We start from the raw sequence: 275,384 nt of genomic DNA on the forward strand, positions 1-275,384 counted from the left end.
TATCATTAAGCCCAGGCTTTTAGGCCTGATTTGACTATCTTGAATAGCATCACTTCCAGATTCTATTTGAAAATGATTATTATATCCATGTCTTGTGGGGAAGAATTGATGAGTTTTCTGACAAATGATGTGCGTAACTCGCAGCTGCATTCCCATGTGTGGAAGCTGCAGCCTTAAAATGACTGGGAGAAGGCAAAGGCTGAAGAGAGCTGTTGGTCATTGGCACAGGCTGCCCAGGGAGTGGGCACCTGGGGGTGTTCAAGAAATGTGGAGATGTGGTACTGAGGGACATGGTTCAGTGAGCAATATTGGTGTTGGACCTGATAACTTAGTGGTCTTTTCCAACCATAATCATTCTGATTCCACATTTCTGTGATTCTAAGATGGCTCAAAACTGAGCCAAAATCATCTTCACTTTGGAATTTTCTCCCTGATTCTTGTCCTCTCTTCAGGTTGATGACATCATTTGTTCCACAAGTTCCCTATCAATGCATTTCCATAATGCGCCTGTACTCCTTTCATCTCGTTTCCTGAGAGTGCTAAACTACTTGGAATTCTTTTCTTTTCCTGAATTAAGAGTTCAAAGGATGGATTTTTAATTAAATATTCCTGATGAGTGGTTTCATTAAATGAACAGAAGGGAAATTGTTCTAACAACTCTCTGTATTGCAGAGGAGTGGGACCGTGAATTCATGACCTATGAACAAAAGGACAGCCTCCCACTATATTGAGAATTTCCCAGAAATGTAATGTTGTTTTCAGTGAATGATGTGGTAGCGTGGGCATGCTGCCACACCTCTGCTTTACTGAAATCAAGATGAGCTCCACTAGGAAAGATTGTGCCCTCCCTTGCTTACAGTGGGGTCATCTGAACTAAGGCAATTCCTTTGTGAAGGAAAGGTGATAGGCACTGAGGCAAAGTGTTAGTGTATCTCAAGCCTCTGTGAGTCACTAAGAGAATATTTGTACAAGAAAGTATTTGCATGAGGTAAGACTTGTCTGGGGTACCATACATGTAAGTTGCAGAGCAGCCAGCACAGACTCCATCTAGCCAGCGTATTTCTGCTCTACACAGAGCTGAACTGCACTGATAAACACAGTGGGATGTGTTAAAGCTGTAATGGCATCAGACGTGGTATTGACAAAAGACATGTGAGTTCACAGAGATCTTCAAACGATTATTAAGATGGACAGAGTCAGGTTTCATCTACGGTACTTAAAGAGTAGGAGTAGATTAGTCTGCAGTGTAAAAAGCTTGGTGCCTATTCACTACTATTCACTGGGTCATACCCCAGAATGCCTGCAAACCTCTCTGATATTCAAACAAGAGTCCCCTGTAATGGTTTTTAGTGAGTTAATCTTTTATCTTTTCTTTTGCAAAATGCTGTCATGTAACATGAGTTATATGCTACTAGATAATTTTCCTAAAGTGGTTACAGTATACACCAACAATAGCTATGCTCTTTGTCCAGACTATCATTTTAGAACATGCTTTAGCTGCATCTTCTGTAGGATGTAGCCACTCAGGGAATCTGTCAGAGAGACAATTCACTGCAGGCAGTCCATTTCTTCTGTGTAGTCATGCAAAAGGAAATGAGACAAATTGAGAATGAAGTCGTCAGTAGTCCTCGAATGCATCCAAGTTCTTGCTCCCAGGAGAACACAGAAAGATGGCGGTCATAATCTTGGTATAGCTTGCACCACACTTACACCTCTGATTAACAGTGGTACACATGTTCTTCCCAATTTCAATTGAAGTTCTAAGTAGTTTCTGTGAATTTTGAAACTTTTAATTAAGGAATTTACTGAGGATTACCAGCTGGAAGTAAGCAATAGCTAGCTCAAGAACTACCTTAAAGTGAGACTGGTTGGATGCTGGAAGAGTATACAGGAAAATAATGTTAATGCTTCTTCTGATTGTGGAAACAGGCAGGAAGAAGTGTTATTTTGTTCTTTTATCATTCCTCACTGAAAAAAAGATAGTGGGGTCCTAGAAGGTTATAGAATGACCCATAGGTTTTATGTACTGACAGCAAAATTCCAGCAGAATTTTGTTATCCTACAGGAGGGACAAACAGGAATTGAGCTACGCATACCAGAGCAGGCTGTATTTGCTTTCCCAAAAGAGCAACACTCTTCTCATGCCTACTTTGCCTCTGCCCCTTTTCTTCCTATACTTGTGCCAGTTACTAGTGGCTGATGCATTAAATTGTTAATTTGTGGCAGGAACAGAAAATGATAACTCTAAGTAAGAAGGGAATATCATGATATAAAATGTCCTGACCTTTAAATTGCTACTTGAGACTTCAGTCCAATGGACTTTATTGCTTATAATTTAAAATAGAACAAAACACTCTGCTTTGCTTGGCTTTTCTTTCCAGGTCATAGCAGAAATGCTAAGTCTTGGCTTGAAGAAGTGATTGAGCACCTGGTAGGAAGGCAGGGCCAACCAAGGGAGCTCAGGTGAATGCAATGCAGCTGAGTGACCAGAAGGGGTGGTGCCAGGATCCACTCCTTCCCAGACCTCATTTAAGAGTTGGCAGGGGGAGATAAAGGTATCTCTCAGGAGATCTCTACCTACTGGAGGCCTTCCAAAGGTAAGTAGTCTTTTTTTCCTTTGTTTCTGCGTCTATGGCTGCTGCATTTGGACTGGTTCTCATTTGCTATAGCTTGGGATTGTGCCACTCCATTATTATTGCTGTGCTTTCTGTCACATTATAGTGTTACACAGGTGTTTAAAATGTAATTTTTCTGAAGCATCCTCTGTTGTGTATAGCAAAAGCATCTGTAAAGCTGAAACCTATAAGGAATATGTGCAAGAGGAAATGAATAGACGTTGTCATTATTTCTGGTTTGTCACTTCCTATAGGCTCTTTCATACTCCCTTGCAGCCATACTGATTGTGAGTGACTGTAATGTGTATACTTATGTCTGCGTGCTTGATGCCAATTTTATCTGAGCTGAAGATGATGATTTTATTGTGTCTTATTTATGAAGTTCCTGCTCAGCCCAGTGCTTCCTTCAAGAGGAATCGCTGGTGAATATTTGAGCTGAACGGCTCATTCCACGCTTCATCAGCTTACTATCCACAATAACACTGAGCCATGCCCATTGCACACCAGGGCAAATTTTTAACTGTTCCATTTCTTTAACAGAAGAATACCTTCCTACTGCCTAGTAAGAGGGTTGGTTTTTCCTGAGCACAGATAAAAGTTATTCCACTGCTAGCGTTTTGCTCTGGAAACTCTGGGCTGTTCTCAGTTTTTCAAGTCAGCAATCAAATCCTATTTATGTAGGCCTGGCTGTGCAAATGTATTGATTTGTAGCCTGTTACTGTTTTCTGCTTTGTATTTATGTGGCTCTAATGGACTGAAAGTGTTTCAAAACTGAAGGGGATTAAAGTACGCAGCTTTTTCTCTGAGCAAATTTAGGGAATATTATCAACTAAAAACTATTTTTAAATGTGAATTTACAGCATACGTACACTTATTTTAGAGATACTCTGACGTCCAGTAGTGGAGCACAAACCCTCAAAAACTGTAGGCGGAAACTGGCATACAGAGAGGAAACAATGGAGCTGGCAATCCTTGTCAAATGTGAGGAATGAGTTTTTAAATGAGCTCTGACTTCTCCTTAGCATCATTTGCCTGGTCAAGTGATCTAACCCCTAGCTAGATGTGACCATATGGCTGGTGACTACTTCCCATTAAAGGATTATCATATTTATTATCTTCTTTTACATACTGGTGAAAAGTAATCCTGTCATCTGTTCATAGCCTCAGAGAGCTGTTCGTGCTACTACTTTAAAAGACATGTACGTCTAGACCTCCCTCATCCTTAAGGCTTTATGTTTCCAAGCTCAATTTTAGCCAATGCTGAGAACTGAATCAAATCTGTGTTTTCAGCAGTCCCTCGAAACTAAGGGGGCAATTTCTGGAGAAACTCAAGTTTTGACTGTGTTGAAAGCCTCATTGTGAGGTTGGCCCCAACCCCAGGTGTTGCTGCACCCACTTTGACCACCCAGTGATGTATCAGTCACACTTACTAAGAAGTGTTGTTGTCTTTAATGACTGAGGGAGTGGTGCTAAATGAGCCCATCACCCCTCATGCTTAAGAGCGCTTAATCTTTATACAACAAATCTGATTGTAGAGATTGCCACGTGTTTTAAGTTAACTGGCTCTTTTATGCGTGGCTGGGCTTCCCAGGTAATCCTACACAGTGCATGCATCCGAGGCACAGTTCAGCTGCTCCTTGCAAATCCCCACAAAGCAATTACTGGCCTTTCTACATATTAAGGAATTGTCAATTTTAGGTGCAATTAAAGTAAAATTGCTTTCAGTAGATAGTTGGGTATGATGTCTTTTGCTGCTCATAATTCTCCAACACTTTGTTGTTTCTTGAAATGAAAATTATATTTCTCTTGTGCCCTGGAATCTCAGGCTCATTTTTGACCCAAAGTATCCTCAGAGAGTTATAAAACTTAGATGATATAATGGCATATTATCTAGTAATGAACATTGTGAGAATCAAGCCAGGAAGATGAAGACAAGAGATGTGAATTAATGTTTTAATAATCTTCCTGAGATTAGTACAAGTCGCACAGGCTGGGATCCCCATCACTGCCGGAGAGTGATACAGCTCCTCCAGTATAGAACAATATTGCTTTATAACTCTCCAAGGACGTGATACTTAATGTCTGTACAGATGGATGGTCACTCAGCTACCCATAAAGTTATGACCTTGTCCCAGCAGTGTTGTGCAACAGGGTGCTTTGGGCTGAACTGTTATTCACAGCGCCACAGCCTCTGTTGAAGACAAGCTGGTTAGTTTATTTTTATATCCAGTCAACTTTATGCTGCACAAGACATTCTTTTCTATTGAGTTAGGGCGTTTGCCATTTTTACAATAGAAAGCAAAGGCTATAGTATTGCTCACTTCCTGATAGATTAACTCCAGATTTGAATTGAAATACAGCTGTGAATTATCAGTTCTAGAGCGGTATGACAGAACATCAGTTGGTACCATGCTGGTATTATCTGTCTTCAGTGAAGAAGTCAAGCAGCCACACAATGCTAACCTTCCCCTAACACATCCTAACACATCACACGTGCATGTGACTGCTCCATGGCTGAATTAACAAGGGCGTTACTTCATGAATAAGGTCTTGTTCTTGCATTTGAGAATACAAAGAATCTTCAGTCAGGACAAAAACTTTGATGTCCCAAACTGGCAACTCCAAATGTTATGTTAGATAAATGGATTTACCCATTAGAAACCAAGAGAACCAAGTGCCAGAAACCTCCTCTGGCACTCTGCAAGTTCCTGAGTTTTCCTCTGCACACAGGTTTTCTCTGGGGAGGGGAAAAAACACCTTCTCTAGATTTAGAAATTGTGTTCAGTGGTGTAGAACACAGTACAAAGCTATTTCTTTTTAACTTGTACCTATGTTTACTTATCTTCTCCGCTAAAAAGGTGACATCTATTCTGAATTGGTCTATATTTAATACCTATTTACGCAGCCTTGCAAAAGCTTTGTCTATTGGATGGAAAACTTTCTATTTCTTTTTCAATTTCTGTACCCTGTTATGGTGTTACTATCATTCTCCCAAAAGGGACATAGCAGCTTTGGGATGAAATTGCCTATTATACATGCTTTTCACAGAGTCTTGAAATTATGTCTATGGCATTGATCAAACCATCTCCAGTATTTCAGCCCTACTTCAACAAGATCTGTTGACAAGGGACAGTACTAGCATGCTTTGATATACCTATGTATCAACCCAGGGAAGGATTTTTCGAATGGCTAATATGAAACTCGAGGAATTTCACTCAAGTAGCGTGCAGTAAAGACAGTGTGTCTCTGTTGACCTTATACCTTCATTTGGGTGGTCCAGGAAAATTGGTACTGGTACAACAGGGAGTACAATTCTAGTGGTTTGGTCAAACGTACCCGTTACAACAAATTTTCCTTATGACAGTAAACCAGGAAACTGGGAATGGGGGCTGTTAGCTGAAAAGCTGTTATCACTGCAACCTCATTTGTTTTCTTTAGTATACTCTCCTGATACATTCAGTATTCAGAGCTGCCTTCCAGTCAGTCAGCCACTGTTAGTCCAGCTCCTGCTTGACAAGTGCTTAAAGTCAACTAACCAATAAAATCCTCAGCCAAGCTCCAAATGAGCATCTGGCACCGGTTGTTCAGATGTGCTGGTGAATAAAAGCAAGCTATGGGAAAGACAAGCTAGTATTCAGACATTATTTTTCAGCAATGGGATTTGCTGTATTATTTCTCTGCTGTGCTAGCTGAAAGGGTCTGCCTTTTGCTTTTTAATCTTATTGTTTCAATGCCAGAATGGTGGACATACATAACACAAGTTAAAACTAGAGCTCTTAAATGATGTGATATTTTCTTTCATCTTGTTAGTAAGCAACCTTGGTAGTGCCATTTCATATGAAGCAGTACAAAAATCACAAGTTCCAGAAATACAATAATTCCAGCAGTGACACAAAGCATGATCTGCTTTGTGGTCTTATTGACTATCAATGTGGTGAAAATGCCATTCTGCAGTATCTAGTTAATTATTTTCTGTTGTTTTTGTACATGTTTTTAACTAACATTAAGCAAAATGTACATTGTGGAACAAACCATCCATACAGGCTATGCCATAATTACTGTTTAGCAATTTCACACTAGCAAAAGTTTATTAAAACTTCACGACTCATTAATAGTAAGTGATCATAATCGCATAATAGAAAAGGAAACTGAGCTAATGATAGAAGTGCTGATTAATGCTTCTGACCTTAAGACATGAAGTCAAGTGAAATTAATGTCACTGGGTGTTGAAAGTTAAGTTATTTTCAAGTGTCAATGGTCTGTAATCCACCAGAGAACCCCTCTGACTACACAAATTTTATGTTCCTCAGCAGAAAAACACTCTATACCAAGTGGCATTTTTAACAATCTTACTGCTACATTTCAAGTAAGTACAAGACTGTCTCATTTATTATCAGAATCGGTAAAGGATATGTTATCTGAACATGCATACATATGCTTGTTTCAGAAATCTCAGCAATACTTCATGTGTTAGCAACCAAGGGCCATTATATGCAGTGACTTTTTTTTTTTTTTTTTTTTTTTTTTTTTCCCCTTCTTTGTCAATAGGCTTTCTTGGCTTTCTTTTACAAGGTCAGATTTGAGTATTATTCAAGAGGCTATTAGAGTACAGCTCACCAGCCAGCTCTCTGATCACGTCTGACACTTGAGCACCAGCAAGCCTAAAAGGACAACTGTTCTTATGGCCAACTGTGTGCTGAAGCATATTCCTCAGCTTAACATTTGCTTCTGATGCCCACTGGGGCTGTAGCAAGTGGTGGCCAGTGAGAAGAGACCAACCCCGCTCTTGCTGTAAGCACCTTTCAGATACTGGAAGAAAGTAATAAGGTCTCCCCTCAACATCCTTTTCCCCAGACTAAACAGCCCCAGTTCCCATTCCTTCAGTCTCTCCTTGTAGGACGTATTCTCCAAGCCTTCACAAGCCTCGTTGCCCTTCTTTGAACCTGCTCCAGCACCTCAATGTTCTTTCTGTACTGAACAAAACTGAACACAGTACTCGAGGTGGGGCCTTACCAAAGCTGAGTACAGGGGCAGGATGACTTCCCTAGTCCTTACTGAGCTTACTGAGGGTGCACTCAAACCCCTCAGCAAGATAGTTAATAAAGATGTTAAATAGAAGGGGGGGGGGAGGGACACTGCTTGTGGCCAGCCGCCAATTGGATTTAACTCCATTGACCACAACTCTTTGGGCCCTGCCATCCGGCCAGCGTTTCACCCAACGGAGCGTACACCCATCTAAACTGTGGGCAGCCAGCTTCTCAACAAGAATGTTGTGGGGAACAGAGTCAAAGGCTTTACTGAAGTCTAGGTAGATCATAACGACAGCCTTACCTTCATCCACTAAGAGGGTCACCATAGAATGAAATCAGGTTTGTCAGACAGGATCTACCATTCGTAAACCCATGCTGACTGGGTCTGATCCCTTGGTTGACCTTTAACAGGTCCATGATGGCATCTGAGTTATCTGTTCCATAACCTCCTGGGCAATGAGGCGAGACTGATAGGTCTGTAACTACCAGGATCATCTTTCTGGCCCTTTCTGAAGATGGGTGTCACACTGGGCAGTCTCCAGTCTGCTGAGACATCCCTGATTAGCCAGGACTGCCAAAGAAGGATAGATGGTGGCTTGGCAACCTCATCTGCAACTTCCTCAGCACCCTAGGGTGCAATCCATCCAGCCCCCATGGACGTGCGAGCATTCAGCTTTCAGAGCAGGTCCAAAACCATCTCACTGTGGATCATGCAGGCATATTCTGTTCCCCATCCCTATCTACCAGCATAGGGGCCTCTGTTCCCAGGGAGTAACAAGTCTTACTATTCAAGACTGAGGCAATGAAAGCAGTAAGTATCTCAGTGTTATCCTGATCCTTGGTCACAACGTTGCCCTTGGTGTAATCATAAATAGCTTGCCCACTCTTCCAGAGACCATGAACTTTCTTTTTGTTCTTGAGTTCTAGCCTAAGGTCTCTGTTCAGCCAGTCAGGCCTCGTTGCCTGTCAGCTTGTCTTCTGTTACTTGGGGATTGTCAGCTCCTGCACCTTTAATACTTCCATAATAAGGATTTTAAAGTATTCCCAGCCTTCCTGGGCTCATAGCTTTCCGACAGCACAGTGGTCTCCAGCTCCTACTTTTTATTACCCATGCTGTGTGCATTAGTGTAAAGGCACCTGAGCTGGGCCTCCTTTTGGGTGGCGGTAGCTCTAATACCCTAATTCTAATATCTAATACCTCTATTCTTTAGGTGAAATGGGACTTTTTTTTTTTTTTTAAATAAGAGTCACTGTGAGATGCCAGGTCTTATTCTTCAGCACTGCGTACTAAGTTTAAGAGGATGAAGGTTCTGGAGCCTCTCACAAACTGGTCTCCTTTTCTGGTGTAGAAGTTGTATCTTGAATCTTGTAGAAGCAAGATAACTGTCTTTTGCTCAGGAAGGTAGATGGTTTCTACGTGCTAGCTTAAGTTGCCAGCATATTAAAAGTCATTTTTAATAATCTTGCTTTGGTTACTGAAGGTACAATTCCCTTGTTGGGCAGAGCAAGCAATAATGTTTTTTCAGGTACAAGCAGCTGCCTGGCTAAATGTTAGCAGGCTCCAAGTCAGTTAACATAAATCAAAGTCATCTCGGGAAGGACAGTCTTGTTCTAATAATGTCACTCAATATTTAGGCTACCTACATTTGTATTAATAATAAAGCCCTCGGGTAGGGAGTTACACATAGCCATTGATCAGCACAGAGCTCAGCACTGCACTATTGACAAGTATTGTTTTTGGAAGCAAGCACAGGCTGAGCTGCGTTTATAGCCACTGGATTCTGTCCTCTGACAAATGTTGCTGGTCAGCCAGATTAATGCTGTGTTAATGAGGCCTTGAGCCTCGCCAGTTCAGACTGAAGCCAGCAGTTACTTGGTACTGTAGATTTGTTCTTTCATTTTGGTTTTTATGTTTGTGTGCACGTGTGACGTACCCAGCTGCCTCCCTCTAAAATGGTTTCTATTAATGCCTCCTTTGAAAGGAACAGGGATGCGGCATACTTGCAAACCCAGAGAAAAATGTCATCTGTGTAGCTAACCTCACTGATGGTGTTGGTGGGTTATTGTTCTTTTTATTTTGAAAGTATATATGATAGCAATTCTGAAGTTTGAATACCAGGTCTTTCCAAAGCAACTGACAACCAGTCTTTATTTTGAAAAGCTACACAATGTTGTTTTGTGGGTTTGTTTTTTAGGGGGGAGTGTTGTGGTTTGAATTTGCTTTTTCTTTTTTTTTTTTTTAAATGCATGTTGTAGATATTCTCTAGCATTGTTTGATTAACCAAGTAAGATTACATTGGAGTAATGTTTCCCTGCTCTACTTTGGCACATTCCTTGCTGTTGCTATGCAGTTTTCTGTAATTAATATAGTTTTTAAAAACTGGCAATGGAGAATTAAGGGTCGTAATTTATGTTCAAGCTCAGAAAAAAAGATATGCACATTACAAGAATAACAGAGTCTTTTTGTTACCAAAAAATGGTTTCAGGAAATGATACTCCTGTTTCTGAATGTAAAACAATCCAACATGAAAAAGACAATAACACAGAAGGGTTTTGTTGCCAACAGAATCTGCACAAGTGTCAGAGCTAGCTGATTGTTTGGGCAGAGTGCTTTGGAGAGCAGCAGAAGCGTGCTTGGAGAGCAGCAATGGCTCATGGACAAGTGGCTGAGACCACCTCTTAAAATCCGTGTCCTAGACAGCTGAGACCCTCTACTGGTTTAATGACACACCAAAACTGCATCTCTAGGAAACAGCACACTGGCCAGTTTCCCCTGTGTCCTTACCTTGAAGATACCAGCTTGCTTTATTCATATTCTTACAGGGATAATTCAGAATGACTGTGAAACTCAGACCATTTGACTGAAATGATTCAATAAGCATCGTTAAAAGAAAGTAACTCTACTTACCTCAGCACCTCTTGGCAATGTTACCTTACAAACATACCTAGCAAAAGTCAGCCATGTTGCTCATTGGATGCCTCATGCTGTGAACAGGGAGGGCCTATTTCCTAGTTCCTAGTCATGGTAACAACCTGATGCTATGATCAATTTTTCTTTATTGACAATATAACATGATATACATATGGAAGAAGGGCAGAGTGGAACAACACCTTCTGTCTGTGCACCCTCCAGGCACATTTGGCATTTGCCCAGTAAAAGAGGTCCTGTTGCCAGAATTGCTAAACTCACAGGGAAGGTCTCAAAGGGAGGCTGTGCATGACCAGTAGTAATCACAATAAAAATAAATCTAGCAACCACAACCTAAGTCAAACCACAGACCACGCACACAAAGGAACCCATCTGGTGGTGCACAGGCAGCTGCCTGGTGACACTGAATGCCACTTGGGCTCATCGATCCCCAGAGAGGCTGCTGCTCAGTCAGAGCATCTCAAAGAGAGACCTCCTTCTGATTGTCTGAACATGAGTAAATGCTCAGATACTATTCTCAGCTTCTAGACACCAGTAAGAGCACCATGAAAGCCTGTTTGCCCACCTTCCCTTCCCCCTCCCTGACCCTTTTGTCTTTAAAGCCCTTGCAACACTCCATTCCCATGGGTGCCAAGAGCAGCCAGCCCTCTGCTTCTGGCCCATGGGACTGAGGGCAGGGTGTGGAGCAGTGTGTGCATGTCGGAGCATGAGCATATGTGAACAGGACCAGCTGGCCTCTTCTGTGCCCATTTCCCTATCATTTCCATCTGACATCCCCTGCTCATTGTGATTTTGCAACCAACGTTCACTAGCACAAAAAGACTAGGGAGCAAGCAAATGCACAGATATTTAAAGGGAAAAGCTTTATTTCTTGTTTTCTTAAATCATAGTGGACTGTAAAACAACAGGGAACAATGAGATCAACCCTTAGTAAGCGTATTTTCTTTTCTTTTTTTTTTTTTTTTTTTTTGCCTTTCTTTTGTATAATTCAAAACAGAACAAACAACCAGGAAATATCTGTCACAAAAAACATGCTTTTTAATAAAAAAGAGAATAACGTTTATTGAGAGGGATTGTTTGATTGTTTTCTGGATATGTACAATAATAATGTGGGAGGATTATGCTAACAGAAAATGCCAAACATCTGAAGTGTGAACGGTCCAAAAAGCAATGGTCTTAGAGCAACGTCTAAGTCAACAGGAACAAGTGAACAGTGGTTTAAGGTTTTTTTACAACAAATTACCAGCCATTACGACTGAAGACCTGACACATCATAATAACCTGCAGCGAGATGTACAGAAATCCATAAGACAACATAGAATTTACACAAGAAGGTAACCATTTGCGTAAGAATTTCCTCCAGAAAATGGAAGCATGTTCTAGACAGAAAAAGAAGGGAAAAAAAAAAAAATGAAAGAAGTAGGAAAATACTAATATTGGATATCCTCAGTTCACAGTGAATGCCAGTCGTCCTGGGTCTAAACACTACCAGTTTCCCTTATCTGCATCCTTTCTGCCTACTCACAATTAATCCCCTTATCATTGTGTTGTAGCTAAAATTACTTTACCTGAACCTTCCCTTGCTATTTCCTCTTCACTGCAGCTCTTGTCAGTGATGTGCACTTTACACAACAAAAAAATGCAAACTTCGACACAGCCTCAAGTGAAAGAAACATACACCTTCCCGGCATGAACAGTATTAATCACAGCTAATCATTTCTGCACTAAGTGATGCCACACTAAACATCATACAAATCCTGTTAATCAAACTCAGTAGCAATAACTCTGGGGGAGGGGAGAGGATGGAGATTAATAATTGCCACCAGTTATGTTTCCCGTGTGTTGCAGTGATTTCTTCCACTGCCTGCCTTCAGGATTTATTTTTTCTTAAAGAGAAACAGTAGAGGGTACTGTGAAGTGATAAGAGGTTGGTTTTATGCCTCAATTCTGCTGTGACCTTCCCAGAGAGGAGGCAGTGTAAAATTCAAGACCATATTTTTTCCTTCAGTTGTTCCTTTTTTTTTTTTTTTTTTTTTTTAAACACACAGCTCAGTCTGGGTTATGTGCTCCCAAATGCCGGATGCAATCCAAAGGACTTTGTTCCACCTCTAGGAGTTACTACAGTCTTCTCAAGTAAAATTAAGGGTGAATGTGTTTGTCTCAACCCAAAAGAAAATTGATATTTTCATATTATTTTGAAAATTAGGCCACAGTTCCACCATATTTTCTGGCTTCTGTGTGGTAAGGGATTAGTGCCACCATTCCTGCTTCTGTATCTCCAGCCAGAGAATTCTGCAGCATGGTAGTGCCTATGTGGTACTGCTTATATGCCACTGGCCACAAAATGGTCAGAAAGAAACGGATGGAGATAACTGCTGATCTGAGATGGACTTAAGTCACTGAAAGCTGGGTGGCACCAGCTGTTTTCAGCACATTGGTGCATCCAAGAAGGCTGAATGAATAAGTTTAGAAGGGAAAGAGAGACACTGGATGTATTTCATACAAGAATGAAACAATAAAAAGGGTAACATTTTTGCACTTTACCACAGGAGTTCAAATACCCTCTCCTCCCGTCAAAGTAATGCCCAGCAGAAGGGCCCATGAGGAACTTTGCATCAATGGTACCAATACTGGAGAATTGCTGGGGATGAAGCAGCTGACATAGGGAGCAGCATAACACCACCTAACATTACCGATGGTATATCCATATGTAACACTACAAGGTGATGGAAAACACAGCAAGGACAGCAGGGTAGCAGAGTCCCAAGCTGCAGCAAGTGAGGATATGCTCAAGTGCAGTAGCTGTAGATGGAGAAACAAAGAAAAACAGCTTACCTTTAGAAAACCTCCGGTAGGCAAGATACTCTTGCCTCCAATATCGACCCTTAAATGAGGTCTGGGAAGGGGTAGATCCTGGCTCCATCCCTTCCAATCACTCAGATGAACTGCATACACCTGAGCTCCCCTGCATTGGCCCTGCCTTCCACCAGGTGCTCAATCACTGCTTGAAGCCGTGACTTAGTGTTTCCACTACATCATACCATCAATTCTTAGAATGAGTGGCTTGAGGAAACCTGAAAACAAGCCTGGCTTCATTTACTGGAAGATGAATCCCCCAAAGTGCTGCTCAGTTTCATAAGGACTGAAGGTGCTGGGCAGGATGAAAGGCTGTAAGCAAAGAGGTTAATTATTGTGGCATTTCAACAAGAGGAATTTGAAGATATTTGCCCTTACATATACAACTTACAGGAAATTCTCCTTCTGAGAGATTAAAAAGTCGTGTAAAAGAATTGATGCCTGTTAGAATCACTAAAAGCAGGGGAAAATGAGGTCAGAAAAACCCTTTCTGAAGTGGTATTGGGTTTGGCTGCTGCAATTTTGGGCAGCAATTACTTCTAAGTGTATACATGGCAAAGTTCAGCTATTGGCACATGGCAAAGGTGAAAGAGCCAAAACTGCAGCTGCCCTGGTCAAATGTGCTCAGAGAACTTTGGTGATTAGTTTAAATGGCCCAGAATTATAGTACCACAGTATATATTGATGAGCAATACTACAGAGAAATTGGTTGACTGCTCTCTTTTGAATTTTAGTCTGTGGGCTACGTCTTGAATTTCTTGCTCCAGCTTTTATGAATTCCAAGAGGCTGAGCATCTGAGTAAGAGCTGTAGGATTTACCTTCTGATTACTGACTGGCCTACATGTAATGTATCTGTTAAGTATAATCACCCCTGGGTAAACATTCGCAAATGAAGAAAGCATGGAATGAGAGCATATGAAAGTGATGACAATACTGAGATAAAAATGGGAATTTATCACCCTCCCTGATTTTACCGTCAAATGGACACATCTATATTTTACAATGTAACTTCTTACCTTTGAAAAAAAATAATTATTAGTTAGTGACACTGTTTCTATTTGACAGAAATTCCAAGTGGAAAATACATTAAAAATATTTAAATATTTCTGAAAGACTGTGAAAGTTTAAAACTTTTTAATCCTTACTCGGTATCAAACTAAATTTTAAATTCCATCTGGGGAATAGAAACATCATGTTTTAGCTTGTACTAGCCAAACTAGTGCTAAACAGATAAAATAGGAATTTGCAATTTGCTCTGCCTGAAAAAGCGTTGATGGTTCAGCAGAGACATATTCCTGATCACAGCTTTTTTTCTCAGAAGAGGAGGCTGTAATTGAAAAACAAAGCAAAACAAAAACAAACACAGATAAGTCTATAAGGCAAATGTGGATTACTGTAGAGTATGGAGAAAATGACCTTCCGAAGTTAAAAGGGGAAGCTGAAATAGCCAATAATTGAAATGTCATAGAAAGAACAGAGCTGGTAAGAAAAAGCAAATATTTAAAGATGGGAAATATTTAACAAGTCACTGGATTAATTTCTCTGCCAAGGTCATCAGAATCAAACACACTTCTGTTTGAAGTAATGGACATCAGGTAGAATCTGAATAACCTCATGGGTATAAAACAACCTTGGGGGCCTCTTTAGCTCAGATGCATTTATTCAGAAGTTTTAATGCAGAAGTCCTGCCAGTGATTGCATATTTTTCAACGAGGTAGATCCACCTTGGTGAAGAAAAATAACAACTGGAATTTATTAAAGGAAGTTCTAATTGCTGTGCAGATATTCTCAACTTTTACTGCTTACTCTGATGGAGCGCTGGTCCTAACAGAATCCAGCTCTTTTATTTCAAAGAATCCCAAGTGCTAAGTATGAGATGCTCCTGTCACTTGACATACACATGATTTATGTCCCTTTAGGGAGCTGCTCTGAGTTTTGCTCTTCTCCTTCACTGGTTTCTCACCATGTCTTCTCTGTGGAAATATCATTGAGATTAAGCTAAGAATCACAAATTAAGATCAGACTGAGATTTTAAGGTGATTCTTCCTGTTTTGTTCATCTCCAGCTTAATTGCAAGCAAATAATGTCTATGCTCATGTTTTCAGTGTACTGACTCAAACTGTAGTTCTCCTCAAATTATGAACAGCCTCATTTTCTAAAGGTTGAGTCTTACAAGGATGTAACTTCATTAAAACAAAATAGGCTGGAAATAAGTCTCCAGACAGAGACTCAGAGACTGCAAAATGCTCTGAAATGATTAAGAATTCCCGTTCCTCCTAATTCTTCCTAATGACACGGTGGGAATGAAGCCGTGCAATGGGATGGATGGAGGCTTGCTGCACAGCCCTCAGCATCTCTCTCCTGACCAAATCAGGGAGAAGGACTCGGTGCATGATGGCTGTACAGTGCTGGATGTCTCCATCTCCACTGGTCCCCTGTGGGGCAGGGGAAAGCCTTGGTTGGTATTTTTTTTTCCTAAAATGCTCATCATCCTTGCCTCTTTCCCCGTGGAATTAATACCTATTTAAATACTGCTAAAACATCAGCCACATCAGTTCAGAGTGAATTTAATCCGAGTACTAATTTTACGGAGAAACATAAACACACTAGTCAAGCTATTTAACGTGGCAGTGTATACACACTCCTAATAATACTAATGACAACATCTGTTCTATGACATTAAATGAAAAAGATGACTTGTAAATGTTTATGGTAGTCCGTGATTTAATTTAAACACAACTGAATTGGTTAAATTTACAATTTAAACAGTAGGTCATCTGTATGTACATCCTGTATTTGGACAGTTCCTATATTATTGCTACATTGGTAAAATTAATTTGTTAAAGGACGATATAAAAGCCAGTCTTAGCTTGTTGGCTGAGCACTCAATACAAGGCATTTTAGTGGCTAGAAGGGGAAAAATAAAACAATCATCTGCATACTTCAGTACTGTAGTAAATGACTGCACTGACAAGGTCACCATGCTAAATTGACATCATCCACACCACATCCAATTTCTAAAAATCCTCCAATATTTTCATGATGTTGTCTGTAAAAACCTCATTAAGTGTCAGACTCTTAGGGTTTTTTCCCTCTTGCCTGTTTAATAAGCAATTTATTTTTTTTAATTAAGAATTCAGTATGCTTTTAATTTAGGAAAGAAAGCTTGAGTGCTCTGTGTTGTCTGTGGTAACATGGCTAGCTTTGTAAAACACCATTTCCTCCTCTACTGTATCCATAATTGTATTTCCAAAGGTAACTCTCATTGAATCAGATAACTAGACATTTATTTTGTAATCAGAAGCTAATTAGATTGTTGTTTATAGCATAAGTGATCAATAGCTTTTATTCTGGATCACACAGTGTCACAGCTCTAATAATTTATATTAAATACTGATACTGTAATCAAACCAAATGTATAAAAGCTTCAAAAAGCTACGCACTATACTGGGAGGTTATTAAAATTCCTGATACTGCTTAAAGTATTTAATGTGCTGAATACAAATGATATTTTAAAGAAAGCTTTGTGGATCAAAGATGGATTTAATAATTGTAATGTTTATGAATTTGTTTTGAAAATATTTTTAATTGGGTAATGTCAGACTTCTGGATTGTAACGCTGTGTTCATTTCCATTTCAATAGGTTATACTATCAGCTCCTTTTGACATAAAATAATTTGATTTATTTTTTAAATCATGAATCTCATTATCTTTTTTTCTGTTGTCACTAGTTTTCAATAATTTGATTAGTTTCTACAAGAAGAGCAATAGGAACCACATGGGCTTTGCTGGTAATGATATGCTATATATTTCTTGCAAAAGCAGTTCTGACACCTTTGAAAGTAATTTGCAGTTTCTTATCAGCACAGAATTAAAGAGTAATAGTGTCTAATTTGTTATGTTCAGTGGCACAGAGTATCCTAGAATTCTATCACATACGCAGTGCTTTGAAACCTATATCATGTGACCATAATCAAGAGTACGTAAGTGAATTCTGTAATTTCTGAAAGTGTTTGCTATTAGCTAAGAAAAAGCTCAAAAGATGAACTGGTCAATAGGCTTAATGATCTCTTAGTAAAAGGCCTATTCTGCAAACTCCCAAATTTCATTGTTGTTCATAAAACAGTAATTTGTACCTTACAGTTGTATAGCAAATAACTGATCCAGGCGTTTCAAAGCAGGCTTGGGCGGTATTGTGTAAGTCTCAATGTAAATCAGTACATTCAGCATGAAGAATTCTTTGCTTGGTAAAATCATCTCCTACTCCAGGAAAAACAAAAACCGATTACTGTTGATCATTTAGACACAACTGCTTGTAACAGTCACCAAGCCGTCACAGGAAGGTATAAGGACAGCCCTCGGGAGAAAAACACTGCCTGTCTGATGACACTTAAAACTTTAAAGGATCCCTTCCACATACCGCAGAAAGTCACCATGAGCCAGCACATACTGTCAGTGTCACTGAATGAAAGCCAAAGTGATCCAATCATGTATGCTGGCAATACTGCCATCCAAACCATTAAAACATTTATGGAACAGGTCTTGCAAACAGCTCATCATGTCAACAATCCCATGGGCTGCAGTAAGGACGACGAGGGTGAGAAACGCCTGTCACATGGGTGAGTGTGCATGACGCTGCCTTGTAACTGGATCAACCATCCTTTTGTGCTGGTTTTAGCAGTCTCAGTAATAAACCACGGTTTAAATGATATCCTACTGCCTTTTTTTTTTTCCCTTTACAATGTTGTGATAAAAGAAGTAAGGTATGATGTTCCTGTAACTTTCTGAGCTGACATTATCAGCTATATATAAACAGATAATGCTGTTTTAGTAGAGCAAGTAAAATGCGTATCTTTTTTAATTGAATGAACAGTATAATAATTGGGCTATATTGTCACAATGGAATCATAGAAGACCACTGACTGTACAACTGAAACCCTGCAGCAGAATTTTTTTCCTACTGTTCATCATCCAAGTTTATGAAATGTACGTTTATGGAACTTTCACAATGGCTGCTTCTTGTTAATTTAAAGAATCTTCACCCTCGTTAAGGCTAGATGATTATAATTAAAAGATAAATGTTTTGTTAGAAAGTTCTATGCCACACTCTATGAGAATTTAACTGAAAGACATACATTATACCTGTATGCGAATTAGAATGGCTTCTCAGCAGGGAACGCAGAATCACTTACAGTATGTAAACATTTAAAGAGGAAAATGCTAATACACTGAAAGAGTTTAACATCAGTTGCAATGTATCAAATGAAGTTTCATAAAGTCCACTCTCTGGGAGAACATTCACCATTAGACAAAAGCCTGGCATCCTTGATAATCTGGAGTTTGAGCAATTTGAAAACCAAAACCATCCAATGAGATAAATGAGGATCTTATAAAAACTGCCATCCTCCTTTCTCAGGCAAAGGCCAGAATTAATATCATTATTAAAATAATCCAACCAGATCGCTTTACAGGCAAATTTATACACCGTCTCTTTAAAACACTGCATGCCCAAAAGCCTGTTGGGTTTGGAATGTAGCACTGCACCAAGTATTTCACAAAGCCTCTAAATATCACAAGAAGCTTTTTTAGAGAGAGAAAAAAAAATTCCAGCTGACAGACTGTTCTAGCAGGAGTGCCTCAGCTTAGCCCCCAGACCTGGAATTCCAGATAAACAACAGAGGACAGGAAAGAGATTTTTTTTTACATGTCCTTTTGCAATGCAGCTACAAGACGACTGATGAGCTTAGGAACAAAAAGAGTGAGAGTGCAACTGTCATCAGAATGAGCGGTGTGCTTGGATAGAAGCTTGTAGGAAGAGCAAATGAATTCTCCGAGGATATGTGACTGGTGGAGACTCCTGGTGTGTTGTCTTTCCCAATAGCATTCTGCAAGACACAATACTTTCCTTGGTCACCATTACACACTGTCATTGCAAACTACTTAAATCCATGCCATGGAATTCATTTTCTCTTTGTTCATGTCCCACCCTCCACTGTTACCTATTGCTATCACAGATTGGAAGATACAAAAGGCACAGAAATTGAAGTCAAATTATAACATTTTAAAGTTAAGTTAAAGGATAAAAGCAACATTAATGTATAACATCAGCACAGCACGACTCAGAAAAAAGGAATAAAGTACTAAGAGATCCCTACTTCAACAATGGTTCCACGTGTAAAACTTCCTGTTGTTAGGAATGGCATATTTTTGAGCCATCAGTGCTTATCCTGCCAGTTTTAGAAAAAAATAAAATAATGCAACTTCTGCATAGTCAAGACAACAACTTCAGTAATAAATTGCTTCTGGATGCCAACAGATAAAATCTCATCCTTGGGATCAGAGAAGATGGAGGTTTCCAGCTTATAAATTCTTTTCTTTCTTAAGTCTTCCTCCTCTAATTTTGGTATTTACTTGCCTTGTATCTTATGCTAGCAATAATAAAGCAGTAGGCACAGGCAAGTATAGATCTGTACATTAAAGTGAGCCACTTCAGATGGAGGTGTAATATGAATATTTTTCATTGCTTATCATCTTCAGTAAGAAAAACACAGAATCAGAACAAAGAGCATTTTATATTATGGGGCACACCTGTGCTACGAAACACAGAGGATCTGCACTCTTACCTCATTAAGACAGAGTTCTGTATCTACAGATTCATTGGATTTCCGCTTCTTCTGCGCCTAGAAACAAACACAAAACTTATTCCCTGTACACTTATACAGCACAAAACAATTACATAAATTCACAAGGGTTGTCAAACTCCTATGATTTCAACAGTGATTTGTACACGATTAGCAAATAAACTTTCCCAGTGTAACTGCATGCTTTCCATTCTGATTTGAATTTAGAATAAAACTTTAAGGGTACTCAGTAATTACAATGATGAGAGCTGCCAGCTGCAAAGAACGTGTTGTGTTCTGTGGCCCCTTAAAAATGATGCTGGATGTTCATGAGAAGAAATGAAATATGACAGTTAATAATTACCATAATACTACTGAATATTTGAAAAAATCGACTATATTTCCAAGCCTTAGGAAAATGCACAATACGTGAGTATTCTATCCTTAATAATTCTTGCAATATCTTCACGTACTCTTTCCAAAACTTAAACCTAGTTTTAATATCTTGCATGGCTGCCACGTAGTTTATTCTGAATGGATAGAGATAAAACATTTAAGGTCTTTTAACATATATACCTGTAAGTCAAAACGAGCTGTTTGTTTACGTTATGCTCACTGACTGTTACATATGGCATATTAATAAATGCATGAACATTATTGATGATCAAAGCCTACAGGAAATGAATCTGAAATACCTTCATCCACATCTTACTATGAGCATACAGTTGCTATTACTGGATGCTCTCCACCCTTGCTCAAGAAAGGAACATTTGCAGTGGCAGCACTGCACAAAATGAAAACAATAGCATGCACTCTGCAACACCATCAGAAGGTGTTTAGTTGTTTAGAAGGTGTTTAATATTTCCATTGCTCAAGTGAACTTGACTGGGCTGGGAGACTTTTCTATAACGGTTTTGGCAAAGATGGATTGGCCTAATGGTCATGTGAGGAAGTGCTAAGGATTTGGATTATACACCTCCCAGAAATTCAGTTCTACATGCAACCATTTCGTTTAATATCTGAGAGCCTTTGGTGCTGCCTAGGGATACAAAATATTCTTTGACCTAATTGCTGATTTTAGAATCCAAATGAAAGAACCGAACTATTCATTAAGAAGCACATTTTCATGACACTTTTGTATATAAAATAGATTTACTAGAGTCAACCTAAAACAGCTGGGATTTAAGTGAAACAGTTTAGTTATAGTAAGAATGCATATTGTATACATGTCTACAGTTTTAAAATATATGAGAAAATAATACCTCAATTAATTAATAAAATCCTCCACAAAATCTTTCTCTTACATATCCTTTCTTCTAATTACTACCATTAAAGTGGTTATGGTAAGCATAAATTAAACTATCTAAATGGAAAAAAAAATGCCTCAAAGTAAACTTACTGTAAGAAGAAACAACATAGCAGAGCCTTCCTGCTGTGTTTGCAATGATGGTGGTTTCCACACCGACTAGGAAACATTCTTAAATAGCAGCTGGGGAGATTTCAGCTCTCAACTGAATGGCCAAAGGAAGATGGATAAAGGAGGAGAAACTGGACTTCGATCCTGATTTTCTTTTATCCTAAACGCACTACACTGAATTGAAGCGTGAGGCTTAAAAGGAGCTATAAGCAGATGTTCAGATCGTAATTGTGTAAACTACAAGGACTGTAAAAACTCTCCAATTTAGCACTGAACCTAAACATTCAGTGCTAAATTTCCTAGTCCACAGAAGCATCTGCCTATGGGAAGGATTGTTCGTTACTGCGTACACCTCCTCTAGATTTGCAACACTGCATTAACCACAACCTACTCTTGCTAGCTGGTCACCACATACAAGTCAACATTTTTCTTCCTCCAGCTCTGTGTTCCTCAGGATAGAAACATCGTTATTTTGTTTATATGCAGTAAAGTCTTCCCTAACTTCATTCAGGCTGAAAAACAATCGTTTACAACAGCTAAATCTAAATCATATTTACTTCTGAGGATACTATTTTAAGGGTTAAATTGACAGGCAGAAACAAAACCAACACCAAAAAAAAAGTTTTTTCCAATCATTATGATCAATATTCCCTAGCTTTAGCTTAGAAAGTCGTACTTCTCTGGATTCATAGTAATTTTAACATCAACACTTATTCACTTGCAACCTCTGTTATCAAGTCCTACTTTCTTAGAATTGGAAAGTAATTTTAATAATCAGGCAGACTTCTCTGCTATTAGAGAGGATAATTTCTCCCATTTAAAAGTACAGCAAAAAATGCCGCCTCTTTTTGGGGGGAAAAGGCAGAGGGAAAGAAAAAATATCACTTTGAAGAAGGGATGAGAAATTATATGCCAAGTTTCAAATTGGAAGAGTACATTTTTACTGTTGAGTTATAAACCTGTAAAAATGGGTTATAATGGAAATGCTGGCATAGGCTGCACTACTGTAATACAACAGTGCATCACTAAATCAGAAGTAATGGAAAAAAAAAAAAAAGTCCTATGTGTTGAAGAGAGTGCTATAGAAAGCATATGTCCTGTAATTATAACCTAAAGGGAAAATTATTTCTTCCTCAGTCTTCTGCAAAGGGCTCTGCAAGCACCAAAACTGCTGTATTTGTGCCACAGTGATTGAACACCTGATACGAGGTAAAAAATAAGGACTTGGATGTTGTGATGATTGTCCTGGTGGAAATACAACCAAGCAGGGAGATGCACTTGAATTATGAAGGATACTCCCAACCATTGGCTATTATTCTACAACATCTTCCATTATCCTAAAAAATTAAGCAACAGAAACCTGTGCCCATCTTCTACAGCTGCAGACAATTCACACAGTGAGCATCTATGCCATCAACCACTATGGGAAATGAGAGTAGTTTGTTATAAAAGACTAAAGATTGAGCACCAAACCCCCACCTCAGGCCTCCTACCTGCCTGATGAACCAGGCAAGGAGGTTTCCTCAAATGAGTTGGAAGCACCTAATTCTGCAGGAGTAAAATAGCACATGCAAATGGTAAATAAGTCAGTATTCAAACTTACAATTATTTTGAATTTTATTATACAGCTCTTATCTATTGACAAGAAAATCTATACAAATTTCATCATTCAACAAAAGACAAGCTGATAAAAAAAATAATAAAAAAACAGTGAAAGAAAAGCAGCTTAAAATAACTGGCTAAACATATGGAAAGAAGTATGAAATCTCTTTCACTGAGGTAAAATAGCATTTGCAAATGACATATACTCAGCTGTAACATGCCTCTGACTGTACAATGAGTTACGTGAGATGGGCTGACACGCTGGCTTTGCAGGGAACTGTAATTCAGTAATGGGGGCTACTCTGGCAAAGCTGCCCCCATACTGCCAACAATTTTGCACTCACTTAAGCTTTTATATTCTGTAAAAATGAACATCTGCTTTCACAGAGAGTCTTATCTCTGTGGTAGCACAAGCAACACATTATATTTAGATATAATGGTATTCATGCACCTCATGATGAGCTCCTCAGTACACTGTGCATTTGTCACACAAGCTTAGTTTGGACCCTCACAACCTTTAGCTTTCAGTGTTCAAACGAAGGTGTTGGGCGTGGTAAAGGGTAAGTAGAGAAACCAACTGCATGTCCAGGATGGAAGAAAAATCTTCATGCCTAGAAGCAAAATTTTGCTTCTTTCCTTCTCAGAAAGAAATCAGGATTGAGACCTGGAGAGGAGCTGGTAGATTTACCAAAGGAGAAAGAAATATTGTTTATAGAGGGATTTCTTATCTGACTTTCATTTAAGGACTTACTTAAAATGGAATCTGCGGACCTCCATCTTCCTCATACCCCAATGCCTCCTAAATGAGTTTATTTGTACAACTTTGATTGACACATCCTAACCTAGAGTTCTCTTGCCCAGCACCTAACAACTATTGTAAGATTTCCCAAACCTAATAACTCTGCTTCCCATACCCCACATTTCTCAGCCCCCATCCTTTGCAAATGCTATCGGTGTGGATTTATTCCCAGAAATGCTATGTTGCAATTATGAATCCAGCTTCTACAAATCATAGGTTAATACATGGTTAATAAATGCATTAAACATTAGAGCAGTATCTCACCAGGAGTCCATACTCACATTATTTATGGCTTGTCATCCAGCAGTATTTTTATATATCCACAATAGCATGCACATCTATGTTACTCACAGCAAGCAAAAGGTCTGACTGGGGACTGCTCCAAATGGAGGTAAGCTTTAATTTGGAGGGAGAGGAGGGAAGGAGAAGGATGTAAAGGGAACTGAATGCACTGGACCTGAATGCAAACAGGCACAGAGTGAGCAGCTGAGTTCAGAAACCAGTCCCTTGCTTTCAGCTACACACTTTGGGCCTTACATGCCTTATGGAACTTATTGCTTAGACACTGCAGACAGAGACAACAGAAGTATCATTATGATGGATATCTGCTGTATGGGTTGTTTTTTTTAAGGTAATTTTAATGAGCATGCCTCTATCCTCTCCTGAGATGCCTGGTTAGCTTTGCTCATATTAACAAGGCTTTCTGAAAAAGAGGGACAAATTTCCTGGAATACATACTTCAAATGACCACCCTTCTGAAGTAGTTCTAACAAATGAGGGTGCACGTTCTTTTCTGTTCTCTTATGTTGATTGGAAAGATTTACTATGCAACTGAGCTGTTTTTCTAACAGCAGGACACAAAAAATAAGCAGAGAAATACACAGACTGTAAAAATGCAATCACTTTAACTCTTCTGTGCACGCTAAGTGGTAGGTGCATCTATCACAACTGTCAATAGTATTTTCTTATTAGCACGGTCGTAGTGTGCCTCACTGGAGTATAAATTACCTTCAACAAGGAAGAGTTGCAAGAGTAAGCAAAGTGCAGGTCAGAGACACAGGCCACTAAAATAGGGATTCAATTCAGCGCAGAATAATTCTGAAGCCCATACCACAGAGTCAGAGTACAAGATATTTAAGCGTTTGAAACAATCAGCTTTGCACAAGCCTACAAATAGGAAGTCAGATACTTTTTTCTGCTTGTTATTCTTTCTCTTTTTCTCTTGTGAATCAATCCTAAAGATGCAAGCTTAGGGCATAAAATTATCGATGATCATTCCGCTCAAAAGCACCACAGTCCTGTTATTCTATTTCGTACACTGAATGAAATATTTTAAAAACAAGTATTACCAAGATACTGCTGGTACTAGTCTCTAAATCCACCTAGATAATACCCAGTGCAGTAAAAAATAAAATCCCAAGTTCTTCAGCTGAGATATATTAAATAAAACAAGCCCCTTATCCCCTTGTGCCCAAATACGCACTGGGGAAACACAGAGTTCTAGAGGCTGCAATGTTATGCAGCGAGCAGTTTATCAGTCAGTCTGTTCAGATTCCCACATCTCCCAGCATTACAATCCCAACTCAAGGCTTTGCACCCAACTTAAAATGACAACTCTTGTCCTTTTTCTTCTACGAAGGCATGCTTTTTCAGGATTTCCCCCCAGAGCTCTCCCATAGCTGAGCCAAGCAGTGGGATGCCAGCAACCCCGAGCATGCTATCAGCAACCCACTGCTTTATCAGCTCAACCACTCACAAATCGCAAGTCAGGTCTGATCTCAAACCCACAGACAGCTGCTTCATGGGCAACACTGCACAGCAGCAGACCTGTCTAGTTCACCTTTAGACAGCTCTGGCTTTCATAAGGTGCATTTTAAACCTTCCCGTACTCCTCAGCTGCTCAGATAGTGAGCACTATACAAATCTGAGAAACAATCTTAAAAGTTGATAGCGTCCAGTGCAGGTATAGGAAAACCCCCTCCTTCCAACCTCTTTAATGTGAAAGCAATGAGAAAATTTGATAGAGAGGAGATCAGAAGTATGCCTCCCAGAAGGAGCAGAAGCAAGTGGGAAAAAGAGGAAAAATAACCTGCACAGCATGAACATTGCTTGACCATTCCCAGATCCATTATTTTAAAAAAAGATGAGGTCTACCTAAGCCCCATCCCTCACTGCACAAATATATATGGCTGGGACAATGCGGCACAAACAGTGTCTAGCAGCAATCTTTTAAGGTTTTACGAAAAACAGATCCTATCAGAAATACCAAACTGATCAAACAGCTTACAAGGACCAGACATGGAGATCTTCAAATATTTATTTCAAGCAATTAGTCTCCCAGCAAGCACAGTACAAAATATGACACAAAGCCAAGTCAACTGAACTGCCTGACTTACCTTTCATGGCAGTACAGTAACATGTTACAATTTTGTTTTCGTGCTCAGTCATTTATTTCTCTAAGTAAAATGGATTTCTGAAGTCCTACATTCCTCCTTCCTATTTTTAGAGGATATTATGCAATTCTCCTAATATGGTCTTTTTATGGATTTGCCTCAAGCAAATATTTTTGCATTAAGAAGGGCAGAGAAGAAAAACGGAATACTAAAAAGCATAGATGGAATAAGTTTTGTTAATATCTCAATGGCTTACTCCGCCTAGGATTTGTTTTTTTCCTCTGTTTATAAAACAGAACAGCCACGTAATCCAAAGACGAGTTGTTTGGGATTTCATTATTAAAGCCCACTCTTCTAGTGATTTACTACAACTATCAACCCAGCGCCATATGTGGTGGTAACAGGTAGCATCTGGCTGCTGTGCACCGAACAGCATCTAAAGAACAGAAACATGAACACGAAGCCATTACAATCCCCGTTACAAAACAACTTCAGCTTTTAATTTTGAACAAAGGTAAGCTGCTGAAGGAGTACAGATCCCACAGCACGTCCCTGGGCTAGAGTGTGTGCCCTTGCGTGTCCAAATATGCAAACAAAGTTGTTCTGTTTGGCAGCAGGTGAAGTGCCTACCTCCCCTATTAGACCAGGCTACGTGGTGCAACGGAGTGTGCTGTAAACACTCCTGAGCAGCTGTCAGCCACGGCTACGATGGGACTGCGAGCAGCTCAGCCAGAACAGCACGGGCCTGCACTGCACTAATGAGCCTTGAAAGAGGCACCACACGAATGTAGGCACCGGGCTGCCTTTCCTATTTCCACACATGCCGTCACAGGCAGCAGGAGGGCTGGCACCAAGCGTGACTGGCAGGTGATGGGATGGTGTCCAGCCTGGGCTCTGCAAGAAAAGCTCAGCTGCCTGGGAGACCCGAAGGAGCTGCAGGGATAGGGCTCTGCAGGGAAGCGCTGACCATGCATCAGCCTCAAGCTGCCAGGAGGTGGAAGGAAACAGGGGTCATGCATTGCCACTGCACTCGGGCAGCAGGATCAGGGTGCCTTCGTCTGCTTCTGCAGCTGGGAGGAAGGATCAAGCAAGCTTGCCTGAGCAGCAGTTGGCACGAGGCCTGCAGCATTGAGCAGCGCAGGAAGCGGCCTTCCGTGCTACACCAACCTGAAGCAACGGATATTATTGCTGGTTTCTTGAGCACTGCATTCACTCATGAATTTTAAAGGGAAGGGAAGAAGAGAATGACCATGAACATCTGCTTTTGGTTAAGAGACTAAGAACATACAAAATTTTTGTCTTTATTAACCGTGTGTGTATGCACGTGTGTGTTGTGAGTGCCGGCACAGTTACACACGCAAAGAAAATGCAGTGGTCAGCCTTTAAAGGGTTTAGAAAACACTTCAGATAACAAGCTATTTGCTTCAATTACAGGGATTCAAAAGCAAAGGCTGCAGATATAACCTTGCACAGAAAGGCAGAGGAAATTAGCCTGTTAGCTGAGGTGCCCATCACACATCCCCCACCCACCCCACCCCTCCCAGTTTTATTTATACCCTTCAATCCCAGTGCATTTGTTTCCTCACATCCGCAGTTACGTAGCTATGACTGAGTCCATTAAACCATGACATGATTTAGAGATTGTTTTTTGCTTTTAAAATATTTCAATCTTGAACAGCTGTGATTTGGATTAATTAGTGAAATTTTGCATTTTTGGCACAGTCTGCTCTCCAGAAGTGCCACTGAAATAAAAATTTAAAGCATTTTCTCCCTGTTCTCCTAATCCTGTAGCTGAGTTCTGCAGGTGCACAGATGTATCTGCAGAACTCAGAGGGCTGAAATTTTAGTGAACTTACTGCAGTACTCGTCTCAGTAGCCACGTTTCTTTTTAGTGCTGAAAATATCACTCAGAATAAAAATATCAGAAAGCTTATTTTTAAGCAATGCAATCAAGTTTACCAAGGTGAGACTACCACAAAAACAGGTTGTGGCACAATGTGTTTCTGAAAGACATCTGTTCCCTTTAAATTTGGCCAGAGCCACAAACATAGCTTGGAAAATTTCACTCAAATAGTTTATGCTTTGGCAAAGATCAGAATCACTAAACATAGGATTTTTTTTAAACATGAAATATAAGACATCTTCAGGTGTATCTGTTAGTTGTGTTTATAATAATCTATTTCAAAGAATCATGGAATTAGCAGTTGGAAGGGACCTCTGGAGATCATCAAGTCCAACCCCCTACTAAACCTACAGTAGGTTGCACAGGAAAGTGTCCTGGTGAGCATTGAGTATTTCCAGGGAAGACTTCAAAACCTCTCTATGCAGTCTGTTCCAGTGCTCTGTCACCCACACAGCAAAGAAGCTATGAAGAACTTTCTATGTTCCAACTTGTGCCCATCACCCCCTGTTCCATCATTGGGTCCCCCTGAAAAGAGCAAGACCCCACTCACTTGACATTCATACATGTTAAAACTCAGTATATAAAAGAGACTCTGATGTAGCATTCTAAATATATATACTTCATTCTTCATGCACTGGAGTGGAGGAGAGAAAAATCAAACCTTCCCTCTAATTAGTAGGAATCAAAATCTAACCTTATTTCTCTTTAATGGACTACAATAGAATATGCAATACTTTAATGGATTATATTATAGCGGCTTTCTTCATATCCATTATTTACACAATGCTCTCACCCACAACACTTGCATTGTAGCTAATGAAGCTATTCAAATAACTAGAGAAACTCTTCTGTAAGAGAGGTCTACAACAGCACGACCTTATTAGAATGATTCTTCTTATTCTTTACTGGCCTGGTCTCACAGCACCAGTGGGAAATCTTCCAGACAGCAACAAATGAAAGCACAAACTTCCTAATACCACTTTTAAGTATGGTCTCAAATTTGAGCTTAGTGAAACACTAAGAAACATTTCTCCATAACTGAAATGATTTCATAGACACAAAAAGTATTGGGAGTTTCAGATGTTTGTAAATTACAGCCGTGTTAAAAAAATTTGGAGCCTATAATAATCAGATTATGCAAATAATTATCAGATTATGCAAAATTGTATTCGTAAGATATTATTCTGTTTTGTTTCATCACACAAATCATTCACAGAGGGACAGAAGGCTTACTTTTATATTTACATTTAATAAGCCTGAGAACATAAATAGAGGAATACTAACAATGTGAATAATAGAGATCAGTCATCATTTGGGGGTATATTTTGCAAGGTTTCCATACTAAAGCTTTTGAAGATTTATTTTGAGTAGCTTCCCTGCAGTTTGAAGTATTATGTTGTAGCAGACTGGATAGTTCAGGAGATTATTAATGGGACATACAGCCCTATATTTCAAGATAGCTAGTTTCATCTAGATCAGATCAACACAAACTATTCTGTAGTATTTTTGAAATGAGGAGGTGGATCTGGTGCACTTCTCTTAAGAGGACAGGTCAAGTGCACAAAAGTGTTAATAATTTTCACCTGAGGCAGTGCACTTCATCAAAGGAGCTACGGAATTAATGGGATATATGTCTATAATACTGCAAAGAACTTGAGATGTTTCCTCATGCTCTTAATTTCCCTTTCTGTGAGATAAGCTTTTTCCAGTGAGAAGTGAATTTAACAGGTTAAAGGGATGCCGTGTATAGCACCCGGGATGGAATTAGCCTTTCTAGAATTTAAGAACATCATTAAAATGGGATCTGGGGTATCACTACGCTTCTCACACTAAGTGACAACACAGGACATAGCACTACTGATACACTGTGCATGGATGAACATAATTGCAGAACAACAGGCTTTATAGTAACACAGGGCAGCAGATGATGAATGAGGATTGCAGAGCATATGAGCAGATGCATCTCACTGGCTCAGAGATTATTTGGAGTTGCAACTTTGCCAGTTGCTCTATTTAAAAAGCTCATGAAACGCCAGAGTTCAGTCTCTGTTACACTTACAAGAGCCAGCATGACCTGTATTTCAGAGGCTGTTCGTGTGATGTTCAGCTTCCAAAAAACATGTCTCTCTCACTAAGGGCACTTATCAAAGAGTTGTCAGTGCTGCTTCTAAATACAACATCATATCTCAGTCATCACCCTGAAGGTGAAAAGCCTCTGCTTAATTAATGGTTCCTAAGTATCTTCATTAAGCTCATTAGCTGCATATAGACCATGTGTGGTTTTTATCTAAACCTTTGCAGTTGTGCCTATAACAATCGGAATTTCTCATCTGCAAATAACCATGACTGAATGCTTAGGAATAATCAGGAAATCTTAATTAAAAGTAATAAGGTTTAGGCTGTCTCGATGAGAGCACAATTCTGCCAATAGTTGCATGAATATGCCTAACTAATTAAGTTCCAAATATGAAAAATGAACAACTATTCCTTCTGAATTTGAATTTGACATTTGAATTCGGACACAGGAAGTTCCCTGCAGGAATAAATTCCTAAATTTGCCCTCAGAACTGGATAATTATAGTGCATATGTGATTGAAGTATGCAAAATAGCACACATACAGAACATTTATTTGCAATAGTCTTCAAGAATTTAACTTAGATATGTGCAACTGTGAGCGCACTACCCTTACTAGGAGTGGGCATGCTGCTGTAAAAAACATTCCATTGTTGCTCAGGAAAGTTCTGATCAAACAGTTTTCTCACAAGCGCACGTAAGATTTGTGCAGACACAAATTTAGGAACAGCTTTTTACAGATCCTTGTAAATGTTTTGCATTCATTTGTGCATGCTTAATTTGCCAAATTTACTGCAGAAGTCAGGTCACTACAGCCAAAGCAGGTAGCTACTTGGGGCCTACCTTGCACATCTCACTCTCCATGTACATAAAAATTTGAATGTACATATTTAAAACCTCAGCATGAACTCAGCACATCCAAATGTTTTTGTGCAATTGGTAATGCATAACCCACTTTGAATTAGAGACAACTTGAGGCTTCTGAAAATGTCAATCTGGGAAAAAAAATTAGTACTATGCAATGCAGTATTTAGTTAATTACTGCCCTGTATACCTAATTCTGTTTTAAGAAAGTCATGAGGGAGGATAATCCTATAATTCGTTAGGATACATGCTGAGTGAAACTATGAAAAAATATCCTGCATTATGCACAACAGTCAGTCTGCTTAAAAGATCACAGAAAGTGGCTCACAGAAGGAACTAAGCACACAGGAGGATTTAACCTGAGGTGGGATTATTAGGCCTAGTCCACTGATTAGAACTTCTATCCGATGTGAAATAGCTAGGTTCTCATTCTCCAAAGTACAGGCTGAAGTAAACATTTTGAACTCCCATTGAGTTTGAATGCAAGTAATAGAAGTGAGTGACAGCATCTTCAATTCTGGAACTCTAAAGCAAGTTGGAAGTTGTAGAGTAGATGGCTTAAAGGTAACTTAAAGATCTATTATTCAGGTCAGACAGCTTATTAGAAGTCTCAGGGATAAAAAATAAGCAGGGAATGTGAGATACGTTTTATTTCCAGCGTTTGACTACAGTGAAGAGCATAGGAAAAAGAAGCAGACATGTTAAAAGCAGAATATAATATATAATATAGATGTTTTGATATTGTGGTTTTTTTTTTTTTTTGTTAACAGTATATTGTATGTTAGCCAATTTGATTAAAAAGCTATGTTTTATTTCCTGTACTATAAACTTGGTTTAACTACTTGAAAGATCTAGGCATGCTATGAGAAGGGTTCTGAACTATAGTACTTCAACAGTATGCTATTTTTTTCAGCTATGCTGCACTGTCACAAATATGGTATGTAGAATGATTAGTTACAGTCTATCTTTGATTAAGTAGACTTTTCCAGATTTTACCTAGGAAACTATTCCTAAGAAATGATCTTTATTGCTATTGAAAAATTTTGGATCGTATCTGTTATATGATAACTACAGGCTTGAGTAGTTTTTTAGAGCTGTACTTTACAGTTTACATATAAAAATCAAGGACTGACACGATGTACCTACAAGTAACTGTTAATTGCAACATTAAGTTCATTTTTCTATGCTTGTAAAAAACAAACCACAAAAAAAACAATTTGATAGGTCACATGATTGCCTCTGTAGACTCAAATAACTTTATATGCACAAACAACCCTTATGTACTTGGGTTTGCTATTGGTAGAGGGATGCAATCTGTTCTCTTTAATTAAGGATAAAGAAACAGGATCGCATCAGATTTTCTCCCAGACCAAAATACAGACCTAGTCCAATCTCTTACTGCATGCCAGCATGGCTGCAACGCCTCACCTCTTCCTCTTTCCAGGTTAGCCAATTCAGTGATGGCAGGGAGGCTCTTCCTGTGCCATATGGGCTCAACACCCCTCACACTCAGTCTTCTACTGTCCTTTTCTCCCCGTGAATCTGTATGTAGATGTTACATCAGACACAAGGAATAAAGAAAAATAAAGTGCTAAATTTCATACCAGAATGAGACTATGAGACAGTTGAGTACCTAAAGATTAAAGAGTGGAAAACCAAGAAGGGACAAAAAAGAAAAAGAAAAAAGAAAAAAAAAAAAAAAAAAAAAAAAAAAAAAAAAGAAAAAAAGAAAAAAAAAAAAAAAAAGAGAAAAAAAGAGGAAAAGTCAGATAGGAAAAGGATGCAAGGAAAAAGATGCAATGAAGATTAATAGTTAACTAGAAGTGAGGTTTCAGAGATGGCATAGATATGCCTGTACCTTGAACTAATGGGCTAACAGCTAATATTACATAAATAGGTAGTGATAGTCTCAGTTATTGTTTCCTGAGAGGGAACTTTCTATTATCTGAAAGAAGGAGGGTTTCCAATAATACAGAAAGGTGTTTAAAGGTGTTTAGAATGGCTCTCCTTATATGAATTTAAGGGAATCTCTCTCTTTCTAAAAGCAGTATCATTTTCTTTGATACTGCTACAGGGATTTTTAGAGCTGCAGAGGAAAAGTTACAGGTCTGTGCCAAGAAAAGTAATGTTGCGGCGAGACTAAGAGGATGAAGAAAGCTGCCACATCCACTTCCACAAATGGCATGTTCTGCAAAATGCTGGAAGTATGCTTAAAGCTAACACTACATGATTTAGTTTTGAAATTATGGTAAATGCCTTCAAACCCACTTTCACCCAGTGAGTAACATCAAATAACCCTTTCTGTTTTTCTGTAAGTCCTGTATCTGCACTGGACTATTCAAATTCATATATCTTCCTAGAATGCTTCAACTCTATATTCTTAATAATGAATCCGCTGAACTGAGCAACAAGTAAATTTGAACACAATTTGAACACATCTAGTTACCAAGTAAGAGACAATTAAAACCCTACATAAGGTTCTCAAGGCCTGGGTTGCTCTGTGGAAAACTCTGTTTGCATCATGACTGCCTAGGACCCATGACAACAGGGCAGGGGCTTCGGCATACTACCCCATTCACACCATTTTGGACTGAATGTAAATCAGACAGAGTTTTAAGCATAAACCTATGAACTTTACTCCATGCTTTGCCATAATAGTAGACAAAATACAATTGACCACTTGCCCCAAACAACAGAACGGTTTTCACGTGCACTAGGAGATAGATAAGTAAAATATACAGACAACTTGTATATCATTAAGAAGCATAAAACTACTCAGTAGTGTTCACAGCAAGCAGATTGCAAGATGCCCGTAACGGTGATATGAAACCAAAGAACATCAGCTGAATGAGAATGGAATAGCCATCTGGGAGGTGTTCTCTTCTCAATCATATACATGAAGACACTCAAAAATACCAGAGAACAAAGATTTTGGGAAAAGACTCCATGGAGGGCAGCCCTACAATCCTACTCCAGGATCTGAAACCACCTTTCCAACTTCTGAGGATGCCAGGGAGCAGGAAAAGAGCTGAAGGAATCCTTGAGACCCAGCACCAGAAATATATATATATATATATATATATATTATATATATTATATATATATATATATATATATATATTATATATATATATATATATATATATATATATATATATATATATATATATATGTTGCCCTGCAAGTAATGCCTCCTATTTATTTCAATGGAAACTACAACAAAGAGCACAATAACACTGTGCAATAGAGCAAATCGTCAGCTACAAAAGCTATTTTTCTGTAGTAGTGGTCACAGTTAATGTGTTCTTTGGTGTTTTTTCTGTTTCTGCATGAGCGTTTGTGAGACTCACCTGCCACAACCTCTGTGATATTCCAGTGCTGCCACTATTGTTTCCCACACATTGAAGCTGATGTAGCTCTGTGCACAATTCCCTGCTCATAATCTGACAATTCACGTAGATGAGTTGATCAAGACCCTCCTCATTTTGTGGTGTGACAGCTGTGCATGGCTGTCAGGAATGAGTTTTGTCTTTCATGTTGCCGTCACCACTGCTGAAACACTCCACCCCCTCTTCATTGTGCTCATGCTCACTGATTGGTCTCTATTCAGCAAGCATTGATGAATGTCAATGGGTGCCATTTTGCCCGTGTGGAGGAATTCAATTACACATATTTACATCATCATGACTTCCATGTCAGATGCCATTTTGTCAACTGCCCTTCTGCTGTCACACAGCAATGGAATGTAATGGAATACTGGTGTGAAGGTTCAAGCTCTACTGCCATACCACCAACACCTGCCTCTGCCTGGGGGTCAATATAACATAACAGGAGGCATTACTTTCAGAGCAACCCTTGTACAACACATCCTGGTCTCCCCAGTGAGAGCCTTCTTAACCATGGGATGAAGACATCATGCACCCAATTGCTGTGATGTCCCTCCTCCTGACTTCTCAACTCCTCTACACCATATCCTTCTCAAGATTGGGTGATTCATAACACATCTGTGGTTAAACTGCGTTAGTATCCAAAATTACTAAGCCTCTATACTGTCACCTGGTCTTAAGCCAGCAAATTACGAATCAAAAGCATCAATGCAGTGTTTAAAAAATACATTTCGGTTATAGAAGTCTCATGAAATTGGCAGCAAATCCCTCTGTTTGCCTAAAACATAACAATTCTTTGCAAAAATGGCAGAATTGATAAAGAAAGATTTGATTTGTTAAAATTTAATCAATTCTGGCAACTATGAAGCTGTTTTCAAACTTCATAAAGAAACATCTCTGTATCGATAATTGTCTCCATTATCTGAGGTAGTGCAAGTCTTTTACTTTGGTTTTCCTTGTGTCTCTTTTATATACTTTTTTAGTACTACAAGTCAGCATTAACATGGTTTAACGTAGTTAACATATTAACATAGTTTATAATAGTAAAATATTTATTGTTCTAGAGCACTGCAATACACCAAGTGGTATTCAGAATAAATGAAGTCTGTGAGGTGCTATAACTGCAGACAACTGTAATTAGGATTTTAAGGTCAGGAGTACTCTGTCACCACAAGCCCTCAGAATATATAGTTAGATGGGATTCTGGTCTGTAAGTAGGACTCTCACAAATTACTGTGGTAAAAATAAAAGAGTACTGGGGACTTCAAGGATTCTTTTCTAGCTCTCCATCCTATTAGAAACCTGATGGCATGAACTTTTTTTTGCCTGCACTTGCTTTGCAATAGGGCTAGCCTGCTAGTGTAGCCAGAATTACTTTCACATGCACATATATAAAAGAAAACAAAGTCATGGACAAAACCTAATATTTGCTAACTGCACATCTTAAACAAAACACTTTGTCAAGTTCCATAAATACACAATATGTTATGAACTGTACGTCCAAAGACAGTATGATTAAACATCTACCATCACAACGTAATGCCCTAGAATTTTTATTAGAAGTAGTTATGCTTTAAAATTAGGTTAGAATACTGTGCTCTATTTTACAGCTGGTTTTTGAAGGCTATAGGAAGCTATCTGTTATAGAAGGGAAATGTATGATGGACCAGATATTTGATTGAGAACTAAAGTTGGCTGACATTAGGAATACCTTTAATATGATAAATAACCAATATAAAGTAATAACATGGGCTATGAATGGCTTGATTTGGCTTATCTGATGTGATTCAGCATTCTGACTCTTGTTTATTCTAGCACTTCGTATTTTTGTGGCTATTCCTACGAGGAGAAACTGACGGGAAACGTAGAAGCAACCATGGTTTAGGGGAATGCTACAAATGCTACCTCTGCTTTTAATAGCAACAATCTGGAAAATTCTTTCTGAGGATGAAAACTATAACTTGTCCGTAGAAATTTTAATTTCTATAAAGGTGTGCAATACATTTTGATAAAATCGTATTTTTGTAACTCATTACAGTGCTTTTTAGTAACCTCATACTCACTTTCAATTGAACAATTATTAAACTATAAAACAAAATTGCATGACTCCTAAAACTGTAGTCTGGAGTTTTACAGTCTGCTATAAAGAGCTGTATTATTATAATACATTAAAGATGCTCAGGCTATTAAAACTTTTTTTAAATGAACTGTAAAATATTTTAGCGTTGATGAAATAATTCTGAAGTATTATGTTCTCCAGCAGTATACATGCCCAATATTTTGGTATAATGAAAAGCATGCTCGTCAGAAAAACGTAATTTAAACTGTAATTCTAATATGTAAAACAAACCATTTTGCTATTGTTATCCTTCAGTAACAGAAATTTATTATACCCAACTTCCAACACTAAAAGTATTTCACTGAGCTCTAATGATCAAACATAAAGCCCTGTCTATATGCCAAAAAGACTGAATGTTTGCTTCAGCTGGTGCACATCTGAGCAGCGCTGATTATGGCAACAGAGCTGTGCCGATTACTACCAGAAGAGAGTTTTGGCTACATTTTACTTCACAAATCCTGACAGCTCCTGCAACAGGGCCCTGTGCTTAACTGCAAAGCTCAGCTAAGGCTGGTACATGTGAACTACTTTCTGCTGACTACTGACAGATGATGTAATACTGTCACTCATATGATATATATGAGCCTATAGGGTATGATACTTGGCTACATCCTCAAACAGTTCCCCTGATGTTCAAAAGAGGCAAAAGATTCTCTGTTCTTAGAAATTCATCAGCTGTATTAATCAGATCTTGAACTTCAGCAGGATTTCAGCAAGCTTAAAATCATTCATCTTGTGTGGTCCCGAAATTATTTGGCAAAGACGCTGAAGAACATAAATGCAGCCTTGCTCCAGTGGGAGTAGTCTACATGATCAGACCACTAGCACATATGTATGTCTATGTTCGTTGCAAAGCAGCCTTTTGCTGTTGAGATACACTGCATGTACAGCAATGCAAGTGGATTGCTGGCCACTTTCACAACGATGAATATCCAAACAAGCATACAGAGAAACGAGAACTGAGCCTCTCTTGTAGTGACCTGACCTTCCTGGGTTCTGTCCAAAAGGTACAGGAATCATGAAGTAAAAGAATACAGCGTCAAGGAACTGTATGCTTCTAAGAGCACATTTTTCAGGACCCCATTCAAAATGCTGCTGAAGAAAATAAGGATTAACTTTGTAGACATCAATGTGAACAGACAAAGCTGCCTCTGTTTTAGTGAAACAGAATTTTATTTGGTGCTGTCCAGATTAGAAGGATACAACAATTAAATACGAAACTAAATTACCCCTAGCTGCCAGATTTTAATCTGAACGTGTAAAGCACGCAAGACTCCTTTAGGTACAGCAGAATTGCCTCTGAAGCAAATTAAAGATGCTGCTTTTTCAGAAGAAAAGCTGCCAATAGGTGTTCTGTAAATCACTTTTACCAGCAAGCTGACCCCATTATGTCAGCTAATCCTGGAAATACAGGAAGTAAATTTAAATCTTTTCATATGAAACATTTAGTCAATATTCTATTTTTTTTTCCAATTTGTTCTGGCACAGCAATGGGAGTTTTATATTCTCATCTGTCTTTTGCTCCAGACTGGAACTTTCTGTGCAGCTGCAATGTCTGGAGGAAGAGGTCCAAGTACAGCATCTCCCAGGGGAAAGGATAGACAGGGCATTTGAAAGGACAGTGCTTGCTTTTCCACAAAATGAAAAGAAGCCGAATGATCACAGGTGGTGTGGAGGGATCATAGAAAAGAGGGTACCAGCCATATGGACTAACTGAGACTGTGTGCACAGGGGATGAATGAAATTCATTTCGTCTATATTTCAGAGTACGATCTTGACAGTTGTACTATTCCCTAATCAACTAAACAGAACATGCTGCCCATGTTCCGTGTTTATGCTCACCCACTACCCATTTATCAGCACACGAAGCTCCACACCTACTGAGTCTTGATGCTCAGCACTACATGGAAGCTTTTAATCCTCTCCCAACACCTGCAAAATGCTTATACTAATAATAATAAGTGGCACACAGAAAGCTACATTAGATAATTGTAGGCAGTATTTCAAACACCAGATTAGCAGGCATAGGTGTGAAGATCTGCAAAACCTAGACCTACAAGCTAAAAGAACAGTCATCTCCAGTCTCAGTCATGTTTAACTTCTGTTCTCCTCAGAGAACTGTGGGTTCTGTCTCTTGCTTTTGTCCTAAGGCTTGCCATAATTCTTCTCCAAGTCCCAAGTTTATGTGGAATTATGGGAATCTATGGAAGAACAGCATGCAACATCATCCACACTGTTGCAAAATACTCCCCAATCATACAACAAATCCACAAAATTTGCTTATAAGTACCTACACTTTTCCTCTTTTCCTCTCTTTCCCTGCAAAATTTTTTCTCTCTTTCCCTGCAAAATATTTTAAAATCCTATCTCATAAATTTGGAATTCTGCTGCTGAGAATAAAAAGGCATTGACATGCTGGACTCAGCTGAAAAATATCTGCCTTTAGTCTGAAGGGCCACATATCTCAGTTATATGTTCCACAGCTCACACTTACTCAAAACCACAAAAACCTTAAATTCCATCTGAATGCTGAGCCAAGGTTACCTAGATCAAGACATTTGTAATAAACATGAGAAAACAAAGTATATTACCTTTGTGTAGGGAGTTGATGCAGAAATTTAGAATGAAATGTCCTTAGCCACTTTGATTTCTTACATTTTTAGTCATGTGCAAAATGTCCATTCAAATATTATAGCAAAGTCAGTATGAAAGCCTTAATATTTTATTTATCTCTGATGAGTGTAGTCTAATCTAGTCTCATCTATCATTTGAAATATATTTTAGTATCATTTTTCATTTCCATGCATCTTTCCTAAATGCAGAAGCAGCATTTTTCTTGAAGAATACATGGAGTGAGTGCACATCCAAAGTAATTCTCTTGTCCTTTTCACATAATCCAACATGATGGTTCAAGCAGTGGAGGCAGAACATGAGACTGAAAACCATAATCATTTTTTGACTAGCACATACCAGTTATGACCAAGAAAGAAGGACAAACAAATAAATACGGTAGTTAAAAAGTAAATATTAGAGTGCAGCCATCTGAAAAAAGATAACAAAGTATGCTTGTATAAGGACAACATTGCTGGCCTTCATCTTCTGCCTTTCTGTTCACTTTTTAAAACTTCTATTCATTTTTAATGTAGTGCTGTGGACCGTTTGATAGGCATACAGCACCTCAGAAATAGCTGAATTTGGCATTTTATATAAAGCTAGCCACTACTTAATATTTGTGTTTATAAAACTTTGCTATAAGCCATGATTATAGAAGGACTCTCGATGAAGTTAAGCATCTTCCTGGAAAAGACAGTGTGCCAATTTAACTCAGGGAGAGAAAACAGTAATGCAGTATACAAATCCATGCATATATAAACATAACATAAGCATATACCAAAAATCAACATTTCTCTGCATCAGCTGTAAGTAAGAAAATATCACTATAACGAACTGTAAATTCTTGTAGAAGTGGAACATTGAAACAAAGGGCCATTTCTTGATTTTAAACCTTCAACAGGTATTTGAAATAAATACTGACTTCAGATAAACAAAGAGTATCTCATACTTTCTTTAAGCATTTGCAGCCATCCCAGACTCCAACTAGTCATGTGCACAGGAGTACATGGCAGAATGACAAAATCATTAGTGAACTCTCCTTTTCATACAACCATTCTGAACAAGTCAGGAAAAAATGGATAAAAATTGCTCAGCCAGTGACACATTTGGCAGATTGGGTTAATGCCCTGTATTTTACAACCTCAAGAGGTTAGTATTTGTTCATTTCTATGGCAATTTATACTAATCAATCACTTCCTGCTCTTTCCTCCCTTACTGTATTTATTTCTATGGCAATTTATACTAATCAATCACTTCCTGCTCTTTCTTCCTTTACAGCATTTTGAAACCCACTAACTAGGATACTCAGACCTGTAGCATCTCAGCGATCACATCCTTATCCCCCCTCTGTCATTGTCTTTCCATACTTATGTTTCTAATTCTACTTTTCAGAACGTTTAGGCTTTATTGCCTTTCTGAAATCTTTCTGAAATCAGATGCTAAGTGTATAACAAAGCCCTTCAGATGCGGTAACTCGAGTTCATGTTTTGAAAATACTACAAAGGCCTATTTTTTCATAGGAGGAGAGCCTTAGAATGAATACACTTTTCAAAGTGTGATATGAATGCTTTCAGTTCTTCTGTAAAATGTGAGCTGAGGTTGAAGTCTCATGTGCAAAGTGGCACCACACCATCCAATAAACATAGGTAAAAAAAAAGTAGGCTTGTTTTGGTACTTTTTGCAAGTTACTTTTAAAAGATGCATTGAAATGTAAGAGCTTTGTTCTCCATGGTTCAATTCTGACACAGAAGAGGCAGAAAAAGTTGTACCCTGAAAGTTGTATTTCACAAGAATGAATCTGTGTGATTCATGTAACTCCAGTGACCTTTGAGTACCAACATACCTATAGCTTCGACAAAACAGCAGATCATTTATTTAAAGGATGCTGTTTTCCTTAGAGACCTTTACTTCCATCGAGTGTATCAGGGGAACACTTGAAGTCACAGCACGGCTGTTAATAATCTCATGGGGAACATGGCCTCAAAATGCCAGAGAAACAGGAGTAAGGTAGGGAGGACAGGGAAGAACTTGTATTTTCAGAACTTTGGGATATTTGTTGAGGCTTGAAGAGCATCTGGAAATCAAACCAAAACCAGTGAGACTGTGATCGCTTGCCACTTCTTAAGCTCATTATTTATTGTGCATTTTGGGAGCATCTGGAGGCCTTACACTATAGGAAGCTGTACAAAAATTGAAAGAAAATGCAATCTCTACCTCAAAACTCCTTAATATAACATGAAGTTAATTAATAATACCTGAAGTCATTTTTGCTTTAGATGCTAGATATTCTGAGTTCCAAATTTAAAAGATTACAGTTCTTTTTAGCATATTTCATTTGGTGAAATAGCTTCTGCATAGAGGAATGTGGTGCTTACAACTATCTTCTGTTCATCAATAACTTACAAACCTTAACTAATAATGAATGCACAGATATGAAGAATCAAATTAAAACAGAAGCTCCTAAATTCAACACTATTTACCATTAATTCCGTATACTTTGAGTCAGTAATGCCTCAGAAGAACGTTAATCTACCTTGCTTGTTATTTCATGCTGTTTCCTGCCCAGATTTCACAGATTTTCTCTCCTGCTCAAATTTTTCACACTTTCTAAGGGTCGCACATTCATCACTGCCTTGAGCAATTGATAAGCCTCTTTAAAATCCAGAACCAATGACACACCACGAATAGGCTAATTGAAACAACGAACAAAATGGCGCAGCCATTGGCCAAAATCACATTGCAGCTTTGATCCCAGTTCAGGAGGACACCTGATCCAAAACAGTTTGTATCTCTGCCCCATTTCTTCATCCCATATCCTCACACTTACTCAGACAAAAGAGGCAAAAAAAAACCCACCCTTAAATTTACTGCCAGTAATCTAATAAAGAAGTTTGGAGAAGACAGCATTTCATGATAGCTAACATTCAGAGTTCCCCCTGAGCTTGGTTTACTCAGGAGACTAATTTAATCCGACATATGCTGGCAGGATTTGAGAGCACCACATTCATATCCAAATCTGTGATAACAAATTAAATACTACTACCCTTTGTTTCTGTAACAGGGAGGCAAAATGTCCATTCTGAAATCTGAGTATTTCTTATTTAAAACAGTGTCTGATATTTTGTAGTGCATCTGGCTTGAAACTACAATATGGGAATAAAGAAATACTCAAATGTGGGTTTGTATTCCTGCAGCAGGACTTCACTACACACTACTCCATGAACAACTTTCTTTCATGCAGTGCAACAATTACAAGACTTTCTTACCTGCAGGTTTGCACATGCTGGTGAATCATTGTGGGTGGGTATTTCATTGTTGGTGGTCTCTGATCCTATGTTTTTAAGTCTGGAAGCTGTTGTAGTTGTGGCCGTTGTGGTCTGTACTGGTAAAATTGGCTGCCACACATTCACATCAGTACCATTACCGAAAGCCTGAATTGCATTTTCTGTAAAAAGAAATTACAGGCAATTTTCCACTTCAAAACAAATGGAAGAAAGCAGAAATTGTTTATTATTTTTATTATTATTTATTATTTCATTAAAAAAAGTGTACTTATAGAAACTCAATTTTTACTTTGAAAAATGTGTTTTAATTTTGAACATATCAGAAACATGAATTAAGAGTCTGGAGCCACATAATCATCAATGCAGCCTCTCCTGTGCAGTGTTCCCAGTCATTCTTGACAAAAGCCCTCGGTCTTGCTGTAATCGTATTTGTTACCAACAAAGAGCATCAAAAATTTACTTTTACAGTTTAAAATATACTTTGAATTTGATGTCTTAACTGAGGCAGGAGATGTAACATTACAAACTGAAACAATACAATACTGATTCACTTCTACAGCTTGTTGTATTAAAACTAATATGCTCATAACTAGAAAATGGCTTAAATAAGACAGTCTCTTCCTTACAGTTTTCAATCAAAATCTGCATAATTAGGTGAGGGAAGCATACTTAAACTAAAACTTCACAATATAAAAGTTAAAAAGCTTATCATGGTTTCATGGGATTAAAGAGTGTGTTTATGGCAAGAGTAAATTGGTTGGGCTTTTTAATAAACAAATAGAAAAACAATTTTTAATCAGGTCTTTGGGGATTCAACACGGATTTAGGGATTTCTTATTTCAAATTCTTTGTATAAGAAATCAAACAAGTTCACTGGGGACTAATATGCGGAAGCTATTAATACTACTTCTCAGTGGTATTCCTTCCCTTATAAAATAATTTACATTTAATTCTCATCTGAGAAAGATGTTTTTTATTCCAATATTAGTTCTCAGAACTCCAGTGCACATAGAGAAGATTTATAAAAGGCAATCAGTTGGCTTGATGCACGCACAGCTGTAGGACTGGAGTGAATTTCTCCTATTTTTATCTAAACAAGGCAATAGATAAAGCAATATTTTCCACACAGAAAGTTTTGCTAAGTGTCTGAATGACTTCTTAAATTAACAGTAACTCCTGTTAATTTGTTATCAGGCCATTAGTGATGTTAACAATAAAAAATAAATAGAACTTTTTCTCTTTTCTGTGACATTTTATTACACCCAAGAAACCTTTCTGTTTTCATACTCGTAGCAAAAGAAAGAACACGGAGTCTCCATGCCTAAGAATTTTAAAAGGAATCTGTAACACTGTAGAAATTAATATTCCTAAATGAATAAAATGTGATGTACCACGGTATATATAAATGGCAGCACCATTACGTATGAAGGAGGTCTTAGACCATGTTATTAACTTTTACACAACTACAGTTTGAATTCTTTTTATTTTCTGTAAGTGATTTTGAGTAATTCTTTTATCCTTCCCAAGCTTAGTAAATATAGTTCATCAAATAGCAACTCGGGTAACTCACTTTTTGCATGCAAAGCTCCCCATGACTTCACAGAAATGCTGTCTACTGAGGAGCTACAAATGGAGATTTTCAGACCCTATCCTAAAGCACAGACTGATCCCTTCGTTAGTAAGAATGCAAGCATATAGAATTGGATGGGACACTCTGAATCATCAAGTTCATTTGTTCCTTTTGCACAAAGAAACAGTGTATACTTCTTATAATCTGATGAATAATTACTTTTAAAACGGGAGATTTTTTTCCCCCTCAGAACTCCTGCTGGAAGGCTGTATTTTAACTTTAATCTAATGGTTAAAAATTCTATAATTCTGAGCCTAAATACGTATGGCCAACATCTCCCTTTCTGCTTATTGCCAACACTGTCCTTTACATTAAGTAATTCCTTTCTCTCCTTGTGCTTGCCACTCTAATACAATTTCAGAGGACAAACATGTATCCTTTCAACTTCTGCTCTGCCAGGCTAAGGGAGCCAAGTTCTTTTGGTCTCCTCATTTATCTGAAATTAAAACTCTGGTGCACACTCCACATCATCCAATTATGCTGCTCCAGGCAGACAGGAAATTTGAAAAGAGAACCTGCCAAAATTGACTCCACTGAGCCATTCTGAAATTTATAACAGTCCCTAATTTGGGAGTGAGCGGGACTGAAAAAAAATCAATAATTCAACAAACTCTTGAAAATAGGTACCATCCAGGCTTGTGTTAAAACCAGACATTTGAGAGCAAGTAACCTAAAAAACCCGAAGCTTAGCCACAAACTGCAAACACAATCCAATTTATATTTAACCTACAGCAGATCCTTCATAAAGTACATGGCGTTGTTCTTGAATTATACACAAGGCCCTGATCTGCTGTAATATTTTGCATAGATGCTCCCTGATTGCCAGGGTCCAAATATGTAAACATATTTCTATATGATACACTTCTGTTATTTGAACTTTTTTCCAACTGCCTCTTGCGCTTACAATCTTGCCCATAAGCTGTAGTACCAGGAATATTTCTTTGCTGAACTTTGTTCCATTCTAGCTCTTATGCCTACAGCAGAACCATGCTTACAGTGTGCAAAGAAACAGACTCACAACATACTCAAACAATAAAGAAACTCCATAAAAAAAATGATAAAACTCCCTTAATGACATATTTTAATTTTGTACTTACTAAGGCATGTATTGTCCTGGAAGAAATTCAGAAATTTCCGGCATTCATCTATGTCATTACCACTGTTGCTGCAGTCACACCATGGGGCAACACTGAGACTACTTGAGTCTATGTAGTTTGGTGTCATCACTGTACCTATTAAAAAACAGAGGAGTACAGTACTGTGAGAACCCCTACATACTGAAATATTTTTCCTTTGGAAGAAGACTAACAACATTTTCTAAGCTATATAATCAGAGTGCAGACCCATGGTAAGTCTATAAGTCTACAGCTTCCAGACTTAAGAGTTCCTGGCTCCCTTTGTTCACCAGTCCTGTGCCAGATTTCACACCCCTGGTTGTTCGAATGTAATAACCACTTTAGGGATTGTAAAATGGTTCACACAGTAAAGACCCATTGCCTTCCTTCAAAAAGGTTTATACTGCAACTCCACAGAGAGCTGCATCAGCAGAACTGACAGGTGAAGAATTGTGGCACAGGGAAAGGTGGGAGCCTCTTAAAAAGCTTTTGCTGCCAAATCAAATATGTGTAGATTTACACTCTAAATATCCAATCTTCTTTCTTGCTTATAGTTTCTATCATTTCCCCTCTGGCTGCAAATAATGGCTCAAACTAGACATCCAGACCTGAGCTACTTCCCCAAGTCTGCAGTCATCCTGAGAAAACAGTTCTGAAAGTCATGAGCAAGGAGAATGATGGTCATGCTGAAAGCTAATACATCTTGGAGGAGTGGTAACCTTATGGTGCTCCTGGGGTCCTGCCAGCAGAGAGGGCTATGGCAATGGACAAAGCAAAAACATAACCAACATGCATAAATGGATACAGTAGATTCTTTATGGGTAATAAACTACACAGGTTAACCACAGGTTAATTCCAACGCTCTTACAAATTCTTGAATAAATGTTCTCACATTTTTATGTCAGCTCAAGGCTAGCAAGAATCACATGAAACCAAAGAATGTGTTATATGTCCTAAAAGTTTTACAGGAAATATTCACCACTCAACTGGATAAGGCAACTGTTATAAGATCAGCACTTATTCTTAACTAGGAGTCTCGCTGAAGGCATCACCTCAGTATGTCAGAGATTTCAAATTCCCCTAAGGATTGTGAAGTCTGAATTTTTATTTTATTTTGTCTCACCAAACAGGAAAAATTAAATAAAAAGGAACTGGTGTTCCAGACTTGTACTGATTACAACAGTTTCAGGAAACAAGTCCTTTGCTGTGCAATCTACAGATCTAGGACAGGCTATAAATCATGAGGACATGTGGTCACAGCTGCTCAAAACTGACATCAAAGAAGTCATTAAGAAGATGTAATAGATGAAGGATAAATATTAGAGACTTGATGTGTACGCTTGCAGAAAAAATTTGGTTCACAGGTCCAGGGTCCAAAAGTCTGTAATAGCACACAGGAAACGGCTATCGAATACTGGGCTAAAAAAAGTAACATTAGAAATAACACAAATCACAGAATGACGTGAAATGGCCTTTCAGTCACTGGGCAGTGCTGGGAACTGAACAAATCAGCATGCAAACTAATTCATACATGATGTGGGAGACAAAGGAGAACAGACGTTAAGGACTGGCCTGAGAAAAGCAGTAATGTACATGGAAATGAACACAGTGCAACTGCCAAGTCAGAAAAAGCATCTTTTGTTTTGTTTTGGGATGTCTTTAAATCAGAATGCAATCCTATGCCTTTATCTACTTCCAACTTTTAACAAAGAGCTGTGGTAATGACTGCTCAAACTGTACATGAGATTAACGCATGAGTAAATACAACAGTACAAAACTTATTAAATGAAGGTGTAGAATTCAGTAAAATAGGCAAACATCATTTGCACCTTTAAAATGAAAACTTGACAGTAGATAAATAAGAACAGGAATAATGTTAAATTAAAATAGAACAAGTGAAAGTATCTACCCATTATTTGTTTGATGGTTCAGTACACTGTTTCAAGCCCTGTGACATGATCTGAAAAGAAGTGAGAGAAAACAAAAAGCAAGAGGATTTTGCAAATGGAAAGAAAACAGTCGGCTTCAGAAAAAGGATAAGTAGCAAACACTTAGTGAAGGGTTCAGAAAACAGAAAGGTACTGAGGAAGTAAAAAAGGTCATTGAGGAAAGACCTTTAATCATGAAAAGGTAATAAGGTAATTAAAATGGGTCAAGACGCGCTAAAAGAGCAAGAGATATGAAACTATGATTAGGGTTGATGAATACTGGAAAGACAGGACAAGGAATGTGTATATGCAGCACACAAACTGTACATCCAGCAAAAACAGAGTGGCTGAAAGAGCAGCTAGTAGAAAATCAGTCTGTCATTTAAACCTGGGGGCAGATGTGAACCCAAGCGGATGATATGCTTGGTTTCTCCTGGGGTGGATTTTCTTTTTTCCCTGCAATGCATGTGTCTTCCCCTCCTCCTCCCTCCTCTAGCTGGCATCTTGGAAATTCTGCTGAAGGACACTAACAGATCAGAGAAATCACGGTGGTCGGCAGTAAAATAGGACATGCTTGGTTTAGTGTGCTCTGTATCAAATAGTTCTGTGACAGTCTCAGTTTTGGGGTTGTCTCAGTTTTCTACGCAAAAGCAGAATTGACCTGAGCACAGCCAAGAGGTTTCTCAAACTGGGGCCAATTAAGGATGAGGAAATGGATGGTGGGTCCAGGAGTGGGGTGTACGATTGAAGTTGCTTTGACTCACACATGACACAATAAATCAAAACCAACAACAGGAATTTGCCCAAGATCAGTGGAGGGCATGAAATGCAGTAATTGCCAATATTTTAGTAATAAGAATGCTATCAGACCTCCTTTTGCATGTTGGGGGCAGAAAGTATCTTAGCAAATGACTATTCGAACAGAAATCAGTTGGCCAGTCTAAAGACAATGTACTAGATCCAGAAGCAAGCATCCAGTTTTGCAGCTCCAGCTTATTCATACAAACTCCCATGGAATTCCAGAGAATAATGGAGAAATGAAATGGATTTAGCTGAAAATAGGTGAAAATGTGTCAGAAAATGAATGCTAAAGTAGACCTTGAAGTCAGCAGTTAGAGCAGTACTCAACTGATGCTGAAGCACAGACAAGTCCAGATGGTTTAACTAGGCTGTAAGCAGAGCACTGAATTTCAAACATGGCTATCTTCAGTCTTATTTTGCATTTAATAATTTTCATCTTTTTTCCTTTATATGCTGTAATTCTTTAAAAATATTAATTTATCTTTATTACTGTAACAAGAAATCTAAGGTGACTCACTGAAGTTTTCCAAGTTGCTGTGAAATGTACATAGCTTTAAGACTATATATGACACACTGATGCAAACCATAAAGCACCCTATATGGACTAATTTCCATATAACTGGTAAAGCTCCTCACAAAAAAACTGTGCCTGACTCTTCACACTTAGGTCATTTATTTCAGGCAGAAGTGCACTAAGTTCAGTGGAGTTAACTGATGTACATCTTTGTATGTGGCAGCAGTATCACATCCACTGTATCTTCCATAGAGAATCCTAGTTTTCCTGAACAAAATCTGTAGAGGCACAATTTTCAGTACATTTAATGAAATAGCTAAATTTAAAAATATTCAATCATAATGAACAGTATTTTATCTTAATTAAAATACCTGGACATCCTGGAACTCTTATACATTAATTAATCTGCAACAGCTTCTTACTCAAGGCCTCTCTATCTGCAGATAGGAGAAACAGTGTACCTCTGATTTTGATCTCAGATACCTTCCTAAATATTTGATAGTTTTCATATAATTTACTCCAGTTTTATATCAGCTTGGTATCAGAAGCAGGAATTCACTGCTTCAGTATGTGCTTTGGTAATTTTGGTTAATCAGAATTACTTTTGAGAAGTAAAAACTTTTGTAACAGCCAGTTCCCATTGTTTTGCTTGTATCTAGAAGCTGACCAAAAAAAAAAAAAAAAAAGTTTTTTTCTCTTTGAAAATCAGATCTCCTTTTGATTTCATTTCCTCAGGGATCCATTCCACATTTTCCCTGTTTGACAGTGTTTTGCAGCACAGTCATCAACAGTAACACAAAAACACCTTTCTGTATGAACTGGGCCATCTCCGAGCTTAAGCTGAAATATGGATCCAACAAAACTGTCAGCAAAATTCAGTAGGTCCAGCAAGAACTTCTTGGCAGCTCTTACCCAGAAGTATCTATTAGTAACAGTTACTCTTTGCCAGCAGCTAGATTTCTTAATCTCAATGACTAGATCGGATTTCAAGGCTATTCAATCCTATATTTTAGAGTCAAATGACATTCTGTCATAACTGTTCATATGCTATAGCCTTTGCATACTGTCTTTATCTCTTAAGACACACAGGCAAGTCCTCCAAAATTATGGTGTTTTATTTTACCAGCTGCCCCATGGACTTACCTCACTTGCTCAATGCTAGAGTTTTAGGAAGGGTAACAAGTCAGTGAACCCTGCTTTCAGTCATTTTTCAGCAACATCCACCCTATTTCAGATTTTTTTTTTTATTTCAGATATTATCTCAAAAGAGATTTATTTAACAGCGGAACCTGCTTCAGGGCCTCAGCTGGGACCTTCACACCCAACAGAAGTGGCTATTACTGCATTGCAGCAGGTGCAGGCTGTAAGCTTAAAAGAATCTTATCTGGTGCCCTTTTAAAAATCTGTTTGTTTCGGAGTTTTGACATTCACTTATTCTTTATTGCCCAACCATGGTATTTCTGTAAGTTCATTTCACCTTCCTGAGACAATTCAGGAATCAAATACTGTATGCAGGGTATGGAATCTGACTCACATATAGGCATCCCGTTTCCAGTTGGGAAATTGACAGTAAGCAAACCAGACAATGCTGGGGAAGGGGAGGTGTTTGGAAGATAAATTTGGTCGCAATTCCTCTCCATTGACTAGCGTCTCAGAAAACCCTTAGAGCAGAGAAGGAGATTGGGGAAAAAATAGCAGCTGCAAGTGAAAGAAGGCTGGGTAGGTCTATTATCACATTTCTCAAATGTCCAAATGTCTTGTTTCTAAAGACTAAGAGGTATTTTACCCAATCTTGTGGAAAGAGCTGCAAAAACAACCAAGCTCTAGTTTTACTTGTTCTTTTTAGCTTCTCACTTGATGGTCCTGCCCAAATTCAACCATCACTTTACTTTGTAACCTTAATTTATATTTGTTTATATCAAACTCAAGCACATTATTTTCTATCTTCAATTTCCTTGGAATGTACAAATTTACCCCAGGGATCCCTGTAAGGTAAAACAAGACCAACACATTTAATTTTGCCTAGAATCAACAGTACTACATTTTTGCTTCATGAGGGTCTTCAAAATATCCTTTGGGCAGATTTTCAGATGAAGCAAGCCCCCACCGCTCCCTGCACTCTTACCAATAAGCCCCGAGTAAGCGAGGAGGCAGTCAGCGTAGTTCTCCTTCAGACAGCTACTAACAGAGCGTGACTCAGGCTGGCAGTTTGTGAAAAAATCTGCAAGGCGAGATCTGTAACATGAAGAAAAAGCATATCTTTAAAAATCAAGCCTGCAGGCATTCTTACCTTTTACAATCTTTTCATTTCTCGACAGCACTTAGTATTTTTTAACTTAAATATACATTGGACACATTTCAATTGATGGGGGTCTTTAATCAGAATCCATTTCTGAAGCAAGAACAAAAAAAGTATAAGAAAACAGCAAAAAGAGACAAAATGACAGGGAAATGGTGCCCTTTACTAAAAGAAATACTCTGCATTTTCATGCAAAAAAAAAAAAAAAAAAAAAGACATTTTATCATGAGTGGTCATTTTGCCTGGACCTTAACTCTGGAATCTGTTTTTGTGTAGGAACAGAACACAGTTTCTGCTGGTTTTCTGATTACACAAAACTGTATGATCGTGCTTCTAGAGCCCTTTTACTCCATTACCTGAGGCAGAACCTGCTTTAGTACTGCTCTGAGTTTCCAGGGAATGGGTTTACCACTGCTCTGCGCTGGCCTGGAGAACCAGCTGGCTGAATTGGTGTTGCAGGCAGATCCAGATGGCATGATCTGCACAGACCCCTGGAGCAATGGTACTGAGAATCTATTTGTTCTTGTAAAATGTGCATTTATCCAGAGTCTACAGCACTGAGCCCTGGGCTCAGAGGAAGGGAATGTGTGCTCTGCATTCAGTTCTGCTTCAGCGTTACCTTCATTTACCTCAGTTACCCCGTTTCCAAGAGGGGGAGAGCATTGCTTACATATGGAAAGTGCTTCAAGACAGGGGCTGAACCTATACCGCAATTAACAAGTTAATACAACTTTGGAAATCAATAGAAGAGTTCCTAACATCCAGAAACAGTTCTGTTAATTTGTACTTTAAAGGCTACACAACACTCCCATCCAGGCCTGTAAAATTTGAGAGGCTTCACTGAGCTAGGGCAAGGTGCAGTCTCTCTTCTGTCCATTGCAACTTGCTCTCCTCAGCTGCGCTCATGCTTGTAAGCCTCTTGGAGCAGTGACTTTTGTTTGTTTATGAAGTCATTTAGACTTTTGACTCCATGAACAAAATGATTTCACCTCCTTGCTTTGATTTTCTCCTCTGCGAAAAGGGATGAAAGCATTCTCTTGCTTAAAACAACTCAGAGTGATGCTTCAGGATAAGGCGATTAATCTTTGCAAAACCTTTCAAAATCAGGATAGTATCACAAATGCGTTTCCAGCTCTGCTCCAGCATTATGTAGATTTGTAATAGCAATGGTCTTTTTCAGTTTTGCAACAAAAAAACAAAAGTTAGCAGAAACAAGTTATTTGCACAGATTTACTGTATTTCTTGACATGCTCCAGAGACTAATTATCTTAGTTTGCTTTATTGTTTTACCTACCTCAGAATGGGAAGGGATGTACATCATTAATTGGCCTGAAAATAGTGATGGGCAAACTTCAAAAGGTTCACAGGCTTAGTTTGAGAAGCATCCTATAAATAGACTGTATGCAAACTGTACCTGAACTCATCTGAGCTATTCCCGTGACCTCTTTTTAGATCCATTCCCTACCAACAGCAGCAAAACCATAGTTGCCTTCAAACCATAGAAATCTGTGAGTTTTTTACTCTCTCCCTTCACTTATTTGACCACTTAGCCTTGTGTAGACATCTGTACCCAGCAGCCTTTAACAGCTTTAAAAAGTCAAGTTTTCTGCATGTCCTTCAAGTATACATTATCTGCATGCCTTGTAAGTATACATTCTAAATTTCCCCAAAGTCTCAGTTTTGCTGATGAATATTTACTGTACTTGACAGGGGACAGGCTGAGAAGAAATGGATTACAAGGGATGGGAAGAGTTAAGTAGCACCTTGAATCCTTGAATAGAGTTTGGGCAAGAAACCCTAAGTCACTGTGATGACTTCGTCTCTCAGTCAATAATTAATACAGCTGGGATCCAGTCTTCTGAGCAACTGGGAACAAAGATGGTCAACAGTTCCTAAGGTTTTTGTAAATTCTACTGATAATTTCTGTTTTATGACAGAAGACAGCATATTAGATCTATCTAGTATGAAAAACCTTTGCCATGGTAGAAGGAGCAAGTCTGCTGTATGTGCTATATTTCTGTATTTTTAAAACAAAGTAGCTCCTTGAATTTTAAATTTCAGTATTTATGTAACCCCAAGTAAGTGATTTTAGAACTGAAATTACATGGTCAGCATCTTGAAAATCTTGAAAACACTTTTTTGTAATCATTTCATCATTTTCAATTATCTAGTTCTTCCCTAGATTATTAGGAGCACTGGTCCAGAGATCATTTATGAAACTCCTCTTCCCCAAATGTTTTAAGTACTGATAAATACAGAATAACACCGGTCATTTACTACTCAATCTGCCTAAAGGATATATTTGTTGTAGTAAACCCTGAAGGAGGCTAAAAATTGCTCTGCTGATCCCTTTGCATACAGTTTGATTTCTATGTTCATTTCTGAAGACCTTTTGTGGTCATAAAAGGTAATGATCTGACAATGTTGCACATTTAATATGCCAAATATAGTTCAGAAAGCTCTGGTCCAAGCACTGCTGGACATTGTCACACACCTCCCCTCTGGTGAGTCATCCAAACTTCATACTACCAAAGTACTTACTCTCCCTCTTGAGTTGTTAGCTACACCTGATATTCAAGTGGATTCATTTCTACTGGAGATGAAGCTAAGGTCAGCAAATACAAACAGAGACAGACAGCCATCTATCGTAAAGTATCTCCATCAGTAAAGATGTGCTGATTAACACTCACTGAAGATCTTGCCTAAGATATTTCCAAGAGAGGGGCACTGATGGAAGTGCTCATTAGTAATACCAAAACAGTGGTACTGCCATTTACTTCAAGAGAGAAATTAGCCTAATTAGAAGTAGCAAAATCATTTATAATAAAGCAATGCACATGATATAAAAAACCATTTGGGTAAAAGAGACGATCCTTTTAGGCATGTGAATAGGAAGCATTCAGATGATAGAAATCCTATTAAAAAATTGCATTTTGTATTAACTTTGTGTTCCTTCAGCAGGAAGCAACTTGTGGGTAAAGTGTCGAACCCCCAGATGAGCCATTTGGTCAACTAGAAGACAAACTCAGGTGGAACCCTGTGTGCCTTCCAGTGTCCGTGGTTTCACATATGCAATGTACATACATGTATCTATTTACTAGGTGGCTGGATAAAAAGACGGGCAGTGTTTATATGGTATATATTATGCCGCATCGAAAAGGAACAATTTCTTTCTCCATGTAAGAATCACAAATCCTCTTTGCACTGAGCAGCATTAATGACTTCTCCTTTCCCTTGTGCGAAAAAAGATTCACAACAAACTGAACAAACTGAAAAGCACCACCCAGAAATCTTCTTCCTAGGAAGAAAAAAATACTTGTCTTTGTAGAGAAAAAAAAAAAAAAAACAAGCCAGAAATTAAATGAGTTCTAACTTAGCCCTGGAAAATCTCCTCAAAGTGAACAGCAGATCTTCTGGAAAGCTTACTTTAAATAGTTTGCATACTGCTAACAAAAAATAAGAATAATCCTATTGGCAAATTCAAAGAAAGTCTGCTCAAACAACAAACAGTCCTTCTGCGGAGAGAAAAAATCTCAAACCTGCTATTCTCTAAGGCTTTGTATTAGCACCAGTAAAAGCATTTGTAACAGTTAGGAATACAAAGAAAACAAAGTTAATTTGCTTTCCTTATGATACTACTTCTTCAAGCACTCAATAGAGTAAATAAAAACTTTCAAATTTTGCTTATAAATAAGGTTTGCTAATAGCAGTATTGAGTCTAATCTGCATAAAATGCTTGAGAAAATTTAATTCTATATTAGGACAGCTTGTTGCATAGGCAACATTGATTAGCTTTTTACTAAATTTATTCTGAAGGTTTCACAGAAGTTCTTTGATGTTCATCACTTCTTATTCTTTAAAGTTCACCAACCCAACCTCAGTGTTGGTTGCACAGAAATGCAGGTTGCAATATCTGAAAGTACAGCCTAAATTATGATGTTGCAGGCAGTATGCATCTTCAATTGCTCATTGGCAAAGGCTGAACCACATAAGAGAGAAATCTCTCTTAGCTTTGCTGTTACAGTGGTGATCTTCAGCCTGAGAAGGATGCTGAACCTGGATATCTTGCTGATCACATTCACATGCACTATCGTTTCCAACTTCTTTCCCTGGCTGTGAAAACAGGCAGTGAGGGCTACTGTCCTCTGCATTCATCTCAGTGACGTCACTGAAAGCTGAACATACTTACTACCACATCTCTTTACATTGCTGCTTGTGTTTAAGCAACTATTTATGGTTCAACAGCAGTACCATAAAGGGTACGTAAATGCCAAAGCTGAATGACTGTAGTGACTAAGCTAATTAGTTAAAGCTGCTCGAGCGTCTAGACACCATTTGGTAGATGTAGTGCAGTCACGTAAGAGAAGTGCTGCATCGATATTCAAAGTAGAAAAGAAATACAAATCTGACACTGAAAAATTTCAGACTAAGTCAATGAATATGTGTCACAGTGATAAATGGCACCATTATAGAAAGAAAAAAAAAAAAAGAAAAGAAAACAAGCCAGAATACTTGTTCTTCTTTAGCAAGGGTCAAATGCAGCATCTTGCTCCATACCTACAAATAGCTCCTGTATAGCTGAGGTGGTGCTATGTCTGTAATAGGGGCAAGAGGGCTTGGCATGTGTCAAAACGAATGGGTTCTTTGTTGGAGAAGTTTTTCATTTTCTCTTTGTTTCATAAACACACAGTGAGTGGGCAGAAAGAAAAAAAGGCAAAGGCTACATAAAAAAACTCTATCAAGCAGGGAACTGAAAAGAGCCTCAAAGCAGCTCCATCATTAGAGAGACAGTCCTCCCAGCACCTGGTGACTGGGAATTGACTGATTTTTGAAGAATTTTTTCATCAAAGGTACCAGAACTGTGTAATACTAATATATATCATAGCTCTTTAGTTATGGACACATACTACTGAGCATCTATGAGCAACTACGAATTTTTGCAATGACAGTACCTGAGAGGGCAGTAACACTCCTGTCCACCCACGGCTCTCCCCCACCTGCCTGCAGCCCAAGGCCCCATTCCAGCCCTGTTCCAGCCCCTCCAGGCCATCAGTCCCCTGCTCCAATGACCCTCAAGGTGCTGCCCTCCACTCCCACAGCCCTTCCTGCCTGAAGCCACACTGAGCTGGGCCACGTGTGCCTGTCCTTGGCCAGTCCCTGTCCCCAGGTGCCAATGCCCAGGACTGAGGCAATAGGATGGTCCCTGCCCGCAGGTCTGGCCCTCGCTGTGCCCTGTCAACTGTGCAAATGCCTGTATAACTTGGCATTTATACCTTTTTTTTTTTTTTTTGGAGATTAAAAAAAGGCATTCTGAGCATTTTTACTCCTTTTTGAAGGGTAAATAGAGTTAGCATCAGACCTTTTGGCTCCAAGACCTGGATACCGAAAGCAGTTTCTCTCATATGAGCCAAATCAAATCTTTTGTAACTCTGGCAGAAACCATTGCAGGATCTTGGACACCACATATCATCTACTAGCTGGAAGAAGCTGGCTTTTATCTGGTTTTGCTTCTGTTTTTTCATTTCAAATGACTTGAAGCCTAAGCCCACACAAATATTTGATTCTGGATTTCATTTATCTTTGTAAATTGTGTTGTTTATCTGGAAGTAAAACGCAGACAATCCTCAATTACATAAAAGCAGCCGATTCAGGTTGTGGGATATCTGCATACAGAAGCAAAGAGCAGAGACCACACAAGATTCATTCCAAGGCCTCTCAGCACCAAGAAGCGCTCACCACCCAGGGCATCAGGTACCACGACCACTCCAGCAGAGCACCATGTTTCAGCCCAACCAACTGCTGTCCCACCATGTCCAATGGCACCCATGTCATGCAGGCTTTCTGCCTACAGGACATTCAGCATCCCAGGCAATGGAGAGCTGCCTGCTATAAAGCCAGTCACGTAAAATCCCAACATTTTCATCAATGCCAATCAGTATTTTAAAATTAACAATAAATTGTGTTCTTTCAATTTTTCTACTAACAAAGCTCACTTTTTTTCTGATTGAAAACTGTTCTAACAGGAACACACAGCAAGCTCTTGCTTTATTTTTGTATCTTATTCAAAGCATAAAGAAGTCACACACTATTTTCCCCTAATGCTGTCCTTTCCTCAAGTTATCTGCTAGGATCCCATTAGATCTTTCTACACAATGTCTGCTACAGCAAATCAAAAGACCTTACCAAAATACTAATCTCATAGTTTATCAATGTTAGTTAAAGCTTCTAAGTAACACAGGGTCATATGTTGAAGTATTTACAATTTAATATATTAGATCTCCTCTGGATTTAAGAAAAACGACTAAGCCCAAATGCGACTCTAAATAAGTATGATTTATTTGCAATTGGGTAGAATATATTTTTTTTTGCTTCTGACCTTCTGCGTAATAAAACCAATTTTGAAAAATATGGTGCGAACCCTGTGCACAAGGTAATGCAATAAAGAATTAGAACAGTGATTTTCTGATGCAGTGACACAAAACAGGATTTTCTCTTTCTGTATGCAAAAAAAAAAAAATTACCTCAGACCACATTTTAGAGGCCTGCTTGAGAGAACATCTGGAAAGCATTCCGCAGGAAATCAAACCTACATTAAATATGTTTTGTGGGGCTCTGTTTCCTTGCATCGACTTTAAGCATGCATAATGTGTTTCTGTCTTCTCAGCTGCAAAGAAAACACTTCTCTGAGCATCTTCTACAAAATGATAGGCTGATCTGTCAGACCATGATTTCTATCAGGGGACAGAAGATGGTAAGATTTCTATGTAGTTTATCTGTAACAAAGCTCTCCAATAACATGAACAAATCCCCTAGCTACTTTCGGAGTACTGAGAGTTTGTGTATTTCCATTTTATTTCATTTCCTTTAGTCTGTTTAATTTTAAGTTTCTAAATATAAATGGCTGTCATGTTTAAAGATGTCCAAGCCTCAGAGTCTCTTGATAGAATGTTACTCAGGAAAGAACTAGTCCGCTACAGAGAGAGTTGCTCTCACTTCATTAGCTGGCCAGACAGAAGTGTCTTTGAATTACAGATTGAAAACATAAGAAAATCATCGCCACACTCAAAAAGCAAGCCAAAGAAACTAATGCCATTGCAAGTCTTTGAGCGTGCCACTGGATGCTGAGGTGTTTATTAACAGTTATAGCAAGAGAGCACACCGAAAGGATGTGGTTCCAAGTACCTGAGAAACACATTCATTACAATAATATTCTCTGTAACCACATGAATAAACTGTAATAGAACATGGCTCAAGCATGAAGCTCTTGCGGAGTCTAGAAACAGAAAAGGAAAAAAAAAAAAAAAAGCTTCCCATAGAAGCATGTAGATTCTCTGTTTACCAGAAAAGTTCCTGTTGGCAAAAATATGACGCACTGTACCATCAGGTTCCCTAAGGTTACACAAAGATTGTTTTTGCATGCCAGCATCCCTTCGTGGCACATCGGGATGTGCAGTGGCAGAATATCTCGGTGCCCCTTTGCCCACTGAGTCATTCCTGACTAATGGAAAATGGGTGCCCAGTGCATCCTTGCATTTGATTGTGCATAGTCTGAAACCAATGTCGCTGAAACTCACCCTGAAGCTACGCTAAAAGCTGTTCTTAGCTCGGGAGTCAGACAACAAATATCAAATCGGAAGAACAGCATATAAAAGCAGATTAGAGTCTCTTTTATGAGAAGCTTTTTGGCCGTGCACAAAACAGCCCCATCAAATGGAAAATCCCAAGTTTTGGCAGAAGCAAACCAGTATGGCATTGATCTTACTCAACATGCTTTACTTGCTTTTAGAAGATATATGGATGTCAAATGCTAGTAAAACAATCACTGATTTATAGAATGAAGTTGGAAAATAAACAGCTTTTACTAGTTAAGGATGAAATGGATGTCCTAAGAGTTTTTTTGTTTGTTTGCTTTTTGCCACTACTGTCAAAAAACCTGAACATGGCCACTGAGGCTAAGAGAGCTGACAGCCTGTGACATATCCAGCTGCTTACAGAAGTTCCTCTGAAAGACATTTTATGTTTGCAAGAATATTTTGCAGGGCTGCATTATGTTAGATACCGAGACATATCTCCAGCATTACACAGTGTCTAATTAGAATACAGAGCAACTGGGAGGACACCAACTGGAGTTTGTGCTTGAAGTAGAACAAAAGAAAATGAACTGAATATTTAAAAGTTTTAACTTAACAGAGGTCCAAGTCAAATAGGATTTATAGTATAAAAACTTATTGTAATGATTTATAGTATGTGCTTGAACAAATTTACCGTAAGCACAAATATGTGAATGTTAAGGTATCTATTAATAATATCTTAGGCAAGGGTCACAGTCGCCTCACACAGAAAATCTGTATTCAAGAGCAAACACACATCTGAAAACTTTCCCTGTGTTATTTGCTTTAAAGCCAGGAGATAATCAGAGTGCAGGAAACCACTACCTTCTGTGCTGAGAAGTCCTTGCAGATATTGGTACATTTACATATGGCTTCTACTTAACAGCAGTTAACCCACCAGTAGCATAGCAATGCTTAAAACATAATGAAAGCAACGCAATTTCTATTCAGCAAACATTAAAATGCTAAAATTTGAAAATATGCATGCTGCTGTCACTTGTTCTGTTGAGAAACAAAGTTTTATTTTTAGTTCTAGTGCTTACATTATCTTGCAGCTATTTTAATAGATGAACTGCCACCAGAAATATTCTCTCGCTGGGGCCTGATGTAGAGTGATATAAATAACCTTTACAAAGTCCAGCATAATGGAATGGTAAAATCAGTTGACATTCTTTTAATTAGCACTGCCTGAAGATTTACCTACACAAAATAGGAATAGCCAAATTCACCCCAGGAATAAACCCACTGAAGTCACTGGTAAATGACTGGACAGAATATCTCTGTTATTCATATTAAACATACAGTGGCTTCTTGCCCATAGTACTTACACAGTTTAAGGTAAATGGGGAAATGTTGATTTATTAAAGTCAATGCTACTGTGTGATATGTATCTCCTTATTTTTCCTCTAAAGCAGCAGGTTAGCCAAATGTGACAGAGTATACATTTAAAGGGGATCCAAAGTATCCTCCTCTACAGATTTAATACATTAGAGAGTGGAAGCTACTCATGCAAACCAGTGGATGCTGGACTGCTCTCTACAAAAATCTCTCAATTAACAATTCAGTGAACCAGTTGTGGCAGTACTCTTATTGGAACCTCATCCGGCAAAGCAATTAAGGGCTTGCTTAACTGTAAAAACATGAGTTGCTCCAAATGTAGATTCTATTAAAGTTTAATATAAAATCTAATTTTCCTGGCTTTCAATATTTTTGACTAAACATGGGTAAAACTATTTCATTAACAAACATAGTTTCATCTGTCCTACATGATAAAGAAACTAGAAGGCCAAATTCCCCCGGCTGTAACCCCCTTTTTGGATCATGCTTTTAATCTGTACTCTTTGTTTTTTATTATATAGGCAGTTTTCCTTTCTCATTTAGAGTAAGAAAACAGATAAAGTGATACAGAGATGAAGGGCCATGTTTGGATGGTACAAATACCCCAGCTTCTTAGAGCTATAGTGGCTGTGAGTACTTTAACCCACTGAACTGTTTTTGCTAACAACAGACTGTCACAGAAGGTCACACATCTAAATATGGTCTAAGAGTGTAATCATGTGTATTCATGTTTATTTTATGATTGTTATATGGTCACACAGTTACTTTATTCCCTCTTTCATAACTCTATAGACAAGTAATAATAAATTATCAGCAACACAATTACCTCTAATCCTTAAAAATAACCAGGAAGGAACAGCAGGACTTCAATGTCGTGAGGGATACTGCCAAAGCTACACCATGCAAAACATCAGGCAGCTGAACCAAAGAGCTCTGACAACGCTGAGGCATAGCTTCTGTTTTACAGATAACAGGCACAAAAGAATTACACTACCTTTCCGTGGTTACTGGGTTTCAGGAATGGCTGGAGGCTCTAGCTGGCTGCAGACATGCTGCTCGGAGCATCTCAAGCTTGCGTGCCAAAGGACCTCTGTGCGAAGATACTGTGTGCTTACTGCTTCTTAGAGCATAAAACCCCCTGTGCTTTAGGATTTCCTCCTCACTGTTAAAGCATAAAGCGATGTGAAGGTTTGGTGCGGGAATGCAACTGAGCTATTTTTCTAATTACTATACCTTTGTTTGCATCTGTGCTTCTGTTGGAAAAATGTCAATCATCCAGCAAACTTTTAATCTTCAAGACTTTCTTAAGCAGAACAGAGGGAGTATAAATGAGGACTGGCCAAGCAGATCTTGGCATCACAGAATGAGATCTATCTACACTTTAACAGGGACAAAGCAGCCTTGGTTTGCCGGGTGTTCTGATTTTAAGATTCTGAAGAGATTTATGGTCATGTTTTAAGGAGGAACTGCTCGATCTCTTCTGAGGTTTGTTCAGAGAGAAGAAATTTAAAATGACCTTTGTTTACTCGATGTGGGGAAGGGAGATGAATACTGTGTCTATTTTACTCTGCAAATGAAAAACATCAATGTGATGAATCACGTGAGGGAGTACAAAGGAAGAAAATAATATAATATTCCAGGCTTTCCACTTTACTTTTCCTTGATTTGAAAGGCTTTTGCTTATTTTCCAGAGACTACATTTTTTTCCCCCATACTAGCATTTCCTCCCCTACCCCAAACTCCAATACACCCTCATATGTTTGCTGCCAAGCACACCAGATTCTGTCCCACCTCCCACTAGACCACATTGTCTGAACTTTCTGAAATGTGATAATTCCTCACTAATTCTTTTTTTATTTTGTTTTCTGTAACTACGGTACCTCTAGCAATACATACATATACATAAATATATACACACATACATGCATATATAGATGCATATATATATGTATATACACATATATGCATATACATATATATGCATATATATGTAAATATATATGTTCATGAAATATATGTATAAATCATTCTTCTCCAAGCACAGGCTGGGTTCCAGATGAGAGGTAAGCTTGTAGGCATGCTGCAGTATATGGTCTGAAAGCCAGATTTGCCATTTCTTCCTCTCTCACTTGGTCATGTGCAGCCAAGGGCCTTTCCTAGCCAAGCACCAACGCCATACTCAGAGAGCAGAGGGATCTGCTCGCAGCCCCATCCCAGGCAAACCCTGTTACACTGTAGACATCCTGCATCCAGAGCAGCACAGGGTTTTTTTGCCCACTCTCCGCATATATGATACAGACACAGCCTGCACGTCTCTAGAAATCAAAAGCATCCCTGTTCTAATGTCCTTAGTAGCATTAGGAAAACTACATGTTGTCCTGCTTTTGCATACCGACAGCAAACAATAACCTCAAGGAGATGTCAGACAGCTTAGAGTGCCCAACTGATACAAACACTCCAGAGGGATGCAAACCCTATTCTGTTAGAACTGCACCATTGCCACTGTATCCTTCATGACAGTGCTCAGTGAGTGTTGGAACCCCTACATTGAGAGCCAGTTGGAGACCAAGCAGTCCAGCCCAGCTGCTGGCCAACTGCCTTGTGACCAGCAGAAGCCACAGGGGTCAGATGGGGAGAAGCACCAATGTTTCCCTCTCATTTTCTGAATCACAGATGATCACTGGACTGAGGCAGGATATTGAGGGAGGAAAAGAGCAAAGCACAGAAGAGATGTGAGGAGGGAGTGTAAGCAGCTGTAATGGAGAGGGTTCAAACGTGGCAGAGGCAGCCAAAGTCAGATAATGACTGAGAGACCTGGGAAAAGGAGATGAAAGGAGGCTAAGCAATGGGAAGAGGCATGAGAGTAAAGAAAGGGAGGAAGCAGGAAAAATGAAAGTTAAGTCTGAGAAAAAGAAAATTTGAAGAAAAGAGCCTATTTCTGTTCCACCTCTCTTCTCTCCTCCACACATCCCTTGAGTGCCCTCCTCCCTGCCACCTGTTAATGCAACTGGAGTCAACTCCCTACTGATACAAGAATCTGGGTTTCTCTCTTCTACAGCAGGACATCTCTCTTCATAAACTTCCCTACAGTGTTTGACCAACCCCTTTCCTGGCAAATCTTACCCACAAGGGTTTGCAGAGTGTTACCAGCTACAGAAACACCCAGCGTTCACTTGCAGAGAAGCCACAAACAGGTACTGGCATGAAGCACTCACTGATTTGCACATGTCTTATGGAAAACGAGCAGAGATATAGAGGCTCCTATTTCATAGCAAATTATCATTAAAAAAATGTCAACAGAGTACAAAGAAGGAACATTATTTTCTTGGCAAGTTTTGTATGTTTTTAAGAAACACAGTAAGTTGAGCTTTTATTCTGGCTTTTACTGTGAACGACCTATTTTGTGCACTGATAAAAATATTTGTGGATCTACACACAAGGTTCTTCTACCTGTACATGCAGACATCTTCCAAACAGAACTGAATTGTTCTGGCACCAAAGACTGAATAGGAGAGGTGAACAAAAACTACTGACAGCAGGTGGTATCCCCAAACGACTGTACCAGGGGTGTGAACATGCCAATGAATGCTAATGAAAGCACATACAAAGATTTGGCTCTGTGAACACTGAGTGTCAAAAATAATTTTATTGTAGTTTGATTGGAAATTGGTCAAGAACAACTTTTTGACTGTTTCACCACCATTTTGAGTACAGCAGTGCTGAAGGACAAGAACCTTACTTTCTACAATTACATCTTAATTAAGAGGGGGAAAAAAAAAAGCACTCTAAAAAGACTAAAAAGAAAATAAATACCTTTCTTTTCAGATCTTTACAGCAAGCGACTGAATTGATACTCTTCTAATTTTCTGCTCTTTCAGTAAGTCACACGTCTGTATTGTTATCATTTTGCTCAGCTCCTGATGAACTTATCCAGAAGATAGAGGACGTATGCAAATTCAAAACACCAATGACTAAAAAAAACCCCAAACTAATGACTCACATTTCTGCTACACAAAGGAATTAGAATTCTAAAATATTGTCAAAGTGATACTGGTTCTGTTTTCACAACAGAATGATATTTCTAAAACATGCCAACCTTATGGAATTTAACTGGTGGCTGAAGCACTCAGAATAGGAAGTTTCTCAGGGGTTTGAGCTTTTCCAGGACAACTGGGGAAAGTTTTTGACAGTAAAATGCCTTTCCTTAGAAGTTTTGCTTATATTCATAATAAAATGAATTATAACGGCTTCTTTCTGTTTGTTTTTTTTTCTTTCAGTTTTTTTTTTTTTTTTTCTTCCTTTTCAGTTAGAATTGACAGGTATACACGAAAGTTATGCCTGAAACCCTCAAATCCACTTTGGAGTGGGATATGGACTTGGATATGAGGAAAGGCAAGCATAAGAATGACAATGAAAATGAACCATTCAGTATTTTGATGAAGTTGGAAAATTAGAACTATGTATGTAAGTCAGAACTTATTTGCATTTCCTGACTTTTCTGGTCCCTTTTTTTTCCCTCGATTAAGAGTTTACATTGTATAACAGATGATGAATGAATAGAAGAGAAAAAAAAAAAAAATCGACATGTCTCAGTTAGTGGTACCTGCAGTTCGGCTGAATTGCTCCACTCATGTTAATCCTGTTTCAAAATTTTTGATTCAGTGAGATTATGATTCAGTGACATTATGAGTCAGTGATATTTACGGTGTGCAGTTCAAGAAAGACAGAGAACTTCTAGAGAGAATCCAGTGGAATGCCACGAAGATGACAAGGGGCCTGAAGCATCTCCCTTATGAGGAAAGGCTGAGAGACCTGGGACTGTTCAGCCTGGAGAAGACTGAGAGAGGATCTTATCAGTGCTCATCAATAACTAAAGGGCGGAAGTGAAGTGGATGTGGCCAGGTTCTTTCAGTGAGTGCCCAGCAGCAGGACAAGATGCAGCAGGGACACACTGGGACATAGGACGTTCCATATGAACATGAGGAAAAAATTCTTTACTTTGAGGGTGACAGCACTGGAACAGGCTGCACAGAGTAGTTGTGCAGTCTCCTTCTCTGGAGATATTCAAAACCCAGCTGGATGCTTTCCTGTGTAACCTGCTCTAGGGAACATGCTTTAGCAGGGGGGGTTGGACTGGATGATCCCTAATGGTCCATTTCAACCCCTGTGATCCTGTGATTCTGTGCATCCAGAACAAAGCTCTTAAAAAGCATCCCAAACTGAATGTTGAAATACATATTTGCATGGGCCCAAGCATACTTTATAAGTAATATGGACAGATTCAGATCTCTCATTTCTGAATAATCAGCATTTGCAAAACACTCGTGAGAGTACTTTCAGAAAAGCTTTAGAACATGCCCCCCTTGACTTACTTGGCATTACGAAGAAGCTCTAATAGATGTAACAGGCATGCAAATAACAGTTTCTAAATAACTTGGTTTCACAGTAGTCAGAACACAGCCTCAAATTAATCTCTCATTTAGATACTCTTTCTGATTTCAAAATGAACAAGAAGTTAACGGAGTTAGAATTATATGTCTTGCGACTACTGCTTTTAATTATTCTAAACATGTCTGGAATTACTATGTAGACTGATATTTATCAATGCCAAAACTTTCAATAGCAAGGAGGGGATGTCATCTCTACTTCCCTTTCTTTCCTCCCCTGCCCAAGCCGCTGTTTTCCTGTAAATCACTGGGAACAAACCACACCACCTCCCTCTAAGTGCACAACAATTCAAAGAAAATGCCTTTCACTGTGTTTTGGATGAAATGGAATAGCTCTACTGCTGATTTCCCCTTTCCTGGACAGGAGAGAGGAAAGGCACTAACCATGCTAGCAGTTCAAACAACCCATGAGGCATTAATAGGGGATGACTGTCAGCATCCTGTAATATTTGCTGCACCCCAGGTGCAGGACCAAGTGCTATTTTTTGCTGACCTTGCCCCAGACCCACAGGGTTTGCCTACCCATGCATCCAAACGTTTTAATTTGGCAGTTTAAAGAAAAGCAGCCACAGGAAGAAACTCTAAAGAAATTCATTTCCACCCCAGCATCGGCTGCAACTCTGGGCAACAGGAGCAGACATTTTACCAAGGTTTTTTCTGCAGCTGAAATGGAGAAAGCACGACAGCAGGCTCATGAAGTCAGATTAAACAAAATGCTATTAAAAACTTAGCTGCTGATAAAACATTAGATTGAAGCTGACCAAAGAAAAACACAGTCATAAGAGAAGTAATGGCATTCATTTAACTAAGCAATTCCTGAGCACAGCCTGAAAAACAGGAAGAAGTGTCCCAATAAAACCCTCTCCCCATCTCATTAGTACCATAACATTGAAATTTTGGCAGGAAGCACAGCAAAGATGCTGTAACTCTGCTATTTAACAGGGCCTGTGTTAAGTAAGACAATCTAGGTTCAACAATTTATGCAAACAAAAAGACTACTGACACAACATGGAAATGGAAAACAAGTGATTCTGACCTCAGAACCAGCATCCAGCTTTCACAAACTGCAATAGCCATCAAAGTGTTGAATGTGCCTCACTGGACTGCAGTGAAGACCCTGCCTCAACCTAAAGCTGCTCCAGTCTGTCAGTGCAGCTGTGGCACCTGCCATCCCTGAGCCATAGGGCAGAGCAGAGCACTGTTGCTCCTCCCCTGCCAGCACCTCAGGCACATGTGGTGCTCACGTCAGGGGTTTAGGATCACTGGAGGAGGGCTCATACGTAAACAACAAAGTAAATATTTTATCAGACACATGAAAGTACTTATTCAAGGCATATATGCACATATCTTCAGTGTCCTTGACATTTAACAATAGTGTTTATTTCCTTACTTGCTAATTCAAAGGCTTTGGTGAACTACATACAAAGAATGCACGTGTTAGAAATGACTAAGATTCTTGGGCATGACTTCATAAACACGCCACTGGAACAGCATTCTTATATAAACATACACAATGCTAAGCAGGAGTAAAGCATTTCCTAAGGGCAGAGAAGGATCTGTATGCCACTGAGCAAGCACCATGCAATAACCTGTAGGGAAGTTGCTGACAGCAGAAGGAGCCAGTTTGTCGTGCAAAGCAACGCTCCGTGCTGAGCTCACCGAGGGAAGAGACTGGGAATCGGGTCACTGAATCAATGACCCTCCAGTTACATCAGCCCAGCCTTTTTACCAGAAGAGGGCAGAGAAAACAATTCCAAGCCTAAAATAGCAAGGAGAATAGTGGGATGTAGTCCCCTTTTCTTCCTACGAAGCAAAAGCCTGCACGGAATCTGTGTATTCTGACCACACACAAAGTCCACCATGTGGCTTGCATCCACTGTTATTCAAGCTTACAGGCTAGGTAACAATGACAATAAATCCCATTATAATGAATAATTCTATTTCCACCTGGCCGCTAATGGGACATAAAAATAACTTTGAGATACCATTTCATAGAGACACCTAATTAATTAAAATGTTTCCAACAGAAATCTGTGAAAATTAAACCAGGCATTTAATGATTCTTCCATAACGAGAGGGAGTAGCTGTGAGCAGTTTTGAAGAAGGCACACACGGTAACCAGATGCAGGCTTTTGTTACTCTGTTAAGGATGTCAGAGACTTTTGCTGCTTTCCCCAACTCCTATTGCCTAGTGGACATTCTGACCCTTACTCCTGGCAAATCCAGCAGTACCAAGAAGCTCTCTCTGGCACCTCATTAATCACTCCCCTGCCATGTGCTATCTTACCTGCAGATGTAATTCTTCTTGCAGGATTCTTGTAAATTCAGGCAGTTTGGTTTCTCCCTGTCCTCATATGAACACACAGGAACAATAGTCTGCCGCCTCCTTTCTGTACAGGCTACGTCTCGACAGGAGCAGAAGAGCATCCCGTAGCTGTGCTTTGGGGGAACTTTGTCAAAAAATAGCCGGAGGGCCTTATGACACTTCCGCTTGTTACAGATTTCATTAGACGTGCTGCTGGTGCAGGGGGTTATGTAAGCAGATCTGAACCTCTTGCAGGTATCATTTAGGTTACAAGCTTTTGCTGCATCCAAGCAGTTGTTCCCCTTTGAAAGTACTGGCTCCACTAGAAAAAACAACACAACAGCAGTAAGAAACGTGTCACATTCATATTGTGTTTTGATGCTTGTGTTTTTCATTGTGTTAACGAGATCCTGATTATATATTTGATACATGCAAAACTTTCAGTGCCAGAACCTGTGACCATTCCTTATGTTTCTAAGGGCAGAATCATAGAATCGTTAAAGCTGGAAAAGACCACTAAGTTCATCTAGTCCAACCATCAAATGGTAATGGCTTAATGAGAGATCGTCTACACCAGGAGGCTGCACTTCATCTTCTTTGCAGCTAACATGCAGGATGAAAATTGGGTAAGACTTGGCCTCACTTAAATGCTATTATACTGGTAAACTGGGAGGGATACATGTGGCCCATTGCACAAGAACTCAGCGGGACTCTTAAGCCTGGGTTTGGAAAAAAGTTACTCTCTTATTTTTTTCCTTCAACAGTACAACTGATATTCAGTGTCTACTTGTTAATTCTGTGTCAGATTTAAAACTCGCAGCTTCATAAAACTCAGTGTTCAGGTGGTATCTACAGATCTCATGAAAGTCTCTTGGTCAGAACCCAGAGCTCAAAGGCTTGGTGGGAAGAAACAGAGCTCTGCAATAGTAAAGCTCCACTGCCTGGCTACCTTTCTGAGTTGTATAAAAGTAGACCACAGACACTGTGCAAGCAAGCATGTGGCTCCCACATTCTGCAGGGTACATAAATTACATTTAACTGAGGCAACCCACCAAGCCTTTGAGCTCTGGGTTCTGACCAAGAGACTTTCATGAGATCTGTAGATACCACCTGAACACTGAGTTTTATGAAGCTGCGAGTTTTAAATCTGACACAGAATTAACAAGTCACAGTAAAAGAAACATTTTAATACCAGGATTCACTTTCTGTTGTACACATGCATGCACATGCACACACTATAAGTTAGAGAGAAAAAAATTAAACTCAGATAAAAGATTATAATTACACATTTAATTTTGCAATACATTATCCACATATTAAAATCCAACATATGCTTTGCTTGAAAATGAAGGCAACTGGCATTAGAGCGCAAAATTCAATTAAGAATAATCATAATGTTGCTTTGGATAATGGCAATGCCAACATCACAGATCCAAGAAAATACATCAATTTCCCCCTGCTACAGCATTTGCAAGCTGAACAAAATATTCAAAACATTGCATCAATCTTTTAGGAGGCATGGCCAAAGGTAAAACATTTAAAACAAGACCTAATGCTCTAAGGATATCTTAAAAAAACTTTTTTTTTTTTTTTTTTTTAGATCTTCCACCTTTTCTCAAAAGCTCAGTCCAAAGCCTTCCTACAACTCAACACCATTCCTCTCTGTTCTCCCACCATTCTGCCCCATTCCCAAACCACTCTAACAACGTGCTGTAACTACATTCAGTGTGTTCGTACATTTGCCATTTACATATTTAATATTCTCACCAATCCTTCCCACACCCAGCTTCCTGCACAAGCAGCTGTACATTTCTGCTTATCTCCACACATTATAAACATACTACACTTTGACTATAAATTAACAGCCAAGAATTTCTTATAAGAGGTCTACCAGTTTAAGTTAAACCAGGTGCAGAAGAGATGAGCTATCCAAATACAACCCTGTGATAAGACTAAGATTTTCATACATAATTGCATTATATTAACTTATAACTATAATATTAACCATGAACTCTCCAAGTTTCTTTCCTGTGATACAGTATATGGAATTATACGTTTGGTACAAATATAATTACTATGTAATCTTCAGGGCATATAATTATGCAATATATGAATAGTACACGCTAATTACTGTGTGATTGCAGAGTAATTACATGGTTGTTTGTGCCTGGGAGTCAACTGCTGAATTCCACTCTTTAAAATCAGATTCTGTGGAAGAGCTCTAAATGGTGCATATCAATGCAAACAGACATCAACTTACCATGTGATACATTACAGAGCATTATTTATCAAAAAAAAAAAAAAAGCAAGATGTAATAAAGCACTTATTTGCTAATTATCACACTAATAATCATATACACATTTGCCATTAAAGGTTGAGCTAAGTAGCAAATGCTGCTACAAAATTTAAAAGTGCTGTGAATATGAATACTTCAAAAATCAGAAAGGATAGGTTAATGAAGCAGTCAGAAAAACAGAGCATAAGCCAAATTCACTGAAAGCACCAACAGCAGCGAATGTTACCTTGCAGGAAAGCTGAATTACTGGCAAAGTGTTCATACAGAACAGCAGTGCTCAGTCATATCTTTCATACAACTTACACCCAAGAATTGCATTCCTGTGTGAACTCTGAGCATGGATCATGTTTTCTGTTTTTTGTTTGTTTTTAACTACCCCGGCTGTAACTTGCCACTTGCTTCCTCTATTTTGATCCATATGTCTCCAGCTATTGTTTCTGGTGTATTTATCATCACATTATACAGTTTATTTCTACCTTTTATAACCAAGACTAATGCAAAGCACATAAGAAATCTACACCAACTGCACTTGAATTAAATGAGACTGTCTAAACTTCTCATTAGTGCCAGCTTCTCCCAAGCTTTTAAATCATGTTTTAACACAACTTACCATCCAGAACACATTTTCTGCTTTATTTTTATTGAAGAAGTACAATGTGATTATTCTTAAGTCCTGCGGTAGCTACAAACAGTGAACAGGATTGAGAATGTTTCTGAGGATTACTTACACAGCAGTAATATATAAAGTCAAAATTTCACCCAGCTTCTGTTCTGCAAAGCTTAAATTATTAAGACAGGCAGAAGTTTGGCTCTCACTAGGTTCTGACTAAGTTAGGAGCTAATGGATCTAATCCAGAGCTTCTTTTCCTGACAGCGTCCCTCAGGAAAATTCAGTGCAAGATCTTTTTTTCAGTTCCCCCTCTCCCGGGGCATTTGGGTAAGGATGGAAGGCAGTCAGACCACAACCTGGGACAAGTGAAGCTTCCTGCCTGCTGCATTTCCCCACCAGGAGTTTTCTCCCTTCCAGGTCAGCTTTGCCTTTGTGGAAATCTGTGCCAAATCATGCAGCTCTCAGCTCCTGCCAAATCTCTGCAGACTCCCAGGTAAGCCACTTCCAGCCTTGTAAGTGATGCCTTTGGCCACCTGTGTGTGAGGCACTGGTCCGCACATGCAGCCAGCAATGCTCATCCCAGAAATCACCAGAGCCATTAGCAATAGAAGCTCAGGGCACCAGTCTGCTGCAGTGCAAGGAGGAGTCACAAGTGCACAACAGCCAGAGCCAGGAGCTCGGGTGGGAAAGCAGCCCCCCACAAACAAAGAGTAAGGATGCCTAAACACGTCCTCCTACCTGAGAGCTTGCTGTATAACGAGCACAGAAGCTCTGGGGCAGCAACAAGGGACTGAGAAATCCTAACTTACATCCATGTGGACCACCATTTCCCAACCTACTGCGCCTTGAACATTCGCATACAAAGTGAGATGTTTTCTGGTATGTTTAAATGATGGGCCCTGCATTATAGTACAAGCTGCAACCACTTTAACATTTCTTGCATCCTGAAACTTCCTACCCTGGCCCATCATTTGTATGACTGCAGCAGTTCTGAACTCAAGCCCTCATTCAGACCTGTATAAAACGACAGAAAGAAGCCAAATGCTTTTAACGAGAGATGTTCCTAAACTTTTAAGAGGGCTTCCTCTGCCCTGTGTGATCTTTCTTATGAGTTGGTCCCTTTCAAGATCTTTCATCTTTCCTGCATTTTCATTTCTATTTCAATTCTGCACCTACTAAGCCTTTGGCTCTCTCCTCAACCCCATGGTACGCTGCACACAAAGGGATTCTCAGAGGATACTGGGAGCTTATTCATGTCCCCATTACATGGTAAGATGGAAGGACTATTACTTGTTCTACAGCATTCATATTAAACAGCAGAATAGACACAGCTTTCAATTTTCTTACATAAAAAGCTATTTACTGAGGTTGCTTTTAAAATTACAATTACTATTTGCAAGTAATTAGTATTAGTAGGCTTTCTGGGATATTTAGAGAAGGGAGTGCTGTAGAGAGAGAAGTAAAAGTTAATGTGATGGAAGACAAAATTGCAAAGGGATAGAGGTGACCATATGAGTATGGGGCTACTCTAAAGCAGATGCAGAATGTCACCTAGAGGAACCAAAACCTGACCTGGATAAGGAGGAGAACCATGATCCCAATTTAATGGAAGTGCTGCTATGGGTTTCACCAAAGCAACTGGGCTTTGTAAGAAAAGCAGATTAAACAAATAAGGAAAACATGGGCAACATTGTTATCTGTGTTTTACTGAATTCAAATAAACTACCCTTTTCATGGACAAATCATTTCTAATCCCAAATCAAAGTCCTGCAGAGATCATGAACATTAACACAGCTTAGCGTGAACCAAAACACACAATTAGAAAGTTCATCATTCAGCTACCATGCACCCGGACAACTGCTGTGCCCAAAGTCTTTCTTCAGAAAGACCTAGCCTTTATTTTTATGAGAGTTCACTGATGCATCGTAAGTCAGGATCCGGGAGACCTTGCCATCCATCATGTGGATAATCAGAACCACTCTTCTCATTTCCCATAAATATTCTCAAACCACCTAACTGTGGGGTATTCTCAGAAAGGTGCACAGGAAACAGCGCATGCTGCAAACACCAGAGACAGCACGATGCTTCAGCCTCAGAGGAAGAGCTCTCCTTGGGAGACTGATTGCTGGCTCTGGACAATGCCCACGAGAGTTACTTCTCTTACAAACACAATGACTGGAAACCCAGACTCCCTCCCTGAAGATGACTGCCTTAATTGCAAGGCTGCAGAGATGTGATCCTGCTTGCATTTTTTTCATCTAATCCCTTAAAAAGACAAAGTAACCCTTTTTATAGCACAATTCATCCTCTTTCTACCCACAGGTTCCCCTCCAAGGCTCTGTGAAAACCTACAGAGTACAGGCCTCCTGCTTCCTCAAAGACTGTTCTGATCACTGCCTCAATGAATAAAGCACCCTGACATCTTCTGCTAGGTGCCCTGTTAAAGCAGACTGAGTCCTGCTCAGTTCTCCCAGTAAGCTGCCTGTTCCCAAGAGCAGACACTGCTTGCTGCACAGATGGATGCACCTGCTGCCCAAGGCTCCAAATCCAGCTCCTCAGGTCCAAGGACTTCCAACATATCACAGTTTCTGTATTTCCTGTTGTCTATCTAGATATCTGCAGTTTTGCTGTTGTCGCTGTTGTTTTATACAAAATATCCTGTTAACTCTTCAAGGATCACAGAATCACAGAACAGCCTGGGTTGGAAGGGACCTCAAGGATCATGAATCTCCAACCCTCCTGCCACATGCAGGGCCATCAACCTCCCCATTTAATACCAGACCAGGCTGCCCAGGGCCCCATCCAATCTGACCTTGAACACCTCTAGGGACAGGATTCTGTGCATTGTACCAGAAATGTTAGCTACCACCCAGAAGCAGGGACTCCTGATGTTTACATGCATAAACCCATTTCTTGGCCCATTCTTGGATGTTTAATTTTTAAACAGGCCACATGCCGTATGTGCTGTTCTGTATTGTCCCAGTTCACCAGTGGATCTGGGCTCTAACACCTAGCAGGACTCTTGTCTATTTAGATCCTTTAGTTGATCATTTCCCGGTGCAATGATAGAGATCGCAAAAGAAAACTCCTATGCCAGATATGTGCTGGTGAAACGGGGGGGAAATAATAATGACTGAAGAGTTCCTTTGGTACTTGTGTTCTCTGGGAAGAAGCAGATAACTTCTGGCTAAAACCCAAATGGTTAGCTGGGGTACATTTACTCCAACTTACAGGTAATGAAAGAGGAAAGTCCTGAAAGCCTATAAAGAACCGATTCAAGATTTTGTTCCAGGAGAGCTGTAAAGGAGAGGAAAACCCTGCTCCTCAGCATGAATAACATTGTGGTTGGCTGCTTAAATTCTGTCTTCACTCACACAAACATCCTGATCTGTCACCTTTTCTTTCTACTACAAATGCATGAAAGGTTATGCCAGGATTCCTATTATTTATTTATTTTTTATGTGGATGGCAGCTTCACATTATACTCACGCCAGCATACTTAAATCAATTTTATTCAGTGGAGATATTCTGAATTTCCAATAATCTAAGTTTCAAGAATTTTGTTCTTTAATGCTACTTTTCCTTCTGTCCAAAGTATCTCATGTAGAAAGCAGAAATGCATGAACAAAATCACAGGCTGCTGAACAGAGGCTGCTGGAAACAGATCCAGATGCTGTTTCTTACATTACTGCACCAAGGATTCCAGTTCTACACTAAAGAGTTGTAGAGTGTAAAGGTCTTTTTAATGTACCTGCACTGCACTATCACTAAGGATGGATTACGCGTGACTGGGACCATATACAGAATATACTTCTTTTGTGGAGCAGAGATCTGCAGTCATTCCATATACAATTCATGCTCTGTGTCGAGTCAGAGGCTGGTTTTGTGATGGGGAAGGCTATCGCCACGGTTTCAGCTGAGTTCTTCTAATTAATTTCCCTTTGAAATATTCACAGTGGAACTGTGTTACTGCAAATGCTCTCATGTTATACCGTTCAGTAGTTTATTATTAGCTAAATAGTAAGTTAACAGAATTGGAAGGAACTAGCACTTACAGAAATACAGCATAAAACTGTGAAAATATTCAAACCTACACGGTTGCCATGAGAAGTGATTTACTGCGTGCAGTTCTCAAGACACAGTGAGGGACTGTTTACCAAAGTCATGCCAATTTACAGGGTAACTTTCAGCATTTCTTTTTATTACTGCAGAATTGAATTCACAACTTGTTTCCTCTTTTCCTCGGACTTGATTAATTACCGTGTTAACATAACTACTATTCTCCTGCTTATAATGGGCTCCCTCTAAAGTGCTGCCCTAGCAAAATAAGCCAGGAGAAAGCTTCTAGCTCTTCGCTCTAGCATTGCAATCCTTTCTAATCTCACTATTTTTCAAATTTATGTTCCACTCCAATAAAGCTTGTGTGAATATTACAGCAAATCAGATAATACAAGGTTACGACCCTTGTAATTGATCCTTCAAGGTTCTTTTTGTCTTTTTCCAGTTGAAGTGGAAAAAATTACATTTAAATGTGCTTGTTGACACTTGAGAGTTCACTTTGTTGGTCATATACACTGTTTCAGAGAGATCACATTACATAATGATGTATTTCTAGTGCTTTCTTTCTTCTATACCTACAATCCCATTAAGCTATGAGCAACCCTCCCGGGGCTGTAAGGCTACAAGTACCAAGGGGGCAATGCTCCCTTACTGTTCAGTCTCAGTGTAGATGAACAGTATTATGTGAGAATTAAGGGTTAAACATTAGCTACTATTTAAAAATCACATTGAGATAAATAAAATCAAAAGCTAACACTCCTTTTGGAAAAAAAAAAAAAATACAGATTTCAATGAATGCAGCGTATGCACAGACTAGCAGTCAGTTACCTGCAGCAATGATTTCTGTATCACATGACTCCTGGAATAAAGTGATTAATTGGACTGTCTCAGTAAATGCCATCGTTAGACTTTTAATTAACCTTTTCAACCTCTCGCACCTTTTAGTTTTGTTATGTATTAGATTTTTGCAGTTTTCTAGTTATTACGCTTGACCAAGCTTAAAACAATGCAAAGCTCTGTTTAGAAAGCAAAACAATTCAAACAGCTCTTACTGCTCCTAATAAGAAAATACCAGTGATATTGTCATCATAGAGGGAGTTGTAAATCAGATGGAGGATAGACATTCTGAATTCCATGGCTACGTTCCCACCTAATTTTTGTTTTGGCAGCACACTGTTATTTAATGGCTCTGGCTACCAGGAAACTAGCTTTTGAAAATTCTTTCTCAACCTAGTTATAATTACTCCATATAAATCATACAATGATCAATTATAATAATCTTAGGTTCATCCATTATTTAAACTTAGCATTTGAATCTACACAGCAGGAGTGCAGGAAATTCCAAAATCCTCTCTCTGCTCACTAACAACTGCTTTTTTCCTGAAGTATTGCCAGCTCCTGAAAAGAAGGGGCCAGATATGCCTTCAGCTGTAACACAAAACCTTGAAATAATAACAGATTTCAGACGAGGAAAGGTTTTTGGCCCCAAATAAAATATTTTTTTCTAACCACAGTTCCTACCTGTTGTTGAAGATAAAATCACCATGAGGTTTTGTGTTCTGTACACTCGTGCACCAAATCAGAGTCCTACAATTATACACACTGAAAGCCCACTGTATACTTACATAAAGAAGGCCTAGTTCTTTCATATGTATATCCATACAGACACATTTATAGATACTCCTTTATATGAATATAAAATGTTTCAAAGCTATTTGGTTTCATGTCTCATTTCAGAAGAAATTTACATACACATTTATTAGTAAGTATGAGAAAAAATGCAAATTTTTTTGCCTAACTTAAGGTTTTTTTTAACGATTTCTAAGCTCAATGTGATGGGAAAGATATGTCTGATTGAAGAAAAGATACTAGAAGGAAATGAATCTCCACAAAGGCCCAAGCCAAACTTTCAAACATTTTTCAGAAAACAACTTTAAAACTGGATTTCAAATTAGTGACAGGAATTTTTAGAAATATCATTTCAGTAACAAAACTATACACTGACCATACAAAATATTAAGCTCCTGAATATTACTTTCCTATACTTGTCCTATTTCAATTTTATCCATTAAATATGCCATAAAACGTAAGCATACAGTTGGTTGAGGCCCAATATTTTGAAATTCTCAAACACCTTTTTTAGTGTTCCATCCACATGCCAAGAATTATCTTGTTCATAAAGCTGTATATTTCAGTTTTGCTTTCTCCATAAAAGCAATAAAGCTGTTAAAATATGGGATATGAATACGTGAAAAACACATACAAAACCATGCTATCTCAACATGAAAAGAAAGAGTAGTAGGTGAGCCAAATGGTCAGAGATGGGGATATGAATGCTGTTTGGTGCAACAAAAAGGAACCGAGAAATCCTTCAATTTGAACTACTAACGTATAAATCCTGACTGATTCTTTCTTAGACATAACCAAATCCATAGGACTAGAATGGATCCATACTGAAGTGCCAAAAGGTCTGGCCAATATCACCACGAAGCTGAACTCCTTCTCATGACTCTTGGCAATCAAAAGAATCATAGAATCATAGAATGGCCTGGGTTGAAAAGGACCACAATGATCATCTGGTTTCAACCCCCCTACCATGGGCAGGGTCGCCAACCAGCAGACCAGGCTGCCCAGAGCCACATCCAGCCTGGCCTTGAATGCCTCCAGGGATGAGGCATCCACAACCTCCTTGGGCAACCTGTTCCAGTGCATCACCACCCTCTGGGTGAAAAACTTCCTCCTACAAAAGAAGCTAATGTCACAAATATATTCAAGGGAAAAACATGTGGATACAAGAAATATCAGGTGTATCAGCCTAATTTCAGTTATGAGGATGACTATGGAACAAGCCCTCCTTCAAGACACATGAAAGAAAGATGATTAAAAACAGTCAGCATGGATTTACCAAAGACAAATCAAGCCTGACTGTCTTCTATATTTATATGACTGGTTCAGTGGACAGCGTCAATTCTTATCGACTTCAGCATGCCTTTCCTTACAATCTCCCACATTATCCTAACAGTTTAATTGGAAAAATATACTTTGAACGGAAGAACTCTACAGAAAGTGGAAATTGGAGTGGGATCTGGATGACGTTCAAAAGTCTCTTGCCACCTCAACTATCCACTTAATCTATGATCTAACCTGTTTTTCAGCAACTGCATAACCTCTATAAATAGCTATCCAGTACTTCCCATTAAACTTTTTTCCTGATATCTAATCAACCTATCACTTCTTGCAACCCAGTCCCACTATTTCTTCCTCAACTTTACTTCTACTCTCTTAGCAATGGCTTTTAATTTCTTGAGGACTGTCACTCTCCCTTTGCTTCACTTTTTTAAGCTCTTCTTTGACGAACTATTCATTCTTTCTTCATAAATCATGTTTTCTAGGTATCTAAACTTATTCTGTTTTATCCCTGGATTTGATAAAAAAATGGAGATTACTAATAAATCCCATTCACAAGAGTTACCACTACTAGTTGTACTCAGGAGATTGCTACAGACAGACAAAACCTGTTAATTCAAGGGTTGCTGAAGCATAACTTACTTCAGCCTCAAGCAATACCAGCGTAGGTAGGGATGGTTTACACGCACTGAATGTCTACTGCAGGAGTGTATATTAGCTTATCTATGACAGCAGCTTGCTCCTGATGGCTATAACCTGAAAAAAAGGAGTCAAAGTACATAAAACCTTAGTAGAAAAATTATCCTGCTTATTCTACAGTATTATTCTTTTGGAAAGAAAAACAAGAGAGGACAAAAGACTGAAGAAGTAATTGTGAATTGAATCTGACAACAGTATCTGATGGGATAAATCAGGAAACACTGGAAAGTGGGGAAAAGACTCCGGCACGACAAGCAAAAACTTTACCTACTCTAAAGCTCTCCTGCAACTCCTATCCAGTAGACACGTATGTCCCTGCAGTCATGGCAGAAGTACTTTAGGACAAGTAAGAGATGAGACTAAAAATCTCATCGACATTATTGGTGAAAGCGGCAGTAACAGAAACAGGGCAGATGCTCAATTAGAGTCAGCAGCAGTAGGGGTGGGGCAAAGGTTGCCATCATGGCAGCAGAGAGAGCAATAGAGTCAGTGAAAAGCAAAAGTCACAGCAGCTGCGGGGACACCGATTCACCCGCCTTTCCCTATTGCTACTGAAAACCATTTGGGGTAGTTATCTGTCCTATCTACCAAACAATAACCTCATCCTGTTAATCCACCACCAGCTGCTCTTCTTTTCTCTACCAGTTGGTCCCAATGCAACCCTGTTGAATAGAAATAAATGCACCACAATGGGAAGACAGCAGCCCTGGTAACTCTCGTCTATTCATGGGGTCACTGTGGATCAGCTTCAGGAAGCTTACATAAACTGCAACCACTGAGCTGCTGCTCGCTTGGTCTAAAGAGTCATTGCTGATACTTCAAAAGCCAATGATCAAGGAGAAGTGTGCACTGAGGCAGGTGCACTTAATGGAACAGAGGAAATAGGATACTTTGGAAATAAGTAACTTAAATGATACTCACTCACAGATTTAATAATGTTAATAATGGTCACTATCCTACTGTGTGTGCAGAAGATAAAGCAGTACTAAATGAAGGTAAGGCAGCTGTGTACGATGTATGTCACTTACCTACATGCAACTGGGGGTTTATTAACTAGAAATCATTATGTTATTTAATAAATTAGACCGCAGCATTCCCTACCTTCTACTCTAGGTCCCTTTCACTTCCATTTATGCCACATAGGGCGTGTGACACCCCGCTCCCTTCTGTTTTGCCTTCAGTGTTTGTACCCAGTTCTCTGCTGAGGTTTCTCCCTGAGCTAGTCAGGTTTACCATTACCATCTTTAACACATCTCTAACGCTTCTATTTTTTCATACGTAAACAATGTAGTTCTTCCTGGAGGAGAAAAATAAAAAAATAAAAATAAATAAAAAAGAAAGCAGGAAATCTAATGATTTTAACTTCATGGCAATCATGTCTCTTTTTTGAATTACAGCCCCCATGTTTGAGTTATTAGTTACATGGAGTATGGTCCAAAGTCCACAAAACACTGTGCTTCAACTTCAATAAACTCTGGATCAAGGTTCAATAAATTCTGGATTCAGGTTTTATGCCCCAATTCAGCCTGTCTTTTAGATCCATTTAAATCAACTTAAGTATTTGAGTATGTGCTATCATGAACTGGACTAGTTTACACTCTTCCTTGACTTCATATTTAACTCTAAAATACACATAAAATACATGGGCTTTTATTTAACGTACCTGTTTACAAATACATGAACGCAAATGTACGTAGGAGTAATGCAAAAACAAGTAAAAGAGAAAACCTCCTAATGAATGAGGACTGAGGCTAAGGTGAATGACAACATCATTCACATTTAAATAGTTTAATTTATTCAGAGTCGCTCCATACACACACATGCACAGACACAGGCACTACTGTACTGCAGCCAGACCTGAAGTGGGGAATCACAGCCATCCAGCACCAATAATACCGCTCAGGAGGCACTGGGTAAACTCAGAGAAGGGATGAAGCAAGAGCATATAATCCTCCTGTACTCAAAATTACGACAATTACCAACATCGGTATTTTTTTTTCAGCATTAACACTCCTGATGATGCAAAAAGAGCTACCACTGCCAGGAATTCAGACTGTGACTCTGGCCACATCACTACTCCCTTCCTGCTGGGACACTCACACAGTATTGACTTCAATGTCTGGTTGTGAAACATGGATCTCTCATATTAACAATATTAATCACACTGACTTCACTTGGGCTACAGCCAGTACAGTGTTGCTGAGACAGCAATTGTACAGACAGTGTACTATATTTGCACAGCAGTAGTTAAATGCCATTCCTCTGGAATATAACAGAGTACATCAGTCACTAGACAACGAGATAACACAGACTACAGCTCTCTGAATCTTCTTGCATAAAACATGGCTTTAGTTTAGGGCAGTTCCTCTGATCTTCTCAGTGTCACTGAAGCCATTCAGGATGGGTGAACCATGGTTATTTCCCTCTGAAAATGCTGATGCTTAACTAGACTGAGCAGAAAACCTTGGCAAATTTCCATTTCCCATTTTTTCTACTTTCTTTTCCTTGAGGAATGAAATCAGTAGCACTGAGAAAAATCCTGGCAGACAGTTCAACTACTTAAAACTTGTATCCCCTGTAAACAAGCCGAGACAGATTTTCTTCTCGGTTCTGTTGGAGATGGGAGAATAACAGCAGCCTATGCAGATACGCTGTTTGTTTCCAAGTGCATTTACACACATCTTCATCTTATCAAAACTAAAAAAGAGTTCACACATAAACCTGTTGTTTACTGTCATAGTAGAGTGGTTTTTTTTTTCCTTCTGAATATACTTACAAATGCCTACATTTAATTAAACAAGTAGTAGCAAGATGAAAGCCTGTGAGCTTAATTAAAGATGCATCTTGGGGCTAGCAATGTTCTAAAATTATTGTGTGGCCTGAAAGAGATATGAAATGGTAAAGAGGAAAACTCCTCAACCCACAGAACAAGCACAACACACTGAGACTGGAACATCCAAATTCACTACACGTTGAATAACAGCATGCACTTAGGGCTTATGCATGTGTATTTCTACATCAGTAGTAACTCTTGCTCTCTGAGGCCCTCATATAGCTGTGATCCTTTTGCACGTACAACTAAGTGTATACCTAATACCGTATCTTACTCTGAAATCCAAAAACGCAGGGAAAAAAGATTAAGAATGTTATTGAAATCAACACTAAAACTTCAAATAAAATGACTTGTGATTAGCTGCTAAAGCTAAAATGATGGAGAAAGGAGAAATATTCACAGTACCATAGTGTACAAGTAAATAAATTAAGTACAAAAGTTCCACATATTTGACATTTGAAGAACAAAACTATCCATCAATGTCTTGGCACAGATCGATCAAACAGAATGCTACTGCCGAAAACCTAATAGTATGATGGTAATAATGTAGCCATAAAACCTCTACTCTATAATTGACTGCTTCCACTTCAAGCTAACATGTCTAAAAGAGTGACTAATGTTCACCTTAAGATTTCACTTGCATTGCATGACAATCAGCTACACCTCACACTATTCTCTGAAGATTGCTTATGCTGGATAATTGTCAAGGGACATGAGCCAGAGGGGAGATGACTTAAATAAAGAAATTTATATAAAGAATTGTATGATCATCTCAAATGAAAATAGAGTTTCTCATTTGGTTGCAAAATACAATGCAATACTCTACTTCAACCAATACATTCCTAAGCAGAAGGATCAGTTGTGACTCCACAAATGGTCACAGGAGGTTTTGTATTTCAAATAGGTATTTAATCTTTGAGCAAAGTATAAAAAGGCACCAAAATTACAGCCTATATTCCTTCAGTACAGAAAATATTTCTGAGAATTTAGAGGTAAATTATATGCTTTGGTCAGATTTTCCTTTTGTAGAGAGTGAAATAATGCAATTTCTCTGGAAGTCAATAGAGTTAATTACTGTTATGAAATCAAGCAGAGTTATATGCTTCAATGACATGATCTGTCTTTACAATTTACTTTTGTCATCTTACAGAGCAGAGTATCTTCAAGATAGCATTGGACAACACACAGATTATTTTGTTTTAATTCAGGAGACTAAGATGAATTAAGCACATTTTTGTACATTTTGGAATGAAAAGAAATTAAAAAACTGAACAATTAAGAGTTGTTTTTTTTTTTTTTTTTAGCTTACTGAGGTTGGAAATTTTAATTTCCTTTTCAAGTTTCACTGCCGAAAAAGATATATTTATAATTAAAATGTTTGGAACTTCCTAATGGACCATGAGTGTAAGTCAGATTGCTCTGTCGCCTTTGATATATACTTAAAGGTAATTGGCTATTCTTAGTGATGTATTTTTAAAGAGGTACCTATTGATTAATAATGTTTCAGTATTAATATAATGTGGATTGAGAAATATCAATAGCAGAAACCCATATTTATCCACAAATTAACTGAATATAGATCTATATTTTAAGCCAAATGGGGTGCATCCACTCATTACTTTGTAAGAGCAATATGAGAAAGCTGTAACAATGAACATTAGAGCAGAACTTTTTTTTTTATTATTTTAGCAGTATACAATGGATAAAGTTCATGCTTCTGTGCTTTTGCACAAATAAAGGATGCAAAAGCAGAAATCCCACCTGTGGGAAACTGTGACACAGTAGACTTGTATTTCGAGGCTTTCTGCACCAATGCTAGATAAAATGAAGTATCAACTGAGGTGCTTTTCTTTTTCTGTAATCCAGTTAAAAATGGATTAAACCAGCAAATGATGCTGTAATCCAATCCATATAGCCAGAGCTCTCACAGTGGTTACTCATCTCACTGTCATCCAACAGGCTCCATAAGGACACAGAAGTCTGCTGATATAAAGTGATATTTGAAAATAATACTCTGGCCTGCATGTAATGAGTCACTACAAAAATATGTAACTGAACATGACAAATAGCTTGTAGATGAAAATTCTCTACCTGAGACTGTAGTGTACATACATACAGAGAATGTAATCGTGTGAGCAAAAAGCTCATTTTAAGTTCCATTCCACTAATGAACAAATTCAGGAAATTCCCTTTATCAGATATTTTACTGAGCAAGTGAAGCCTGCATTGTGCAAGGAAGGCCTAACAAGATCAGAGGAATTCGAATCTGGAAGGGACTGTAACAGCTACCCGGTTCATCCTCCTGTGGCAAACCAAAATGAGTCCATCCTCTGCAAAGTATTTTTCCATATATCTCAGTACAGGAATGCTACAGTCTCCAAAGTATTAGATCTAGTTATTCTTAAGGTTAGATTTCCTTAATATCCAACCTAAACATCACATACTACAATTCAGACCAATTGACAATTACCCTGTCACAGAGGATATTAGACTGCTTTGACATTTGTTCTTAATGAATCCACACTGACCCTCCTTATCACCTTATATCCCCTGGATGCTTTTAAATCAATTTTTTTAATACTCTATCATCTTTCCACTCACTGACTTTGGGAACGAGATTGTAATTCCCTGAGCCACTCTTTTCACCAGGTTTATTTTACTGATGGTGTGTGCGCGTATATACAGTTATAGTTATATGTATATATTTATTTATTTTTAATAAAAGCAGTACTACTAGCACTATTAGTTTCTCCCCAGTCCTTCGGGACCTTCTCTTTCTTCTGTAAGTTCTCAAGGATAATTATTAATGGTTTAATGACAGCTTCAGCTTGTTCAAGTACACTACAGAGAATTTCATCAGACATTTGGAGCATTTTCAGGCCATCAGAAGAACAAACAAACAAAAAAAACCCCTAACATTTCCTAACACTTACTTATGGTTTTCTATTCAATAAACAGTTGAACTTAAAACCAAAAAGGAAATATAAACCTTTAATACTTTCTGCGTCATGTCATGTGGCAGCACACGGTACATTACAAGCCAAATATCTTAGAACTGTCTTCCTAAATTGCTTGCTAAGTTATTCTGAATATTTTCAGATGAACTTTTATAAGTAGAGAGAAGTAATTATTAAAGTCAGTAATCTCGCTTTTCTCCTCCAATAGATGGAGACCACTGAGGAATAAGCAGACACAAGAAGTGAGTCTGGTTGTTTGTCGTTTTTTTGGTTTTTTTTTGCTACACCGGAGAATGAAATAAACATTCACCTCTACTGAGAAGTTAATAAGAGACTTCTGGTGACTTTGTGTCACCAGAAAAGTGCAGAAAAGTAGGAGCATTCTGATAAATCTCTGAAAACAGACTGAAACGGAAGAAAGTTGACCAAAATTGCATTAGTATTCTGTTTCGTGTGAGACTGAATACACAAGGAGGTATTCTGCCCACAGTGATGATGGTAGCTGACCTGCAGGTACTACAGTGAAGATGGTCATGATCTACAGTTCACATCCAGCAAGCAAAGGACTGATGTGCTTTGCATTCTGTCCAGTGAGGAACTTTTCCACAGCATCCATCCTTAACAAACACAATTTGTGGAGCCTTACAGATAATACTAGGGTCTCTCCTAACTCTTCAGTAAAGTATGTGAAAACAGCTGGACTAGAGGAGCTAATCAGCACCTCAAGCACACAATGGAAGCCCTGCTCTAAGCAATGGAGATAAGGCTGCTGGATGAAGCACTTTGTCCCTTCCTAATCAGTAATTCTTTTCAATGCAAATTAAAGTACTGGGATAGAGCTAATATGTTAGAACAGCTCCTAGAAGATTTCCCACCTCCTCAGAGATTGTAAAAGCTTAAAATAAGCTCAATAGCAGGGTATTCACTCCACGTTATGATAGACTAAGCCATCTTGATCCCACAGTTGGATCCCACAGGCTCCTGAAACAGTAAGAGGAGGAAAAGGAAAGTGAAAGGAGCACAATGTATTATAATCCACTATTTACTGTGGGTCTGCATGGCCTGAATTGCAGCTACTGCAGGAAAAAAACCTACGGATTAGCTGTTTCAACAGAAACATAACCTTCACAAAATTTTCTTATTTATTTGCTTCCTAAGTATAATACTAAGGTGATTTTTGCCCCCCCTCCCCCCTTTTTTTTTTTTTTTTTTAGAAGAGAAAGAAGAATAAAATAATGTATCAACTTTGCTAGTTTTCTTCACCCAATTATCTGGACAAAATCTGTAACTCTAATTATTGATTCGACTGCTGATCTAAAAGCTCAGCTCCTACGTAAAGCTTGCTACAAATAAAATGCTGCAAAGTAGGCTGTGAAGAAGTAGCACCATATCAAATGAAGTTCAACATGTTCATGCTTTCTTTTAGCCAATCGCACAGGTGCTTTATATTTTGCTACGTTTTTATACAATGAATGATTCTAAGTCACAATGACCCACCTAAAAACCCACCAAGTTAAGCAGATGGGAAGAAACAATGCAAGAAACAAGCAACAACGCTTAAAAAAGAAAAAAAAAAAAAAAGCCATTAAACAAGCAGAGAAAGCTTTTACTAGGGCAAAGGGATAGGTCAAGTTGTGCAAAAAGGAAATATAGGAGCAATTTAGTGTCTTTAAATGCATCCGTAATTTTAAAGCATTTTCTTTCTTCTTTTTTTGAAATATATATTGAAAGGATGTGTTCAGTACCTAAAAGCTACTATATTTAAATGGACAAATGAGTGACCACTGATTACAACTGAAAAACCAAGGTTCTAGGTTCGTGACAAAAAATACTATCTACCAGAAATTAATGATCTGAAAGGCTCTCATGTATTTAAAATATGTATCTTTCTGAACTTCCATCCAAGATTCCTCATTTCATTTTTGAGAATCTGCAGCAAATTAATCAGAACCTCTATCCATGGTTGAAAATATTTTTGCATAACAATGAAGTCATTACTCTTTTTATTTCTGTAAATTCCATGAGAGCAAGAAACAGAAGCACAATAAGAATCTTTTTTTTCATAACGTTGATTAGAAAATATGGCCTGCAGAAAGCCTAGCTTTCTTTGCACTTTGCACATTAAGAATCCAAATACGTTACCAAAGCTGGGATTTTAACCCCCCACAGCTTTAACACAAAGAAGGACATTAATAAGATACAATTTAGATTTGCATTTTTTAATAAGCAAGGGGATCAAAGAAAATATGAATGCTGAAAGGATGTTAAATCATGTGCAAATTCAAACATCAAGGTATACTACAGAATGAAGATACATCTGCTCCAAAGTAAGAGCTGTAAGGTTTTCCAGAAGTCGTGGTGAACTAAATGTTCCTTATGAACCGTTTGCTTGCACCTACTGCATCTCAGAGAGAAGCAGGTGCATTCAAGCTGCACCAAATATTTCAGGGACACGCGTAATTCCCATGGCTGATGGCAAATCAGCAGGGCTGCTGGAGGACCAGCAATGAAAGGATTAATCTTTCTAATAAACCTCGTGCTGTTCTCATTAAAGACTTTGGTCTGTTTCTACAGGAGAATATGAGTATCCTGAATATCTATTTTCACTCCAACATTGGGATGCAACAGCTCATTAAGGAGGCCACAGTGCTGAATTCTTCTGGGAGTACCCATTAGTATTGGCATACCGACCACAGCAGGCCAGTGAAAAAGGACTGCTGCTGACCTGCCATTAAGAAGAGCTCTGTAAGCACAACTTCACATCCTGTGAGGCAGCTGTGCTCCTCCCAAATGGCAGAATGCAAACCAGGACCAGCCCTTCCAGCATTTGTATGTAGTTGGGACAGCTGACAGGTACATAAATGGGAATATGGCTGTTGAAAAGGGCACCAAGAAAACAAGCAGGAAACGGCCTTGACAGGCTAATGATAGCCATTATTTTCTGCAAAACTGTTTTACATTTTTTGAAGAATTGGGCTGAGAAGCTAAAGCTGCCTCCAGGCGTGACCAGCATTTACTCATCAGATCACCACAGGCTTCAATGACCTTGGCAGTCTCACAAGGATCATATTTTTACATGGATGAACTACTCCTGAATAGTTTCTCCAAACAGGATTTCTATCAATGTCAGGCACTCATTCTATTTCCCTTTCCTTGATTAAACATATTTATAATGGACATCTAAGAGGAAAAAAAAAAGTCTTCACTAACATGGAGTTTAATCAAATGAAATCAATCAATCATAGAACTAAGACAGTATTTGTAGTTGTCACACTTTGGCATGCCCTGTCCCTCAGAATATCCCAGTGATTTACTATGTAAATTCAGCAGGGTAGAGCTTACCTGACATTCTATATTAGCGTACTGCCTGGCAGAGCAGTGCCTCATTCCTAAATGACTTGTGAACATTAATGCAAGAAACATGATTCATTCGTGGATTATCTTCACCAATTTTACAAAGACCAACAGAAGACAGTACCTTTTGAAGGAATCACTTTCAACCCTTCAGTGTCAGCATGGAGTAATACAGTACACCTACCGTAAACTTCCAGGTCCAGGTTTTCACCTTTAATTCCCATGAATATTGAGGGTAGCATGCTCAGTGTAATTGCAGTGTACTACAGAGAGCTATACTCTTTGCTTGTGAGTAGCATCATAAAAACAGAATAACTTTATTGCTTTGCTGAAAGATGTCATGCACTGTCTCATCCCACAGCCTACTTCCAACTTCAAAAGAGACCGAAACAGATTAAGAACTAGAACATACAACTCTTTAAGCATCATATAGAAGAAACAGAGATGATGTTATTCTTTCTCTGCATAAATAATATATAATAGAAATCTAATAAAGTTGGGAAGAAGTCTGTTCTAGCACTCATGGAGGAGCCTCCCTTCAAACACACATAATGAGTTTTTAACTACAATTCAAAATCTAGTTCCTACCTTGCCTCCCACCTGTACCAGCAAAAAAGTTAATTGATAACATGTCACATACACCCCTATCTTGCTACAGTGAAATGTAATGGCAAGAATATAGGTACAAAAATGTCCTGTGAAGCAGCAATTATTGGCTGCTGTCAGATAGGGATAGATGGACATTAATTCTGATTCACCACAAAAATCTTTCTATTCTTAGATTCCTAGCAAATGCATAAATCACAAGGGACTGAACAAAGGCATTGCTCCATCTCCAAACACTCATTTTTCTTTTAAAAGAAAATAAATTTGGACAAAAACACCACCAGAAACTTTCAATTCTGAACATTTGCCCTAATCCTTGCTAATTTTCAATAACATACTAATTAAGTCATGTTTTCAGTCGCAGAAATACCGTAACAAATGGAAAAAAATGCAGCTTTGAAAGTGATGAAAGAGTTAAATTTCTCTACTCAATAACAATTCATCTAGAGCTCTGTGAAAATTTTAAAGCTTGGCTGCCCGAATGTAAGATGGCACAGGTATCACGTGGCACAGTAATCAAGCTGGATGTATACTTGAATTACCGACTGGGACAGATCTATCAAGCTTTATTGAGTTGGTAAGAACAAATGGCTATAAAGATCAACTTTGGTTTATGAATCTGGCCCACATAAAGAAAAAGAGATGTTTATTCAAATCAGTTTCCAGCACAATAGCTTAAAGCAAGCAGCAGTCAATAAAACAAATTGGTGTGTGATCTAGTGCCATTCAATATATTTTAAAAATGTCGTATTACGCACTGTTAGATGTGTCTCATTCAAAAATTGCTGCATTTAGATATTGAAACAATATGGTATGATATTAATGCCAAATCTTAACAAAAGTTTATTTGACTCAGTCAAAGGCCAAAAAAACTCCAAGAAATTCTCATTTTCTGTACAGCACTATCACTAGATATATTGCATGGACACTGAATGGTAAACTAACTAGAAAAGGGAATCACCCTTTTAATGAGGATAATATATCATGACAATGTCAATTTGATTAATGTAACGTGGCCACATTTCAGAAGAAGGAAATTACAGGTCATTAGGGTGAGTTAAAATTATGTTATGGAATGATTTTCTTCATTTTACTAGGAATTTATCAAATATTTTTCTTGGAATGTCTTATGTTTTTCTTTAGAATCTCACACCATTCTTCTTGCCTCCAACCACTTTTAACTCAGAAACTGACAAGCATGACAGGTATATCTTTGTCCGATTGTACAACATCTGGATTGATTAGAAAAGAAAAAAACTTGTGAACCTACCATGAAAAATAACTTCTTTTGATTAATATAATCATACACATAAGTTCCCTTTGTTTTTTTAACACGGATTTTTACTAAACACACAGTTGGATAAGTTTCTGCCTTGGAGATATAGACAAAAGATGGCAAGCAAGACAAGGCACAAGAGTTTAGAGAATGAAATGAAAATTTGGAGGCAGAGGAGGCAGCTTAGTGAAAGCACAATATAAAAGAACAAGATGAAAAGCACAACGGAAGGATGCGATAACGTGGAGAAAGGCAGTTTGGGCAGTGTGTATGTAGGGGAGAGTGAGAGCAGTTGAGGCTTAAAGGCAGAGACAGAAAGCTTTAATGTGACGTGGTGAAAGATAAAGAGAAGATCTAAAGATCTAAAGAATGCACAAAGCCCACAAAAACAAATAAACAACTGGGCCGACAAAATGAGTAACTTTGTATGTTTCTACTCCAAGAGTTCAAGATTTCCCAACTCCTGAGGATGGCAGAGAGCATTAAGACAAACAGAGAGAAAGCATAGAGCCACCAGATATGCAGAAGATGCCTCAGAAGACAGTGCTGGATGGAGAAGAGGGCATCAGTTCATCTACCCCTACGCTAATGTTCTCTACTGCAGAGAGAGGACTTTGTCTTTAGGAAATACAGGAGTACATAAAGGAAGACTGCCGAAAATCCATGACCAGCTCCAGTCAAGTCACAGTGCAGAAGAAAAGAGTCAGTTAATAATATCTGAGATCATGTTGGTACATGAAATACCTGTGTGCTTTCCCACACTCGGAAGGCTGCTGCAGAGGTGCTGCTTTGCATGCTGCACACCCTTTCTGCTCACCACACCAGGCATCTCCCAAATGCACTCAGGTTTCAGCACGAGAGTATAGAGTTTTGAAATCTTCATGTAACACTTCTTTGTTCTGCTATTTGCAGTTCTTTTAAAGTAAAATTAAATCATCTCTTTACTCAAGCTACTAAAAGAAGGCTGATGAAAGCCAGCAAGTTGGAAATGAGATTTCATTATGTGTTTTTGCGAAATCTGGTTTGTATTTGATTTGAATCAGGCAAGTCATAGTTCAAGTCAACAGATCTAAACATAGCTTTTAATAGTTGATGTTTGAGTAATTCTATTTCTTTTAAATCGTTATGTGCTTCTTCCTGCAACCATATGAACACCACAAAAATATTAATGCATTTATAATTTATCTTCCTAATATATCAGAGAGGCAAGTTACAGCTCCAATTAATAAGCATGGAATCCAGGTACAGAAATAATACCTATGACATGGTTGGATCACATGTGAAACCTGTGGTATTAGCAAGAGATTGAGGAGATATCTTGAGCAGAAGCCTCAAGTTCTGCAGTAATTTCTTAAACATAACACCATTTTACTTTACAGCATTTTTATGTACTCTAAGGTTCAGTTAGCATTGGAAATATAAATAGATTGCATGCAGAGTCCCAAACAGTATTAAAGAATGATTCTTTTACGGGTCCCCAAATCCAAATTCTAATTAAGCTTTTAAGGTAAATTTATTCATTGTTAAGAAATCTTTTTCATGCATTTTACAGAAGAAATCCCAACTAGTCTTGAATGATGTGTCTCCAGTCAATTTGAAATTTATATTTTCATCCAGTTAGTGATTCATCATTCACAGTAAAGTCCCTGGTCTGATAGACTTCCCAGTAACATTTACAGAGGAAGCCAATGTTAATTTTGTTCAAATGTGGATAGTTTAAATGAGCTCTTACCCCAGATAAGTCTTTTCTTCTTAAAATGGCTGTGACAATTTTTTGGGGAAACAAACTTGGAAAGGTTGAACATTTCACTTGTCAGTGGTAAAACAATGATCCCTAAACCACACAGCAATACGCAATACACAGCTGAACAAAGACTATTTCAAGATTCCTTCGTTGTAAGTTATAACTATAAATGGGTTATGACCAATGGCCAATGTACAGTTTATAAAATGTAGACTGCCTTTAACACATTATGCATTTAGACTGTTTCAAAGCAGAACAGACCACTAGGCATTCAGCCACACACAGATTTATGGTAGTCTCATGCGTACTATTTCATTAGGTAACATTATAATACATAAGGCATATGTCAATAGCAACTATTAATGATTAACTCCTCTGTTATAGGACCTTAATTTACTATGCAGGTAACACAAATTTGTCTAAACTGCAACCTAAGAATATTACAAATGTTAATAGAGGGCTAGGTCACTGTCTACATTAATTTGATAAACAAAGTGATTTCATTATTAAAACGTGGTTTCATGAAGTATAGATTGAAAAATATGAAATGACACTAAAGAAAACAGAGATGGATGAGATTCAGCTTTGTTCTGCATTGCACCGAAGTCATCCCTGCAGTACATAATCCAGGATGCTTCCAACAACAGAGATGAAAGTTGTCCAAATAGAACAGATCTCCAAAGAGCTGACTTCCTCATGCGTGAGCTGGGGCAAGGGAACTGCAAGAAGGAGTGGGAGCAAGGATACTTAAAGGAAAACTTCTGTGGAGCCAAAATGCAGCTTCTCTCAATAGCAACGCCTTGTTAAAAGATCTGACTGCAACAGGTTTACTCCGTAGGTCTGTATGGATCAGCTCCAGTACTCAGTAAACAGTGCTCCATATGATTAAGGGACACAGTGAACTGAGTGCCTGGGAAGAAGCCCAGTGCTGGGATGTTAGCAATGCCTATGAATACCAGAAATCTTTCTGACATTTTCTACGAATGTTGGGAAATCTAATAGAAGAGCATTGGTGAAACAGTGTCTCAGAAGTATAAAGATACTCAAACTCACTAGCATCTGGGGAAACTATTTTAGAGTCTTTACATCCTACAGCAATTCATAAGAAGTTAATCAGATTCTGACCTGTCACTATTATTATTCTATGGGAACATTACTGAAAAATAGCTATTCAATACTCCAGCTTGGCATGATATGCTGCTTTCTCTCTAACACAGACTTTTGAACAGACTTACTCTGAAAACTATGGTAAAGCACTTTATAGTTGAGACATATTTCCATCCATGATCGAAACTCGTGGTTACACAGCTGCCATCTATTTTTAAGACCGCTCAGTTAAGCCACCCTTAACTTGGAATGAAAAGGAAGAAAGAAACTGCTGGTCAAAAATTGCACATTTTTACCAAAAGGACACTTAATGGGTCATGCTCTTATTGTGCATAAATGCATACGGGGACACACATGTACACACTCAGTCTACATGTACACATAAACATGAAACTCTACCTGCTGCTGTATGGTAACACTTAGTAACTAGGATTAATTGCAGTGAGACTTTATATTGTTCAGCTGCTACAGTAAGTAGGCTGATAATGCTGTTCTTCCATTACCTCAAGAGAATGTAAGTACCAAAACACAGCAGTCTCTGCTGTAATGAAGAGTACACAGAAACTGAGACAATGGGAGGGAGAGCGTGAAAAATGGCAGAGGGCAGTTAGTACTGAATAAAGAAAAAAGCCACTGCTAATTTCCCAAGAGGTGGGTATATTTAACTGTCACATCTGGAATCCACATTTAAATATCATTAAGGGATTTGGTTTTCAAAGAAAGGTTATAAATTGAAGTGTTCTGAAATCACTGTGCAATGCTGTTTACATGGCAGAGTGGCTGCAGGTTTTACAGCTGTGTGTTGGATACTGATAGCCACAAGAAACAGTAACCCCAATGGGATGCTCACATGGATGTCCCCCCTGCCAAAAATGATGCTCACAAAAGCAAAGCGTCCTAACACCAGCCAAACAGTTGGAAAGTCTCAGGCACAGCTCTAGAGCTATTAGTACAACAATAGCCTCTCCTGGGCCAGAACGAAAAACCACGTCAAAGAATTTCTTTTAAAGATTCTCATCATGATAACCACGCTCCAGCCAAGCGGGTTGCTGAAAGAGCAGCAAAGGAAAACAGTAGGAATTTTACTGATGTGGGTTTTGAAAAATACTTTACAAATATAAGAAAGTCTTTGTTTTCTGAGGTCCAACAAAGTTCAGGGCTCCGTTTACTCAAGAAAAAAACTTTAGTGCTAGCAAAGTCTGCTAAAGATAACCAAGGTTAGTAGGAACACTGAGTTAGTTAAGGGGCTCAAGAGTCATCCGCTGTTCATCTGTGCATATATGCACCTCATACTGAATTTAAAAGCCCCTATACCCAACAAACAAGTGAACCTTGGTAGTCTTGGAAAGGTCAAAAGCATTTTTATTACAAGCAGCATTGGAGAAGTGTTTTGGACTGCTAGTGTAAACATCGTTGGCATAATGGTAAAGACGAAAAGACAGAGAGAGGCAGACAAGGTACAAACAAGCACACTACATTTTGGCTGCAAATGCATATGTGAATTCTGTGTGTGCTACTTTGCTCTGAGCTATGTTAGGTCACGCTGTGTGACACACATTTGATTTGATATAAGATTTAGAAGGACGCACCTATCAAAGTATATTTATAAACTGCCTGCAGAATTAGTCAACTGCATTTTGCTTCTGTCTGAAGTATATGTGGGATGTTTATTTGCAGACCCAAAGGCTAACTGCAGTCAAGGAAAGTTGCTGGATTCACTTTTTGCAGGAAAAACAACTGGTGTCATTCTATTGCCACCATATTAATCACTATTCTGTTTGAATATGGAACTTGGGAATTAAGGCTATTTCCCTCAGCCTGATAGAACAATGCCATGAAACATCTTTGCTTAATTATTGTTTTTAAATTACAACACAGCAGAGAAAACGTAAGACAAATTAAAAACCAAAATGAATTGGTCTGTTTATATCTGTACACAGAAAAGTGGTATGAATGACATTGACTGCCATTATAAACAGCACTTATGCTTCAGTAAATGAGGTGTTACATGCTACTGGAAGAATTTAACCAGTATCTCAGAGAACACTGTTTCAAAGAGCAGTATACCTATAGCTTCTATTTATAGTAAATCACACTTTCATTTCCATTTACCACTGTATGGATCTGTACAAGCCCACTTTTACCTGTCATAGGTGTTTCCAAGAACCCCTATGGACTTTCATCTGCTTATAGACTTTCTTCTCTTACATCAGTGTTCTCAAAAGGGGGACAATTAGATAAATGCGAGAACACTGGAAGGCCTATTCCACCCTGTCCTGCACAAGGGATGTCTAACATATGCTCCCATCCTCTTTTGGAAGATTCTATGCTAGACCAGAATTTCGCCCATGCACCCTGAAATACATTCCATGTGGTACTTGTAAAACAAAGTGCTATACAGGTGTTTTTTGAGTTAAAGTTGTCAGGCTGCAATGAGAAAACATGCTCCATATACAACAGGTGATGAGTATGGGTAATCTGTCAAATTTTAATTTAGTTGATACATTAGGTTGGATTTCTAATTCTATGTTTGTCTGCAGACAAAAGACTACATCCTTAAAACATGGCTGAATTGTTCAAGTGAAACAGAGATCAAAATGCTAATTGAGTCTTCTCCCAGAAAGGTTTTATTTAGATCTTTAAGAACACTAAAGGCCAGTTAATGGAAATATATTCAAGAAATTTTGTTTACTTGGTTTTAACCATACAGACAGGTTAATTAAAAATGTACAAAGGATTTGTTTTCTGTATCAAGCTTAGGGGTTCTTGGTGTTGTACTTAAGCAGGTGCATGAAAGAGCAATGAAGGGAAAAATAGATGTCTATCTAGGAAAAAAGGTATTTTCAAAAGAAAATCAATATCCCAGGCAAGAGAAAATATGGAAATTATCAGTTGTGCATGCAAACGATAGGATAGTTGGAATAAGAGCTAATATAAACTTTTTATTTCTTTTGTAGCCCAGTCCATTCTGAGACTCTAGCATGCTACACTGAGCTGATAAAGGGCTGTATCACGAGACACCCCTTGGCAAAGATGCACATGAGAAAAAAATGCATCCCACCCACACACAGAGGCCACTGTGCCGGGGAGAGGCCAAGCAGAGACAGATTTTCCCCCTCTCCAACAAAGACCACAAGCAATGCACCTCCAAAACCAGGTGAGTTGGAGTAATTTCCCTTTGGGAATGTACCTGGGATGACTTAAGCATATTCAGGACTGGAGTGAGTGCCATAAGAGGACCACATTCTCTTTACCATGTCTCCAAACAGTTAAAATATATAAAAACAAAAAAGAAACCAAACAACAACAACAAAAAAAAACACACAAAAAACCAAGGATATCTGATATTACAGAAAGAACAGACAAAACTGCAACTACAGGCTGAGCTGGAAGCTTTTTTTGGCAAAAGAAGAATTGCAACCACTAATCCTTTCAGGATGTAAGCTTTTACTAACATAAAAAACACATTAAGAACAAAACGGTATACCAAGTTACTTCGTGTTATACTTCTCAGTAAAAGCAATGTCATTTCTAGAACTATCCAACAAACCCAGCTCATCATGAGTTCCTGGTAGCTGGAGAAATGTGGCAACTCCTAAAATCACTTTGATCTGAGTCCTGAACATGCAGTCTTGACAAACTTGGCTGCTATTTCCCAGCCAGTCTGGTTACAAAGATAACCCTCAAAAGTGAACTGCACATAAAGCAAAAGCAGATTTGTCCCGTTGAAGCTGCTGGGGTGGAGGTGTTTGACACAAATCAAAACCCCAAACCAAAAAAATAACCGATGAAACAACACAGCCTCCACCTCCAAGCTTCTGTTTACAGCTTTTCTAACAGGATAAAAAAATAAAATTGACAACGCTCCTGTCATAACACGGTTGCCATTAAGAACTATGCAGGGTTTCTGAAGAGCTTTCAAAAGTCATGTCATTTCCATGCTGCTGCAAACTGGGAAACGTGGGAACTGAAGCATGGGTTAACTCCGACTTCACTTTTTAAGGAAGAAAATTTGGAGCCAGTGTTACAGAGGCTGAGGCCGCTCCTTTCTAAATCCAGGAAAAAAAACCCAAAGCAGCAGTAGTGACCATTTACTAGCATAGGAGATACGACAACATAAAACAGACTGGCTGAAAAAACATAGAAATGAAAGGTGCGAGAAACAGCATAAGGAGGTCACTTTGCCTTCCATTCCAGCCGTAATTACAGAAATTTGACAATTTACAAAGACAGAAGAAAGCAAAAGAGCAGCAATGAGAGTTCCGATACTTTCAGATAACTTATCAGATATTCAAAGTTTAAAAACGTTTTTGAAATCTAGGCTTTAGAAAGAGCTCTGGAACAAAATCTGCTGAGAGTTTCAAGTGCAAAGAAGGAAAACTATGTTCCTCTGGAGGCTGCTAGAGGAAAACTTTGGCCCTGGAAGTCCTCCTCAACTGCAAATGCAATTCTAGTCATCCAGAGGCAGCTTCACAAATGTTTCAGACATATCTGTGCTGGCTCTTTGCTGGAAGCTAAGCACTTCATCTAGAACTGTGAAGTTCCAAGCCTCTGCTCAGCTGCTACGCAAGACACACACAAGTCCATAAGCATTTTATTCTCAACCTTAAAGTTTCCACAGTTGAGGTTAGACCTTGGACCTGTGGTCATGCCCAGATTGCCACTTTAGTGTTACTAAATCGTATTCTGCATTCAACCTCTGAACTTGTCCATAACTCCACTGTCAATGGGCTGAGCAGCTTCCCATTTATCTGATAACCAAAACCCTCACGATCCACACTGGCAATCTTCCTCTCCTTCTCAGACTAAGAAGCTTAAAGCCTACTGGAATTCATTTGAATTTTCTCAATGAATGCTGCAAGAAATGCAGCCACTTCAATGCATGGCCAGAACAGAAAATGAGATAGTGACAATAATCCAATTCCATTATTTCTGTTAAATACATAAGCAATCCTTGGAGCCAAACTGGAACACTACTCCACTTCCCCAGGAGAAGGCCAACCGCTAGGCTACAGAATCATTATCACTCTTTACATCCTCTCATCTCCTCTGTCACAGGTGAAAGTCCTTTTGTGGATACAGAGCCTAATTAAATTTTCAAACCTGACATAACGCAAGTATTGAAAAGCATTAAACTTGTTTCCAACTAAAAGGGAAAAAAAAAAAAAAAAAAAAAAAGGATATTTGAACCCAGCAAAACCAGCATCCCCCTCAAATCTTGGAGCTGCATCCATCCCAGCACTGCCTTAACACTTGAGGGCACAGGAAAATCCTGATTAAAAGGACAGGGCCTGAACCAAATCCAAAAGATCAAAACCTCAAGCTTTTAAAAGTACCTTACTTTTAAGGTAAGGACTTACTCTCAGTGCTGTGCAGAACTTAAACTAAAATTAAGACAAAACTGTACACCGCTTGTTCAAAAGAGAAGACCTTATTTCTTGAGTACAAATTGTATGTGACTTTAATACTATGAATTCTGTCAAGTGGTCCATAGAATAAATTTGCACACAGTTCAACATAACATGTGCACATTAAATAGGATTTGGCATTAAAAGACCCAACATTGAATGGAAATCGAAAATAAATGCCCACATTCTCCCCAGAAGACTATTCACCCCAAGGCCTTAGGCATTAATTTAAGTGAATGAGGAAGCCACTAGGGCAGCTGTCGGTAGCTTATTTGATTTGTGAATAAACAATGGCTTCATTTTAAATGTTATTTACTCCTACTCCATACTAATGTGAAAAATCAAAAACACAAAAAAGAACTATTAAAAAGCATACATTTTTTTTAAAAAAAGCTTTTAATACTCCAAAATTCTTCATTTTAACATGATAGGAAAATAAAATAGGAAGAACTTCTGTTGCATTATTAATTTTTAACTGCTACTAATGTTAAGAAGCCCCGAGGTCGTATCTTATAGTTAATTGATATTGTGCATTTGGCTGTATATTAATGAGAAGTTAGGGTATCATAGGTCATTCCAATAAAATCTTCAGGCTTGTCAGCTTGAATTATGTATCTTTACATCTGTAGAAAACAGTGGCAATATGATAATTACAGTAGTTGATACGCGTTGTTATAACTTGTTAGTACAATCAGGTACATCATGTCCAAAGTGCAGATGCCAATCCAGTCTGGCACTAATAATCCATCAAACTGATTATTAATTTTGAACAGTTTCTATGCAAAGAGAAGCATTTAGCTGCACAGTGAATTTTCACATCTTCTTGATATTACAAAGATTTAATTACAACACAAAGCCACCAACTCCCTGGCACTACAAGATGAAAATGAGGACCTTTACCCAATACATCCAAACACAGAGTGCTGAACTTTCTGTGTGGGTGTGCTTCTGGGTTTGCAGATAACAACACAAATAAACTCACACAAGCATTGTGGTTTCATATGAAACAGTTTCATATTACCAGGACTCCTATTTATGCAGGTTTCACCTTTTACAGAATTCAGAGAGGATCTGTCTAGGAAGATGCAGTTCTACTGCCTTCCTCTACCAGATCATACATGCTGAATACTTTTTGGTTTCCATGTAATTGCAATGTGAAAGACAATTGAACCCAGCTGTCCCAGCCTATGCTCAATTTCTATTTCACATACAGATATCTTGCCCTACAATCAGATTTTGTTTGCCATATAATAGAGGTACCAGACCATGAGAGAAGATGAGGAATTTACATAAAAGGAAAGAACTGTTTCAAATAATAAGCAAATTTTATCTGTTCATGAATGCAAAATCTGACTGCAAAGCAAACTGAGGGCACAAGTTAAATACGCCTTTGTGCAACTGGCACTTACAGCAGCTGATAACCCAGGATGAAACTGTCCTTGAAAGCACTGCAGTGACAGCCTATGGATAAATTGTTCTCAAACAATTTCTACAATATACGTTGAGCACAAAATGGCTTGTTTTCAGCACACACTATACAAGTTCAGCCTTCTTGGTTTCCCTGGTAAACACGAGTACTCAGGATAAAAGGAAAAAAAGAGAGAGAAAAAAAAAAAAAATGAAGTCCCACTGAGCAGTTCCCATTCTAATCTCTGTTGCTACGATGTAAACCTAGAAAAATTATACTGAGATCCAAAAAGGTGCTCTGAATTTACACTCTGTTTCTACGATCAGAGCCCAGATATACATATTCAAACGCATGGCTTCAAAAAGGCTGAATTCCCAAACATATTACATATGAATACGTTTTTACCTTATCCGTCCTGCACAGACGGACAGAGTTCAGGGAAATAACAAAGAGTGAATATAAGCAGACTGGAGGTGCTCCTGTCCATGAACAACAAACCAGTCCAACAGCTCATGGTGTTTCCGTGCCCAAGTTGAGAGCTTTTAGTACTCTGGGAAGATCCAACTCCTCCCAGGATTTGCTGAGCATGGATCTATGAGGTATCATTTGCACACCAGTTCCAGCTGGACTGACAGACATCTGAGATTTAAGAACATATGGCAGCCTACACAGTAGCATCCAAACTTCTAGGACATACAAGAAATCCAGAGTAACCCATTAGATTCTTAAAATCTAAAGGGACAAAATCTCTGGGTGCACAAAGGAATGTGTCCAGGAGAGCACAGATGAATGGTGGGCAATGTGATTTAATGAACTAAACAATTTATGGTCTCCAAATGCAGAGAGGAGTCACTAACTTTTCTGTTGAAGTTATGAAGCAGAGCTCATCAGATTACAACTCAATATATGAAGAGCACAGTGGCTGAAAGCACGTTTTGCCTTTCTAACACCTTGCTCAGGTGATGCAGTTCCACATTTTCTCCTCCATAGACTCATGTTTAACGCAGGAGCTGCAAAAGTGCCTCAGCTGAGCTGGTCAGAGTCTGTGCACTATAAATGGTTGATTCTACATTAAAAGATAAAGACAAGACAAGGACATGGAATAGAGTTTCTTGAGCAATTTCTCATCTCTGATCTCAGATCCACAATCTAGCTGTGCACATTACAGACATTTCAGCACGCTACCTCTGTCTGCATGCACATTCTGGGTTAACAGCACCAAGCAGGGCGAATTGCATCCATCACTGTGGGCTACACTACACTGAATTACTTCAGAGTGTCACAAGTTGTGCACACGCAGACAAGGGCCGCAGCTCAGATGGTGTGTGGGTAATTTCAGAACCGTGGCTGCCTGTGCCAGACTTCAGAGAAACACGAATTGCAGAGCGACTGGGCAAGTCCCTTGCAGCTAACATGACTAACTGGAACAATGCTTCTAAAACATCTGTATTTTCAGTTTGTATTTTGGTTCAAAAGCATTTCAGCAAAAGAATTCTTCTGCTCTGTTTTTGGATTCAGAAAATCATTACTGAGTCTGCAGTTCAGTACCTAAACAGAGCTGCCCTGTTTCTCAGTGTCATCAAAGCATCCCCTTCCAACCAGCACTTTTCAAGTTCAACCGTTCTTTCCCACTCTGCAAAAATTATTCATCTTTTTCCCTTGCATAAAGAATGCTCAGATTAGTAAGACAAGGAAGAAATGCCCTTGTAAAAGAAAAAGGGAGGGACAGACATGCAGACACCATGCTATCTCAGGCCTTACAACAGGCCTTTTCATTAATTATCTTCCTAATGATGGTTTCTCGAACAATACTGTGAAATTTCATTCAAAATCCAACTACTCACTGGGGAAAGAGTGCATTTTATCTTGCTCCCTCAAGAACTCTGAAGCCATCTTCCTCATATTTATATTCTAATCTTTCTATGCTCACTTGTAAAAGCTGGTAATTAGGAAAGCCTCTTTGATGGTCAGAAGCTGCACACTATTTCTGTGTGCATGGTAACAGGATGAATCACTGACTGCACTAATCCTGTAAGAGTGTTAAAGGTCCCATGTGACAGTTACTGTGAATGCTAAAACTGCCCTATATTATGCTATTTCCCACTAATCCTAAGAAAATTAATGTTAATTTATCATTAAAAAAGGTTAATTATACATTTACTTGTGATTTAGGCACATTAGATGAGACTCACAAATAATACAGATGTTTTACCATATTTTTTTAATGGGAGGCTTCGTCTGTTAGCATTCAGTCAGGGACAGTACTCTGAAATCACACCAGGAGGATGGGGGGCTGCAGAGGCAGGACAAAAACAAGACCCAAAGGTAATTCTAATTAACCTTCCAAGCTGGTTTAAGCAATACTTCAGCTTTTGTTCATAATGCAAAACATGCAAGAGTATCTGCTTCATCTCTTCTGCTGGTAGTTTTCAAGATTTTGAATAACAATTCTGGTTCAGAAAACAGATTCAAGTTATTTAATTACTTTTTCATCGCTTATTAGAGTAATAACTTATAGAATAAATTTTTCTCCTGTATGAAATACTTCACTGTAATTAAATCACAGCATTTACTCGACATGAAAAACACAACAACAAACCTCTACATTTTGAATGATTTATCAATACTTGCAGATTCTAATCCTTAAGTACAATCTTGGCACCATACCCAGGGTCACATCATAGCTGCAGCACTCACTACACAAACCACCTTTCAAAGACTGCTTACTGTTCAACCAGCAGAAGTGGGAGCCTACAGCAATGGGCTGTCAGTAGGGCTGTTCAAACCCTCTACAACAAAGGAAGAGAGAAACAAGATCTTTTGCTGAGCTACATAGTTTATCAGTTCCAACATGAGTGCAGGTAGCCACCTACTCCAGTCAGAACTACACTGACATGCCACTTCCATGCCGTAGAAGCATCACACCTTTTTCATTAGAGGTTTTAGACCGCTATTACATCAATCAGGTGCCATAATTTTGATAATAAGGTGCCCAGAAAGAACATTTTTGCCATGACTTAACCCAAAATTACTTTACACAGAATATGCAATTTTAAATAAGAGGTTTCTATAACCACTGTTACCTAAAGAAAAATGCAATTTTTCACAATTTGCATAATAGTCACTTGTATGCTGGGAGCATATCCCAAAAGGTATATTTTTCCCCTATGCTATCTAACTATGCTCGTTTCTGAGTGGTTTTTTTGCCTATTTGTTTGTTTTCAGTTCACTTTTTTTTTTTTCTTCAGATCAACAAGCGTTAGCTTCATCACATAGCTTAACAAACAGCCACGTGTTCTGAGCTCCCAGCTGCAGGACCCAGGCTCCAGCCACTTCCATACTTTCTCAACAGATCATCATTCACACCTTTGTGCTATTCTCCCTGCCCACAACACAGATGAAGATCAAAGCTGTTATGGCAAAAGGTTCAACTCACAGGAAGCATTTTCTTTAAAAACTAAGCAGCTAAAATGCTTTCCCCAGGCCTGCCCATTCCAGATGAGGCGTGATTCCTAAAATTACCCTTCTACCCAATGCTCTTCCAGTCCCACTGTCTGCGTGTTCCCAAAAAGAGCAGCACAGAATCAGCCAGGAGATGATACCAGCAGGTCACCTACTGCTGCCAGCAAAAAAGCAGCCACCACAGGTGATGCTACAACACTAATGTTTTTCAGTTGCAGAAGTTAAAATTTGATTAACCAGCAACAGAAGGGGTTAAACAGATGTTACTTGTAAATAGACAATACTGATAAGCAGACATTTGCATACATGCCACTGTTTTTTGCTGGTAAAGTGTAAGTTCCAGTACATCACTGTTTATAGCTAAATGAATACTACAGTAAGATGATGCGGATCTGGTCCAATTAATTTTACTAAAATAGCTTCACATTTTTTCTCACCTTTATTTCAGATGTGCCATCATAACGCGATGAAAGATTATTTCAAATTCAGCCGCTTTCCAGAAAAATTATAAAGCCCAAGTATTAACAGACAAGGTCTATCTTATTTCCTGCATTTTCCAATAGCTTTCTGAATCCATTTCTCTGCTTAATATCCTATAAATTTTTGTTAGAAACATTCTTCAGTGTCTGCAATAGGAAAACTGTGCTGAAAATCAATAGTCAGCCTAGTACTCTGCCTGTAATACGTTATATATCATAATCCTGTTTTAAAAGATTATAAAATGAGCAAAAACAGATTCAATTTTAAGATTCAGAATTCAGAGTAATAGACTTTAATTTGAGAAAATATCTGTCACTGTGAATAGGCAAACAAATGGATTAGATTCTTCGGTTTTATTCCTTAGGCCATAAGTGTCAATCTCTCCACAGAACCAACATAATACACCACTACAGATTATCAAAAGTGACTACTTGTGGCCGTGAATTATTCATTTGAAAGGTTATGCACCAGTGATAATATAAATTGTATTTGAAAAATATTCATCTAACATTCTAATAAGCTTTAAAAAATGATTTCTTTCCCAATATTTAAACTAAAAATAATATTTAGTGTCTCAGAAAGAATTATACATTTATTGGATGTGTTCAAAAGTCCTGCCATAAGGTATCTAAGACTTAGGGGGAACTGATCATCTAAATGCTCTTTCAGATGTACTTGCTTGATAAATTGAAGATAATACATGTAGACTTCTTTCAAAGGACTCTAATCAAATTATTCCCATGCATACAAAGAGATGGTGACTGTTCAAAATGTATGACAAAACCCAGGATTTCTTGCCTGTGCTGCAGGAGGAAACATCTCAACGAGGAACACAACACTCAGAACAGGCACAGCAGCAAGGGGCAAGGCAAAGCCAGCTAAGGTGTCATTAGCATTGTCCAGCACAGAGCTTGAGCTCAGCACTGCAGTGCACTCACACTGCTCACCCCAGTACAAAGAACTATCAGAAAGAGAGAGCTTTCAAGATTTTGAAAGCACAAACAGAGTTTTTAAAGCATAGTGATGCTGGAGATCTAATCCACAGAAAGAAAAGTGATACTGTTGAAGTGGTCTAACGTAGAATCTGTAGGAGTGATGTTCTTTTTAAAATATATTTTAAAAGAGTCTCAAACTGAAATACAAGAAGTCTCTAGTTAAATGAAAATCTTAGTCTTCAATTCTTACATCATGGAAGGAATATTCAGAAGTTCTTCATCTAATGGTTGAAAGAAGGATCTCTTTCTAATAACCCAGTAGTGATAATCTGAGTCAAATTCAATCTGAGAAATGAGTCCCACACAGTGGAAAGGATACTCTATCAATATCAAAATCCAAGGGCACTTCTAATCAGCAAGAATTGCATGACTCAATTTGAGCTTCCCATCATTAACATAAATCCCTTCCGCAGATTAGAAACTAGCATTTTTATTAAACATGTAATGGGGAAGGTCTTCTTACACATAAAATACTTCCTGTTTCATCTTGCTTCTTCAGTTAAATCATAGTATCATAGAATCACAGAATGGTCTCGGTTGAAAAGGACCGTAATGACCATCTAGTTTCAATCCCCCTGCCATGAACAGGGTTGCCAAACACCAGACTAGGCTGCCCAGAGCCACATCCAGCCTGGATCATAAAATCAAAGAATCACCAAGGTTGGAAAAGATCCACAAGATCATCCAGTTCAAATGTCTGCCTATCACCAATAGTTCTCACTAAACCGTGCCCCTCAACACAATGTCTAAATGTTCCTTCAACACCTCCAGGATTGATGACTTGACCACCTCCATGGGCAGCCTATCCCAGCGCCTGACCACTCTGAGCAGTAATATTTCCTAACACCCAACCAGAATCTCCCCTGGCACAACTTGAGGTCATAACCTCTAGAGCTGTCACTAGTTACACAAGAGAAGATGCCGACCCCCAGCTCACTGCAATCTCCTTTGTAGAGCGCCTATGTTTGTTTGATTGTTTGGTCTTCACACTCCATAAGGATGCTCTCCAAAGTATTACATTTACAATCCCTGTTCAAATTTTACATTGGATGAAGTTTTAATTTGTGTATTTGATTTGTGGCACTTCTGTGCAACAAGCATTACTTGCTCTTCTTTCCTACCATGTAGGACTTGACAGGTGTTTCCTTTTCCCTCCTGTTGCTTTCATTACTCTCCACTGCAAAATCTCAGCCACTCCTCATCCCTATTCCTTTCCCACCTGCCCCGAGCTTCCAGCACTATTTTGACACTGATGGATCACCAATCTTCACTTGCATCTCTCATTTCCCCTACACTGCAGACTGTCTCACTTCTTTGCCTGCTTCTCAAACACACAATTTCGATGTCAAAGTCAGCCTCTTGAAAAATTGAACTTCTTATCTTTTCTTCCAAATCTCATCTCCTTGCCATTACTGTTGACAATACCACTATCTTTCTCAATTCTCTAGATTTCAAATTTCATGGCCCATTCAACTCTTTTCTCCATCACTTTGCCTGCTCAAGCTGTCATCAAATCCTATCAGTACTCTTCTACGATATCTCCAGTAACCACCAAATGCTTTCCAATCTTTCCACTGAAATTTTGCCCAAAACTTAAGCATTATTTGCAACAGTTACAGTAAATTCCTGTTTAAGGTATTCTTTCCTACATTCTAATAAAATTTTGAATACATGTGAAATACAGCTGCTAGAATTACCTTTCCTTCCTACATTGACAGTATCACTAGTTACCCATTACTTTCTGCATCAAGTTCAAGATCCCCACTCTTACTTTCAAACTCTAGTACATCTCCACTCTTAATTAGATTTTTCTGTAGCTCCTTTCTCCTCTTCTGCTCTGTTCTGTTTAACACAAATTGACTTACCATTTGCTTATTTGTTTTTCTGCTTCTATCAAAACCTCGCACATGCCACCGCAACGCTGAATACACAACACGTCTTCATTTCTTCCCTTCCAAAATACAATTCCCTGTCATGCTTACTCTGGTGTTTATTCTTAAAGTTCTCTGCTTCCCTTCACCCGCAGTTAACCAGTGCATCACAATCCATGTCTATATCCTTAAAAAGGAAGTAAGCATCATAATTGATCGTTTTGGCCAGGCTGTTTTTGCATCTCTTGCCTTGAGTCTTTTTTTTTTTCTCATTAGTACAAACAAATGATTCCAGAACAGTGATATTTTCAAAGACTGGAAAAAAAAAAAAAAAAAAAAATCTTTTGTACTCCTCATATATCTGAAATACAGTAGTAGCTGACAAACTTTTGTAATTCCTTCGCAATATGCAAGGGATTAGTTACTATGATTAATATACTTTTGAAGCATCTGTATCAAAACAACTGAGTAAGTGGTCTTTGCTAGAAAAAAACAAACAAACAAACATACAGTCTATAGTAGGACAAAGTAAATTACAAAAAAAAAACACAATTGTGGGCTAATATTAAAATTGTTGGAAGTTATTTTAATTTTATAAAATATCCCTTAAATTACACCTATCTAAAGGTAAATCTGAATGTATTATTAACCATGCTTAAAGCACGTTATTTAAATGTAAAGCAAGTATACTTACTGCTACCTATTATGTTGAAATAACTTGAATCACAGGCATATAAGCAATACTTGTTTAGTGTCTGCATTTTTTGAAGTCACTCAGGGCAAATTACTGAAGAACACCCAGGGAGTACAGGTTCTTTGTTATACTTCATTCTGTTAGTTCACTCGAGGATGGTGCAAAAGAGAAAAATTGAGAAAGTTTTGGTTTTTTTTTTTTTTCCTGTTTTGTCAATTCATAAATAATGTGAAGTGCAAGAAAATTCCTCACACAAGTTTTGTAGGACATGGAGAGCAGAAACAATCAGTCCAACTCATTGTGCATTTCATAGTAAATCAATGCTTACTAACAATGGAAAATCAATCTTTGTTTTAGAGAAATCATGAGACAGTAAAACAAAGCAAGATTTAAATCAGTTATGCAAATAGAGTATTTTTAAGTCATGACTTAAATCAAGATGAATTAATTGAATTAATTTGTTCCAGTCTAATCCAGTAACACAGTAGCTCGTATAGCAATGCATATATTCAAAGTCCTTTAAAAAGCTGCACATACAATTTGATCAGAAGAAAAGCTGAGGTAATTTTATTTCCACTGAACAGATGGATAATCTGAGACCGAGGTATCAGTTGGTAAACCAGTGCCATACCCACAGCCTGGTCAGAGGGCTGCTAATTAGACAGCAATGCCCTCCTTAGAGAACAGGGGTGATGGTCATCAGCTGAGCCCTCTGAAAAGGCTGTGGCTTTTGACTGCACATTTGGACACCTCTACTGAGCAGGCAATTGGACACATGTGCAACCTGAACAAAGGCTACGGGAACAGGCCTATTTCAGTTGCATATAATCATCACTTTTCAGATCAATTATTTGAGCATGGATATCCAGTAATTCCAGGAATAGCTACAGCGACTTCACAGTCTATCACCCACAAGGCATATTTGACATGACCCCTACACTAGAGATTTTTTAATGGATGATGTGTCTTTTATACGAAGCAACCCTGGTGCAGTAATTCAAACCAAGATCTACAGCAAAAGTCCCAGAATCATCACATGACCTATTACAGAAGCTCAGCTATAGGGAAGGTGACATCCAGCAAAGGAGTGGGAATAACAGAGCCCTGCAACTCCCTGGGGACACAGGAGGATCTCTGCTACTCTTCTGATTTTTGTCACACTTTATTTGGTATAAGAAAAAAACACCTTCTGGAATTCCATTAATTTAGGAGTTCGATGAGTATTATTATACTCTACTGTACCTATCCAGCAATATTTTCAAACTTCTGGTCAGCTTAGGGAATATCAGAAACTAGAATTTTTAGAGTATGCAAAAACATCCTCAAAATTAAAGATGCTTCTTGAAGAATTCCAACTGCATGTCCATGATGACAAGACTGACTCAAGTATATACGTCACTGATAAGAAAGTTTATTTTCACCACAAATGCAAGCAAAGCAATAAAACTTTAACAAGTGCACTGCACTGCCCCTCCATTCATTATTTCATCTTTACAAAACAACATTTTAATGTTACAAACATTGAATTCAAAGTTTTTTCTAGATGTCGAGACTATTGAGCACTAAAGCAAGAAGAAAAACAGACCCAAACTAAAAGTGCAATGAAGTGATTATGATGGTTATGAATCAGCCCTCCATTATTGAGCCACTTTAGTAGCACGTAATAGATACTGATTAAGCTCTTTAAGTTGAATTACAATGTACTATTAGAAGACTACTCGATTAATATTTTTAAAAGCCCACAGGCTAATTTTACCAGCATGCACTAATTTTTACCAGGGTCTGATCAAGCCTTCCTACAGTTACACAGCAGGAAGCAATAAGCCAGCTGCAACTTTACCAGTCCTACTAATAAAAACTTCAAGTTGTCTGCAAGGCCCTGAATTCTGTCACTGTGTGTGAGCTTCTCTCATATCTCAGGTAAGAAATACAAGATTGCTGTGGGAAAGTTGCAGACATCCCATACTTGTAGCAGAGGTAACAAAACTTGCCTGTGGTCTATATCTGGGCTGGAGCTTGCCAGATCAGCTGCTCTACACTAATGTAAAGCTATTAGATGCCATTACAAACATTTACAAATCAAGACAAGAACAATTCAAGCAAGTTTGCAAATCGGTTTACAGTGCTTGTAGCAATGGAAAGCAGCAATCACAGCGTACCACTGCTCCTTCGCATCACAATGGAATTTGAACACTGCAATCATTCATTCTCACAGGAAGAGATATAAACATACCCAGTACTCTCTCCTGTTTTTCATAAAACATAAGCAGAGCTATCCACATTAACTAGGAATGGGAATGGCAATGAAATGGCACTCCAGCAGCTCCATCTTCAGAAATGTTGGATAGGAGATGTATGCATGCCGCAAACAGCTGCCCCTGACCTACTATGTCAGGTCATGCTATGATCTGGAGAGAAGGAAGGTTTCTCTTACCAAACTCTTATCTGAGAAAATATTTTACTGTAACATTAAATTTTCCTTTTGCCTAACCAGTCTCATCCTTGTAAATATTACGAATTCTTACTGTAGGCATTTTGTTAATAAAAATAAGTACACTCTTGCATGAATGCTTCAAACATTCTATTTCTCTTACGGAGAATCATGCAGCCAGACAGTACAAGTTTAGCATTCCAAGAGTTTTTTCCAAGATCCCAGTTGTATTTTTGCAGTCTGCACTGAAGCTACATGGCACCCAAATCCAAACTTAATTCAAATGTCTGTACACTGAATGCAATGTGGACACAGCCCATCTAAACCAAGAGGTCTATCCGATTAATACAGAAAGTTGTGTATGGTCATATGCCAACTCAGATGAGCCTGATCATAAAATCCCCTCAAGCCTTGTTATAAAAGAGATTCTTCAACCAGGTTTGTCTATATATATTACCCTTAAAAGCTGTCATGTCTTAAAACGTACTAAGTTTACTTTTTCGACCCATTCAACTGTCAGCCATTTATGAGAAGGCTATAATCATCATTTATGCCTTCTATTACGGCAAGACTTCTGAGCCATGTTCTTCAATGGCATATTTTAACTTCACCATTACTTGATTTTAATCTTGAAAAATTTTGTTTAAACTCCTAATACTCTTCAGTAATTGATAAAATATGTTTCAGCCATCTCCTTTGTTTTACAGTATTTTCTTTCTGTGCTCTTGTTTCACATGGAACAATAAGTAGCAGGTGTATTTTCTTACAGCCCATAAATATTTACAGACTGAATAACAAATAGCACTGTTTCTAAAACAAAAATATATATATATATATTCTTTCTCATATTTATACATACAGCAGATGGAAATTTCCCCTCCAGAGCCCACATGTGGGGGTGAACGTCTTGACCCTACGCATTATGGAACCAAGAGATAAAGGGGCTGTGTCCATATTTTTTCAGTCATCCAATCATTCGTGTATTTTATATATATTTATGTATGTATGTGAGTCCACGACATCACGCACTTTTAATACATTCCCTATAAGTTCAGGCAGCTGGTCTTTGAATTATATTTTGAAATCCCACCAGCCTGGGAAAAGAAGGAATTCGGAGCAGGTGAGTCAAGTTGTACGGGGAATTTCTGAGTTCTGCACTGATATTTCATTATTTTAGAATTCATTAAGAATTGGAAAGAGTTGGTTTACATATTAAAACCAAAACCTCTGGTAGTGGTTGAGCACAAGCTAAGATCCGTCCCCTGATATTTACAGAACGCTGGCTGAAAAATACCTTAGGTGACCTACTTTTCTGCAGCACTTTATGAAGCAAGCTGTTTCTCAAGGAGGACTTCCTAAATTTGCATGAGTAACCTCATAAATAACCTGGTTCACAGAGGAGCAGCTACAGCAAGAGAGACTGAAAGCCTGGTCTCAGCAAAAGCTTTTAAGGGTTACTGTATATAAATTGGAATAGTTGTGGATACCCCAAAGTTCTTTCCAACATGGAATGTCCTCTACCATGTGTGTGCCTCCAGGAAAGAAGGTTTTATTTCCATTTACCTGAGTTATCTAATTGTCACTCAGGTTTTGATCTTATCTAGACTTTGGATAAGCTGATCTTTGCACCACCAGCATTTTTAGTGGCAAAACACAGCTCAGAGTCACCCATGTAACAAGACTGAGGTTTGATTTACTCTTCCTCCGCTGTTTTTACACAGATGAGTAAGTAGCACACCAATGAATGATCACAGCCCAGATGAGCATTAAAAATGAATGAACAACTGTTCAGCGCTATCCACTTACATCCGCCTTTGAAGAAAAAAGAAAACTCACCCACTCCAATGCGAGTCCCCAGGGAGGTCACTAAAACCTGTGTATTACTGTCATAAAGCTACTGGAATGTTTACAGGAGCTTTGGTTTAAAGCTGTCCACTTAAAAGTTTAGCTCAAATGCTCTTCTGCATGGAATGTCTTTTAAAAAGAATAGGATCAGCTTCCAAACATGAATTAAATGAAGTTTCATACAAAGTGCCTGACACCAAATTACACAGCTAGACTTGGGGACTTCACATGCACGTATTTGTACATAAAAAAATATTGCTTCCTTTGCTACACTGAAAGGCAGCAACAGAAAAAAGCGAGGAAAGCTATGCACAAAATGATGCACGTGGAATGCAGCCTCGGAGGACAGAGGAGCTGTGCCCTCATGAACAGTTAGGTGTAACGGGATAGGCTGGCAAAGACACTCTTAATCTGCAATGAAAAGGATACTGAAACACTGTCACACACCAGGACATTACATCTCTTTTGCATCCTTGCTTAGAGAGTTTAATGATTTCCAACAGTTTACTTCACTGTGCCCATTCTTGTGCCCAGTTCCCCAATGGATAAACAGCTATGAGCTCAGAGAAGCCTGTCTGCAAAAAATCACCAGTAAATGGCTTGTCATTGACCTTCCAAGCAGGTTTATGTACAAATACTCCTTTTAAATAAGGAGACAAAAAACACATTTTTAAGTCTGAAAATACATAGCCTTTATAATTTTTGTGTATTCACTGAAGACTCCATAGAGTCTTTGCAGACATGTTATCCCAAAAGTAACCCTTCATTTATGTCTCCTGGCTACTGGATAAAAATACATCTTTGTAACAGTAAGTGTAAAAATTATGCTATCAAATTTGTGATATTTAAAAAATTCTATATAGACATCTTGAAGTGTCCAACCATGTTCGTAATCCAGGACAGATGAAATGTGATATGTGTTTTTTTTTTTTTCCAAAAAGGAAAACAGCAAGAGGGAGGAAAAGTGTTATTCATATACAGACAGTGACAGTTTCTAATTATTGATGCATCACTAAGCAAGGTTTTGCTAACAGCTAAATGAGCTATTGCACTTACAAAATGAGGGCACGTGGCATATCTGATTAGTTTTACTTATATGTCCATGATATTATGTAATTTGAGAAGGTTGATATCTCTTTATCTTTTGGAAAAATGTGCTACTTAAAGGAACAGCTTTATTAAATGTCATATTGTTTTCTAGCCAATTATCTTTTGTTTCCAGCATGCAAATGAAAAAACGCTGAGCGCTCATTTTAAGTCCTATATATCATCATCATAACTAATTGCGGAGCAAACTTCTGCTTGGATTTGTCACACGTAGAACATAAAAGAAATTAAATATTACTGGCAAATGAAGGTATAGTATTCCAAGAAATTTGCTTTCTGCAAACTAATGAAACAATTTTTAACAATTTTTATTACAAGCATCTGTGAGCTCCCACCAGGCAGCAGCAACAGACTTCTCTCTGCTTATATTGCTCAGTTCCAAGCTAATGTCCCTGAAAGCTGTTAGGCTGAAAGCCAACAGAAGATATATCCACAAAGAGACCTGACCCTTCTCCCTGTAACTAATAACGTCTCCTGAAAGTTTTCAGTTAATAGTCTATCTGAGATTCTTATTAGCAAAACTTTGCCTTTTTTTTCCCAGCCGTGTTTGGTGAATTATACTCTCCAGGCGGTAGAAATCATTCATAAGCACCAAACACACACTGATGGGAAAGGAACAGACCGAAAGGCAAATCTCTATCTACAAAATGTTTGAAAGCTCTCATAAATAAATAACTAAAGTCTAAATCCAGAAGTCTCCTTTCCTTTCTATTTATACTAAAAGTGGCTTGACTTTTCTGACACGTATCTCAGGAGGTCATCTTCAGAGAATTTGGGGGCCTGTGAATATGGACCTTAATTTCTCCATTCCCACAGTTCAGTTACATGAAGGAATCCTTCCGTGATTTATTAAACACCATAAGGTCTCAGCCACCGGAACACCATGGATGTACGTGGGCTGTAGGTTTTTATTTTTGTTTTTTCTTCACCTACATTGCTCTAGAGAGTCAGGCAATGGAGGTCAGTGCTTTGACTCTTAGCAAATGCCCTCATTCCTCAGATAATTCGATTTCCACTATCAAACCACACACACACAAAATGACATTACAATCAGTAGCCTTAGTATCTAAAACTCACTGAAAATATTTTACTTCATTGAGAGTAAATGATATGTAGCTGAGTCTCTGAACACTGAAAACTGAAGGGGATATAAAACCAAAGAAAAGTCCAAGATGTCTAAAGCAGGATCTCTAAAATTAGGTTTCCTGGTTCATATTTAAATACTTAAGGGAATAGTAGTTGGTTCTTCTGGAACGATTTTTGGCCTAAACTTAAAATTAATATAAATTGTGAGTTGTTTTCTTGATCAGTAGCCAAATTCAGAAGATAATCTGGTCTTCTGACTCTGAGGCCAATGCCACATTTGTGGGAAAATACTGGGTCACCAGGATTCATTTAGTGTGTGGCTGGAAGTCTCTCTCATAGGCAGAACGGAGGTAAAAAGTAATGATGAAAAAAAGGAAAGAAAAAAAGCACACCACATTTCAGCAGACAAAGGAGCTGAAAATACAGGCTGCCTGAGTCAATGTGATATGACACAACAATTTCAAGGCACGGATCAGTTTCTAGCAGAAAGCACAATTTGCAGGATCTTTCCCTTGAATGCTGTCTCAAAGAGGATGTGCAAGAACACCGACCCGAGCTCCTAAAGACAATGGGAACTATAAAACTACAGCTCAGCACAGCTTCCTCTGCAGCCCTTCTTAATGATATGCTGCTTTTAAAATACCTTGCACAGGACTGAGCGAGAAGGATGCTCCATAAAGAGTTTGGAAACAATGGCTTTTTGAGTGGTGGAATAACTCAACACTGCATTTTCATTAAGTGAAAATTCATGTGAAGTACTGTCAATAAATCTATCATCATAAGAGTCTGTACGTAGAGGATAACATCATCTGCAAAAACCTGCTCATATCTAAGGTAATTAGACCGTGTCTGCTGATGAAGAAATGCAGACCACATAGGGAGATTTTATGAAATTAATCCAGTGTGTGTCCATTCCATCTAGTTACACAGAACAACTTAAGCAAAGTATACGCTTACAGTGGCAAATTTTGTTTGCTGGAATTTTAGGAGTGCATGCTTTAAGAAATTAGGAATTGAGATCCCTGGGGCTTTGCAGCCACCAAACCTGACCTCCAGCTTGTTCATGACTTGATACTGAATAAAATTTAGATTCAGGCTTAATTTAAGGCATCATTTACCTTACAGTTTTCAAAAAAAGCTTTTAGACTGCACTAAAGGATGAGGGAATATGTAAAACAATAAATATAAAAGATTTTGGGGAAGGCAGTGACATTACTACCTGAATCCCTGCACTAGGGAATATACAAGTGTTTTAAATCAAACCAAACTAATAAATAGGGTTTAGCTTGCAGATAATGGAGTGAAATTTATTCTTGTAATGATCAAATTCTGATGCTAAATACTCTGTAAGGCACAAGAAGCATTAGGCACGGAAGTTCCCTGGGAGTCTTCAAGTTTTCTTTCCATAATGAGACTCAGTCCACTCCAAGAAAATGCAAATACATTGCTATTTCATTTTTGCTACATCCTCATAAGCACAGATAAAAAAGATCTGATAAAACTGGGGGAAGATGGAGGGAAAGTTAAGTTATTCTCTTACGGTACAGTAAAAGGGCAAGAGCCTTGTGCAGAACGGTTTGGCACGAACAAAATAATTTCTGGATAGCTGCCAGCGCTCAGGTTAAAATGCAACATTACATGGCTTCCATGATGACAGCCTACTGGGAGACATTTGTTGAAAATTGCTTTGCCTATCATTTAGTCAGCAAGAAAAAGTAAATGTCTTGCAGTACTAGTTGTGTTAGAGCTATGTTGAGTCTGTGTCTATAAATGATTCAAATTGTAAGCTTATAAAGCCCCCATACAGGTACAATCAACATAAAAGCCTGGCATTTGTATTCTATTCTTTTATATAGCAAAGTTCTATGTATTTTCACCATGTGCTGCTCCAATAAGCATGTCTAATTATACAGAAAGTATGATCTAAGGTTTAGATTAAGATTTAGATTCAAGCTTCAAAAATTAAATTAAAATGATTTTTTTGACAACAGGCAATAAAGTTTTCACTGGTTACACTGTGAGCAAGTAGAGGCCTTATATCTTGCAACATCAAATAAAGCAACATGTTTTAACTATACACTTCTACTCTGCAGGAAATAACAACCTAGGCAGTGCAAGTACTAAATTGTAGTATTTTAACTGCACTATATATGTCTGCTTTTGAAAGTCCACTAAACACATGAAAGTCTTCTACAATAGGCTGAAAGAAATAAGAATAAAGAACTAAACCACACATTTTCAAAGAGGTCCATACAGACTATCATTTGACTCTCATTTAAATTAATGGGATTCAATCAGCTACTTCTCAGAATACTATGTCAAAAATAAGTGGTCAGAAGGTTGTTTTTCTTTTCTTTTTTAAATACAGTTAACAAATTAATATTCATTTTCTACAGCAGTTTTTATCTCTATATTATCTATTACTGGCAAAGATAAACTAGAATTCTGATCAGTGTTTTGGAAATGCTAAGCGATTCAAGAAAACACCACTATCTGTGGTCTCCTTTTTTAAGAGTTATCCAGTATCTTTAGGTCAAACTGGATTTAAAGAGATTCTGCCCTGTAATCAATCAGCAGTTTATGCATACACTGCTTCAAAATATGGTACATTTTCTAGGGTTTTTGATATTGTATTTAATTTTTCTGGACCAGTCCTAAAGCATTAATATGTGGTTTTGCAACATTTCAACCATTCAGTTCTTTACTTATCCCCAACACGTAGCAAGCCCAAACATTTGAATGTCATCATCTATTAGGGACACAAAGCATTACTTTTCAGAAGAAAAACAAATGTATAACTGACAACAGTCCAACTATGGCTTTCCTAACCCACAGAAAATTCAGAGAGCTCTGTCAGTAGCACTCTTCCTTTTAAGGACTGATTAGAAACTTTCTAAGTCTCGAACAAAGTGAAGTAAAACAATAAAAAGTTCCATTTGTTATAAATCAACAATTACTTTATGTTAGCTTGATGTGTCCTTGCCATACTGGATGGCAGCGCTAGTCCAGTGCTACTCACATAAAATCAACAGAAAAATTATTCACTCCACTACTTAAAACATAAACTGGTCTCTAATCCTTGAACCAAATTATACCTATGTCATCTTCTAAACAAAAGAAGACAAAAATATTTGTCAGATGCTGGATTCAGCTTAAGATCACAGGATCCCAGAAGAGCTCTGTGCCCATCTGCTTCCATCCCTGCTCCAACAGGACTCCCCAGAGCAGGGTGCCCATGGCCGTGTCCAGGCATCTTTTGCAGATCTCTAAGCCAGGAGACCCCACAACCTCTGGGCAACCTGTGCCAGGGCTCCATCATCTGCACAGCACAGGCTTTCTAGTACTCAGAACCAAAATGCTTCCTAATGGTCAGAAGGAACCTCCTGTGCTCCAGTTTGCACCCACTGCCTCTTGTCCTGACACTGTTCTCTCTGCTCCCTTAACTATTCATAGCCTATGGTGAGATCCCTGAGCCTTTTTGTTTTTTTGGTTCTTTTGTTTGTTTGTTTTGTTTTTTTACATAAAAGCTTTATTGATGGACACTAGAAGAGGAACTCCTCTGATCAAACTTATATGTCTTACTTTTAGCCCTGACCCTGAGATTATTCCATCCACAACTTCTCACAGGACTGAAGAGACTGTAATCTCCTTCCAAAAATAATCCCTGCCTACTGATTAATCCACAAATGTTTCTAGCTGCATGACAGTACATTCTTTAAATTTTGTTGTAAGGAATAAAAACATTCAATACTGCTTTTACACCGCTGGTTGGATATTAAAGCCTTGAGTTTTCCTATCTCAAATTTACAGAAAATAAGTTGAATTTGGTAGAATTATTGCAATTTGAATGAAATTCTTTTTCCCAAAACATTCAGTAATTAGGCTTTCACTAAGACCTAACACTTAACAAACTACGATGATTAAATATGAAAAAAATTGCTCCTGCATCTCCAGAAATATCAATATTATGTTTGAGTTCAATTCATATTTTTGTGAATTATCTCTATTCCTAAATAGTTTGCATACCAAAGTCCAAATCAGCATACCAGAAATAACTGTGTATTCAGTGGTGTTTTACACAAAGTGATGTTGGTCCTAAATTTGACCTCTCCTATCATACCAATCAGCCAGTGCCTGTCAGCCTGTTTCACTTCCATAAAAGCCATGGGAAAGAAAGAAAATCAACTAAACATCAAATCTGTGCCATCATCCACAAACTGACTTGAGGTGGATACAGAGATGAAGGCAGAAATGCTAACGTGATACTGACAAATTAAATCACAGGGGATAAGACAACCTGTACCGTACATTTTATGTAGAAAATGCTAAAATTGGGTTTGTACAAAGAAATCCCAACTTGACAAGAAGTTAGACAAACCTAGCTATAGTGGGTGACATGCAGCCATGACATCCCTGAGAAGTTTATTTAAATAGAAGTGGAAAAATCTCCCTTTTTCAGCTAAGCATCAAATAAATAAAAGCGAGAACAACCTCTTGGGCCTTTGAGAGAATTGTTTCTATCACTCTGTGTGGCTGCTAACTAACTTGGTGGATCTTATCACCTCCTTCCAAACAGGGGTGTGCTTTCTTATAATGTGTCTTCCAGCTGGATAACCAGATTCAGACAATTATTGTAAGGCAAAAATACAGTGGAAGTTACAATATGTTTGCAACTTCTGAGTTAGTTTGAGTAAGTATTTATTTCAGCTTTAAAAGCAGTCTGAGGAAGGAGGAGGAACATGAAAGGAACGTCATGGGCAAAAGAAGAATTGCAGACAGGGAGGTAGGAAAAGAAAGAACAACAACAAGAATTCAGCTACTGTTCCACATTACAGAATTAGCAAGTGTGACATCAGGATGCAGTTATTATTGACAATTTTATTATTTTTAATATAGAGAGGGGCTGCTGGGTGAGAGAACCCAGTGATAACCTCCTGACAAAGAAAGTCCATGCAGAAGCTGGATAGGCTTCACTCACACGTGTAATATCACAGAAACAGCTGCAGAGCTATGACGTATCTATGCCTGCTATGTAGATGCTGTGCTGGGGCACTGGCCAGTAATTTGCATGGTTGGAGGCTCACCAACTGCTACTGCCACCCTTCCCAACATCTTCAACACCTCCCCGTGAGAACAGCTACCTTGAAAATTAACGGCTCTTTGCCACTTGCACCTATTCCATACATCTAATGCAGCTGTGATGTTTTTCCTGCTTTCAACACTTGCACTCTGAGGAAAAGAGAGATTGGATTTGGTCCAAAGGATGTTACATCTATATGCTTTGAGAGGGATAAAACAGATAACAACTTCACTCTGACCTCTAATGCTATAAAAGCTGTCACTGAAAGATATTAAAAACAGCTACGTGTGTGGCAACTGGAAATGAACTCAAAATCCACTGACTGCTGTGCATATACAGAGCCCATCTTGTCCCTTCCTGACTCTATGCTGACTGCTGTGCTACAGAAAACACCTCCAGATGAATACAGACTTTACTTATGAAACACGTGCATACAGAGTCAAGTAGCCTCAGCACTGAGATTATTTATATACTTCTGATTACACTTCACAAAACACATCTCTGAATGTCCTGGTGCAAACACAAGAGAGGGCAACAGGACATGGTGTCAAAACGTAATAGTACTCTCTCAGTGAATGCAAAATGGCATCTCTAACAAATGTAACTAAAACTTACGGTCCACTGGCTGCAACATTTAAAAACCAATCAAGGGGAGTTTAGAAGGATATGGTTCATGAAAGGATCTCTGTGACAGCACGGAGAGCAGAATTTCTAAGCTGGAGAGACACTGAGCTCTTATTTTCAACAGTAAAACCCATTAAAACACACAAAATCAAAAATAAAAACTGCATAGGCACCATACTACTTAATATGAAAATGGAAACTAAATCATTGGTAGGGTAAAAATAGACAAGAGAGAAAAGGGAATTCACTTCTTAAAGTAAAATAAGTATAAATTCCAATAAAGTAAAATGCATCGAGCAGAAAAGCTCTTCCTTCACCCTCAGTAAGTTCTCCTATACCTGGCAGATAGCAGTAAGCATGTGCAAAATCCTCCACCTCCATAGCAGGAGATGAGACCAACCCAAGCATGGTAACCCCCACTTAGGAAATTAGGGATCTGCCAGTTTGCCAAAAGAAAGCCTAAGAAATCACAGATTTTCTTCCACACAGCTACAGACTTAAGTAGAACTTCAACAAAAAGCAAATACAAGTCAACCTCCTGCTCCCCCAACAGTGCAAACCATAAAAAAACCAAACACATCATTTTTACAAGGCAGTAGAAACTGAGTTTGGACCACAGTGGATTTCTTTGCAGAAGAATGGGATCAAGTAGAGCAGTGAGCTCTGGTCCAGAGGGCACCAGGTGGCACCGAGCTGCTGATAGCACATGGAACACGGATGCCAAACTCCCTGTGTGTGTCCTGTGTAGTGGTGGCTGGAGAGGCATTACCAGCAGCATCACAAGCAGCACACTCCAGGCTGGCCAGAGGGCGAGTGCTGCACAGTTATGGCAGCTGGGAAGGAGTGTGTGCAGGGGAAATAAAAATGGGGAAACATGGAAGGTCTCCATAGCCAAAAGACATAAAGACATGCACACCACACACAAATAATCACACCAGCCTGTTGGAAAGCAGTACTAGTGGTGATTTCTAGATCTTTCTGCCATATTCGTAATACCCAGGAACAGGCTTAATGAAAAGGATTAATTTTACAGGAATTCTTAATTTTGCAATATTAGCCGGGGTGTGGAAAACTAAAAAGCCCCCAAGAAGGACTACTGTAGGACGTATGCAAATATTTCCATCTGGGTTTAGAATAAAAATCAAAGCCCTGAACCAACCAGCAGACACTGTTTCACGCACTGCTAATGAAGAGAGAATTCAATTCTCCTGTTTGCTGAAATGAATACTGCACTTGTATCTCGATGTTTTACAAGAATTCAGTATGTGTATCAAAACAAAAGTTTCCCATACGACCAGAGGAACATTGGCAGCTCTCCGTAACGATTAAGGCTCATGGCTTCAGCCCATGACCTGAGTAAAGGACACGGAGTAGCTGTGCTCCTACCTAATAATCAGAATCCAGACAGCAGCCAATGTGATGTCTAGGCACTGCTCTGCCTTTGGCACAAAAGGATCATACATTGATACTGAGTGGGCTGCACTGCACACAAGCACAGGTTATCCTCCATCCCATCACACGTGCTCCAGCACCTGAACCTGCCAGTTGTTCTCCTTGGAGAGGATGGGGAAGAAGCTGAGCTAGATAGAGCTCATCCAGTCCTTCTAGGTCGTGGCAAAGGGACGCTCCCCGCCACTGGGCAGCAGCTGATGAGCGCATGCATGATGCTCATATGGCAGTCTGGAAACAGACAGCAAAGGCAAGAATTGAAAAGGAGGAGGACGAAATCTGTTGTTTCACGCTGGTGATAGGAAAACTGAAAAAATGGTAGGATGATAGATGACTCATAAAAGCGTTAGACTGCTGCCAAAAGCTGTAGTTTTGGCAGCCATGCAAGATATGCTGCCTCGGGAGAGTCACGCTCCAGTCCCTTCCTCCAGCGGGGAGCGAGATGCTCGAGCTTCCAGCCAGGGCAGCTTCCTTCCTCCCTCCGCCGGCATCCCTGCCCTGCCCTGAGTCCTCTCCCACAGCACAGCAGCCATGGCAGCTGCCTGTCGATTCCTCCTTGGTCCCAATGCTGATATAACACTTCAAGTAACAACTTGACAGTAAATTAATAAATGTATTCCTACCCTGCTAAGTTTGAAATGGTTTATAAATTCGATTTTTTTCCCCTTGCCATATTAATAAAACTCTGCTTTCCTTCCTCCCTTCTTCACTAAAACCTTTTGTCTTAAATTTTTCATTTGTGGCATGTAGACTTGGGATTTATTTTTTTTTCCTCAAAACTGCTCAGTATAAATCAGACAGACGTTTGGGAAATAAAGGAGATCTGAAAAATGAGACAAGCTGAACTTTTGGAGATGTGCCAAATAAAACTTGAGACAAAATTAAGGCAATAAATACATATCAATTACTCAGGGGAAGCTTTTAAAGATGTTTTATCAAAGGTTACCTGCTCCCAATCCTTTCTGCTCTAAGCCACTATACTGCCAAGCCCCAGTACTCAGCATTTATCCACCCATACCTTAAATGCAACACTACAGATTGTCTTTCACTGTCCATAGGTGGACAACCAACCCAAATAAAAATTCCTTTGCTTTTGATGCTCAAGAGTTGAATGCAAGAGTCACTAAAAGTTATTATTAATCCTTCCTTAACTCATTACATGCAGGTTACTGAAGCAGTGCTATCTCAGATCTGCAATTATATCAGGAAATTCCCTGGAATCTCAGGTCCCATATCTGCTAAGTCTTTGGCGCAGGCTGACAACAATGTTGATTCATGCCGGTGTACTTCGTACTATATTTCTGTAACACACACTAGCTGTGCAACAGAATCCAACACAAGTACATTCAAGCAAGAGTCTCTTGATGTAGAGTGAGCCAAGAGTATGCTCATGAAGCTCTGCAGACAGGTTTTAAGGTAAATATAGGCAGCCAAGGGAATGATCCATTTGAACCCTTCTGTACAGGTCTAGAGGAAAGAGGAGGAGGTGCTCAGATAGCCAGGGATGTTTCACACAGTATGCAGATTCTGCAAAAGCACAAAACCATCTGGACTCCCTCATCAGCCTGATGGCTATCGTACAAAAGGTCATTAACAAAGAACTGTGTTTGCACATATGTCCGTGTGCCTTCTGTAGGCTTCTGACAATATTGTCTAACATAAGATTTCTTAGCAGCATTAGGTGCTCCCCTCTGTTGCTCAGCTCCTTTCTGACTCACATTAAAGCAGAAATCCAGTCATCCAGGAGGGCTCCAGCTTCAGTGGTCAGACATACATGAAGTTTAGGCACTGCCTTGCCTCCAGAGAAAGAATGAAGCATATATTGCAGCTGAAAGTGGTATATGCACAGTACTTTCCAGCAACAGAAGCATTGCTATTGCTATTCTGCAGACTAAGTCCTCTCCCACATACTGTTAAATTTTTGTTACTTCTATTTGCACCCAAAGAAAACTCTTGATGCAATTTCTGTGTTGCAGACCTTCTCGCCTTAGAATACTGAAGTGAAGCTTGGACAAACATCTCACATGCCTAAATAAAACAGTGAATGCAAGTTTCCCCTGATTAACCAATACATGAGAAGAAGAGACAAGACATAATACTGGCACCAGAATCCCACCTACAGACCTTGCAGTTCATGTGTTCACTGATATTTCAAGACTGCCTGCTGTCCCTTCCTTGCAGGTTTCATCCCATTGAGAGTACTTCACATGAATTCCTACTTTCATTGAGAAATTTCAAGGCATTTCTACTATCATGCCATTCCTTACAGAAACTTATCAACAACAACAGTAAGATAGAAGGATAGAAGGGAATGCTTTGCAAATTTAAAAGAGACTATTAGATAGCTGTTGGAGTGGGTCTGGAGGAGGGCCACAAAGATGATCAGAGAGCTGAAGCACTTCCCCTACAAGGACAAGATGAAAGAGTGGGGCTCTTCAGGCTGGAGGAGAGAAGGCTCCAGGGGGACCTTACAGCAGCCTTCCAGTATCTGAAGGGGCTTACAGGAGAGCTGGGGAGGGACTTTTTATCAGGACATGCAGCAACAGGATGAGGGGAAATGGCTTTAAATGGAAACCGGTAGATTTAGACTAAGTAGAGGGAAGAAATTTTTTACTGTGAGGGTGGTGAGACACCGAAACAAGTTGCCCAACAAGGCTATGAATGCCCTGGAAGCATTCAAGGCGAGGCTGGACGGGATTGTGAGCAACGTGGTCTAGTGGAGTTGTCACTGCCTATAGCAGGGGGCTGGAACTAGATGATCTTAAAGGTCTTCTCCAACACAAATCATTCTATGTTATTTTACTTCAGAGGGCAGTGAGGTGCTGGCTGGGCAAAGAGGCTGTGGATGCCTCATCCCTGAAGGTGCTAAAGGCAGGCTGGATGGAGCCTTGGACAGCCTGATCTGGTAAGGGGCAACCAGCCCACAGCAGGGGTTGGGACAGAAGGATTCTTCATTTTGTCTTTCTTCAGTGCTATAAAGCAAAGACTGAATTAAAACAGTGAGAGCAATAAAGCACATACCAAGCCCAGCATCTCTAACTGCCTTATATCACAAAACAGAAGGAAAGCTAGGAACGAAGAATTTCTAGGCATAAATACAGTGACTCCTGAAGCACTGCCTTGCACAGAGTAAAAAATTTTAAATGTTTTTAGAACTTTAATGTTCATAATGCTAGTAGCTCCTGCCAATAAGAAAACTGTTACAACACAATAATATGAGGAAATAACCATTTAACAATAACTGATCCAGACTTTAAAAATGCTACCGAGTTTCTGATTAGAAGAAATTTTCATAAGATTATTCTTAACAGCTTATCATTGTTACTGACTGGCAAATCCTATCAATAGAATGGCAAATTTTATAAAGTATGGCAATCTATTTAGTAATAAACCTAAATTTATTCTTTGCACTTCGATGGTGCTTGCAAATTAAGCGCTTAGATTTTATCATCCTAAATGGTAAGTCTGCCTTGTGTTTTGCACACACAGAAACATCATTTCACAGTATATGCAGATCCAGTGGCAACATGAGAAATTCAGTCTATAGTCCTAGCTGTGGTTATTTCTAATTTATAAAATATATTATGCCTAAAGCTGTCTAGATGCCTCAATCCAATTAGAAAGGTTCCCAATAGATATGCATTCCCACAACAGATACTTCATTAAAAAATGTCTCATCTCCTTTTCAGTTTTGTTTGTTCAACTTCAACTAAATAAAATCTCTCATGCAACTTGCAGCATGTTGGGTTATATGTTTCACACACAACGTCTCCATAGGAAAAATAATAATATAGCCTCTGGAAATAAATAATGGATAGCCTATAGACAGTAACATTCTCTCATCCATACCATGTGCTCCCAGTAATCATTAATACCTCCTGATGTTCAAGAGACACACCAACAACTGTGTAAATAAAGACTATTTCAGACTGCATTTTGATGACTACATAAATGAAAAGTGTATTCACTATTTAATGAATTTAATTAACACACTAGCTTCCTAAATCTTTAGGAAAACATCACTGTGCCTATGGCTATCCATTCCTGAGATTAGAAAATTCACTTATTAATCTTCAAAGGATGTCAGAAATGAATAGCATGGAGCTGCAAGAGCAGCAGGGAGACACTGAAGTCTATGCTGCCTGCTTGGTGAATCTGTTCTTCCCATCGCAGCATACACCCTTCTTTGAAGGGTCTCTGAAACAAAGTGAATCAGTGAGAAGAGGAGAAACATGAATCATCCCTCTCTGTGCCTCTTACCCGCAATGTCCTTGGAAAGCACAGTGAAAAACATTCAGGCCCAGTCTGATCTGATAACATGTTTTCTACCCACTGTACACAGAGATAGTGACTCCATAAAACAGAAGGCAACAGAGAATATGATTCATGAATTCTGAATGAGGATTCTGAACCTCCCTTTTGTGGATGGCAAAACTTTCAATGACTTTTGCCCATGAAGAATTGGACTTCTATTACAATCTGCTATTCATGTATACAGTTAATGCCATACTGCAGCATAACAAGAATTGTATATTACATCCAGATATCATTTAGGAAAAACTCAGTTTTGCCTTATTTAACAAGTGTAACATGCATGTTTTCACAAACGCTGTTGTTTGTAGCATCACAGAATATTTCAGGTTGGAAGGGCTCTCAGAAGGTATCTGAACAAAGTATTGCTAAAAGCAGGGTCAGCTGCAGCACCAGACCAAGTTGCACCAGGCTTTTCCTGCCAGATTTTGAAACCTCCAAAACGTACCTCCATTTTGCAAGCACTAGCAGGAAGGTAGGCAACTAGGTAACCTGTGCATCAAGCTTTACATGTGTCTCGTCAGAGGGACAAGAGGTGTGAAGGGCAAGCAATAGCTGGGGAGCTGGATCTGCTCCTCTGACTGTACCAGCTGTGCCCTTCTTACCAGCCAGGTGCATCTTCTGTCTGTGGGAGTTCCTCCTTGCTTGTTCACTACACCCTGCAGGCCTTCTCACTTGCTAAATACTACCAGTAAGCTCTCCTCAAAACGCAAAGATCTGCTTTTAAAAAGCCACTGATGTGAGTGCAGTCACCACTCTGTGCCACAAAAGCACATTTCTGTTTTAGTAAAAATCTACTCCTGTTTACAAGAATATCCTAAAATGTTAATCACAAACAAATAAGAAACAGAATTCTGTGCAAGAACACTACAGAACACAGCTTTCTCACTCCGTATTCCTTGAAATGGTCACAGAACTAATTCCAGATCATAAAATTTTCTCCTTTGTTCTCATGGAATAGTAATGTCAGTAGAACAAATAAATCAGTCAGGATTAGTTTGTCTAAAAATCCACCCCTATATCAATAAAGCTCAAAACAAAAAGGACAGTAAGAAAGCATGAGCACAACATTTGCGAGTTGAATAAAGCTTCTGAAAGTGTTTTTCTCTAAAACAAAAGCTAGCAATATGAAATGTGATGATCTGGGCAGAGAATAACCCTAGGTCAGTCTATATGTAACGTGACTCCTAGGCCCAGGGACATCAGCCTTCTAAAAACAAAACATCCATTCCCGAACTCTTTTCCAAAGTCATTGACAGTGGTACAGAGATTCTTTCAAAAATTCTCTCTCTAAACGTGTTGGGTGTACTACAGACAGCTGCAGAGAACACAGACACATTTATAAAGACAAAACAGTTGGGGAAGTTGTTTTTGTTGTTCCTTAATTCAATTTTCCCACCCCAGATATGTTTGCTCTGCTGAAATTTATATGGGTTGTTCATATTACTTCTCTCTCATTCTCAGAGATTATGATCATTTCCCTCTTTTCCAAGAGCTTTCAGCCTCACACATTCCCTGTCTCTCTCATTAATCCTCAACCCAACCTCTATTAATTTCCATAAGCATAAGGAATATTTGAGAAAACACCCAAAATATTTCAAATTACTTTATCTAACAAAACTGAGATTTACCACAAAAAAAAAAAAATAATCTTAGAAGTCATTTACATCTGGAAAGAAGTTATTTTTCAGTCTAGAGATCAGTTGCAAGTGAATTACACCTGCTTTGTTCTATTGTGATATTAAAAACCTTACATCTGTTCCTCTCTGTCCCAGGAATATATGCTCGATTGACCAGCAGAGAGAAGCACATGATCTCAAACAATCTGGCTAACAAGAAAAGATTCATCACTGATTGTAATAAGATCCCAGAAGGCTGGGTAGATGCACATTTGGATACCAAGCTCTCACTCTCAAACCACTCAAGAGAAGAAGCTGGAGTAGAACAGGTTAAGAGTCACGCTAGATAGGAATGTAACACACTACCACTTCATTTTGATGTCTGATAAACCTGCTCAGATGAACCAGAAAGAAATTGCCTTGAGCAGAGATCTCCTTTATCCATTCTGAAACTTCACCTTCTTCCACAACCAAAGACCAAAGGTTGGAAGACCAACCTTCCACCCTGTAAACAAGGACATGTGAAGCAAAGGAACAACGATTTCCTCCTTCTCCAAAACGACACAAATCCCAGGCTAAGCCTTCCCCTGCTAACTAAATAATTTCAAAAACCAGCCTACTCTGAGCATTCACAAAATTCCACATGCTTCTTCTACGGGATCTGTGTGATTCACACCCTGCCTACTGCTCTATCATACTCCTTTTACTATCATTCTCCGAAGTCAGAGCTTAATCACATTAGCCAAGTAAGCAAGCACAAAGCTTTATCTCTGGATGAATTTCTAATGCTAACAGCATGCAACAGAAGGAGAATCCCATCAGTTTATTGACTCTCTGCAGGAAGGCCAAAACCTGATTTAGCATGAATGGGACCTTTCTCGCATTTAAAGACTGCATCAGAATTAATGTCTGTATTACTTCTATGTGACCTGAGGAAAAGAAGGAATAAATATTTTACTCACATGTATGAAGTTAAGCATTATAATGTTTTAAATGTATTTCAAAAGCTCCCCAAAGCTGGGCAGCAATCATCAAGAAAGGTAACAGCATAATTATCTATCTATTGAACTAAACTAGACTCATACAGTCATTAATTAATCCTCTTAACCTGATGGTAAATCATATAATAAAGTGCAGGGGTATGAAAGCTGTAACTTGAGATAAAAATCAATAAAACAAACAAACAAACCACTTTTCTTAGAATAAACCAGAGGGTTTTTCTAAAATAATAGCACTGGAGCATCAGCCTATGATGATTTTACACTTGAATTCTTTCTAATATCTAGACAGTCTCGGTGTGCAAATTGGTGTAGATCACAAAACTAATTAAGAAGACAAAATATCTAGATATTATAAACATTTTAGGCAATTGATAAAGCTTTGTCATCTTTTCTTAATAAGTACGTTCCGCTATTTTTCCACGCAAAAGAACATTCTGAAGAAAGACTACAGGACAGTAGGCATTTAGAAACAAAATAAAATGAAAGCATGAACCCCAAAAGCCAGGCACTTTTCCAGTTAATTTTCAGAAATAAGATACCAAAGGAAAGAACTTAGAATAGATGAAAGATCAGCCTGTTGCAGATCATTTACACTGTGACTTTAAGGAGTTCCTGCCAGAAATTAGTTACATTAAACAGAATTCACTGGTAGTGACGTAATTTAGAGATGAGAGATAGGGACTGTGAACAAGGAGAAGTAATTTCCATCACATATGGTCATGGATGCTTACAATACTTAGCATTAACTCACAAAAAGTGAAGATTCTAAGTTTCATCAAGTTTTAATCCAAGCCCTGCCTGCCCTGCCCCCTGCTCCCACCTACTCTGAGAAGCAGCAAAACGAGTAGGCCTGCAGAGATGGTCAGTTCAGGCAGATACGCTCTGAAGCAAAGGTTACAACTGCTGCCTGCACCCTGCTCAGTCTACAACCCACAGCTGTGTGTGGCAGTTGCTTATAGACAGACAGATACGTGCATGCATACCACAGATATCTCTTTGTAGATACAGAGAATGAGAAGGATCGATAAGCTCTGTATATTTAATATGGCATACTACAGAGAACGTGATAAACAGCCCTTTTTACACACAAAGAGCATTGCAAACTGCTTCCCAGCTCCACTGCAACTTGCACTGTTGGAGAAGAATGTGTCCTGGAGTGGAATTCTCTGCCTCACAGGGAAAAACTAAATATATTTTGTAGTAACACTCAAGATCTGCAGTCGATAGGAGTCAACAACAAAATTAGGATAAGCATAAAGTTCAATTCTGAAGTCCAACTGGTGATTCTTGCTACTGCAGATTATTTGACAAAAACTGGAAAGATGAGAGTTCTCTAGTAAAAAATTACACTAGCCAGCCTAATTTGTATTTATCTGATTGCTGGTTTGCAAATAAGCATCTGTGATTTTCAACTTTTCCTAAGGATTCCTCCTCTGAGGAAGACACTTGGGATTCCTCATAACGTTGAAAGTTCTGGATGGAAAAGTAGAGGTTTTTTCTCCAGATCTTGGAGTCTGGTATTTTCTTTTGCCTTATGGAAACCAATTATGACAGCATTAGTCTCTATTTGCATGGTAAAATATAGATCTGATGATTTTTCTGCTTTTCAATTTCCTTCATTTTCTTTCATGGTTTTAAGAACAAACCTCTTCTTGCCATTTCCTTTGCTTTGGTATATATTCTGTCTCCAAGGAGAATGAAAAATGTTTACCACCACCTCAGTCCAGAGTTGCCGAGGCTCTTGCTAGCAGTCCTTGCAATTTGCAAGTATCAGCACCAGATCACTTCCTATTATCAACACCATGCAAAGTACAAGGCCAGTATGCCACAGTTTTATCTTTTCCTTCTTTAAATATTTAAAGCATGATTCTCTACTACAACAGCAGTAAATACTAGCTCTGATCGCAAAGAATCATGGAGAAAATGTAAGACCCAGAAAAAAAAACCACATGCACTTGCTTATCACTCAAACGCTTTTCACTACAATGCGTTACCACTTTGATATGTTAAGACATTATAGAGATATAAATAAAATAATAAAAATAGCCTTTAGTTAGTAATGAATTTACATTTCTTACAGAACTCTTTCATATTAAATTTAGTAGCAATGTTTTTAAAGGCAGACATTGAATTACAGTGGTCTCTTTTTTGTTCATAAACTAAAAGCCAAATCCAGAACTGGATATGTCATTAGTAGAGATATGCAAATACCACAATTTATATCCATTTAGAATTTCTTAAATTCAATTACTTTTTAATTACGATACATTTAATTCAGGCATAATGAATTCAAGTACAAATATTTAGGCTGCATTATTAAAATCTCTGGGATATAAAAATATATTAAACTCCCTCCCTCAAGCAGCTAGAGATGACTTATGTGAGTCTAGCAAAACCATATAGATTACTTCTTTTTTTTTTTTTTCCAAGTACCTTGGCAAGGTCACTGCTTTGAGAGTTGAAATGTAAATTACTTATATTACAGCAGTATCCTCAGAAGTTTTCATTTTGTGGATTAGCTCTCTCCGAGCTTCCCCTGGCTCCATCTGTGCTATTTTAGGATTGTGAAGTCTAAAAAGTTTGTTTTTGTAAAAAGACATTTTAAGACAGAACTGAGACACCAACCAGGAAAATGAGTTTCCTTTAATGTGACAAACGTGGTCAGGGCCTCCCGTTTCCAATCTTTCTTCACCCTTGCCTTACAGAACTTTCCATTTATTAAGCAACTAATCTCCCGTTGCTCTCCCATGGCCTCAGCCACTCTAATCTCTCTAGGTCACTGCATTTTGGCCTGGTCACAAGAGCATTCTCTGTCCATCTGGTTTTGTGTCCCCAACAAATTTGATCATTGTTGAAATTGCATCAAAGAAATACCCAACAAAGAAGATGTGAGGCAGCTGCACATCAGAGAGAAAGTCAAGTTTTTAGTTTCCGTTATGAAAAGAGCTTCTGTGAACACAGCTATCCAGAGTAGTCAGACACTACTTGAGAACCAGCATGAATTTCCTTAGTATAACAGATGCATTCTCACCAGCAGAGTATTGTGTAAACTGTCCACAAAGAGGGATATGTATTAAGAACAAGATTTCTCCCAAAACATGCATTACAATGTCTAATTCATGTTGCTGAAAAATAAACCCTGAGTGTTCCATTAAATAATACAACCTCCAATGAGATAAGCCTTATGGAAATAAAAAGACACGCAAAAACCTAAGCAGATATAAATATGCCTTGTAATACAACCTTATTCTATGTTCAGTGAAATGGATACTTCCTTTTTTTCTCCAAAATCCAGAGGCCAGAGGGAAATACTTCTCCGCTACAACTGATACGTCTCAAGTCAACAATGGATTCATGCTGCTAAACTTCACAGATTTTTTTCCTAACTTTCTGAGAATTGCTCTTTCAGCTGTATTTACAAGTTAATTGATCATTAAATCACATCCATATACACCCTATGGAGAACTCACGATGTATTTCAGACATCCTATGCAATGTTTACAGTGAGTAAGGTCTGAATTCAAATAGGATGTTGACTGACACTAACTGCACACACTGTCTAGCTCCTATTTAGCTTTTCTTTCAACTTACATACTGTTTTAAAAACAAAGATGGAAGGATGCCAGTAATCATTCTGATGCTAAATTGGCACTGAAATATTGTCTAATCACATTTTCTAGACGTGAAATTCAATAAATGCTTACACACGGATTCAGTTTCTAGTATCAAATTCTTGCAGGTATTTTCCAGCCCTAGTTAACATCCAGGAAGTTTTACTGGTGTAAGTGGAAACTCCACTGATGATGATTTTACTTTTATATCTCACCTTTCCTTTGGAAAAAAAAGAATCTGTATTTTACCAAACACACACGAGTTCACTGAAGGCAATGATTTACACACCACCAATTCCCAAGCATATTTTAACAGGATGCAGCTGATACAGTCTGGCCATGCAGAAACAGGAGTGAAAATGAAGACTTCTGTACAAAATGGAGGTGGGAGAGTTCAAAGTTTGGGCATGACACCACAGCCTCAGGAAATACAAATTCATGGGAATTTGAGGAAGTTTAGCAGAACCTCTGAGGAATTGAAACTGAAACTTCTCTGTGGAATGGTGATAAATGAACCCTTTAGCCAATGATAACACAAGATGCAGCTGGCTTCAGTAAGAGTGAGGGGATAACCCTACAATTTTTAATGAGGCTAGTTTCGTTTTCTCCCACACACTACCATAGTATTTGGGTTTTTTTTTTTCTTGAGCAAGAAAATACCGAACAGAGCAGCAGCTAAGCCTGAAGACCGAAGAACCTTTTCAACCCCCTGCAGCACCAACAGCAGCGGACTCAGTCAGCATTCCTTGTCCATTTATTTCCCATTCCTAAAACATATTATCTTCCCAAAACTTCGGAAACTGAAGAAATTATTATTAACAGTAATAATTACATTAAATTCATAATACGTCCAGCCAAGTCCCTCGGGCATTACAAAATAATAATCAGAAACCTTCCAACAAAGAAACACCAAATGGCATAGTAAACACAGCAGAAGGAAAGGAAGGCAAATTATCTATGTGCCTTTTCTTTGTTCCATCTGTTTCACAGTCTATGTCAAAGCAAGACTTTTTGTGGTGAAGTGCTTTCTAAAATAATGCAGACACAAATATCTCTAACTTGAAAACATGGAAATTTTTTATAAATCCAGTCAAAAGTAAATTACTACATACCTCTATTTTAAGAACCTTTAAAAGCAATCCTTTATTCCTGAAGGCAGTAAGTATCTCAGTGTCACTGCCCTGGCATAACAGTGCTCAGTATATCCATACCAGTCACATTTCATGTCTTTACAGGGCAATATGTACTACAATGTAGTCAACTACACAAGCCAGTCAAATGCTTGAGAAACTTGGGACTTCTCTCAAAGTAGGAGTGATAAAGTTTAAAAATAAAAAAGCAACAGGAAGTATTTCTGACGGTTTTTGGTTAAAAACAAAGACATAGCTCTGGAAATGAGTCAGTAGACACTGACTGATATGTGAAGTGTGTACTTCAAAAGCAAAGAATGCAAGAGCATTAGAAACCTGATGCAGTCTATAGCAGCAATTACACAGAGTAATAAAATCAAGGACACTATTGACAAATTTTATTTAGCTTAATCAAAGCTATCTTCATTTGAAACAGTGCAAAGTATTTGAAAGCAAAATCATATTGGCAAAAATGCAATAATTAAAAGCCAATGCAGAAAGGACATGTAATTGATAAAAAGCTCACAGAAGGTACAGCTCTGACCTTACATTTAGAAAGTTTGACTTCAATCAAACCTCAGCATAATTGAAGACATTGCAGATGCTGAGGACTGCAAAATGCAAGGCAGCAAACCACGCAGCTTCACTGGATGGTCTACAGACCATGGGGAAAACACTAGCAGCACCTCTTCCTCACAACCAGTCCACCAAGTTCAGGGTGTCATGAAAACTCCTTCCTTGTGAGCACGGTTTCTTTCTCAGTGAGTTAAATTTGGAATTGCGTGTCTCATAGTAGAGATTAATCATGCAGTCTACGCACACATCGCACTGTACTCTACATGCAGAACTGTTTTAAAGAATTCTAAAGCATCACTGCTTCTTCTTTTCAATTAGATCTTAGTGGTGTAATCATATGACTCTCAATCCCTTTATTAAAACTAAGGCCTTGGCACCACAGAGTGTCTTACACAGCAAAAAATATACATCAAATAAAATAACTCAGGTTCCAGATAGCTTCATTAGCTCTTTGTTCTATTCCAGCTAATTAGCCACACTGAAAAGATGCACATTTCTACACAACCTATGATTCCAATGCGACTTCTGATTACAATTTCAGTTATCGCTCAACAAACAATGAATAGGAAGCTATATAGCACTAAACTTTTTTTCAACACAATCTTTTATAAGGAATTATTTTATTTAGGCTCTAAATGGTAATTAACTTAGAAGTACACTCAGCAGTTGTAGAATTCACGCTGTTCCGCAATTGTAGAGGTACAAAAGGTCCCTTGTTTGCAGCACTATGCTGATTGATTCCTGTGGTAGAGCTGTTGATTCTCTACATGAGTTTGCTCAGATTACATACGGCCTTTTAAATATTGGTGCATTGTGTGTTTACAAAGCATACGTATTCTACAGATAAACTGGGCAAAGGAAGCTTACTGAACTTCATAATTTAAATGAAACACTGAAAAACAATCAAAGTTTTGTACAATCTATTTTAAATTATGAAGGCAAGTTTTATAATGAGAAAAATAAACAGTTTCAAATATATTTTAAAATGGCATTTAATTTGTATACTGCAAATCTGAAGTACTTGAGCATAGTTATGACAAATACAACCCAATCTGCCCTATCATTTCAAAACTAACAACTATCTGATAAATATCCATGAATTTGCAGTGTTGGTCAACGGAGCTGTGCTACAATACCTCGCAGTAGACAATACCTCAGCTGTCTAACCTCAGGACCCCTACAGTCTGTGCCCAGTGCTGTGCTTGCTTCCTATATGATTACCTCTAACGCTCAGTGCCTCCATGCTGAGATGTACCAGTCACACATTTCCCTTGTGATTCAAATCTCTTCTTAGCAGTGAACTTAAACTGACTGAAGAGTCTTGAAGAACTGACGCTGCTGTAGGAGAGCTAACTTATTTTCCTTTGGCTGCACGCCAGCATAAAGCCAGGCAAGAATAACTACTAAGCTGCAGTCCTTTCAAAGCAGCAGCATGAAAAGTGCTATCAGTTAAGCAAAGACAGGAATATTGCTCTCCCAGCGCATCAGCTCCAGATCTTAAAGCTGTATAATGCACAAGTACGAGCAGCTTGTCCAGTTTGGGAGCATTCTAACTTTCATAATCTAGGTGGCTTTACAAAAAGGAGATGGTGCTGAGGATCCGGCAGTGAAGAAAAATACAGCTGCTATCTGCTGACCTATGAACTCAGTTTTCTACATAAATAATTCTCCCTAACCATAGTACAAAGTTTAAAACATTAGGCCACTGATTCTGTTCTGCACAATGCAGATATCATCCTTACAAATAAACTTCATACAAAGACTCAGTACTGTTTTTCCTGACAGAGCAAGCATGCGCCTTTTACACCAACAATGTCCAACGCCTGCTTGCTCTCCTGAAGTGAATACCAATTTTAAGAGTCTGATGATGATCACAGCAGTCTTCAAAATACACACAAAATTCATGAAGAACATCACAAAAAGGACATGAAAGCACTCCATAAAAACTCATCTTGTCACTAAAAGGGCTTTTCAGAACCTTCGGCAGAACGAGATAGAGGATCAGGAATTACTGAATAGTAACACACTTGTTACTATCAAAAGAATTTTTATCAGTATAAGACAGAGTATGGAACATTGTGTGCATTGTAAATAATTACAGATCTTTAACACCAAGAGCCATCCACATGGAAAATCTCCTCCTGCTTGGAAGCAATTGCCCTGACTCTGGTTGACATAGGCTCCTTACCAGATTGCTCAAAGCAAAGCAGCAGTTTCTGTAAAATGAGAATCCCTATCAAGAACATGTCCTGTTTTCTGAAGAGATCTGTCTAGGATTATGTATCAGAGACACAAGACGACTGCATGGAAACCCACGTAGCACCAAAGATCTTCTACCTTACAATTAAAAATGAAATATGGAATCAGACTAAAATCATGCAAAACATTTTTTTAATTTAATAGAGAACAGAAATAAGTAAAAGATAATAACTGCGTCAATTTAACGTGTGAACAAAGTAGGCACACACACATGCAGAGTTCCGAAAGGTGCAGTTAAAGGTGCACACACGAAGATACAGCACTGTTGATGGTAGTTATATTCTGCAGCTTAATTGGGCAAACATGATTTGATCTAAACAAAAATTCCGCAAAAGGACTGCAAATCTGGTCCAGTGAAGCTGATCTTGATCCAGTGCTTATGGAAAACAACTGGGGAATCAGCAATAACTGAGAGACTCATAGAGACCCTAATTATAGAATGGAAATGGCTGCCCTATGACTAGAAGCAGGAGAAAAAACTTGCCTAGTCTAGCCAAATATTTCTCATAATTTACTGTCACGAATATGGGTTCTCCAGATTTTAAAAAAAGAGTTTATGGAATTGCACCCAGTGATAAAGCAATCTTGTCATTTCTTTCTCTCCAACATCAGTGGTAGGGAAACAAGTTCTCCTCCAGGAAGATGCTGCCAACTCTTGAGTTTGCAAATCCTCAACCAGAGACCTTTTTAGTTTCCATATGTCTTTTACACAACCCGAAGCCCTCCAATTAGGAATTTGACAAACATTTTAGTTTTACTAAATTACAAAATGTTGCTTTCTCCCCTTCCCTTAGCCTGCCTCAGACCAGATGTTACTTTAAAAAAAATTTTTTTTCAACTGATTATTCAACATTTACTTGTCACAAGTGAAGAAAAGAAACTGTCAGAAATTCAAGTATTTAAATTCTAAGTACAGCATAAAAATTAATGCTGTATGACTGTCATCACAGGATACATTCTCTAAACAACAAAAGAAGACTTTCCTCATGAAGCAAACACAATTTGGTTCTTTTTTTTGTTTGTTTGTTTTATGAAATAAAACAGCAGCGTGATTGACAATCTGTAGTACGATGCACTTTATTAACTTTAATAAAATAAACAGGCTCTGAAAGCTAGATGTGAGATAAGGACTTCTGCATCCCTGTTTCCAACTAACCAGCACCTCTGAACTCGCTTTGCTGCGATGCTACAGCTGCGGACAGAAGAAATAGCCTGATGTAATGAACTGTGACGGAGCTCACAATCCGGCTGCAACAAATAGTGCCTTGAAAATATTTGGCCTTTCCTTTTCTAGATGTCTGTAAAAACATGCTGACCTAAATATCCCGTGGTGGAAGGACAACATGCTGCATTACAAACAGGAAGGTTTGGGTCTTCACAAATTGCCAGCTGCTGCCAGCTGTAAGAACAGATCCCTATACTGTAAGTCCTTTCACTTCAGTATGGTCCTTTCCAAAAAGCACTGTGCCAAAATTGGTGACCTGCAGAGAGCACCTGTAAAGGTTTTGGAAACTCCCAGCAAGGAGGAAAGCTACGCTGTCACAGAATGGCCTGTTCATAGTACAGTCAGGAAATGAGGATAAACACTTTTTTTTTTCCCCAATGGAAAAAAGCTATTTGGGGGAAAGGTCTGGAAGTTTACACAAGTGAGCCTCATAGCCTTCCTTTCAGTAAAACTCTTGAATGATTTATGAAAAGAAACTTTTCAGTAAGGCAGATCCATAATTAGAGATGCTTTTGTGCTTAAACTCTCCCTTTAATACATGTATTAGTCAGATTTTTAAGTGCATCAAAGGTGATCTCAGGCACTGGTAAAACATTAATTCCTATTCTATACAGGAAAAGGAGTGTTTGAATAGAATATCCAGTCTGTGACAAAAAGGAATTGTGCAAAAGAGAAAAAGCAAAGTCATAAACGTCCTGACCTCTAAGTGCCTGCGTTTGCCAAATATACATTAGCTCAGCTTTTACATTTAATATGAAAAAAAAATCCTGGCAGCACCACCTCACTCAAGCCTTAAAAAGGCTAAGGATAAAACTGTCAAAAGAATGAACTCAGCCACATCTCCTCCAAACCATGCGGCCTCTCAAGCTAGCACCAGATGTGACGAGAAACAGCCCAGCTTAACACTTGTGTAACACCAACTAGGTAAACGCCGCATTTGGCAAGTAAAATTAACACAGTTCTCTCTGACAACTGCGCCGACCTGCAGCCCCACTGCCCCATGTCCTTCCCACGAACTCCATCATCCAAGCACGTCAGAGCTGCTCCAAACGGCACAGGAGAAACGTGAACAGCAGGAGTCCCCCAGTGGTAAAAATACCTCAAAGGCACGTGCTCCTCTTCCCCAGTACCTGCGGCACGCTGCTGGCAGCTGCTCAGAGCCGTGCTGCCAAACAGCTGGAGCGTGATTTACGGACGGGTTTTAATGCTTTGCCACTCCGTAAAAATAAATAGCTCAAAACGATACACTCGCTGCACAAGCAGTAATACATCTTACACACAAGGTGAGATGTTAAAAAAAAAAAAAAAACCAAAAACACAACATTTCCAGCTTTTCAGTTCTGGTATCTAATAAATCGTCCCTACTATGCACAGTAATTCCTGGAATTTTACCAGGATACTTTTCTGTTACCGTATCGTGTCGCACAACAAAAACGTGATACCCCAAATTAGACCACTGTGCCCAACTAAGATCTGGGGAGAATATGATTTGTAAAGTATTACTCTGAAATACCAAGGTTTTCTGAGTTTAAACATCTTTCAAATATTATAATTCCTTTTCAATTCTGAAAGCCACGAGGAAGGATAAGTAATAAACCTTAATTCTCTGTGACATGCTCCTTGAGTCTCTGATCTTGTTCAACACGTAGCACTCACTCCCAGGAACATTATAAATCATCACTCTAATCTGTCAGAGCCACTCTTTGCCACAGAAGTACAGCCTGCTATGCAGATAGAGCAGCTATCTGTTACAAGCACTTTATATGTCTCCCATTCTGATAGCTGCAGTGGCAAGGAGCTCTTTTCTACACAGCCTAGACCCATTATCATTTATTATATTTCTCATTCTTGCTAAAGACAGAAACTACTCACTTTAATTATTCTACAAGCTCAAACATTGATTCTTACAAAGCAATCCTGAGTCCTTCAATTAGCTCAAGGGGAGCTAACTATTTGCTCTCTTTCATCCTTTTTGGGGGACAAAAGAATTCCTTCTGTAACTTGTAAATTACATTTCTCCCCACAATCTAGGCCAGATATTGCACACTGCCTGCATTACAGAAATCTGGGTAAGTTTTTCTGAAGATCCTACTGAGAATAAGTTTAGAGAAAACGCTATGAAATCAATTTTTTGCCTGCTGTTAGTATCGTAGGTATCACCGCTTACTGATCATCTTTTAGATACAATTTTGCCTTTAAAATAATGAGAAAAGGCTGTCCATACAGTTGTAGTGCTAGAAATATATTTTTAAAGGCACAGTGGAATAATACTCTCATATTCTTAGCTTTTCCCAGTATTGAAACATGGAAGATTTTTATTCTGACATTTTCTCATTTAAGCAGAGCCAAAAGTTTGCAACATTTAAATCCCTGACTGAATGCAACAGGAGGGAGATAACTTTCATTTTAATAATCTGAGGAATTTGTAAGCTTACCTGCAATTAGCATAAGTGAAAGCTAGTATCAGATTGTGTAATTACTGCACAGCAGTGCAGTACCTAAGCCCTAAAGATGACAGCTTCACAAGTGCAGCCATTCTCTGTCTTGTTAAGTGAATAATTTAATGTAGATAATTAAGAACGCTGCAGAGTGGCTGCATATAGTGGATGCCAGTAAAAATCATCTGTTTTCAGAAGTATCCTATAACTTAAAAGATGCCTAGAGATACCGACACATTTCTTAATGAACATATAAATAAATAAATAAAGCTGTCACAATTATTCAGAGTTTATGGCTGTGGTTATGTCATTAATGATGTCCTTAATATATTGACAACCTCACCTTTTAGTCACTCGTTCAAACACAGTCCAAGAGGGTAATGACCAAGAGTATTTATACAGCCCTAGGATGAACTACACAGGACAAGACAAGGGGAGGGAGGATGTTATGGGATAGATAGCCAAGCTACAGAAATCATCATTTTAATTGGCATCTTTGTTGGCAGCTTCCGCAAGGAGGTCAAGGACTGAGCAGGGAATGAAAAATGAAACCATCTCCTCATTTCTAGAACCAGAGCCCTGCTCCAGCAGAGAGTTGTTTGGCTCATCTCTGCCAGACTGGACATTTTGTAGCAATGAAGACATAATACCAATACCAATTTATGGAAAGCTGAGGCATCCATTTGGTAGCATTTTTCTTAAAATAGGTTAATTCTAAATTTATTCTCATGTATGCTCTTTAGTATTCCCACAGCTCTTAGGGAAAGGTCAAGGGCACAAAGATAAGTTATGTTTAGCTATACAGCAGAAACGTATTAAAGAGGCAAATGAAGCTTCAAGTCAGATTCAAATTACTCTCTATTTATTAAATGAAAAAACATTGCATGCCTTCCTCTCTAAACATTAATGCAGTAAAAATTAATACATTCACTTTCTACCCAAACCACAGGACAGCTGTTGAGACATTCCTGTATCGTGCAAAAAAGGCAACAACACCCTGTGTTCAACAATTCTCACACCAATTCATAGACAGGATTAAATGCACTAATATAGTACATTTCTTTTCAAGTCTCCTTTTATTTTCTATTGTGAAGGCGGGACTTTTGGCAACGGGAAGAGACATCTCACGCACCTGCAGCCTTGGGGAACGTTTGCTTAGAAACAGTTTGACCTCTCCAAGGGTCAAAGCAGTTTACTTCATCAGGTCGTAAGAGCTATCAACCACTGCACGTTTTCGTCCCCTTCTCACTATTTAGTAGACTAAAATTAAGCAGAGATTATGAAGGAATACTGATTTATCGTAAAACTGTAATTCTCACAACTTTCCATATGAGAAGACTATAGCAGCCCTTATCCGTGCAGTCCTTTAAAGAATTCTGACAAGCAAATCACCAATTGATAATAGCATTTCAAATAGTGCAGACACCTTGCTGTCTTCAATCACGTCTTGTTTCATGACTGCGTGTGTGCGGAGAAAAGGCTTGTTTCTCTGGGTCCTAATGGATAACACAAAGTACATTCCCATGGCAATATAAAATGAACAACAATAAAAATGATAATTTACTTTGCTGTCAGGTGCTGATCCTGTAGGTGTGAAGGAAAGCAAGTAAAGCAGCAGAGACTGGGTTTTGATCTGGTACTGTATTTAAATATTCTGTAGTTGAGATCTAATTGCACTTAATCTGCTCAATAAAATTATCTTCGCTGCTATTAGTATCTCAGACTTGTGTTATTATATAATCCTAACCTATTTTTTAAACAGACATTTTAATCTGCTGCTTAAGTGCTCATTAATGCAAAGCCACTGCTGTGCAAAACAAATTCCTTTCTATTTGCAAGTGGCAAGCCTGGGGAAGTTCAGGTATTTGGGCGTGAATTCCTTGAAACTACCACCAAAAGGCCAATCTCATCTTTCCTGATTTTTTTTTTTTTTTTTTTTTAATGAACATATTCCAACAGGAAAAGAAGACAGCTCTAAAAAGCATAATGGCATCTGTAAATATGATACAGTATTATTCAAATAATTAAACATGATATGTGGATTCATACAGAACAGCATTTGGACAGGCCCTTCCTTTCCTGTTTGAATTCTGAATCTGAATCAATAATCTTCATGCCAAATAACCTAAATGCATGAATTATTTCCCATTTTAAGAATCCTGAGATCCTCAATTATCCAATACAAGTGACATCCATCAACTGCACTTAATTGCCTGTACGTTCCAAGTCCAGTGCATGTTTATTTATACCACTTGCACAACACAGTAGGCGTTTTATGAGACTAGAATAAGATGAGATATTTCACATTCTAATGCTTAGTGATATGACAGGAATCGTATTTTTTTTTTTTTTTAATCCTAGTTTTTCATGGAAATGTAGGTAAATGCAATATTGGTCTCCTCTCTTATTCTCTACACTCCTGAAAGCTCTCAGCAAGTTTTTAACCCATAGGACACATTCGGACAAGAGTGACAGAGTAATGAAGAGAAAGTTCTTAGAAATGTCATGAAAAACAGCCGACTAGCAGGGAGGAGATGGACTGAGCAAACCTGCCTGCTGAAGAGAAGGCAGATGTTTCTCTGGCTCCAAGACAGAGAGGGTGCCAGCACACACATCCAGACAGCCCTTCTGCATATGCCTAACACCTGCCCAGCTGTGACATCTGGTGCCCCACAGAGACCAGAGATGTGGGACAGAATTAAAGACAAGCGAAGTGATGAGTGGGTATCTGGGGAGGGACACAGCACAGAGACAGAAAATAGGAGCCCTGTCTGTGCAGAGAACAGGGCATCCAGGAGACTGATGATGCGAATTTGTAGGAAGCCAGTCTTTATTAGTTCCATTACTCAGGAACAATTTCTTTTATTAGTCCACATCTCAAACTCCTTGTATGAACAGTTTGGAGAATGCTGGAAAAAGCAGAGTTTAAGGGCAGCCTTCAAAGAGGAGAGACGTCACCTCAGTAGAGGCAGGGGAGGATGGAGAGGTGGTGGAGCACAGTGATGGGGAGAGCAGGGATGGGGCAGAGGCAGACAGCAGAGCAAAGACATCAGACAGGAAAACATGGAGGAGCCTGTCATAAAAGGAAGGGGAAGAACCATCTTTGCTGAACCGAGCTTTAATACTGAATTTAGGGCACAGAATTAAAAAGGAAGAGATTGGAAGCTTTTAACACTTTTGAACTTCATCAGCTGCATGACAAAACTTTAATGGAATAGATGTATTTTATGGACACCAGACAGTGATAAAATCATATAACCACTGAATGCAGAAAAGCATCTTTATTTATGGGTTCCTACTCAAATTGTTTGATATCTTCAACTCTCTTTACAACCCATCATTTCTGCAAATTTCTATGCAGGAAGAGCTATCTCTGTGCCATTATACTGTGTCATGCATCTCATGCTAAATTTTCGGCTGAGTGAAGATTGCACAGGACAATAGTCTGACACAAAAACTATCGTCAAAGCATTGCAGTAAGTGAAGAACTATTCAGAAAATAGCTTAATTGTGTTAATGCCCTAACTGTATAGATAGCACTGTTTCATTAGTCTCAGCCAAAGAAAATGCAATAACGTCAAAATACCACCTAAACACTAATATAAAATAATTACAGAATTAGCTTAGTCAACAAATTCATTGCATTTCTAAAATGAAAGCTGTAAACACATTCCCCTCCGAGGTTAAGATAATATAACGCACAGCTTAAAAAAAGAAACATATGACGCTTATCACAAAAGTTCTGCCTTACAGTTCAGAAATTCTTATTTCTTTTCATCACATACAGGCATTTTACTCTCAGCGTTTTTAACATACTGTCAACTCCTGACAGATACCACTGGGTTTTCCAACACTGCCAAAATTATCGTTGAGAATCAAACACAAAGAGAGTTACAAAAATAAAGTTTTAAAGTACTTTTAATGTTAAGAGCCAGAGTGCAAATCACCTGCCATAATGTGCACCTTGCTGTGCCATCAGGAGACAGAAGGCTGCAGAATGCTGTTCTTTTTGGCACTGTTCTCTGCATTTCATGGGGGGATGCAGCTTACCGACAAGCCCACTGAGGAAGGCTGCCATACAGAGGCTCCTAATCAGTGCTAGCATCTCCTCTGGTCAGACCTGCCAGCATTGCACCACTGCAGTGCCACTGACCTGTCAGAGGCTCTCACCATGCCATTCTAATGGGGCTGCTGGGTCCAACCCATTATCCCTGCAACACAGCAGTTTGTAGACACCTGGCAGAAAAGTGAAGGTCTTTGTGAGTTCTGTGTCCCCATTGCCCCTCTGCAGCCACAATGCCTCCAGCTAACCAAGTCCTTGAAATGGCTATATCCTTTCTCACAGGTGGGCAGGCCCTGCTATTCTCCTCAGCAAAAAGTACCCCATCTCTGAAAGGAACTCCACCGGTATCCCTAGGATATCTGCAGATACCTGCATGCCTTTGCTTCTGTTTCGTAAGTAGTGTGGTAGTTACACAAGCCATAAAGTTGGCTTGTAATGAGAAACAGAAGGCTATGCAATTTGCTGCTCAGAAAAGCATACGCGTCTCATCATTTGGTATCTGGTCCACCACACTATAATTGAAGCTTTTCTGTGAAGATGTAGACAGAAGGGATGACAATTCTCTCCCAAAATGCTACCTGAGACAAAAGATACGCTTTGCTGGATGCACCGTATGCTATAAGTGGAATGCCTGGTCATGCTTATAAACCAGTCCTAGAATCATTGAAGGGCTTGGGTTGGAAGGAACCTTAAAGACCTTCTCATTTCAACCCCTCAACATGGGTAGGGTTGCCAACATTAAATATGGCACCAGACCACATTACCCAGGGCTGCATCCAACCTGGCTTCGAGCACCTCCAGGGATGGGGCACCCACAGCTTCTCTGGGCAACCCATGCCAGCACCTAACAACCCTCTGAGGGAAAATTTTTCCCGTAACATCTAATATAAATCTCCCCTCCTTTAGTTTAAAGCTGTCTCTGTTTCAGCTGGGATGGAATTGTTTTCTACAGAATGTCTGGTATGTTATGTATTGGTTTTAGCAGAAAAACCAGTGAGCACCATGTGCACCAGTGTTCATAGTTGTTATCAAGCAGTGTCACACAGAGCCAAGGCCATTGACTTAAACTGGCCCAAAAGGAAATTCCATACCAGATGACATCATGCAGGAGGAGTTTTGAAGGGTGTGGGAGTTCATCTCTTTCTTCTGCTGCTCAGAAGGATAGTTGGGCATCGTTCGGGGGATGGTGAACATCTGCTTGTGCATCAATTCTTATACATTTTTATCATAATTGTTACCCTTTTCCTTTCCTCTGCCTTAGTAAATAGTTTTATCTCAATCCACGAGTTTTATTTTGTTGATTTCTTTTAATTTTCTCCCCCCATCTCACATGGAAGGGGAGGAGTGAGCAAAGGACAGTGCAGTGCTTAGCTACCTGCCAGGTTAAACTGCAACAAAAGCCATTCCCCCTTGGCCTTTCGCTATCATACCATGTACAAAGTCAGTCTCCCTTCTGATTATCAGCTCCTTTCAAGTAGTGAAAGGCCACAAAGAGGCTTTCTAAGATTCTTTTCTGCTCCAGACTCAATACGCCCAGCTCCCTCAGCCTGTCTCACAACATTTTCGTTGTCTCCAGGAGAACACTCTCTCTGAGTTTCCTTCAAGACTCCTACATATTCCCTCTTGCTCCCAGCATTCAAGGAGATGCTGAATATTCACATGGCAATACTCTGTGCTGTATGTTTCCTCCTTCCATGAAACGGATTTCACCTCATTTCCCATGCTGACACGGTTTAACAAGCCCTGCCTAGGCTACTGGGACAAGCTCTATGTTTGCTCAAAGCTGTGCAGAGGACCTGAAAAAGACCTTTACTCCCAATAGATCTTAAAAGGTATTAGGAAAGAAAAAAAGTTCCAATAACCTCACCAAGGCAATAAATATGGACCAAGATGTGAATATTTGCTTATATCTATTTGGTGTTTCAATGCCTGTTCACGTTCCTCCATATGCACTGCCTCTGTAAGCCAGTCAATCAGTTACTTCAGCAAGGTACTTAATTCCCCTCTCATAATCAGATCTAGCTTCAAGAAATGTAGAAAACAGGAAATTCAAAGAGCTCCTGCAAGCCAACAGCCACCAAAGTGATTTTCTTTTGTGTGAAGTCCAATCTGATTATGAAAATGGCAGAAGTGGAAATCAGCAACTAGTATCTATGCAGCCTTGATAACTTGTTATCTGACTGGAAGCCAGCCTAGTTGTCTCTCCAAAGAAAATCTGCAGACAGAAATGTCAAAGAACGTAAACACTGTACATGGTCATATTAGATTTATTTTTATCAAACTGTTTTAATTTTATTAAATGCAGCTAAAATAGATGCCTGTGTTTGTTTTGTTCTATTCTTTTCTTGCAACGTGCAAAGGGACACTGATTCTCACTGGAGACTTGCACTAGACTTATAACTGTAACAGCAATATTAAATATTGGTTCTAAAATCTATTATTCTGATTAATGCACATTATCTTAAAAAGGAAAATACAGCTGTGCATCTCACAAAATTAAGAATACATTTTTACTCTTTTGATTCAAAAGGCTCAACTGCACATCAGAAAACCAGAACTAAGTCAAAAAATTACAACAGGAAACAGAATACATCGTAATCAAATAAAAAGATCTTGATGTGTTATGCTTACTTCAGTGGGAACAGAATCAGATTGCAAGACTCCTATTAACTTAATAGGATCTGGTTTATTGTTTATGAAATTGGGTGAATGTGCAAGGTAAGTAACAAGAAATATCTCAGTTTTGGAAATAAAAGATGCAGCAATATAAAAGGCAAGAGCTAATAAGAGAATTGTAAACAGTCAAGAGAAATCAAGATATTTAGTATCTTGTACATTAAATTGACTTTGTAGAAATGTGGCATTGCAAATATTCTTATAGAAATGACTGAAGAAAACATACTGTTAAATTACAAAAATACGTAGCATTTGAAATACACACAGATTTAGGAACAGGATTAGAGGCCTCAGGCTTTTGGAATTGGGGACGTCATACAGTATTTATTCATTGCAGAAGCCACTAATTCACACACTGCAAACTCCAAAAGGAAAAAGCAATGATTCTTTTGGCTAGGACAAAAGCTTTAACTTATATTTTTGGTAGAACAGATATACCCTATATACACATAAGAAAAAAAAAAAAAAAAAGGAAAAGTGCAGAAGAAAACAACTTTGTATGGATTCTATGAAAGACAAGTAATTTACAACATAGGAAAAAAAAAAAACCCCACATGACAATTGAAGGTTCAAGAGACATGCTACCTGAAATACAGCAAGTACAAGAATTGTGAAAGTGTATGGGGAAACATAATCAGTTACTGATTAAAATAATTTCAGGGTTATAAAACTTTAGACAGTACTAATACTCAATGACGGGGAGTTTTCTCATTGTGAGCCTCCTGTTTCATAGAAGGAGCAAAAAGAGAAGGGCTGAGAGTAAGGCAAATGAAAGAGTCTTAAGCAGACGGATGAAGAAGCTCTATTCCTCTAGATGCTGTGAATCCATTTTGAAAAACAGCCTTTCTCCATACTGATGTTCATACTGTAGCTCCTCCATACTGAGGTTCATTCGTTCCCAATACCAACACTGATCTGTGAATTCCCATATACAAGATGCCTCCAATAGCTCAAAAGAATGGTAAACACCACTAACCCAGCCCTTCCTTCTGAACCATGCAGATATCTCGGAGGGAGACCCAAACCCATTTCTAAGAAATCCTTAAATTGTTCCAGTGAGGAAATAGACACCCCAGTAAGAAACCCTGTGTGCTGTGCTATCTACTGAAGTCTCGCTTTTAGAAAAAAATTATCATATTAAATATAAAGTATACACCAAAATGCGCTCCCCAAGGCACCAAGACTGCCAGAGTCCAAGGAGCTTTTGGACAACCCTCTGAGAAATATGGTCTGACTTTTGGTTCTGTGTAGAGCCAGGAGTTGGACTTGGTGATCTTTGTGGGTCCCTGACAACTCAGGATATTCTGTGATATCCTTTTCTAAATCTAAGCTCCCACTTACTGCCTGTAAGAGAAACAGCCTTTTATGAGACATACATAATCAGGCAACTCTCCTTTTTGACATACAAACATACAAGCCACTTTCTCTCTCATTTGTTAGTGACACAACACACTTTGCAAAAAACTGTTTACTACATTAAAAAGATACACTGGCAAAATTATTAATTTCTAGTTGTCTTGCGCTTTAACAACTAGCAACAAGACACAAGCAGGAGCAGGTAACCAACCATCTCTTCACAGATTACTAGTTATACGTCAACCAATGTACAGTTGCAAACAATACCACAGTGAGATAGCAAAGGAACAAACAGAGAAGGAATGCTCACCCGTATCCAAAGATTTAGGCTCACAATGAAAAGTTCCATGAAGAAGGGAACTCCAGAAAGAGATCCTTCCTCAATGGTATCAGCCCTTAAATAGGGTCTAGAATTCTGGTCACAGCTGAATTGCCTTCACCTGTGCTCCCATGGCTGACCCAGGTGATCAATCAGTGGCTCAGGCCATGACTCAACAGTTCTCATACACCATTTTTTTTTCAATTTTTTTTTTAAAGAAATACTCTCATTTTTGTTGCATGTTATTTTTTAGATTATTTTTTAATGTGGTAGATATAAAATAAAGATACACAAGCCTGAACAGTGGGTTATTAAGCCTGTACTTTAGTAAGTAATTTAAAAATGAATCCATAGGCAGAAGCATTATGCTGGCCCAATTATCTTGATCTAAATATTCAAGTCATTTTAACATTAAGTATTCTGTCCACACCACTTCACAGCCACGGCTTAAGGCTTTTTATTTGGCTTCAGTGGCTCTTAACTTCGCATGGAAATGAATGAGATATTTCAGCAACATTTATTTTGTTAGTATTTCCACAGATACACAAAACCAGTTTTCATGCAAGATATTTTCTTGAAGTATGCCACAGAGATGACAACTACATTGTATCAGCTGATATCAAAATAGTAAGATATCTTCCAGTCATTAGGGTCAATGTCAAATAAAATACAAATTCAAGAACCAAACTGTTCCCCAGGTAGTGAGAAGCTGTAGATAGCTTTAACAAGTGACAAACTAACTCAAGCATGTACCGTTAATTTGGTGTGAAACTCAACTTTAAAATCCAATCAACAGATTTTGCCTTTACTATAGTTGTGATAGAAGTCAAGGGCCTTAAAATGTTTTCACCTCTCAGAAGCTGTTAAGATTTAAGCAAAAATTGCTGTTTAAGCAAAAAGCTTATGCATCACAATAAGTAACCCAAATCTGTTACTCTCCGAAACACACACAGAGGTCTTCAGTAATTTCAAGAGCTGCCTACTAGAATAATTCACAACCCTGAGGCAGAAGTGCTGAATCAGACACAGGATTTCTAAAGAAAAATCAGACATACCCAAATCAGAAGAATAAGACAGCCCTGCCCTTCAACAGGGAAGGCTCTCAGTCCTGGTTTGGTTTGGCAATATGGGGTATCAGAAGACTAGCTTCATAGGAAGAGCTGAATCCTGAACTTAACATGTAGATGGAAAGAGGGAAGTTCAGGCACCATTCTGAACACACAGGATACATTTTCACATGTAAACCAAACACTGAGCACATATTTGTTTTAGCCATCTTTATGCTTTCTTCTCTATGTTACAGTTTGTTCAACATGCAAAACAATGTTGTTGAACCTTGCTTTGAAGTTCATATAGAACACTTTGTCTTTATAGTTCCAGACTAATTAAACCATTAGTCTCAGTACAACTTTGGCTACTTGAAAATATAAAACAAAGCTTCGTTTTAATAGTGTGACCTCATCATTTGTTCCCATTAGATTAATGGGAACCTGAGAGAAACTACAAACTTAGGAACAGGTCGAGCAATATATTCCTGCATAATGTTTTAAGTCAGCATACCGATGCTTCAACATTTAATGAGAAAACAGCATTGAGTTTAAGTAAAGGACACAATTTTGAACTTCCTTCAGCACAAAATTAGGCCAAATTTAACTCCTTCTAAAAACTGCCCTCCATTCCTTTGACATATATATGCTTCAAAAGATTTATGTAACAAACAAAATAGTCATTTCAGACAAATGCTTCCTTCCCACCCCCAATACTATAGGAGCCAATTATAATGATTTGCTATATTGTCTCAAGAATAAGTAGAAAACAAACAAAAATGCACAGCTGAACCAACAGCCTTGATATATACCAAGTCATGCAATACCACAGAGTAACCTACATGAGATAGTAGGGTTAACCTCTGCTTTTAATTACACCCAAGTAACTTTAATGAGAAGGAACACTGCAGCAACTTCTCTAAGCAGCAATGACTGTATTAGCAGTTATGAAATGCCTGCCAACATTGTTTGCACAGAGTTTTGTTTGTTTGTCTAAATCAAGATATACAAATCTTACAAAGTTCTGCTGTTTGGGGTGTGTGCAGAGCCCTGCAAAACTCTTAGGGTAGGCAGCTTTAAAGAACATTACATGCAGCAGTAACCATGACAATAAGTTTGTTCCCTGTTAATCCAGGCCTCCAATTCTTGTTAGACTGAAACTTCCATCAAACAGGAATTCATGGTGTACCACTAACACTGACTTTGTCCTCGGCAGTCCACCGGCATCCCAAGTGGCTGTGGTAGGAAAGAAGTCGCTTGTCCTACTCTACTGCTGAACACAACAAGCAGAGAAACTTTCTGTATTTCTAAGAAAATTACTTTGCAAGAAAATGGGCAATCTAATACGTAACAGAAAGCCAGAGGGTATTTCAGTAGCATCATAACACTGCAAAGATAGGTCAGAATTTGCCCCTTTCGTTTAAGAAAACAGCCTAGAACACCTCTTCATTGATTTTGTCTTGCTTTTGTACTAAATTGGGTTGTTTGTTTTTTAAGTGATAAATACATGAATGAAGTTTCTTCAGAAATTCTTTTTCTCCCTGCTTCTGCAATAGACTTGATCACCAAACTAAGCAATGCTCTCAAAAGATGTGTGCAATTTGGATCTGAAGTTACATTTTGAAAAGTGACTAAAGGGCTGATTTTCAAAGGCATTAAAATACCTAAAGATGCATTAAGCACTTAGAATTTTTTTAAATGTCTGGGCATCTAGCACCTATTTAAATCACTTAGCCCTTTCTGAAAATCCCAATGGGCAGTTATCTACATTTTATGTGTCTATAGGCTTTTGAAAATCTGTACCATTAAATACTTAACAACCTACATCCCCCAGCTTTTAATGAGACTTAAGGTCCTAACAAGTGCAAGTAATGCTGAAAACTGGTCAAGCCATTCTCTCCATTCTTTTCCTTTTCCCTTTGAAGAGCAATCTACTAATGCTTATCTGTATCATGTCAGTTAACTACAGCTTAACATCATCATGTTACATTGTGCACATATATGGAACATGCATATTCCATTGTGCACATTCAGTTTCTTTATGTAACTAACAAAGTCCTGACTACAGATGCATCCTTAGAAGACTTAGAACTGTGAAAAAGAATATAAATTCCAACCTTTAACCACTGTAGATGTCCCAAATTCATTGTTTCAATAAACATCATCCAAAATGAATGTAACTTAGTCCAATGCAAACAAACAGCATAATTAAATTAATGAATAATATTCTAATTAATACAAGCAAGTTCTGAAAGGTACAAAATAACAAAACTGTTTGAAACTGTAAAGCATTCCCTTATGAAAACATTTGAAAGATTATCTTCTGATGTTCTTGAATGTGAACGGGAGGTAATTTGCACTGACCACATTCCCAAAAAGGAACTGATTTGTAAATCAGGAACGCAGGGAATCAGATTGCCACCTACAGGAACATTTAGCATTTATTGTTAAGAGTGACTCAAGAAACTGCCATCCTGCCAAGAACTCTTTCAGCTTTAATTATTACTACAAAACCAACCATATTATGAACTTCTTAAATCCAGAAAGTCGCCATCTCATATCTTTACTTAAGAAGGTACTGTTCCACGAGTTATGAAAGTTCCAGAATTCAACTCATGTTTCAGTTGAAGAATTTTAAGTCTGCTTACCTGATACAATCGGTGCTAGCCTGAATATGTCTGACAGCCTGCTGTTAACTGGTTCATAGGGGGAATCCTCAAGCAAGTCATTTCCTAAAGACAAAAAATATGTTCATTTTTTTTTCAAAACAAGAATTCGAGCTAAGATTTTGTTGCTGACTATCAAATGAAGTAACTCTGTAACAGTAATAGGTAATCCCCTTTAATGTATTTGCATGGCTACTTCTCTATATAAACACCTGAAAGAAGCAAGTTGTTTATCCCCATCACTAGCTCTTTTCTCTCCTTCCCCCGTGGATAAGGTCATGATTTGTTTTGCAGTGACAGTCTGACATCATCAGATCTGTCCCATCTCAATACACCAGCAGGAGAGAAGCTGCAGGAGGAAAGTTCCTCTTCACTATACTAACAATAGAAGAGCAGTCCAGGTAACAGCGAAAAAATGAGCATCTTTGGAACAAAACGTTCCTAACAAGATATTGTTGGAAGGAAAATTTATTTATGATGCAGAAAATGCCTGAGAATCGTGCAATTTATTATGAAAGCTAGAACACAAATATTTATTGACTCATGACAACCTTCCAGTAGATGCCTGGATAACTGAACAGAAAGGGACGACTTCTGTGAAAGAACACAAAAGAAGGTACACAAAAATAGGTAAGCGGAAACCACATGGAAATGAAGGACAGCATCTTTAACTCCAGAGCCAGAACAAAAACAGGGACAAAAAAGATATATCTCTCATAAGGACTTGACTGTTCTCCGCAGACTGTGGGCCAGTGACATCAATGAGAAGTCACAAGTCAGTCACTGCCACATCCCTCCTAACTGGCACTTCTACTTGCTCTAGGAAGCACAAACTTTTCTGCCTTAGCATATCTGGGGAATATTGCTAGCAAACACCAGAACAATAAACTTTTCTTTAAAACAATGCTCCTCTTCGTGTTACATTTTACAGTTTTGGTGTTTTGTGATCGTGTTAGGTGAGTCCTAATTAAGGAGTTGAAATATTGGGAAAACATCTCCAAGCATCTGTTTTCGTAGCTTTTGCACTTGCTAATGCCCTGGTTTGACTCTGGTTTAGAAAGGTCAGCTGGGTCCCCTGGAGGAAACCCTCATTGTGGATTTCCCAACAACAGGAGATGGAACAGCAGCTGTTCCCGAGTCGGATGAAAGGTCCTCAGTTTGCAGCTGAAGAGCACAATGTGAATTACGAGGTCAGACCCCCGGCTTAGCCTCAGTGGCAGCAGCTAGCTGCAGATGCGAGGGGCTGAGGGGCTGCATTAAGGGGAGTGTAATGTTTCTGTGTTTTGCAACGTACCCTGTAAGCTCTGGTACATGCTCCAGTAAATACGCAGGCAGTTTTTCTCCTTCTTCATGCCCCTCTTGCAGCGGCAGTTGTACAGAGATTTCTGCTTGAGAGCCTCCATGGCACTTTTGCATTCATCCTTCGCCTCCAGGCCTGTCGCCCGGCTGAAGTTGCTCTCTTTGCCGGCTACACACTGCCTCAGTGTCCTGTACTTAGTACTACAGCTCTGCTCCTTGAGACATTGATCGCTGGCTTTCACGCAGTCGAGGCGGTCCCCTCCGGGCAGCCCGCTGACTTCTGCCGACAGAAGTACGTCTGGAAAGAGGAGACACAAACCAACACACACTCTCTTTGTGGGATGGGGCTGCCACAAGCGGCGCTCCGGGGCAGGAGCTCGAGCAACACGAGGCGCTTCCCTGCACAAAGCCCACGGGCAGCACCTGGCGAAGCTCGGGCACGGCCTGAAGCACGTGGGCTTCTCACAGCGAGATCCGCTTTAGTGGGAGCGCGAGGGAACAAGAGCACGCCTTAACCCTGCCGGTCGATTTATGAGGAAACACAAAAAGGAAAGAAAGCCCACAGGGGTTAACGTGTCTGACAGAACGAGCCTTCATCCCTGCCCGGATCCGCTTTGGTGAAACAGATACCCTTCCCGCTCCAGCGTTTAACAGCGGGGTTAAGCGCTCGGCCTGACTTTCCGTGAGAGCTGTGCAGTGATTTCCATCACAGCCACCAACAGCACAGCCGCTCCGCGAGAGACGCGTCCGCGCTGATTGATATCAGCCTCCTTTCTGCGTCAGTCACTTTCTAAAGGCTCTACACCTTTTTGCTTATTCTACACATATCCTAAAAGGGGAATTTACGGTCTCCCTCCTCCCTTTCTCCCCAGCCCGATGCTTTCGCATGAGAACAAAGCAAATTACATTAACTCTTTCCGCTCCTCCGTGCCCCCGTCGCGCTCCCTCAGAGACGCGGGCGGAGAGGCGGACCCCTCGGGGCGCAAGGGATGCCTGCGGCGGGCGGGCTGCCAGGCTGGGGCGGCGAGCCCTCACCGGCTGCTGCCACCTTCCTCGTCCCTTCAGCAGCCTTTTTCCATTAAAACGAAAAGTTTACCTGCGACTTGCCGGAGCCCAACGTTGCTAAGCCTATCATCTCGCAAAGCTTGCAGCGGCCGAGCGATGCGAGAGGCAGAGCCGTGCAAAGTAGTGGAAACTTCACTCTCCTGTCCGAACGGTGGGCTGACAGCCACCGGGCACCCAGCCCCGCACACCCCTCGCCCGGCTCCGCGGGGCGCAGAGCACCCGCACAACTTACCTGCTAAAGGCAGAGCCAAGTAGAGCAGCGCGAGGAACATCGTGCCGTCTCCGGATGGTTCCACCGAACGAGCCGATGTGCCACAACAAAGAGGCTCAGCATGTAGATATTCCAAAACCGCCGAGGTGCAAAGACTCCAAGTTCCGATCCATTGAATATAAGGAGAGGGAAAAAAATAAAAATAAAAATAACAATAGTAATAAAAATCTCTCCTCTTCACCGCTTCCACCAGCAGGAGCGGCGACAAGAACGCTGAGATTCCCCGTAGGTTTCAGGTCTGAGCAACCTGAAGGTGGAGGCGCTGACTCCCGGAGGCGCACGCACCGTATTTGTGTGTCTGTGTGCGCGGAGCGGCGGCAGCGGGGCAGCAGCGCCGGGCGCCTCCTTGGGTGGGCAGCGCCTGTGCCCGGGGAGGGACCGAGCGCTCACGGGGAGGGGTGGGGGATGAGGCGTTGACAGCCACCTACAGGGCTCCCCGCGGCTGCCCGAGCCCTGCAGGAGGGGATTCGTCCCCTCCTCGGAGCCGCAACTTTATTTCTTCGCGCGGAGGCGGTGCTGCCTCTCGCCCGGGAGATACGCACAGGTGCTGCCGGCGGCTGGGAAAGTTTGACCGGGGAAACTGGGACGGAGCTCCGCCGCGGGCAGGGAGCTGTTCCGGCGGGGCAGCCCGGGCGCTGCAGGAGGGCTCCCGGGGTGACCGGTAGGCGGAGGTGTCCGGTGCGTGTGGCTGCGCCCCAAGGCGGTGCTGCCGCGGCTCGCGGTGCTCGGCCCGGCCCGCCTGTATCGGCTTTCGCTGGGCTCCCGCACGAATAAGGCGAGCATATGTCCCGCGTGCACGGCAGATGGTTCAAACAGAGAACTATTTAGTGGTTTGCCCACAATCGCTACTACGCAGAGCTCCCCCAAAACCCAACGAAATGCAGTGAGCCCAAAATAGCGTCGGTTTCCAGATTTCCTTGCTTTCGCATTTGGAACATTGGATTCAGGTGTTCTCAGCTTTTAGCTGCGACCAGATGTTTTCTTTCTTAAAAAGAACAGCCTATACTTCTGTCCTTTCCTTGGCAGTGTCATCAATGTGCTGCTCGGCCTGCTCGATTTCAGGAATTTGCTTCTCCTCACAGTGCATTTTGCCTAAAGGAACATGCCTCTCCTTGCAGAAGGAAGCTGGTGGGGCTGGCCGCTGCTGTGGAGAAAAGTGAATCACAGATGGAGCTAAACTGCTGTAAGGTGCTTCAGAAACACTTATTTAAAAGCCAAGCATCTGCCAGGCTACGTGGAGCTCTCAGAGAACCCGTCTTGAGCAAAAGCTCTGCTGCTGCTTCTTTTCCTCTCCTGCCACTTTCTCTTAGCAGGTGCATTTGTATTTCCACAGGAATAAACCAACCTGTCTGGAGCGCTGCTCCTTTCCATGAAATCATAATGCTGATCTCAAGTTGCAACCGATGAAATCACACCTCTGTGTGTTTTCTTTCATTTGAGGGAAGCTGTGCTTTTCTATGGAGAAAAAACTATAAACTGCTACACATGCAATAAGGATATTGTCAGGGGGACAGACAACAGCCAGATTTTAGGAGCATGCCTAGGTAACTAGAAGGTGCTAAGTTGGTGATGGCATTGGTGATGGAAGTCAGTCCTGGCTTTTGCAATAGCTGCTACATAAGGCATGAAGCAAGCTGGCCTTCCATACACTTCAGTGTGAGCTAAAGTGAGCAAAATGCAAAGATGATTACTTCTTTACTGATAATTTTAACATCATTATGGCAAGCAGAGTTATAGTAGTTACTTAGTATAAAAGTTGTATGTATACCTGATAATAACTCTATAATTTAGAGATGTAAGTCAGGAGTAGCTGCAACATTCACACCACAAGGCAGGCAAGAACTGAAATCCAGACCACTATTACAAAATCACTCATGCATTAGTGTCCTGAATACACACATGTACATACAGTATTATTGAGCATAGAAAAGCACTGCACTGCAGAGCCCCGCATTAACAGTGACTTTCACTGTTATAAAACACAGCTTTTGTGGGGTGTTTACCACTGCAGTGAAATTGAAATCATGATTTGAAAGTGTTAAAAAGTAAAAATGTTACTGACAGTTCAGAAATACCAAGACATCTGGAAAAGCGTGCATCCAAAACTCTGAGGATTGGCACTAAACATTCCCCTTGCCAGTCTTTGGTTCATCTCTAGAAAAACAAAAAAAGCTTCTAATTTCATAATCCGGAAAAGCTTTAAAACACAACCATGTTCTGAAAAAAGTAATCCAGCCAGAAAGTCCATAGCACATGGTAGCTCAGAATGCCTGTTGTTTGTTTTTCTTACAGGACTGTAGGTGTGAAAAAGCATTCATGCTTGTCATGAGTACAATTGTAACACATTTTTTGTTCTTCTGGAGATGAAATTATTTTTAATTTTTGTCAACTTATATGGATCTAGTCTCTAGTCGCTGGATGCCATCCTTTCCATTTATGTCTAAACTAATTTCCATGTCCTGACAGCACAGAGACAACACAGCTCTTTGCTCTCTTCATGGAGGATCACTGGGTTTGGGTAGCTGAACTCACTTGTGCTTTGGACTTGCATCACATTAACACTTGAGATATGCAGCAAACCTCAAGTGCCATTGTATACATATTGATTACGTGTACCCTCCTGCAAATGCAGCTATAAACCATGTTCAGGGTCTTTAAAAATTTACCAAGGTGCCAGACTGAAAACATTCAAAACCGAAGTGTCCCATCTGCAGAACAGTAGAGCTCTGCTTCCCACAGAACTTATCCCAGAATTGTGTTACTGCAACAGAATCCAGTCCAATCTGTAGATTCAGTAACTGGTAGACTTTGTTTATCCGCAGTGGAAGATTTTAACAATATGTAGCACTCGATAGCAATTGATAGTGCTTGTTTTTTCTGTTGCTTTCACATTTTTCTTATATTTTAAACAAACAGTTGTTTACTATAGGCCACCAAGACAACTGACTCACCAGAAGGCTGAAGCCTGCGGTATGGCCACTATTTCTGCACTTAGGATAGCAAGAACTAAAAATGAAGTAATTTCCTTACAAGCAAGACCCTACCCCTCACCTTGAGAAAAATCATCAGTTGATCTGTCTGCCATTTCTCACTGATAAGAAAGCTCCAAACCCATTCTGTGGCTGAAATCTTTATGCTCCTTCCACGTTCTTTTCCACTGATGTTCTCTAGGGTAAAATTAAGTCAGTGGGTGTTTTGCTGTTGATTTTAGTCTAACCAAGGTCGACCTTGCCATTTATATGTGACAGTCACTCAAAACATAAGGTCCTTCAGCAAAAGAAATAATTTGGGAAAAAAAAAAAAAGAAAGTTTTAAATGTGACTATTTTAAAGATATTTAAGCTAATTTTCTATTCTGTTGATTGATACTTACTAAGAAGTTCCAGAACAATGATTATAATATAACAAATACAAGGTGCAGCTGGTAAGGACAAACATTTCATTAGAAGACAGATGACAACATAATCACTACTGAATTATTGCTTAAAGGCCATTACAGTATAAATAATGTGGAAATCACTACTAACTACTTAGGCTACTTACTGCCAGCACTTACTGGTAGTTTTTACATAATTGTAGGTTCTTGGGTTTTTGTAGTTATCTACATTAGCTGGTTTTACTTCTTTGAAAACTTTTAATGAAGAAAATATATGCTAATGAGGAACAATAATAATATTAAAGCTTCTGTTTAATAAAAAAAACAACACTGCTTCAAAACTCCTAAGCAATGGGCATTTTTAAGCTTCATTCCATCTTACAGACTGAATCTAAATGCACTGAATGCAGCATGAGCATCAAACTCCGTCTGTAGTCAGGGCCATATGGTACTTCAGGCCACTCATACAAGACGTGTGAAGTCAGAATACTATTTTTTTCCTGTATTCAGCCTTACTGGATTTCCTTCTGCCTACTCATTTGCATGTAAATTAGTGGTTGACAGCAAACTCTCAGAAGGGTTTCACATGGAAGAAAACTTGACTCAGATGCTACTTGATGTTGTTTTGTAGCTAGTCTCATGTGCAGGAGCTGTGGTGTTGGAACTCTACGTTAGGTTGTTATGGCTTGCTGCAGTTCAGATGACAATGTAATGGTAAGCTGACAAGGTTGTATTAATATATTGACTGGACCACAGCTATTCTGCTAATTCCCTCTGCCATCTCTGCCATAGACCTCATTTTAAACACTGAACTCTGCAAGAAAATATTGAAGTTGGAGCCACTGAGCCAGAGAGAAAAGTTGCACTTTCTGTGTTAGATGTGCGGGGAGAAAGTATGCTGAGAATAAGAACAGTTCCCTGAACTTTAAATATATTTCTTTGGGGAAGGAAAAGGTGAATAACAGCCGAAAATGAGCTAATGAGTCAGATGTAGCAGGTGGGGAAGAGCAAGAGACTAATGGGAAAAAGTCTGTGTGCCATGAGAGAGCAAAATATAGTGTTTACACAGGAGGTTTTATTCAATAATGAGAAAGGGAGAGTCGACAAGTTAAGAGAATTACTAAGGACTGCACTGCTTTTTTTTTGTCTTACATTTATCTGCTTGCCATGAAGCCAGAGAACCTAGTGGTGGGAATAAGGCAAGAAGGATTTGCCCAAGGCATTAAAGTTTTCTGAAGGACAGATTAAATAACAGTGCTCCAAAAATCAATTTTGAGGGGCTTATGAAGCCTTGAATGGGCTTTTGCAGCACAAAAGCAAGATTGAGTTTTTACTGAACTTGTCATTTATTTGGGTTTAGAGCTTTCAGTAAGTATCAGGAAAAACATAAAACAAAAGCAAAGTAAACAATGAGCGTTCGCACGGTAATCAAATAAAAACCTAGTGCAAGTGCAATCCAAATTACTGAGTGGCCTAATTCATACAGAAGTATAATAAAATAAAGCTACATGCACCAAAAAAAAAAAAAAAAGAAAAGAAAAGAAAAGAAACGAGAGAGAGAGAAAAAAACAAACCATTACACCTCTAGACTGACCTGGTAGTGAAGTCATACGGCCGTTCTCATCCAGAAATTCTTCTACTGTCTTGCTTCCCTGTCCTCACCAGAGGTTGTGTTCATGTAGTATCAGACAACCTGGAAGTAAAAAAAAAAAAAAAAAAAAAAAGAAAAAAAAAGCTGCAAAATTTCTTCATGAATTCATATCTAATGTGACATTATTTTGATTTCAGTAGATTAGATACATAAATGCTAAAACATCATGGTGCTATTCAAACTGCTTACAGGTAAGACACAACAGAACGTACACCTCACCAAATACATTCACCTTTAAAGATGTGAAGCAAAACCGTAGCCTATTGTGATGTTCCATACTTAATACAAATGATCCCATTAAACTTTAAATACTGACATACAGACACTGATGTTTGCCCAAACCGGTAAGGAAAAAGTTGTTAAGACGGCCTGATAATATGTATATTCCTCGATTCATGTCTTATTGCTTTAAAAGTGGAATAATACAGCCCCCTAGCTGCTTGCAGAGGCAATTCATGCCTCTACAGCAAAGTAGTGTGCTAAATTCCACAGCACAAGAAAATACAGCAGTCAGCAAAGAAACCTGATTTAGAGAATCGAGGAAAAATATAAAAGATACATAAATACAAGATGTTATACGTGAAGAGTTATTAATTCAAGTTTATAGAATGCAATTTGGACACTGGTACATCACTGCCTGAAACTCCAGGTATGACCATACTCTTCTTCATACTCAGTTTCAGCCTTTAACATCCCACAGCCATTAGCAGCTGCTGTGATTCAGCCCATATCATCACTTAGTTTGTTCGCTGGTGGCAATCTTTCTTTTGTCTTCTTGAACTTCCACGATTACCAGCTATGCAGTCTTGTGGGAACCATGCAATCCTGAGCCACAGGACAGAAACCCTACCATACACCTATGTAAAAAAATGAGAATGCCTGTATCTTCCATTTGCGTACTGCTTTATTTACGTTTAGATTTAAGTTCCTACTGCCATGTGCTTAACTGGAAGTGCTAAAATGCCTGTGTACAAAACAAGGTGCAAAAAGTGGTAGGAATCTCTTTTTGGATGTGCACAGCTCTAGCTAGTAATGGGTATTCAGCTTCATGGTTTATGCTACATTGCATATGCACACATTTACAGAGCAAAGGATATTAAATCCTAGAGGAAGATTTTTCTTTCACTTTCTGTACAGATCTTATTCTAAACTGTAGGACCAAATCTGCCCTGACTCGTGCCCTGTGTAGGGAAGTCAAAAATGATATGTGGAGGTTAAAAGTCATTTTAGAATTTGATAACCAAAGGCAAAATTATCATCTTGGATTTTCGCAACTGTATTTCCTCTATGTTTGCTAGACTAGTCCTGATGAGTAAAATTAACTTTTCTCCTGATGGCAAATATCACTGAAACTGTAATTTTCTTGGAGATTTCTGAAAAGGTTAGCAACTCCGTCAGTGTTAATCTTTAAAATCTGTTTTTTTTCTGTCTTCCTCTGAGGTGAGAAATTTAGAGGAGAAAAAGTCTCAAGAGATTTATATTTGAGGTGAAAGGAGATCAAGAAAAAATGAAAATGGAAGAAAACAGTGTTGTAAACGCCCTGAGAATTTGCCCTACAGAAGAAAGCAAAAGTAACTATTTTTAGATATCTGCCATCAGCAGCATGTGGCAGAATCTCTATTAAAGATACAATGACACTCAAAGGTTTGGATCTTATGTTTTTATTTTTGGGCTTTTTTTATTATTATTTTATGTCTACATTTTTCTTATTTTAAAAAAATTCTGAACAAATCTGCAAACACTTCAAGAAAAATAAATGCAAAACAATTTAACGTAGATGCTTTGTCATAAAAATTATTCAGTAAGTAAGAAGGTGGAAAGACTATGTATTTCTTGACTCCTTAATTAACACATGTTTTTGTTTGCAATTTTATAGTTTAGGAAGAATCTTATGACTGGGAAATGAGATAATTCTCCTGTAATCCAGTTGATTATCAGCTGGAAACACACTGTTGAAAAATCAAGACCTGTTTGTTCTATTAAGATACCAGATAATCCCATTACTTGGCTTCTTTGCCAATATTTCTGTGAAATTCTGATGACAGCAGAGTACCCACAGAGCACTGTACACACCATAGCAGTAAACACACAAGGCCAGCCTGAAAAGTAAATCTGAAGCTGGAATCACAACTGATTTTTCTACAGGTGTTCATTACATCAGCTACAGCTCCTGCTGTTAAAGAAATTTAGCTGCTTCAATCATGTGATGCACAGTACTTCTTTGCCAATTGTTTGCTCACCTAAAATAATTGGAAAAATGTGGTTTTATTCATTAATATATGCCTTATGATCTTAAAGATATTGTAAATAGGTATTGTGATCGCTATGCACAGCTTGTATGTAACCACAAAAACAATGCTACTTCCCATGATATTTTGAATTTGTATTGTATTCAGATCTTCAATAAAAGTACTGTAAAAATTTCATATATCAAAGTAATACTATTTCTAAAATACCCAAACTATTATTTCTAAAATATAAAATAGTATTTGACGTTTGTCCTTTTGACAACTGTTCAAACCACTTACATTCAATTCTAAACAGACTGAATTAAAGCGGTATGCCAAACTTAGTGTACAAATTACACAGAATTCAAAGTTATTGATTTCTGACAGTGTTTAAAGGTATTAAGCAATAATTTTTCAGCTATGTGAAATAGCTCACTTCAGCGTAGAGACAGCATATAGAAGGGAAGTTGAACATGTTTTGACTGATCAGTCAATATTCATTTAACTCTCAGGTTTAGAGCTTCAAAATAAATAAATAAATGTTTCCCTTTTTAAAGTGATCTTTTAGCCCATGGCATAATATGATGATATATAATCCCCATAGGTAAATAATGTGGTTATTCCTCTGGAAAACAAACAAGTGCTCTTCCTTCAAGATTCTCACTTTACATGGAAGGTTGATGAATATTGACTAAAATGCTTAAAAGAAGCATCAAGCATACAGAAGTTCCCCTAAATCTGCTTTACTTCCTTGAACATCTTCAACAGAAATCTCAATCAAGTAGATCCTAAACTGAAAGTGAAACAGAATGGCTGAAGGGACTGGTAAAAACTTGGATGGGGGCTAATAGTGGTGCTTTTCTCCTCTTAAGGGAAAAATTAAAAACCAACTTCTCTGAAATAATATTACTTCTAAAATAAAGCACTTGTTTGCTTGGTTGAGCTAACTGTACAGTAATGAGTACTCACAAGACAAGAGTACCTATGTCTAAGCTGTGTAAAAATAACACTATGAAATAAGCATAACATTGGGCTTACCATGCAAGCACCATAATGCCAACATATTCCTGTGAAGAAATTTACCCTAGCTGTCCACATTCCCTAGAAACTTAGATGATGCACTGCCAAGAACACCAGATCACTAGAAATCCTCAAGAAATGCCTAACAACTTCAAATCTGTTTGCATAGACCAGAGATTAGTCTGAGAAAACACGCTTCACATCTGTTTAGGCAAAGCCTACAGATATTACTGGTATGGAACGCTATCTGAGCTAAACAACTACTGTATTTTGAGTTTAATTCTGTGATACTTTGCTCTGCTTTGTCTGAGTTGCACGCTGGTCTGGGATCAGAGAGAAAGACTATAGCTTATCCAAACGCAGTGTTTGATACAAGAGGAAATAAAGGTGTCAGTGAAACTGGGGCAAGAGTTCCATGACACCAATGACAGAAAACAGCTCCATAGGAGGCTGAGGAGGGAGCTCCAAATCTGGAAAGCAACTGCTACAGGGAGGAACAAAAGTTAAAGGAAGAAATAATGAAGTCTATAACGAACTAAAATACCAAAGAATAAGAATTTGGAAGCATTCTCAAGACTTTATATACATTTTACACCTCTGTTGATGAATGCAATTCTGGAAACAGAACATCATAACCAGTTGCACTGCGCCTTGCTTGTTCTTCTTACCCCACAACAACAGTACAACTTGCTGTCCAGTATTGCAGTCTGAACGTACACATGTATGAGGACGAGAAGGTAGCAAGCTTTCAGCCTACTGGTGTTTCCTTATCAGGAGGTTTTATTGTTTGGTTGGACTTTTTGTTTGTTTGTTTGTTTTGTATCAGGAACTTAAAAGCTTCCCAAATCTTTATTTAGGTATCACAGTTTTCCTGTGACACAAAAACAAAATAAATGTCAGATAACAATAACTTAGATAACAGTGAAAAGCAGGGATAAAAGTACTATTCTCTGTAAAATACTAAAGTGAAAAAATTTAACAGGGTAGCTTTAAAATTTCATTTTCTTCCAACTACTACTTAAAAGACAAAGTTAAAATGACTCACCAGCAACTTTTTAGCTTGAATTTAATCACACAATTTATTAGGAAAAAAAAAACAAACATTTTCAGCTGGATTTATGTATCTAAGGTGATAAAAAGAATTAGCTTTATTTTATTGTTGTTCCAGATGGTAACCAAAAGGGACTGAGAAGCGTGGGAGTAACTGTTTTCCATTTATGTGGGGTTTGGATTTAGAAAGTTACATACAGCATGCAACTGCCAGCTCTTTCTTAAAAGGTTCCATGACTTGTAACACTGGACTCCACAGAGACAACGCTACAAAGAAGAAAGAAAAACTAATTCTGTGTTTTCTCTGTTAGCATCACTAGCTGAGAAGGCAGTTCAAAGGAAATGCAACCTGAGGATTTGTGGAGGACTGGCAGGTTTAGAGACATTCATTTTCTATATGTGATTCAGGCCATTTCTACACCAAGAGATAATTTATCTGAGCTTGTCAGGATAGGATTCAAGAAAAGAGATACAGAGTAGATCTGACCTGACTTATGAATCTGCTATTTTATTTCTCTGCCAAGAAGTATAAGGAGACGCACAGGCTGAGTAGCAGTAGATTATACTGACACTTCGTAATCTGAGCTTTAAGAAAGACCTTTGAACTCCAGCTTCCTGGATTGAAAAAGATAAGCCACATCACAGAACTGATACATTGATATCACTGCACAGGCTATGAGAAATAAACTGCCCAATTTCAGAGTACTATTACTCATAATTCAAGGAACAATACAGTGATGAACAGAGTAATCTTTTCTCTTACTAGTGGCAAGAGTCTTCATAGCAGCTACAAGCACAGTTATCAATAAATCACACTGAATTGTCTAGTAGGTTTTTAACACCATTGTGTTTGTTGCTTCTAAACTAAGTACCCATATTTGTGTAGACAACAATCTTTAGGAATAAACATCAAGTCCATTTACATCCATCTAATTGTATGCACTTGACTATAATAGGTGTGTTAGGAGCCTAGTTGCCATAGATTCTTCACACATTTGATGAGATAAAACACACTATCGTCACTTAACTTTTCAGTCATTTTCCTTTAAGTAGAAGTCAAGAAACAAAATCAGGAAGGAAAACTTTAAGGTAATTACAGACAGTGTGTGTTTTATGAAGGCTGAAGAACTTGAATTCTTTAGCAGCGTGATAAAGCATCTGCAAGAGACTTTGTAGAATACCTAAAATGGAAAGTAACAAAGTATGTGTTTTTTGGTTGTTTTTTTTTTTTGTTGTTGTTGTTGTTGTCTTGGTTTCAATTATTTGAGCTGGAAGTACTAGAGTCTTAGGAAGATCTGGACCAATGATCAACTTTTTCATTTCAAAACTTACCAATGCATGTGAAGTATCCCTGACAACCTTCCATTCAGCTCAATCTCAATAAGCTATGATTTTTTTATTCAGAAGAAACTCTTGGAAGACCTGAAAAAAGAAAACATTAAATCAAGTCTTGTAGAGTACAAAAATAGTGCCCCATATAATTAGACTCCCTCTTACTGCAGCAGAATAAATAAAAATTAAAAACACCAATTAGTCAGAGAAGGAAGATACTGAAGTAAGGGAATTTCTTGACCAGCCACAATTTAAAATTCTGAAAAAGCAAAATTTTGTACCTCATTCCCAGAGGCTTTTGTTAGAGAGGAAAGCAATCTCAGTCAATATGATTGAGGAAAAATTACCTCCTGGCCCAAACCAGTTGATTGTCTCAAACCTAAGCATATAAGTTACATCCAATTAACATCTGACATCCTAACCAACAGCCCCAATCTCTTACCATTTAAAAAAGGGCAGTCCCCTTATGTACTAAACACTAAGAAAGAACATAAAAATCCTGATGGAATAGTAGAAGCCCTAGCAAAAGGTCTAGTTAAAAACATTTCTTCTTAAGAAAAGTATTCAAACAAGTTCCCCATTAAGCTTCTATAGCAATGTCAGTAAGTATCTAAAGCTTTATAGCACAAGCTTTAAATTCTGACTCATCATTACCTCACTGTGTCACACATACCCCTTCATTCATGTCTAGATTTCCATATTGAAGTAGTTCAGTTCTTTGCCTCTGTGACCTTGTCTGGAAAACAGTTCAAGCTTCACACAAATTGCCAAGATTTGTCTAAATTTCTCATTTATTCACAATTGTTTGTATGTATCTGATCTTGAAATAGTGCTATGCTTTAACATAACATTCTTCTCCCATCACATCTACCCCCACACGTACTTATAAAGATGTAACCATATGCCCTTTCAAGCTTTGTTTTGCCAGATAAGCTATTTTCATCTCAGCTGAGAAAATAGGTACTTCTTTCTTCTACCCATCCCACTCTGCACCTGCTGTGAATTAATGTGGGTCATGAAAACTGTAAACAATATTGAGTTTGTGTTTTTTTTTGTTTTTTTTTTTTTGTTTTTGTTTTTTTTTTAAACCAGTGCCTTGTAAAACAATATTAACACTTTATTGCCTTAACTAAAATTTTTTCATCTTATATAATGACAATTTACTTAATGACCAGGACATAACCACAACTCATAGTCACCACACAACTGACTAACACATTAAACCTGTTCCCTCTGCTGTTGGGAGTGATTATCAAGTCACCAGCTTTTACCAAGAGAACATGATAATTATTCCCTAGTAGTGCTTACCATACTGTTAGGTTTCCATTCTGTCAGTCCATAAAGTTATTTGTTCTCTTATACCACTGAACAGTTTGGGTTGGAAGGGACCTTTAAGATCATCTAGTTCCAACCCCCTGCTGTAGGCAGGGACACCTCCCTCTAGACCAGGATGCTCACAGCCCCATCCAGCTCAGCCTTCAATGCCTCCAGGGAGGGGGTGCCCACAACCTCACTGGGCAACCTGTTCAGTGTCTCATCACCCTCACAATAAAGAATTTCTTCCCTCTACCTAGTCTAAACCTACCCAGTCTAAATCTACCCTATCCCAGTTTAAAGCCATCTCCCCTCATCCTGTTGCTGCACGTCCTGATAAAAAGTCCCTCCCACCTCTACTGTAAGCCCCCTTTAGATACTGGAAGGCCACTATAAGGTCCCCCTGGAGCCTTCTCTTCTCCAGGCTGAAAAGCTCCAACTCTCTCAGCCTGTCCCATAAGGGAGGTGATACTAGTCTTATTCCAACTATGCTAAACCTGTAAAATAATAATAATAATCTATAACCATTTTCCTCACTTAACCAGGATAAAAAAAACACATTATTTATATCAGGCCAAAGACCTAGAGAAATTCTACTATCACATCCCTTTCATTTCGATATTTCTAACTTTAACATAACCCACTGTAGTATGAAGGAAAGCACAGCAATGACAGCAGAGTAGTAAAGCCATAGACTACAGCAAGCAAAGACTTACTCAAATACAAAAGCAGTAGGCAAAGAAACAAAGGAAAGAAGCTGCTTACCTTTAGAAGACCTCAGCTAGGTAGAAATCTCCACCAAGGCACCCTACACTGCCAACCCTTAAATGAGGTCTGGGTAGGGGTGGATCCTGGCTCCAGCCCTTCTAGTCACTCAGGTACATTGCATGCAGCTGAGCTCCCCTGGGTTGGCCCTGCATTCCCACCAGGTCTTCAGTCACTGTTTCAAACCATGATTTAGCATTTCTGCTACACCCTCTTTTAATGTAACTCTTTAGTCAGTTTCTTATCCATCTTTTTTTTTTTTCTTTTCTTTTTTCATTACAGTAAAGCTCATCTTCTCCACCTTAAATAAGGTCCCACTAGGAACAATATAATGCCTTATTTTGATCGAGGTAGATTAGGTTCACTGCATTACTCTTCTGCAGGACAATTATCTTATCAAAGGAAGTTATTAAGTTAGTCTGACATGATCTGCTCTTGATAAAACCATGTTGTAGTTTATCCCACTTTACATTTACCTCCAGTTTCTTGTGTGTTTTTTTTTTTTCCTTCAAAATCTATTCTAAGACCTGCTTAGTGTTGAGGTCAAGCTACCAGGTTTGCCTTTTATTTGACCATGACTTTTTTTCCTTTTTGAAAAGAAGGAATAACTTTATTATTCTTTATCTGGATGGAACTAGCCCTGAGCTGAACATGTAGACTTGGAATCCCTGCAATTGCATTCCCTACAAACCAGCATTTCTATTTGCTGATTATTTTCATACTCTTAGATAATTATTCTGTAACCCTCAATATTTCATCATATTAAGTAGGCTATGTTTAACTGCTAGCTCGCGTATAGAAGCATTCATTAATCTGTCTTAATTCCCTTTAAGTATATTTTCATTATTCTTAGGCACTACATTATTCCCATTGAAAACTGAGACAAAGTATCCATGTGCTATTTCGAACATTCCTAGATTTTTTTTGTAATCTCTGTTTTGTTTCTGGTATTCTATGTTTTCTTATATGTTACTTTTGTGCTCCCTTTTACATCTGAGAAACTATTTCATGCTTGGTTTAGTTGTGTGAACCAACTCAGCTAAGTTCTCAGCCCTGCTCATAATTCTGTATCACTCTTGAAAAGATCCATTATGAACCATGAAAAGATGTAGAATAAGATACTCAGAACACTGACACTTTTCTGTCTCTTGTTTCCCTTAGTGCTCTCCAGAAAAGTCCTAAATGCAGAATTACATTAATTTCAACAACTAAGGAATATTGGCTAGAATACAGAAATAACTGACTAAACATTTATGTATGGTCATGCTAATCAAACCTTATCATTTTCAGATTACAGATTTGCAATGATACTTCTGAATTGCTGGAGCCTGTCTTAAAGAATGTGTGGAGAAACTGGGAAGTTCCCAAAGAAATATGGAGGACCGAACTTAGTATTTTTCTTTACTGTTTGGCACAACTTTGCAAAATACAGATCAAGTTTTGAGAAAGGTACTAAGAGAATTTGTTAATTAAATTGCAGATACTTAGAAGAAAAACAAGCAAATATAAACTACTAGTCAACCTTGGTTTGCAACAAACAGATCATGTCATGCTATTGTTGTTTCCTTCCCTAAAATGCCAGCTGGCTAGATGGGTGAAACTGAATCAGTACTTGTATTGTAGCTGACTCCTGGTAAAGGATTTTTACATCAATACTGGATCTTTCATACTTCCATATACCATATTCTTATAATTAAATGAATTCTTAAATCCAAATGGCTGTAAAATAGAAGACCATACTGGGGAAAGTGTGAGCTCATCTATTTTCTTCTTATTATCTTCCCTAGGCTTCCACTGTTAGCCATTGCCACAGACAGGCTCGGTTGTCCTTTGATCTGAGTCAGTGTAACTATGATCATGATCTTCCATATGGTCTACAGTACTTGCTATTATTACTGTACACAGTTGATTGAAAACTTGCTCTTGGTCAATAGTTTCCAATGTCTGATTATCCAGGGCTTCACTAAAGGGATCACACAGGAGTGTGAGCCAGGTCAATTCTAGTCAGTGCTTTTATTAAAGACTTGGAAGAGTGTGCTAAATACTGTGTGTAGCTCAGTGTGTAGTCTTGAGGAGGAGAAGAAGAAAGAAGTTGTTTTGGAGGAAAGGAACACAATTCCAAATACCATGAGAAAGGGGAAAGCTAGAGTGGAACATTCACTACAGACAAGAGGATCACAAGATATTTAATTACAATCAATTTCACACTCACATGCAGGCTAAGGAATGTCTACAAACTGCCCAGCAGAAAATGGTCTAAGAATATGAAGAAAGAAACAAGAGGCTGAGAGCTAACTGATGCAGAAAGGGTGGCAGAAACTGGTATATTCAGCCTAGAACACAGGACAACCAGGCAGGACAGCAATCTTTCTGGTGTTCCTAGAAGTACTGTCTTTGCAGCTGTTCCCTGGCTCCACATATCAGGCAGACAGTCCTGAGTGCATTTTTCTGCCCTAATTGTGGAGTTTAAATGGACGGTCTCCTGCAATGCTTTTCGGCATTCCATGCCTAAATCTGATGTCATCTACTCAGTAGGTTTTTAATGGATCATTCTTACAAAATTACAAAAAACAGTGTCTGTGCATTGGACTCTTCATCATCAAGTCCTCCGAGTAAATAATTTTTTCTCTTCTTTTTTTTTTCTTCCTTTTTTTCTGGCGCTGGGATATCTAACAATGTTCACAATCAACAACAATTACTTCTCAAATGATATTTAAGCTATGTTTATTTATTTTAGCAATGAAAGAGGAGTGTTAAAAACACCATCAACAGAAGCATAATTATGATATGATTAAAAAAAAATAGAGAGGCAGGCCAAAATATGTGAAAACACATTCAAAACCACTGTTATTCGCTCTCTTTTATAACTCTGTCGCCTCGACTACAGCTATCACTTTTGTATTCATAGAACTGACTTGCTGAAGGCATTTTAAATATTCTGATTTAATTCTCAAAGTAGGAAAAATGTAATTATTTCAAAGGAAGCAATTTTTTTTTTTCTATCTATTCTAATTCACTTTCCTTCTGTTATCTTCTTTCAATAAGCTTTAAAAGACAAACCCACAAGAATTATTTACATGCATTTCACACAATCTGTGAATAGACATTTAATGCTTCTGAAAGAAGTCACTGTAGTATCAATGCAAATTATTAATTTATGAATGTGATTTTCTAGTTGAATTTAATGTTTTTATTATCCTGACTATGCACCGTGTCCTGGAATACATATGCAAAAGTATGCCTTGAAGCCTTTCAAAATTCCAGCATTGAAGGCAAGTAATCTTCCTGAAGCATTCGTGGAAAAGGATACGAATGGGATAGAAGTATGACTATAGGTCTCTTTTATATTCCATGTTTAAAAAGGATGAAATCTATATAACCTAACATCTGTATCAACAGGCAGTTATGTAATTTACTATTGTTAAGTCTTCACTGAATATGTTCCTCCCACAAAGGGCTGTAGAATCATAGAATGTAAGAATCGTTAGAGTTGGAAGGAACCTTTAAAGGTCATCTGGTCCACTCCCCTGCCATGAACAGAGACACCTACAGTTTTATCAGACAGCTCAGAGCCCTGTCAGCCTGACCTGAAAGTCTCCAGGGATGGGGTATCAACCATCTCTCTGGGCAACGTGTTCCAGTGCCTCATCACTATTATTGTAAAAAACTTCTTCCTTACATCCAATCTAAATCCCTTTTCTTTTATCTTGAAAACTTTTCCACTTTCCCTATCAGAACAGACTCTGCTAAAGATCTACAGAAAAGAGGGCAGTTTGGGTCCTTTTTTTTTTTTTTAGCTTGGATTTTATAAAGCAGCTTTTACAACCTGGAGATTGGTCAGACCTTTTCCACAATATTTTGGAAGAAAATGGGATTCTGAAAACTGCTCAGATGATTTTGAGGGAGTAGGGACAACAGCTTATGTCCGAAAAAATAAATAGAATTGGGACCCTTCCTACAAAATGGTTTGTAACTGAAAAATATCATATGGCCCAATTTTGATGAGAGGTTTTATAAGATCATTAAGTTTGAATTGTTATGCTAAGAGCAAGCTTTCAGTTTTAGGATATATATTTCAGTCAAACTGAGATTCCTGTTCCTCATTTCCTTGGTTTGGGCACTTGGTCATTATTGCTGGCTGACTCATGCCATCTGCATTTGCCAAATGTGTAAGGAAACTGCCATATTTATAAGCAGGAACATGATAGATGGAATGATAACATTAATCTTATGAAAATTATTAACATAGAGATCTAATAGCATGCAGACAAATTCATTTGGCCTTGTAATGGATACCATAAAGGTTTAATAGTTGTCTAATCTTGCACTAAATACCTCTCCTGTTATGAATAAAGATAATAATGCAGTTCTAGTCATCAAAAATATTATTTTCCCTACATTGGCAGTAGCAAGTAGAAACAAAGCTTAAAGAACCAACAAAAATAGCTTAAAGTCTCCTGAAATAGCAAGAGGAAAGAAATAATGACAGCTGTTCATCTGATAACTTAGCAGCATTGTATATGAGTTACTGAGAATTGATTCAAATGTAAAAAAAAAAAAAGATTTATTTTTGTGAATTAACTGTAAAATAATCAATTACTTTATGTGTTTCGGTTAAGATTTTTCTATATTTAAAATGTGCTCAACAAGAAGAGATAAACTAGCATGCTGGTGTTACACGGTAACAGGAAACACACTATACCTAATTGATCAAACGTATAGGATTTTCAACAGATTGCTTACCATACTTCAGTTCAAGATTATATTATATATCTTGCATGAAACTACTCAGAGTCCTCAGAATGTCAGGTTTCTTTAACGCCCCTTTATTGAGAAGATTTAAAGGCACCCATCTTCTTATAGAAATTCAGAGCAAAATGGATAATGTCTGTTAATAAAAGTTAAAAAGCTAATCTTTTTATATGTGGAAGGCACAAATAATTAAATTCTGAAAAGATTTCTTTCACTGTTGTAACTTCTCCTGTATTTATTTAAAGCAAACTCCAGTTTTCCAGACAAAGAACTAAGAAAATATATGAAGAAGAGGCAAATCTAAGGCTGTTTTTTGCCCTGCAATGTGCACTCCAGATCTGAGAAGTTCTTTCTCCATTAGCAAAGGTATTACCGTTATGCCAAGATAAATAAGAGCTCTGATAAATGTTTCAAAATGAGCCTCATTTGTCACTTATCCAAATGCTATAGAACAGCAAAGTAAAAAAGTTCCAAGATAATTGTTTATCAGCAGAACAGACAATTGAACTAGACTCCAAAATGCTGCAGAGGAACAATGTGGATACCTGTACAACAGGTGCAGTGCTACTATAACCAAAGACAATTGGAAACTTAAATTTTAGAAGGCTAATTTTTCCTTTTGTAATTCAAGGGACCCATGAAGCCCTCCCAGATGGAATTATACAAAATCTTGGATGTAAGACTCAAACGGAGATATCATAATGCAAATAGCAGGCTCTCTCCTTGTAAAGAACATCTGCTGGGAAAATGCTTACGTTCCTACTGAAATGGGTTCTCCACTGCAACCAAACATGTCAGAGGGATTACAATGTTACTTCTTAATGTGCTTTTTCATGTATTACAAATGTACTGAATTTTCCCTAATTCACAATTTTGTCACCTGAAAAAAAAATAGGAATTTTGAGCACAGAGAAATATGTTGTATGCATATGATTTGTTGAAGAATTACTTCTACATTTTTCCATATTTTTTATTGTATGGATTTTTGTAATTTCCTCCCTGTAAGGAGGAAAGAAAGTGTGCATTCATGAGTCCTTTGTGCACTCATGAGTCCTTTGCTGAGAAATCCAGCAGAAGTGGAGAGCTTCCAGCCTGTGGTTTAGCCCTTTACTCTTACTCTTCCAGAGGTAAAGACTAGACTGTGTTTATTCTGAGTTCATCAGGAAATTTGAGATAGGTCATTAGTTGTAGGTTATTACTGTATTTATTATTTGTCTTCTTTGCTGTCCTGCTCCAGGATTTCAGAAATAGCTGAGATTTTCATTTTGCTTTTTATTACTATTAGGAACTCAAATATATTCAAGCAGAGATCATCAAGTATTTGTTCTGCTATCCCTGTGCTCCCCACACTCTGCTGGGCTTGGGTTGGAACCAGTCTGTGGAAGGAGCAGAACAGCTGCAGCCTCCCCAGCCATGCAGTGGGTGACCAGCAGGAAAGGGAGAACAAAAATATGCTCTGGATTTGTGTTAAAACCTGTCTATTACATTTTACCACTTTACACTTCTTGCTGTCTTTTAACAATGTTATTTTACACGGTAGGGCTAAAACTTTGATTTTAAAGGGCACATTATAAAATTAATTTTGAATGTAGACTATGTATTATGCAAAAGTTACTGGGTTACTCACTGTTTGCGGTCTCCCTCTGTCAGCACTGCAGCTCAACACCACGTTCCACATGGTTAGTGCACTTTGTCATGTATATATGCTGTTTCCCAGTACAGGATAGCTCAGTCTTCAGCCCTGAACAGAAAATGATAATTGTGGATTTATGCTACAGAATAATTTGGTTTTATTCCTTCATGAAGAGTAGAAAAATACCAAGGTAAATAGATGACAAATACAAAGGTCACCATGAGCAAAGGAAGACCAAAGAGTTGTAGGCTGCAAAGAAATTTTGGTGTAAATACGGCAGTTCAAAATTAGAGAGTGTAATCTGTAAATGAAAGCATTAAAAATTAATGTTGCTAATGTTAAGAACAGAAGAGGAAAATGCTTTGTAACTACAATCCAGTGATTTCTAATTTCCACTTTGTATTTTTTTATACGAAGACCATAGGGCACCATCTGATTTGTAACCTGCCACTGTTTTACCTTTGCCTCTTTCTTCTTCAGCTATCAGAAAATCAATTTTTGAAATAATCTGAGCATGTAAAATCTAGAAATAAATTACACTAATAAAATTTTTATACTGACCTGAAATTACACACAAAATCTTTCTTTCCTTCTTCCTACGCAAACAAGAGAAGAAACTTGTAGAAGAAACTTTACTATTAGCACAGAAGCTTGATTACAAAGGGCAATTACTAATTTTGAAGTACACAAGAAAGGCATGACCTGATTACAGCACCGTGATTAAGATACAGATATAGATTAAGATTAGGATATACTGATATGACCGGAAGAGCAAAATTAAAGTCACCTTTCTAACAGCTAGTGATTTACAAAAGATTTATACTCTGCAGAAGTGGAAGCCAAGCAAAGGTAATTCACGTTTTACTTTTATTCTGAAACATTTAGGTTCATACCATTGCATCCATTTCTGTAAAAGCTAGGAAATTACACACCTTTAAAATAGTGGCCCTTATCCTGATTCTGAAGCATTTGTACATGCATGGTTCACTTAATATGATTCTGAACTGATGAGTTATTCGCAATGTTAGATCAAGCACATATCTGCAGGAGTCAAAAATCATCAAGTCTTTTTTCAAAGACTGGTCCCACTTTGATTTTTTTTTTCAGTGTCCGAAGGAATCTTTTACAGAACTGTTAATGGTGCTGAATGGTCATTCTCAGACAGTGAGAAGTATAGTTGGAGCCAGACTCTTCTTTCTAGGATGAGCAGTTCCTTTGCCACAATTAGACATTGAAGCACCCTTCACAAAAAACAGTCGTTTCTTTAACAAGTGACACTGAACACTATCCCAGCCTAGAGCAGCTTTTTCAGCTTGAAATACAAAAGCAGTCAAGTCTCAAAAACTTCAAAGAATGCTTTTCATTTTCTTTTCTCCTTGATCCACTGATAGAGCAGTTCATTTTCTTGAATTTTGTGAAATGACTTTTTCAGTCATCAGACCTGTGTAACAAATCACTGTCTCAATCACCAAATGCTCCCATTTGACTCATCCGCTTTTGCTTTGGCCTTTGGGTAGGAAGCCTCATTTCTGTAACATTTTCTAAATTCACTTTTGTGAACTCTTCTCCTCCAGTTGCTCTTTGCTCCATTTTAAAAAATAATTGCATTTCCTGCAACATAATGTGTTAGTCTCAGGTTTTTACATTTCACCAGAACCCACATTTTCTTTCTTACACAGGGCAATGTCTTCTTTTTAAAAGCACAATTTTATACCATGCTACGACTATAATGTGTGCTTTTTAAGTAGTAAATGCTACAACATAACATTTGTACAGAATTCTCAGTTTCATTCTATTAACTTAGACCAGCACTAAGGCATTTGTACTCTCATGTATATTGTTTTGCTTCTTGTAGTCAAAGACTTCCTAATTTCTGTTTTTTTTTTCTGCTGCAGTCTACTCTAAAGACAGTATCTCCTTTGAGGAAAACTCTAACAAGACAGACTGTCAATAATTCTAATCTTTCACAACATGGAAAATGCTGGAAGGATATCAAGTTCCTTTCCTCCAGGCTTTTTCTGCCTCAGAGCAAATAGGCCAACTTCGCATAGGTATGCCCAACAGGGATTGTAGTTAGACTTTTTCAAGGTGTAAGAACAAATCCTGTAATATGAATTATATTCTCAACCAGCTATTTACATTTCCAGGTATTCGATCCAGTGATGTACAAATCAAAAAGCTGCAAAAGCTCAGAGCACAGTAATCTCATCTGCAAGGCTGCCCCAGAATAGCATACAATGGCATACAACAGATCCTTGTGTACAGAGACCGACTGGGAAAGAAGTGCTGTCATTTCCCATTAAGAGTGATGCATCTGAGTTGAACCTAATCATTTTAACTTTGTTTTTATGTAGTCAGTTTTCCCATTTTCTTGGGAATTGTATGACAATTGCAGATTTTAGCCTACTTCCATAACTGCTAAGGTTAGGCATCAGTCTTCAAAAGACAAATAAATCTGAACAGCTATGTTATTAAAAATGGATGGTGAACACTCCACAGAAAAGGAAGATAGAAGGAAGAAAAAAAAACCCAGCTTTTGAACACCACAAGAATAGTATAAAGCATTTGGCCCTAGAGAAATAAAGTCAGAGCTGTTTGATCAAAAATCCCCAAATCCTGAGTAAGAATCAAGGGTTCAGAAATGCACACAAGTTTGACAAGATTCAGACGGTCAGAGGCCTTTTGACTCCCCAAACATCTTTCTCCTGCCCCTACCCTACAGCTCCTCTGCCAGCTCATTTCCATTTGTGTGTTTCCTGGGTGGGCTCCCTCAGCACAGCTGTGCCATTGTGCTCTTCCTGACCCAGTTGTTCATGTTTCCCTATCCTGAAGTTTCACCCTGAGCCCTCACTTCTCACAGTCTGTGGTCATCTTTCCAGGTGGCTTCCCTGCACGGTGTGGTTTCTCCCCAGAGCCTTGGAGCAGCCACCAGTGGCGAGGCTGAGGCTGGAGAACAGAGTCAAGGCCTGGCAGCACTTGGGGCAGAGTCCTGAGGGAAGGGCTGCGGGTGGGAAGGGCTGAGGGAGGGCTTATCCTGCTCTACCCTCCCTTCAGTGTATCCTCTGGCTTGAAGCAGCGAGCCCTGCAGGGAGCAGTGAGCCCTCACACACCTGGACCTGCCCACAAGTCAGAAATGAACCTGGATACTTTGTTCCAACAAATTGAGCTCACAGAAAAGAAGGCAGGCGAGAAGAGGCGCCTCATCCAACAAGGTCAGCCCCATGGCCGCCATCTTGCATGTCCCACAGCAGCGTTGCTGTAAGTGGCCTCTCCATATTCCAGAGCATCCCAACAAAAGTGGGGTGGCACCACTGTAAAATCATGAGGGGAGTTTTGCTGGAAAAGCTTTTCAGACAGACATTCCATGACTTCTTGCCAATGCCACTGCTTTGTAAGAACAGAATGTTTACAAACTGACTTGCTTACAGGTTTTCCTTGTTTTGCAGTTAAATTTGACATAAACAAATATCATGAAAAAACTAACCAACTAAAAGAAGAGCTGAACACTGCAAAAATAAAATTAGAATCTAAGGTAAGTAGGAATGTTTGTAGTACAAATAAGAAATACATTACAAGTATATGAATTATTCTTGTTGGAAATAAATTCATGAACACTTCCAAGACATGTGCTTCACTCACTGAGATAGACTGTGATGATCATCGCCAGTGAATCTATGTGCTTCTTGTATGCAGAGGTCTGTCTGTGGCTTTCCTCACAAATCCAACCCTGCAGGCTGACTGGGTGTGCTCACTGCCTTGCTCACCTCAGGGTAGGACGTGCCCAGATAACATTTTCAAACCCTGGAAGCACAAAGACAGCACAAAGGTACAAGAAAGCCATGCTGCTCTCCAGAAAAGAGCTGGGCAGGGAGCAGATGAGCTGTTTGGGGATAGCGTGAGCAGCTCTTGGAGCTTCTTACAGCACTTTTTCATTTAAAGGATGCATTTATTAGAGGCTTGGAAATAACTCCAGTGTTGCCCACTGCCATTCCTTAAAGGCCTTATTTGTTTCACAGAGAATATGTGGAAACATTCACTGTATTTACTTCACAAGATCTTGAGTCATATACTAAAGACCTTCCTGTGAGCCTGGGTTCAGCATTGTGCCAGGCCTTAGAGTTTTGCTAGGGACACTCTAGACAGGAGAAAGTTTCCAAACCTATTCAACACTTTTAACATTTTGTTATGATTTCTGTTTAACCAAACTGCAGTCTTAAATTTAGATTAACCATTCAATTTTGCAGAGCTCTTTCACCATTAATACCTGTAAGTACAAATGACTTAAAAAGTCTAGTTACCATCCCTATGTGTTTAAGTATCTGTAATGATGGAATGTGTATGCACAACAGGAAAGCTTATGGAGTCTTCTTTGAAGTTAGAACTGTTGTGCATTTAGATAAACATCTTCAAGAACCTTCTGGGGATTACCTCACATAGATGTTTTGAGGATGGTTATTATCTTTCCAAAAACAGATTCTTCTGTAATTTTAAAGGGATATTTTATTTATACATATAAATATATACACACATAAACATTACTATGACAGGATCAGATAAAGAAATTCATAAACAAATATTCACTGGTTGTAAAATGAGACTATAATCTTGCAAGCAGTTGGTCATGTATGCATGCCACGAAAGACCTTTAACACAGTAACTTATTTAGCCAACACATTATATCTGAGTGATGTTTGTTAGATAAAGCCTTTTGTAGTATTGCTCCTACATTTATTTATGAACACTATTTTATGTTTATACTGCTAATTTGTTATTGATGCAGTGTGATTTACAATCAACATTTATGTGGAAGGTATAGAGCATCCCAAGAGTAGAGCTATTATTGTACATGACTAATGGGAAGAGCTGAAGAACTGTTACTAATTAAATCTTAAGTGCCTTAGCCACCTAATGTTCTATCTGGTATCCACAAAAATATATTTTATTTGCCTGTTTATTCTGACATTGATTCATTTATAAATAGGACACGATACAGAAAATAAGTGGAATGGAAAAATGTATTTCAATCAGACTGTATTTATGCTTAAAGATTACATAAATATTGAAATTATTAAAAGCAATTTACTTTTCAGTACAGGAATTAAGTTTACACGTGTCTACAATATTTAATGTAATTCAAATAGTATTAAATAATGTTGTTCAGTTACGCTGTTTAATTTGTCCCACACCAAATAACTGCACTTTAAAAGCACTGATATCCAAGCATGTACATGCACAGGGGTTTATGCCTGAGCAAGCAGATGAGCCTGAGTTCAAACGTGTTTTGACATCTATTTCACAGAGACTGCCCGTGGTCAATCCAGGGTTCCCAGGAAATACTGTTTATTTTCTCTGTTCAGTAAAATCAGATAGCATGTAATTAGAACCTGAATTATAGCATTTTGCCTTTCATACCTCAATGATTTCTTAAAAAAAAATCTATTGCAAATGCATAGATTAAATAGGCATCTTGCAGATGGAGAACCTATACTGCAGTTAGTTATGTTCGGTAATATAATTAAAGAGATATAAGACCATCTACTCTCTTACAATTAGTATGCAACATAAATATTGCTGAGACAAGCACCTCCTTGATGCTTAGCATGCCAGACATATCAGGAATGAGGAAGTCTGGTCCTTTCCTGTCTGACTGTCTCACTCCAGACTTAGCTCTTGATTCCATCATCCTCCTCCTTTTGATATCAGATGCACTTCCTCTGTGCTCTTTCCAAAATCATCTGTATTATTTTTCAAATCCTCTGATTTCCACCTCTAATATCACTACCATTTGGTTTTTCTGTTTCTGCACGTGCAAACGTATGTAACACCTTGACTATTTAGTTTACTTCCTGATACTAACTCTGTGCCTCTAAGGTCTGCTAGCAGTTCTGCAGTTCGCTTTCTTTTCCCTAATTGTTCTGAGTATCACAGTCTGAGTCATTTTTTGAACACCTTTTCTCCAGTACGTCAAATGAATGATTCTCATCCTCTAAGACTTTTCAACGCTTAGCTGTTCCCCATTTATCTGCTGTTATATTTTCTCATCTGATATCAACTTTGGTTAGATAATGATGCAGAAGATGCAATGGAAAATTGAGAGGAATTCTTCAGCAAATTCTGAAAATGCAGTGGTTGAAAGGCATATTTTTCTATCAGATAAACTACTGGCTACAATGTATAAAAATGTGTTTAAAACCATATTCAAAATTAGAGTGTGAGTTCCAGAGAAGTTTACAGCCTTTCTTCTATCAATAGTTTTACTGTCACACTTCTTTGGCTAAGAATTTCAGCAACTGTCCTGAGAAAAACATGAGCACCTTTCTCATTCTTTCTCCTATGCAATACTAGCATTGTAGAGCTAATCACATATGCAGCCAGTCAGATAACTTCAGCCAGAGCAATGATGTTGGACCTCTATTCCTCTGATGTTGTCTGGTTTGATATGAGACAGCCTGTATGCATCAAGACGTAGGCCATTGTGTCAAGGTTGGATAAAAAATTTTGTGTGATCAATATCTTTCCTGTTTTTAACCTGAGATTATTTTATATAAACTGCATAGATTTAAAAATACCATTTCAGGCAGACTGATCAGCAGCAAATTTGTCTTTTAAAGAGAGGATACTTTCCCAAAGTACAGTGGTAAAATGGAAGATTTGGGGTGAAAGTGGGGGGAAGAGCTGCTATGCTTTTTCTAGTCCAGAAGCAGTAGCAGTTATACCAGCTGTGTTTTAACCAGACCAAGATCCTTATGTCCAATATAAAAATATATGAAATAAAAAACCAATAACCTTATTTCATAACTTTTTGTTTTCTTTTGGAAGGTTCAACAGCTGTCTGAAAAAGTGTTCTTCTTAGAAATTTTGAAGAAACGTGAAGACAGCTTAGAGAAACAGAAAGCTGAACTTATAAACCAGAAAAGCATTCTTCTCAAAAACTTAGTATGTTTCCAGCTATTGTATTCAAGTAGCTCATTTGTACTGTACAAGTTTATGCAGCCATATAATTTGAAAAAAATATTATAAATCTGAATAATCAATTTTTCTTCTTACACCAGCATACTTAAAATTGTAAATGTAGTTAGATTATTGCTTTGAATTTTAAATTTAATTCTCATTTTAATAATCTAGGGTAATGTATACTGCAGTTTACCTACAAAGCTCATTTCACATTCTTAATTTCAGTTTCTAAGGTCTGCTATTGTGTGACTGAGTTCCAATCATGACGCATTTCCTTTCTAAAAGAAAAGCAGAAAAATCTCACCTTCTGGTGACTGGTGACTTCTCTTGGACTGTCTTAGCCACTGTAAAATATACTGAGAAGTATCAGAGGAAAATCTCAGGAACGCCAACACCGCATTTCAGGAATCCAGGCATTCCACATTATCTATTTTAAACCAAAAACACTTAGCTCCCTTTTGAAAAGTAGTTACTGCAGCGTATGCAGGCAACAACATGTTCAGTTCACTGCCATGCTAACCTGAATATTGCCCTCCTCTTTCTGCTTGGTGTATCTCTGAGTCCTTACGTAAGGTCACACAAGAGTAGTCTCCTCTGCATATGTATTCATATCTCAAATCAGCAGGTCTGAATTTTCAACATTTAGTACAAATCGCCAGTATTACCATTAAGTCCTTACTTTGATTACGTAATATTACTTCAACATTCAAAATATTCCCTATCTTAAATATAGGAAGAAAGAAATAAAAAGAAGTAGTATAAATATCATAGAAAAGTTCCTCTGAAGAAAGTAGGCTCTGAAGAAATGTGAAATTTGATTAATTATAATTGTGAAGATTTGAAATGTGGATAATTGTTTCATTCTTCCTGTATATAAAGCTGTTTCTTCTAATCTAATTTGGTCAGCATTTTTTTAAAGGAATTTACTATTACCCTTGTCTTTAGGGTTATTTTTTCCAGAGAATGAAACAACTCCCTGTCAACCATAGCTGACTTAATAGTTAACAAGGGAAATAAAGCAAGTCTGCACAGGAGTAAACTTCAACTTTATTTAACAGCAGACTAAAAAATAGTGGCCACAGTATGCTACGGACTTTAAATAGAACTTAGCTGTAATTTCAATAATGAGGTGCACGTAAAACCAATTACACAAGTATATAATTTGACTTAGTGAATTTCAATTTTTATTTTTTTTTAAAGGAAGAATATATCCTTCACTCTATAAGGAAAAAAGATTAAAACAGCAGACAAAATGCTAGAGCTCTAGGCCACATTCACATTCTCCCAAGTCAGGAAATGTGAATACATGACATATATAAATTTTAAGCATAAGCAGCAAGTATGTTTCCGTCTGCTAGTTTAACAAAGCCTTCATTTTTTCCACTTAAGCACTTAATTTGTCGTTTCTTTTTTTCAGACAGATGTAAGGAGAAAAATGACTGAAGAGGAAGATAATTTTACTAGGGAAGTAACAGAGTTTAATGATGAGTATGGACTAACAAGCAATAGAGAACTTATGATTAAAAAAAAAGTCAAGACTGAAATAAATGATTTAGAGAATGAAGCTGCTGTGTTAAAAAATGGTAAATCTGATATTAAATTATGTTACTGGAGAATGCAAATCAGTAAAATATAACTGCTAAACAATAATTTTAACCCCATTCTCCTGCTGTCTGAAACCACCTCTTAACACAAAACTGAAAAAGAGTGGCCTGGCATACCACATTATATAAAGATTATTAAAGCCTCTTCTACTCTCCAATCTTTTCAGACATTTCCAACCATGTTTATTTGTGTTAAGAATATGAGGTTTCCCAGAAATGAGAGTTAGATAGAGAAGCAATCCTTCAGCAAGGACATAGGAGTCATCACAGATCACAAGCTGAACATGGTTCAACATCAGAATACCAGCACCATACTAAGCCGTATAAACATAATTCTAACTTCTAAGATATGGAAAATAATCCTTCATTGTGTGTAGGACAGTTAAATTCTTAACTGGTGCTAAGATGGATGTTGCATTTCAAGAAAAAGCGTGCACTAGCTAGACACAGTCCTCATGGGAACAGTGAGAATGATCAGAGATGTGGAGGACATAAGAAAGGAAAGGCTGAATGAACTGGAATTATTTAACCTCTGGAGGAAGAGTGCTGAAAGATGGGGATCTGTCTTCAAATGTTTAAAGGTTTCTGTATATGAAGGCAAGTCACTGTCACTAAAGTAACTGTAAAGCAAAATATTTGCAATTATTTGCATGCCCAACAAACTGAATGTGTCAAACATCTTAGGAACATTAAAATAATTTATTTTCATAATTAGGAATTAATTATATGACGTGTAATTTCCAGTGAATTGCTTTTAAGTCAACTACTTTTGGTTATATTTATGGTTCTTTGTCACCAAATGAAAAGATGGGTAAAAGTAGTCAGGAATATTTAAAATTATATCATGAAGACTTAAACTACAATGCCTTTAAATTTAAAATATAATTGTTTATTTCCTTAGAAATGGAGACAATGGAACATAAGAATGTTCATTTAAATGCACTGCAGCTGCAGAAGAATGAATTAAAGCAGGAATTATTTACTCTCAAAAGTGAACTCAAAGGTGTGCTTTATAATCAGTTGTTATGATAATTATTTCTTCCCTGACAAATGATTCCAAAAAATCTTTTCTGTCAAGTTATTTTTCTCAGTAAGAAGTCATAGAAATAAGATTTTATATATTTTACATTATGCAATAAATCATTTTAGGATGAGTATAACAAGTATAGTGGACTTCATTAAGATTTATGCTGAATGTCTCTGATACCAAGATGTACAGTTTTGCTGAATCATAACCTATAAATATGAAAAATAAAATTCTACTTTTGCTAGTAAAATATTTACTTAACTGGAGAATTGTTCCAGAGTGACCTTAGAATCAACGTAAGTCTTGTTTAAATACCATTAACTTGTAATTAAAGAATGTTATTAAAATGTAAGTGTTTAACAAGCAACATGACTTAGGCTGATAGAGACAGATGTGGCTGAGGTGATACATCTCTGATTTGTAAACTCCATAGTTGTTTTCTACTGACATTTGTGCATTATTATATGAAAGGCAATGCATAAAAAAGGAGTCTACATGCAAGGATGGGGAAAATGTGTTGAACCTACAAAATAAACAAGTAAAAAGGTGCAGAGGAAAGAAAAGTTCCGTGACAGTGGGGCTGTCACGGCAACAGGGTGATTATTTTACAAACATGTAAATAACATCATAGTAAATGAGTTAGGAAAGATAGACTACATATATGGTCACAGATTGTGTGGGAAAAGGAATAAGATTTTATAAAAATTGAATGAGTATATCAATTACAATACTAAAATAATGCATGTTCTTTATTCAGATGACTTTTCCCTACAGTTTAACAGCAAAAAGTGCTAGCTAAATTTAAAGAATGCAGACCCTCTTTGAATATGGATGATTAATATATATTTATAAGATCATTATTATTTTTTTAGGCCTTGAGAAATTAATCAAGGAGGCTGAAGGAACGATGAAAGATTTAGAAGCAGAAAATGTCCAAGTGACTGAAAAACCTCAGACCAATCCAGAATGTTTAAGGTAAGAGTCTCGTGTTAGTAGATGCTTAAATTTATGTTTAGCTCAATAATTACACACCAGTTCTGGTGGTAGTGACTATTTTATCTTTCCTATACAAATTCACTGGAAATCAGGAGTATCAATTGTGTTTCTCACAAGCTACAAACTCCTGTTGTTTGTTACAGACCTTCACCCTTACATGCATGCTGCAACAAACTAAAAGCTGAAAGCAGTTGAAGGGAAGTCCCAGTCAAACTTGGGGGAAGAGCAAACTTGGGCAGTAGGAAAGTTCTTCCGTTTTTGGAAAAACAGTAGTGATACAAAGAATATCAATGAAGTACCCAAATGCTATACGCCCTAAATGAATGAAGCTTCCACAGAGCCTGATGGTGATAGAATGGAGGGGCCACAATAACCTCTTCAGCTCAACTGGGTTTTGCATATTGAACTTATTAAATGAAGACTTATTTTCTTTACTGTTCCTAACATCAGTTCAGGTGTGACTTCTAGTTAAGCTAATTTAGAACAATATTTTGAAAATTTAAACAAGACAGAAGACTTTCACACTCTCTCTTAATAGTGAATGTTGCTTTCTAGGAACTGACCTCACATATGTTGCCTGTTTCTCAAATTTGACATTTGCATTTTCACCATATACAAAAGAATGTAATGTTCAGTGCAAAGGCACTCCTTCTAGAAAAGAGTTGGCCCAAATTTTTCTCTAAAAAATTATTAAGGAAAAAAACAACTTTTGTTAACATCACAGTTTGTTCCTATACATTTCTTAAGTTCTTGACTATAATAAATAAATGCAAGGTTTCTTTTCCCCTGAAATCTTTCAGTGGAGAAATAAAATGTTGCAAGGAACACTGGGATTTTTTCTGAATGATGTGTTAAAGACCTATATCTTGCTGAATACCAGTTTCTGAAAGAAAATGATATATCAGTCCCATTACTAACTCTCTTCGGCCTCTTACACAGTGTTGAGACATGGCCAAATTTCCTTCAACATAAGAATTAATTAGCTCACAATTCTGCACACAGTGGCAAAAACTTTGCATTCAACATATACATAAAGGACAATGTAAATAATAATAGCAGTTGCAATTCTGTTGCAGTTGTAAGACAGCCTGTTATAATTCACTCCCTTACATTATTCATTCCATCATGATATGTTAGGTTTTGTGATACATGAGGTTGTCAACTTCTTTCTAAATAACACATTTCCCTTGGAGTAGTTTACTGCCGTAATGCCACTTAATATTCAAATTGCTGTAATTAGTTTTCTGTAATGGGTTTCCTATGTATAAGCTACAGAAGTAGCAGACATTAGATTACTTTAAATCCCCAGCTCTGCCACTGATTCACTATGAGATCCCAATCCACGCACGCCTGTCTTTCTACTTAGTTCTCTGTGGAACTATACTTTGGTGTCACGTAGGTGGAAGACACAACAGGGGATAAAATAGTCTGAATTTACAACCAAAGAAAGAGGGATGATGAGATTTTTTTTACTTCATAAAATGCCTAATATTATGGTCAGGATAACCTGGCACTATTTGATAGCTGCACATAATGCCAAATCTAAATAAAGTGCCACTACTGTTACTACTGCAGCAGAGCAGGTGCTCAGTCAGTGCCATTAGTCCCTCTGCAGCAGATTCTTGAGTGAACCATCCTGTCCACTCCTCCAGCTGCCCTCACTAAGGGAACCTGAGAGTATAGAAGCATTTCTGTAGCAGTGGAAAGACAAACTGGACTGATCCTCAGGACCCAGGCAAACAGGGAGGCCCTCCCAACAGGCTGTATGCATCACTGGCTCTTTTGAAGGATCTTCTGCAGCCAAAGCTCTAATTAATACAATCTTAGATACACTATTGATTGTACATACTGTGCTTGAGAAGCAATATTTTGAAGCCTAATAAGACAAGTGTTTTCTTTAATTAAAGTTTATTCCCTTCTTATGGAATCTATTGTAGGAATATATTTTTCGTTTTTACTGAGCATTGCATTTAGTGTATGTTATTCAGAGAAAAATTCTTTGACGTAAGACAAACAATGTGGATCAAAAATACTTATTTTTTTTCTGATAAGTAAGCACAAAATTTGATTTTCTCTATTTTACTGAGTAGGAAACCACACCACTTTTTAAATGCTAAAAATACCAATGTGTTTCATGGTTCCTTAGAACAAATGTGAGAGACAGTCAGCATCAATAACCTGATATATGTAGCTCCCAGGCCACCCTGTAAGTCTGTTACTGTATCACATACCTAGTCTCAGCTTAAAAATCAATATCAGAAGTAGCTGACAAGGCAAGAATCTTCATTACAATTAAGTATATCTCTTAAAGTAAATTGTATTTCAGCTGAACAGTGTAGCCAGCTAATTCAAATTACAGCAATTTGTCTTTGATCTGAGAAAAATGCCTTATACCATATCTGCAGTTTCATTTCTCCCAAATCTACCAAAGAATTACATAAGGTCACAGGAAGCACACACTGTTAATTCCAACTATTGGTGCTGCAATCACAGCTAGTTCTAATACATGAGATACTGAAAAAATCTAAGCAAAATTTGAATGTTGAGAACAGATGTAGTTATGGATAAGGACTAAATTTAAAATAAAATTTGGATTTGGGGGGGCCAGGTATACACTTTTCCAAAACTTGTCATATTTGGAGAAAAGAATAGTGGTCAGGCACTGGAACAGGCTGCCTAGGGAAGTGGTGGAGCTACTGTCACTGGAGGGGTTCAAGAAGGTGGGCATGGTGGGGATGGGTCAATGGTTGGATTAGATGATTGTAGAGGTCTTTTCCAACCTTAATGATTATTAATGAATCTTAATGAAAAACATATTATGGTTTATATGAGATATAAATGATTGCACTATATATTAGGTTTCTTAAGAAATACAACAGTAGTGAAAATCACTACTTTCAAAATGCAGCATCTTAATATCTTGCCTGGAGGGAATGTTTTTCTGCCAAAATGCTGCCAAAGACACGATTTCCTTTTCTGCTGATGTAAGCTGGGAGGTGTCCTATAACCAGTAATGATTCTAAAACACGGCAGCAATAATCTTCATGCCAAAATATGGTAAAAGTAATTAGGACAAGGATCACTGAACCACTACAGCCAACTTGAGAGAAACAAATCTACCAGGAACCCCAAAATTCAAGTCGGTAATGTTCCTTGAGATCCTTGAGAGTGCTCCAACTTCTTGTTGGATAGGGAAAACTGCTGTCAACAGTACTTCCAATGGCAGAAAAGCATGTTACCTGACATCTGCTGCTATAATCTGCCTATCACTAGCTTCTGAACTTTCAAAATTTCACTTGTACTGCCTTGTATAAAGCAATCATGAATAACAGGTGAATAAAGTACATTCTGTACCTAAATTAATCATCCCTAGCACAACTGGAATGTTCCACATCTTTCAATAGTTTTGTTTTTATGTACGTTTGTTGCTGTTGCTATTTGATATGCTCCAAAATTATTTATTTCAACACTGACTCTTCCACTCCTTTTTTGAAACATAGAAATGTCCATAAATATAACAAAAGCCACATCTTGCACATGCTTTTTATTTCAGAGAATTGCTCACTTTCGTATTCTTGTTTAGATTATTGTTCTTCAGTTTATTTTTCAGTTTATTTTATTATTACTTACACACCAAACCTTTGATTTCCAGTATATTCCAAGCATGTATGTGGAATATACTGACTGCTGCAAAAATAGGCTTGTATGTGCAGCATTAAAAGTGGGGTTCTTCATCAGAAATGATGATTTCATAGGGCATTTCACATTTTCCTAGGGCAATCTTCAGTGTTAGGCTTTTTCTTGTACTGAACTACATTCTGGTATTGCTTAATTTATTACTGAATTCAAATGAATGGGTCTTTCTATTCTTTAAACTCTTTTCCATTTTTCTTTTCATAAAAGTTCTAAAATGTTACTGAGCATGAAAAGAAAACAAAACATTGAAATTCTGCTATTTTGCTTACTGTTCCTTTCTGTAAAGGTAATGAGAGGGAGGAAAAAAGACTAGAAAAATAAGATACTTTAAAGCCAATCATAAAAATTTAAAGAGCAACAAATATTCAAGATTTAAACAACCTGAATTTCCTCAATACGTGAGAAAATAATTATGTAATTAAAGCCTGTTCCAGTTAACAATACATAAACCAAAAATAATTTGTAATTTCAATTCGTTTTATTCAATCCGTAATTTTCACTCAGGAAGTTTTGAGGTTTTTGTTGGTGATTACACCTCCATTGTTAATCTCAGATGCTAAATTTTTCATGGTTGTCAGCATTCTTCGTGCAGTTCTCGACAGCACAATGTGCTTTCTTACTGACCTGAACATAAAGTATGTAAAGCACTACAAACAAAGTAATAGATCGAAAATACAAAGGCATACAAATTTCTATTTCTTGCTCTCTCCCTTCAAGACACTTCAACCTCTTCGTCAGTGTAGGCTCCCTAAAAGTCACATGTCTCATGGTATGGATGCATCATTCAGAGATATCTTCAAGAAAAGTGGTCTTTTTCATGAAAGGGATGCGATGAAAATCAAAGCCTTATTTTAATCATTTGCTCTGCCAGTGTCAACCCCATGTACAGAACAGCAAGAGAAGAAAACTTTGGCAGAACCTCTCTTGAATTCCATTTCCTGGGCTGGTAGCAAATAGCACCACTTAAATGGTATAAGACAGAATCAAGCAGAGCCTTTAACTGATATAAGGAAATACCTACTTATGGCATTTCACTATTATTTTAACTGTAGTTACTTACTACATTATTTTATTAATTTTTTGTCTTCTTTCTCATTTTAATTTTAGAATAATGTGCTGCCTTATGTAAGGCAATCCAGAAATAATTTTAATCAGAATTTATTTAGACTAAGAGCAAGCAATTTCTACTTAAAATTTTCACAGTAGTATAAAGGGAGACTGTTATTTGAAACCTGAATATCTGTTCTGAATGACTGTCTAAAGCCATGTTTCTGGTGGTTTTGAAAAAACATTTTGCAATTAAATTTTATGTTAAATTTATAATCAGGAGATATCAATCTCTGGAGTAATATATGTGGTTTAAAATGAGTTTTTTAATGACAATCTTCTCACTGATTTTTAAGCTTTTACTTTTAATAGCAGTGTCCAGTGAAACTATTATAGTTTGAATTATGTTAAAAATGCTTCAATTATAAATTGTGGTATGGATTTACAAAAAATAGATCAAATTTGACTAACGATATCTTTCTTTCATAAGACAGCAATTGGTTAGGCAAAAAAAGTGCAATGTCATCCATCTAGATGTTAGTAAAGTATTTAATATCCCACTATTAATTAAGCTGAAGAATTTGTATTAAAAATTTTGAGCAAGGAAATGACTAATAGGAACATCAGTAATAGTCCTGAAAAAAAAAAAAAAAAGAGCTGGAAGAAGGTAACTTCAGTCACAATTGATCTTACTCAAGTTTTTCTATGTCTTCGGAATAGCAAATGTTTTAAGAAAAGAAAAGAACTCTAGTCCTTACACAGCAAAGAGAGGAGTAATGTCTTTACAACTAAAACAAAAACCAAGAAATTTTTGATACTGCTGATCGTGACAATTCCATCTGGAATCTTTCACCTCATTTTCAAGAAAGATGCATTCAGCCTGGAGTGGGGAATGGAGAGCCCATATTGCAAAGGAAAATAAGGATGTGTCTTTCTAGCTCTAAGAAAATATTACATTTCCCTTCAAACAAAGCAGCCCACTATAGAAATAATAATTCCAGTAATAGGACAGCTGTGCTAATCCCCCTAAAAAGAAGTCTAATTTTACCAGTACAGTACAAAAGTCAAAATATTCGAACTAGAAGGATCCTTGACCCATATTTATTTTCCATGCCTTTCAATAGAAAATATGTTCCAATGCTAAGCAGTCCATACACTCTTGGTTTGCTATCTGTGCAGAAGATCTTATTTTAAATGTGCAGCTTAATTTCATGTGTTTTAAACTTTCCATGTTTAATCAATTACAATAATAATATATTCCTTAAAGCTCTTCCAGTGAAACCACCAGTTTTGTACTTTTATACAGTGTTCTTCTATTTATTTTCATTTACATTTAATTCCAATTGTTTCATAGCCTAGTACGCTGTTTACTTAATTACATCTTGCTAGCATTTATTATAAATCCTACATCTTAATTTTTATTCTATTTCTGAGCCATCGAACATGTACTTTTATAACTTATTTGTTGAACTCAAGTGCTTGAGTTTGTGTTTCAAGATACTAATTTCCATTTAGGACTCATTTTCTCCCTTCCACAATTAATTAATAATAGTCTGAACTACATTGACTGCTCCAGTTGTATCAATAGTATTTTTAGTTTGGTCATGTCAGCAAATTGTAGATACCCTGCAAAATCTTGTTGCTTTTTTGCTCTCACAATACACATTAATCTAGTCCCAATACTGAAGTGAGACTGAGTGGCCCCAATACATTAGCTTTAGGTTTGGCCTGATACTGTAAGCCAGTCTTTTATTCTTTTCTTCAGTTTAAATAAAATCTTAAAACCTTGATAAATGTTTCTCCTGACCTTTCTGATAAAAATTCAGGAAAATCCACATATATACTCTTGGGTTTATATATAACTTCTAAGAGAACTCTCAGTTTTGTATCATAAATCCTATTCTTTCTTTACCAGCATCAAGCAATTTGATTTATAATACTCTAATGTTTTCCCTTGTACTTACAGTTAAAAAACAGAATGGCAATCATATGCAAGTTGGAGGCAGAAGGAAAGAAGAAGAATACTTTCTTTCTTGTCTCACTAAAATATAACCAAGAAATGGTCTGGTCCTTTTGCAACTCTAACAATAACCAGGTCAGGTTATCTTTTGTCTTCTGCTTGGACAAAAAGGCTGCTAAAATGTATATTCATCCACCTATCTGAACAAAGTATGTCTTCTTTGAGATCTCTTTACATAAAATTATACTTAAATTGTAGTTTTGGGCTACTGAGTCTTGATCCAGTATTACAAGTCTGTGGATGATTTTTGGCCGGATCTGTCTGACAGTAACGTTTTTTTCATCACACTTCAATTCATAATATCAACATCTATTGATTTCACAATTATTTTTCCTATTTGCCTTCTGCATATACAGCTAAAATTCAAGTAGAGTGCATATCAACCACAAATGCCAATGATATTTAATAGATGTGCTCATTTCACAGCTGCAAAATCGATCATCTTCAGTGATCTCCATCTTCATCTCTTTGTCACTTCTAGTATTCTAGAGTAATGGAAAATGGACCATTGATAGCTGAGGTCAGCCTTGGGCAAGCTAGCATTCAAAAAACATTCTGATGCTATTGTCCCACCTACGTGATTTAAGGCCAGATTTTACTATTGCCATTTATCTTTAAACTTTTTCAAATGTCCTTTCACAAATAAGGCATTTCTGGCCCAGCTTTTCATTAGAGCCCACTACCTGAAATTCAGTAATGTAACAATCCAATGTCAATCCAGTGCCATTACATTTTTTTTAAAGTATATCTGGCGGTCTCATAGAAGATCAAAATGCTAAAAACTAAAACAAAGGACATGCAAGGCCAAAAACTAAAATGTCTTCTCAGATTTTTTTCAATAGATTTGCTTTTTATCATAGTTGTTAGGAGAGTATAATTGTCATATTAATCCTTGTTCTGGCAAAAGGTACATCTCTTTCCATTTCCGAAGGTGACAGAAAAGCTGCCCTACATCTAGACAGGATAGTTCCATGAATAATTGGTTTGCACATTCAATCTGATAGTGAAAAGATGAATATGAATATCCTGCTTATCTGAAATGTAAAATGAAAAAAGCTAAGTCTCCTTCCAGGTTAAGCATTATTTTGAATAGTTCCATTGTCTCACATTCCTTCTGGTAAAACTTCATCATTTATTCAGTAACTCAGGCGTCTCCAATGCATTAATTGTGTAGACTGTAACATAACAGACAGCCCTTGTTTTGTGAATATAACATTCCTGGCACATACTGTAATTATCTAGCTTCTAAATAAGAAAAAAAAAAAAAAAAAGGAAGACCTGAATGCAGAATCAATTGATTAATGCAAAAATTAAACACCACGTTTGAATAAATGACTTTTATCATTGCTACCCAGTGCTTTACAAGGAGCTGTGCTGTCACCACTTTAAAAGTTTTCTAAAATATTTTAAATAAAATTTAAAAATCCGAACGCAGAGCTTTACAGTTTCAAAGCACACCATCGGTAGTAATTCCTCCACAATCCCAGGATACAGATAAGCACCTGTTACTCTTATCTTCCAGTTGTTCTGTCCTTAGTGTACACCTAACATGGATGGATATCACCCTTAACTGACAGCCACCAAACAGTCTGTGCATCAGTGCTGCAACGTCAAAGACAATGAGAGAACATTTTCTCAGAGATGAACAGATTATGACTTTCCTTATAGTAAGTTCAGTAACGTAGGGCTTTTGTTTCTCTTAAAAGAAGGTTCTACTATCCTACCAGCAGAAAGTGCAGAGTAAAATAACGAGGAGAGAAGGCAATGAGGTTAAACTGGTTTAATCAACATCAAAAGCTTAACTTAGAACTTGAATTAAGCTTTTCTCAATGCAATGGTCTGTAAACTAGCACTGTACTACAGGACTCCGAGTATTTAATTTCTCAGAGTTCAGAATTTCCCTTTGTTCAAACACCTGCATGTGTTATGAATATAGAGGAAATATTTCCAGAAGAAAAGGCATTTCCTGCTTTGTAATATGCACACAGGGCTGACACTGCTTCCATATTGATGGCATAACATTTATATTTTCTAGAGAAACAGCAAAAGAAGCTTGAGGTTCAGTCCTACTACTGAACCTACTACTATTCTAATGCCACACAGTGACTAAGCTATTTCTCTTATATTAAGCTATGCCTTTACTATTACCAAAGCCATTCAGATATCAAATACACATTTTCTTGTGAAGAAAATCAAGTCTATTTGCACTAGGAGAAGTGAAGAAGAGCATTATTTATATAATAGGATTAGATTTTTTTTTTTATCTTATATACTATAAGAAGCAATAAAAGGTTGCTACTTCTTCTTTCGACCTCAATAGAAGCAGGGTTCTGCTTTAATGCATTAGATTAGTGATTTAATGAGAACCAAAACATATACCTTTCCTCATTTTTTCAGTCTGTCTGTATGGCCCACAATACTCAGCATCAGTTGCTGAAACTGCATGAAGAGTAAGCAGCTTCAGCTCTCTTGTGATGCTTCCCTTCCAACAGCCATGGAAAAACTCAATGTAAAGTATTCATCAGACTTTTAAAAGCTCTGGCAGAGTTATTTCTTGGACGCTGAGCAGTAATCTAAACCAATGTAGTCGCTGCTGAGAAAAGTTTCGGTGTCTACTTTTAGAATGAAAAATGACCTACGGGTTCCTTAAACACCGATGTTCCTCTTGGAATCTCTTTTTCTATAGAAGTCTTTTTTTCCTCCTAGATGAACTACATTTTTCTGGATTTCAAAAAAATGGATCTGTGACCCTGGTTTGTAGGCAGTGCTAGATAAGACAAGTCTTCTGTCTCTTTTTGTTCTCTGAAGATATTTGGCTCAGTAGCTGCAGCAATTGAGAATCCTGTTGCTGTTTGTTTTTACAAATTGCTTCCATACTGATGGTAAAAATAGTTAGGTGCTGTTTGTAAATACTATTTCATGCCTCAAGCAGACAAGAAAAAGCTCTGATTTTCCGTCTGGCTCCATACTATTTGATTTCTTAATAGATTTGAGCCAGTTAGGAAGCTACTAATGTTTTTAATTAAAAATAATTTCAATTAATAATTTTAATAGAAAATTTTTACTGGGGGCATCCTGTAAGCCTGAAAGAATGGGGAAAAAAAACATGCTCTTTTCAATAGGAAAAATCACTACATTAAAAGTAGGCCTTATTGTAGAGGAGCCTATGGATGGGTATGGAATACTGACTGCACAAGAACTACCACATTGGGTCAGGCAGAGGGCTCATCTAAGCCAGTGCTTCTCCACTGGCATCAACTAGTGGATGCTCAAGTAAACAAGAACAGCACCATATGGTGTTTCCCAAGTACTGACACTCATAAGTTTAAACAATGAAAATGATCATCAATGAGGTCATTTGTCTAATCAAGCATTTAGTCAAGATACACTTTTTAAAAATCTAAATTGCCATTTTCTGAAGTTCTTCACATTGTCACCATAACTGGCAGTGGTGAATGAAATCCAATGATAATGTATGAGAGCAGCACTTTGCCAATTACAAAAACTAGCAAACTTAAATCCTAATCGTGCCACAAATCAATGAGAGTTTTCTCACATTAGTCAAATTGACAACTGGGACCAAAACTGAACAAAATAATCCAAGCAGCAATTTGCTGCTATTAAAAAAATTGTTAATTTCTTCGGATACAGGCTTAAGAAAGAACTGGAAAATTACAAAGATGATGACTGGGAAAGCATCTATGAGACTCTTCGAACAGAAGTTGAAATTCTGCAAATGGTATCCTATTCTCACTACATATTTTAAGTGCTTGATATTTATAAAGGTGTAATTTAAGATGATTAGCAGTGGTTTTAGATAAGCGTTTTATACTGTGTACAAAGCCAAACATCCTTGCATTGCAGGTGCACTCAATTCCCATCTGTTTTAACCGATTGTTTCCAAGTGTCCAGAAATATAAGCAAAAAAAGAGAATTTAAAGATACATTGTTAAGAGAAGAAAGATCTTTACGGGGTATAGCAATAATCATTAATTTCTTGAAAGCTGCAAACTACTATGCATTTAGGAGCTAAGTTAATCTTTAACTCCAGCTGTCAGTTAAATGAAAGATGGGAATATGGAGAAATAAGACCATAATTGCATCCTTTTAGGGAAACATTTTATTTTGCCCACTCACAATTTCTTCACAAAAATCTGTTAAATTATGTTTTTCTCTAGATGTCAGCCCTAACTCACATTTTTTGATTGTCAGTCTGTGTAACAACACAAAGAGAAGAAATGTTTTGAAGTCTCATTTTTGAAAACAAAAGGTTTTTTAAAAGTTCATTTTGGAGCCCCTGATTGAGTTGTATGAAGATGCAGCTGTTATTCTGCATCAATAGCGGAATATCAGTCATGGAAATTTTGTATTACTGACTCATGATCATTTTCAAATTCCTGTTGGAGGAATGTAACTTTCTTCTGCTTCATCCATTAATTTTATTATGCCTGTCAAACTTCCGAAACAAAAACAGTGTAATGTTTAAAAGCTTCTCTGTAAAGAACACAGTGAACTCATTCAATTTGATTTTCTATAATTCAATTCTTTCTGTTTTCCAGAAACTATCACAGAAAAAGTCTTCAGACAAGTGAATAATGTGTGGCACATCTTATGAAGTGTCATAGAAGTTAGTCTGAGTATTGTAAAACAATTTTACTCAGGCTCTCTCAGGATTGCCTTTTGTGTTTCTCGTTTGGTTAAACCACAAGTTTGTATGTGCCTTTATTTTACATTAAGATTAATTTGTATTAATTTAAAAGCGGGGGGGGGGGGGGGGGGGGGGGGGAGAGGGGGTGTTTGTTTGTCTTTTCTCTTTTTCTCTGTGTTTATCTGTCCTCAAGTCAACAGCTGTCCATCCTTAGATTCCTCTGTTGCACATGAATGGACAACACTTCATCTGCAACACATACAGCCAAGTTACCATGTTACAAACTCCATTCCCTATGTACTTTTTTTTAGAAGGAGCATTCTCCTTTTAAGTTAGCAATATGGCCTTATTTGGGAGGAAGACTGTTATTATCATCAATAAATAAACTGTATTAAACAGCTTTGGCTATTTACTTTATAACTTGACAATGCGGTTCTCTAACAAGCTCTCTCAAACAGCTCAACTCAATTAATACAGGATGATTGCACAGAATAATTTACAAATCTACAGACCAGTAGATGTCTCCAGTTACTGTAAACCAGTCGCTACTTAGTTTTATCATAAAACTTATTTGTTGTATCATAAAACTTATTCTCTTCTCCCACAACTATGAGATACTGAAGGCACTTCATCACTTGACAACAGACTAAACTCTATTTAAATGAGAAGTTCACATTTCTGGGGAAGCAGTGAAGAAATTCCATTGAGTAAGGAACCCTTTTCATTCAGGAAGGTGCAACATTTTTCCCACCTGAGTGAGACGAATAACTGTTCTGCACTGGTTTTTCTATACTCAGAGCCCTCAGAGCTTCTGCTACACATAAAACATGCATGAGGTGTTTTATTAAGAGGGTAGGAATCAATCTCTTTGGAAGTTGAATACAGTTGCCTTTTCAAATTTCTGTCAAGGTTTAATCCGCAGCATCAGGATCAAAGAGCATTCTGATTCTTTTTGTTAACTAGGATAATTCCAAGAGGTTGGAACTGTCCTGATTGCCAGTGCTGTTGGAGAAAATTCCTTATAAGGTTTGTCTTTTCCCTAGAAGAGGTCTTCCTAGAATATGCTTAATTTTTAAACTAAGATGCTCTCACTCCTATGGGACTGCCTGACTCTGTAAGTTAGGCAACTACTGCTTGTGGGTTTTGGTCAAATTCAGAGCATTTGCAAAACGGCACAGTTGCATATTAGAGTGTCTAAAGGCAGCAATCTTTCAGGGTTTAGATGCTGGAAGCAATTATGAATTCATGATTTGCTAGTATAGCAAATTTCATCCTTGTCATTTTATTAATGTAATTGAGCTTGCCTACATTAAGTATATTAATTAATCAACCAGGAAAAACTTACTTTTAAACTTCATTTTTTTTCCACATACGGTTGCTTTATGTACAGGAATCCCTTGCATTTCTTTGGTATGAGCTAATATTTATATAGTTATGCACTCCATGTACGGGAGAAAAATATCAGAACAAACCCTCAGGTTATTACATAAAACAGAATTCAGTGGCTCAGATCAGAATTGCAAATGTACAATTTACAGGTAAATGAAATGAGCAATAGCATCCAATAGCCATATTAGATCCATAAATATGATAAATTTATGTCCCTAAGTGGCCTGAAAATACATCTGGGGAAAAGAAACACAGCGTGCCCTTTTCAGAGTTATTTCTGATTCAACAAAACTCGTTGCAGCTTCAGATTTATTTTTTTGCTTTTTTAAATAGTTGTGAAGGTCTAAATTTTTCATTATTTTAGCAGAATTATAGCGTAAGTATAGCAACATTTGTAACAACTCAAATGGCTAAACATCTCAGAATCAATAGGACAACAAAGTAGGAATAAAGCTCACAAAAAAAAAAAAAGTGAAACAAATCAATATAAATCCCATTGGGCTGAACAAATCCCTCAACAGCTTTAATAAAATGTGTAAAATTGTTGGACTCACCCAGCTGTTAGAGGGTAGAAGTTAAACATACTGATTTCTCTGAGTAGAAAAATACATTTGTCATCACTGTCTCATGATTAATATAATCTGGGACTGATAGAATGTTTCTGTCTCAAAAATTCAAGCAAAAAAGTTAAGTAAAAAATGTGCTTTGTGAATTATCTTTAAAATTCTCCAATCCAGGAGTGACTAATCTTTAAAATAAAGAATAAGAAAGAGTCAGAACTCTTCTTATAGTTAATTAATTTGTCAAAGAAGAGAACATTGCCAAACTACCATGAAATCATAGATAGTTATTGGGAATAAATCAATTATTTCACAGATGACACTGTAATAAATATTTTTTTAAGTATAGAACATATATTGGATTGAGAACTGTGTTTTTTAGGGAAACAGAGAAATACTCCTTCATTTTTTACAGTGGCTAAAGAACTGCTTAAGATTAAAATATTCACCTGATAGGGATTGAGATATGACAAGAGTCATGTCCTACATGCTTTACAAATGATGGACTCCAGCTTTATCTAGGCTTACATGCTGACACCACAGCACCTCCGCTCTGTGACCACTTCTCCTTAAGATACAGCTGAGCAGACTGAAATTTTTTAAAAATCACAGCTCCCGATCATACTTTCTAAAAGGCACTTCCAAGTAGCAGCCCAATGCAAATAGGTGATTCCAGTGGAGAATCTTTGGAGAAAGATGATCCAACTGTAAACTAGTTACACCAGGATTTAGACCTAGGATTGTCATACAAATAAATCTACAAGACTGGCTGTTGGGAAACCCAACCAGGAACCATGCTCAGAACCAGGAGACTAAAAGAGCAAAATACCCAATAAGCCAGAAAACAGAACAGAAACCACAGGAAAGATTATAGTTTAACTATACCAAAAGCCCCTGATGTTACTCACTTTATCCAGTTATCTCCCTATTTTTAAACAGGTGCAACTGGCAGAAAAAATTGAAAGTAAAGAATGCACTTATTTTGATCCTTCTAACAAGGAGTTAAACCACCACATTTTCCTGTTCTTTGTTGATTATTAACGGCCCAAATGAAAGACTGTATATAGATGAAAACCACTAAAATATCTGACCACAGAATAAACTTACAGTTAGCTAATGCAACACTACCCACACAAATTATCTCTAATTGGTTGATGTAAATGCAATTGAATTCAGAGTACTGCCAAATTATTGTTAAAACAATAAACAGGAAATATAAAGAATATGTCATGCATACACATACATTAAAATTACATACAGCAGAGTGACACACCGAGTTGGTGAGCAAAAAACCATATATATGGCATGGGGCAAAATGTCAATTAACGTCCCAAGTGAAAGGAATATTTATTTTTAACATCTGGGACTGAATTATATGTATAGATCAGAAAAGGCTAGGAAAAGTACCTGCAAGGCCAACCCTTGCCACAAGGGTGTAGTGAAGAACATGAGTGCAAGTCAATAAAGAACTGGAGCACTTCGAATTGCTTTTGCATCCTAAGAAAGAATACAAATCTAAATTCATAAAGCATCTCACTTCGATGAAAAGCACAGAATAGACAACAGGCAGGTGTGAGAGAGAGTCACAATTCCTGCAATAATGATTGGAAAGAACAGAAAGAGAAGAGAGAGCCAACTGGCTTATGACAATCTGATCTGAAGTAATGTCCAGAAGCTTTCAGCAACAGAAAACAGCTCTGGGAGATTTCTATGAGAAGATAACAGATTTAGTAGGTATGCTGTATGCCCATTTTGTAAAGTTGACAATGCAATAAACAGCTATCGGGTGAAGAGAAGTAGCAAAACAGTTCAGTTCTCTGCTCAGAAAACAGTTGTGGCACTACAGTATGTTATCTGGGTAAAGGATCAGATTCAACGTCTAACAATCTATGCCTTGGTTGTCAATAGAGTATTTAAGTAATTGTTGTGTGTCTTTTGAACTGTTCTAATCAGAGCTGACTTGCATCACTGATGTATCTCAGCAATAGTCCAGCCTTCCAAATTCCCATCATTCTCACTGTACCTATTGGGATTTGTCAGCCTCTTACACAAATGACTTGTGTAATTATTTGGTTCTTTTACATTCAGTGAATTCAGGGATGGGGCTGATTTTTATCAAATTTCTATATGCTTCTTCAATTCTCTAGATATCAGACTAATATTAATAGCTCCTTTTGTATGAAAATATCTATAGTCTGTGCTAAAATGATTAAGTTTTGAAATACCTACAGAATGACAGTTTTCAAATGTCTCAAGAGTAAACATCCTAAAGATCAGATTGGTAAAAACTTCCACTGAATTGATGTTCCAAGGAGGCAATATACCTTCTTCAGCAGACCAAAGTCAAGGCACCATTACTGATTCAGAGTCACCTCCAGTTTCCTGGTGATACATGTAGGTTTTAATGTTCTTCTTAGCATGGAATTGTAGGCAGAAAGCTTATATTTCATTTATCGTTTGACTAAAATCATACCACAGAGTGAAATACAACATCACTTGCATCTTCTAAAACATTGGATGTGTTATGCTAAGCTATAAGCTTTCAGCATTCCTTTTCAGCCGACCTATGCAGGAACTCCCAGCTTTCCCTATTCCTTTGATTGCTCCCATCAACCCACGTTGGTCAGTCTGGATAGCTGAGAAGCCTAACAGTTTCTTTGGAAATGTGAAGTGGGAGCTGCTCTTTTCTTCCTGCTAGATATCACGAGTGTTTAAAGACACATACACTTGTTAGAAAAATATTGCCTTAGATTTTTACATGAAAATAATATTTTAACTAGATGAAATGCCAGAAATAAACACAAAGAACATTTGTTGTGTTTTATTGAAATAATAATTCCTCTTACTGTGTACTAATTTGCAAGTGGTCTTGATATCACATCTTAGTGAGAAAGGAGACCATAGCCTCTCTTTCCCTTTAGAATAGAGCACTGTAATTTATTTAACTGAATTCATTCTAGCAAGAAGAGAACAAGATGCAGCCAGCAATCAAATTGGATTGGAATGATGTTCAATTCTCTATTAAAAGGACCATTTAAAATAATTTGATGCTGATTAAGTTCTTTTAAACAGACTCCAAACAAATAAGCGTATAAAGCTAACTCAGTCATAAACTAAACAGTGAACAACATATTGTGTACATCAAACAGAAACAAAGAACATTCATCCTGTCTAATATCAGAATGCTATGTCCCTTGGATTCTTCATACTGCGGTTGATAAATTCTTTTGGTCTTGATTAAAAAATAAGGATAATCAGGCCATCATCCTAAGTGAGAAGACTCATAAAGGGATATTCCAGTGCCATCTAGTGGACTTTTTTTAGTATAGTATTAATAAATTTTCCCTCCTGAGCAACAATTTTCATTTTAGTATCACAACTAGAAAATGCTTATTGTTACTGACAGATGCTTACTTCCTATCACATCATTTGTACATTATGATGTTGGACACAGCAGCTTTAAAATAATTCTATTGACTCTATGTATGTATACCACTTCTGTGCAAAAATCACATAAATACCATGCAGATCAGGAATATACCAAACTACATTACATACAAGGAGCAGCCATCCCATTGTGAGGCCATCAATAACCTACTCAGGCTAAAAGACATCTTTTGGAAAGGAGCACAGCTTCAATTTGAGAATTTCAAAAGGGGGGATACATCAGACCTATTCTGCTGACTAATTTGCACAGGAATCTTTGTATAATTCATAGTTCAAATGTGTCTGCTGTTGTTTCTAGAGCTTGTTTTTTTGTAAGCTTTTGCTTGTGAGATTAGAAAGCCTTTTAACATCAAGTATATTCCCCTTGTGCTAGTAGTTCTATGCTGCAAGCAAGTTATGTTTCAGACTCTTTTGATAAGCTTAACAAATTGCATTCTTCCTTTCTTTCAGAGTAAGGCATTTTGCCAGTGCTCAAATAATTTCTGCAGCTTTCTTCCTGCACCCATTTCTTATACTGTTAGAAACACTGAGACCCGACTTGCAGGCAATATTCTAGTACCTGTTTCATCAATGCTTATATAAACGTCAAATTGCCTTCCCACTCCTACACACTGCTCTCCTGAATAGATTTCCAGATTCCCATTAATCGTTTTTACCTCAGACATTACATTTCAAGTTTGTGTTGACTCAGTTGCTGAGGCTGATTTATAAGCAATTTTCAAAGTTGTTGCTTTCCCAAATTCTTTACCTCCTCAATACTTATAACCTGGATTTTTGTCAGATGTGCAGCTCTGCATAGGACTATATTACCATGCTAGCATGGGTTCTGCTTGCCAAGCTCTCTGTGTTATTCTGTGCGACCACCTTTTCTAATCCTGATGTCAATCTCAGCACCATCTGCATATTGTGTCAGCAGTAAGATTATATTTAGATCCAGGTTAAACAAAAAGCCGTAGCATTATCTCGGCTTGAGCACTCTTCTTTGGAAGACAGTTGCAAACAGCCACACTGGATAATTATTCATCTCTGCAATCATTTCTCAAAACCATTGGTTTCAGATTTCAGTCACTGATTACACTGTACGTGCTACGGTGTTGCTTATTTCAGAAAAATTGTACTTCAGAACTCTCTAGTAGATGCACACTAGAGATCTTAGAGATTTACTGTGGTTTTGCACCCCACAGCACATGGGATCAGGACAACCTACTCTGCCTTTCCAAATAACCCTACCAGTACTAACAGGATTCTCATACAAGCCAACTGCTTTTCATTCATACAAGCCCATATCTGTGTAGTTCAGAAGCAGTTTAGGTGGGAATGATGCTTACTGAATGTATATGGAGACCAAACAGTGGATGTGAGCACAAAGAGATGGTGGGTAGTGCATTTCAGCAGCATTATCAGGGATAGCAGTCACCTCCTCTGGGGCAGATTTTTATGAGGGCAGCAGGCAGGCTCTGGCTCATCACTGGTGAGAAAGCAAAGCTAATGGATGTGACTCTGTTGAAAAATAGTGTTTTGTAGCTGAGAATCTTCTCTATTAAATAGTGATACTGTGCTCTTTGTATCTGTTGTCGTTTCCATGGAAATAAATGGGAGGCATTACTTTCAGAGCAACCTATGTATATTTTGTTTCTGCTGTTAATGATGAGTTATTACTATAACCAATAAATACATCAGCTAGACTAATCATTTAGAAAAAATCATTAATAGTAAAGGCATTATATAGTGCTGATGCGCTCAGACAGAAATTGCAGTAGGTGGTAGTGTGAGCATGCACATCTTCAGAAAATGGTTTAGGATTAACTGTAATAGCTGTGATAGTCATTAAAAAATCTGCAGTGCCTTTTTCTTTAACCAGAAATATTTTGCCTAAAAGAATACTGAATATAAGAAGTTAGCTTCCCAAAACAACACAGCCATATTTCTTATTCATGACCGTACATCTATAACCAGATTCATAAGGTGCATCTTAATGCTTCCCAAATACCAATAAGATTCTAAGCTAAATACACAAAGAGGAGACCAAAATATAAACAAGTTGTATTCCTTTTCTTTTTCCTCCAGTCTCTTATTTGGTTCTTCACAAAGATTTTTTCATACTGCAATGTCTTAATTTGCCCACTTGTTTTAGAGATCTTTGCTTTACCTTTTCACTTTTTCTCTGGGCAGCTCACACGTCCTGCTAACTGCTTCTTCAAACTCATCCAGAAGAGAGCACCAGCTTCAAGTTTAGAAGGACACACCAGATTTTGAAAACCTGTATGGATCACTAAAAAGGCTCCAATTTCCCTCCCTCATAATGGCAGCACACCTGTGAGGCCCAGAGACTTTAAAGCAGAACTTTGGATGCCATTCTCCATGCATACGGCAGGCAGAGTGCTCCACTAGAACAGGGCCAGGCTTAGATCGATAGGCATGGATATAATCCTCATGCAAAAACTATTGCCTGTAAAATGAGTGCTCATATTTCTTTCTTTATGGCACCTGGAAGTGAACTGTTGCCTTGTGGCACACACCATCACAGGAGACATAAAAATCTAATTTCAGGCACAAGCAAGAAAAAACTGCATTGAGAGGAGGGAGGAGGAGAAGAGATGCTCCTGCAAGGAGGCTGCAGGTACTCAGAGCAGAGACGAGGGTGTCATTATGATGCTTGCACATGAAGTGGAAGAAGGTTTTGGAGAAGTTGCGTAGGAGGGAGGCAGATGATGGGAGTAGACATCGAGCTCTAGGCATAGGAGTGGCTTAGTAGGAGGAAGGGCACCACAGCAGGATTGATAAACAGATCACAGCTGAAGTTACTGGCTCAGGAGTGTCTGGGGCAATATAAAGAGTGTTCTGAAAACAGGTGAAGAGCTATGTTAATTTGCCTCTCTTAGGATACCAGCTGTAAGGAAAATCATTAATTCAGAAATACCTGCAGACTATTGCTGGGAGATATTTTTGATTACCAGCTGTCGTTTGTCCCTGGGTCGCACTCAGAGATGTAAACCATAACTCTGGCTCTGGCTGCAGCTATGCCAGAAGCAGAGAAAATAAGCACTCATCCAATCAGCATATACTCTTATACATTTTATCAAACAAAACAGCACAAATACTAAACAAGAAAAAAAATAAAAGACTGCAGTGAGAAGGATCCTTCTCAAGTTTCCAGGGAAACTGCCTTAACCAATGGGTTAATGAAAATCCTTTTAACACAGTTGTCTCCAAATGTATCTACGATGCAATTATGTAAACCAAGTGATTCATCCTAGTGCTTCTCAGAAAATACTCAAGCAAATATAAGAAAACAGACATATTTGAAAATCAGGTCACCCTGAGTATGATTTATTCCTGTTGAACTGAATGCACGTAAACAGAGCTTTTCAAACCCTTTGAGAATTCAAGTAACATAAATTGTTATTTTCTACTTGCACAGATGATACTGGTGTGTGCCACTTTCATATGCCACATCAAAAAGCTCAAATCTACTGATGCAGGTTTCTATCCTAAACCCTAATAGCAACATACAACAGCCATTTGTGAATATATAACTCATATCTATGTGCAAATATTGCTATTTACTTGCCAAAATTCCAAGATCTTATTTTATTTCTAATATGGAGCTCTGATAGATCTCCGTTGAATGGCACTGTTTTATCACGGTGTGTTTCACTACTAGAAAGGTAGGTTTCAGGGATTTCTCTCCTCCTACTTCAAATATAGTTCCTCACTGTAATTTCTTCAAGGAAATAAGGCATCTTAGTTTTATAATTCAGTCTTTGTGAGAGGAAAAGTATTACTCATCTACTTGAAGTCTACTAGTAACTCTCAAAAAAAATTCAACCACTTTTCATATGTTTTTAATATGATGCACCTGCGTCAAGATCTTTCCTTCTCATGTTTGAGTAGAGCTGGCCTCTAGGTGCTGCTGTGATACAAATAACTGGCAATGAGATGATGGACGTGATGTTATAAATTGGAGCTGAAAGGTGAATGCAAAATTACCCTCAGTTTCATGGCCATCTGTATTACCTCCTGAGTTTTTCTCTGTATAGACACAGACAGGCATTTGTTTCTACAGCAGGAGGTGTCTCTAGAACTGTAATCGTGCTTATTAGCTTCATATTAGCATCAATTTGTTATTTTTTTTTTATTTTTTTATGAAGAAGGTTAGTGCATGTTGGATCTCATCCTTGTATAGAAGAAGCACATTGCCAGAGCACAGACCCCAGTATGGGAACCAGGACACTTCCTTGGGGCTGATAATATAGATGAATCATTATGTCTAATTAGGGATCACAGTGTCTTTGCAAATCAACTGCAACTGTGGATAAAGATGCTGGTATTCAGACATCAACCCAGCTAATTTTGGGTGGATGTCTCAGCAATTCAAGGGGCCCTCTAAGAAAATGAGGCCATGATTCTGTTCATGAAGGAATCATTTTTGAAATATATTATCATTATCAATTCTCTGAAAGTATATATTGCTTCAGTTTGAGGTGTGTGAATGTTTACAGCAGACACAGGCAGAACTACAGTGTAAAAGACATAGTAACTTCAATCATTATATTTCAGAAGTTTTTAAAGTTATATTGCAAAGTGAAACATGATAACAGTTGCAGTGATGAAATCCCAATGGAATAAAGGGTGCAGCTGAAAACATCTATAAAGGACAAACCAAAGACTCTAAGCTCCCATGGCTTGTACTGTGCACAGCTCTGCCCTCTTATGGCTGTTGATAATTCCAGCTTTGGACACTGGATGTTTTACATTAACCTTAACCAACTCAAACTGCTGGACTGGTCACATCCTAGGTGACTAGCACCTCTGGGACATGGAACATCCAGAACACCTGTGCTATGTTCACCACAAGACAGGACAACTGAGCGCTTAGGAGGCCTTTGTTGTCACTGGAAGATTTTATCTAACACACAATGTTTAAGAAGTAATTTATAAAAATATCTAAGTAGCTATTTCTTTTCATAATATTAACAGTCAAAGAAAACTAAATCAGACTCTGCTCTATGAAAACCAAGGCCTGCAGACTGCAATCATTTACAAACATTTGCAACTGCCCAATTGGTTTCACAGAATCATAGAACAGAATCATGCAATCATTAAGGAAGAGACAACTAAGATCATCCAGCCCAACCATCAGCCCACCCCCGCCATGCCCACTGACCATGTCTATCAGTGCCACATTTCCACAGTTCTTGAACACTCCCAGGGATGGTGCCTACCCCATCTCCCTGGGCAGCCATGCCACTACTTCACCACTCATTCTGAGAGGAAATTTTTATATCCAATTTTAATATCCAACCTGAACCTCCCCTGGCACAACTTAAGGCCATTACCTCTTGTCCTCTGCATCATGAACCCACACACAAACCAGCCCTGGGTGCTTTTACTCCTCAGTTCTTCACACTTGGTATTTAGTGTAACAGATCTCTGCAAATATGTTGATATCTGACATTTTTTTCAGACATTTCTGTGCACCTCAAATACAAACCAAAACTGTACACACACTGAAATCAGGGCTGAAATGCTGGTTCTGCCCTCACTTGTTGAAAGCAATGGGAAGAACTTCTGCTGAAGGCAAAAAGAGGCAGAGCTGGGCTCAGGTTAGGAAATATTCCAGTTAGACTTATTTAGATCTAATCATTATGGTAATGCCTCTATACATTGCACGCTGGGCTGATTGCAGCATTCCACTCCCACATTCCTTACACATAAAATGAGTTTGTGATCACACTGCACACCACTCTCATTTGGGATAGCCTTTTTCAACACTGTATTTAAAGAACAATTTTCTCTGATCCTCATGGCTTCAAAATCAAAAGGCTTAAAATTTTAATGGCAATGCTCAGTTTTTCTGAAATTCTACTGAACAAAACACTGATCCAACTGGCCTGTAAGGCAAAAAGATACCATCCTGCAGCTCACTCAGTGCATTTACAGGAAGATAGTGCAAATTACTTACTTTTCTTCACAGCCCTCCCTCTATTGGCTGGCCTCTCTCAAATAAACAATGAGTGCTGTGCCAAAAACAGCAGAAGGCAAGAATGCTTTTGTTAAAACCTGATTTAATTCTAATAGTTCTCCCAGTCCAAACTTCCTCTCCAGAGGAGAGGTAAAACAGGGACATGCACAAACCCATGGTGTAGGATAAAGGATGCCGACAAAAGTAATACACAGTTTTATTAAATCATTACATGGGTTGCCAAACCACAAGTAGGTAAGAACCTAAAGATAGTGAGACGAACATAGCAACACCTTTACGTCAACCTGTACAGGACCAAAGTTAGAGGAAGTGCAGAGGAACAAAAACAGCACTTGTGAAATAGCAACCAAACCCACATAAACAAGGCCACATACAACATAAAAGGCCTGTTATGAAGCCACGTAATTATAATACTAGTTGTTTCTATTTAAGAGCAGCTAACGGCTTGTATAAGCTAACATCACTGTTTGGCACTATCATTCATTTTTCAGCATGAAGTGCTCTGCTCCAAAAATTGCAAACACTGAGAAAAGTGAGATGTAAGGATATTTAAATACCCAACTAACATTGAAATATATAGAAATCTGGCAGGACGCTAGAAAGTACAAAATGACTGTGTCTTTACCTTTAGTCTTTGGACTTCCAGAAATAAATAAATAAGAATTTCATCGAGATACTGAAAATATGTCAGTCAACCTGCAAGTTATTGTTATTTAACATGACTTCCTTTGTTTCAGGCAAACATTAATTAAGAACTAAAAAAAGCCTAGAAATGTTTCTAAAGGCATAGTGTTTCAGTGATTGTGTGTGCAAGTAGTTCTCCCAGTTATCTCATCAAGGATAGACTTCTATGCTACTAATAACCACCAAGTTTAACTAAGACGTTTTAAAATTTAGAAATATAAATCCAAAGACCTTCAGCCAGAGCATCTATTCCACCACTTCACATAATCCTTAAAGCGTGTAACAAAATTCATCATGATCAATTACAATTCATTTAGCATAGCCTTCTACAACAGGGTTGTTGAGAACAGCTATGGCTTTTCCATTAATCTGTGAGATCCATTTTATATGGTACTTAACTGTCTCTTCTTGAACTAATTTCTAACTTCAAAAAAGTACCAATGCAATAATTTCAAGGTAAATGGCTGATAAAAGAAAAAAAGAAATGCCTGTTATGGAAAATCACTAAAATTACAGATGTCTTTTTGCACTATAGATAGCTAATCAGCCCTTTGAAAGTATGATTTTTTTTCCTTTTTTTTTTCAATCTAAATTTGATGTTACTGAATTTTGCCAAAAGAAAGTTAAGAAGTACTAGGACTGAAAGTAGATGCGTAGCCCTACTCTCTGACATAGACAAAACGGAGCAAAACTCAGAAGCATAACAGATCAAATCTTATGGTATCTCTAGGCTCACATGGAGAAATACAAGAAAAAAAATGTGGACTTACATTGGAAGTATAAATAAATCACACAACTGTTCGCTTAAGTCGTATTAAAACACAGACCAAGTCAAACTTAACATTTGGTGCTCGTCCTCTATTTAAGAAATATTTATTATTTGAATGATCCCAATGAGATTAGCATTAATAAAGGTATTAGAAACTGGATCATAATGAAGGAACAGCAGATAATAAAACAGTAATCCATTTCTATTTCAGCAGGTAAGCAGACTGGGAAGAAGAATTCTTAGTAGTATTTAAGTTTTTATGTAAAAGTGTTACTTCCTTAAGGAGACTCCTACAGCAGGTGTACCAGCAAAAGGTGACCTTTACATTACTGTTAGCACTAATAATAAAAACTATTCATACATTCCCCAAAACTGAGTTATGTAGCCCAAGTGTACAGAGGTAGACAGGTAGGTTTCTTCCCAGAAAGCTTAGTCTCTAGGCTAAGACAGGACATGTGGTCACAATTGCAATTCAAGGATTAAAAAGAAAAAAGAAAAAAAAAGCATGACCAGCTCTGCACAATGACTTAAAGGATTTATCCCTTTAGTCCTATCTTTAAAGTCATATTATATGCAATGCCCTAATCACAGAAGTTTCCCTCTTCCACATGTTGCGACAGAAGGGAGGTTTCAGGAGACTGCACAAAGCTGCAGAAAGAATATTTGGCCAATTTCCCTCAAGAAATAAAAAATGAATGGATAAAACTTTGAGACAAAAAAAATTTTCCTTTCTGGTTTTGGTAATGAGAGGTAAAGACAGATGTCTTTCACTTCGCTGAGTGGAACAGGAGGGAAAAAAATAAGTTCCCTCAGAAATAAGATGGGTGCATGAATGAGTTCTATAAAACCAAGGCAAATAATATCGAAGTAGTTAACCCAATTACAGTGAAGTCTTCTAGAGGCTGACAGGGAAGTGCTGACAACCAGCAATCTTGCTGAGCTATGAGCTTTCCTGGCTTTAGCAAATGAGCATGAAAAACTCATTTCATGCTTGTCTGCTGGGTACAAATATGAAGATGCCTTGCCCTCCCAGCAACCTGTTCTCAAACACTGGAGGAGAGCTGTCACATCTGACTGCCTGCAAAAAGGCAGATGAACTTTCTTAAACATCCACTTCATGTTTTGAGCAAAGCCTATAGCAGTGAAGCTCCCATCAGTGCTCAATGCTAGCTGGAATGATCATCTACAAGGACTTTGTGTGCACAGCTTTGCATCTAGGAGTAGGATAGCGACGCTGCCATCCTAGGTAAAACCAAGAGACCTAAGCATCTTGTCATTCTAGTGTTAATTTGGCAAAGTCACTACATCTTGTGATTTGAAATTTTCCCCATCAGACTGCTGTTAAAGTCCACATAGCAGAAGGGGGTTGAGGTAGGTTTTGATTCCAGAAAGGCTTCTTAATGTAATGGATAATTCAATTTTCTTTACCTCCCCAGAGGGAGTATGCACCAAAATACTCTAGTTATAGATAAGATCTATGAGAATGAAGTAGCAATAATAATTTATTAAACCAAATAGACTACTTGAAAAGTTTGAGTGACCTACTCCTGCAGTACACTTCTGAAGTAGGAAGAAATTGCAAGGTTAGAACAAAGTGAGGATTATGGGTGATAGGTGAATAGGTATAGGTAAATTATTATAGGTAGTAGAGTTAAATCAGAAGCAGGTTATGTAGATTAGATATTAATTTTTTGGGGGTGGAGGGGCTTTGTGGGGTCTAATGAATCATCCTTTCTGAGTTTGTCTGTTAATGCTTACAGACAAAAATGCAAACATTCACCCCCTTTATTTTGAAATTATATAACACATCTGAAAATACCATACACTGTAGCATCACAGATCTGAGCACTTACGCTATCACCAAATCCAGTTTCTACCAAGATGACCCGGGATAATTTACATGTAGATTTTTTTGTATGTATGCTTCATTTAGCCATTTCTTCTAAAAGACCGGTTGGCATTTTTGCTTGCTGAATCCTATTTTGAACCTAGCACCCCCTAGAACTATTTAAACCCTGTCATATATCTATACACTAGATAGGAGATAAGAGTCATGAGTCAGTGGAAAGGATTATAAAAAAAGGGAGTTTCCCCTTCCTGTACACCCTTTGCTTAGGAGGTGCCATAGTAATCCAATAAAGGATTTTGCATTAAAGTGCTAAAATGTGAGTTACTCATTGGCATCTACATACAGGAACAAGGATTTCTAGGAAGGTCTGATCAGAAATGTTAGTATAATAGTGTGACAGTGCTGTTCTCTGTGAAAAGATGTTGTAAATCTAAAAACTAAAAACTAAACTGATTGCAATTAATATAATGATGATGTTTAATTATTATGATCCATGGCAATTGGATGTGGTGACAACTTGTCCAAGGAACTGTTCTTTCTTGGAGAGCATTCCTGTTATTTTCTCAAAGAGTCAGGTAATGCATCCATTAGCAAAAACTATGTATGAGATAACTATAAGATGAACAAACAACAGAAGACAGAGCATGCAATTACATTTTTAACCCCTTTTCATATATATCTCTTTAATTTTTCTCAAGTGACAGCTTATACTTTGAAAACATACATGCTAGCTGATCTCTCAACATATTTTTTGTGTGCTGATGTAATCATTTGTCAAATACAAATTTGAAAAGTTTGCTTAAGACTGAAATATTTAAGGCAGGGAACAGGTCTAAATGGGATGGTTTTGCTTTCAGAAGTTTGGAACAGGATCCTAAATACTGGGACTCAGGCATCATGCAGATGGCTGTAGCAAAGTCACCTGAAGCCCAATTCCGCGTTGCATGGAGATGGGGCACCTAGCTGATGGTAGAAACCCCACTCCTGATGCTGAAAGGCTGCATCCCACCTCCCTGCACTTTTTAGCTTTAAATTACTGACAAACGACAGTAACACCCTATTGGAAACTTTGCATTAAACAGGCGGAGTCTCGCAGCAACTGGTCTAAACTGGTTCCTGACATCTTAGCATTCCTGACACAACGATAGTTCTGTTGGCACCAGGCAGTGCAGCCACAGATGCTACACAGCGGTGGGAGGGTGAGTGTCCTCTCGGAAGGTGGGCCCAGAGCCGTCCTGCTTCCCAATGGCTGCTCCAAAGGGCTCCTACAATTGCTGCAATCAGCCACGGTGGACTCTAAGAACTCACCTGAGCCTTGCCAAGGTAAATGGGATACACTGGAGCCAAGAGTATCTGAGGGACTCAAATCACGGTGGGCATGGGGTATTTTGTGAGTGGTGGAGCAGAGGAGGTGGAAGGAGAACACGCATGAATCTGCACTGAGTCCTACAGGGACGAACTCTTGGCTCCTAACAGCAAATTACCAACTCCAGGGGACTGTGGTGGGAGGAGATGCAGGACTTATTGTAGGATCAGAGCCTGATATTAGAGTTTTCAAAGGATGAGCTGTTAACATCCACAGCATAGTAAGCATGCACTTCTTACTTTTCTTCTTTTGTCCATGTTGTATTCTGCACACCTTGTTAATATGCAGAGTGTAGAAAACAAGTTATAAAGTCAAACTCTACATGTGTTACCTCACTGACTAATGGTACCTCAGTAATTCCTCATCTTTCCTTTAAAGATAAGTTACTATGAGTAAGATTACACATAAAATACATGCCCTACTTTACCTGAAAGTACATGGCTGGTTCCCTGCACTCTGATGGTTACGTATCAGCTAGTGATTAAGTGATCAAATACTGATAAGTGTACAAGGATGATAGTCTTGAAAACTCATTTTGATCTTTGCTATTGGCATGATTTGGAAATGCAGACATTGTGCCTGTTCTTTTAAAACACAATCACTGAGTAGCACTTCTGTGAGTAATTTTTCTATTAAAGCCTAGAAGAAACTTTTCTCTATTAAAAATATTGTAGCAAATCCCTTACAAAATTCATTCACTTGCACACGAGTTGCAGATCTATAGGTCAAAAAGCTTCTGTTTATCAAGGTCAGGAGGAGAATCTTTAAGAGATGCTTCCTATAACTCAATAGTTCATTGGCAAACGAGGAATCTCAAAGGCATTTTCTTGAAACATTGCTATCTAAGGAAATGTTTATTCGTTTGGTTCTAGCTCATTAAATGCCATAGTTCTTCTATGGTCCTATCACTTCTATTACTGGATCAAGGAAACTCCTAGGTGAATTCTGGATTTATTTTTAATTAAGCTTGAATTGTGTTGTTCCGGTTTTTTTGCTTTAGGTGCTTGCAGTATGGATCACTACTCTTTCTCTTCTTGATGCAGCCAAAGGTAAGACACATAGCTGATAAAGTCCATAAACAGCAAAAACTCCTGTGCACAGCTTACACCGGAATAACTACATTTTAGAAAAAGAACATGTTTTGGAATGGATATCATAGATTTCTTCATTAGCAGTAATGAATTCTGTCATGCCTGTGATGCATTTAACCTATCATTCTAATTTTTTAAAGAGTTCTGCAGCAAACAGAAAGGGAACTAGAAAGGTATTTTTATATAATAATGGATTCTAAAATTCTTCCAGAAGTGTTCCCTACCCGTGCCAACCACCCAGGAGCATTTACGGCAACTACAACACTTTGCCAACCAAGGCACATACACTGCACAGCACTATGCAGAGAACAAGAAAATAGTCCTGGTCTCAAACATCTCCTTACAATAATAAAGGATAATTCCATTGGGATGGATGCACAGGGACAAAAAGGAGAAACAGTGAAATACAATCCAGAAGTTCCCTAGCATCAGAGGAAAGGACTTCAGTAGACATTCTGTCATTTTCTTAAATTACAGCTCTACAATCAAGTTTCCTCCTCTGAAAGTATTTCCAATATATAGTGCCCTACCCTGCATTTTGTACCAAGTTACAAATAGTTACGGTCTGATGCATTCTGGTTCTGTCACCTATGCACAGTGACAATAGCTTTGTCTTTGGCTTCATTGTCTTTATAATAACCATAAAAATGACTTGCAAATCCACAACTGTTGTGCTATCATGGTGTTTAAGAATGGCATTTAATGGCAACACCCATATGTCATATTTACATTGTTATTTTATTAAAGCCATCACAGAAATTGGGAAACTCTTGCCATACAGGAAGACATGACACTTCCCTGGGCTGTGCTGTGCTCTAGGCTTGCACTTAGATTCACAGAATTGTAGAATAGACTGATAGAATCATCAAGGTTGAAAAGGACCTTTAAGATCATCATGTCCAACCTTCCACCTACCACCAATATTGCCCACTATATCACATCCCTCATTGCCACACCTGTTGCAGTGCATTATCACTCTATCAGAGAACAAGTTTTCCTAATATCCAACCTGAACCTCCTCTGGCAAGACGTGAGGTCATTTCCTCTCATCCTATTGACATCATCACTTCCACTGAATCCTTACGATGATAAAATTTAAGAGAGGCGGTTTGTGTAAGTGGTAGAGCAACTAGTAATGTGTGTTTTAATGTTTTGAGCTTCTTTAAAAAAAAAATCTCTGTCTTTAATTCTTGCACAGAAGAAACAATTTACATAAAATCTGGAGCATTAGCACAAAATGAAGGACTACTCTGAGCTGGCAGCAGAGACTGGTTCATTCTCAGGACACAGAAAGAATCCAGAACTTTTTTGTCTTTTTTTTCTGGTGGCTGTTTTAAAATATATTAGACAAATTAATCATGCTTTCTCCTGAGCTAACCGAGCTGAATTCTAGGCTGTTCATGATGCACAGGAACACAACAGAGCCCATAATGAAAATGAACACATGTGCCATGCTGATCTGAACCAGCCATTTGCCATTTCCCTGCTAGTAACACTGCCCTGTCTTGTCAATGGTCAAAGCTGGCCTGTTGCATTCCTAGAGCATTGACGCTATTCTTTATGTTCCCCAGGAAGGGAGGTGTGCTATGACAGGCTTGGGTGCTTTACTGACAATCCCCCTTGGTCTGGGATCCCAGGCAGAGAGCTGGCAGGTGTGCCCAGCTCTCCAGCAGCTGTGAACACTAATTTCCACCTTTACACTAGGAACAACATCAGGAACTACCAAGTAAGAAACTCTTTCTTCTCTCCTACACCTTTACTCGTAGGTCTCCCAGGAGAGGCCCTGATCCATATTCTACAATATGTACATGGCTCAAATTCAGTTACAGTTTAATCATTATAAATTTAGAGGCAGGCAAGGCAGTATAAAAGGAAAGCTTAGTTTTGGTTCCCATGTCTCAGCTGAAAAATATATTTCAGGCCCACACATATCCTTTTAACAATATGTGGTTGGTCTCAGAGACTCTGCTCATGTGAAGGTCAACACTGAGCCCTAAAAGCAGGTAGGGAAGATAATGGAAGATTGGAATAGAAAGTAACAGTGTTCATTAGAGATGGAAAGGAATGGATGAAAAATAAATGATGGATAAAAAACTAAAGGAAAATTAGAAAGGAGAAGAGCAAACTAAAGAAAAAAAATGGAGAATGATTATCACTGCAAATTTGACTTGGACAAAGCGTAAGGATAAATGAAATAATATAATATTAAAAAAAAAATGAAAAGGGGCTGTTTTGCTCTTTTGCTCTGGTTGTCTTGAAGAAAACTTTACAGTTACTTTGTTTTCTTGTTTTGTTTTTTTTTTTTTTTTCGTAAATGGCAGTCACAGGTAATAGAGGCGTTAATAACTCTTTCAGTCACCTCAGAACAAGCCCAACAGCTCCAACTAAAGAGAGCCTGTGAAGTTTTAACTTGAATCAATCTTTTGCTGAAGGTCTGTGTCTGCTAACTTGATCACGACAATCTTTTTAAACTTACTAAACTATAACAAAAAATACCTATGTGCCAAGTTTCAAAACAACACGTTATTCAGTATTTTGTTGCTAACAAAAATAATGCCTTCCCTCCTGATAAAGCCCCAAACACTCACAGCCTCTGATGTATGCCTGATGGCCTTCCTCATGTTGTCTGGGTTATTGTTAAGATATGAATAAGATGAGAGATGAAAGTCCTATGTAAGAAAAACAGGAAGGAAGATAAACGTGTACAGAGTCAAAGTCAGCCTTGCAGAAGATTTCTACTTCTGTGACCAATTTTGATGAAATCTTACGTTTACACAACACACTGTGCCAATATACCTCAAAGCATTGAGAAAAGGATGTCAGTATCATTAGTTCAATTAACTAGGAGTTAATGTTGTTGAAGCCATTAACTGACATTCCCAAGCAAAGCAGTTTAGGATCAGGAACAAGACCCATCTGTTCAGATTTGAAAACTAAGCCTGAACTACTGGGTTACTTTGCCCTGTATCAGTGTGCACTGGTACAGAACATTCACGCCGTTGATGTTTTGTTTGTTTGTTCTGACACAGAAAATTTCTGCTTCAAATCCCTCAACTATCAAAACTTCAAACTTTCGAGCATACAGGAAAACTCGCTTCATTATACATGGCCACCTTCCTGGAGCAGACCTGCCCTGGATAGCAAGCATGTGCAAAGTACGGTGCCATCATACTTGTACTTGAAAGTGCAAAGATCCATACACACTCCCAATTAACTGCCTTATGATTCCCATCTAAAACTTATTTCTCTGTTTTCTGGTTAATTCTGGGAATACATGAAGGGAAACCTTAGCAACAAGTTCAGCTTCACAAGACTGACCTCCTGATCCTACCTATGAGCATAGTGCACTTTAGCCTCTTGCTAAATGCCCTTTTGCTGCATTCACCCCTGTGGTGAAAACTGTAATTGATTGTTTTTCAATTCCTTGACAATAATAACGGGGAAAAAGTCACTTTCTCACCTCAGCAAAAGTTCAAACAAAGCATTTCAGATTGAGTGAGGCATTTGATCTACCAAAACCAAAATGCTCTGTTCAGCAGATTGATTTGGTTTTATTTAGGCGTACTTCAAAAATGAAATTGCTTCAGAATGAGCCATCAGAAAGTTCCCTTGCCTGAAGAGTCTAAATAGAATAGTTTGTTTGAGATGAATTTGGAGGCAGAACAGTTCAAGAATGTGAACTCAAATTTGTGAATCCCGTTAGATGATCCAAATGTATACATTTTCAAGACTACAGCTTGGACAATAAAAAATAAATCATTCTTTCCTCTTTTTCTAACTGAGGCACTAAGATAAGCTGATCCCCTATAACTAATGACAGCAGTTGACATGGAAAACAAATGAAACTGCTGTGTGTCAAACCTGCAGCATTCAAATCTACCTCCATTCTGCCTCCTTGTGTTGATTCTGTAGCAGTTATGGGAAAAAGGTGTGTATTTACCAGTTACACAAACACAGCAGGTGTATATGGCATCATTTTGCAGTACAACTTTCTGAATAAAAGCAAGATTTGAGTTTCTAGGACATCATTAGAAAAACACACTGCTAAATAGAATCCCCTAAGAGCAGTATAATTTTCTTTTCTTTCAGTTAATCACCAGCCAAGTCCTGAGGATAAACCTATACTCAGCTGTGCCTACCCTCAATAGGAGTTCGAATTGATGATCTTTATGGATCCTTCTGAACTCAGGATAGTCTATGATTCAATTTATCCTCACTGCTCACCAGTAGGGTTCAGCCCCACTGACAAGAGCCATCACTGCTCTCTGCCCTGTAGGCTGGAGCCTACTGATGCTTCACAGGCTTCTGTAAAACCAGTACTAGAAAGGGAGCAGGAGAGCAAGGCAAGAGCTGAAAGAGCCTCATGACAAGAGCGGTATGCCAGTTCTGCTAGAGTGAGATGCAAAAATCAGAACTCACAGAACTAAAGGGAGATCCCCACATATAGTAAAACTAATTATGATTTGTGTGTAACCTGGAAGTGTCGTACTTCACGATTGTTTCCTTCTGTTTCTATCCCTGACAGTTCATGCTTCATGTTGAAGATGTGAACTGCATTCTGACTGACTGGAGAGGTGGTTCCAGTGGTTTGTACACAGATGCAGTCAACAATGTCCGCATTGTGGGGGCTGAGCTGGTCTATTTTGTGAACTTGCTTGAGGTACAAGTGGAACATGAATGCCAGTGGATCGGTGTCATCTTTAGATTTGATGCAACACAGTCAGAAAGTGCAGAACTCAGTACTACAGCTGAGAATGTTATAAAAGGTCTCTAATCCTGCACAAACTGAAATGCTCCTCAGGATCAGGGTGGTGGAGACCCGGATAGCACAAAGGCTATATTCACTATATAAAGGCTATATTTCACTATATTCACCCAGAGGGCATGGCATAAAAAAAGTGCTGAAAACCATAGAACACTGTAGTCACTGAACAGACAGGTTCAGGATGAGGGGTATAGGCTGGATATGAAGAGTCAGAGGAGTCATTCACCTTTTGGATAGGCATAATATTACTTATGGGAGCTATGTTCAGGACAAGGGGAAATGGCTTTAAACTAAAAGAAGGGAGATTTAGGTTAGGTGTTAGGAAGACATTCTTTACTCAGAGGGTGATGAGGCACTGGCAGTGCTGCCCAGAAAAGCTGTGGATGCCCCATCCCTGGAGGCATTCAAGGCCAGTTTGGGTGAGGCCCTGGGCAGCTGATACCATGGGGGGCAACCCTGCCTATGGCAGTGGGTTGAAACTAGATTGGTTATAAGGTCAACTCAAATCATTCTGTGATTCACCAAATTCCCTTTCCCTAATTTCTATCTAAACTGCCCAATCCTAGTGGAGGTTACTGTCTCCAGAGAGGTAGGAATGAATTAGGAACAACTTCTCTTCCACACCTTGGTAAAAATCCACCTTCCACAGTAGTAACTTCCCACCTATAGAACTCTCCTTCATCACCTGCCCTTCCCAGTGCATACAGATCTCAGTGGCATTCTTGTCATGAGGGCATGCTGCAATGCCTTTGGCTTGTATCTCCCATTTACTACCCTTGTTTTCTTTCTTTTCCTTTCATCTTCACAGAAATACTATGGATACTCTCCTGCCAACATTCATTTCATTGGCCATAGTCTTGGAGCACATGCTGCAGGGGAGGCAGGGAGACGAAAACCTGGCATTGGAAGAATAACAGGTACTGAAGCTATTTCAACTGTAGAAGATTTATATTTTAATTCTACTTAAAAAAGAACCAAAGAGTCACTGCTACCTAACAAATATGTTACAGACACTGTGCTGCTTTCCTGTAACTGTACAGCCAGCACGACATCACTCAAAGGAAGCCATTGTATATCCTATCCCATGCCACTCATTTCATGTCACCAGTCACAGCCCTGAGAAAGGCTGAACTGCAACAGGAAGGTAAATCTCTCCCTACTGGAGCTAAATACATGTTACTTTGCACAGGTGCCTAGAGCACACTGCATGTAGTCTTTAGCAATACCAAAGAGCAGGAAGAAGATACTTCACAACACGTGAAATAACAGACTTGTATAACATTAGCAATTCTTTATCATGTTTGGATCCAAAAGTCCACTCCAACATAATATTTCAGTAGGTAAGATTGAAAATCTGAAATGAAACTTTAAACCCCCTGCATTCACTATGTGTCACTATGTATGTCTATGTATTCACTGTATGTCACTATGTCATTATTGCAAAGAACAGTAGCTTTTTGACCAAATAAAAGTTCTCAGACAAATATGCAAGCTTGGAGTAACATATCAAAATTTAACATCTTTCAGTGATATGCAAAAAAACAAACAAACAACAACAAAAAAAAAAACCAAGAGAACAAAACAAACCTACAGCCACCACATCTCCTCTTGTGACATTAGTCCCTTATAGTAAGCCAACCATCCATCCAATTTTTTACTGCACTGCAATGCCTCTAGACACCATTCTATTAAAACCTGGCTTGTTATTTTTCTGCTGTCTCACATACACATCAATACAAAATAGACTTTTACCTGAGGAGTTAAGGTAGAAATGCAATGACACATTTAGTAAATAACTCAAGTTATTATTTACTTTACATCTCCTTTCATTTAGGTTTGGATCCAGCTGGACCTCTTTTCCAGTACACTCCCCCAATGGTTAGGCTGGATCCTTCAGATGCAAAATTTGTTGATATAATTCACACTCACGCTGGTCATCTCTTCTTTGACTTTGGTAAGTTTTTACATAAAGGCCAATGCATACTCAGAGGCAGACTACAGCATATCATAAGGTGAGCAGTCTCCACTGATTCTGGATGTCCCACCCCTGGGGGTGCTCGAGGCCATGCTGAACGGGGCCCTGGGCAGCTGATCTGATGGGAGGCTACCAGTCCCTTCCAGCCTAGGCCATTCCATGATTGTATGATTTTACATATTTCAGCTCCTGGGATTCTTCAGACTTGTGGCCACCTGGATTTTTACCCAAATGGCGGGAAGAAAATGCCAGGATGCAAGCAGCTTCGTGTACCTCCAGGAGTTCGGAACATCAATGACCTTATGAGAAGTATGTATGTTGTAAAGAAGTAATGCCTCATTACAGCTGCAGCTTGAAAGGCTGAGCTAAGGCAAAGCCTTTTGAATGCATCTATTACTTAAATATCTTAGATTCGGATAATCCAAAAATGACTGTTTTCATCCCAGTATTACTGCCATCAGACATACTCATCATTAGCAGCTTTAGTGTCTCCAAAGGGAACAGCACAAGCTTGAAAACATAGAAGATGATCAGATGACTATTGAACTGATAGCTGATGCTCTCCAAAGAAAGCTGGGCAGTTAGTAAGAGTTATTCTGAGATAAAGCAAAATAGATGCCCCAAATCCTGTCTTCTAACCCTAGAAATAAGAATACATGTTATTCATAGCTACATGTTTTGAAATCTCAACCACTAGTAGGTAGCTGGGTCTCAAAAATGCTTGGTATCAACTGGTTTGAAAAGTTAGGAACCAAGACAGAAAGTTGCTATGCACAACATTATTTGGAGCCAAAACTCTTTTCAAAAGTGACAACACAAAAACATCTCAATTTTCAGCAAAAATTACGTATTTCACTAGCCTTCCTTCCATGTTGAGTGGTAAAAATCAATCCCAGCTCTACTGAACACAAGCAGATGGAGTGGGTTGTTCATGCAGCTCCTAAAAATAGAGACAGTGTTAACTCCTGCCTCTCATATTAACCTTGCTTTGTACATATCTCTTCTGTTTGATAATATTTACATGTATGCAGTGCTTTTATGTAAAAAAGTGCTTTAGAAATGCTATTTAGTAAGTTCTTTCTACAGCTTTTGATGCGAAGGAGAGAGGTATTGTGTTTTCTTTGTATAGATGTTAAGTGAACTTGGCACTAGCACAAAGTAAGCTTACCATAAGGGCTGAGATTTTTAAATTTAAAGCACAGACTCTTTTGAATTAGTTTGAAAGAAGGAACTATAAAGAAAACATATTCTGGAAACTCAGGAAACCTTGATGATCCAGGTTGTTTTTGAGAAACACAGATGAAAATACATTTTTGTTTGTTTTTTCTTTCTCTCTGTGTAAAGAACAAAGGGTTGACCAGTTGATACCTGGTCAACATCAACCAGTATGTCCTTAAGGTGCATAAATATTGATGAGCAACTATAGGTGAAATTTTAATTTCACTAGAAGCTGTGCCTCCTTGCAATTACTTTAGTGCCTCCACGACGTCACCCTATAATTGAGCAAAGTCCCCCCACGCTGCAGCAGAGAGGAGCCTATTTTTATAGCTTAACATTGGTATATTGTGCTTCTATAAAGGAGAGGCTTCAGAGCTAATGAAGACAGTACTTATAACAAGGAATACAAATTGCACTTTCTTCTGCTCTGCATTAACAGCTCACAAATTTCTCTCAGAGGGCAAAATGCACTTATTTCAAATAATTCAGACAAAATCGAGGACACACTGCCAAGCATCTTGCTTTTCTGAGCATTTCACAGAATCACCAATGTCAAATGACCGCAGATTTTTCAGAGCTTAAAAACACTGAAAGCCACTGAAGTTAAAATAATTACTATAATTATCTTTAATTCTAGAAGTGAGTGGAAACTGTGGTTTTACAAATTACCACGTTGTGATAATGGTAAGCAAATGAAAACTACTTCATAGTAACTACTGTATGTTTTGCAAATGCTGCAACTATGAATTATTCCAGTCTTCGAAATATGAAAGGGAAATTCTGCTAAATTTTCCTCTGTTCTCATGCAAAGTTCAGGCAGTCAAGTGTGTGCATTGCAGGACTGGGGGCTGCGAAAGGGCCGTCAGGTGCGCCTCCACCTCCATGGGCTTTCACATGGCACACACATGGACAGCACCTTGCTTTTCTCCACCAGAAATACAGATGTAGACACAAGAGTGCTTTGTGCCGTAGAGACCCACATATGCTGTTCTGGCCTGGATTTTATGGTAGATACGTACCTTTAATCTTTTCTACATGGGGTTTTTCCCAGCATATAGATCTCTTGGATGTGGACATAAAAGAAGCCTCCAGTATTATGCTGAAAGTATTATCACTCCAAATGGATTTGTTGGCTACCAGTGTGAAACGTACCGAGCTTTTATATCGGTGAGTATCAGGTATGTGTTTACGAAGGAGGTAAGGTTACAGCCCTGCTCTTCTTTCCCTAGTGATTTCTGAGACAGCTTCTGGACTCCAGATGATATAATCAAGGCTGGCTTTGCAGACCTACTGACTGCCCTCATCCTCACAGCCAAAAAATGGGCAAAATATAAAAGCAGCAAACCCCAAAACAGATCCAGAAGAAAATGAAGACAGTAAATGTCCACACTCTAAGCAGTTACAAAAAAAAAAAAGATGAAGATATAAGAAGGCTAGCAAGGATTGGATTCAGCTGTGTAGGTTTACAATGAGGGGCGTGGGCTTGCTGAAGGCAGCCCGCTTAAACCAGTGCTACACAAACCTGCTGAAACCCATCGTAAAGAGGACAGGTACTGGATTTTGTCAATGTCTAAACATCAGTAAACAACAGTAAACACCCACAGCATTTAGAGCAGAGGAGACACATATTTATACAGCACAGCAGTGTCACACACAAAACAGCTCTAAATGATGCATAATGGAATTAGTTAGCACCAGATGTCCCCACATAGCAGCAACCCCAAAGCCAGTTCCTCCAGTCCTATTGTTCAGACATATAGAATGGATATGGTATGGGACATCTCTCTGGTCATTCCTGGCTGTGCTTCCCTCAGCTCCCTGTGCACCCTCAGTCCCTTGCTGGCAGAGCAGCACGAGAAGCTGAAACATCCATGGCTCTGTATAAGCACTGCTCAGCAGCAACACCAACGTCAGTGCTATCAACATTATTCTCATCCTAAATCCAAAACACAGAACCATACCAGCTACTAAGAAGAAAATTAACTCTATCCCAGATGAAACCAGGACATGCTGAGAAGTTGCCATTGCTTGTAGAAATTTTGCCACATAACTGAAAGTCTGATGTAACTCAGGACTTGAATACAAACCAGAACCCTGTGCAATTTAGCGAAGAGAAGGAAATGATTTTGCCAGCTGAAGAATAGACAGCAAATGATGTTCATTTAGCCTTTTATTCATCTAATGCCCAAATAGCCAAGGATCCACACATTCAACTTCTTAAAGAACTTCTAAGTTCTTTTTAAGTTCTTTAAGTTCTTTAAGATCTTTTTTTTAGCTGAAATTGAATACGTGCTTACCCTCATCTCAATGTTCAATCCACATAGCCTGATTGATTTTACAGAAAAAAAAAAAAAAGCAGACACAGCAAATAAAATGCAGCCCCAATCTTCAGTGTTCATATGCTTAAATATCATTGCCATTTGAATGAGACACTCAGCTGGAACTTCCTTGCCAGTGTGATACCCAGCCCACAACAATTATAAGGCCATCTCAGTGGACCCTGTGGTAGATAAAAATGTTCCCCGTGTCACAGATCAGGCAGTAAGGTATTGCATACCGTAAGGCCTTTATTCATGATCTCTGCAGAAACATAATTAGGCCAGATTTGCAACTCATTTCTTTCAGGGTTTTTTTTTGTTGTTGTTGTTGTTTTGTGTTGTTTTTTTTTTTCATGATGAAGCAAGCAGGCTGACCACCACCTCAACTCCTTTTTCCACTACTCTGATACATACTGAAAATATATTAAGAACTCAGAAACAAGCACCTTTTCAAACAAACTGGAGAAAAAAAAGGCTGAAATACTCTATTTTATTGTACTTTAAGCTTTGGAATTAAAATGGATAACATCTTGTAACACACACTTATTTTTCTCCAGGGAGCCTGCTTCCCATGCCAGAAGGGAGGATGCCCACTGATGGGTCATTATGCTGATGTGTTTTCTCACAAAACTGAAAAAGAACAGCAAAAGGTTTATTTAAACACAGGACCCCACCCTCCATTTGCTCGTAAGTGCTGGAGTTTGGGTGATGAATTAGGAGTGGCAATGAAGTCTACAGTAATAAACAGGCTTCTACAGAAATCCAATGGAGAAAGAGATGCTCAGAACAATATCTGGAGTTTTATATATGTTAGGAATATGGAATAACAGCTCTGTTTGGATAAGGGTGAGATGATTATGAAATTGATGTTGACCTGTGGTTTAGAAACCCTGTTAACTGAATAGGGGATTCAAAAGGTCTGTAAAGCTGGAGGTGGGAGGAATGTTATGCTGAAAGCGCAAAATTTCAAAGCAAAAAACTTGTGTTGTTGTCACTGACAAAATCTTATAAACAAGATAATTTCAGGGTATTTTTGCAAAGCTCATCAAGTCATTATGACAAGGGGTAATAAGAAAGTGTAATTTTAATTGTGATTAATTCCAAAGAACTGGGAAATAAGGAAATTTGCAAATAAGATGTAAACCATCCTGGATGATGACCTCCAAGAGTGATACATGAGGACATCATTCACTAGGCACCAGAATACAAAAGCAAAACTAAGTACAAAAAAAATCTTACGTCTCATCTTGAGAAAAGCAAAAAGAGGAAAAATGAATATGAGTGCAGAGAAAGTAGGCATTCCTTAAATCTGAATGAATACACTAATGTCAATATCTACACTGTTGGGTTTATAGAAAGCACGGCCCTAAGTGGGTGAAGAGATTCTCCTTTAGTACTGCACACTAAAGCTGGTACAAGAACTCGCCAAATGTGTTTACTTGAAATCAGTGTGCATGGACGTTACAGGATCTTCTAACTGAAGTTAAGATGATTTAAGAAAATATATAATTCTTCCTATTTCAGAGCTAAAGCACTATCTGTGAGACTCCCACCCAAATTCTGGAAATTACAAATTCCTTGAGGCCGCACAGAGTGTAGCCCAAAGCAAATTAAATACTTAGCATGGCCAAGAGGCCAGTAAAGGTTAGAACTGTAGTTTACACCACTGTCAAGGAAATTAATATCACCAGAATCACACAGAACTGACATTTGCCTTAATAAAGACAGAGGTATTTGTCAAGCACATCTGTGCAAACCTCTCCTCTCCCTGAAAAACACTGAAACATATGAGGGAAAGAAGTCTCTTCACAACCACCATCTATTTCCTTTTGTTTTCAAAGGCTGGAGAAAAGAGATATGTGTCAGACTATCTGCAACAGAAACCATGAAGGGAAATATAGATGTAGCCTTGACTGGAACTAATGGGATCAGGAGAAAATACACAATTGACAAGTAGGTGCAACATGATTAGGGGAAAACTTGTTATTACATAGAGTTTATAATATATCTTTTTAGGTCTCATCTTGTTCTTTGTGATCTGTGACCTAACTGGTAATGAAAGCAGCTGATCAGCGGTCAAAGGTCCCTGTGCTGCAGACTGTGGTCAAAATGTGCTCGCTGTTCTCTCTCTGTTTTCTCTTCTTTCTAGACAAAGGTTAGCACAGCAAGGAGGGTGAGAGCAAAGTTCTGTGGCCCAAGGGGAGGCTACTGCTGGTCTCAGACACATCTTCACAAATCAAAAATGGCAAAGCTGAACTATGTATAACCATGTGATCATTGCACATTAGCAGTCAGAAAGGCACAGGAATTTAAACAGCTGACTCGTTTGCATGCTTCATTTTTGTGCTTTTCTTTTGGCAGGGGAACTTTCAAGCCAGGCAACACATACTTGAACTATATCGATACAGACATTTCTGGGAACATTTCAAAAGTTGAGTTTCGCTGGAATAAGCATCTAGGTCATGTACACCAAGGCTGCATGGGAGCAGAAGAAGTCATAATAATATCTGGGGGAGATGGAAATGTGTGAGTATATAGCCTAATTGTGTTTTGTTCTGTGGCTCTGGGAAAAAAAAAAAAATAGAAAAAATCCTATTGTGCTGACAACCATTTCCTCACGTTTTTCCCCTGTTGCCAGGTCTGCATTCTGTGGCCATGGATCTGTGCAGCCGAGCACATGGCAGACCCTGATGCTTTGCTAGGGGTGGGGGAGAAACACCACAGCTCTGGCTATGGAAAACCATGTTACTTCAGCCAGGCTATTGATGAAGCTCCTCCAGCACAGATGGAAAATTTACACTGTCCAATAAAAAACCTCTATTTCAAAATCAGTGTTGTCTGCTTGTATCCAAACAGGGGAGCAACACCGCCCTTCCTCCCTGAAGAACAGCATTTTAGCAACACATCCAAAAGACTGCTTAGGAGCTGAGACTGCGTCCCAAGTTGCACAGTATACCCTGAGAAACTCAAACATCACAGATTGCCACCTGTCAAGTAGGACAGCTGAATGCACATTCAAAAAAAAAACATTTGATGGTTGCCATTTTAGTTACCTGCTCTACTGAGCTCTGCTGAATACTGGATGAGCTGGAGCTCTTTCTTTGTACCTGGAATAGTTTATGTACTACTAATAATGTACTATTGAGGATATTAAATTTTCTGGCAGCCTTCAAAGTAACAGTTTTCTTTTTACTAATGAAGCTGAATTTTCCAGCTGTACTTTGCCCTTCAGAAGGGCAAAGCCTTTTAAGACTTCCCATGGTTTTAGGGAAATTATATTAGAAAAATATTTAGGATCGTAGTTATTCTCCCTGTGTAGGGAACATACTATATCCTTTTCTGAGATACAAAACTTCCCCATGTTGGAATTCTGATGATGCTGAAGTTAAGCCCGAGCTGCAGTGTTTGCATTACTATAACACTGCCCTCCCAAATTTGCGAACATTTTGATTATATTATTTAACAAAATCAGACTACCAAGACTATATTTTGTTTCAATATAAGCTTCCCACAAAATTCCTTTTGGATTTTGTTACCCACTGTGATTTAAAAAATACAGCTAATTGTTAAATTCGTAATAGGTTTGTCATTTGGGCACAGAAATCCTATGTGAGAATCATGTTGGGCAACACTGCTCTGTCCCATCCCACCAACTGGCTATTCCAGAATAGTTCCACTGAGGTTCACCAGAAGGTGTTGATGAGATGAGTTACACAAGGCTAAACATGAGTGATAAACAGGTGCTTTAAATTAAGCAGCAATAATTTTGAGATAACAGAATCCAGTCATCTCTCCTGAGACTCGCCAGAGGAGATTGCTTAGGAGGTTTGTGGCAAAGTTCACAAATATCTGCCCACCTTCTCAGGTTCCCTGCCTCGGTACACTCACCATCTCCACCAGGATCCAGAATGATCCATGCAGCCACCTCATTCCCCTCCTCCTGTTAGGCAAACTACCCAGGCAAAATCCCCTTCTGCTCTGTGTGGGGACTCTCCTCCTTTGCACTTCCCTGGAGAAGTACAAAACAAACCTGCAGGTACTTGTACTTCCCAGGTACATAGCTGGGAAATAGCTATTGTCAGTAATTACACCATCTTGGACATCTGTCATAAATCAGGCATGGCTCTCTGCCCAAGTTTCACAAACAAAGCAGATGGAGGGAGGAGGAAAGGAATATTTATTTTCCCTTTCTTACACTCAGGACCGTAAGCAAAAGAAATGTAAATATTTTTCCTGAGGTCACAAAAAGTGTGTGCAGCAGGGCCAGGAGCCGTGCAGGATCATCTTGTTTAATGAGGACCATGGGTTCTTACAAGAAGGAGATAACATCCTCTTGAATTCAAGGGTTTGTGAAACACAAGCCTTTCCCCTTCTGCCTCTATAGTCGGCTGTGCCTTCGTAGCAGTTCTAAACATGAATTAGATGTTGTTATGAATAATAAAACAGATTCTTCCTTTTAAAAAATACAACCTTTCATTTTGTTTAATTTTAGCTATTGATTTCAGCAGCTTTCTGATGAAACATAGCAACTCATATGGGCTGATTAGGCCACTTAAAAATAGGCATTTTCTCACCCAATCAGCAGAGCTAAAAATAAAACACAATACTTTCCTCTCCTTGTCTTGTGCCACTTTGTATTCATATTATAAACTCTATCTCGAGTTAATTTTCACTCTTTGGTATAGTAAACAGCAGCACTGCACATTTTTCCTAACACATCTATAAGCAGAGAAGAAAGGCTTATTTTTATGAGGTAAAGGTGGAAAACAGCTGTGTGTTACTGGTTTAGTTTAGCATCTAGTTTTCCTTCTCTCAATTTCTTTTTGTAATTAAAAATGCAAATTGTTGCTTTGTACAGAAAATTTTGATAGTTACTTTGTATTGTTGGAGCTGGCCAGCATAATGCAAGGGCTTGATATGTCACAAAACACTTTGCCTTTAAAAACAACTGGGAGAGGTAATCGTTTCATATCTTCATACTAAGTAAGCCAACTTCTTATTACAAATTAAATTGCATCCTTAAAATGTCAAGTGAGATGTGCAGTTTGAAATGTTTGACTGTCAATCTGAAAGGTGGACTTTTTTAATCAAATGTACTTTGTTTGTTTAGGGCTTTTAAGGACATATGATGATAACCATTCAGTCTTTTAAATATTCTGTAAAACTGTGAGTGATTCAGAATTACAACAGAAATTTCATTTAATTCTGTTTAAGTATTTGTTCACTACAAAACCTATGCCAAAGGTGAACTACTTACAAAGCCACTGTAAAGTACTCAGTCTTGGTCCATCTTTTGTCACAGGAATAACACCAAAGAAACAAAATCCAAAAAACCTCTTAGATCTTTTACAGAAGAAAGGAACAGCAATGTATGCAGTCCACAGTACTTACTCTCAGTTCTGCTTATAGCATGTCCATTTGCCTTACAATTAACATGAGGAAAAAAATAATTCTAGAAGAAACTACACTTTTCAAAAAGTGATGAAAACAAGAGCAGTTTGTATCAGAGTTCTCCATTAAGAGGAATACAATAAAATCAGAGTCATTTAGGCTGGTAAAGACCTTTAAGATCTAGTCCAAACACATCTAATGCTACAAAGTCACCATTAACCCATGCCCCTAAGCACCACGTGTGGATACACATCTCTTACATGTCTCTAGGGATGAGGACTCTACCAACTCCCTGGGCAGTCCATTCCAGTGGCTAACCACACTTCCTGTGAAGAAATTCTTCATGATAACCAATCTAAACCTTCCCTGATGCAAATTGAGCTTGCCTTGTGTCCTCTATTTCAAGCATAGCATAATTCCTCTTTCCAAAAAGTTGAGTTTATCCAAAAGTCCCCCATAAATACATATGTCACTACAAAAGTATATATGTATCCTGAAAAATAATACATCCTATATATTTCCATGGAAGAAACAAAGAACACAATCACACTATTTGACAGAGAAAATTCTCAGCTACAAAACACTATTTTTCAGAACAGCTACCACCATTAGCTATGCATTTTCACCAGCGATGAACAAGAAGCTTCATGATGCACTTGTTAAAATCTGCATTGCTGTTCAAAATGTGACTTGTCTTTCACATCACTGTCACCACTGCTGAAAAGCACCACACACCGCTCACTGTGCTCACATCCACTGTTTGGTCTCTATAAACTTTCAGCAAACACTGAGAATATCAACGGGTGCCATTTTTCTATGCACTTCCATGGCAGATGCCATTGTGTCAGACTGTCCCTCTGCTGACATGTGTCACACAACAAAATGCAATAGGATATTCGTGGGAAGGTTCAATCTCTACTGACAACACCAACATCTGCCTCTGATATTGTGGGCCAACATCGTAAATAGGAGGTATTACTTTTGGAGCAGCCCTTGTATTTGTGAGTCCAGATGAATATTAAATAATAATAAAATTCAGTTTACAATAAAAAATTAATGAATAATAAAAATTTGTTAACGAGAACTATTAGGTGGAGACCTCAATGTTTAAATTATGCTGTCATCTCTCTTCCTGCTTCTGATCCTATTTTTTACTTCTCTGACTATTCAGATTTTTTTCATGATAGCTTGATATTCTAGAATATTTTCATAAAACCCTTGATATTGAACACAAATTTGCAGGAAATTAATTAAACCCTACTGCATAATTTTGTTCAAAAGGTCTTTTCTCTTCGTTAGAGATGAAGCTTGACACGGCTCTTACACAGTGACTTCATATTGCCTTTAAGACCATCTTCCTTCTGATTCCTTCATAGCCCTGCCACCTGCCATCATCTTTCCATTTAGAAACTCCATGGGAAATTTCTTCTTTTTTTTTTTTTTTTTCCTCTGAATAGTCCACAAGATCTGTATTTCACTTGTTTTCACATTATTTTTATATGTTTTTGTTGCTCTCTTTAGGCTTGTTTCTTCCCCAAGGAAATACCATTAAATACAGTCCAACATAGTTGTGCTTTGATAGGTTTTTCTGATTTCTCTCTAATAATACTGCTATATTAATAACACTATCTCTTGATAGTATTCAAGTTAGACTACATTTTTTATTTTTAACATATCAGAAATGATAACATATCAGAATGATTTCACTGGCTCAGTACTTGGGAACTTGCATCCTGAAGGGACTTGTTGGTAGTTCTTAGATCTATTTGTTCCCTTCCTCAGGTAATGTCTACACTCCTAGTTGTGTTATATCAGTTACTAACCCACACGTAATATAAGTGCTCTTGCATTCTGGTACATCTGTCTTCTCAGATAGCATTCCTGAAGGTCCATCACCTCATCCTCTTTTCTTGCAACTCCTCATGAACATTTTTGTAGTGAACTTATTTATCCTCACTCTCCCCCTACACTTCCATCAATGATAATTAATGAATATTTTTTCTCCTACAATAGGCTCCAACTTCCAAAGATGTGCTTGTTATACAGAACGTAAAATAAAATCTTTGGAGCCGGATTTTTGCTGAGACTTTCTGTGCAACCCATGGCTTTAACGGGGACATTTGACATTGTTCTGGAACCAAAGCACAAATCTTTAAATGTGCATTCCCAACACTTATTTCAGATATCCTTCCAAAACCAAAGCTGGCTGGGATTGAAATTGCCACTGGGAGCCTAAACAAGTGTTCATGGACCCATTGCCAAGCTTGTCTACACAAACTGTAGACAGACTTCTTCCTTTGTGTTAAGACAGTATCAAGGGCTTGGCAATTTCAAATGGGCTCCAAGCTGCTTCAAGTTATACTCATTCCAATCATTAAGGAGCAGATGTTGATAGCACGCCCCTATCTACCTTGCACAGCTTTTATCCATTGTAAAACAGAGCCAGGAATTTGCTCTTTATCTTTCACTATCAAGGATCTAAAATATTCCAGAAGGAGCATGCATCATCACCAGCTTTGACATGAACAGAGCACACCTACATTGCTGTGTTACCGGAAAACATACCTCTCCTCCCAGCTGCCACAAGATTGGATGGAGAAAGCACCTTGCAACACCGGAAACATAAGCAATGTCTGAAAATACAGGTTGGCATTGCTGTCAGTCCTCTTTCATCCCATACATTTTTATCGCTAGGGAATCTTGGGGTCTAATGTGCAGAGTCCAAGACAAAACCTAAAGCCATTCTCTTTTGTTTCTGCTGCTTCCATCAAATAATTTAAATGTTTCAGTGTTAATAGGAAATCAAGCATTCAAAAGAATGACTTCACTCTTTTCTCTTTCAGTTCTGTCCATTAGATGGAAAGAAAAGCTCTCTTTCCCTACTAATTTTCCCCCTCCCTATCTTTGGTTACTTCCATCACCATCTCTAAAATTCTCCCCAGTTGCTATTTTCTTAACAAGATACGATGCTCCATAACTCTTCATCTAACAAACACAGAAGTTAACATTCTCTCTGCTTGCTTTGAGTGATTCAGTGACGAGAGAGCATGTATTATGGAAGGTCATAAATATTTATCATCTCCAAAATATTCCTTTTATTGCTGCTGTGAATCACTGAAGGGGATGAACTAAGGGAAATTGGTTTTGCAGCTATTCAATATAAAGTTTGTTCACTTGACCAGACTGAGCACATCGGAGTTAAACAATAGAAATATCAAGAAATTCTTTTATTCATGGCTCTCCCACTCAGAGACTAAAGGTAAGATTCTCCAAGAAGAGTGGTTTTTGTCTATGCATATTAGCAATTCCCTAGGGTTTGCAGTAACAAAGTACTTCCAGGTGACCTCTTTTCAAGCTAAGAAATTCATTAACCAGCTTCAATCTAAAATTGAAATAAGAGAGAAAAATGTTGCTTTTAGAATTTTATTCACTTATCTTGCTATGAAAGCCTTGGTAATTTATACATCACTGCACTTGAAGCGCAGATGCTGAGTTTCCTTTGGAAAACGTGATTTTCTGAGAGTGTTTTGATTCCTACTAATGTGAAGGCCACTACTATCAGAATAAATGTCCTTGATAATTTTCAGGCTGACATTTACAAAACCATCTGGATGCATTCACTTGCATGTTGTCAGAAGCACCTGCAGAAGGCAGAATTTTCTTACCATCCATAAAAATCTGCTATTCCTCTTAAGTCATAAAAAGACCAAGAAAAACTGGCCATTCGTAAAACACGACGTTTCCAAAATGCTGTAACATGGGCTATAAATTCTTCTGGTATTAACTCCAGTTTGTCATTCTGGGCTACATTAATTTAACCTGTACCACTGCACATGCCCTCTGAAATTCACTGATAGTGAGACCATGTGGAAAACGTCTGCGACTCTCCCATATTAGTCAGGCTATCTTTACACACAAAACAGACGAAAAAGAAAACTAAAGAATGCAGTTATGAACTTAAATTCATGCCAAATGCTGATTGCAGTTGTTTGTGTACATTTTTCCCAGGAGGAATTGCATCTCCTGTTTCTTAAGAGCCCATACCTCTGCTCATTTGTAACTGTGGTGCTGGGGGGCTCTACAGCACCAGTTAACACACACAAAGTGCCCACTCCATGGAAATTGCAGCTAAATATCTGAGCATACCCTGCAGTTATGGTCTCCTAACAAACACCTTAAAGGGGCCTGGTTTTCACACAGAGATGTTCAGTAATTTTGGAAGATCTTTCATCACTAATGGAAGCACTAGGTGTACTGGCTGCTTTCCACACAACCTACATGCCAATACACTGACAAATGGGGCACCTGACAGTCCTTATCTCTTTCATGTGGCTCCCCAGCTTTATGCCTTCCCAGACTTATCTAAAGAGCTATATCTGTCTGATACAGGTCCCGTAAGTGCTGCCTAATTTCTATCTTCCAGTCAATGTGTATAAATTAGACTGTAAATCACTTCTTATTAGCCAGATCTCTTCTAGCTAATTTCTTATCTGAAATTACATACTTGTCTTCAGTCTGAGTGATAATTACATGTGAGATCCCAGCACTGACCAACCACTGCTTCCTCAAAATTCCTCTGATAATTCTCCCTAATATTTATCATGTACATGGCGGTGGTTTGCACCACTTTACCAACAAACAAGAATCAAACCACAATCCAAACTTTCACGTAGGCTCTGCAAGGAGCGACACGTACTCACAACATGTTTTTTTTTTACAATGAATGTCAAGCATGTTATCATATAGAAAAAATGCATCTTTGCTGATATTTCTGAATTTGTATCATCTCTCAAACAACACAACTATCTCAAGACCACAAACTGGTTTTTCACATAAACCTTAGGTTCAACCCAGGTTACTTCCTGCCCCTAAGCATTTTGTTGAATCACCCCCTGTGTAAGGATGAATGTCACCAGTTCAGTTGCATGAACAGGTAGGTGACTATTGCAGCGCTCATCCTGTAGGTAGCAGCACAGCAACTTGAGGGCTTGCCCGGGAGCTGAAAGACCTGGGTTGTGACACATTCCTTTGACTGAACTCATTCAGACCCATGAACTCCAGGGCAAGAAGAAAAATTGGGACTCACATGATGGACAAGGCATCTAGTCACTAAGCCATTACAGAGAAACAGACACACACTATTATCACCATCCTCTCTTTCTCCTGACACAATACTGAATGAAAGTGCCCGTGATTTCTCAGTGGGGTCAGTATGTGCCAGTTTTATTCAGATCACACCAACAGATGAGAAAGTTTGGTGCTTATTTTGTAAATCCCACGTTCTAGAAGGACACAGATTAGTCAGAACTGCAGAGGGTAGGCAAAGCTTGAATAACTTTACTAGCAAAAGCTAAAAAATTGTCAGGAATCTATATTCTCCCTAAAATGTATGACAACCTTTTCTACCTTCCCCTATTGAGAACTATGCCTCTCTCTGTAAAAACCATGAACAGGCTTGGTTATGCAAAAATGCACAAGGGTTTGTTTACAACAAACTGTGTACAAACATCAGTTGGCTAAAGATGGCTGGTCCTTTACAGTGGACATTTTTATGTCCCTTACGCAGGACATAAAAATTAAGCTCATACTCTGAAATGCATCATAACGGAGGCTTGGTCCATTGCCTACAACAGCAGCCTCTGACAGCCAGCCTTTTCATAGAATCATCGGAAATCCCAAGTTGGAGAAGATCCATTGAGATCATCAAGTTCAACTCTTGGTTCCACAGCTGACCACTTGAAAATTAGACCACAAGACTGAGAGAATTGTCCAAACACTTCTTAAATTCCAGCAGCTTCGTGATATGATCACTGCCCTGGAGAGCCTGTTCCAGTGCTTCTTGGTGAAGAAACTTTTCCTGATATACAACCTGAGCCTGCCCATTGCAAATATTACTGGTCACCAGAGAGAGATCAGTACCTGCCACTCTGCTCCCTCTCATGAGGAAAGACGTAGGTTGTGATGAGGTTTCCCCTCAGTCTCCTCTTCTCTAGGCTGAGAAGTTGTCTATTATGAATGTCCTATATCATACATTGCTTTTAAGTGGCAAAATGGCTTCATGTTTCATTTATTCAAATCCATAGCAAAATCTTCAGAGGCAAAATTTTGATGAATTAGAAGTGATGTGAGAGCTGGAGAGCCAAGAAAAGGGAATATATATATTACATCCAGCAATAAGAGTATCATCCTTACTGAGCTTCTTGCTCACCCACATCAAACCAGTAATTAGGCACCGTGTGGGCAGGTCCGCACCCGCGGTGGTGGGACAGAGTCCAGGTGAAAAGAGCCAGGAACAGTCAGGGCTTGGCAGGAGCCATCCGAACACAGCATACAAAGCAGCAACATGGTGTGCAAGCCAGAGTGGTAAGTGGCTGAGAAATCTGTAGGATTTGGGGCAACTTACTAACAGCTGCTTGGGGCTCACGCTTACAAAAAGATTGAGTGGCTTGAGCAGCAGACCTCAGAGCGATTCTGAGGTGACACTGGAGGAAAATTTTTCAGTTCTAGGAAATCCCAATGGGACATGATCGTTTCTGGGCAGCTAAGAAAACTGGGTAGGGTCAGTAGAGCTAAGGTAATGTAATAGATAATGTATCTCTGATTTAAAGAGAGATCAAAGGATGATATTTGTACATGGAATGTGCAATTTTTAAAGGAAAAATACATGAGAATACAAATAATAGCTAAAAATAATAAGTAAGTATTGTTAGGAGTATATTCTAAATACTCCTAAGAAGGAGAAGGCAAATGAAGAAGAATTACTGAACTGTTATATGGAAGAAGGAGGCAGATAAGACGTTTTAGCTGACCACCAGGTATGGAGTATGTTGTTATCAGCAAAAATTATTCTACGCTTTGGAAATGGCCAAAGGCCAATGGCATTGGTCATTAAGCTGACTGATATAACAGTAACCTTTTTATGAAGAACAGAACAGTCCTGGAAAGACATGCAAGTGGCTGGCAGACAGCTGGAGGCTCCTAGTTAGCATAGATTTGGCACAGTCATCTCCCTAAACTGAACCATAGCTTTGTCTCTGCATGTTTTACTGTCTGAACACCAGTTTAGGGATGAGGTGAGAATGCTTATTTAGGAAATCAAAGCAGATGCTGTACTGTGAGAGTGTTTTTAATAGGTTTTCTTTATTACTATCCTGCCATCTCTTTGAATTCTGCACTATTTCTAAGAGACTGACAAAAGCGCCCTGAAAATCCAAATCTTACTGCAGTTGCTAGCGATGAACAAACCTGTGTACAACTTTGCATATATATACTTCCCTTTTAATGGAGCGCTTTCCACATTTAATGAAGAAAACAACAGGCATCAGCATTCTGTGTTATTGAGGCTGATGCCCTAGTTCTCTGTCTCAGATTCATTTTAAGAGGTCAGTAGATACTCACACAACTCTACTATCCAGACCAGACGATGTATGTGAACACTGCCTTGCTTCAATTGCTGCTGTGATGTCCAGTGATCTGGAGGAATGAAAAGGTTCTTGGACATCCTTCCTCTACTGTGATGTTAAACATGTGGGTTTCAGAGCTATTCATTTAGGATCAGTTTCCTCACAGAGAACTTAGCTGAACCTAAAAGCTGGTGAGCCAGCTGGAAAGAAGGCTGGCTAATTGCCCAGATGCTCTTTTACTTATTGTTACTTGTTTGTACTGAAGCGGAGCCAAAGAGCCTTCATCTGGAACCCAACTAGGGGCAATTAACAACCACATCTGAGGGGTGGGGAGGAGACAGAGATGAAATTAAGTCTTCTACCAATTACGCCAATTATGCTGCTCACCTCAGTAAGTTCACTGTACCACCAGCACTTTGTCCAGTGCTGTGCACACAGGGTTTCAGCATGTGAGAGGCACAGGAAACACTGCTGAGTGTGAGCTGCTGAACAGGGACTAAGCCTAGAAAAGGTGGGATTCTTTCTATGCCTGACAAAGAGCATATCCACAAAATACAAAGAAATACAACTAAATTACAAAGAAAAAGCATACTTTCAGGTATTTACATATGGTCAAATGCATACATGATTCCTCTTACCAGGTCTACAGATACTTTTACAACATTTTATCCTCTACTTCTTTTATCCTTTTGTGCATCATTACAATGTTCAGGAGTGCAATTAGCGAGTGCTATCTATATGCCTCAAATCCATGCAGGAATTTAACATGAATCTCCTATAGTCAGGGCTTGCAAGCAAAATTCTGGATGTAGCCTTTGCATTATCAGCGCACCAGAACACCAAAACATGTGAAAGGTTAAAATAAAACACTGGAAAAACAGAAATTAAAATAATATTCTCTGTTCAAGGATAATGACAGTGTATAGGAAGTATGACTGCCATGTTAAGACAGGAAAGATGGAAAAACAGAAACACAAACATTAAAATGAGTTGAAAGAAGATATAAATGCAGAAGGGGGAAAAGCAGATAAATTGGAAAGATGACGTGTTACTGAAAGGAAAGAGGATGCTGCACTTAGCTCTGTCTGCAGATGAGAATGAGCCAGTACTGCAGACTGTCACTGCAGAACTGTTCCTGCTCTGCCTCTGCTTGTCCTGAAAGCAAAGGCTGCTTCCCATCTCAGCAGAGACTTTAACTTTCTGTTTGGTCATAGGATGAAAAAGTGTAATGTATTCTCTACAGCTGCGCCACTTCTCACCGTCACATTAAAATCTGATAAAACTCTATGCTAAAAGCAGATGTGCTTTTTGACTCCAGCTTTTTTATTTTTACTTTTTTACTCCAGCTGGATGCTATTTCAGGACAAGAGAGTAGACTTCATTATTACTGCAGGTAGTTCTTGTTTCACCACTGCTGCTCTTTCAGCACAGCATTCACGGCCAGTGGTAATACCAGTGTTAAATGCTCACATGCAACGTAATGCCAAGAGCTAATTCTCATAAAACCCTAATTAGTAATGATTCATCAGGAGCATTCAGCAACTGTAGTGTCAAAAGCCAAGCTAAAAAACACGATGACATTTTGATCGTGATGTTATGAGATCACGCACAGGAGCAAGAATTGTATCTGTGAATCCAGGAACTGACTTCTGGTTGTTCCCCGTTATATTCTGCGTTGCAATAATTACTCAAATTTTAATCTAGTTAATCTGCACGTTCAACTTTTAATCTACTTAACTGTTGTAATAACATACGTATATCATTTTAATTTCTTAACTAAAGTATCAAGTAGCAGAGCATCATATTGGAATTCAAGTATCATGAGACCACTAATATTGATCTCACAAGGGTGTTGTATTAGGTTGTCATATCATATAATGGAATTCAATTACACAACTTAATCTTCTAACCATTTTTTACACATTTTCTTTCCTGAGTATTGAGTGGAAAATCCCATTATTCTGCATCAGGCTGATACTGGACTGAAACTCCACCAATCTGGGACGTGAAAGTCCTCAAATTGTTCTTCTTATTATTTTATCTGTTAGGATATCAAATTTCTTCAAATCACGTAGGTATGTGCTACTGTAGCTACTTGGGAGCTATGAGCTACCAAAATCCACTGATTTTAAACTATATAGCACTAGCAGCTGTTCTAAGGTCTGGAGTTATTGTCTGAACATAGTATCAACATCAACACTTTTCTTCTGCTGTGAAGAACACCAGCTGGTCTTCGTAAACAGAGAAAAAGAAAAGCATAAACACTTCAGCTGCATCATTGTGTTTTGCCCAATTTTTTCTAGTAAAAATCAAAATCAGGGCATCTCTTTACTTCCTCCATACATGCAATATTCTTTCTTAATTCATGTCTTAAATCTACTGCCCATAAACGTATATGTTGGCATTGCTGCTTTCCTGCAAAATTTGTTTGATTTAACATCTAATTCCCAGTTACCCACATTCCCCATTTTTGTTGTTTTGTATTCTTTCACATTACCAGGTTCACCTATAGATGGTTAACCTCCATTTTTTCTATTTTTTAAGCATGTAACTACGAAATCTGCACCAAAGAAAACAGAAACCTTTTTATACCGTGTAACCACTAAGCACTGAAGAATACAATACGTGTGATAAAAGAATGGTGAGTAAAATTCTTAGCAATTACATAAACAACATATTTTGTTTTGAATGAAAAACAATTTTCTACAGTGAGATTATTAAGTTAAAATTGCTGATAATTAAAAAACCTGACAATTGGGCTTTTCCCCCTTGAACGGACTGTGTCTGTGTTTGTGCACATGTCCCGGGAGGTGTGTAGGTATATGTGTGGGACAGTCATTATTCAGACTTCTTCATATCTCACAAGTCATCCACTGGTGGCTCATGAATCACACATTGAGCAACAGAAGGTGAAGCCATTGTGAAGGATAGCTACTCAACCAGCATACATTTTGTAGATTACAATCTCAACCTTTTTTTTTTTTTTTTGCCTCTAAGCTGAACAGCTGTTTGGAAATGGCTACTGCTGTTGTTGGCAGTGCATATCCCATTTCTCCCTGAGTAAAACAGCTGAGTTGAGCATTCAAGGACCTTTCTGCCAGCAGTGCTGAGCTGAGTATACATGCACCAACAAGTCATTCCTGTTCGTCTGGTTCAGCTCTAAGGCTCTTAAGTGCCCAGTGAGGGAACTTTCCCCCATTAAATCGTATACTGCCTCAACTGTTTTAGAAAGAGGTAATATCTTAATATTCTTCCAGTTCTTTCGCTGTTAGGTTAAGATAAACCAATAATGAAAACCCAACTGCTAAAAAATTACCACCTATTCAAACCACACACATAACAGAACAAATCAGCTTTCCACACACAGACACTAAACAGAAGTTTTCCCTACCTTCCATTACTTCCCTACCTGTTCGTTTCCACTTTCTGCTTTCAAAGATGGAATCTTTGAAGAGAAATTGATCACTCTTGTTTGGCAACAATCTTCCACATTTCCACTTATTTAAAATCATTAGTCATTACTCATCCATTTGCTTCATAAGCGTATTAATTTTCAAGCTGCCTTTCAGATTTCAGGTCTGAAAAAAAAAAAAAACTACAGCTCAAAATGTTTGTTTTATAAGAAAAGTGGAATGTGGAAAATGTGAATTGGGTGCCATATAGAACACCTGGAAGAGGAAACAGTGAAGGATGCAAATGTGGGGAGGAGAATGGTGAAATAAGTGGGGCGCCTGCCATAGGAAAGCCAAGGAAGGAAAGTGCAGAGGAAAGAAATCTGAGTAGAGAAGGAACATGAAAGTGCAGAATTGCAAGGGACCTGGGATAAAAGTAGAAAAACAGCCCAAAGAAGCTGCCGGGTATGCAGATCCATCAAGTTACATGGATCAGTGTTTGTTTGGCCACATTTCCTGCTCTTGGCTGGTAGTCACTACTGACTCAGCAACCTACATCCACCAGTGGATGTACAAGAAATGCAAAGAACAGAAAACTGAATGTGTAGGAAAGTTCAGCTGCCTCACCTTGCTGGCGGTGCTCCTTCTAATGCAGCCTAGAATACCCATAGACCCCAAAGCACGTTGCTAGCTCGTGGTCAAACTGGTGTCCAGCAGGACACTCAGATCTCTTTTTGCAAAGCTGCTTTCCATCTGATTGTCCCCCATGGGTACTGGGTTACTCCTCTTCAGCCACAGGTCTTTGTGTTACTCTTTGTGTTACAAATAACTAATTTGTCTTTGCAGGACAAATAACTAAATAAAACACCTAACTTGTATATTCAATTTGCTTTAGGTGGTTGGAACATGGATTATTGCATTTTATCTCCTTGGTACAGTAGCAGGTGAGATACATTTTCTATAAACATTCTCACTAGAAGATTATTTTTGACAAAATAATATATAGGAGATAATCACTAATGTTTTTGTTTAAAATTAAGTTGTGATATGACTTATGTGTCATTGTATGGCAGTGTCTATTATTATGCATGGAACAGATGCTAAAGGCTCCACCTCATTTAATTTATTTAGAATAAAATACACAAAACTTTGTGCCCAAATTGCACAGAATAGAATTGCACAGTCATGTGCCCTCATTCTATCAAGACAGTGCACAAGTTGCCTCTGCACATTACAGCTGTTAACAAAGAATGGCTCAGCAGCAAGGTGCTTAACACAACAGAGGGTGCTAAGAGAGAAAAGCTGAGCTAAAGGGAGCAAGAGACCTATTCAATCAAGAAAATGCTAACACATTGAAAGAAACTATCATCTCATTCATTATAAGGCTGCTGCATATATATCCGTTCCTACAATGAAGTACAGTGCTGCTGGGCAAGAAGGGTGCAGGGGCAATTCTAACACACAGTCCTAAACATATTGCTTTTTAAAATTTTTGATTTAATCCTTTACAAGACAAGAAAATCTGTTGGACTTGATGACCTTAGAGGTCTTTTCAACCAGAATGATTTTATGATTCTACGATTCTACATTATCTGCCTGTAAGCGTCCAAAATACAAAGCAGTTTTTTCTCTATTCTAGGTGACGAAGTTTGCTACCCCAGGCTTGGCTGTTTCTCAAATGACCCACCCTGGTCCGGGATACCAGGGAGACTTCTGACAGGTTTGCCTGAATCTCCTGAAGAGATGAACATCAGCTTCTCTCTCTACACCAGGGAAACAGGAAATAACTCACAGGTGACATTTATTTTTTAACATCAAGAACTGTCTAAAGCTACAAATATTTATTAACTTGTTAAAAAGTCTAAAGCACTCAACATAGAAAATGAGTCAAAATGAGAAGATAGTCTGAAGGTATAGTTATGAATAAACACTGAAGTTTTGGGGGATAAAGCATGAAAACAAAATGTGGTGAAGGAACTCAGAAGTTCAACAGCTTTCCTGGTATTTTCTTGCATAAGGATGTGGCAATTTTTTTTTACAGTGTTCGAGACCACATTCTTCCTTGAAGTCTCTATGCTCTATGCCTCTCTCAATGCTGAAGTTAAGCCAGAACCACTCAAATTGCCTGTGCCCTGAAAATCTGAGCTAAGCAATGTGTAGGAATTGTAAGATGTGGGGCTAGGACCACATCAATTCAGCAGATACATGCAAAGCTGCTGAATCCCTTGCAGGCTCCCAGAGCATGCATCCCTTGTGCCATGCAGGAATGTTTATGATTCCTCTGCCATGAACTACAAGGGCAGAACTGCCTCAGGCACCACAGCTCTCAGCAATCCTGGTTGTCATGCCAAGAGTCCAGCTCAGCTTCTCTAAAGGAGAGAAGTTAAACCTGTAGTTAATTTTTACAACTTGCAGAGCAGGGACGCGTGAGCACACAGCACGCACTCAGCAATGGTTACTCATGCATCTTGGCTGTTGACAAAATAAATCAAAATATACCTTGTACTACTTGCCAGCCACTGAACTTCAACATATCTCTGATCTAGGGCACAACCCTTCCACACCCAGACACCCTGAGCTCACATCACAGATGCTGCATTTATTTAGATTCAATACAGTTGGTCACAGATCATTCAGAGCAAAAAGAAGATGTATAATTAAGCAGCTGGAAACAATTTGTGGTGGGCCAAGGTCAGTTTCACCACTACTGCATGCAGCTCTGCATGATATTCTTTCAGCTTTCCTCAATTGACAGGAAAAAAAAAAGAAATAGAAATATCACCTGCACAGAGAAACAAGCTGTTTCCTAAGTGCAGAGCAGCTCATGGAAGCCAAAGCTCAGGTGCTAAAAGGGCAAACAGAACCAGGATGCATGGAGTTTCCAGAGGAGCTCAACCAACTCAGGCCAACAGACATCATCAGATACCACAGCACTTTTGGGCTGTTTCATATGCCCAATATGGAGGTTATTGCTGCACTAAGGAAAACAAGTTAGAGCAACAGAAACCACATGTGCACAGCTTCCTTGGAAATGCAGTGGGACTGAGAAAGGTGAGATAGGAGATCCCTGGGACCATGCACATTCAAAGCAGATGTGAATCCTACTAAGCATGACCTAGATGGTATTTTAAAAATATTTAAAAGCATAAGTAGATACAAGAGCTTGATTTTTTGTCTGCTTGTTTACACACAGGTGATCTCGGCAATAAACTCCTCAACCATCCAAAACTCACATTTTTCCTCACGTAGGAGAACCTCCTTCATCATTCATGGATTTAGCAGCACAGGAAAAAAAGGCTGGGTGGTAGAAATGTGCTTGGTATGAGACAGCATTCTCTCTTTTCTATCACTGGTTGTATTTACATTCTGTCATTGTGACTTAGACACAAAGGTTCACCTCCTGTTTTGAAATTCATTAAATAGTAGTGGATTCCAACAAAGAAATTATTATCCAAAGTCAAAATGTTCCCATTCTGGGTGGTGCTGCACTGTCAAGGCTTCTTGGTCATCTCTGGCATTATGCTACTCTAGAGAATTTTCATCCCCCAAGCTCTACAAATGAGATCAAAGCAACAAACTGAAAGCAGATGTCCTGAGCCTCTACACGGGTGTCACAATCAGATTAGACAGGTCAATTCACTGTGTTTCCTATTGGGAACCACTGAACCATCTTTCAGCCAGACCTTTCTAAATGCTTGTACTCCTCAAGTTTCAGTCTACAAGCACTCTTCTGCTTCAGATATATTCAGCTGACAGTAAAAGAAAGAAGGGGAAAGAAGGAAAAGAAGCATATTTCATATTTCAAATATGAAATGTAGAAGCTACAACAAACCAGAGCTGCTGCAGTCTGGCCAGCAGAGGGTACAGTGTCAGAGGATACAGAGAATACAGTCAGCCTTGGCTCTGACAAAGAAGCAGTGTCTTTTGTAATTTCTTCTTTCTTAGCATTAGCAGAGAAAAGGATAAGATAGAAGAAGACCACTGCTGAATGCTGTCACAGCTCTGCAGAACTATTTTGTTCATAAATCTACGAAAACTTTTAATCCAGAATACCACATTTCCAAATTTTCCTGTAGAAAATAAACAGTAATTCTATCTGCCTCACTAGAAACTATTTCATGGTATGTCTAGAGGAGAGGATGGAGTCCAGAATTCAGTGTCCTACTACTCCAAGGTTCTGCTTTTCTTGTCATTCACCTTTAACCATTTAGCACAGATTTATTTTTGTTTTTGCTCCTTATTCTTTCTAAAACTTAAGTAAGCCTTAATCATAGAAATCTACAACTGCAGACTTTAATACAAGATTATTATAGTGGAAAAAAATCCGCAAGATTGTGGCCACTGCAAAAGTGAGCAGTGCATTAACTGTCTGCTGAATTAGAAACTTTCTAGTTTGCTCTGACCCATTCCAGTCTGACATCCCTTCCTCAGTGTTAAATACATTTGGTAAACAAGTTGACTTCCTATACTATTTAGTTAAGATGACCCTCAAAAAACTGCACATAGCAGCTACTGTGTAGTTGTGTGGCTTTTCCAAGTTATTTAAAATACATATTTCAGTAGCTTATAAAGTAAAACATTTTTTATTATAATCTTTCAAAATTGAGACTTTGGGAATGAATGGCTCATTACATTCTGCTTTATAAGAAGAATCATTTCAGTGTCACACAGGCTACAGTGAATAATTCTGTTCAGTAAATGAGAAATTGTGTGAATATGTTACCATTTAATGTTTATTCTGACATAATCTTAATCCTTATTTGCTATTTTATGTTTCTTTAAACACTCTGCTCTATGTGCTCCCACATCAGCTGTTACTGGAAGTAGAAAACATAAACTGCATTGCTGTCGATTGGAAAGAAGGTGCAAAAGGCACCTATGTCTGTGCAGTGAACAACATCCGTGTGCTTGGGGCTGAGGTTGCTTATTTCATAAAAACTTTACAGGTAAAAAATACAGCTTTACAAGCTACAATTCTTAAGGAAATATTGCGGGGTGAAGATGATTTGCTTTGATTTCAAACTTTGTCTAATATGGACAGTCAGTGCTTTAGGAAGATCTGTACAATGCATACAGTTGAGATCTAGCTAATTTTACTAATTATCAACTCTGTAAGGAGTTCTCACAGCCACAGAAGTCTCCATTCAAGCTTAGTGCGGTTGAAAAGAGGTGCCAATTGATTAAAGACCAGTAGGTGGCAATACCTTCCCATTTCCACACGATGATACAGGTAAGAGCATTCAGCGGAAAGGAGGCAAGAGACGTTCAGTGTTTACAAGAGGTTATGACAGAATAATACATGTGGTTATAGCTAAATCAGCATCTCAACTGCACCGAAATGAGCAGGAGCTAGAAGCACCACACAGAACCACTTGCTAATGCCACATTAGGTGTCTGCAGGCACAGTAAATTGTCCTGTTGCTTTCTAGTTGTGAACCCCGCATTCACTTTTACACACACTGCACAGAACTGCTCAATTGCAAAGTTTAATACTAGCGTTTCCCTCTGACTTCAAATAGACTTCGGACTGCTCAGATCAGACCCCTGCTTGGTTGCAGACTTGATGCTAGTCAGTAGGCATTCATCTTATGTTGTAAGGTTTATTCCAGAGACTGAAGGCAAAGTATCAACTTTACGAACACCTGAGTATCACAGAACGCTTCTCCAGAGGCCACTGACAGACAATCTCCTGTTTCTACCTAGGGAGCTCTAATAACTAGCCTCACACCTTTGTTTCTTAGTCTTCCTTCCTGGTGTAAAGTCCCAGCTCACTTGAAGTTGGGTCCGGTTTCTCACGGGATCTCTTCATCTGTCTCTTTTCATTTCAGATCTCCATTAGAGCACCAACTTGCAGTCTAGACCTCTTTTCCTTCCATTAAAAGGCTGCATAAATGATCCCTAGCTCTTTTCCTAAATTTACAAACTTCTAGATACTTAAGAAAAGTTAAGCTGTGTTGCAAATATATGAACTGCAGTGAAGACTATTCAAAGGATTCCGTCATCTCTTGATAAGCATAGATAGACTGATAGTAAAGATCTGTTTTTAAAAACAAAATTCATTACAAAAAAAAAAAAGCTCATGCAATTAAGCAGCCAATACTTGCTGACTTTGAACATCACAAACCCAGCATATGCCTGTATGAAATGTGTTCCCTGCAGGCAGCATACATGCTGATTAGTTTCCATTTCTGTCTTCAAAGCACACATAACACATCAGAATTGCAAGTCTTGAACAGGTGACACTTGGCAAAGGGGAGAATGCTTATCAGTCCCCTAAGCTGGTCAGTAAAAATCCCCCTGAGTGATATGATCACATCTTCTAAGCAGACAGACGAGAGAACAGACATTAAATGAGAAAGAGTTCCATAACCAACTCACTGAAGAGAAAGCAAGATCATAGTGATGGACCTTAAAATTAGGGGTTAATCCAAACAGGAAACGTTTGTATTTTGTTACCAGGGGTGACTGAACATGTAACCACGTACCAAGGCTGAGATAGCGAATCCATCATCACTGGGCATTTAAAATTCTAGATTGGACGTTTTTCTACTAAGTTTTAGGGTAATTAAAACAGTAATTATCTCAAGGAATTCTCACACTGTTGGCTAAGCAGGAAGTGAGCCTAGAGGTTCCCAAAGGCCCACAGTGTCAGACGCCTCTTTACTTGCTATTAAAAGCCTGTGTTCTTGTCTCCCAACCACCACCATCTTACTGATCAGAAACTCTTCAGATACTCCCCTCGTGAGATCCACTTAATTGGGCACAGCCTGGGCGCACACACAGCAGGAGAGACAGGCAGAAGGGTCCGAGGTATCCGGCGGATCTCAGGTAGGCTGCTCCTTGGGACGCACACCTAACAGGGTACACTTTTGATAGAGAGAAGCTTGTAGCTTGCTGGTCTACAGACCAGAATGAAATCATTGGTAGTGCTGCAGACACCATATATGAGTAAGCAGACTTTACGCTTCTCAAAAACAGGAATAGATATTATTTTTCTTAGTGAGGTTTAAAGTTCTTTAGGAGAAGGGCTCTTTTTTAGTATGTTTGCAGCATTACTGTCATCCACCGGGCTGCATCAGCACCACACAAAGACAAGCACCAAGTCAAAAATCTTTAGCCTTACTATTCAGTATGCTTGGCAGATCAGTAATAAAATCACTTGGAATACTTCCTTCTTAGTAATATGATGTCATTATGTATTCTATTGGAAAATGTTTTGCTTTTACTGGGATGAGTTTGCAGGAAGGTTCACAAACCCATGTTACTGCACAGCTGGTTCAGCCTAGCTTACAGTTCACATTATTATTACTCAACATGCCTTGTGTAAGGTTAAATGTCTGACATTGTAAATTGTCAAAAAACATTAACATGCTATATCTCTCTTACAATAAATGCGGGGTGCTTTAGGCTTGGACCCTGCTGGGCCCTATTTTGAAGGCACTCCTCCCGAGGTGAGACTGGATCCTACAGATGCCAACTTCGTTGATGTTATTCACAGTAATGCTGCTCACTTTCCTGCCACAGGTAAGTGTTCATGTGCAAGTAGCTGCAGAGATAAGAATACCACAGAGATACCCTGAGACACTGACAACATCACGTGTGCTCCTTAGGGTTTGGAATGTATAACACCACTGGTCACCTTGACTTTTATCCAAATGGAGGAACTCTAATGCCTGGATGCAATGATTTACTTCTAGAAATGAAACGAAGCGATTTTGAAGCTCTAATTGCAGGTAAGCATGCATTCCCAACACATTCAGTATTCTATTTTCATGAACTGTGAAAGCCTCTATTCCTCTGGGAGAAAACAAAATTGAAAAAAAATTGATTTTTTTGCCAGTTTACTCATAAGTAAGAAGAGGAAATAAGAAATAAAAGCTAGATCAGAATGGCGCTACTCAGGGAACCCTGCAGGGCAAGAGTAGTCAGAGGTATTGCACAGGCGAGGGTTTTGCTTCTGCAGTTGGAAATCAGACCTGCAGAGCATGTAAAAGTAGGGGTTTGGGAGTACACAAATCTAGCGCCCTAATGATGTTCCCAGGAGATGTATCCGGCTGAGGGAGGTGGCATGGCTGAACCTGCATTGTGACTCTGCCTGAGATTCCATCAGGCTTTTGAGTGAAAGGCAGAGAAATTCTTTGTTCTATAAAGCTTTTTAAAACTGTACTTAATGTAACTTGCTGCAACATCATATACACAGATTATATATACACTAATTTATAAAATACATGTATAAATACATATATATACCTTACTAGCCCACGCTGCTATTCTATTCCATGCCTCATGCTGAGGCAAGTACAAGTGTTGTACAGGATAAAGGAAATTATTTAATGGATGCTCATAAATTTTGTCCCAACAGACACTACAATCTTTGGAAGCTGCCATCACTCACGCAGCCACGAGTTTTATTTTAAGAGTATCCTCTATCCCACTGGATTCATTGGATATCCCTGTGAGACATACGAAGACTTTAAGTCAGTAAGTATGTCAGCCTGGGAACAAATGAAATATAAAGAAAATTATCAAGATAGATCACACAAAGCACACCTGAATGTGAATAATTCTGCTTGTGTCACCTAGCTAACAGAAGACCTGAGCTCAAACACCAACTTGAGCAATGCAGGCCAGTAGGAGGAGGCACAGCACTCAGCAGCTCTATTAGCTCTTCCACTTTGGAGAATTAATCTTAAAGCATAGCTGATACCACCGAAACAGGGGGAAAAAAATTAAACCCTATGCAATTCTCACCCTATATGCAAATAGCATATAGGCTAAATACATGGGTTGGCTCTGACAATAATGCCTGCTCTTTATCTCCATGGAAATTACAACAAATACAAGGAGAACAATCACACTATTTGATAGAGAAAATTCTCAGCTGGAAAACAATATTTTTCAACACAATCAGCACCATTAGGCAGTTCACACAGATGAGCATATGGAGATGCTCTTAATTTTGTGGTGTGACAGCTGTGCACAGCCATCTGGAATGTGGCTTGTCTTTCACGTCACTGTCACCACTGCTGAAATGCACTACCCACTCCTCACTGTGCTCACATCCACTGCTTGGTCTCCAGAAGCATTCAGCAAATGTCAATGAATACCAATGGCTGCCATTTTTTCTGCGTGGAGGGTTTCACTTCCACTCCACTGATTCATATCCACTTCCGTATCAGAAATGCTTGTGTCAGATTGCCCCTCTGCTGCCATCTGTTGCACAGCAACAAATGTAATGGAATATTGGTGGGAAGGTTCAGTCTCTACTGCCATACCACCAACATCCTCCTCTGGCATCCCAGGCTAACATAATACAATAGAAGGCATTACTTCCAGAGCAGCCATCATACATGCGATCCTTTTATCCCCCATATAGCATAGCAGACAGGTTCCCTTCTACTGTGAAAGGGAAATAAGGTTTATATTTTGTCCTATACTCTAGCTGAAAAATAAACTCCGCAAAACATTCAGACCATCATATGCACACGTGTCATATCTACTTATTCCATGTTCCACTCATGTGTGTGCAAGTGCAGAACATGATGCCTGATTTTATCAGATTACAACAACATACAGAAATGTCCCAGCTTTGCAAGGTCTGAACAGGATCCTGACCCTTAATTTTGTCACAGCCAGAATGAAAGATGTACTCCTCATTAACTGCTACTCTTATTTTTCCTAGGGAGACTGTTTCCCATGTCCCAAGCAGGGCTGTCCAATGATGGGGCACCACGCTGACAGGTTTCCATATAAACTGAAGAGAGTAAACCAGAAGTATTTTTTAAACACAGCAGCAGAGCCACCTTTTGCTAGTAAGTGCAGAACATCTTTTACAGTTATTCAAGTTGGAAAGTGATTGCTTTGGCATGATTTGTAGTCATCACAGAATCACAGAATCACAGAATTGTAGGGGTTGGAAGGGACCTCCAGAGATCATCGAGACGAACCCCCCTGCCAAAGCAGGTTCCCTACACCAGGTCGCACAGGTAGGCATCCAGGCGAGATTTGAATATCTCCAGAGAAGGAGACTCCACAACCTCCCTGGGCAGCCTGTTCCAGTGCTCCGTCACCCTCACCGTGAAGAAGTTCTTACGCACATTTGTGTATCAAAAGAGTCATGCTCTTTTGATACAAACATTGGCTGAGACCTCTGGCTGAAAAAAAATGCTGTATTATCAAAATTCAAGACTTTCATTTGCCTTCATGAATGAATTCTGACTAAGAAAATAGAACTTTCCAGGATGCTAGCACTTTTATATCTCTCCTATCAATGACAATCCGGTTTTATTCTGCTTTTTTTATTATTTTAATGCAGGCTGGAGACAAAAAGTATTTATCAAACTGTCTGGTGTAAAAAAAATGAGAGGGGACATAAACCTGATATTCCATGACACAGAGGGGAATACAAAAGAATATGAAATTGCCAGGTAGGATAAATTAATGTTTCTCTATAGCATTGAATGCTACTAACATTAATATCTTAATATCTTTAATATGTTAATAAGCAGTGCAAAGCCTTATTTGTTGCACAGTCTTATTAACATTCACTATGAAAATAAGCTGTCATGTAGATAAGATCTATAAGGGCAGAAGGATAGCTGTGACAAGTAGAATTCACTTTCTTTTTCATGAGTCCTGCGATTTTACAGTGACATAGGAACCCCACCTGACAGGAGAAGGGTCACATTTCTAGGAATTGCTCATGAAAAGAAGAAAAACTGCACCTTTTCTACTTATGTCCTTCTGGCTGTGATCACCTGTTGCATACTCACATTAGCACAACAGCTCTCACGCTCACTTGGACTGCATCACACACTGATGTGTTCCCCCCACACGCCAGTAACAGACTCCCCACACTGCCGGTAGCTTGCTGCACAAACTCACACAAAGGGAAACTGTGCCTGAGCTCTTCAAACGTGCAAGGTGGAGGTGTCCTTCCTCCCTAGGATTTACTAAAAACTATGATACAAATGGCACGTTTATGTGGGCTGCACAGTGCTGAAGACACACAGACTGCTACGGCCATCCTAGCTCTGCCTGGATCACACCCCGGTGGTCTCCTGCCACATGCCCATTGAAGCTTTCCAGTACTGCTTTTTGTCCTCTCCCTGCTCAGAGCATGCCACGAAGTCCTGATCCAGGGCCTGTGTTGCTGAAAAGAACAGCAAACGTGCAAATTTCTTTGTAACAAAGGGAAAAAGCTTAATCATGTGATGAATTCATTTTAATCCAGTAAGTCCTTTATCGTTACATCACTCCTGTCTGCATTCTATTTCCAGTGGAGTCCTCTCCGGTGACAAAGTTTATACAAAATACCTTGATGTTGAAATTGACCCCCAGAAAACTAAAAAAGTTGAATTTCTCTGGAATAAAACCATATTCACTCTGCTCTGGGCAAGAATGGGAGCAGAAGCGGTCAATATAATTCATGGAGAAGATGGACGTTGGTGAGTATGTCCTTTTAACAGATCAAAAAGAATAGGAAAGGAGCTCAAAACTCTAAGAAACAGGATTTAAAAATGGTCTTGATAAACTGGACACGTGGTTTGCAATCAGCAGCACAAACTTCAGTACTTTCAAGGCCAAGATACTGCTCTTTGGACAGAAACTGAAACGTTCCAACACAAAGCAGTGAAAAAATGTTTGGAAAGGAATCCATCAGTGAACAATTTAAGGAGCATGTGGTGCCACAGCAGAACAACTACAAACCAACAAGTCTTATTCCCAGGTGCATTACTACACAATATAGAGGATCCAGAGAGTAATTATTCTAAATTAATTGGCTGGGCTGAGAATGTAACCAGGAGTAGGATCACGTATGATGCACACAGATTGAAGTCCAGATAAAGAGCAAGAGGAAGAGATTTAGAAAAGAAAATCTGCATAGAACAGGTGGAGGAAGTGTACACCTCAAGACAAAAAAGCTGAGGGTGGGGCATAAAGACAGATAGACAAGTTGTGAAAAAGCACAGTGTACTGTTTCACATGGCTATGGGTTTAGGTCAATAACTGATTGGTATATTTTACAACAGAAAAAAATAAATGTTAGATGTCAGGAAAATCTTTCTTATCATTTGGCGTTGGCACGGATTATTTAGATAAGGTCCCCAAAGAAGCTGCAAAGCTGTGGGAAATCTAGTGAAACAGATGGCCTCACTTAAAAGGGGTTAACAAGGCGGTTTTCTGACTTCTTACCTAGAGCTCTACTTTTGTGAACCTAGAGATGAATTACATCTTTCTACCAAAACCCAAATTTTACAGCTTCCCCATAAGAAGGAAATTCGCCTTGTCACTGCTAACAAGTGAATGCCAATAGGCTTTTGGGAAGGCTTGCATGGGATTATGGAGCAAATTAACCTCAAGGTGAGAGCTGACGTCTTTTCTGTGCCTTTCCCTTGATCAAAGATTTTTCCTTCCCAGGTCAACTTTCTGCGGCCGTGGAACAGTGACATATGGAGTTCCCCAGCTACTTACACCTTGCTAGAGGTCACCAAGAGCAGCTGTTCTGTACACCACAGCTGAGTAAATGACCAATGTGTGTGGCAATGACACTGTACAAGGCTATTAAAGCAAATTCTTAAGCTGACTGTTTCTTCTTTAATTTTGACAAACGCATTTGGAAATTCTGAACTTTTTCAAGTCAAATTCAAGTTTATTGCACTCTAAGTATGGAAGCAACTGAAAATCATGTATACTTATAATACCAACACAGTCTTACTCTAATAGTATCCTGAGAAAAGTAGGTAAAAACTTCATTTTAAATGTATTTTGCAGGTTGGAAGAGGGAGTAGAAGCATACTCCATCCATGTTGTGAACATCCTGGTACTGCAGTGCCTCCAGGAATGGAGACTGCTTCTCAAATTTTTGGCTAAGACAAAGTACGGTATCCATTAATTTGAATTTAGGTTCATATGATACTGTTCTGTGGTCAGATGTTTGAGAAAAACAGATGAGCTAGTTCAGATTCCTGCATATATTTATACATATAAATAAAGAGAGGGAATACATTATTTCTTCCAGAAAGTTTTATATTTAGCATGATATGTTTGACCAAGCCATTTTTAACTTGAAAAGTACCCAGACCTAAGAAGCAGACTTCGAGCAACAAGACTTTGAATTACTCCAGACTTTGTAAACACTGGGACTATTTCACATTGAAGCAAACACTGCTGTTCTGCAAAGCACAGTGTGCACGAGCCACCTAGGGCTTTAGGAGACCAAGGCAGTTGGCATTTTTCCAGTACAAAGACCAAGTCAAAGTTAATGACTAGGAAGAAAATGAGTTAATCTTTTATTCCCTCCCATTTCCCCATTTTGAGAAGCAATGCACAAGCTAGATAGACTTCCAATAAATGTCAATAGAAATACATTATTTTGAACATTTGCAATGAGTATAAATATTTGAATGAAAACTTAAAAAAAAAAAAAAAACCCACACCCAAACACAACCCTACTCATACATAGCATGAGTATAGTATTCTTGCCTAAACACTAACCAAACAAAATTAAAAGTACAGTTAAACACAAGTCTAATGTTCAGCCAAGACAGATTTGCAGCCGTCAGTGCTGCAAATCCCTCAGGCCTAACAGGCAGCAAAGGAAGCACAGACAATGCCAGGAAGGCCCACACCACGTTCCAGGAGCAAGCTGTGGCCTTCCTGCAGCATGTGAAATCCATTCCACTAATGGACCTGCTTCAGGCCCTCTTCCTATTTTAGATATCGGCATGTTCCACACTAAAACATAGCTGGGTCTTTATTTGCCACTTGCTTTCTCAAAAGCCATCCTTCTTTTGACAGCCCCTGAACTGAAGTTTTCTGGCCCCAAGAGCCAGAGCAGTCTACAGAGAGCAGTGGCTGGGCCACGAGATATAGGTTTGTCCTGTTTTTCAGTTTGTCATATTTTTTTCACCATGTTGTATCAGAGAAGCTGACTACTTAGTATAAAATCTTGCTTAAACCCTTTCCATTAGCTCTTACATTAAATTGGAAAGATTGTTCCCACCTCATTTTGAACAATTACTTAGTTCTAGCAGGACATTTGATGTTTCTTCTGCATCACTGATAGGAAGATACTTAACAAAAAATTGCTTCTTCGATCAAATATTAAACACTGAGATCTAAATGAGTATCAGAAGTAATGCTTTGGAAAAAAAAAAAAAAGACAACTTTTAACCATAGAATCATTTGAGTTGGAAGTCCAGCTCCCCTGCAATGATCAGGAGCACCCATAGCTCGATCAGGTGCTTAGAGCCCTATCCAGCCTGACCCTGAATATCTCTGGGGATAGGGCTTCCACTTGCATGGACAACACTTGATACACATGCACACAGCTGGTATCCAGTTGGTCTTTCCCCGAAACAGAGATTAGGGAATACCTGTTCTTGAAAGTTACGTGTTAATGTAAGAAGTAAAAAAAAAAAAAAAAAAAAAAAAAAAAAAAGAAAGAAAAAGGACACTTGCTAGGTGAAAAGTTGCTCTGCATTTTGCTTGTTTATTTTTGTCCACTTATGCCATTTTTCTATGGATGAACAATGAACAAGCCTAAGGGGTTCCCAGATCCAGGACTGCACATTTGCACAGACTGTTTTTCACCCTTTAGTTGATGTCTTTAGGACATTGACCTCCTAAGTTTTGTAATACTGCTACAAAACACAAAGCAGCCAGATCCTAGTGTCTAGGTGAATTTTGTATGTTACTGGTTTCTGAAAGTTCATTACTTAGACATTTTCACAAAACCTGGGTTATAATGGGAGTATATGAAGCATCCACAGGGGCTGACACCCATCCTTCTACATCCCAGAACTTCAACGTGGAAACAAAACAGACACTAGGAAAAGGTCAGACTCTTTCATTAGGAGAAGACCTACAGACAAATATTCCTGATGGAACAAGGCTTCTCTGAACAGAGTTGGTATCAGAAAGTGTGCACAAAAGACCCAGAAGGACAGGAGCATTCCACACAGAGCCACTTGATGTGGGTTAGAGAAGCAGTCTTAAAAACTTATCACCTAGTAGACTCCCACATCCCAGCTATACAACACTAAAAACAAAAGCCTTCCCAGCTAAGAGAATCCAGTTCTTCACAACATAAATTACTGCTTGGGAATTGCCCTACATCTGGAGCAACAACCTCATTCTGGGTTCCAGCACATCAACTCAAGAAATCTACATATGTCAGTTTTAGACTTCACAGATAAATCAGCCCTAAAGACATTTTCCAGTTTAGATATAAACTATAATCTGAAATAAACAAATTTTACTATCTTTCTAGGAACACTTCCAAGGATACAGCAAAGTATAAAGTACATGCAAAGTTTGCCCATTACAGCATGAACTTCCTAGACTGCACAGTAAGTAGTTCAGGTTTGGTGGAGATTTATTTGTCTTGTCAGGTGAATGGCTTAAAGGGGAATGGTAGCACATGTAGCTGTCCTTATGCTAGTTCTAAATTAGCAGGCATACAACCTAGTAGCAGGACAAAAATCTCTCTGGACTTGAGCTAAGCCACTAGCAGATTTTGCAGCACCATAAGCTCCGCTGGAGACAGGTAACATAAAGCTGACTCATATGTCTCATGTGTGGCAGTCATACATTTAGGTTGCAGGGAAGAAAGATCAGGGCCCTTTTCACCATAAGAAAAATCAGCACCAGGAAGACAGGTGGACTTGGTAATCAAGCAGGTTTGCAAATCCTAGCTGCTTCTTTTTCCCGCTGTTCTAGATGCTTCGAATTGGGATATTCTTGCTATTTCTTCTCTGCACAGCCAGAGGTAAGTATATGGGGCTATTGTTTATAAAGCCTTTCTATGATGCTTGACCTTGTGAGATATTTTTCTGCACTCATGCAGAATGGGTGAGCAACGAGATGAGCTTCTTCCTTGGGGAAAACTGTTGATTTTGAGAGCTGAGACAAGGCAACAGCTGGACTATGCACTATTTAAACTGGAGAATTTTCAATAGGCTGAGAGATGTCTAGAGAAAAGAGTCTGTATGTTATAACTACCAGTCTGCTCTTTACTCATTCAAATATTCTTGGTCCGATCTGTGTGCTACAGGCTCTGAAGTTTGCTATGACAGAGTGGGATGTTTCACAGATGATATACCATGGTCTGGAACTGCAGAGAGACCAATTTATAGATTACCCTGGAGCCCAGAACAGATAGGTACCCAGTTCTTCCTTTACACAAAAGAAAACAGTAATAACTATCAGGTAAGAACTAATGTGGTTTAAATATTGGTAAATTACAAAGCTTTTACATGTCTGTACAAATGAACAGAGTTCAGCTCTGCACAATTTTGATGCGCTCTTTAAGAAAAGAGTTTTAAAATTTTAATAATTTAACATCTATAACAGGAGATATCTGCAGTTAACTCCGCAACAATTGGGAGCTCAAACTTCAAAACAAGCAGGAAGACAAGATTTGTTGTTCATGGATTTATAGATGAAGGAGAAGAAGGCTGGCCCGCAGATCTGTGCAAGGTACGAACCACAGGAAAATCCTGTCCCTAGGAAGTTCCTCAGTTGGCATTTACAAATATATCGCTGTACATTGTTTGCTTTCTCTCTCTCTAATCACTATATTTCATAGTACTTTTAGCGATAAGAAAGGGAGAAAAGAGGACATATTTAAGCTGCTAATAATTTGAAAATATGTTGTTCAGTATGTTGAGGAAAAACATTAGGGAAAATGCATGAAATTTTTCACTTTAGTGAAGTGAGTGACAACAGGATTTGGCTCAGTGAGAGTCTTTTTCCTGCTCAAAACAGCTCAAACCTGGAGCTCTTTGCTTTCTATTGATTTTTGCACTGACTCTACAATTTCTCAAGATGTTTCTTAATCTTTCTCCAAAACAGAGCTGCAATTCAAATTTGTGGCCTTCTCAAATCCTCTAAACATGGTTTCCATTGCAGCTGCGAAAGAAAGCTGCTAGTCATACAGCACACAAAGCAAAATATTAGTTCATGGCACATGATCTATATGGACAATGCTTTTAATTACGTATTCACACAACTCCAATTTTCTTTAAATTATGTATTCCTATTTTACTTAAATGAAAATTATAAGGAATATAGTATTTCACATTTATCAAGTATTTCACATTTATTGCATCCGTATTGCCTGCTTCTCTTTGTTACTAGCTCAAAAGAAATTAAATTTATTTGACAGCTTCTTGATGAAAAATATCTATGTTGATTATCACTTTCAGGACATGTAGGATTGACTGTTGGACTTGTTAGTAATTTGTTCCAACTAACAGAAATAGATTGATCTTTTAATAACTTTCTGTTTTGATTCTTAAGATGTTCCCATATGTATTCATGCAGCATTTATGAATTTGGCTGTATTAAGCACTATGAATCCATTTCAGATTGTACTTCCATGGGACTATTTAATTTTAATTTTAATTTTTTTATTTAATTTTATTTTTTACAAAACAGAGGATACTTACAGTGGAAGATGTGAACTGTATTGCTATAAGCTGGAAAAAAGGTGCAAGATGTCAGTACTCTCAGGCATCGAACAACGTCCGTGTTGTAGGCGCTGAAATTGCATATTTTGTCAACGTGCTCATAGTAAGAATCTCCTAATCATATAACTAAATATATAAAGCTGATCTGGAAACTTTCATGAATGCGAATGTAAACAGCATTTTTCTACTCAGTGATTATTTTAGAAGTTCAGCTGGAAACAACAGACTTATTTCTGAGCTGGAGAACTGTGATGACAGAAGGGTTAGTCAGCTTAGAGGATTGAAATTCTCCAAGATAGCTGAACAGTTATTCCATGGATGTTAAGAGTTGTAAAGAGCTGTGTAGTTTTAAATATGCAGAAATAATAAGCAGTAAATTGCCTTTTTATGGAGACAAAAATCTACAAAGAAGCTCTGAAAAGCAGCTGTGGTCATCAGAACAACTGCTCTCAGGTGAGCTGGAGTACCCGGGGCCAACAGGGACCCTCCCAGCTGCCTCCAGGGAAGCCATCGTGCAGAGCCTGAATGTACAGAAGGTGTAATATGCCCCCTTCTCAGCCACTTTACATGGGAAGCAACGATTGGTTTGAAGCCTTTTTTAATCCAATTGCTTTTGACACATATTCCCCATACGAGAATTCCAAATTACTCTTCGTGGGTCTAGGATGTAAAAAGGATGTTGAGGCTCTCAGGATTTGATGCTAGAGCTGTCTAGAGTTTTAAGAACATCCAAATGAGGGCAGCAGATGAATAAGCAGCTTTGAAGAAAATACATATCTGTGTTTTGGATTTAAGTACCTAAACTGGCAAAAATGTACCAAAATCCTATAGGAGCCTATAAGAGTTTTCAGCCCATTTTTAATTCTCTCTGTTGTTGATAAAAACGGAAGTAGAAAATTATTTTCTAAATATTTATTTTCTCAGGATCAATATTCATACTCTGCAGCCAATGTCCACATCATTGGTCACAGCCTTGGTGCACACGTGGCAGGAGAGGCTGGCAAGAGAAGGCCAGGGATTGGAAGAATAACTGGTAAGGGAGGGATTTGAGTCCCAGCTCATACTAAAGACACCATTGCTTAATGAACAGCACAGGAGCAATGCTGTAATGCAGCAGCATTCCACTGTCATTGCTATAAGTGAGCTCAAAATAATGAATGTACAGATTCAGTAGCTATCGTTATTGGGTGTTATTAAAAAAAAAAAATATATATATATATATATATATCTCCAGCACTCCTACACCTACTGTATACAATCTTAATATTATTTTATATAACATATCTAGATCTCTTCTTCCGTACATGACACAAACATTTTTCTTTCAGGACTGGACCCTGCCCAACCTTATTTTCAAGACACTCCAATTGAAGTCAGGCTGGATAAAAGCGATGCAGAGTTTGTTGATGTTATCCACACAGATATAGCTCCCCTAATTCCCAACTTAGGTGAGCGTTCAGCTTTACTGTATTAGGACCTCATCATCTGTGCTCTGTGCACTTGAGAGTCATAATCAAGACTCTGGTGTGTTGATCAGTGCACAGACAGAAAAACATACCATTAAAGTTACTGAGAACTTAAGTCTTAAAGCACCACAGATAAACTTTAAGCCAACAGTTTGAAGAACTGTATGAGAAGCGTATGAGAGAAGACAAATTTTAAATGTATTTACCTCTGCTTTAAATATTCCAGGTTTTGGAATGGCCCCAGCAATAGGACATCTTGACTTTTATCCAAATGGAGGAGTGGAAATGCCGGGCTGTAATAAGAATCCTCTTTCACAGATTGTAGATCTTGATGGCATCTGGGAAGGTAAGGATATTGATTATATTACAAATTCAGAGGAAGGTCAGCTTCAAAATGTAATGACTTCATTCAGGTGTTTTGTATTAACTTTTCATGTATGCACCATCAATGACAAATACCCAGTGCAGTGAAATTGTTAGCATGTTCAAACATACCACTTTCCTGTAATTATTCTCATCCACCGATCAAATAACAAATAAGACAAAGGGTTTGATCTGGAAATCTCCTTTAAAGTACTTAGAAGTAGAAACAAACAATACTTAACCATTCCTAAAAATTGTAAAGGGTCTGTAACAACACGTACATCTTTATTGGTGGAGAGGAACATTAAGACTCCCACTTCTGGTTTGGGATCTTCAGCTGCAATTCTTCAGTGTAGAGCAGTACATTTAATTATTATTTTTTTAGTTAGCTATTACAAATCTGGGTTGCACTGAAGCAATGTCATTGTGTCTATTTTCAGTCAGCTAAAAAAAGATTGGCAAGTGGCTGCTCTAATACACTTTTAGTTCTTGTTTCTTACAGATTTAATAAAAAAAAATCTATTTAAAATTTTTTTAAAGTATAAACTTAAACTGCACATAACAGAACATTTAAAAAGAAAAAAAATAATTCACTTCTAGAAACTTCTCAGTGTACAATTCAAGCTCTGTCTTACATTGCTGCAAACACCTTGAATTCTAGAAACCCATCAACTTATTTGTGATACCTGGCCTTTTTCTCTCAGTTTTATTCAAAGCAGCTGGAAGCTTTTTTTTCTTTTTTTTTTTTTTTCCCCTCTCCAAAGAGTAAACTTGTTATCAATAATAGGGAGTTAAAGCACAAAGAAGTAACAGTCTTGTATATCTTCTTCTTTTTAACCTAAATTCAGGAAAATCAAAAAGAAAAAAAAAACAACAACAACAAAAGGAAAGTAATACATTCACTATTTTAAGAGTTTCTCTTTTTTAAACACCTTCAAATAACAATAATTCCTCAGCTGTAGTAAATCAGCACTGCCCTAGAAGGTTCACTGTTAGATACTTGGCATTTGTTTTTCTTCTGTTACGGTAATACAACGTTGCCTACAAAAGATCTTCTTTATGCAGCTCTTGTTTCTATTGTGAAACCTAGTCACCTTACTTCCTGGGAGGGGGAAGAGGACCTGGGCTGCAAGGTCAGTCCTTGCAAAGCATTTCAGGTTCACACCTTGCACCTGCTGGATCGATGACTTTCTTCAGAACGTCAACTCGTTTCAACAGCAAGGTTCACATCTCAAGTTCACAGCTTCAAGAGTGGTGATGAGGCTTCTGAGGAGGGATGACCCATTCCAACAGCACAGCAAGCACAATGTGGGTCTCTTTCAACAGAAATGAAGAACTAACCTGAGAGCATCTTTTCACAGGAACTAAGGACTTTGTAGCCTGCAATCACCTGCGCAGCTACAAGTACTACTCTGACAGTATTGTCTACCCTGATGGATTTCTGGGCTATACTTGCGGTTCATACGATGCTTTTAAAGTAAGTATTTTTCATAGCCTCACTATGGGCTGTTTCAAAAGCAGTGCACTTGTCAATACATCTGAAACTCTATTTACACTAGCTTTCACCCAATGGGCGCACATGTTAGATAAGTGACAGACATCTTACAATGGCTTAGGTGAACATGAGCTAAAGTAGGAAAAGGTAACAATGAACCAGGGATAGCCCTGGTACACTGCTGCTGCCCTAAAGTATTACTGGAGTTGGTGTGGCTCCCTAAGCCTACTCTGGTGCATCAAACAGGGAACAGGTAGGAAGGAGAGCCTGCCCCAAGCACCACCAAGTCTATTTGTTAAACAGCAGCAAAAAGGATCTCATACTATAGTAGATAAGCTTTCAAAATAACAAGAATTATAATAATATGTAACGGCCTTGATAGGGTCAGTCTGTGGTGGAAGTACTTTGGTGACTTAAGATGGCTACAAGGACAAAGCGCATTAGTTGTGGACCAAGAGCAGGGAACCCTTCCCTGTGTCAGAATGAGAGATATTGAACTACCTGAGTGTAGCAGCGAGGCAATGGGCTCATCATATCCCACAGGCAGCAGAGAAAGAAGAAAGCAGAACAAGGAATATATAAAGGTATATAAAAGGAATAAAATTGATCTCCATACTTTCCGAGTAGATGATAGAGGCTTTTCAGGTCACTCTGGGAGAAGGCAAAGACCTGTTTCTGTCACCAGGATACAAAGCTGCTTTCAGGACAAAAACGAGCTTTGTCTCCTTTCTTGAACCAATCTGGAGGTCATCTTTCTCATCTGCTGCTGAGAAAGAGACTCCTCCTTCTCCATGTTCCTGTTCAAGAGTACTCAAGGATATCACTTGTGCAGCTGGAGTGAGCTAGATGGCATGAGAAAAAACATGGAGTCCTGACAAATCAGAGCCTTTCAGAAATCTAACTAGCTTACACAGTCTTTCTCTAGTCACATAAACGGCTCCTCGAAACTCACTGCTGCTGTGATTCATGACCAGTTAAAAATAAGTGTTATCACTAATCACTCTAAGCTGTCTGGATGATTTTATTAATGCATTTATTTCATTTCACTAGGAAGGCTGCTTCCCATGCCCAAGTGGTGGATGCCCCAACATGGGTCACTATGCAGATAAATTCAAAGGGAAAACTTCAGATTCTTTTGTAAAACTTTACCTGAATACTGCAGACGCCAGAGATTTTCCTCGTGAGTTTTGATAGTTTCCACTGCTACTACTCCTTGTAAAAATGCTTTTTTTTTTTCCACATTTCACGGTTAATTTTAACAAATGAAAGGACCTCACAGTGGTGCAAATGGCTCTTCAGTCCTTTGAGCCTTTTGCCCTCTTCTCTTCCAAAACTAATGCTATTTTGTGCCCACCAGTTGGTCTGAAAGATGTCAGACTGTACAGCCAAGTGGAAGTCAGTGAGATGTTGGGTACTACAAGGTACATGGAGGAAGGATGATAGGCAATGCACAATAGTCACAGAAATATCTTATTAAATATTTTTAAAGTGTCTGTAACCATGGCAGTGGTTAAAGACAGAAAGAAAGGCCTGAGAAGATGTGAAATCTCCAATTTTGGAGACAGTCAGAACTCCATTTGTCAAAGGCCATAGAATCACTGAATGGTTTGGGTTGGGAGGGACCTCAAAGATCATCTAGTTTTAAACCCCCTGTCATGGGCAGGGTTAAGAGCAACCTGATCAAAGCTGATCCTGTTTTGAGAAATAGATGGACAAAATTACTTCCTTTAAAACATAAGTTATTCTAAATGTCTCATAAAATGTCTTTTGCTTCATCTTTGTAAAAGAAGAATCGGAGAGAGAAGAGCTACTTTTGTTAGTTGCAGGCTAAAAGAAAGTTCCCACTCATAAGAACATACCTGATTTTTTTTTTAAGCTTATTTTATGGTATGGATCAGCATTTATTCCCAACTTCCTTCTTTTCAGCTTCACTGTACATAAAAACATTTGGGGTCAAATTCTCAGGTCTATGTTTATTTACCACATTATGAGCGAGTGTTTTTATTTGTAACTTAGTTTTGTGTGTTCCTTTTTTCTTTCTTCTTTTTTTTTTTTTTCCCAGAAAGTAGTACAAATGTCTGCCCATTTCTCATGTTGATCATAGTAAGACATAATAACGACAGATCTGACTCACTGGTATATTGAATGGTTGTAACTCAATGAAAAACTGTGAGTCCCATGTATGAGAGCATTATGTTAATTCCATCCAGACCAGGCAGCCTGGGATGTAGCCTTGAGCTGAAAGTACAAGGCAGTGATAGTTTCTTTTGCTTTTAATTATGGTGTACAGAAAAAATATATATCTAATCCAACTTGACATTTTGATATTTTGAGACTGTTTCTCTCTCTTGGTGCTATCCAACTTACTGTATTTTTTCTGTGTAGTTTGGAGGTACAAAGTATCTGTGAAGCTCTCTGGAAGTTCTAAAGTAACAGGATATCTAAATATTGCCCTGTATGGCAATGATGGAAACACAAGGCAGCATCAGATTTTCCAGTAAGTTCAACATTCAGTGGAAAATAAACTTCTCTTTTAGAATGCTTAAGCCTCAGTTACAGCTCCTTGATGTAAATGCAGAGACAATTCAGTCACTCTGGATTTATTTTAAAAGGGAAAAGCATGCAGAATTTTAAAACATTAGAATTTTAAAATGTTAGAATTTGGTGCAATCTCAAATTGCTTTCTCTATCAATGTGATGGGAAACCAGTGGCCAGATTATGAACCATGGTGACCCAAGAGACCATACACGTTTGACTCAGTCACAGGACTGTAAGTTTGAGAGCCTGTGGTAGAGAATCAGGCAGCAGCTGGTGGATAATCCTTTTGGTCAACCAAACACAAAATCTGTATCAGATAAATCAATTTGTATTATATGAGATTTCACTTATTTGCAAAATGTGGTATAAGCCCTACTCACATAAGCAGCAAGACACAGCTCTCCCTTCTCCATGGGGATTTTCCTATAATTGCATCTTCTTAGTAAACTGTGACTGCAGCACAACAAGGCTATCTGCCTTTTCTTCTGACAAACTCTGATTTTTTGAATGAATTTCATAGGAGAATAGAGAATAATGTTGTTACCATGATATAAGCTAAACACTGCCTTACAACCAGCTTTCTATTGACCTTGCTACCACAGCCAAACAGTTGATGAGACTAGTAATTATTAAATGCCAGAAAGCCTCACATATGTAATACACTATTTTTCACAGGGGATCCCTCAAACCAGACAACACTTACACAGCCTTTGTTGATGCAGAACACAAAGTTGGACAAGTTACAAAGGTTAAATTTCTTTGGAACAACAGCGTGGCAAATCCAACTCTGCCTAAACTGGGAGCTGCAACTGTCACAGTGCAATATGGAGAAACTGGAGAAATGTGAGTATATCCACTGTGGAAATCCCAGCAGTTATTTGTGAGGGCAAATGACAAAATTATATGAGGGACAAATGCATTTGCACAAGAAAAGGTGCTCAAAGCATTGGAAGGAAAAGACTCTAAGGAACACTTTTAACTTCCTTCCTTTCAAGATACTGCTCATTCATGATTCCATTCACTACTGTTTCAACTCTCTACCTTAAGTAACTTCAAAGAAAAAATAGTTCCAGTCTTCAGAAGGGCAAATTTCCTGTAAAAACCTTTGGATGAGAAAGATTAGTACCAGCTTAGATTATCAGCATAATTCTTGCCAAGTTCCTATCTGCTGTCTGCAAGAAATGGTTATGTCTGAGCTTGCATCTGGATGCCTGATTCAGTGTCAGTGGGAATCAGAAGATTTCCATTAATATCGATGGTCATTGAGATTGACAAGACAGAGAGGCAATAATACTTCTAACATTTCAGTGAATACGGAAAATATTTGGAAGCTGTACTTATAAAGCAAAATACAAATTGATATAAGCTAAAACATACTTCTGTAGACTGTGGAACAAGGCTTGGATGCTCAGATTATAGAAGTATATTTTACTGATCCAATGTAACTTGTGTGCTTGGGCTTTTTAAAACAAAACCCCTCATTTTCTTTACCATGTATGTTATTTGACCCACCCCATGACTGGGTGTCTAGAAGAAGGGGTACAGCATATGTTCTAGGCCCATATACAAATGCACAATTAAATGTAATCACTTAAAAGACAATACTGCAGACAGAAATAGTTTCAAGCAAAGCATAATGATTACATCCCAGCAGCATTACCTCTCAGCAGAGGTAGTCCAATTGTAATTTCTATTCATCAAAACATGTTGCTTACCAAGTGTATTCCTGTAAATAAGCACTCGTTCTTCTATTGACTCATGCCCTTGCAAGTGGAGTTGCGTTCATCCTTCTGGTGATGGTAGTGATGGTAGCACACAAACTGAGAGGGAAACAAAAAAAGAAGAAAAGAAACTGTAGAACTGGAGGAGCACAGCCAACTAGAGTAAATACAGTCCATCAGTACTACCACCCGCAGTAGTATTTCAAACAGGTGCTTAGATTTCCTTCTTCTGGGGGAACATGGTTGCGTCAAATGACAAGTCTGGTTGAGATAGCAAAAAAAGAAATCCACTTCTATAATCTCTGTAAATCTCAAGAACTCAAGACATTTCATATGTTTTTGGTTTTTTTCAGATTCAATTTCTGTGGTTCTGAGACAGTGAGGGAGAACGTTCTGCAAACCCTTACTGCTTGCTAACATGGATGCCCAAAGCCTCGCTGCCAACAAATGCTGGTCAAGCATTAAAGATCAGAGTCTGCAGTCTTTACAGCTATAATAATGGAAGCTTCACATGCTGATTAATAAATTGTACCTGTTACATGTAAACATGCAAAAAGAAACCTTCCTTGCCCTAGCATGCTAACGATCAATCAAAAATAAATAATAATTATACAGGAAATTTTAATATATGAGGGTTGGTTTTTTTTGTTGGGTGGTATGGGTTTTGTTTTGTGTTTATAGATATCTCTCTATAGACAAGCCTGCAAAATACAGAATTCTTAGAGCAGCCTTAGGAGTGAACAAGCCAATGCCCATTGAAAAAAATCCCCTGGTTTCACTATGCTTCAAGATAACTTCAAACAAGGGGAAGAAAGGGGGGCAGGTAATGGAATCTGGTACATGACTTCTGGGCAGTGCCAAGAGAAAGCAGACATGCTGGTGAGAAGAGAGAGATGAGAGGATTAAGGAAGCTGATGTTGTTAACCAAAATGAAGGCTAAGCCTGAAATAGTTTGCAATAAAGACATGAGCAGAGGAAGAAAGGTGAGCAGTTTACAAAATGGGAGCAAAATTTTTAATTAGTAGTGAGAGATGGATCAGTGAACACAATGCATAACTGGTTGAACTAATGCTGAACTAAGCTTGAACAACAGAATCCAAACAATATTAATTTAAGAAATCTGTACGCAAGATTTCAAACGTTTGTGAAAATTCACTAGAATGCTTATCATCAAGACAGTCACAAAATTATCCTAAAATGCCATACATTGGCCCTTGACCTCAAGCAAAACTGCCAGATAACAAAGTAGCCAAATTATAAAATGCGCAACGTAATAAGGAAGCCACTTCCTCCTCATCTCCGTGACAAACACTATCAGCTAAAGTATAGATAGCACACAAATTCAGTTCTGCCCCAAAGTAATCCAGTCTCTGGTCCCTCAGCCTGCTGCAGGGACCCCACCCTCAATGGACAACACAGAACTTCAAGGGCCTGGAGACTCACTACTCCTTGAGTCATTTTCTTTTAAGGATTTTCTCTTGAGGTTCCCCAAGGCTGAGGCCCTCTGCTCCTTCTGCCTTTCTGCACGACCTCTCTCTAACCTTGTCCTGAGCTGGAATAAATTCCTTAGGTCAGAAACAAACCATTCCTTGGTTTTACCCAACTGAAAAGAATATCCCTCAGCATTTCCAGTTTTAGTTGGAGATGCGCAGACTTACTTTCACGTTTAAAAAACATTGTAAATTGCACCTGTAATTCCTGCTCGGATTAAAAGGCAATATTCAATTGTATTACCTTGAAGCACAGCATAAACCAAGTTTTATCTTGAGAATCACTGTAACATAAATCTCTGAGAGCTTACTTTATGAAAGATGGTAGGGAATAAATTTATGAATTAGAAAAGGAGATACCCCTTGCTATGCTGAAATAGATTTGTGGGGAATTAATATGCTAAGACAATTTCTCATTCAAGTTCTCTCAAGAGCAATATACAGATATTTTTCACTCTGATGGTGCTACTTGTGCCTTCCACTTATTATACTGCTTCCTCCCCTCTGCAGCTCCTCCTGACAGCAGCAAGTGCACAGCAGAGAAGGGTACCTTGTGTGTCTTCTTCCCAGCCTATGCCTTCCCTAAGGGGTACAGGCTAACATCTATTTTGCCTCCAGTTTTCCTCTCCCTAGTCAGCCTTACTGTAGTAGAATAGTAGCGTCACAATCAGTTCAAAGATATAAATAATTTGCCTGCATTGTGGTATCAGTAAGACCAGTTTCCAGTTCCTCCTGCAAAGCCTTTCTCAGCTCTCTGCATCTTCTTGACAGTAGGTTTGGAGGAGGCAGAGGATCCAGCCAAGGAGCTCTGCACACTTTCACAAATCACTCATTAACCAAGGAAGAGCACCCTCCTGTTCCAAGGAGGTGAATAGATGTGGGGTGTGCCCAGAGCACATATCCACAAACACCAGAACTGGCATCTGATGCAAGGCTTCCATGCACCCTACTTCTTTTGCCATAACCATTTTACTCTTCTAGAATTTGGCTTCCTGATCTCAGTACCTCCTGCCGAGGAATCCTGAACAGGGTTATTAACTTCCTAACACTGCAAAAGAGTTTCTCCTTTGTCTTTTGTTCCCTTACGTAGTATAAGCAGATTCTTGCCTACACAATTGTTTTGACAGCCAAGATATTCTCTGCATTATCCTTTGCCATAGCCACTTCAGCAGCCCATGTAATTTTAACAAACACCTAACAGAATCAAGTCGTTAAAGCTGACAATAGCATAATAAAAAATCTCCTTTTAATAATGAACTGGGGCTGCCGTCATCTTGTTTTAGAAGAGTAAAATCTCTCCCCCCTCCTGAACACTTTACAAAGCTATTACATAAAATGCAATGTTAAATGAACAACAAATTACTTTCCCTTTAGCTAGCTTTTAATGCTAATGGTGCTATTTATTCCTGACCTTTTCAAATATTAGATTTTTTAAATGACAACATAAAACGAATTCTTGTTTGAAAACGCAAGCGACTTTAAACCACATGTTATTACTTGTAAGTATAGCATGCACATGCATCATTCATTTCAGTGTCCCATTTATGGCTAATTGGTATATATTTCAGTTGACATATATTGTTCTCCTGCAAATGTGTCAAATTCCTTAACGATGTCAGTGACAAAAGCATAGTGCTTGAGATATATAAATTATGCTCTTTACCATATAATCATTCTTATCTATTGGGAATGCTATTTGTGACAAATCATGTTCAAAAATACATGCTAAATTGATTATTTTTTTTAAACTTTAATATCACACCATTCATGGTAAGTCTTTGATTGAATCTTTAAATGTGGAAATGTTTTGATTTTTATCTGCAACATTTTGCAGCTTTTGAAAAGCACACTCTGTTTATTAAAGGAAGAGTAGCGCAGCGTGGATCTTAAAATGTATCTTTTGTTATCAGCATAAGAAAACAAATGGGCTATAATTGTGGTTATAGAATGAGTAATTTGGTGAACAATGCTTGGTACTATAGTTTAGGTTTTATAATTCCAACCAGAAATTACTATTATTTTGTTGGTGGGCAGCATTGCAATCAGAATTTTAAATATGAGAGCCAACTTGGGCCATGTATTTTCATTACATTTTAGATTGCCTTGTGTAATGTATTTCTCTCACATGCTATAAATCATCTGAGAACAATAAAAAAATTGAAGATTTTCTGTGACTCTAATTATTACTGAGATATAGCAGTGTTCTTTGTTGTCTTTAGACAATGCTGCCTATAATCATTACTTTGCTCTGTAAATCAGGAGAATAATGAGGTTCTGTCTTTCAAGAAATATTTGAGTGTATCTTAATTTGACATTGATGTATTCTTCTTTCTGGACCTCCTGATGTTTTTTTAATCTAGTTTGTCATATTAGGGCTTTCTTCACCTAGCCACAGCTGACAGCACTTATGTACACATATTTATTACCATACCTTTCTGGGATGTGTCCTTAGAGGCTGCAAATAGGAATTTTATGATGTTATGCCTGAAGGCTATTTTGTTCTTAATTTGAGTATAAATCACAAGCTGTTTTGCTACACCCTCATGCTTCAGAAATACATGCTCTGTATGGTGGCATACAATTTTTGTAAAACGAGGCCAAACTTGTTAAAAAATATCACTGCTTTTTAAAATTGCAAATAGTTTCTTTGACAAAAGAGAGATTTACTTGAAAAATATACTGTCTTTTGTCCAAAAAATGAAAAAGATGTGAGTTCTGATATGCATTTTTTTTTCCCCTGAAAACAACCTAAAGTTTGAAGGCAATGAAAAGTGGGGAATATATCTGCATTTTTAATTGACCAAAACAGAATACATCAGTGGGGGGCTGAGGAAGAAGGTTAATGTGATGCTCCCATAGCCCTACGTGAAAAAATAATAGTAGTGGCCTAAATGCCACTTTTTTCTAAATTGCGACTGTATACAAACAGAAACAAGTTGCAATCAACTCTTTAAATTAGTCTAAATGCTGTATTCACTTGCATAGTAACAACTGAGTGGCAACTACTGCACTTGCTGGCATACTGAAGGCATGTATTATGTGAGACCTAAAGACAAAAGTTGTATTCAAGTCCCTCTTTGTGCTATGGCTCATGTAATTACTGTTGCGGTACATATCGTATGAAAAATCTTACCTTTAATTGCATTATGTGGATAATTGCTCCACATCAAACCAATTAGGGAGGTGAAGGGAAAAAAAGAAGATCTAAACCTGCAAAGCAATGCACTCTTTCACAATGTAATTTTAGATAAACATAGTCTCACATGATCTCATTAAAAACAACAACAAAGAACGATATTAATGGCTCGGATCCCTCAGTTCGGGGTCTGCAATTTGAAGGCATGAAAGGAGCTCTGATTTACGTGGGAGAGCTGGTTGTTTCTCCAATCTGGGAAGCAAGTCTCGCTTGGGAGAGCGGCGTCCCTGGCTCAGAGGCAGAGCAGCTGCCATTGCTGGGGAAAGCCCCAGTGCCGGGTCTGGTGATGGTGCAGCTCTACTCAGTCACAGCTTTTGGAGTTCTTTGGGAAGGAGGAATAAAGTCATCACCTTAGTTACGTGGTACACTAAATCACTAAATATACTACGAGCACATACATGTCTTGCCAAGGAGCCCATCCCTCCTTCCCTGAATGCCAAGCACTCTGCTTGCTAACCGCAGCCACAGTCAGGCTAAGGAAACCTCCAAAGAGGCTACTTAAAAAAAAAAAACAAATTCCTGTCTTAGACTTGTAATCTTTTTCTTGAGAGCCTTAATTCGTTAGTAATAAACTGACCACCTCTTATTTGTGAGGGAATAAATATCAATATGAGAGAAGTGCTAAGAAGGTTCTCCACCACCTCCAAGCAACCAGGGCTGCTCTCAGCTTCCCAGGAGGGCTGAGGCCTGACCTCACACCTCTCTTATGACCTTACTCATCTCCTCTTCACCAGAGGGGTAGGATAGCTGTGCCATCTGACCATTCGTGCCCCTTCAGAGGCACAGTAAATCTGTGGGGGCAATAGAGAAGAGAGTGGTTTTGCTACCTCTACAACCTCACTGCAATAGTTAAAGTCCAAACCTTGTTCCTCCCACAGGAGGAAGGGAAGGAGGGTTTGGAAAAGGATGCTTCTCCACCTCACTGAACAGAGGCTACAAATCTTCACTTTAATTCAAGAGGGAGTCAAAACGTCTTTTCTGAGTGATGAAAATTGTCCTCTCAGTACCTCCCACTGAACCAGAACTGCAGAAAGGACACTGAAGGGCAGTTTATAGCACAGATATGCCCCTCCTTGCTGGATCTGCAAAGGTAACATCATAGCAGCAGAAAAGGGCATATTTTTGTTGCAAGGGGCATTTGTAGAGAATTAACTTCTTTTTAACCAAGGAAATTGTTAAGAGTGAAAAGTGACTGCACTAAAGGATAAATTCTCCTTTTGACCTGCAGAAAAAGAGGTGCCTAATGAAAATATATGATCACGGACAGTGTGAAGATAACTGTCTGATCAGATAATGGAATTGTTTTCAGTGATAAGAATGAATCCATTACTAATGCAAATAACGATAATAATTATAATTTGCAATACAGTAAAAATCAGCTAGTCTACCTCCTCCTCTGACAGGAGACTGTATAATAAATTATAGGCTGAGAAAAAAAATTCAAAGGGATAAAGGTTAAAGGAGTAAAAAAATTCTGAAACTTAAATGCTTAGCAGGGAAGTCAAGACCTGAAAGCAGAAATTGGTGCTATTAAATAAAGCGATTGTAAAGAATGAGATATTATGGAATTGATTAACTAATCAGAAACCAAACGCTTCCTTGTATCACTACCTCTTGTCACAGATTTCAATAATTGTAAAAGAACAAGAAAGAGAATAATAAAGAGAAAATTAATGATTTAAATATAGGTGAATATGCTAATAGAGTTCTAGGAAGATTAATATAACTTAACACAGCAAAAGATCCCTGAAGGGTTCAATAAGTCTGGGGGATTTCACCAGCTTTAGTGTCCAAAACAGATCCAGCTCTTCTATCACTCTCAATGAGGTTTCCATCAAAGGACTTGCATACCAGGCATATTTATAGGCTAGATCTTTTGGGGCTCTTTGGGCACATTTTGACTCTCACACCAATCCTGTGATTTTCTTTGTTCACAAGAGGGCTTTTGGTTATGAAAACAATGTGGAAAATGTTTCATCTCACCTTTCAGGGAGAGGAGAAACAGATCTTCTCTTAGAAAGTTTGCACTACAGTCAGCTGTTTGTTGTCTACAGCAGTTGGTTTCTCCATGAGTTAACAAGAGTTGAAAACAATGTCATTATAGGGCTTACCATAAATTGTTGGCATCCTATCTGTCATATTGATTTAGGTGATGGAGCAATGGGAATCTTCCAAGACAGCTTGTGATTACTCCACACCCATCAATTCTGAGTAAAATAGCAATTAAGTGACTGAGTCTAAAACACTGTCTTCCAACATCTAGATTCTGATTTTCCAAAGTACAGTACATCCTGTAAGAGCCACAAAAGCAGAGATTGGGAATTTAATGACAGGGAGTACATAAGGAAGACTTAACAGTAAAGATGCTGACATCTAGTCCAAAGTGGGGATGACTACCAAATGAAGCTGGCATTCTGCAGTTTGAAAAAGGCTATTTCACTGCTTCTTAAATCCACAGTTTCAAGTGCTACAGCTCAATGCACTCTGCCTAAATCTCCCCAGAAAATCTTTCAGGAAGCTGAAGATTCTTCATCCTCTCTGAAACTGTTAATTGTGGCATTTTTCATGTACATGAAAAGTATGACACTCTTCTATAAAGCACAAGTAGTCCACTGGAAATTCTATAGCACAGAAGTTTAAAGAAAATGCTTTAATAATGCCAATTCTAAAAGCAAAATGAGTGCATGTTTCATAACCATGATTTGTGGTTACTTCATAAATGCAATTTATCAAAAACACACCCAACTAAAATAACTTCAACTACTGCAACAAGTTCCTAAGGCTTAAACATGCACCCCTCAGATTGCACACCACAAGGCCTTTAATCAACGTTTGCAAAAGTCTAAAACACAACATGCCTCAACTACTCACATCACACTGTCTTTTTGTTGATACTTTGCCAGAGCTTTCTGTTTCTTGGTGAGATGTGCACAACAGGAGTCCTCTGAGTGCACACAGATCGACTTCAGCATTTGTTTCTAAATGTCTTTCCAGCAACAAGACATTTATCTGCAAGAAACCAGCACCCACTGTCTAAGTCTCAAAGCTACCAATGGCTCTGGGAAAAAGAAAAAAAAAAAAGAATTGCAGGCCTACACAATGTTACTGAAAGACCAAGGGTTTAATTAAAGAACTCAATGGCCATGGTATTCAGATATGTCAAAGCTATCAAAAGCAGGAAAAGGATTAAATATCTGTGTGTTCTCTAGGAGTTTGACAGGCACAGAGATTCAGAGCTGACATTACACAGACCTTCATGAAGGTGAGTACAGCGAAATACAAATGAACTGCCTGGGGAGATAGCAACATTGCAGCAGCACCTCTGACAGCAAAATAACTACAAAATTAAGTTTTGGAACACTCTCAGTCACATTACCTGATTCTTAAGTGTTTTACACAGTTATTAGATTGTAATGCTGAACTTGTTGACTTACACTGTTGTATCTATTTTGCTGCCCACTGATGCACTACTTGCTAAGACTTTCCCATGGATAGTTGTGTGTTCCCAACACCCTGTGGATTCTTCTGCCATTTGCAATCTTATTCACTTATACAAGGAACACAGGGAGAAAAATTATTGGAAGTGAAGGAGAATGCGGTAGCATTGTTTGTGAAAAAGTACAGTTAAGTACAGGACCCTCCACAGATGCCATGCTGGACCAGCACCTTTTCTACTGTATTCACCTCTGCTCACAATTACTCTCCTTCAGTTTCTCTAATTTTGAGGAGTCAACAGACACCTACATAAGATGTGAGGGGGTAATGGGCTAAGAAAACAGATTAATTATGATCACCACTAGATGATAAGTAAAAACTCTGTGAACAAGACATTATACTGCAATGTCTGAATGGCAGCCTTGGTATGTGTTAGCAAAGAGTCAACATCACCACACAGACATTATGCAGTGTGTTTGTGTCAGGGAAGCACCAGGTCAGCACTGAGGCTTGTCCTTTGTACTACAAAGGAAGAGGATATGTTCAGTTTAGTGTCCAACTAAACTTATCAGTTTATGGCAGAAGGAAGTTCTTAGCAGAGAGCAGAGCTTATTTCTCCAAGGGAAGGAAACACCCCTTGTCATTATGAAATAGAAAGTCATCTTATAACTTCTTAGATCACATTGGGTTAGCATTTCAAACCCTCTGGTACTCACAGCTGTCAGTCTCCTCACTGCTTTATACTTTGAAGCCTTCCCTGATTTGAGATATGACTAACATACCTGTCCTCCCACATAGCCAATATTGTACTTTTTATTCCCCCATGTTTATGTAAGCTCATGTGTGGACACCGATAGAAGGATCATAGCAGCCACAATCTATCAAGTTCTTAAAATCCTGAAGACATTTTTTTCCCATCGCGTGGTAACAAACACCATGCCTATGCTTGGTGACTTCTGCTCTAGGCACAAAGCCAGCCTGACCCAGGATAGGAGCACCTGCTAATCTTCTGTAAATTATTACAGTTCTAAAAAAAATGAGAAAATAATACTACTTCAAAATTTTAGCCAGCACCTATACACTTACATGCTAAACAACGAAGACAAATTCTTGGCTTGCAAAAAATGTTTGCTATTAACTGAATTACTTCATATACAGTGAGTCTCTTTATATCTCTTAGGAATGTGCTCAGATGCTTTTGATATACTCCTTAGTGATGCTAGGATTATATATTATTATTATTATTATTTTTAATTCCAAGTAGCTTCTCAAAATATATGTACTTTCTAATATGCTACAAAGGATGTGAAGGCTTGGGCAGCAGCTAGGATGGGCTAGACTCAAAGCTCCCCTAAAGTCAGTACAAACCTTTTTATTGAGTTTAATAAGATCTGAAGTGGTCCCTAATGAGTGAAAAGGCTTCCTCACCTAAATATTTGTGTCATTTCCACTGCACTGTCAAAACTATTACACAGGAATCCACCTCCTGGCTGCCAAACAGCAGTTTCAACAGGACACAGGTAATGTCCTGTTTCAGACTGCCAGTCTGTTTGCTGTTAAAATAGCTGCTCTGTTCAGACACCAGTGTTTGTTGGTAGCAGCAGCATGAAGCAATCTGGAAAAAAAAGGAATAGTGACAAAGTTAAGAGCTACGGCTAAGGTATACTTTATAGGAGGGAAAGATTATAAATGCAGAACAGGTTTCTGGGGCATCTTTTCTAAGTCTGAAGTACAATGAAAAATACCAATGCAAGATTCCATTTGATTGAGATGAAGGAAGAAGCAAAAACCTGGGCTATAGTTAAGCTTGAGCTGATGCAAAGTATTTTTCTATTTCTATAGAAAATATCTATATAAAAATCAGTAGAAGAATTACAGCCCATTTGTAGTTAAAACATAAGGGACATTGTGTGTTCCTCAACAGCTATAGTTAAGGCCACAGTAAAATTTGTTGTAAAGGGAGGAGTTAAATTCTCTTGTAATAGGAATTACGCAATTTACTGCTAGCAATTTTCTATTAGAACAGTGAATTAACATTCAGGACAATTAGACAGAAATGCTTAGCACAGTAAAATTCAGAAGAGATTAAAAATGTATTCTCTGGGAATTCAGACTTAGACCCAACATAAAGGTTCCTTTTGTCTCCCAAGAACTTCAAATTCAGACCCATGGAACACTACAAGAAAAATCTCACAGACTCACTTTCTAAAGCTGCCCTACACATTAACAAAACTACCAATCCTCATCAAGCTTTTACTGAGCTTCTGTATACAGTTTGTCCAAGATAAAAGGAATACATTTCCTGCATTGCCTGTTTGCCTCTGTCAAACAGTGTAGCAGATGCTGTGCCAGATTTCTGAGCACATATCTAATGAAGGCAAGAAGCTACATGCAGGTTAAAACCAGGTCCACATGTTAAGTTAGGGATATGGTAGCAGAATTGTCATAAACTCATAACATTATGAGTGGATCAAGAACATTTTCACTTCCCAAGAGGCTTCTCAGCACTCCTGGTGCTTGCCGTGATTAATTTTCGGGACAGCAAAAGACAACATTGTTTTGCTGCAAGAAACTGCAATTTGCATATAGACAGATCAATGGCACTGTACAGATGTAAACTTTTTCTTTTGCTTGAACATTCACTTTCAGGTCTCTAACTTAAAGGAATAAAAGCAAACAGTTATGCCAGATTCTGCCTGGCCAACACCTTGTTGTCTTTCTACAGCAGTCAAACCACAAAAATGTCTCTCCGTGTTAGAAGTGACAAAGGGATGAATGACAATTAATAGAACAGAATTTGCACCTAAAAAAAGTAACGACAAGTTCTCCAACATCAGTATGTAATGAGATTAGAAAATAACAGGAATGAATATTAGTTGCACAAAGCATCTGCAGTTGTTATCAATTTATCCAAACTACATCTGTTTGAAAACCAGGCATCTCTTGCATTGCAAAAGGAACTTCAGATTGAATCTATTGGAGAGGGATGTTTGGGTGAAGTTTGTGGACACTGCTGTCAGACTATTTTATAAGTTGTCTTCTTCTGTGGTTATTAGCACCAAGCATGAAAACATCATCCATACATTTTAGTAAGGATTTCTGTAATCCTGGTAGAATCAATGTAGGATTTATACAAATTCCTTCCTATCAAGATATGTCTGTAATTTTAAGTATAAACACTCCTCTATTAAAAAAAAAAAGTGCAGATTTAGAAAAATCCAGTGAAAGGCCCAAATTCTGCCAATGAATGCACATAAAGGAAACTCCCCTAGAATCAGAGCAATGTGCTAGAACACTGAAAGCAAAATTTCATTCCTAATGTGTTCCTGAAGACTGTAATTATATTTCCCATTGTACTAGTAACATTAATTGAATGTTTAGCTGAAATCAAGTTCATTACAAGTTAAATACAGTACCTAGCCTATTAGGATGGTGTTTATAATTATAGTCATAAAGCACTTGTAAAACATCTTCATTGCAGCAAATAGGTGGAAGTTGGGGTGTAGTACTGCTATGCATCTCAGCTCATTCTCTGCATTTTTTCATCTTTGAGTAGCACTGTGGCATAATGTCATCCATGTCACTGACACATCTCCATAGCTAGTGCCAGCACTCCTGTATTTTAGGGACTTGGCCTACAACACTTAGGAAAAAAATATATCATACAAACCATATAAGTTTTTCAGTGTAACAGCACGTTACTAAACATTCCTATACCTAGAAAACCACACAAAAAAACCATCACGCTAAAGCATATATACCTGGTTACTGGCCAATTTATTGGTTGATACTACAATATTAGCAATAAACCAGCCCTTGAGAAGGCTATGAGACTACAGTACTTTCTGAGATGGCAATTTTAGGACACTTTGAGGGAAATGGTTTTCTCTAATAGGGTTTGTACTCATGCTACTGACATGAATAGCAGCTGATTTTATTAGTGTAAATTACTCGTGAATTGTAATTGTTTTAATTAACTCTGTAACAGAGTAAAATTTATCATTATGTATTTAGTGGTCTCTAACCTTGTAGTATTTTTATTATTCACTCCATGCAATTTATTATTCACTCCTGCAGAAATCAATGTTTACATGAAAACTTAAATGATACCCACTGCACCTGAATCAGTTTTCTTAACGAAATGCTGGGTGTCTGGCAAACATCTACCTTGAACATATTCCAGACTATAAACGTCCTGGAACCAGAACAATAATATGCTTCAACGTGGCACAAAGATCCTTTCAGCTAAGATGTTACATTTGAAAGGAAAAATTAAATCACGAAAGAGAACAGTAATCTATACAAAGAAACAAAAATAGTTTGCAGTCAGCTGCTTCTACTGGTTGAAAAGAGAGAAATAGCTAAATATGACATTGGAGGGCAATAGGAACTAAAACCACAACCACACCCGGGTGACACTTGTGAGGCCTTCAGGATAACAAATGAAATAAAGAAGACGGAGAGTTGAAAGGGATTTACTTTGTAGGGAGATGTTAAGTCACTATTTCAAAGCCTTCTTTAACATACAAGTGACAAGAGGAAACTGAACTCTCATAGCCAAAAGAGCAGATGGCTTCCTGCAGGGGGCTGAGAGCATCAGGGCAGTACCTGCAGTTAACAGTGTGGGCTCAGGTATGGCTATTGGTGAGGGCCGTAGCCTGCTGGAGCCATGGCTGAG

At 38.4% G+C, this 275,384-nt stretch overlaps 5 protein-coding genes across 5 annotated transcripts; 4 read left to right on the forward strand and 1 right to left on the reverse strand.

The window, feature by feature from the left end:
• Window positions 1-11,418: 11,418 nt before the first annotated feature.
• GFRA1 (GDNF family receptor alpha 1) lies at window positions 11,419-153,810 on the reverse strand. The gene is made up of 9 exons (XM_085229315.1): window positions 152,774-153,810; window positions 151,472-151,774; window positions 150,160-150,243; window positions 67,475-67,814; window positions 50,619-50,728; window positions 45,233-45,367; window positions 42,488-42,666; window positions 20,055-20,111; window positions 11,419-19,316 (listed from the first exon to the last, which is right to left on the reverse strand). Exons 1-9 carry the CDS (start codon window positions 152,811-152,813, stop codon window positions 19,155-19,157), a joined length of 1,410 nt encoding a protein of 469 aa, XP_085085441.1. The 5' UTR covers window positions 152,814-153,810; the 3' UTR covers window positions 11,419-19,154.
• Window positions 153,811-175,065: 21,255 nt separating this feature from the next.
• CCDC172 (coiled-coil domain containing 172) lies at window positions 175,066-193,868 on the forward strand. Its single transcript, XM_031554602.2, has 8 exons — window positions 175,066-175,144; window positions 175,379-175,464; window positions 178,752-178,868; window positions 180,304-180,469; window positions 181,392-181,493; window positions 182,390-182,492; window positions 192,928-193,015; window positions 193,836-193,868. The coding sequence occupies exons 1-8, from the start codon at window positions 175,066-175,068 to the stop codon at window positions 193,866-193,868; spliced, it is 774 nt and encodes a 257-aa protein (XP_031410462.2).
• A 15,985-nt stretch (window positions 193,869-209,853) lies between these two features.
• LOC100549117 (pancreatic triacylglycerol lipase-like) lies at window positions 209,854-224,043 on the forward strand. The gene is made up of 13 exons (XM_010714773.3): window positions 209,854-209,931; window positions 210,975-211,023; window positions 212,637-212,791; window positions 214,095-214,220; window positions 215,591-215,725; window positions 216,639-216,747; window positions 217,665-217,784; window positions 217,992-218,114; window positions 220,075-220,190; window positions 221,899-222,028; window positions 223,183-223,294; window positions 223,703-223,867; window positions 223,980-224,043. The coding sequence occupies exons 1-13, from the start codon at window positions 209,854-209,856 to the stop codon at window positions 224,041-224,043; spliced, it is 1,482 nt and encodes a 493-aa protein (XP_010713075.1).
• Window positions 224,044-236,679: 12,636 nt separating this feature from the next.
• On the forward strand, window positions 236,680-250,087 carry LOC100549271 (pancreatic lipase-related protein 2-like). Its single transcript, XM_031554512.2, has 13 exons — window positions 236,680-236,776; window positions 238,423-238,471; window positions 239,167-239,321; window positions 240,721-240,846; window positions 242,339-242,473; window positions 244,247-244,355; window positions 244,935-245,051; window positions 245,138-245,260; window positions 245,890-246,008; window positions 247,210-247,339; window positions 247,843-247,954; window positions 248,807-248,974; window positions 249,948-250,087. The coding sequence occupies exons 1-13, from the start codon at window positions 236,774-236,776 to the stop codon at window positions 250,009-250,011; spliced, it is 1,410 nt and encodes a 469-aa protein (XP_031410372.1). The 5' UTR covers window positions 236,680-236,773; the 3' UTR covers window positions 250,012-250,087.
• A 3,163-nt stretch (window positions 250,088-253,250) lies between these two features.
• On the forward strand, window positions 253,251-263,002 carry TPL (pancreatic lipase). The gene is made up of 12 exons (XM_010714818.3): window positions 253,251-253,299; window positions 253,585-253,739; window positions 253,884-254,009; window positions 254,970-255,104; window positions 255,926-256,034; window positions 256,330-256,449; window positions 256,694-256,813; window positions 258,192-258,307; window positions 259,376-259,505; window positions 260,711-260,822; window positions 261,540-261,707; window positions 262,939-263,002. The coding sequence occupies exons 1-12, from the start codon at window positions 253,251-253,253 to the stop codon at window positions 263,000-263,002; spliced, it is 1,404 nt and encodes a 467-aa protein (XP_010713120.2).
• The last annotated feature ends 12,382 nt before the right edge of the window (window positions 263,003-275,384 follow it).

Source organism: Meleagris gallopavo, chromosome 8, assembly GCF_905368555.1.
Source record: "Meleagris gallopavo chromosome 8, MGAL_WU_HG_1.1, whole genome shotgun sequence".
Taxonomy (NCBI): Eukaryota; Metazoa; Chordata; class Aves; order Galliformes; family Phasianidae; genus Meleagris; species Meleagris gallopavo.

Bases quoted from the DNA above. Each gene is read 5' to 3' on its own strand.
- GFRA1 (XM_085229315.1), bottom strand. From the start codon at position 152,813: ATGTTCCTCGCGCTGCTCTACTTGGCTCTGCCTTTAGCAG. The intron at 20,112-42,487 runs GTAAGAAAGTCT...GTTTGTTTCTAG, and splicing joins CAGCATGTGCAAACCTGCAG to GCGCAGAAGAAGCGGAAATC. The intron at 19,317-20,054 runs GTAAGAGTGCAG...TGTGTCTTGCAG, and splicing joins CAGAACTCTGTCTTAATGAG to AATGCTATTGGGAAAGACAA.
- CCDC172 (XM_031554602.2), top strand. From the start codon at position 175,066: ATGAACCTGGATACTTTGTTCCAACAAATTGAGCTCACAGAAAAGAAG. The intron at 175,465-178,751 runs GTAAGTAGGAAT...TTCTTTTGGAAG, and splicing joins AAATAAAATTAGAATCTAAG to GTTCAACAGCTGTCTGAAAA. The intron at 180,470-181,391 runs GTAAATCTGATA...TTATTTCCTTAG, and splicing joins AGCTGCTGTGTTAAAAAATG to AAATGGAGACAATGGAACAT.
- LOC100549117 (XM_010714773.3), top strand. From the start codon at position 209,854: ATGGCTGCTCCAAAGGGCTCCTACAATTGCTGCAATCAGCCACGGTGG. The intron at 217,785-217,991 runs GTAAGTTTTTAC...TACATATTTCAG, and splicing joins TCATCTCTTCTTTGACTTTG to CTCCTGGGATTCTTCAGACT. The intron at 218,115-220,074 runs GTATGTATGTTG...GGTTTTTCCCAG, and splicing joins CATCAATGACCTTATGAGAA to CATATAGATCTCTTGGATGT.
- LOC100549271 (XM_031554512.2), top strand. The intron at 242,474-244,246 runs GTAAAAAATACA...CTTACTGATCAG, and splicing joins ATTTCATAAAAACTTTACAG to AAACTCTTCAGATACTCCCC. The intron at 248,975-249,947 runs GTGAGTATGTCC...TTTCCTTCCCAG, and splicing joins CATGGAGAAGATGGACGTTG to GTCAACTTTCTGCGGCCGTG.
- TPL (XM_010714818.3), top strand. From the start codon at position 253,251: ATGCTTCGAATTGGGATATTCTTGCTATTTCTTCTCTGCACAGCCAGA. The intron at 253,740-253,883 runs GTAAGAACTAAT...CATCTATAACAG, and splicing joins AAAACAGTAATAACTATCAG to GAGATATCTGCAGTTAACTC. The intron at 254,010-254,969 runs GTACGAACCACA...TTTACAAAACAG, and splicing joins GGCCCGCAGATCTGTGCAAG to AGGATACTTACAGTGGAAGA.